The sequence below is a fragment of the Salmo salar genome, chromosome ssa11 (assembly GCF_905237065.1).
Source record: "Salmo salar chromosome ssa11, Ssal_v3.1, whole genome shotgun sequence".
NCBI classification, from domain to species: domain Eukaryota; kingdom Metazoa; phylum Chordata; class Actinopteri; order Salmoniformes; family Salmonidae; genus Salmo; species Salmo salar.
In genome coordinates this window covers 15,260,695-15,549,052 of record NC_059452.1, presented here as the reverse complement: position 1 = coordinate 15,549,052, position 288,358 = coordinate 15,260,695, and the positions used below count along the sequence as shown (strand labels likewise).

General features: G+C 44.3%; 6 protein-coding genes and 2 pseudogenes across 10 annotated transcripts; 3 read left to right on the top strand and 5 right to left on the bottom strand.

Annotated features, from left to right (window-relative positions):
• Window positions 1–8,842: 8,842 nt before the first annotated feature.
• LOC106562187 (trace amine-associated receptor 13c-like) lies at window positions 8,843–19,082 on the bottom strand. Its single transcript, XM_014126881.2, has 3 exons — window positions 18,696–19,082; window positions 12,484–12,837; window positions 8,843–11,786 (listed from the first exon to the last, which is right to left on the bottom strand). Exons 2-3 carry the CDS (start codon window positions 12,749–12,751, stop codon window positions 10,885–10,887), a joined length of 1,170 nt encoding a protein of 389 aa, XP_013982356.1. The 5' UTR covers window positions 12,752–12,837; window positions 18,696–19,082; the 3' UTR covers window positions 8,843–10,884.
• A 23,254-nt stretch (window positions 19,083–42,336) lies between these two features.
• On the top strand, window positions 42,337–46,509 carry LOC106562188 (haptoglobin-like; annotated as a pseudogene).
• A 20,244-nt stretch (window positions 46,510–66,753) lies between these two features.
• LOC106562189 (sulfotransferase 2B1) lies at window positions 66,754–69,210 on the bottom strand. The gene is made up of 6 exons (XM_014126882.2): window positions 68,937–69,210; window positions 68,365–68,573; window positions 68,115–68,241; window positions 67,922–68,019; window positions 67,224–67,404; window positions 66,754–67,069 (listed from the first exon to the last, which is right to left on the bottom strand). Exons 1-6 carry the CDS (start codon window positions 69,073–69,075, stop codon window positions 66,939–66,941), a joined length of 885 nt encoding a protein of 294 aa, XP_013982357.1. The 5' UTR covers window positions 69,076–69,210; the 3' UTR covers window positions 66,754–66,938.
• Window positions 69,211–71,564: 2,354 nt separating this feature from the next.
• On the top strand, window positions 71,565–87,535 carry LOC106562176 (dipeptidase 1-like; annotated as a pseudogene).
• An 824-nt stretch (window positions 87,536–88,359) lies between these two features.
• On the bottom strand, window positions 88,360–101,898 carry LOC106562160 (putative solute carrier family 22 member 31). 2 transcript variants are annotated; one of them, XM_014126842.2, is made up of 9 exons: window positions 101,423–101,898; window positions 98,938–99,041; window positions 98,617–98,771; window positions 95,099–95,267; window positions 94,728–94,873; window positions 92,114–92,222; window positions 91,715–91,929; window positions 91,279–91,417; window positions 88,360–91,073 (listed from the first exon to the last, which is right to left on the bottom strand). In XM_014126842.2, exons 1-9 carry the CDS (start codon window positions 101,876–101,878, stop codon window positions 90,629–90,631), a joined length of 1,938 nt encoding a protein of 645 aa, XP_013982317.1. In that variant the 5' UTR covers window positions 101,879–101,898; the 3' UTR covers window positions 88,360–90,628. The 2 variants fall into 2 exon arrangements, with proteins under 2 accessions (XP_013982317.1, XP_013982318.1); XM_014126843.2 differs by having other exon boundaries at window positions 91,279–91,390; window positions 101,423–101,897.
• A 953-nt stretch (window positions 101,899–102,851) lies between these two features.
• LOC106562161 (ankyrin repeat domain-containing protein 11) lies at window positions 102,852–253,375 on the bottom strand. Of its 4 annotated transcripts, none has more exons than XM_014126845.2 (14): window positions 252,912–253,375; window positions 225,301–225,380; window positions 165,939–166,006; window positions 136,495–136,640; window positions 129,871–130,003; window positions 121,269–121,442; window positions 120,029–120,229; window positions 118,898–119,040; window positions 118,662–118,809; window positions 111,260–118,512; window positions 110,960–111,058; window positions 110,524–110,691; window positions 110,297–110,389; window positions 102,852–110,164 (listed from the first exon to the last, which is right to left on the bottom strand). In XM_014126845.2, the coding sequence occupies exons 4-14, from the start codon at window positions 136,579–136,581 to the stop codon at window positions 109,979–109,981; spliced, it is 8,685 nt and encodes a 2,894-aa protein (XP_013982320.2). In that variant the 5' UTR covers window positions 136,582–136,640; window positions 165,939–166,006; window positions 225,301–225,380; window positions 252,912–253,375; the 3' UTR covers window positions 102,852–109,978. The 4 variants fall into 4 exon arrangements, with proteins under 4 accessions (XP_013982320.2, XP_013982322.2, XP_013982321.2 ...); XM_014126847.2 differs by having other exon boundaries at window positions 110,548–110,691; XM_014126846.2 differs by lacking the exon at window positions 165,939–166,006.
• A 2,257-nt stretch (window positions 253,376–255,632) lies between these two features.
• Window positions 255,633–263,435, top strand: LOC106562177 (paraplegin). Its single transcript, XM_045689073.1, has 17 exons — window positions 255,633–256,352; window positions 256,511–256,613; window positions 256,699–256,791; window positions 256,869–257,110; window positions 259,275–259,414; window positions 259,587–259,689; window positions 259,781–259,906; window positions 260,005–260,167; window positions 260,282–260,455; window positions 260,669–260,793; window positions 260,888–260,990; window positions 261,567–261,677; window positions 261,795–261,910; window positions 262,069–262,225; window positions 262,305–262,468; window positions 262,605–262,682; window positions 262,841–263,435. Exons 1-17 carry the CDS (start codon window positions 256,137–256,139, stop codon window positions 263,057–263,059), a joined length of 2,433 nt encoding a protein of 810 aa, XP_045545029.1. The 5' UTR covers window positions 255,633–256,136; the 3' UTR covers window positions 263,060–263,435.
• A 979-nt stretch (window positions 263,436–264,414) lies between these two features.
• Window positions 264,415–287,433, bottom strand: LOC106562164 (cadherin-15). Its single transcript, XM_014126849.2, has 14 exons — window positions 287,170–287,433; window positions 271,695–271,859; window positions 271,144–271,299; window positions 270,614–270,758; window positions 270,322–270,503; window positions 270,023–270,151; window positions 269,675–269,860; window positions 269,008–269,252; window positions 267,197–267,339; window positions 266,866–267,099; window positions 266,481–266,720; window positions 266,221–266,366; window positions 265,924–266,118; window positions 264,415–265,811 (listed from the first exon to the last, which is right to left on the bottom strand). The coding sequence occupies exons 1-14, from the start codon at window positions 287,236–287,238 to the stop codon at window positions 265,611–265,613; spliced, it is 2,436 nt and encodes an 811-aa protein (XP_013982324.2). The 5' UTR covers window positions 287,239–287,433; the 3' UTR covers window positions 264,415–265,610.
• Between the last annotated feature and the right edge of the window lie 925 nt (window positions 287,434–288,358).

Genomic DNA, 288,358 nt, shown 5'->3' with positions numbered 1-288,358 from the left:
TCGACAAGAAGGTGTCCGCATACGACAACTAAAGACACATTTAAAAAAAGAAACAATACAACCAAATAAAAGTAGTGTGGGTGTGTTAAAATGTGAATGCCAGGGGAGACACTGCTTCTGGGTCCTGGCAGTCACAGGTGTGAGAGTCAAGGGCTGTGCCATCCATACTTCCCTACCAAGCCTATTATCAGCTACTCTCTTGATAGAGTTACACACACACAAACACACACACAACAGCTCAGAACGTATACTATAAAAGCAACGGACAAGGTTGTAAAATGCTATTGTGGGTCCTATAGATATTTGGGTGTTTATATAACAACACAGCTGCTCATAACCCAAGAAAACACAGAGTACAGAGCCATGCAGGGAAAACATATGGGACTTCTGCTGCTCTTATCAGCTCAGGAGAGTGTGAAACAAACAGGGTAGTAGAACATGGGAGACAATAGTACTAACAACGGTGGTTCAGTGACTGACAGGGTAGACTGGGCTGTTTCGTTATCAAGCGAGTTAAGTATGGGAAAAACAGCCATCTTAGACTTTGACAAAAATCCCTTTCACCATCTATCATGCTCTCTCTTCATCACACCTGCAGTAGGATGGTGGGCTGTGAACATCTGGAGCTGTGAGTGTAGGATGTATTATTCTGTGTTTTTATGCTTTTCTAAAGAAGACAATCAGTCTTTCATAGTCATTTCAATAAAATGTACCTCTAGATTATATGCCGTTATGACTTGGAGGCTGTGTGAATAATCAAGTTGACATGGCGGTTAGCTGGAGGAAGGGAGGTGGAAGGAAAGGGTGGGAGTGGTAGCTTACCAAGTCTCTCTGAGGACAGCCTGTCCTGTCCTTGATTTGCTGTGATTGTATGATGCAGGCATCCTCATATGACATCCATATTGGAAACTCAATTATCCTTCAGGTTGAAATGATGCTGCATCTCTATTGTTCATTTCAATCATTGCCAGGGGACAGAAATGTGTGTCCCTGAGTTTATTGTCAAGCTGATTGTTTGGGATTCAGTCTACATTTCTGTCTGAGTTTTGAATGCTGGAGTGAGGAGAACAAGTAATAAGCATTGATTGTGCATGTAGCTGAGAATGGGTATGAATGTATTGATCCATTAGTCCGAGAGGAGAGTATGAACTTAAACTCTTTGCTAACACACACAATAACAAAACATCAAGTCCCTGACACACTTTTACTATTTGCTGGATATTGTAGAAAAACTCTGTCTTCAAATTAGTTTGTTGATTTTTGTTTATGTCTTTTCAGACTTTGCTACTGTAGACTAATACCGTCTTTCCGTTCTGTGTCTTTGATGTATGAATGCTATTGGCTACTTTAAAGCAGCAATCAATGCTCCTCACTTTTTCTCACTCAAGCAATGATTCTTCAGGCAGTAAAAACTCTTTGATGGTTCAGAAATATAAAATGGATCACAAACAAAATAAGCTAGATAATTAGCTCAAGTGCATACATTTCTGTTCCCTAGCCTCTATCGTCAATCCACATAAATGGAGAGGAATGTCAGCAGGTCAGATTTTCAGAAAACATATTTTCTGGCATAGCTTTCAGACATCAGTAGCAGAGCAGCATTTTTACCTCAGCATCTTGGTGAAATATTAATGCCAAGGCCCATTGAGGGCATATGAGTTTATACCTCCTGATGTTTTGTTTCGAAACCTTGAGAGAGATTTGTTGTATTGTTTGTAGGTGTTCCCCCTGAGCGATCTCTGACTCTGTTCTCTGTACTCCTGCCAGACCCAAAAAGAGACCCGGGCCACATGTGGACATTGTTTATGACCAATTAACAATTCAAAAGCACCATGAAAATAGAGGGGAAAAACATAGCAGACTTCACGTACCGATGCTAAGGCTCTCAATGTGCTCTAGAAAATCACCTTGCTGGCGGCATAGTTTTCAAAGACCTGGTTTCCATGTTGTGTTCATATGAGAGTGGATGGGTGTGTGAGTGGAGCACAGGTCTCAGATCAAGAGAACAATACTGCCCTATTGTGACCCAGACTGAGATCACACACCAATAGCCAGTTAGGTACGTGCAGACAGAGATAAGAACCAGGAACCAATACACTATACTGCGGCATTAGGATGTATTTATAGTGACGGCCATCCATTGTGAGCCAAGTTGTTGTGATATGAGAAGTAGTTACATAAATGAAGTTGAACCATAGGCTTTGATCCCATAGTACACTAATGGACATTGGCTTAAGGAATGTGTCAGGGAAAGTAGCCACTGAGTGAGAGATTCATATTAGAAGGCTTTTATTTTTGGTTGAGTTGGAGACGTGAATCCAACATATAACTTGTTAGGTTGTCGAAGTTAATAGGCAATTTATTGTATTTCAAAAGTGATATTGAATTGTGTTTGGTTGTCAATGCAACCAAATTTCAACATTTGAAGAAGATACAATACAGTGCATTCGGAAAGTATTCAGACCCCTTCCCTTTCTCCAAGTTTTGTTACGTTACAGCCTTATTTTAAAATGGATTAAATTAATATTTTTCCTCATCAATCTACACACAATACCCCATAATGACAAAGCAAAAACAGGTTTTTAGAATTTGTTGTAAATGTATTAAAAATAAAAACTTATTTACATATGTTTTTGGACCCTTTGCTCTGAGACTCAAAATTGAGGTGCATCCTGTTTCCAGTGATCATCCTTGAGATGATTCTTCAAGTTGATTGGAGTCCACCTGTGGTAAATTCAATTGATTGGGCATGATTTGGGAAGGCACACACCTGTCTATATAAGGTCCTACGGTTGACAGTGCATGTCAGAGCAAAAACCAATCCGTGAGGTTGAGAGAATTGTCCATAGAGCTCCGAGACAGGAATGTGTTGAGGCACAGATCTTGGGAAGGGTACCAAAACATTTCTGCAGCATTGAATGTCCCAAAGAACACAGTGGCCTCCATCATTCTTAAATGGAAAAAGTTTAGAACCAGCAAGACTCTTCCTAGCGCTGGCCGCCTGGCCAAACTGAGCAATCTGGGGAGAAGGGCCTTTGTCAGGGAGGTGACCAAGAACCCGATGGTCACTCTGACAGAGCTCCAGAGTTCCTCTGTGGAGATGGGAGAACCTTCCAGAAAGACAACCATCTCTGCAGCACTCCAACAATCAGGCCTTTATGGTAGAGTGGCCAGACAGAAGCCTCTCCTCAGTAAAAGGCACATGACAGCCCACTTGGAGTTTGCCAAAAGACACCTAAAGACTCTCAGACCATGAGAAACAGATTCTCTGGTCTGATGAAACCAAGATCGAACTCTTTCACCTGAATGCCAAGCGTCACGTCTGGAGGAAACCTGGCACCATCCCTGTTGTGAAGCATGGTTGTGGCAGCATCATGCTGTGGGGATGTTTTTCAGCAACAGGGACTGGGAGACAAGTCAGGATTGAGGGAAAGATGAATGGAGCAAAGTACAGAGAGATCCTTCATAAAAACCTGCTCCAGAGTGCTCAGGACCACAGACTGGGACGAAGATTCACCTTCCAACAGGCAGTGGTGGGAAAAGTACCCAATTGTCATACTTGAGTAAAAGTAAAGATACCTTAATAGAAAATGGCTCAAGTAAAAGTGAAAGTCACCCAGTAAAATACTACTTGAGTAAAAGTCTAAAAGTATTTGGTTTTAAATATTCTCAAGTATCAAAAGTAAATGTAATTGCTAAAATGTATTTAATTATCAAAAGTAAAAGTATAAATCATTTCAAATTCTTTATATTAAGCAAACCAGACGGCACAATTCTCTTGCTTTTTTTATTGACGGATAGCCAGGGGCACACTCCAACACTCAGATATAATTTACAATAGAAGCATTTGTATTTAGTGAATACGCCAGATCAGGTAGTAGGGAAGACCAGGGATGTTCTCTTGATAAGTGTGTGAATTGGACCATTTTCCTGGCCTTTTGGGTGCCAGGGAAACTGTATGGAGTAAAAAGTACATATTTTTCTTTAGGAATGTAGTGAAGAAAAAGTAAAAGTTGTCAAAAATATAAATAGTAAAGTACAGATACCCCCAAAAAACTACTTAAGTAGTACTTGAAAGTATTTTTACTTAAGTACTTTACAACTCTGCCGACAGGACAACAACCCTAAGCACACAGCCAAGACACCGCAGGAGTGGCTTCGGGACAAGTCTCTGAATGTCCATGAGTGGCCCAACCAGAGCCCGGACTTGAACCCAATCAAACATCTCTGGAGAGACCTGAAAATAGCTGTGCAGCAATGCTACCCATCCAACCTGACAGAGCTTAACAGGATATGCAGAGAACAATGGGAGAAACTCCCCAAATACAGGTATGCCAAGCTTGTAGCGTCATACCCAAGAAGACTCGAGGCTGTAATCGCTGTCAAATGTGCTTCAACAAAGTACTGAGTTAAGGGTTTGCATACTTGTAAATGTGATATTTCAGTTTTGTATTTGTAATAAATTTGCAAAAAATAATTTTAACCTGTTTTTGCTTTGTCATTATGAGGTATCGTGTGTAGATTGATGAGGAAAAAAACAATTTAATACATTTTAGAATAAGGCTGTAAACGTAACAAAATGTGGAAAAAGTCAAGGGGTCTGAATACTTTCTGTCTTTAATTCCAGTTTGTCAACAAATGAATAATTGATAGGTGGTATTCACTTCTCCGTCTCAACCAAGAATCAAAATTAAAGAATAGTACTAAATCAAGTCAAACTTTAAATGCACTTTAAATAAAGTTTGATATGATTTAGTCCAATTCTTAAACTTCAATTTTTGGAGACGTGAATCCAACATTTAAATTATTCATTTGTAGACAAACTGGAATTAAAACTAGACTAAGGTAGTGGCACAGATGGAATTATCCAAGCAGAAGACACATCTCCTTCAAATGTTGATATTTGGTTGCATTGACAACCAAACACAATTCAATGTCACTAAATATCATTACATTTGAAATCCGGGCTAGAAACCCTAGGCCTATTGTATTGTCTATTTTGAGTTGAATTCTGGTTTGAATTGAAACAATAGCTGTTGATGACTTTGCAAATGCTACATAAGCCTCAATCGCATCATTGATGTTATATGAGTGGTAAAGTATGGTCACATTTCATTTGTCTTTGTTAAACCTACCTTTAGGAATGACTTCGATAGCAACAGTGAATCTGTTTCGTTTTTAAGTGAAGATCTCTCAAGAATCATTCTCACGATAGCACGTTGGTAGTAGTCTGGTACTAATATCATAGCTAAGCAGGGCTGAGCTTGGTTAAAACCCTGGATGGGAGAAGATCTGACGTTGTTTTAAAGGTGCAAATTCAACATATTTTATACAAGGTTTGTCTATGTTGGAATGTGGTTACCATGATGACATAATCCTGTCGTGAAAATACACCCTCAAAACAACCGTTTACGTTGATGACCTTTTTTCAAATCCAATGTATTTTCCACGTGGATTCCACATCACAAGGGTGCTGAGGGTGGATGAATATTTACACATAGTGAGTCGATCTTTGTCTTTATCAATGGAGCCTCTGATTGTTGAATGGCCTGTATGGTGAATCACCCCACCTTCAGAGAACAAACCTGTGACAGCTCTCCAAACTGGGACTAAAATACACTGGCTGGCTCCACGCACGTGTCATAAACATATTCAAATCTCTCTGTGAATAACAAATGCCTTAAGGTCTACTTTTTTTTTACTGGCAAATGTAATTTTGTTTGTTTAAAGGAAAGCATCTTTCTTTGTGTCCTTTAAAAAAAAAAATACAGGAATGAATGGTGATATTTGACAGGGAGGTTGTTTTGTTGAGGTTGTTCCAAGAGCGCTATCAGTAGCTGACACAATGTTCTTCCTGTTAATTGTCTGGGTCCTATTTACCTGGGTGGTAATGATAGGAGCGTCCCTTGGGCACCTTGCATCAGAAAACTTCACTCTAGAGAGTAACAGGAGAGATTAATGCCAGCCTGCCTATTCAGAGTTGCTACAAACATGATAATTGCAATGGGGTAATACACTTTTAAGCACTTAAAAAAATGCTATAGTCAATCTGCTTTTCAACCTTTATCTTTTGGTAGAAGGCAAGCTTAAAATCATATCCAATGCCTAATACAAAATTTCAAGAAAGTAAAACGTTTTTAATGAAACTTTTTTGAACATGTCATGTCTTGCAAAGTTTTTGACCGTACAATTTCACTAAGCGATGTGAATGGGTACATTCACTAACCTCAGACTGGCTAGTCACACAGCGAGAGCAAGCAGGCTAAATCATCTCTTTTTCCATAAAAGTGTAGCCACGAGCAATTGCAGTTGTCTGATTTCCTAACAGCGCTCCCACCTGTGTATAATGGCTGAACCAACTGTAATGTAACCTCACCAAACACAATGTTGCTAAGATGCCTACAAGGACTGTTTCTGTCCCTCAACAGCACACAAAAATAGCATGAAAATGAAAAACATCAAAAGGAACCAAAACATAATAGCTTTTGCTACCAGAGATTTGAAATTCAATACAATGATTACCATGAGTGTATTTCTTTTAAGCCTAACATGTGTCTGTGAATCACATGGCAGGTTAAAAAAAACATTTAAAGTAGCACCTTGTTCACTAGAGTTGCTCGTTGTTACTGAAAAAATATGCAACCTGTCAAGTTACCCCACGACATTGCCTGAAGTGAAACACATTACTATAATTTGATTTCTCATCTTTATCTGGCAGCAGACTTGGTGCTAACTATTTGAGATTGGCAATTAGGCAGTAGGAACTTTAACCATGAGCTGAGAACATCCTCTCATTAATGACTACCTTTCAGCTGAAAGGGAAAAATGGTTTAGAGCTGGTTGGGTGGCAGAGATGTCTGCAGGGGCAGTTTAAGGATGCAATTAGCCAGTAACTTTCAGATTTCCTAAACACAAAAAGGATTTCTTGTTGTCCTCTCAAACCCTAATTAGATGAACCACAGATGGGCTGTCAGTGTCCAGAGTGCCTGGGGAAATCAACAGTGCTGTCATTCTGGTGGCCACGGAGTCAAAGCGCTGGGTATATACAGTGTGCAAACATAGACCTACGAACACTGTTGTCAGACTGTTAGTTGTGCTGTAATGATACAACCCAAATTATAGATCCACTTTTAGATTGTGAAATGAACAACACACAGCAGCATATTTTAATCATGCCTCTGTCTTGCTCTCTCTCCTCTCTCTCCCTCTTCCCCATCTCTCTCTCTCCCAGTAAGTGGTTCTTTTCACAGTCCAGTGTTCTCCTTAGCCTTGCCTTGTGTCACATGACCAGCCATGTGTCAGATAATTTATGTCATGGTAGCGCTGTAGGAGGAATATGCTTTTATCACATCTCTGCCAGCTAGACCTCTGCTCTGACATACCAGCCTCTCCCCATCCATTTCCATCTAATGCTTCCTCGCAGCATCTCCAGTTTTCTCTGATTATGAGGAGGGAATGTGATATCCAAACCCCCTCTCTGTCAACTGGGGGGATAAGATGAAGCACGGCTCTGCGGAGCACGCATCTGACATGTTCCATATTCAGCAAAGAGCATTTCTCTCAACAAACAAGCAATTCACTGCTCAGTGATGATGGGCCTGGTGCCAATTCTGGCTTATTTATTGGGCTCCCGGGTGGCGCAGTGGTCTAAGGCATTGCTTCTCAGTGCTAGAGGTGTCACTGCAGACCCTGGTTCGATCCTGGGCTGTATCACAACTGTGTCACATCCTGACCAGTATAAGGGGTTATTTGTTATTGTAGTTTGGTCAGGGCGTGGCAGGGGTGTGTTTGGTTTGTGTTGTTGGGATTTTGGGGTTAGTTGTATGGTCCTTATTTTTATATTTCTACGTTCCCTTCTAGGTGTTGTATTTCTTTGTTTTGGCCTGGTATGGCTCTCAATCAGGGACAGCTGTACATCGTTGTCACTGATTGGGAGTCATACTTAGGTAGCCCTTTTTCCACCTGTCTTTTGTGGGAAGTTGTTTTGCACTGCTGTGGTTTGCCTGCAAACTGTCTAGCTGTCGTTCATTTTTTCTTGTTTTGTGTAGTGTTCAATAAAAGTTAAGATGAGCATTCACATACCCGGTGCATTTTGGTCCAATCACTACGACGGCCGTTACAAACCGGCCATGATCGGGAGTCCCATAGGGCGGTGCACAATTGGCCCAGCATTGTCCGGGTTAGGGGACCGTTGTAGGCCGTCATTGTAAATAAGAATTTGTTCTTAACTGACGTGCCTAGTTAAGTAAAGGTAAAGAAATATATTTACAATCATTTTGTCGCCATAATAACCCTGTTGCTGACATAGTTTGTGAGGCCAGCACATGGGAGTGAGGAGTAGCTTCCTGATTATATACACATTTACTAGGTCTACCATTTGGTGATCTGTTGTCAGGAAGATGGCATGGTCGAACATAAATAGTGATAGTAGATAAAAATCTATTGGTATATATTTTTTTAATACTTTTTTTATGCCCCATTTGTAAACTATGACATGACTCATGAGGGTTTGTGTGGGAGATCACATTGTAGACGTAGTCAGGACCCCTGAGACATCCAGTGGCTTGTTGACCACAGCTAGCAGGGTGTTCCCTTCTCCACTAACGTTTCTCAAATGGAAGGAAGTTGGATCCTGATGGGGCCAAAAGATGAAAATGGTTGGTTCTAGTATAGCTTGTGTAACTGCTGAAGTGGTGAATTTTAGAGCAGAGGCCTGAAAGACATTTAGTACTGTCTGAACACATTACTCTCATGAGTGAACACCATTAAAAACTCACAAAATGAAGTGTTTCCAAATGTGTTTATGACAAAATCTGACGTCATCATCTGATGAATAATGCAATACTGATAAAGTTCTGTACAGTGTTTAAATATTGACACAGCAATGTTCACATTGTACATAAACCAAAGTCTCTAAGCTTGTAAAATATTTCAAAACAGATATTTTATTTTCATGAAATATCATCGTCACTGTGACAAAACGAACCAAAACATCTATTTAGTTCAGATCATATGGAAATTATCCTGATTTCTTGGAGTGATGTTTATTGAAAATGTTACAAAATTTTTACTTTAAGTCATGTAATTTCGAGTTAGATATTATTTGAATTTAAATAAACTGATTAGCATTTATTCGATCAACATTGTATAAGTGCTGTAAATATCTGGAGCATTTTTTCCCTTGAATAATAATAATGTTGTACTCAACATATAATGGTATTTAATGAGAATATTCAGAGGTAAATGTAGCCCCTCTAATGGTGTAACTTTACAGCCGCTAAACAGAACATATTAAACAGAGGATTTAGTCTTTGTGGGTCATTCACACTCAAAACATAAGATAAGGCATCTGAATCGTTTTGTCTATTTCATTGAATTTATAAATGTTTCATTTATGTTTCGTATTCATTTTTGCTTGTTGTACTATTCAGATACGTTTTTCCTTGTGTACACTGGCATCCATGAGATGAATAAGGTCATTTTCATGTAAAAGGACCCATGAACACCAACATGTAAAGGTCATAGGAGCACGTCAAACTGGGTGTCAAATGAGTCTATATATATATATTTTTTTTTACCATTTTCCATCCTAGAAATTAGGAATAAGTACGTACTTTGATTTTCTGGAAAAGGGGTCTTTGAAAACATATACCAGAAGAATTCTTAAAAAGGTATCAGAAATACATCAAAACACAATAATGTTGAAGAAATGACCCCTGCCAACTAATATCAACACATATTTCGTTTTGGAGAAATGTTTCTGCCTTCTGTAAGTTTATGAAAAAAAATAAAAATAATAATAATAATAAATGCTTGAAATTAAATGTATGAAATGTATGCATTCACTTGTGCCTTGAAATAGTAGTCAGAAATCACTGTTGGGTTCACAAGTTTGGACAGCACAGCACATTACAGTAAAGAAAAGTAGAGTATAGTTTAGTACAGTACTGTACAGTAGAGTTTAGTACAGTACACAGTAGGGCACACTACAGTTGAGTACACTATAATGTACTGTACTGTACAGAACTCTACTGTACTGATTTCTACTGTGCTGTACTGTACTCTACTGTGCTGTACTATACTCTACTGTGCTGTACTGTACTCTACTGTGCTCTGCTGTACGTTGATATCTAAACTTGTGAAACAAAGAAATCTATGATTGGTTCAGATTTCATTTGGTCTTGTTCGGAGGCAGAGCTCATTAAAATAATATCCAGTGTGTAGAATAATACCCAAATATGCAAAAGAGGATATTGCATATGTAAACCTTTGTGAACCTATTCAGGATACATTACCTTGAAGAGAATGACATTCATATCCATAATTATGCATTTCTGTGTAGTACCTGTGGATTTTTGCCCATAACTTTACAAAAAATCAACATCACTCTTCATTTAGATTCATTTCATTCACACATTTGATTAGGCCATCCTCATGAATATAATGGTATTATAGCAAAAATAAAAGCTATTATAGAGAAAGTTGTGCAAAATTAACACGTTTCTGGATAGTCACAAAACATGTCAGAAAACAAATGAAAACCATACATTACTTACATCTCTATGATAAAGTGCATGTTATTAAGATATCCCCCACAGATATCTCACCTAGTCCAATGAGACAGCTTGAGTCATATGATTTAAATGATGCTGGGAATAACTGGCAACTACTAGATACCGCATAGGTTAGCTACTGTTATGTTTCATTATTTAGACACAGCGAAAAAAAAATGGAAACAATTAATTTTCCATAATTTTGTCTTTTTTTTGTTGTTTTACCTGAAGTTAAATGCCGATTAAATCCCTCTCTCCATTGTAAAGTTAAAGAAAAGGGCACTGGTTGTCTTTTCAAAATAGATTCAAGGAGGTGGGGTTTGGGGTGTAGTCACAAAGTGAGTGGGGGTGGTATAGCTCCGCCTTTCTCCCCGTGGGAAGGTGAGTGCTCCCTCTGAAAAAGCAGTGTCACTCCTTTCTTGAAGCGCTGGTCTCTCACGCTGTATATTATCACATTACAGCAGCTGTTCCCAGTCAGGATCCAGAAGGCTACAAAGGAGAAGTTGCACCAGGTGAAGCCCACCACGTTGCCCAGCACAAACACAGCGATGGGGGTGAAGGAAGCAGTGAAGGCAAACGTCAGAATGCTGATCGTCTTGGCAGCCTTGATGTCAGAGAAGGAGGGTCTATGTTGGCAGCCGCCTCCCCCTCCCTCGACCCCTACATTCCCCTCTGACATGAGCTTACGTTTGCGTGTGTAGCGGCGGATGCTGGTGAAGGACAGGATGTTGAATACCAGGGTGCCGCCCAGCAGCGTAAAGTCAAACACGGGGAACAGCAGCAGGATGTTGGCGTCAGAGGGCAGAGTGACTCCGTCCCACAGGGGGACGTAGTTACACATCCGGCTGCACTCACTGTACTCCAGTGTGAAGTTGTTGCTGAGGATGAGGGGGGCCAGGGCCAGGAGGAAACTGCCTGCCCAGGAGAAGAGGATGAGAAACAGGGTGCGTCTCCGTGTCACCAGGTGGTCCTTATGAAGGGGCCATAAGATGGCCACACAGCGCTCTACCGTCATCAGGAATATAGTACTGATGGAGACAAACGTACAGCCGGCGAAGACTGGACCAATCAGCATGCAGGGCTGCCAGGGGCCCACCAGGCCCCCCATGGAGGGGTCAGTGCCCCCCTGGTACCAGATAGGAGGGGAACTGGTCACCATCAGAGAGATCTCAGTGTAGACAGAGAAAGGAACCACCAGCACTCCAACCATCATGTCCGCTATGGCCAGAGAGACTGTCAGGAGAGAAAAAGGTAATTCACAGTTCACACTTAACCACATACAGTACAAATCCCTGTGTTCTAAATGCTGATTTTACATTCAATTCCATGGGAAAAAAATCTACAGTCTGTGTGGAAATGGTTTCGTGGCTTTTGAGGCAATGCACAAAGGAATCCCTGATTGTAACTGAAAAGTATTGAAGGTTGATTTAGTTCTCTGCTAATCAACAAGCACCGACTGTCTTAATTAATCCTGCCAATATAACTAACGCAGGGTGGCAGGGAGCCTAGCGGTTAAGAGCATTGGGCCAGTAACCGAAAAGTCTCTGGTTCGAATCCCCGAGCTGACTAGGTGAAAAATGTATCGATATGCGCTTGAGCAAGGCACTTAACCATAATTGCTAAGTCACTCTGGGTAAGAGTATCTGCTAAAAAGTTCAATGTAACCAGCAGGCAACATAAACAAACATGTGACTCTAGAAATCTTAGAACAACTCCAGAACATTAAAACAGAATTTGAATTTCACCTTTCAGTGTCAAAAACACCAAAGGTTGTACTTCCATGTCAGCAAATCTATTGCACCTATCTGCGTAAACATAAGCAACTTACATGTGACTACCATTCTCTCCTATCCAAATCAACAGCATTTCTAGAGAGTAAATGAGCTCATTCTGAATGAACAAGTTTGAATCAGTGAGTTTGTTTGTTTACCTTTGAGGTATCCCTGCGGTGTGCGGACCTGTCTTGTCTGCATGAAGACGGTGAGCGTGACCACATTGCCCACCACTATGGCGAAGGCCAGACTGACCATAAACACCACGGCCAGGGTACGGTTCAGCAGGCCACAGCAGCAGAAGGTGCAGAAGGGGGCCAGAGACTTGTCTGACCCCGGCACAACCAGGGCAGCTGCTGTCAGGTTGGGGCTCACAATCGCCTGTGTGCCCCATGGAACACTCAGGTTGGCCAGGAGGTCAGTCATGGTCGTCCGGATGAGGCCCAGGACAAACCTCACTACTAGGAGAACTTTGTGCTCCTGGTGCCCATGTGCTGGACTGAGAGATGCTCCTGGAGAGACAAGCAGGAACATTATAATCCAAGGTAAACCATCAAACCTGTCCAAAGGAAAACTACAAACACTGCTATGTAACACATCATACAGAGTTGATTTGCATAATAACACTCACATCACCTACTGTGCTATCTAGCTATATGTTTCCTAAAATGACCTACAGGTAACTGCCAAAATAAAGGAAACACTTGAGTAAATGAGGGATACAAAGTTTATTGAAAACAGATGCTTCCACACAGGTTTGTGTGTGTGTCTCAGTCACCAGATGTCAACCCAATTAAACACTTATGGGAGATTCTGGAGCAGTGCCTGAGACAGCGTTTTCTACCATCATCAACAAAACCCCAAATTATTGAATTTCTCATGGAAGAATGGTGTTGCATCCCTCCAATAGAGTTCCAGACACTTGAAGGATCTATGCCAAGGCTCATTGAAGCTGTTCTGGAGGCTCATGGTGGCCCTATTAAGACATTTTATGTTGGTGTTTCCTTTATTTTGGCAGTTACCTATACAGTATGTTCTGCAGAAGGGCACTGCTAATGACACCTCACAAATCCCCATCAACGAACAACCTCTATTATTACACAGAAATAAAGAAAATTGCTTGCTTTTGAGGTATTGAATATACTACAAAATGGGCAATCATGATGTATTCAAAGGAAATTACATGTACTGTATACTTCCCAAATCATTGTAAGTACACAGTGTACCCCACAGGTTTTTGTACGGTGTTTATTCTTTATAGTACTTCTGATATTCATTACTGCATTGTTGGGAAAGAGCAAACAAGAAAAGCATTTCACTGTACTTGTGTACTTGACAATAGAAACTTGGTGTTGCACTGTACTGTAAATTTGTCATAGGCACATCATATTCTCATGCTCCCGAGTGGCGCAGCGGTCTAAAGCACTGCATCTCAGTGCAAGAGGCATCACTACAGTCCCTGGTGCGAATCCAGGCTGTATCACATCCGGCCGTGATTGGGAGTCCCATAGTGTGGCGCAAAAATTGGCCTAGTGTCGTCCGGGTTTGGCCCGGGGTAGGCCGTCATTGTAAATAAGAATTTGTTCTTAACTGACTTCCCTAGTTAAATAAAGGTTACATAAAAAATACAAATAAATAATATATATATATTCTATGCACATCACAATGCTTGATTAGGGGATTTGTGAGATACATTGTTTTGTTTCACTGCAATATACAGTCAGATCCAAAATTATTGGCACCCTTGATAAAAATGTGTAAAAAAGACTATATAAAATAACAGCCTGGTCTCAAAGACTAGACGTAACATAGTAAATGTAAATTTGTGTCACTCAAATGATATGTTACGCTTACTGGCGTAGCACAGTTTCTCTGGACCTCCAGCAAAGTCGGAGTTTGCGCCCCCATATCAGATTATGTGGTGCTAGTGCTTGAAGTATCCTGTAGCTTTGCTTGAATGGATACGTTTATTTTTATTTGGTTGTCATTTTCTCATGTTAAGTCAAACTTTTATGTTTCATGAAGCTGTAGGCCTACGGTGTCGCAATGCGGCAATTTCGAATGCTAGCTGGCGGCAATAATGTATTTACTTGTTCAGTAATTAAAGTGGAAAATTCAAAAATGTCAGATTTGTAAAATGAATTTTCGATGCAACAGCATACTAAATCAGTACTCAATAGCTTATTTTAGAATATACAACTGTCCTGTAGGCCTATAGCCTATCAGCCATCCTCGCACTCTCCCCCAGTATGGATAGAAAGTTTGGGCTGCATAAACCAGTCTATTAATGCCAAATAATACAAATCAGTCCACTGTCAAAACAATAGCTTACTAGGGCTTGTTTCATTATGCAAACAATGCAGTCTAGCCTACTAGCTTATCTATAGCTATATACAGTATTTAGCTGGTAGCCTCTTTATATTACACATCGGAACTCAGGGCTAGCTGTCGGGGATATCAGTCTCATCACTCATAGGCTTTTACCAGTGTTCATAGAAGGGGGGGGGTTGCTCAGCGCCGCTGGGTCTCTGAGAGTCATCAGCATGGTTTTCTGGGAGAAGAGGAGGACTGGTACTCTCTCTAGAGGAACTGTCACTATTCTTGAGGGGAGGAAGTAGAGGAGAAGCAATGCCACTGTCATTGCCAGGCCCTGGCAGTGAGGTCTCTGTGGGGACTGGGAGACTCTAGTGCTAGCTGCTGCATGACTAGGCCTACTAGCTTCCACCTGCGATGGTGTTTGGTCAGTTGAGGACAAGGTGGTAGCTTTGCTGACGTGGTTATCGTCTGTAATTTGACACGAGCTTGATCAGATAAAGCTTTTTGCGGCGTATTTGTGCACCAATTGGTCTTGCCTTTGTTTATCCATCTTGAACAACTCACTCACTCTCCATCCGAGTCCGACCTGATTCACCTAACTTTTTTGAACTTGATAGCCGAGACGGGTTGCCACCGGCGTCACTGAGAAATAGGCTAATTAGATGCATGAAAACTGTATTGTCTGTCTGACTCAGCTACTACCCATGTTGATTGGACAACACAAACACTTTGCTTGCTACAAGTGAAAATGAAAAAGGATGGTTACTTATTTTTGTTTAAAAAATGTACTATGCTACTACTTACTACTTTTTAGCTACTTTGCAACTACTTAGCATGTTAGCTTGTTAGCTAACTCTTCCCTAACCTTAACCCCTAACCCCTAGCCCAGGGGTTCTCAAACTTTTTAGTGATATCGAATTCGTCAGTGAAAATTTTTAAATTAATAATATGACATTGTATTGTATTACACCCTCTAAAGTTATTCCACGGATCCCTTGGCCAAAATGTGTTTATTCTGTTGTTCTTAGTAGTATTCATAAAAAAAATATCTATACATACACACTGAGTCTAGAAAACATTAGGAACACCTTCTTAATATTGAGTTGCACCTGTGGTTTGAATTGAAGAGGGCAGTCCACAAGGGCAGACGAAGGATATCAAGGATCTGGAAATATTCTGTATGGAGGAATGGTATAAGATCCCTCCCAACGTGTTCTACAATCATCATAAAAAAATGTTTAAAGACTGTGTTCTTATCCTCGCAAGGGGAGCGTGCTAGAGTATTAAAAACAGGGGTGGCAATAATTATTATACCTTTCTTTAAATATTCTTTTTTTATTACTTGTTAAACAAAATCTCTTCCTCTTAGCACTTGCATTAGTATAAAACAATGACATTTTTTCATTTTTTTTGCATTCAAATACTGTAGATCGGTATTTGTATTATATACTTCATATAGTCTTTTTTTCTCATCTTTCTCAAGGGTGCCAATAATTTGGGACTTGACTGTATGTAATCAAATAGTCCATCATATTTCAGAGGTACCTTTTGTGTGAGGTAAGATGGAAGCTAAATGTTCCTTCTAAATCCTGTTATTGCGTAACATTTTTATGCTTGTCTTCGAAACTAATAGTCCAAGAGTACTCAATGTTCAGAACCACACTTTGGTTTCAGCTGACAACTACATACCTTTCCCTTTCAATCTCCTACACAATATCCCCTTGACTGCTGTGCATGAAGATATCAAGAGAGACAGACATCTAGCAAGAAAAAGGCAATTGGAGGGAACACTGACAGAACAACAATAAAAAATGTGAATGTGGAAATGTGTTAAAGAACATTGTGAGTCCGACTGTAAAAATAGCCCAGCCCAGTTAATATTGACTGCAGCTGCAGCTCCTCAGGCAGCAGCATTCCCACTTCATCTTACGTTAGGGACACAGATCAAGGGTTCTCTAGGGACTGACAGTATTCTTCAAGCTAATTACATCCAGTTTATTAACATCGAGGATGAGTGCCATGGGAACTATCAGTATGGCCCTCGAGGGCCAGCCTAAGTGACACGCCTCACATGTTTAAGATAATGCACACAAAATATTGGAGCCCTTAACCTTTACGGCACATTCAACGTTTTTTTTTCTCTCCATGCAATCTTCGAACGCAGACGTATGTGTGTGTGCAACAGGCTGAATGAAGCTAATGAATCCAACATGGACAGAGAGGCTGCATTTTTTTGTTCATTATGAGCCATGCCTATAGACCAATCACCATGACTAAATAGCTCAACTAAGAGCAGCAATTTACTCTACGGGTCATAATGGGAGGTGGAAGCTCAACTTGCAATATTTAATTGTCTTATATAATGACACCTAACCAGTGGTGTAAAGTACTCAAGTAAAAATACTTTAAAGTACTACTTAAGTCATTGTTTGGGGTATCTGTACTTTATATTTGACAACTTTTACTTTTCCTTCACTACCTTCCTAAAGAAAATAATGTACTTTTTACTCCATACATTTTCCTTGACACCCAGAAGTATTTGTTTCATTTCGAATGCTTAGCAAGACAGGAAAATAGTCAAATTCACACACTTATCAAGAGAACATCCCTGGTCATCCCTTCTGCCTCTGATCTGGCAGACTCACTAGACTTCATGCACACAATATTTTAGTTTTACAACAAAACAAATCTCACAAACTCCAAACCAATGCAAAAGACCAAGGAGATGCACGTGTTTGTGTGCACTAGCAGTTTAACAATAGACGAAACAAATGCCTTGCCCTTGATACAAATTAAAACTGATATACAGGCGTCTGTGCAAAGTAAAATCTCTAAGTGGTAGGCAGAAGTGTGTGGTGAACCTTTGGGAAGCCGTGATTAGTAGCTGGGTAAGGAGGGCTGACTGATCACGGGGCTCATGAGGCCTGTGTTTGTCATGCATGCAGTGGATATATGTTTGACTGTGTGAGGAGAGCCGTGGCGGTCTCCTTGAGAGAGAGGCGAGGCGTGGGGAAGGCTGCTGGATTAGGGGCTAGGTCAGGGCTCCCTCCCTGGAGCAGGAAACGCTCATCTGGAATAATGGACTGGCCATTTCTACTCGATGTCCCCCCAAGCCAGGGCTGTCTTCACTGTCATGGCCTAGCTGTACTTGAACACAGCAGTGACTCCTTCATCTCTCTCACACTCCCTCTCCTCCTTTTACCCTTTCTTCCCTTCTCCAAAGTCCACTCAATCTCTAACGACTCCCTATACTGTATATCTCTTCCCAGCCTTCTATTTTCACACCTCTCATCTACCTCTTACTTTCTCTATCAATCCACTTTATTTTGCTGTTGCAGGATGTGTGAAGAGCACTGTGAACAGCGCTTTATTCCTTAATCTAGCTATCCGTGGATCTATAACTAACTCCTCGCTTGCTCTGTTGATCTTTGTTGTGTTTGTTAACCATGTACAGTAGTCTCATTGTTCTACTCCCTGTCAATATACTGTGGTCTCAATCACACTCATCTAATGAACAGGCACCCCACGCAGAGCACGTCACTCCATCAACTGTCCTGCTGTCTGCAGCTCTAGGGAGAGCCAGCAGCACAGGACTTACTGAACAAAAGCAACACATATTGTGAGTGTGACTGTATCTGTGTGTACGGTATGAGAGAGGGGAAAGAAGAGCGATACAGAGATACAGTACGTTCATTGTTCTCTACACTCAATCATAAAGGTTCACTTTCCAAAGCACATCTTTGTTGTTGTTTTTTTACAAGTAAATGCATAGTAACAGCTTATTACCTCAATTAAACTAAACAGCACAGCCTCTGTCCACACATCAACTGGCTTCAGACAGAAACTGTTGAATATTTTTTACCGCAAACATAACATTAAATATCCATAACTCAGCATCTGGTAGGTATTCAGTTTCCCCAATTATAAACAGATAGAAATGCCATGCACCACAATTAATTCATTTCAAATTCAAATCTAGCAAACCAAACTATAATTTCAGTACAACATGCAGTTGAAGACATGTACAGTGTTTGAACAATCAAGAGAATCTCACCTGCATTGTCACTGCACTTGTTAAAAGTCCACCTTTAGTGCCTGCAATATTGTGAACAAGTAAATGGTCCAATGGTCATTGATGTCCTTTTCTGAGTAAATCCAGCTGATAGGAGACAAGTGGATGAGACAGCAAATGTATAGTCCTGGTATCACACTGCCTCCACAGACACAACAGAATTCGTACATCTACAGTAGACAGAGAAGCATAGCGCCACTCTGTCTTTCTTGCATTCTTTATTTACTTCACTCTGTGCTTCAGCCTTCTTTCTCTGTCTGTCTGTCTGTCTGTCTGTCTGTCTGTCTGTCTGTCTGTCTTCCTGTCTCTCTCTCTCTCTCTCTCTCTCTCTCTCTCTAGTAGTCTGAGTCTCTCTCACATGAACACGCTTTCTCAGCTTTCTCGCTCTTCCACAATTACAGCTGCAAGCTACAGTCCACACAGAGCAGCTTCTCTCTCCCAGTCTCTTTCCCCCACACTTTCCCTCCCACGTCCCCTCCCCCTTCTGTCCCTCACCACTCCAAGTGACTTATATGCCCTATGTCTTGTGCACTCTTCACACTCATAAAAAAGGTGCTATCTAGAACCTAAAAGGGTTCTTCGGCTGTCCCCATAGGAGAACCATTTGACTAGCCCTTTTTGGTTCCAAATAGAACCCTTTTGGTTCCTCCACAGAGGGTTCTACATGGAACTAGTGCTGACCGATAAGTGTTTTTTGAGGTCGATTCGGTTTCGGTTCGATTATAAAAAAAAGAATCAAATTTTTTTATTTTGGTTACGATAATTTTTTTAAACATTAAGTGCATTATGATATAATGATTTTCAAATGATTTTAGAGCTTTTTAATGGAAATTCCAAAGCCAACAATAGTGAATATTCAATTGCCAAAATATTGAAAATATTCAATTTTCTCTGTCAGGTCCACATTGGGTAGACATCAATAGAAAAATAGGAAATTACTATGAAATAATACAATATTTCAGTTGTGTATATTACTTTGTTTTTATTTTTATTTTTATTTGATGCTTTACCATTTTTCATTCCTTAAAGTCATCATCTCATCTCTGCTCAGGCAGGAGCAACCAACCAGACAATGTTATCTCTGTGCTCCCTGTACTGTACTGTCTTTGATCATCATATTTAGCTAGGCTAGCCTGCCAAAGTATGCAGCAGAGCTGTCTGACAAAATCATTTTACTAGCTCTTCAAAGTAGATAAACAACGTGGACTCAGGAGTAGATGTAACATAGTAAATTAAATCTGGGACACTTCAATTATACTGAACAAAAATATAAATGCAACAATTTCAAATATTTTACTGAGTTACAGTTCATATAAGGAAATCAGTCAATTTAAATAAATTCATTAGACCCTAATCTATGGATTTCACATAACTGGGAACACATATGTATCTGTTGGTCACAGATACACTACCATTCAAAAGTTTGGGGTCACTTAGAAATGTCCTTGTTTTTAAAAGAAAAGCACATTTTTTGTCCATTACAATAACATGAAATTGATCAGAAATAAGGTGGAGTGTCATAATAGTTGAAGCCGTGTTGAATGGACCAAACTGCAGGCGGAATGTGGATACTCATCTTTTAATGTAAAGAATAATAAATTAAAGCAAAGTATACACAGGAACCCAATAAACACGAAACTCACAACATGCTTGCTACAAACAAAAGGACTAGCAGTGTTAGCACAGCCACCCACAAACCCAAGTGACAAACATACTCCTAAATATATGACTCCCAATCAAGAACAACGATCCCCAGCTGTTCCTGATCAGGAGTCACAAGACTAACACAGAAACAGACATACAAGACAACACATACAGACTTCTTCTGCCACGTCCTGACCAAAATACTACACCACTACTCCCTCTGCTGGTCAGGACGTGACATGGAGACATTGTTAACGTTGTAAATGACTATCGTAGCTGGAAACGGTTGATTTTTTATGGAATATCTACATAGGAGTACAGAGGGCCATTATCAGCAACCATCACTCCTGTGTTCCAATGGCACGTTGTGTTAGCTAATCCAAGTTTATCATTTTAAAAGGCTAATTGATCATTAGAAAACCCTTTTGCAATTATGTTAGCACAGCTGAAAACTGTTGTTCTGATTAAAGAATCAATAAAACTGGCCTTCTTTAGACTAGTTGAGTATCTGGAGCATCAGCATTTGTGGATTTGATTACAGGCTCAAAATGGCCAGAAACAAAGTGCTTTCTTCTGAAACTCGTCAGCCTATTCTTGTTCTGAGAAATGAATGCTGTTATGGCTTTTTCTTTGCAACTCTGCGTAGAAGGCCAGCATCCCGGAGTCGCCTCTTCACTGTTGATGTTGAGACTGGTGTCTCAACAACGTTGGAGGCGGCTTATGGTAGAGAAATGAACATTCAATTATCCGACAGCCGCTTTGGTGGACATTCCTGCAGTGAGCATGCCAATTGCACGCTCCCTCAAAACTTGAGACATCTGTGGCATTGTGTTGTGTGACAAAATGGCACATTTTAGAGTTGCCTTTTATTGTTCCCAGCACAAGGTGCACCTGTGTAATGATCATGTCGTTTATTCAGCTTCTTGATATGCCACACCTGTCAGGTGGATGGATTATCTTGGCAAAAGAGAAATGCTCACTAACAAGGATGTAAACAAAATGTGAGAGAAATAAGCTTTTTGTGCATATGGAACATTTCTGGAATATTTTATTTCAGCTCATGAAACATTGGACAACACTTTACATGTTGAGTTTATAATTTTGTTCAGTGTAGTATGATATGTTACAAATTATAATTCATATGACATGTTGCTAATTGCAATTCGTAAAATATGTTATGATTTGCAATGCATACAATATGTTATAAATTTGCAAACGTATGATATGTTACGTATTCAAATTTGTTGTGGCTAACGTTTGCTCGGTGGCTAACACTAACGTTAACTAGGTGGCTAACGTTAGCTAAGCTAGAGGATAGGGTTAGGGGTTAAGGTTAGGGTTGAGGTAGGTTAGGAGTTTGGTTAAAGTTAGGATAAGAGTTAGCTAACATGCCAAGTAGTTGTAAAGTAGCTTGTTTCGTGTGACATGTTTTTCTTGCTCCCCATTTTCCCATGTTAGTGTGTTTGTGTCCTAGGCATTACAGGTGTACCGAGTTGCGGCTGACGATGGTGGCCGTGGCTGTAGCTGATTGAGGAGAGGATAACTGTTTGCCATGTGAACCCAGAAGGTGAGAGAGGGGACACTTGTTTTTTTGGCTAGTTGATGAGTTGTTGTTTTAATTTATCTTTGTGTGTGTTTCAGCCTGTCCTCTTGGGGTACTCCACCCTACCTAGGTCCTGGAGAAGGGAAAAGGTAGATCTGCCCATGGGTGTACATTCCCACGGAGATAACCCATTGTTATATACACTAGGTTAGCCGGGCGGGTGTCACCCTTGTATTTTCTTGGAACCAGGTAGGACAGTGGGTTAATGTTTAGAGTGTGTTAGGAAGGATTAGGTGTGTAGAAGAGGGACCTTTTGTTTATTTTCATTACTTGGACCCCGATCCGAAACATTCCCTTCTCTTACCTTCCCTGGTTGTGGTTGTTTTTTTTCTGTTTTCTTACTGATTTCTTTATGGGTGTTTTATATTGTTTATTTAATTACTTTACTAAACATCCCCTGAGGGTTAACATTGAGTTCTGGTTGTGGTCTGGTTATTTTCGTTCATTACACCCCACATTTCTTCCCCTTTCATCTGGTTTACCTTGTGTGTTTAGGTACAGGCATTTAAATAGGCAACCTTTGGGTTGCTAGACCCATCCACTCCGACCAACCAACTTTTTAAGTAACCTTCTATCTAATGTAACCATACCAAACGTAACACTGATTTGGAAGTCCCGGATTTACATTTACTATATTGCGTCTCGTCTATGTGTCGCAGCCGGCCGTGACCGGGAAACCCATGAGGCGGTACTCAATTGGCCCAACGTCGTCCGGGTTAGGGAAGAGTTTGGCTGGCCGCCCCTGTCCCATCGCACTCTAGTAACTCCTGTGGCGGGCCGGGCCCATGCACGCTGACATGATCGCCAGGTGAACGGTGTTTCCTCCTGGCTGGCTTCTGGGTTAAGTGGGCAGTGTGTCAAGAGGCAGTGTGGCTTAGCGGGTCGTGTTTCGGTGGACGCATGGCTCTCAATCTTCGCCTCTCCCGAGTCCGTACGGGAGTGGCAGCAATGGGACAAGACTGTAACTACCAATTGGATTGAAAAAGGGGTAAAAAAAAGCAGACAATGAAAGCTCTTACAATAATGATTACATTTCTTTAAAACAGCTTATAGGCTACATGTTCACCACCAAGTCAGCCAAATTAAGAGGGGAAAATAGACAAAATTATTAAGGTGAGGCACATGGGCTACTAACAGCTTACTACACAACACACATTTAGTATTAATTTCTTAGCTACAGTGTGTGTATATATATCTCCCTGGCATATTACATCATTTATGCAGCAGCATTCAAGACAATTTTGGACTCAACTTGTTGTGCTGTGCTCACTTGAACAGGAAGGTGGCATCAAACTTTGTCATCAAAATCTGTCATTCTCTGGATTTATGGTGCCTTCAAGTCAACTGGGAACTCGGGGGGGACATTGGCGAATCATGATTATGTCAGTAACTTTCAGGTCGTAGCTCTAGAAAGAGGCCAGATTTACAATTACGAGTTGGATGACCGTTAAAAATATATTTTTCAAGTCGGAGTTCCCAGTTGTCTTGAACTCACTGAAGTCAGATTTCCCAGTTCTGAGTTAACAGTTGTATTGAGAGCGGCAGAAATCGTGCAGGATTGACAGCATGGCCAATGTTGGAAAAGAGACCCTTAAACCAAGAATTGGGACCACACACCCACTCCACTGAATAGTAGGCTAATGATTGCTTTGCAATGCTTGCAGTTAGCCACTGGTTCCTTCCAAACCACTCATTGTTGAATTTGCGATTTCCAACTTGTTGTTCAATGTTTGTGTCCAATGACCGATGAGGACTGATATGTTTTATCTATAATTTATCTTCATTATTTTTCAACATATGACAAGGATTAAAAATGATTTGCCAGTAATTGTTGACTTGATTCATGATGATGACTGCTAGCTAAGATTTTGAATGTAAGATGTTGACATGATCAGTCCTATCAAAGCTACTGTAGATATAACGTGATTTGAAGTGATTTTATCTGTGACCAATTACCTTGAGCCTTCTTGGATGGACTCTTCTAATATAACTCTATGGCATCACCCAAGGGGCTTGAATTTTCGAGCTCTACTCTTATATGCTGACCAAACCACTCGCGCACGTGTGTCTGCATGTGCCATCTCACCCGCAATCAGGACACGCAGGTTGAAATACCAAAACAAACTCTGAACCAACTATATTAATTTGGGGACAGGTCGAAAATCATTAAACATTTATGGAAATTTAGCTAGCTTGCTGTTGCTCGCTAATTTGTCCTGGGATATAAACATTGGGTTGTTATTTTACCTGAAATGCACAAGGTCCTCTACTCTGACAATTCATCCACAGATAAAGGTAAACCGAGTTTGTTTCTGGCACTCTCTCCTCCATCTGGCTTCTTCTTCTTCTTTGGACTTTATATGGCAGTTGACAACCAACTTTAAGGTGCATTAGCACCACCAACTGGACTGAAGTGTGGACCTCAGTTCATCTTTCAATCACCCATGTGGGTTTATGCTGCTAATAACCAATAAGGAGATGGGAGAGGCGGGACTTGTAGCGAGTGAAGTGTCACAAATAGAGCAGTGTGGGTGCAATTTTTTCAATATTTTTTTATTTATTTCACCTTCATTTAACCAGGTAGGCTAGTTGAGAACAAGTTCTCATTTACAACTGTGACCCGGCCAAGATAAAGCAAAGCAGTGCGACACAAACAACAACACAGAGTTACACATGGAATAAACAAGCGTACAATCAATAACACAATAGAAAAAAAAGAAAGTCTATATACAGTGTGTGCAAATGGCGTGAGGAGGTAAGGCAATAAATAGGCCATAGTAGCGGAGTAATTACAATTTAGCAAATTAACACTGGAGTGATAGATGAGCAGATGATTATGTGCAAGTAGAAATACTGGTGTGCAAAAGAGCAGAAAAGTAAAAAAAACTATATGGGGATGCGGTAGGTAGATTGGGTGGGCTATTTACAGATGGGCTATGTACAGCTGCAGCGATCGGTTTACCGCTCAGATAGCTGATGTTTAAAGTTAGTGAGGGAAATATAAGTCTCCAGCTTCAGCAATTTTTGCAAATCGTTCCAGTCATTGGCAGCAGAGAACTGGAAGGAAAGGCGGCCAAAGGAAGTGTTGGCTTTGGGGATGACCAGTGACATATACCTGCAGGAGCACGTGCTACGGGTGGGTGTTGTTATTGTGACCAGTGAGCTGAGATAAGGCGGAGCTTTACCTAGCATAGACTTATAGATGACCTGGAGCCAGTGGGTCTGGCGACGAATATGTAGCAAGGGCCAGCCGACTAGAGCATACAGGGTGGTATATGGGGCTTTGGTGACAAAACGGATGCACTGTGATAGACTGCATCCAGTTTGCTGAGTAGAGTATTGGAAGATATTTTGTAAAATGACATCGCCGAAGTCAAGGATCGGTAGGATAGTCAGTTTTACGAGAGTATGTTTAGCGGCGTGAGTGAAGGAGGCTTTGTTGCGAAATAGGAAGCCGATTCTAGATTTAATTTTGGATTGGAGATGTTTAATATGAGTCAGGAAGGAGAGTTGACAGTCTAGCCAGACACCTAGGTATTTGTAGTTGTCCACATATTCTAGGTCAGAACCGTCCAGAGTAGTGATGCTAGTCGGGCGGGAGGGTGCGGGCAGTGAACGGTTGAAAAACATGCGTGTTGTATGGCATTGAAGCTCATTTGGAGGTTAGTTAACACAGTGTCCAAAGAAGGGCCAGATGTATACAGAATGGTGTTGTCTGTGTAGAGGTGAATCAGGGAATCACCAGCAGCAAGAGCGACATTGTTGAAATAGACATAGAAAAGAGTCGGCCCGAGAATTGAACCCTGTGGCACCCCCATAGAGACTGCCAGAGGTCCGGACAACAGGCCCTCCGATTTGACACACTGAGCTCTGTCTGAGAAGTAGTTGGTGAACCAGGCGAGGCAGTCATTTGAGAAGCCAAGGCTGTTGAGTCTGCCGATAAGAATACGGTGATTGACAGAGTCGAAAGCGTTGGCCAGGTCGATGAATACGGCTGCACAGTTCTGTCTTTTATTGATGGCGGTTATGATATTGTTTAGTTTCTTGAGCGTTCGCTGAGGTGCACCCCTGACCAGTTCGGAAACCGGATTGCACAGCGGAGAAGGTACGGTGGGATTCGAAATGGTCAGTGATCTGTTTATTAACTTGGTTTTCAAAGACTTTAGAAAAGCAGGACAGAATGGATATAGGTCTGTAATAGTTTGGGTATAGAGTACACCCCTTTTGAAGAGGTGGATGACCGCAGCAGCTTTCCAATCTGGTAATAGGGGTTGCAACAATGGCGGCGGATAATTTTAGAAAGAGGCGGTCCAGATTGTCTAGCCCAGCTGATTTGTACGAGTCCAGGTTTTGCAGCTCTTTCAGAACATCAGCTATCTGGATTTGGGTGAAGGAGAAGCTGGGGAGGCTTGGGCAAGGAGCTACGGCGAGTGCGGAGCTGTTGGCCTGGGGTTGGGGTAGCCAGGAGGAAAGCATGGCCAGCCGTAGAGAAATGCTTATTGAAATTCTCGATTATTGTGGATTTATCGGTGGTGACAATGTTACCTAGCCTCAGTGTAGTGGGCAGCTGGGAGGAGGTGCTCTTATTCTCCATGGACTTTACAGTGTCCCAAAACCTTTTGGAGTTAGAGCTACAGGATGCAAATATCTGTTTGAAAAAGCTAGTCTTTGCTTTCCTGACTGACTGCGTGTATTGATTCCTGACTTCGCTGAAAAATTGTACATCGCGGGAACTATTCGATCCTAGTGCAGTCCGCCACAGGATGTTTTTGTGCTGGTCGAGGGCAGTCAGGTCTGGAGTGAACCAAGGGCTATATCGGTTCTTAGTTCTACATTTTTTGAAAGGGCATGCTTATTTAAGATGGTGAGGAAATTACTTTTAAAGAACGAACAGGCATCCTCGACTGACGGGATGAGGTCAATATCCTTCCAGGATACCCGGGCCAGGTCGATTAGAAAGGCCTGCTCGCAGAAGTGTTTTAAGGAGCGTTTGACAGTGATGAGGGGTGGTCGTTTGACTGCGGACCCATAACGGATGCAGGCAATGAGGCAGTGATCGCTGAGATCCTTATTGAAAACAGCAGAGGTGTATTTGGAGGGCAAGTTGGTCAGGATAATATATATGAGGGTGCCCATGTTTACGGATTTAGGGTTGTACCTGGTGGGGTCCTTGATAATTTGTGTGAGATTGAGGGCATCTAGTTTAGATTGTAGATTGAATAACATGTATATGTACATTTATTTTGCAATTCTCGCGAACACGACGTGGGCGGTGTGGTCAGCATGTTAGATTTGGCAGTGATGAAGTGTCCCCATGAGTTACAGAACACAAAGCCAATCATGGCGCAACTGGAGAACAATACCAACCCCTATGCTCTGTATTTTCCGCTGGCTGCCCCACCACCACAGAAAGCACTGAGCTAGGCTGAAACACCTGCATTTTGGAGCTGCCTTACTCAAGAAAGCAAAAAAGAGGCCATGTTTGTAAGGAGGCTTTATTAACTCTTTTGATTTATTTTTATTTTTTACATTGTTTGCAAACTGATATGTGACACGTATCAATGCTAAAATAATATGCAAAAGTGTGGGGCTCAAAGCAGGTGCCCCACCTACCCTGGATGACTGGTAACCACTGGCTAGTACACATGATTCAATTATTATGGATATTTGTATTTCACAAATGGCAGTCGAGCATCGTGTCACCAGAATAAAACCCTCGATATTTATTGGAAAGGAGCATCAAGCTCATCACCGTGCACTTTCACCACCGTGTGAAATTCATCATCATTTATTTAATCTGTAGCCTAATGAACTGCATGGTTTCCTGAATCGTAGTGGGAGGGCCACACACAATATCATTGCGTGACAAGTTTACTTGGATATGATGGTTATTACATAAATATTTGAGCTTAAAGGCGTTTCCACCGCCATTCCTCCATAATTAATTTTACAGACACAAAAAGATCCCACCATGTCGAACGAAGAAATTATCTGTCCGCATTTATACAATTATACCAAATCATCCTGTTTCCATCACAGCTGGTGTATACTTTACCCACATATCAACTGTGGAAGAAAACGTGGTTACGGTAGTTAATTACCACATTTCTGTGCTGAACTAGGTTAATTAATAGTTGGTTAATGAAAACTACAACTCCCTTCAGCCCAGTGTCCCATATAGTTTTTGACTTTATTTCTCTCGTGAATGATTTGATTTCAATGTTACTGTTACATTTTTTTTATTGATTTCTCTCTAGAGAAACCGCGCGTTGGGATCACAAAAATAACAAACTAAATGGAATTCAAGTAAGTGAACTGACATCGGCCAATTCGTTTTTTAATAACCGGAGAAAAACAATGACATTTCAGTTAATCACTCAGCACTTCCAATCTTCTCTCCATTTCCTAGGATAAGATGTTTTCTCTAAACTGCTCTTCACCTCTCCTTCCCTCACTCCAGTGCTTAATTTGTGCCTGATCCTGCCGGAACAGGATCTGGCACCGCTCAGTTTTGGACTGTTTTGTTCTAGAACCTACAGTTGAAGTCGTTTACATACACCTTAGCAAAAATACATTTCAACTCAGTTTTTCACAATTCCTGAAACTGAATCATAGTAATAATTACCTGTCTTAGGTCAGTTAGGATGACCACTTTATTTTAAGAATGTGAAATGTCAGGATAATAGTAGAGAGAATGATTTATTTCAGCTTTTATTTATTTCATCACATTCCCAGTGGGTCAGAAGTTTACATACACTCAATTAGTATTTGGTAGCATTGCCTTTAAATTGTTTAACTTGGGTCAAACGTTTACGGTAGCCTTCCACAAGCTTCCCACAATAAGTTGGGTGAATTTTGGCCCATTCCTCCTGACAGAGCTGGTGTAACTGAGTCAGGTTTGTAGGCCTCCTTGCTCGCACACGCTTTTTCAGTTCTGCCCACACATTTTCTATAGGATTGAGGTCAGGGCTTTGTGATGGCCACTCCGATACCTTAAGCCATTTTGCCACAACTTTGGAAGTATGCTTGGGGTCATTGTCCATTTGGAAGACCCATTTGCGACCAAGATTTAACTTCCTGACTGGTCTTGAGATGTTTATTCAATATATCCATATCATTTCCCTACCTCATGATGCCATCTATTTTGTGAAGTGCACCAGTCCCTCCTGCAGCAAAGCACCCCCACAACATGATGCTGCCACCCCCGTGCTTCACAGCTGGGATGGTTTTCTTTGGCTTGTAAGCGTCCCCCTTTTTCCTCCAAACATAACAATGATCATTATGGCCAAACAGTTCTATTTTTGTTTCATCAGACCAGAGAACAGTTCTCCAAAAAGTACAATCTTTGTCCCCATGTGCAGTTGCAAACTGTAGTCTGGATTATTTTGGCAGTTTTGGAGCAGTGGCTTCTTCCTTGCTGAGCAGCCTTTCAGGTTATGTCGATATAGGACTCGTTTTACTGTGGATATAGATACTTTTGTACCTGTTTCCTCCAGCATCTTCACAAGGTTCGTTGCTGTTGTTCTGGGATTGATTTGCACTTTTCGCATCAAAGTACGTTCATCTCTATGAGACAGAATGCGGTATAACGTGGTATAACGACTGCGTGGTCCCATGGTGTTTATACTTGCATACTGTTGTTTGTACAGATGAACGTGGTACCATCAGGCATTGGGAAATTGCTCCCAAGGATGAACCAGACTTGTGGAGGTCTACAATTTTTTTGTTAGGTCTTGGCTGATTTCTTTTGATTTCCCCATGATGTCAAGCAAAGAGGCACTGAGTTTGAAGGTAGGCCATGAAATATACTGCTCAAAAAAATAAAGGGAACACTTAAACAACAAATCCTAGATCTGAATGAAAGAAATAATCTTATTAAATACTTTTTTCTTTACATAGTTGAATGTGCTGAGAACAAAATCACACAAAAATAATCAATGGAAATTCAATTTATCAACCCATGGAAGTCTGGATTTGGAGTCACACTCAAAATTAAAGTGGAAAACCACACTACAGGCTGATCCAACTTTGATGTAATGTCCTTAAAACAAGTCAAAATGAGGCTCAGTAGTGTGTGTGGCCTCCACGTGCCTGTATGACCTCCCTACAACGCCTGGGCATGCTCCTGATGAGGTGGCGGATGGTCTCCTGAAGGATCTCCTCCCAGACCTGGACTAAAGCATCCGCCAACTCCTGGACAGTCTGTGGTGCAACGTGGCGTTGGTGGATGGAGCGAGACATGATGTTCCAGATGTGCTCAATTGGATTCAGGTCTGGGGAACGGGCGGGCCAGTCCATAGCATCAATGCCTTCCTCTTGCAGGAACTGCTGACACACTCCAGCCACATGAGGTCTAGCATTGTCTTGCATTAGGAGGAACCCAGGGCCAACCGCACCAGCATATGGTCTCACAAGGGGTCTGAGGATCTCATCTCGGTACCTAATGGCAGTCAGGCTACCTCTGCCGAGCACATGGAGGGCTGTGCGGCCCCCCAAAGAAATGCCACCCCACACCATGACTGACCCACCGCCAAACCGGTCATGCTGGAGGATGTTGCAGGCAGCAGAACGTTCTCCACGGCGTCTCCAGACTCTGTCACGTCTGTCACATGTGCTCAGTGTGAACCTGCTTTCATCTGTGAAGAGCACAGGGCGCCAGTGGCAGATTTGCCAATCTTGGTGTTCTCTGGCAAATGCCAAACGTCCTGCACGGTGTTGGGCTGTAAGCACAACCCCCACCTGTGGACGTCGGGCCCTCATACCACCCTCATGGAGTCTGTTTCTGACCGTTTGAGCAGACACATGCACATTTGTGGCCTGCTGGAGGTCATTTTGCAGGGCTCTGGCAGTGCTTCTTCTGCTCCTCCTTGCACAAAGGCGGAGGTAGCGGTCCTGCTGCTGGGTTGTTGCCCTCCTACGGCCTCCTCCACGTCTCCTGATGTACTGGCCTGTCTCCTGGTAGCGCCTCCATGCTCTGGACACTACGCTGACAGACACAGCAAACCTTCTTGCCACAGCTCGCATTGATGTGCCATCCTGGATGAGCTGCACTACCTGAGCCACTTGTGTGGGTTGTAGACTCCGTCTCATGCTACCACTAGAGTGAAAGCACCGGCAGCATTCAAAAGTGACCAAAACATCAGCCAGGAAGCATAGGAACTGAGAAGTGGTCTGTGGTCCCCACCTGCAGAACCACTCCTTTATTGCGGGTGTCTTGCTAATTGCCTATAATTTCCACCTGTTGTCTATTCCATTTGCACAACAGCATGTGAAATGTATTGTCAATCAGTGTTGCTTCCTAAGTGGACCGTTTGATGTCACAGAAGTGTGATTGACTTGGAGTTACATTGTGTTGTTTAAGTGTTCCCTTTATTTTTTGGAGCAGTGTACATCCACAGGTACACCTTCAATTGACTCAAATGATGCCAATTAGCCTATCAGAAGCTCCTAAAGCTATGACATTATTTTCTGGAATTTTCCAAGCTGTTTAAAGGCACAGTCAACTTATTGTATTTACATTTCTGAACCACTGGAATTGTGATACAGTGAATTATAAGTGAAATAATCTGTCTGTAAACAATTGTTGGAAAAGTCACTTGTGTCATGCACAAAGTAGATGTCCTAACCGACTTGCCAAAACTGTAGTTTGTTAACAAGAAATTTGTGGAGTGGTTTAAAAATGAGTTTTAATCACTCCAGCCTAAGTGTATGAAAACTTCCGACAACTGTATTTTGGCCAGATCCGGTACCTCTTCTGGCACTTTTTGCAATGTACAAATTATAATAAGCGCAATCAAAGTTCATTCGAGTTGCCTCATCTTTAATTCTCTCTCTCACCCCCCCAATCTCTCACAGAATTACAATGAGATTCACTTTCTATTGTCTCTCTCTCCCTCTCTACTCTGATAGACATGAGCCTGCAACTCATCTCTCCAGCATTTCACTTCAGAATGTATTTCCTTATAGAGCCACGCGAATGGTTCTGGAGGAGCTGCAGCATGCCTGAAAAATAGAAATACATTTGCCAAAGTTATAGAATTACTGTTGTCTGTTCAGAAATAAATGAACTCATTCAGAATAGCCTACTACCTCATGAGAAGGCCTATCATTTAGCCACAGAGGATCAATAGCTTCTTTGAAAAAATTGCCTAGCTCTGTAATGTAGCCTAATAATAAGGCATAGCCTACCGTCGGGAACGCGCAGCAAATCTGTCGGTGAACAAACAGCATGCAGACAAAACTGTCCTTTCCCAATATTTCAAATAGTCTACAATCGTGGGAAAACGCAGGTTGGAAAGCAAATGGCTCAGGCTGAAAAGAGACTTCTCTAATCTGTCAGCTGTAGGCTACCAAAATATTTGATAAACTTGTCTTCCAACTATTGTTTTACAAAGTAAAATGAGAGAAAGCGAGAGAGAGATGTTTTTGGCACGAGCGCATATGCCTTTTTAGGACTATAATTTATTCCTCATATTGTAGCATACAATTGTCTCCACACACCTAGGCCAGGCTATTGATGGATTCAAGACAAGGTCGTTTTCATTGATCTCAGATTGTCAGTCTAAGTAGCCTGTCATTTCGATCATTTTGTGCTTTCAAGATAACTGGGAACTGAAAAAAACTAGGCTGAATCGTGATCTACAGGTCGGAAAGTCGGAGCTCTTGTCACGATCGTTAAAAGGAGTAGACCAAGGCGCAGCGTACTTAGAGTTCCACATGTTTAATAAATTAGAGACTCAACAAAAACAATCCAGAAGAAAACGAAACGTGACGTTCTGGGCTGCTCACAGGCAGCTACACAAAAACAAGATCCCACAACTAAAGGTGGAAAAAAGGGCTGCCTAAGTATTATTCCTAATCAGAGACAACGATAGACAGCTGCCTCTGATTAGGAACCATACTCGGCTCAACACAAAGAAATATAAACCATAGAATGCCCACCCCACCCCACACCCTGACCTAACCACATAGAGAAATAAACCCTCTTTCTCAGGTCAGGGCGTGACAACTTTCTTCCACTGGGAGATCTGATCTGGTCATTATCTGATGTATTCAATTTTGAGTTGGCATTCCAGTATTACACTTTATATACATCATAGAAGACTGAAATATAACAAAACTGTTAGACATAGAAACACCGGATTTTCTGTGTAAAAAAAACATTTTTTTTATTAATGATTCAATTAGGAAAAATGTGAATATCACTCCACCGGTGAGGCCACTAGGTAATTTGACTGCAGGACAGGGCTACTACCACATCCCAGTTGAAAGCACCTTCTGACATGTATCAGTGTGCGATCTCATTCTTATGGCCACTCGTTGGAGTGGAGTAGTTTGTCCATAACCATCCTCCTTTTAGTCTGTGCAAAATTAGTTTGCAATAGTATCGATTAACTGTAAAATGAGAGGCTTTCATTGACAAACAGAAAAAAAGCTGCAGTGCTTTGTAACAAAGAGGTGAGCATACAATGTACAGTATGTTATTGTGTACTTATATTACTGTAGATCTAGGGATTGATGGTGTCTGAACAGTATCATGTACCTCATCAGTGTAATTACAGTATTTAGAAAAGCCATTGTTAATAGGAACTGTGTCAGGGCTAACGAGATAGCAGATTGTCTCTCAGATGGTCTCATCGGTATCATTCATTCATGTCTCTGAAACAGGTGGGCGGGCTGGCTGCCTGGCTGCCTGGCTGCCTGCATGCCTGGCACTGTAAAGCTGTTGATGTCTCTGAACTGTCATGCTCTTAGTGCCTGATGTTACATAAGACTGGTAACGCCATTGTGGCTCTATGTCACACTCTCACAAACACTGACTGTCCTTAGGCCTTGTGATTCCAGACTGGAACCTGTGTGTTGTGTTGGGTGTCACACTGCAGGACAGGACATGATGTACAGATAAAAACAGCCATCTGCCAGCAGCCATTTCATTTAGCGTTTTCACGTGTGTGTGTGTGTGTGTGTGTGTGTGTGTGTGTGTGTGTGTGTGTGTGTGTGTGTGTGTGTGTGTGTGTGTGTGTGTGTGTGTGTGTGTGCGCGTGTCAAATCAAATGTTATTTGTTACATGCGCCAAATAAAACAGTGAAATGCTTACTTACAAGCTCTTCCCCAAAGATGTAGCGTTTTAGATGAAAAGATAAAAAACACATGAGAAATAAAACACACAAGCATGAAGCTATATACAAGGAGTACCAATACCATATTAACGTTCATCGATACGTGGTAATTGAGGTAAATATGTACATGTAGGCAGGGGTAACGTGACTAGGCATCAGGTTATAATAATAAGAGTGAAAAGTAGCAGCAGCGTATATGCTGGGTGTATGCGTGAGTGTGTGGTTGCATGCGTGTGTATGTGGCATCAGTACGCGTGAGTGTGTGTGTGTGTGTGTGTGTGTGTGTGTGTGTGTGTGTGTGTGTGTGTGTGTGTGTGTGTGTGTGTGTGTGTGTGTGTGTGTGTGTGTGTGTGTGTGTGTGTGTGTGTGTGTGTGTGGATAGAGACCTGTAAGTGTGTATATAGCCAGTGCAGGTAGAGTCAGTGCAGATAGTCCATACAGATAGTCCGGGTAGCCATTGATTAGCTATTCAGCAGTCTAATTGCTTTCAAGATAGAAGCTGTCTCGGGGCCTGTTGGTCTGAGACCCTTTGCTCCGGTACCGCTTGCCTGACGGTAGCACCGAGAACAGTCCATGGCTTGGGTGGCTGAAGTCTTTGGCAATTTCCTGGGCCTTCCTTAGACACCGCCTGGTATAAAGGTCCTGGATGGCATGGAGTTCGGCCCCATTGATGTACTGGACTGTTGATAAGAGAATTATCTAATAAATGTAAATGAATCAATAAACCATGATGAATTATTAGTCATACAGCAGGTTTAATGAATAATCAATGTAATGATCAATGTAGGGATCGATTAGTCTGATTAGTTCCGGAAAGTCCAGGAACCACTGGAGAGGGAAAGAAATGTGTGTATGCAATTAGTATAGAGAGATAGAGAAGCAGATGGTCAAGGGAGTAAAACCTCAGAGAGTTCCTAACCTTGAAGGAAAGGAACAGGCTGAGCCAGAAGGTGATAAACAGTGTGAGAAGTTTATGGGGGTTGCAGGTTACCAACAGATTGTGTGTAAATGTATGTGCGTAAGTAAGCAAGAACTATATAATGACTGTTTTGTTATCCTGACGCCAGAACGTTCTCTGAATAAAGGTACTGAAACCTTTTGCAGAAAGCTGAGTCGTTGCCTAATTATTTTAACCCATTGTCTTACAAACCTTGGGCATTAGTCAAGGCAAATTGATTATTGATTATTATCATCAAGATATAAAATTCCTTTAACAACTGTCCACACCACCCTCTGTAGAGCCAGCCTTGTGGTCGAGGGCGGTGCAGTTGCCATACCAGACGGTGAAACAGCCAGTCAAGATGCTCTCAATGGTGCAGCTGTAGAACTTCTTGAGGATCTGAGGGACAAATCTGTCTTTCTAGTTAGTGTTTTAGATTTGTTGTTGAAACAGAGGAGGAGTCTCCGGCAGCGTCATCAAAAAAATTGGAATGATGTCAGAGGGGAGAAAACTGTGTTGGTTGTTTGCAGTAACTTCTTTGTTGTTGTAATATCCCAAACAGATGTTGCAGTTTCACCAATTAAGGATTCCAGCTGTAGCCCTTTCCTGCAGTCAAATAACCTAGTGGCTTCAAAAAGGAGGATGGTTATGAACAAACTACTCCACTCCTAAGAGTGGTACTTTTGTTTCAAAGTAGATTTGTTTGACTACCAAGAAACACTCTGTGTGACACAGATTTGGTCCACTGCAGTAAAAGCTTTTTAAAGCAGGAGAAAGAGACGAGTTGGAGCACTGTTACCAGCCTTTACTCTTCAGCTGTTCTCTGTATGGTTGCACTTTCACGTTGCTGTACTACGCATTCGGCATCCTCTCTACTTTCGCTGCAGCACAAATCAGGATAGCTATGTCTGTCTATACAAAGGTCTTAGTCACAAATGTTTCAAGCTATTCATGTTGATTCAATCCCTGCTATTCAATAGGGAATCAACAAAGGTTTACACCACACACTGATTGCCAATCAAAGGATGAGAATTGTCCCTTTGAACCAGGTGACCCATATGCCTGAGTCATCTGTGATCATGTAACATTCAAAACCTTCTTAGATCAACAAGTCACATAGTCTTGAATGACACCTACAGGAATTTCGTAACTCTGGACGTCATTCATTTCTTAAATATTTTATTTAGAAAAAATATTTCTATTGCTCTGAGTCATAAGAGTTCATTGTATTTCAGCTGAATGAATTGTATTCACAAGTGATGCTCCCATTGAGGAGCCTCTCTATCTACGTAAATAGTGCAGTGTATTCTTCCAGACCCTTAATGCATTTCTATCCTCTTCTGAATAGCAGGAGTCAGGCAAGTTGGCCGTGGACTTTCTTTGTTTGGCACGGTCTGTTACGCCAACCTAAAAGCTACTTGAAACTTTACGTCTTTTAGTTTGAATGACTCCTCGGCAAAGATACAATCCCGTCAACAGTTTAATTCATAGATTTGTTTCTTCAGAATGCAATAATTTATGATGTTTACACATTTGACCTTCACTGTCCTCAAACCTTTGTCTGACCATATATAAACAGACACCGAGTAATCTGTTGTAGTCTGGAGAACTGGCTGCTGGCTGCTTGTCAATAACTTTTCAATCCATCTATTTATGTATTGCCTCATGACCTTAGTTTAACTGTTGTACCCCATCAGATCCCAAAATAAAATATTGTTTTACTCCATTGTTTGTAAACAATGTAAATGTAAACAAACACTGTACAGTCGTGGCCAAAAGTTATGAGAATGACACAAATATTAATTTTCACAAAGTTTGCTGCTTCAGTGTCTTTAGATATTTTTGTCAGATGTTACTATGGGATACTGAAGTATAATTAGAAGCATTTCATAAGTGTCAAAGGCTTTTATTGATAATTACATGAAGTTGATGCAAAGAGTCAATATTTGCAGTGTTGACGATTCTTTTTCAAGACCTCTGCAATCTGCCCTGGCATGCTGTCAATTAACTTCTGGGCCACATCCTGACTGATGGCAGCCCATTCTTGCATAATCAATGCTTGGAGTTTGTCAGAATTTGTGGGGTTTTGTTTGTCCACCCGCCTCTTGAGGATTGACCACAAGTTCTCAATGGAATTAAGGTCTGGGGAGTTTCCTGGCCATGGACCCAAAATATTGATGTTTTGTTCCCCGAGCCACTTAGTTATCACTTTTGCCTTTATTGCAAGGTGCTACGTCATGCTGGAAAAGTCATTGATCGTCACCAAACTGTTCCTGGATGGTTGGGGGAAGTTGCTCTTGGAGGATGTGTTGGTACCATTCTTTATTCATGGCTGTGTTCTTAGGCAAAATTGTGAGTGAGCCCACTCCCTTGGCTGAGAAGCAACCCCACACATGAATGGTCTCAGGATGCTTTACTGTTAGCATGACACAGGACTGATGGTAGCGCTCACCTTGTCTTCTCCGGACAAGCTTTTTTCCGGATGCCCCAAACAATCGGAAAGGGGATTCATCAGAGAAAATGACTCCAGTCCTCAGCAGTCCAATCCCTGTACCTTTTGCAGAATATCAGTCTGTATCTGATGTTTTTCCTGGAGAGAAGTAGCTTCTTTGCTGCCCTTCTTGACACCAGGACATCCTCCAAAAGTCTTTGCCTCACTGTGCGTGCAGATGCACTCACACCTGCCTGCTGCCATTCCTGAGCAAGCTCTGTACTGGTGGTGCCCCAATCCCGCAGCTGAATCAACTTTAGGAGATGGTCCTGGCGCTTGCTGGACTTTCTTGGGCGCCCTGAAGCCTTATTCACAACAATTGAACCGCTCTCCTTGAAGTTCTTGATGATCCGATAAATGGTTGATTTAGGTGCAATCTTACTGGCAGCAATATCCTTGCCTGTGAAGCCCTTTTTATGCAAAGCAATGATGATGGGCACGTGTTTCCTTGCAGGTAACCATGGCTGACAGAGGAAGAACAATGATTCCAAGCACCACCCTCCTTTTGAAGCTTCCAGTCTGTTATTCGAACTCAATCAGCATGACAGAGTGATCTCCAGCCTTGTCCTCATCAACACTCACACCTGTGTTAACGAGAGAATCACTGACATGATGTCAGCTGGTCCTTTTGTGGCAGGGATGAAATGCAGTGGAAATGTTTTTTGGGGGGATTCAGTTCATTTGCATGGCAATTAATTGCAATTTATCTGATCACTCTTCATAACATTCTGGAGTATATGCAAATTGCCATCATACGAACTGAGGCAGCAGACTTTGTGAAAATTTATATTTGTGTCATTCTCAAAACTTTTGGCCACGACTGTATAGCCTCAAAACATGGTTAACCTTTCTGGGAAGGGGGTTCCGCTAGCGGAACACCTGGCCTACAGCCAGTGAAATTGCAGGGCTCCAAATTCAAACAACAGATATCTCATAATTAAAATTCCTCAAACATACAAGTATTATACACCATTTTAAAGATAAACTTCTGGTTAATCCAACCAGTGTCCGATTTCAAAAAGGCTTTACAGTGAAAGCACACCATGCGATTATGTTAGGTCAGCGCCTAGCCACAAAAACCATACAGCCATTTTCCAACCAAGGAGAGGTGTCACAAAAGTCAGAAATAGTATTAAAATTAATCACTTACCTTTGATGATTTTCATCTGATGGCACTCCCAGGTCTCCATGTTAGACAACAAATGTTCGTTTTGTTCAATAAAGTTCATCTTTATGTCCAAATAACTCCTTTTTATTTGTGCGTTTAGTCCAGTAATCCAAATGCACATAGCGCGGGCACAAAGTTTAGACGAAAAGTTAAAAAAGTTCCATTTGAGTTCGTATTAACATGTCAAACGATGTTTCTAATCAAACCTTAGGGTGTTTTTATCATAAATATTCAATAATGTTTCAACCGGACAATACTGTTTTCATTAGAAAGGAAAGTGAACGGAGCTCGCGCACACGGCCATGCGCGTGACTAAACTAAAGGCTTTCACCTGGGCCATCTGCTTAGAGTGCTCTTATTCGCTCCCCTTTCACAATAGAAGTCTGAAACCACTTCTAAAGACTGTTGACATCTAGTGCAATCTGACCCCACAGACACTGGATATTCGATAGGCATTCACTTCAAAACTACAAACCTCAGAATTCCCACTTCCTGGTTGGATTTTTCTCAGGTTTTCGCCTGCCATATGAGTTCTGATTAGCTTTTAAAAGAGGATAATGAACAGAGAACTGTCTTTTCTCTGCGGTATTGTTTTGCTATCTTGTCTGTGTAATTCAACAACAAGTTGACTGAGTATGATCTTGGACGGAAGACAGTGCTGAAAATATAAATATAAATAGCAACTGTCAGGCCCATTGACTGCACTGATACAGGTGGAGACTGTTGTATTATTCATTACATGAGCTTGAAGCCACAACAGACAGTAAAGTCATATGTTTGTCCCTCTCCATTAACAGTCAGCACACCATTTTAATATAGCCTTATGGGTTTGTAGGTACAGTATGTGGACTCCATACCACACAAATGCATGATAAGACAAGACAAACATGGACATGCTAGGGGGAATGCTTTGACATTGCCAGATGGGGTGACCTGGGGAGCTCTGAGGTACCGGAACGCATGAGAAAAAAATCACCTTCATAAGAAAGCATTGCATGCAAATCATTACATTTGCGTAGTGGCATAGAGCAGTAAGCAAAGGCACTTAGAAATTGCACACATGGGAGGAAGAAAATTTGTGGCCTAGGGTCCGGAAAATTGTTGGCCTTTTAATAAACGCATTTAATGCATTTCTACATCATTTTACATGACTGGAGACTTTGGCATAATCTTTTTTAATGCTGCGTTCAAAACAACTGGGAACTCAGAGCTGGGAAATCTCCAACTTCTGACTTCAGTGCGTCCAAGACAACTGGGAAATTGGTGAAAAAACGAGCCCGTTCAAAATGAATTCCAAGTGGGGAACTCTGGCCTCTTCTAGAGCTGTCACGCCCTGACCTGAGAAAGACGGTTTATTTCTCTATGTGGTTAGGTCAGGGTGTGGGGTGGGGTGGGCATTCTATGGTTTCTATTTCTTTGTGTTGAGCCGAGTATGGTTCCTAATCAGAGGCAGCTGTCTATCGTTGTCTCTGATTAGGAATCATACTTAGGCAGCCCTTTTTTCCACCTTTAGTTGTGGGATCTTGTTTTTGTGTAGCTGCCTGTGAGCAGCCCAGAACGTCACGTTTCGTTTTCTTCTGCATTGTTTTTGGTGAGTTTCATATTTATTAAACATGTGGAACTCTAAGTACGCTGCGCCTTGGTCTACTCCTTTTGACGATCGTGACAAAAGTCACTTAATCCTTCAATTTCTTTCCCCAACACCAGAATATTATTTAGTTGCAAGGCTGGATTTTTCCTAATGTTGTTGAGAGCCAAGAAGCATGGCAAAAGGACAGACTATTTGTTTACTCAACTTTACTTGACTAGGCTACATGTTCTTTGTACCTTGGTCAACAGCCAAGTGAAATTCACATGATTTCGCAAAGCTGGTATTTTTTAAGCTTGAATCCTTTACAACAAATGCAAAAACACAAAGTAAATGTTTCCCTCCAGATGTTTCAAAGGTAAGCACATTTTACTCTTCTTGAAAAGCGAGGGTAACACTTTACTTTACACCCAGTGTCATAACCATGTCATAATATGCTGTAACAGCTGATATAACTTGTCATAACATGGTCATAACACTGTCATGACCAATATATTTACGCCTGTTGTGACATATATTGTGTTATTTTATGGCTGGTTAAGACAAGAGTGTCAAAATGCACATTTATTCAAATATTTTTTTTCATTTGAGAGTTTGTTTCTTACATACTTTGTTGTTCTTGTAATGAATTCTTTACAGTTATGCTTTTTCATCATATTTTAAATACCTTGTAGAAATTGCACTTTCTGACACTGTCATGAAGCATTATGATCATCCTGTGTCACTTCACTTGGACTAAGAAAATACATTTTATGTCACTGTCAAGAAGCATTTTGACCATCATAATCATATAAGCCAGATATGCCTATCACATACAGTTGAAGTCGGAAGTTTACATACACTTAGGTTGGAGTCATTAAAACTTGTTTTTCAACCACTCCACACATGTCTTGTTAACAAACTATAGTTTTGGCAAGTCGGTTAGGACACCTACTTTGTGCATGACACAAGTCATTTTTACAACAATTGTTTACAGACAGATTATTTCACTTATAATTCACTGTATCACAATTCCAGTGGGTCAGAAGTTTACATACACTAAGTTGACTGTGCCTTTAAACAGCTTGGAAAATTCCAGAAAATGATGGCATGGCTTTAGAAGCATCTGATAGGCTAATTGACATAATTTGAGTCAATTGTAGGTGTACCTGTGGATGTATTTCAATGGCTACCTTCAAACTCAGTGCCTCTTTGCTTGACATCATGGGAAAATCAAAAGAAATCAGCCAAGACCTCAGAATAAAAATTGTAGACCTCCACAAGTCTGGTTCATCCTTGGGAGCAATTTCCAAATGCCTGAAGGTACCATGTTCATCTGTACAAACAATAGTACGCAAGTATAAACACCATGGGACCATGCAGCCGTCATACCGCTCAGGAAGGAGACACGTTCTGTCTCCTAGAGATGAACGTACTTTGGCTAAGGTGTATGTAAACTTCCGACTTCAACTATGCATGCCCTTATATCAGTAAAAAAGAGGGTGTCTTGTCCTGCTTCTGAAATCAGTCATCAGCCACAAAGAATTGGGGTTGGTGCATGTCTGACATCAATGTGTGCACAATTACAATGATAATTGAATATGGTCAATTTAAAATATATATATATAACATAAACACTGTTCACATGTAGGCTATGGTGTAATGGAATGTTTTGCCTTGTGTGGTAGGTTTTGTGGGTTTTGACACTCTTATGTAGGTGACATAACCAGCCATAAAATAACGCAATATATGTCACAACAGGTCTAAATATGTGTCATGACAGTGTTATGACCATATTATAACAGGTTATGACAAGTTATGTCAGCTGTTATGACATATTATAACCTGGTTATGTCTGTGACATAACGTGTTATGACGCTGGATGTCAAGTAAAGTGTTACCAAAGTGAGTCATAAACAGCAAATGTGAGTCAACAACAACTTCAACAACTTTTTAATGGGGTTTTCCAAATAACATAATGAAGAAAACGTTTGGCTATTCTGATGGTACCAGACTTTTAAAATAACACACTCTGATGTAGCATTTATATCCACCTCATTTCCTTGCAATAAACCAAACTGACACACAAATTATAGATGTGCTGTGTCCTGTTCTGATTTCATAATTCATACCCTATGAAATGATTTATCCCTCAGATGGTCTTCTCTGATACTAGTTGGCTGTGGCTGAGCTCCAGATGGGGCCAGGGTTTAGACATGATCCCAATAACGGGTTGGCAAGAACAGAGATTTTGCAATCTCTCAGATTTTCGGGAATCAGAGCCGAAGCTGTGGCCAGCAAAATTCCCAGGGGTGGGCAGACAGGGGGTGAGTTCTCTCCTCAGCAGATTTAAGGCCTTGGTCCCATAACTTCTCACAGAGTACATCGTCTTTACAGAGGAGACACAGCTCAACATACAAACTGATATACTGATATTTCCATCAAAATGTGGTATGTTATACCTTTCATGTTCTTTCCTCAACAAAACCCTAGTTGCCTGGCAATTGTTGTCATTGCAGTACCAATCCAAATTGGAACAGTTAGCTGTGATACTGGTGAGTGTTTGGGCTCTGTCTGTCAGTTGGCCCTGTGTGTGTGCACTGTATTCATGTGTTCCTTCTGTCCACAGGTCAGCCCTGGCAGTGCTCCTCGCAGCCTCCTGTGTCTGTCTGGCTCAGGTCAGAATCAAAATCAAAGTCAAAACCCAAGAATCACATGCAATTGATGAGATCTCAGGCGATTCAGGTAACTATCTATCTAACGGACACATAACCAACTCCCTGCTTTATGCCAGTACAGGCTTACTTCTTCTGATTTACATTGAAATGTCAACAAAGTGAGAGGGATTAAATGTTCTGAATGGAGAGAGGAAACGCTTTCAAACAAAAACAAGATCAAGGAGCATTGACACCCTTTCTTATCCCATGTCTATGTTAAGGTGGGTATTGGATACACCACTGATGCAGAATATCGCCAAAAAATATTGGACATGCATGTGCAATTCTTCTATATCCAAAACATATTATATTTGCTGGCACATTCTGACTGGTTCGTGTAAGGATATCACTCACATTTCAATTACACTGTCACTCTAATCGGATGTTCTGAAGCCAATCTTCACTATGGCTCCCCTCAGGCTACTCTGAGCTGAGCAGTCACAAGCTGTTCCTATTCAGCCTGTTGGCCTCTGTAAGAGGAAGAGAATACAGTAGCTGTTCCTATTCAGCCTGTTGGCCTCTGTAAGAGGAAGAGAATACAGTAGCTGTTCCTATTCAGCCTGTTGGCCTCTGTAAGAGGAAGAGAATACAGTAGCTGTTCCTATTCAGCCTGTTGGCCTCTGTAAGAGGAAGAGAATACAGTAGCTGTTCCTATTCAGCCTGTTGGCCTCTGTAAGAGGAAGAGAATACAGTAGCTGTTCCTATTCAGCCTGTTGGCCTCTGTAAGAGGAAGAGAATACAGTAGCTGTTTCTATTCAGCCTGTTGGCCTCTGTAAGAGGAAGATAATACAGTAGCTGTTCCTATTCAGCCTGTTGGCCTCTGTAAGAGGAAGAGAATACAGTAGCTGTTCCTATTCAGCCTGTTGGCCTCTGTAAGAGGAAGAGAATACAGTAGCTGTTCCTATTCAGCCTGTTGGCCTCTGTAAGAGGAAGAGAATACAGTAGCTGTTCCTATTCAGCCTGTTGGCCTCTGTAAGAGGAAGAGAATACAGTAGCTGTTCCTATTCAGCCTGTTGGCCTCTGTAAGAGGAAGAGAATACAGTAGCTGTTCCTATTCAGCCTGTTGGCCTCTGTAAGAGGAAGAGAATACAGTAGCTGTTCCTATTCAGCCTGTTGGCCTCTGTAAGAGGAAGAGAATACAGTAGCTGTTCCTATTCAGCCTGTTGGCCTCTGTAAGAGGAAGAGAATACAGTAGCTGTTTCTATTCAGCCTGTTGGCCTCTGTAAGAGGAAGAGAATACAGTAGCTGTGGCCAAAATGAGGATGTCACCATCACTTTCAAGTGAGAACCTTGTTAAGTCTCACGGCTCACAGCTATTATCCCGATTATCTTAGAAATCGATTCAGCAGCGACACACATGAGATGACAGGGATCAAAGAGAAGGCAAGCAGGGAAGAAAGAAAGGAGAGCTCCTCAGTCTCAGCTTCCTCCAAGCTGAATGGTAAGATATGTCATTAGGAAAATCTACAGAGCATGAAAGCCTTTAAAAGTAAAATACCTCGAAAAATCCACCTCTCATCAAGCGTTTCAAGAAAAATGTTTGAGAAGAGAAACGACACTAATTCCATCCTCATTTAGGTTTCTGCGTATTGTGACCCCCCAAGGTAATTCTGTGAAAGCTAGCCTTGTCTGGCTCAAGTCATGACAACAGTCATTTTTTCAGATAATAGTAGATGATTTGTTACAATGCCTCCTAGTAGGAGGGAGGTGCAGGAATCAGGAGCAGTAGAGCAAGGAAGTTCCAGTGGCACAAACGTTTATTATAGTAGTCCCTACTCAAAATACAATATGAGGGAAAAACACGCACAAAACGAAGTCGCCACACACAGGGAAACTAATTGCACACGCGGAGGAGAAACCTCGACTCCTAAAACAAAATCTCGAAAACGGTAACACTACCGAATAAAACGAAAACCCCATGGTGCAGACACTCACCCCTAACGTAGAACAAATGCAAACAATCCCGCACAAAGACTAGCAGGCAGCGGGGTGTAAATAAACCCACCGAAATCAACTAAATGAACACAGGTGTGAAAAAACAGACAAACACAAACGAAAAGGAAAAATGGATCCGTGGCAGCTAGTAGGCCGGCGACGACGACCGCCGAGCACCGCCCGAACAGGGAGAGGAGCCACCTTCGGTGGAAGTTGTGACAGATGTATGAATTTACTTAGCATTTGTCAGGTCAAGGTTCCACAAAGCTATTACCAAATTCTGTGTGTATTCAAGTAAATAGTGCTGATTTTAGCAAACTCAAACTCAAACTGAAACTACGGCTGAAATTGTATTGAGACACATTTAATTTTTCTGCAATAATCTTTTACAGTTGTGTTTGAGTTGCACAGCAGTATGTGCTAGGTGGTGCGAGGGAGATGGGGATGTTTTACATATATAGAGATTGTATAGATTGTATACAAATAATGTTGTTGTGTTTCTTGCCCAGACCTGCGCTTCAGGCGTATGGTTGGGGGCACCCTGGCCCCTCATGTCCCCTGGCAGGCCATGGTCTACCTGAGTGAAAACGTCATGAACGGGGGCTTTGCTGGGGAGCTCTAATCTCTGACTGCTGGGTCCTGACCGCTGGCAGGAACTTGTTTGTCAGGAAGAGTAGGCAGGACACCCAGGGGAGAAAACCAATCATCCCCAAGGTGTACCTAGGCATCACGCGATGCTCCCAAGCCAATGCCGCCAAAGAAGTTGCTGTAGAAAAGGTGAGCTAGTATGTCATTACCATCTCTTTCAAACAATATTCAGACAATTCAGTATTTTCAGCAAGCAGAACTGCACTGGGCTCTCTCACCTACATCATCCTTTTCAGTCTTACAGGTAGTTAGAGCACAAAAACAGTAGATCATCAAAAAGAGGTCCTATGAATTATTCCCTTTACCCTTCTAGGTGGTTCTGCACCCAGGCTTCCAGAACGTGTCAGACTGGGACAATGACCTGGCTCTGATTCAGCTGAAGGAGCCATTCACCCATCCCTCTGCCTGAGAGGGGTGAGGACCTGGCTGAGGCAGCCCAGGAGAAAGGCATCATCACAGGCTGGGGCTGGGGGGTCCACTTCACCCCCACTGAGTCACTGAAACACCTGGTGTTGCCTGTGGTATCGCACGGCTTCTGTAAGGCAGAGTACAACCCCAGTGGCCAAATGCTGAACGGGACTCCAACCATAGACAACAACATGTTCTGTACTGGAGCCAGCAAGTACCAGGAGAATGTGTGCTTCGGGGATGCAGGCGGTGCCCTGGCAGTCCAGGACCCCAAAGACGGCAGAGTGTATGCTGCAGGGATCCTGTCCTTCGATAAGGCCTGTGCCAGGGAGAAATACGCTGTCTACATGAAGCTCTCTGCCTACATGCCTTGGATCAACAGTGTCCTCAGGGGTGACAGTGAGACATCAGCCAGTCTCCGCTCCAGTGTAATGTCTGAGATGTATTCGAGGCAGTTGTAGCCTCCACTCAGCACAGTTTCAGATATGAGAGCCGGGGCTCATAATCTCCATTATGCCTTTGCAAACAGTCATTTTCTGCCTTGATCTTGTAAAACTCTCTCAAGTTATGACTTTCATCGAGTGTGTGTCCCCGCCTGATTGAGTATGTCTTCCGATGTTGATTTCAAAGGATTTCCAATAAATTCACCTCTCTTAAGAAGTTTGGTTTCCAATGTTTCACCTTACAACTTTTATTCACATTTTCTTCAACTCATATTAGAATGCTGGGAAACATGTTTTAGGTAATCTCACAAGCTGTAAGATGAGTGCATGTTAGAGCCATTAAAAGAAGTAGCCTACAGCTAGGACATGAGACGATTTTAAAGTTCATTTAAGTGATGGCATTATTAAGGACAAGATGTTATCTGGTCAAGGAGGATATTGTGAGGAGATTCTAGCCACAAATTTTCTACGGCCTTTGTCAACCAGGAAGGATTTTTAAGTGGAATTTTCATGAAAACCGGCCAAGAAGGAAATAACTTGTTCTAAAATAGAGCTGCATAAACGAGGAACTCCATTCCCCTCCCAGCAGGGGAATGGAGGTCCTGTCACTCCTGGTTAGTGACTCATTTAAATACAGATGACAAAAGGCTTGTCATCATAGCCCAACACTAGTTAATAGCTCTCTTGCTTTGGAGCAGCCTGCTGTACCGCAATTTGTTCAGTTTCAACAAGATATATCTCAGATGTTACATGCATAACGTGATGATAACCATATACATTTCATTTCAATGAAGGAAGTGAATTGAAATTCCATTTCGAAAATGGAAAAATCCTCTTAGATGATAAATGGTACCTTATGGTACTTTCCCCATCCCTGATCTCTTGAGTTGTAGAGGTGCCAGCTTGACATAGCATAGCCCTGACATAGCATAGCCTTGACATAGCATAGCCTTGACATAACATATTCCATTATACGTATAGGCTATGCTATCTAGCCCCCATAAAAAACTGAAAGTGAAAATGTTTCAAACTCCTTGTCAAACCTGAAGTGCATAATAACACACATATAGAGTTCCATGAAAGATTCTAGCTTCTGCCAGTCACGAGAAACTGCTTTCATGTGTGTGCATGTGTTGCACAGAAGAAGGGACAGAGAGAGTGAGAGGGAGAAGAAGAAGAGAGAGAGAATCGATTGTTGCACAATTGCTATCCCTTCTGTCTGGAAGTCCAAGAACCTGAGAGTGTTTGTATCGTTTCTGCATTACATCGGAGGGACAGACAGATTGAGCTATCCACTAAACAGTGGGAGCTCTTTGTCATGTCGTTTGTCGCTGTGAAGTTAGTGAGCGGTGGTTCCTCAGAGTATGTGAGGATGGCTGGGGGGTGGTCCGGAGTGGGGCTATGCCCCCCCATCCGGAAGTTGGAACATTTGGGATTTTTTAAACACCTGAAACAGCCTTTACCTGCAATCTAGAGTCAAAATGATTATGCTTAATTCTACAGGTATGTAAAAAATATTTCAGCATATCTGAGCATACCTTCTTGAGCTGTCTGTACCCTGCTGGTTCCTTTTTTTAAGAAACTAAATATGCTTCTCTGCATTTCTGTTCAAATCTGAGTAAAGGATTTAAATGAATGTCTGATTCAGTATATTTAGTTATTGCTTTTTTTTTGAAAGTCTACCAGCCTTGCCAGAAGGCATGCCAGCTAAGATAGTTAGACAAGCTAGCTACTCTAACTTGATTGACAGCCTGAAATGGCTTCTTGGTAGCTAGTTGTGAGGTTGGGAGATTAGGAACCTATCTGGGCTAGCTAAAGCCAACTTCATAATTATTATTATTATTAAACAGGATAAATCTGAGGAGGCATGTGCCCCTGTGCCCCCTATGTGCCTCTGGTTCTGCCCTGGTATCATGTCAGTCTGTCTGTCCATCTTCAGAGCCACAGTTAGAGGCAACAGTTGATAGATACAGATCTTCAACCCTCAACCAATATACTGTAAATTGTACTGTAAGGATATGATTAATTATATTTGTTCTTCATATAAAAAAACTGCTGTGTAGTAACAGGTCCCAGAAAAGAGAACATTGTCACTCAACTGGTATGTTCAGTTTTCCACCAAAATGTCTCAAAAGCCTAGCTTGATAGGAGCAATACCTCTTCCTTGTTTAACAATATACAAGTGACAGCATTTAGGCTATTATTGTGAGATATCAAATTCTGAACTAAATTGAGCTTCTTGATGTTAGTCTAGTGGGATCTGATAAGCAAGACACAGTAGGTGTCACCTTCCCCCCCTACTCACAAGGCAGGCAATACGCTTGACCTCATCTTTACTAGATGCTGTTCTTCCACTAATCTCATTGCAACTCCCCTCCAAGTCTCCGACCACTACCTTGTATCCTTTTCCCTCTCGCTCTCATCCAACACTTCTCACTCTGCCCCTACTCGGATGGTATTGCGCCGTCCCAACCTTCGCTCTCTCTCTCCCGCTACTCTCTCCTCTTCCATCCTATCATCTCTTCCCTCTGCTCAAACCTTCTCCAACCTATCTCCTGATTCTGCCTCCTCAACCCTCCTCTCCTCCCTCTCTGCATCCTTTGATTTCCTCTGTCCCCTATCCTCCAGGCCGGCTCGGTCCTCCCCTCCTGCTCCGTGGCTCGACGACTCACTGCGAGCTCACAGAACAGGGCTCCGGGCAGCCGAGCGGAAATGGAGGAAAACTCGCCTCCCTGCGGACCTGGCATCCTTTCACTCCCTCCTCTCTACATTTTCCTCTTCTGTCTCTGCTGCTAAAGCCACTTTCTACCACTCTAAACTCCAAGCATCTGCCTCTAACCCTAGGAAGCTCTTTGCTACCTTCTCCTCCCTCCTGAATCCTCCTCCCCCTCCCCCCTCCTCCCTCTCTGCGGATGACTTCGTCAACCATTTTGAAAAGAAGGTTGACGACATCCGATCCTCGTTTGCTAAGTCAAACGACACTGCTGGTCCTGCTCACACTGCCCTACCCTGTGCTTTGACCTCTTTCTCCCCTCTCTCTCCAGATGAAATCTCGCGTCTTGTGACGGCCGGCCGCCCAACAACCTGCCCACTCGACCCTATCCCCTCCTCTCTTCTCCAGACCATTTCCGGAGACCTTCTCCCCTACCTCACCTCGCTCATCAACTCATCCTTGACCGCTGGCTACGTCCCTTCCGTCTTCAAGAGAGCGAGAGTTGCACCCCTTCTGAAAAAACCTACACTCGATCCCTCCGATGTCAACAACTACAGACCAGTATCCCTTCTTTCCTTTCTCTCCAAAACTCTTGAACGTGCCGTCCTTGGCCAGCTCTCTTGCTATCTCTCTCAGAATGACCTTCTTGATCCTAATCAGTCAGGTTTCAAGACTGGGCATTCAACTGAGACTGCTCTTCTCTGTGTCACGGAGGCTCTCCGCACTGCTAAAGCTAACTCTCTCTCCTCTGCTCTCATCCTTCTAGACCTATCTGCTGCCTTTGATACCGTGAACCATCAGATCCTCCTCTCCACCCTCTCCGAGCTGGGCATCTCCGGCGCCGCCCACGCTTGGATTGCGTCCTACCTGACAGGTCGCTCCTACCAGGTGGCGTGGCGAGAATCTGTCTCCGCACCACGTGCTCTCACCACTGGTGTCCCCCAGGGCTCTGTTCTTGGCCCACTCCTATTCTCGCTATACACCAAGTCACTTGGCTCTGTCATATCCTCACATGGTCTCTCATATCATTGCTATGCAGATGACACACAAGTAATCTTCTCCTTTCCCCCTTCTGACAACCAGGTGGCGAATCGCATCTCTGCATGTCTGGCAGACATATCAGTGTGGATGACGGATCACCACCTCAAGCTGAACCTCGGCAAGACGGAGCTGCTCTTCCTCCCGGGGAAGGACTGCCCGTTCCATGATCTCGCCATCACGGTTGACAACTCCCTTGTGTCCTCCTCCCAGAGTGCTAAGAGCCTTGGCGTGACCCTGGACAACACCCTGTCGTTCTCCACCAACATCAAGGCGGTGACCCGATCCTGTAGGTTCATGCTCTACAACATTCGCAGAGTACGACCCTGCCTCACACAGGAAGCGGCGCAGGTCCTAATCCAGGCACTTGTCATCTCCCGTCTGGATTATTGCAACTCACTGTTGGCTGGGCTCCCTGCCTGTGCCATTAAACCCCTACAACTCATCCAGAACGCCGCAGCCCGTCTGGTGTTCAACCTTCCCAAGTTCTCTCACGTCACCCCGCTCCTCCGCTCTCTCCACTGGCTTCCAGTCGAAGCTCGCATCCGCTACAAGACCATGGTGCTTGCCTACGGAGCTGTGAGGGGAACGGCACCTCCGTACCTTCAGGCTCTGATCAGGCCCTACACCCAAACAAGGGCACTCCGTTCATCCACCTCTGGCCTGCTCGCCTCCCTACCTCTGAGGAAGCACAGTTCCCGCTCAGCCCAGTCAAAACTGTTCGCTGCTCTGGCACCCCAATGGTGGAACAAGCTCCCTCACGACGCCAGGACAGCGGAGTCAATCACCACCTTCCGGAGACACCTGAAACCCCACCTCTTCAAGGAATACCTGGGATAGGATAAAGTAATCCTTCTAACCCCCCCTTAAAAGATTTAGATGCACTATTGTAAAGTGGTTGTTCCACTGGATATTATAAGGTGAATGCACCAATTTGTAAGTCGCTCTGGATAAGAGCGTCTGCTAAATGACTTAAATGTAAATGTAAATGTAGGTGCAATATGAAGATGTCCATGTGACTACACAGTAGGACATAACATTCTGTAAACTCATCACCACCTAGTGTTGAGAACTGAGGAGAACAGAGGAGAGGGCCATTTTGAGGTAATGAAATTCCAAGAATGAGGAGCGCTCTTCCGTTGCCACATGTACAAAGATGACGCGCTGTGGTTCTTGGTACTTCAACACCCACCTCTGTTGACAGCAGGTTGTCCAATTCCCTAAATAAAACAGTGTGGGGGAAGGGGGGGGCAGGGCAGAACCATTGAGTTCAGCAGAATAGAGTAGATTACCTAAGATAATAACCCAGTGGCTGTTATGACGTGGGAAGATTCAATTCCTACTTGATCATTGAAAATGTACTCTAGTCACTCTTCTATAATGTAGCTATTTCATTACAAGTGAGTGAGCATAGCAACAGGAAATGGTTAACCAATCCTATTACACTACCAGAATGACTCAACACGATTTCTACACCCTTTTTCGATGAAAACACGACCTTCGTATTTGAGGATTAAGTAGACATTTTTTAAACAATCGGTAAGAGTGAAGTAGTGGGTGCACCTCTGTCAAGTTAAAATATTAATGTCCCTGTCAGGGGTCATTATACTCTGCTAGTCTCAGTGTGTGCACCCTCGCTAAGACTGGTCTTCCTGCTGTGCAGACAGAGTTACATAAATTCCCTCACCCCCGTATCGAGGGGAGGTATCGAGGGCTAGGCCTCATGGTTTCTTGCAGCACATTGGCGCTTACCATTAGGCAGAAGAGGCAATTGCCTCAGGCCTCATATACTGTACCATCAGGGGTGAGCTGGGCATAATTGAAAAAATGATAACTAGTAATAAATAAATAAATAAAACATCTGCTGACCTAAGTTAACTAATTTCTTCATTAAAAAGACAGGTGCTGCTGATAATACTGCCATCGTCGTCGAGGCAGAGGCCATGTGTCTGATGATGCCACCTATCTGATGCTGTCTGATGGTGTCTGGCCAAAAGGAGCATGGCACGTCAGACCTCAGACTGGACTCTGCCTGGAGCCTTCAAATCACTAAGTCTTTGAGGAAGGTTTACAGTTCCATGCATTACATTTCATGCACTATTGCCCTCTTGCACACAGTTGAAAGCACTTCCTCCTACACCTCTGATCCGCTAACTGACCTCTATAACCTTACACAACCTAGAGGGACCAAGATGAGAGAAAGATTAGAGTGGGTATAAAGTGTACTGACACTCTCACTAGTTTCAGTACGGCAGGTAGCCTAGTGGTTAGAGCGTTGGGCCAGTAACCGAAAGGTTGCTGGATGGAATCCACAAACTGACAAGGTAAAAATCTGTCGTTCTGCCCCTGAACAAGGCAGTTAACCCACTGATCCCAGGTAGGCTGTCATTGTAAATAAGAATTTGTTCTTAACTGACTTGCCTAGTTCAATAAAGGTTATAATACCAGCGTATCCCCACTTGTACAATCAGAGGCTAAGCAACCAAGAAAATTCCTCTGTGTTAAGCCACTGACAATTTGGCAATGACATTTTTTTGACATCCTTTAAAAAAATGTTTTACCCTGAACGGTGAGTTTTGAGGGTTGAGAATAGTTTACCAAGTTTATATACAGTGCCTTCAGAAAGTATTCATACACCTTAACTTATAGCAATTTTTTTTTCAAAATGAATAACAAAAATGATAATTCTCCCCCATCTACACACAATACCCGTAATGACAAAGTGAATGCATGTTTTTAGAAATGTTTGCAAATTTATTGAGAATGAAGTACAGAAATATTTCATTTACATAGTACTCTGAGTCAATACATGTTAGAATCACCTTTGGCAGCAATTACAGCTGTTAGCCTCTAAGAGCTTTGCACACCTGGACTGTGCAACATTCGCACATTATTCTTAAAAAATTCTTCAACCTCTGTCAAGTTGGTTGTTGATCATTGCTAGACAGCCATTTTCAATTCTTGGCATAGATTTTCAATCCGATTTATGTCAAAACTGTGACTAGGCCACTCAGGAACATTCAATGCCGTCTTGGTAAGCAACTCCAGTCTATATTTGGCCTTGTGTTTTAGGTTATTGTCACTTTTCTTTTCATCCTAAAAAAATCCCTAGTCCTTCGATGACAAGCATACCCAAAACATGATGCACCCACCACCATGCTTGAAAATATGAAGAGTGGTACTAAGTGGTGTGCTGGATTTGCCCCAAACATAATGCTTTGTATTCAGGACATAAAGTTAATTTCTTTGCCACATTTTTTGCAGTTTAAGTTTTAATTGTATTTTTTATAAGTGCCCTTTTTTGTGAGACATTGGAAAACCTCCCTGTTTTTGTGGTTGAATCTGTGTTTGAAATTCACTGCTCGACAGAGGGACCTTACAGATCATTTGTATGTGTGGGATACAGAGATGAGGTAGTCATTCAAAAATCATGTTAATCACTATTATTGCAGAGTGAGTCCATGCAAATTACACTACAGTATATATATATAGAAGTATGTGGACACCCTTTCAACTGAGTGTATTTGGCTAATTTTGCCACACCCGTAGCTGAAAGGTGTTTAAAATCGAGCACACAGCAATGCAATCTCCATAGACAAACACTGGCAGTAGTATGGCCTTACTGAAGAGCTCAGTGACTTTCAATGTGGCACCGTCAAAGGATGCCACCTTTCCAACAAGTCAAATATCTGCCCTGCTAGAGCTTCCCCAGTCAACTGTAAGTGCTGTTACTGTGAAGTGGAAACGTCAAGGAGCAACAATGACTCAGCCGCGAAGATGTAGGCCACACAAGCTCACTGAACGGGACCGCTGAATGCTGAAGCACGTAGCGTGTAAAAATAGTCTGTCCTCGGTTGCAACACTTACTCCTAAGTTCCAAACTGCCTCTGGAAGCAACGTCAGCACAATAACTGTTTGACAGGAGCTTCATGAAATGGGTTTCAATGGCCGAGCAGCGGCACACAAGCCTAATAATCTGGGTTTGGAGGATGCCAGGAGAACACTACCTGCCCCAATGCATAGTGCCAACTGTAAAGTTTGGTGGAGGAGGAATAGTGGTCTGGGGCTGTTTTTCATGGTCCTGGCTACAGCATACAATGGCATTCTATACGAATATGTGCTTCCAACTTTGTGTCAAGTTTGAGGAAGGCCCTTTCCTATTTCAGCATGACAATGCCCCGTGTACAAAGCGAGGTCCATACAGAAATGCTTTGTCAAGATCGGTTTGGAAGAACTTCACTGGCCTGCACAGAAACCTGAGCCCCGACCTAATCAGCCTAGTCAGGCCTAATCGCCTAACATCCGTGCCCGACCTCACTAATGCTCTTGTGGCTGAGTGGAAGCAAATTCCCACAGGAATGTTCCAACTTCTAGTGGAAAGCCTTCCCATAAGAGTGGGCTGTTATAGCAGCAAACTCCATATTAATGCCCATGATTTTGGAATGAGATGTTCCACGTGCAGGTGTCCACATACCTTTGTTCATGTAATGTATTGTGTGACTTGTTAAGCAAATTTTTACTCCTGAACTTATTTAGACTTGCCATAACAAAGAGGTTGAATACTTATTGACTCAAGACATTTCAGGGCTTTTTTACATTTTAGTAATTTAACAGACGCTCTTATCCAGAGCAACTTACAGTAGTGAATGCATATATTTCATACATTTTTTTGAACCCACAACCCTGGTATTGCAAACACCATGCTCTACCAACTGAGCAACACGGGACTTTACACACAGGACTGTTTTATTAATTTAATAAAATGTAATAAAAATGTAAAAAAATATAATTCTACTTTGACATTATGGGTTATTGTGGACATTATGTGTGTAGGCCAGTGAAATCTCAATTTAATCCATTTAAATTCAGGATGTAACACAACAAAATGTGGAAAAAGTCAAGGGGTGTGAATACTTTCTGAAGGCACTTTACTTCCTCAAAACACAGACAGTAGCAAACATTATTATACCATAGGCAGGAAAATTAAATTGGTTAACCAGTGGAGGATTGTAGGAGGAGCTATAGGAGGACGGTCTCATTGTAATGGCTTGAGTGGAATAAATGGAACGGTATCAAACACATCAAACATATGGGAACCATGTTTGACTCCGTTCCATTGACACCATTCCAGCCATTACAATGAGCCCTTTCTCCTATAGCTCCACCCACCAACCTACACTGTGGTCAACATGCTATGTAAAAACATTAAAAACAACAAACCCCATGTACAAAAATACACTTAAGACACACGTATCCTGTCCAGTGTTTAGGGAAAGGAATGTGCCGCTACCTCGCTCTACAACCAAAGATGATTAATTGAGGCGCAAACTGAAGTGAAGAGGAAATATTGTTCAAACGGGCCTATTGCAACCACAATTGGCCACCGATTTAACACAGGGTCATCCATTGTTAAACCATACATTTGCGCTAAAATCACCCGCACATCTTATCTCCATTGCAACCATTATTGGTCACTGAATGACCGTTCCCTAAACCTGATGTCAGTGTTAACTTTTAGTAGTCTACTGCTTGCCTTTAACATCTTTGAAGAAATGTTCTCCCTCTGGTGTGTATTATCAGCGGTGTAAATTAAACATTTAAACGTGCGTTCGACACTCAGTCTCTCTCTCTCTGTTCTCACAGTCTCACCTGTGTCCTTTAGAAGAGACTTGAATGCAACTTCTGGGGCTATGTGTCCAACACAGAGAGAGAGAGAGAGAGAGAGAGAGAGAGACACACACACACACACACACACACACACACACACACACACACACACACACACACACACACACACACACACACACACACACACACACACAGAGCTCATCCCCCAGACATTTGTCTCGTGTTTATGAAATGTGAGGCGCTTTGTACTTTTATGTTGATATTGGGTGATCCCAATGTGTTCTGAGGTCTGATTGGGAGGCTGACTTTAATTTCCTGTCTTCCTGTTTCCCTTCTCATCTGCATCCCCATGTGTTCATACGGGCGTGTTCGTGTGTGTGCGTGCGTGTGTGTGTGTGCAGGTGTGTTTCTGAGAACGTGTATGTGAATAAAATACATTTTATTTCCCATAGGGCCTGTTATCATCGCATTATTAGACGAGTAGAATGTGGCTTTAGAAGGAGCCTTATCGGAAAGCCTTTGATGTTGCTGAACTGACAAATAAAAGTCAAACAGCCATTCAGAGTAAAAGCCATGAATAATATTTGTTTTCAATCGCTCTGATGTTGTGGAGAGCACACTGTATAAACAGCAGTTTGGCTTTGTCTCATGTCCTCCACTGTATCTGGGAAACTAATATCTGCCAAGCTGTAAAGGAAACATTCACAGCTTTTCAACAAGCAACAATATCAGAGATACTGTAGATCCACAGAAGCCTGTGAACTCTACCATAGCAACCCCGTCTTCCACAGAAAATTCACATTGAACTAGTCCGATATTTAATTGTTATAGATATGGCCGGTATACAAGCATTTGATAACGCTAGTACACACTTAGAAAAGAGGGTTCGTCAAGTGTTCTTTGGTAAGGCTAATGGTGTTATGTGGAATCGTAATGACTCAACGAACCCGTCAAGTCCTTCAATGCTTATTGTCCTCCACCCACACCTGAGAAGCTGGGACAGTTCTGACTGGTTGTGGTGACTGTGGCTAACTCTCCCATGACTTAACTACTAGACTAAATGGTGTTGTATGAGTGACAGCCCCTCACTCCAGGTGGGAGCTGAGGGGTAATGTTTTCCCACTGGACAGAATAAAGAGAAAGTAGAAAAGAGAGCTGTATATGGAGTTGAGAGGACTGTATGACAGGATGCCACCAGCAGGCAGAGATCAAGTCACCGAGAGATATGATGTAAGAGAGTACTTTATCATACGGGGCACCAGAAAACTATAACTAGTGAACATTAAATATTGCCCCTTTTGACAATTCTTCCATGTGTCCAAACCCCCTGCAACCTCAATCCCCACCTGTTGAACGTAGCGTTTTATATCACACGTGGTGGGGATAATTGAATCAAGTCACTAATAGAGACAGGGAGTTATCACTGTCTCCAAAAACAGATGCTTATATGTGCATAAGGCCTGAGCAAACCTTCACTCTGAAAGGTAATGGATTTAAATAGATTACCATTCAGTGTTGCAGACAGCACTGCGTATGTGTGACGTATTTCATCTGTCCCTTCTGTGGTTTCTCTGCCTTTGTCATCCATTCTGATTGAGTTTGCAGATTAGGTTATATAACATTACATGTTAAAAACATAGATAAGAAAGATAAGCAGCAAAAAAATGTCATCAAATCACATCAAATAATAACAAGCATTCACTATTAGTTTTGTCTGTACCTGTCGGAATAATGTATTAAGGATAAACGCTTTGTTTAGCTATTATTAGCAGAATCCACAAATGACTTTCCCTTCTGACTTTCAGCCCCCTGATTATGTTTGAGAATCCATTTTACATTCAGATGAAGAACATGATTAGTTATTGACCCATGAGATGGCATTTCAGAGTTGTTACTTAGTTCGCTGCTTCTTAGTTCCTGTACGTCAACATGCTGCCCAGACAAGCTCTGAAGATAATAAGAAAAGAGTTCAAAAACAAGTTCAAATATGATTTTGAAGCCAATTGGCTGAAAAGATCAGGCATGAAATTATGTTTTTGACGGTCTGAATGGCTTAGGGGAAACGTTGTGGTTCTGTTTCAACTGACCAGCAGCCACTGTGCACAAACTCAACTGCTTCACTCTTCATTCGTTTGTATTTTTTCTTCTTGGGGCAGAAAGGCGGTGCTCATTGGCTTTGATGTCATTTGGGAATGCATTCTCGATTAACAAGGTTCCGGCTGACAGAGTTTGATTGCACAAAAAGGCCAAGGCTTAACTTTCTGAGAAGTGGTTGAGATGAGGTTGTAATTGGGCACAGAGGGGAAAGGCAACTTACATGCGACACTCATCTCTAGTCCCTTTGTATGCTGAAGTGAGTAGCACAGTGAACGAGGTTGACTTTTTTTAGGGAAGATCAAAATACTCATTATTCTGCCGGTCTCCCCTTCACCACTATTCCTGATAAGTTTTAGAGATTCAAATGAATAATTCCCCTAATTCACTTTTTTTAAATGTTCCAGGCATCCCATCTTACCTCTTACGGAATATTTTCAATAAATTGATGCAATTTACAGGAACTTCATTCAGAATTGGAAACAGCTGATGATTCATATTACTACACTAGAGCATCCCAAACCTCAGGGTGGTCTGTTTTTACCCAATTGTAAATTATATATTTTTCATACTGAGGTCCTCATAGAAAGCTTTCAAAATGTGCATAGTCATTTTATTTAAACATGTTTCTCTGGCTAAAAGCTCTGGTGTGTGATGATGATAATCATTTGGACAAACAGACAGGGATGCAGACGCAGACGTTGTTCCCAGATGTCACAGGAAGCCTGGTTGACTCAGTGGCTCTTCCAAGACACCCCCTCCACTCAGGAATGAAAGGCTCATTGCTGCCTCAGGCCAGGCTCTAAACAGCTGCCCCATTACAACCAGGGTGTGCCGGACAGAGACACGGTGTGTGTGTATGTGTGTGTGTGTGTGTCTTTCTCCTGGTCATCAGCGTTGAGACAGACTATGGAGTAAGGAGCTGCTGTGACACACACGGTACCCACTCACACTCCATTGCAGAGGAAACTCATTCTGTTGCATGGCCTTTTAAGGGTCCTCTGTCTCTGAGGCTGAACGTCATGGACCAGCAGCTAATTCTAACCATATGTTCTATTCAGTATTCCAGAGACACTCAACACCGTGTGTGCGTGTTAGCGCATGCGTATAATATGCATGTACACATGCATGTGTGCTTTAAAGTACAAAAGGGAAAATAAATAAACATAAAACCTGATTTTGATAAACTCTCCTATCTACTGTGTCTCTAGTATGTATTTACAATGGTGCTTGTTCTTCACTGGTTGCTCTTTTCTTGTGGCAACAGGTCACAAATATTGCTGCTGTGATGGCACACTGGTATTTCATCCAGTAGATAGGAGAGTTTATCAAAATCAGGTTTGTTTTCAAATTCTTTGTGGATCTGGTAATCTGAGGGAAATACGTATGTGTCTCTAATATGGTCATACATTTGGCAGGAGGTTAGGATGTTGCAGCTCAGTTTCCACCTCATTTTGTGGGCAGTGTGCACATAGCCTGTCTACTCTTGAGAGCCAGGTCTGCCTATGGCGGCCTTTCTCAATAGCAAGGCTATGCTCATTGAGTCTGTACATAGTCAAAGCTTTCCTTAAGTTTGGGTCAGTCACAGTGGTCAGGTATTCTGCCACTGTGTACTCTCTGTTTAGGGCCAAATAGCATTCTAGTTTGCTCTGTTTTTTGTTAATTCTTTCCAATGTGTCAAGTAATTATCTTTTTGTTTTCTCATGACTTGGTTGGGTCTAATTGTGTTGCTGTCTTGGGGCTCTGTGGGGTCTGTTTGTGGTTGTGAACAGAGCCCCAGGACCAGCTTGCTTAGGGGACTCTTCTCCAGGTTCATCTCTCTGTAGGTAATGGCTTTGTTATGGAATGTTTGGGAATCACTTCCTTTTAGGTGGTTGTAGAATTTAACAGCTCTTTTCTGGATTTTGATAATTAGCGGGTATCGGCCTAATTCTGCTCTGCATTATTTGTTGTTTAACGTTGTACACGGAAGATATTTTTGCAGAATTCTGCATGCAGAACCTCAATTTGGTGTTTGTACCATTTTGTGAATTCTTGGTTGGTGAGCTGACCCCAGACCTCACAACCATAAAGGGCAATTGATTCAAGTACTTTTAGACAGATCCTAATTGGTATGTCTAATTTTATGTTCCTTTTGATGGCAGTCACTATAGGTAATGGTCTGCTCTGAAGTTTTACAGCTTTAACTGTATGAGACTACACTGAGTCACTTTCTGTCTCTGTCTCTGTCTCTGTCTCTGTCTCTCTCTCTCTCTCTCTCTGTCTGTCTGTCTGTCTGTCTGTCTGTCTGTCTGTCTGTCTGTCTGTCTGTCTGTCTGTCTGTCTGTCTGTCTGTCTGTCTGTCTGTCTGTCTGTCTGTCTGTCTGTCTGTCTGTCTGTCTGTCTGTCTGTCTGTTTGTTTGTCTGTCTGTCTCTCTCTCTCATGTTGTTCATACTCAATTTCTGTCATATATTATATATTGCTCTCCCTTCAATAGTGACTGTTCTATAGTTCCTCACTTCTTCACCCCCACCTCTATATCCACTCCCCACCCCTCCAGCAGAAAGATTTCACATGTCATCAGTCTCTCTTTCCCCCTGCTCAGCTTGATATACAACATTCCATTTCTCGCATTCTCTCTATAGTTTTCTTCATCACCTCTCTCCCTCTCTTTGACACACACACACACGTGCGCGCACACACACACACACACACACACACACACACACACACACACACACACACGCACACGCACACGCACACGCACACGGTCATCACCCAGGGCACTGTGGGGACGTTGAGGGTGGATGCCAGGGTATTGTGTTGGCTTCACACCCCAGAGCATGTCACACATTTCCTCTGACACCCCTCCCCCATGTCCCCAGAAGGGTGCAGCTCTGTGTCCTTATGTCACCGTGTCTCTGACACCACAGTCTGGCTTGAGCCACAGCCATGTGTTGCTGCTGGATTTGAAGGAGGAATGATTATGTGACTCACACAACTGTAATCATTTAGCACATATAATTGCTCAAAATCCATGTGAAATGTTGATATTAAGATGGCTGGAGCCAGGTCTGGTCTATAATGGCATGGGTGACATGTGGACCTCAGTAGGGCATATAGGGCTCTTGGATGTGAGAAATATGCTCTTGATTCAACCATGATGAATAATTATAATGGATTGCATATACAGTATAGTGCACAGTGACTAAACACCTTGGTCACACAACAACCAGTGTCATGCTAGTCTCTGAAACCGAGGAGGTTTCACACAAATCACGAGGTTCTACTTCTACAGACGCGTATGCAGGAAAGTTGGTACATTGTGGGAGGCAACCCGTCTGTCTAGAGAGACTATTGTCATGCTACACATTGAAATGTTTTCTCATCTAAAGGTCTGCTGAGATTTGTCTGACTTCACTCTGTTACTTAATCAAATAAGAAAGTGACTCAGTGGAGTCTCATACAGCGAAAGCTGTAAAACTTCAGAGCAGACCAGTACCTATATACACCAAATGTTGCGACAGATATTCCCAGTGACAATTATTTCTCCTCTTAGCCCAGTGCACAGGTGGAGCGGTATGAAGAGGATCCCCACGAGCGCTGTGGGTGTCTCAGTCAGAGCCTAGTAAAACTAAGGTGGTCTCTGGACAACAGGACTCCAGAGTACCTTATCACCTGTGTTTCCAGATCATTGTTTCACTCCGGATAACTTAATTAGCAGTTGTTACAATAACACATGCACTGCACAGTGTGCATTAGCATAGCGATGATAATTCTATGAAGTGAATGTGAGGACGGCTATTGTGATGATTTTAGGCTCACTCAGTTCTACCTGTTTGCTAGATGCAATTCCACGACAGGTTGGCCCAAAGATATTTATGATGTTTTGGATTTTCCTGAAATACAACCATATAAAGTCCCTTTGGGGGAAGGATGTTTTGAATACCTATTGAGAAATAATTGCTTAAAATGTTGAAATTTGTGACACTACAACGATGAGTCTGTAGATACTACAAAGACAGTTTTGGTGTCATTTAAAATATGAGTAGTGTTTAGATTTTTATTTAGATTCTCCACCCTCTCCGAGTTGGGCATCTCCGGCGCGGCCCACGCTTGGATTGCGTCCTACCTGACAGGTCGCTCCTACCAGGTGGCGTGGCGAGAATCTGTCTCCGCACCATGCGCTCTCACCACTGGTGTCCCCCAGGGCTCTGTTCTAGGCCCTCTCCTATTCTCGCTATACACCAAGTCACTTGGCTCTGTCATATCCTCACATGGTCTCTCCTATCATTGCTATGCAGACGACACACAATTAATCTTCTCCTTTCCCCCTTCTGATAACCAGGCGGCGAATCGCATCTCTGCATGTCTGTCAGACATATCAGTGTGGATGACGGATCACCAGCTCAAGCTGAACCTCGGCAAGACGGAGCTGCTCTTCCTCCCGGGGAAGGACTGCCCGTTCCATGATCTCGCCATCACGGTTGACAACTCCCTTGTGTCCTCCTCCCAGAGTGCTAAGAACCTTGGCGTGATCCTGGACAACACCCTGTCGTTCTCCACTAACATCAAGGCGGTGACCCGATCCTGTAGGTTCATGCTCTACAACATTCGCAGAGTACGACCCTGCCTCACACAGGAAGCGGCGCAGGTCCTAATCCAGGCACTTGTCATCTCCCGTCTGGATTACTGCAACTCGCTGTTGGCTGGGCTCCCTGCCTGTGCCATTAAACCCCTACAACTCATCCAGAACGCCGCAGCCCGTCTGGTGTTCAACCTTCCCAAGTTCTCTCACGTCACCCCGCTCCTCCGCTCTCTCCACTGGCTTCCAGTTGAAGCTCGCATCCGCTACAAGACCATGGTGATTGCCTACGGAGCTGTGAAGGGAACGGCACCTCCATACCTTCAGGCTCTGATCAGGCCCTACACCCAAACAAGGGCACTGCGTTCATCCACCACTGGCCTGCTGGCCCCCCTACCTCTGAGGAAGCACAGTTCCCGCTCAGCCCAGTCAAAACTGTTCGCTGCTCTGGCACCCCAATGGTGGAACAAGCTCCCTCACGACGCCAGGACAGCGGAGTCAATCACCACCTTCCGGAGACACCTGAAACCCCACCTCTTTAAGGAATACCTAGGATAGGATAAAGTAATCTTTCTAACCCCCCCCCTTAAAAGATTTAGATGCACTATTGTAAAGTGGTTGTTCCACTGGATATCATAAGGTGAATGCACCATTTTGTAAGTCGCTCTGGATAAGAGCGTCTGCTAAATGACTTAAATGTAATGTAATGTAATGTAGATTAAGAATAGCTAAATGTCTTCACATTCTTTCATCCAAAACATCATAATTATCTCTGGTGTGGAAATGCAAATTCAACATACACTATATACGTAAGTATGTGGACACCCCTTCAAATTAGTGGATTCGGCTAATTTCAGCCACACCCTTTGCTGACAGGTGTATAAAACCAAGCACACAGCCATGCAATCTCCATGGACAAACACTGGCAGTACAATGGCCTTACTGAAGAGCTCAGTGACTTTCAACGTGGCACCGTCATAGGATGCCACCTTTCCAATAAGTCAGTTAGTAAAAATTTCTGCCCTACCAGACCTGCCCCGGTCAACTGTAAGTGCTGTTATTGTGAAGTGGAAATGTCTAGGAGCAACAACGGCTCAGCTGCAAAGTGGTAGAACACACAAGCTCACAGAACGGGACCATCAGGGCTGAATCGCGTAGCGCATAAAAATGAAGTGTATACTCATCCAAAGACCCATCACCATGCCCTATTCTGAAATATGGAATCATAGAGTTATATTTGGGTGGTGTATGAGGGCGGTAGCAGGTCTCCACAGTGGAGTCTGTCTGGCAACACAACCACGTGCCACCCTCCTGGTGGCCAGGTGCAGTACTCTAGCTCTTGCCCCTTCCCCTAATAAACAGCACTTCCCCTGATAAACAACACTTCTCATCAAAGAAACATTCCTGCCAGATATACGCTCTCTGAAGCACCACTTGTCTTGCCGTGTAAGTACTAATCAAGCAGCCGGAGTCTGAGAGCAGCAGATGAAGATCGAAGTCATTAGTTGCTGAGGGGACACTCATTGGATCAGCTTGACACACTGCCTCTCATTGATATAAACTGTGATCAGGAGGATTATGACCTTTGTTAGTGTTCGCATAACTTCACCATAATGTTTCCACTAGAGCTGACAACTTCACAGGCCCAAAGGGTATGGGGACACATGTGACTTGGGACTTACCACCAGTGAAATAATAGACCACTTCCTCTTTGACTAAACCACTTCCGTTTTTACTGTTTTATTTCACCTTTATTTAACCAGGTAGGCCAGTTGAGAACAAGTTCTCATTTACAACTGCGACCTGGCCAAGATAAAGCAAAGCAGTGTGACAAGAACAGCAAAATAAATGAAAAATAGAAAAATCTATGTACAGTGTGTGCAAATGAAGAGTAGGGAGGTAGGCAATAAATAGGCCCTAGAGGCAAAAATAATTACAATTTAGCATTAATACTGGAGTGATAGATGTGAAGATGATGATGTGCAAGTAGAGATACTGGGGTGCAAAAGAGCAAAAGGGTAAGTAATAATATGGGGAGAGGTAGTTGGGTGTGCTATTTACAGATTGTCTGTGTACAGGTACAGCGATCGGTAAGCTGCTCAGACAGCTGATGCTTAAAGTCAGAGAGGGAGATATAAGACTCCATCTTCAGTGATTTTTGCAGTTCGTTCCAGTCATTGGTAGCAGAGAACTGGAAGGAAAGGCGCCCAAAGGAAGTGTTGGCTTTGGGGATGACCTGTAAAATATACCTGCTGGAGTGCGTGCTACGGGTGGGTGTTGTTATGGTGACCAGTGAGCTGAGATAAGGCTGGGCTTTACCTAGCAAAGACTTATAGATTACCTTGAGCCAGTGGGTTTGGCGACGAATATGTAGTGAGGGCCAGCCAACGAGAGCGTACAGGTCACAGTGGTGGGTAGTATATGGGGCTTTGGTGATAAAACGGATGGCACTGTGATAGACTGCATCCAATTTGCTGAGTAGAGTGTTGGGAGCTATTTTGTAAATGACATCGCCGAAGTCAAGGATCGGTAGGATAGTCAGTTTTACAAGGGTATGTTTGGCAGCATGAGTGATGGAGGCTTTGTTGCGAAATAGGAAGCCAATTCTGGATTTAATTTTGGATTGGAGTTGCTTAATGTGAGTCTGGAAGGAGAGCTTACAGTCTAACCAGACACCTAGGTATTTGTAGTTGTCCACATATTCTAGGTCAGAACCGTCGATAGTAGTGATGCTAGTCGGGCGGGAGGGTGCGGGCAGCAATCGGTTGAAGAGCATGCACTTAGTTTTACTAGCATTTAAAGCAGTTGGAGGCCACGGAAGGAGTGCTGTATGGCGTTGAAGCTCGATTGGAGGTTTGTTAGCACAGTGTCCAAAGAAGGGCCAGATGTATACAGAATGGTGTCGTCTGCGTAGAGGTGGATCAGAGAATCACCAGCAGCAAGAGAGACATCATTGATGTATACAGAGAAAAGAGTCGGCCCGAGAATTGAACCCTGTGACACCCCCATAGAGACTGCCAGAGATCCGGACAACAGGCCCTCCGATTTGACACACTGAACTCTATCTTAGAAGTAGTTGGTGAACCAGGCGAGGCAGTCATTTGAGAAGCCAAGGCTATTGAGTCTGCTGATAAGAATGTGGTGATTGACAGAGTTGAAAGCCTTGGCCAGGTCGATAAAGACAGCTGCACAGTTCTGTCTTTTATCGATGGCGGTTATGATATCGTTTAGGACCTTGAGCGTGGCTGAGGTGCACCCATGACCAGCTCGGAAACCAGATTGCATAGTGGAGAAGGTACGGTGGGTTTTGAAATGGTCGGTGATCTGTTTATTAACTTGGCTTTCGAAGATTTTAGAAAGGCAGGGCAGGATGGATATAGGTCTATAACAGTTTGGGTCTAGAGTGTCTCCCCCTTTGAAGAGGGGGATGACCGCGGCAGCTTTCCAATCTTTGGGGATCTCAGACGATACGAAAGAGAGGTTGAATACATGTCACACAGGGACAGAGTTCATGCTGACCCCCAGAAATAGCTCTGGCACACCACTTTGTAATGGAATCCAGTGGTGAATCCTGACGTCACTGACAGCTGAACACAGGACCCTTGACACACAAGCCTCGCAAGGACAACTTCAACAACCAACCCAGACTGAATAACATGACATGCACTAGGTGGACATTTAGTATGTGGGTGTACATTTTAGCAGCATCAACGAGACAACCGCCGCACTATGATAAAGACACATGACCACAGTCTCTGGTGGATGAGACAGTATCCTTACTGTCACAAATGCTTTCAATACACAACTCACCATCCTTCACATTATTTTAGATGAGCAGCACATGGAATCTGCGATTAGGTAGGCCTAACGATAATATCCGCCTATATGTTAGCATCTGTCACATCGTTTTCCAACAACCTTACTGATGGAAGTACAGTACGTAGCTATGAGCTCTAGATGGGAAATCCAGGTTGTTCGGAGTCAAGCTATGTGACTGACGTAACAATAGCTTTTAATGAACCTGTTAGTCTGTCTGGAGTTAATATATGAGCCCTTCTGCTTGATGCACTGGGAGGTTTTCTAATGCGCCAGTATCAGGAAGTTAAATGTGTCCCTCTCGGATCCCATCAGCAGGCTAATGAGAGGGACAGGCTGACAGCGCTAGCTAGGGAGGAGACATGGTTTGTTCATCTAGCTATTGCAGCACAAGCCAAGATGCAGGAGAAACCTCACTCTCATTCAGTTAACTGTAACATTTAGATTGCTTTAGAGGTGGAGAAACCAAACTACAACAGCAAATAGGCCACACACAATATTTGTTTATATTAGCATATCTATTTTATTATATTATTTTACTATATTGGCTTATGTACGTTATATTTACATTCACAAAAACACAGAGAACATCAGTGGGAGAATCCCAGGGCTTGTATGAAGCGTATCCATCAATCTCCGGCGGCATGGAGGATATGGGCCCTCCCCTGACCCCCAGAGGCCTGTCCTCCTACTCCTCCTCCTCCTCAGGACACTCCCACAGAAAGGTCAGCGGACAGCCTTGCATCTGCTGGCTGTAGACGGTGTCGAAAAAACAAATCTGGTCCTCTGTGAAAGTGTTTCTCCAGTCACCGATTTTACCTGCAAACAGAACAAGGTCTTCATTGTTATGGCCAATCTCTCTCCACAACACTGTGAGTGCAGGGGAGGTCTATGGTACTGTTCTATCCTTCTGGCACTGACTGACACATATCTCTAGTCAGGATTGTACTCCTGTTGAGCAAGGGAGCCTCACCTTTCCTCATGAATTTGCCTTTGCTGTGGTCCATGATCTCCTGTGGGACCAGGGTGTAGTTCACCATGGTGTTGTCTCTCATGCTGCTGAAGCTGCAGTGTCTCAGGGAGCTGGTTAACTCCTCGCCCACTAGGGGGCACTGCAGGAAAGCGCTGATCTTCTCCATCGAGCCTCGCAGGTCCTGAGAAAAGTCAACGCTCTTATTATAGATACAGACAAAGAGGGTTGTTTTCACAAGAGGCTGAATTGATCCTCCATGTCTAGTCTATCAACAACATTTGTGACATACTAAGAGATCAAACGCTCATTAGGGTGGATACAGTGAATATTAATAATGCAAGCAATTCTTTTTCCTAAAACAATGTTCATGTGGTATTTTATGTGCACCTGTTCTCCAAGAATAAATCATAATGTCACTTAAAATAGCATCTCACAATGGTCTATTTATAATCTATGACTAATATTTTCATGTCTGAAGGATAGCCTATTTCTGTAGTTAACACAACCTCAGAAGCTCATGAGACTATAATACAACTGCTGTGATACAAGTGTTGTGTTTTGATGCCCTTAAATTGACATGTCTACAATATGGTTAGGGGTGACACAACTGCCATGAGGAAGAGAGAATGTAATGGGGTGTTTGCAAGTTATGACAACCTCAACAAATAGCAGACAGTAATAGACAAGAGTTCTCCTACCAGCCACATCTCCTCATAAGAGATATAAAGAACATTTGCCAAGACTTCTGCTTGTCTCGTCCAGCCTTTCACATGATCGAACCAGGACCCATAACTCACTGTAAAAAGGGTAAACGTTGGATTAGATCTGACTGTTAACAGGATGATTAAATCCCAGAATTGCTTGAGGTACAAATCATTAGTGTCCACTCACCTGTACCCTCTAGAAAACCATCCAGAAACTCATCAAATGAGTTGGGTTCTGGGAGGAACTTGGCCATTTTATGGAAGTGGTAATATGACACAACAACATCTTTGGGGTTTCTGGCGACATAGATGACCTGAGAGACGGGGTGGAGATAGTGTCACTAACTATCAATATATTATGTCCATGGAGTGGCTTTACAAAATAGGAAATGTCTCACAGCTTTGAGAATAGTCTCTTCAACATAACCACATCCTACCTTAGCTTTGGAACCCTGGAGGGCAGAGGCCAGCAGGTTGTAGGGCAGGTGAGTGGTGATGATTCGGGGCCCTTGGGTGGCCCCCAGCACCTTTTCACTGTAATACTGTTCCAGCCAGGGGGCTCGGGCCCAGTTGGGAACAGTTTTGGAGAGTTGTGGGTCCCCTCTGTTTTTCACAAGAGTGACCACCTCCTGCATCCAGGTAGTCCCTTTAACCAGAGATCATAGACGGAAAGAAAGAATTAAGAAAGAGAGAGAGAAGAGATAAGAGAGAACTGTACACCTAATACCCCTGTCCTCATTGAATCCCTCCCTAAACCACTACTTCCATAAAGACAGGTGGTCTGAGAGAAGTGGATCTTGAAAGCAATTAATCAATGACAAGTAAAACCAACCGTGACAATACAATAACCTACTGTAGTCTGTACATATACAGTTATTAAAGCCCTGACCGTTTTCTTCAACTGCAAAGTGTGTGAAAGAGGGAGAAGTACTATAGTTGGTTAGTGTTGCAGCATGTCTAATGTGTTGTGACAACGAGCAGAGGTGTGACAGAGCTGTCCTGTCCTTACCTGATTTGGGGTAGGTGGCGATGACAGTGTCCCTGTCCTGGAACTTGAAGTGGAGGGCATAGTTCAGGGAGTCCTGGGTGTGAATATGCCCAGGGAATGAGATGTGATGGAAGGTTTCTGTCACGTCCAGCCTGGCCATGTCTGTCTGTCTGCCTGCCTGTCTGACTGCTTGTCTACTTAACTACCTGTCTACCTTTTGGTCTGCCTGTGCCTGTGTCTCTGTCTGTTTGTCTGACTGACAATCTGTGAGGAAGTATGAGATGATCTGGCTTGCTACAGACCTTAAATAGCGAAGCAGTAAGATACAACAGGAACTGTAAGAGGAACTCATTGGAGAAAAGCTGAGTGGGTGTAGCTGTAGAAATTGTTAATCTTGTCTGGATGGAAGGGGATTTCCCAGGAGGAAATGTACTGTATGGTAGGTACTGTAGCTATGGGAATTACCATTTGTATAGAGATTTTTTAATTTTCTTTTGTACAGATGAAGTTGGGGCTGAGTAAAATGATCCGCACTGCCTGTACATAGAAATTGTCTCTGAGCCTGTTGGTCAGGGTCATAAAGCTGGAATCCTTAGCTGCTACATCAATTTTTTGGACTTAGAAATTAATGATATATACTCATTGATGCTTAAGGAATATAACTTTATAAATGCCTCATGAGCTTAGTTCAACTGTCCTACTCCATCAGAACCCAAAATAAAAATTTGATTTACTCCAATGATTGTAAACAATGTAAATGTAAACACTGCATAGCCTCAAAACATGGTTAAAGGCCCAGTGCAGAAATATGTTTTTCACCCATGTTTTATATATATTTCCACACTATGAGGTTGGAATAATACTGTGAAATTGTAAAAATGATGATAATGTTCTTTTAGTGTAAGTGCTGTTTGAAAAGACCACCTGAAATCTCAGCCTGTTCTGACCTGCCTGGTGACATCGCCAGGTGGTAAAATAGTAAGAAAGAGAGTTCCAAACCTCTCTACCAATAACAATTTTCCCCTCCCCACTCAGACCACTCCCAGAAAGTCCTAGCAAAATTCTTGCCTGAGAAATTGCTATTTGCTACGAAGCTATTTTTGTTTCTTTTTGACCATTTTAATTGAAAGCAATCACAGTAAGGTATTTATTTACCCAGGACTTTATATAAATAATTTTGACAAAAATGTCCAAAATGCGCAACTTCATTTTTATGCTGATGATACTGTTATTTACTGTTGTGCCTCATCTCTTACAAAAGCTTTCCAGAACTTGCAAACTGCTTTTTATACTGTTCAACATACCTTGTGTCAATTGAAGCTTATCCTCAATACTGACAAAACTAAACTAATGGTGTTTTCTAAAGCAAGAAATAGACCTCTGAACCTTTCACCTATTACTACCTGTCAGGGAAAGGAGATTGAGGATGTAACCTCATATAAATATCTTGGAATTTTGATTGATGATGGCCTCTCTTTTAAAATGCATATTCAACAACTTACAAAAAAATTGAAGCTGAAATTGGGTGTTGCTATGGTGACCAGTGAGCTGAGATAAGGCGGGGCTTTACCTAGCAAAGACTTATAGATGACCTTGAGCCAGTTGGTTTGGCGATGAATATGTAGTGAGGTCCAGCCAATGAGAGCATACAGGTCACAGTATATGGGGCTTTGGTGACAAAACGGATGGCACTGTGATAGACTACATCCAGTTTGCTGAGTAGAGTGTTGGGGGATATTTTGTAAATGACATTGCCGAAGTCAAGGATCGGTAGGATGGTCAGTTTTACGAGGGTATGTTTGGCAGCATGAGTGACAGAGGCTTTGTTGCGAAATAGGAAGCAGATTCTAGATTTAATTTTGGATTGGAGATGCTTAATGTGAGTCTGGAAGGAGAGTTTACAGTCTAACCACACGCCTAGGTATTTGTAGTTGTCCACAAATTCTAGGTCTGAACCGTCCAGAGTAGTGATGCTAGTCGGATGGGAGGGTGCGGGCAGCAATCAGTTGAAGAGCATGCACTTAGTTTTACTAGCATTTAAAAGCAGTTGGAGGCCACGGAAGGAGTGTTGTATGGCATTGAAGCTATGGGATGGTCCTCACAATAGTCAGGAAGATAAGCTAATGGTACCCATAAAACGATGAATTCAGTCATAAATGAATAAACCAACACTGTGGCCTTGTGTTAGAGTGTCTGCACTGAGATTGGAAGATTGGGGTTCTATCTCTGGTCGAGTCATACCAGGGATTGAACATCATGCCTCTCTGCTTGGCACTCTGCATTAAGGAAATGGATTGGGGTTGAGGTCCTGTGACCGACTAGTGTCATGTCCATGGGGTGTTCTTGCTCCTGCCCCTATGTGTCGTTCTGGCTTGGACAAGGCTTACTTGTCTAAGGCTTTACTATTTATGATTATTAGGAATACCTGTAATGTATTATATGCTATTTAGCAGCAAAAGTTTCCAGGTGTAAACTCAACATGTCTGAATGTTCCTGATCTGAACCCCCTATCTTCCAGATCCCATATAGGCCTGACAACGTAGAACAGTGAGAGGATGAGAGAAAAGGTCTCGAAAATACCACGGAAAAGCCTGGATCAGCTGAGTCAACCGTTCATTATGCCTTAATTCAGAGTGGGGCTCCAGAAACATGAACGTACACAGAACACTGCTCAACACGTGAGCGGGCCACAGTCATTTGTGAACACGAGTGGTCTAGATGAGCACTTATACAGCCAAGGATCCACAAGGGACTTGCTATAGGGTACAGATAAAGGATCTTAATTTGACAAGTTTCTCACAGTGGGAAAATAATCCTGCAGCAACAGGAAATGTGAATTATTATATAGACTATAATTAATGGACATTTTTGTAGGGGTTGATAAAGTTTTAGTAAGGACAAATCAAGTCTGACATTTTTAAGTGGAAATTAAAAACTTCATAAGCCTTTTTAAACCTTGAATACAGTAGAAGTTTGAATTTCCTGCTGTGCTGGACATTTCCTGCAACAACAGGGTGGTTAAATTAAACTGTAGGCAGCTGTAGGCAGCTATAGTCTATGTAAATCTTGGTGAGGCAAACAAAAAAAGTGTTGGCGGATGCATGCCAGCAAAGCCACTACACAACACAACACAACACTAAACAGTACATTAATTGCACTTTAACGGTGACAAAGTTTGACCACAAACTGTTAGGGTCTACATAAAGCTGTCCCAACAGCAGAGTCCCAACAGCAGTCCCAACAAATTACCACTGCTACACCTGGATATCAGCGGAGCGTTGTCTGGCAGCGAAACAGTTCATTCAGCCTTTAAAAAAAACATAGCTTATATGGCTGACTTGCTTAAACAAATGTGGTTTCTACTGACAAATGAGATGTACAAACTATGGCATAAGGGGACGACAAGGGTATAAGAGGTAATCAGTAATTTCAATTTAGACATTAATGAGTAAGCTAGGACAGATGTGGTCTATATAACTATTTGTTCAGCACTTTTGAAATGTACAGCAACAGAATTCAGAACATGGGCCGTTCTTAGAGTATTCTCTCTGTACACCAAGTCAGAACCGAAGCATAAATAAAGGGCACATATAAGCAGACAATGAAAGCTCTTACAATATTTCAATGATTACATTTCTCTAAAACAAGTTATAGGCTACATGTGCACCACCAAGTCAGAACACTAGGCAAAATTAAGAGGGGAAAACAGGGCAAATTATTAGGGTGAGTCACATAGGCTACTAACAGCTTACTACATAACATACACTTAGTATTACTTGCTTAGCTCCAGTATACATATCTTCCCTGGCACATTACATCATTTATGCAACAGCGTACAAGACATTTTTGGACTCTTGTTGTGTGGTCCTCACTTGAACAGGAAGGAGGTGCGGCAGTCCTTCATGGGCGAATTTTGTCATCAAAATCTGTCATTCTCTGGATTTATGCTGCTTTCAAGACAAATGGGAACTCAGAAAAAACACGGTCAAATCATGATGACTTCAGGGATCTTCAGGTCGTAGAGGCCCGAGTGCCGACTTACAATTCCAAGTTGGATGATCGTTCAAAATGTATTTTCCCAGTCAGAGCTAATTCTTTTTACCAACTTCCCAGTTGTCTTGAACTCACTGAAGTCAGATTTCCCAGTTCTGAGTTAACAGTTGTTTTGAGTGTGGCAGAAATCATGCTGGATTGACAGCATGGCCAATGTTGAATGTTTATCATTTTAAACTTGTTATGGGCAGGTGGGACGGTAGTGTCCCACCTGGCCAACATCCGGTGAAATTGCAGAAAACATTCTTGAAAATATATGTCTTATTCATCAAAATAAAGCTTAATTTCTTGTTAATCCAGCCACGGTGTCAGATTTCAAAAAGGCTTTACAGCGAAAGCAAACCATGCGATTATCTGAGGACAGCGCCCCGCATACAAACACATGAAAATCATATTTCAACCAGGCAGGTGCGCCACAAAAGTCAGAAATAGCGATATAATTAATGCCTTACCTTTGAAGATCTTCTTCTGTTGGCACTCCAAAATGTCCCAGAAACATCACAAATGGTCCTTTTGTTCAATAATGTCCTTCTTTATGTCCCAAAAATGTCAATTTATTTGGCACATTTGATTCAGAAATACACAGGTTTCAACTCGCCCAACATGCCTACAAAGTATCTAATAAGTTATCTGTAAACTTGGTCCAAACATTTCAAACAACGTTCCTAATCCAACCTCAGGTACACTAAAATGTAAATAAACAATAAAATTTAAGATGGAATAAACTGTTTCTAATACCGGATAAAAATAACGTGAAGCACGGTCAAGTACACGCGCACCAAAACAGTAGAGTCCACCTGGAGTGAAACTCACAATGAATAGGACTACTTTGTCATTTCTCAAAAGAAAAACATCGAACAATTTCTAAAGACTGTTGACATCTAGTGGAAGCCATAGGAACTGCAACCAGGTTCCTAATAATAAGCGTATCTCATAGAAAACAATTGGAAAATCCTTTGATCTCAATTGTTTTGTGGGGGGGATGGTTTGTCCTCGGGGTTTCGCCTGCCATATCAGTTCTGTTATACTCACAGACATTATTTTAACAGTTTTAGAAACTTTTGGGTGTTTTCTATCCAAATCTACCAATTATATGCTTATCCTAGCTTCTGGGCCTGAGTAACAGGCAGTTTACTTTGGGCACACTTTTCATCCGGAGGTGAAAATACTGCCCCCTACCCAAGAAAGGTTAAGCTTGGAAAAGCCCTTAAACCTAGAATTGGGACCACACATATATTCCACTGAATAGCAGGCTAGTGATTGCTTTTCTGTCACAACGTCCACAGAAGGTGGCGCCTCTCCCCGGTCGAGCGGCGCTCGGCGGTCGTCGTCGCCGGCCTACTAGCTGCCACCGATCCATGTTTCAGTGTCTGTTGGTTATGTCTGTTTTAGTCTGCACCTGTTCCTTGTTTGTCATTAGTGGGGGGGTATTTAGTTTGTCTGTTTTCGTTTGGGATTCGTGCGGGATTGTTTCGTGTTACGTTTATTGTAGTAGGCAGGATTTATGTATGTATTTGATTACGCAACGTATTTGGATAGGCATTGGGGTTGCCGGGCTGCGCCCCGTCTATTTGCAGTTTGGAGCTATTCTCCTTCCTTTTGTTGACTGTGCACCCTGCCTTGTCGCCGTATTTGCTCTGGGATGTATTAAACGTTTGTTCAACGGACCTCAGTCTCCTGCGCCTGACTTACCCCTTTCCTGCTATCTTCGATAACGTGACATTTGCAATGCTTGCAGTTCGTCACTGATTCCTTCCAAACCCCTCATTGTTGAATTTGTGATTTCCAACTTGTTGTGTAATGTTTGTCCAATGGCCGATGAGCATGATACGTTTTATCTATAATTTATCTTCATTATTTCTCTTCATAATGACAAGGATTGAGAAGGATTTGCCAGTAGATTGTTGACTTGATTCATGATGATGACTGCTAGCTAAGATTTAGAAAGTATGATGACATGATCAGTCCAATCAAAGCTACTGTACATATAACGTGATTTGACGTAATTTTATCTGTGGCCAATGACCTTGAGCCTTCTTGGATGTGCTCTTCTAATGTAACTCTATGGCAGCACCCAAGGGACTTCAATTTTCAAGCTCTACCCTTAGGTTTGGCAGTGACGTAGAGTCCCCATGAGTGACAGAACACTGAGCCAATCACGTTTATATTTTTACCGGTGTTTATTTTTTATATATTTTGCAATTTAGCAGATGCTCCTGTCTAGACCAATTAGGGTTAAGTGCCTTGCTAAAGTGCACATTGACCGATTTTTCACCTAGTTGGCTCAGGGATTCAAACCAGCAACCTTTCGGTTACTGGCCCAACACTCTTAACCGCTAGGCTACTGTACCTGTTGCCTTGTGTCGTGGAAATTCATACTGAGAAAGACTTTGTCATTTCTTCAAACAATCATCTTTATTTAATATTGATTAATTATTGAAATAATGAGACTAGTCAACCCAACAGTCTTGACCTTTGGGCCCAGTAGCCTAACCGTTACAGACAATGCAGAGTTGTTATATAGCTGACACTAAAGATGCTTAGTCATTGCTGGTTCCACCCCTCCCACATAGATTTAGGGGCAGCATAAGCCACTTTGGGTGTTGTTTCTCAGATGCAAGATGATTGGAAACAATAAGGGTTTTATTCTATTCTTCCAGGCTCTCTTTATCTCAGTTACACCCACCACATCTTATCTATGGAATGCCAGCTGTAGTTTTTAGGCTCCTCTCAGTTCACACAGACATTTAATAGAACATAAATGTCTTACTATTAGTTAAGTATATAATCGTTAACTATTAATATCAAACAAATCAGGTAAATATGTAACTGTTCTATGACATTCTCCCATTTTGAGATTTCTCTCAATTTAAAATATAAATTCCAAGGTTTAAAAAGACATCATTAAGAAATTCTCAGCAATTTAAATCAGAGGACATTTTTTGTCAGTACGAAACAACTCATCATGTTAATACTGATCATACCAATTGGTCAGCATGGTAGAAATAACCATTTCCATCCCCATAGCACCATCTGTAGAAACTCAAATTAGCATATCTTGTTGGACAAATCCAGGTAGTGACTCCCTGTTTAAGTAACATTTCTTCCATTTAGAGGAAGAGGAAAAACCAGTTAGCACTGTTATTTTAATTTTAAACCCTGTCTATATGAACAGGGAAACCCATATCATTATCAAGATATTGCCTAATTAGTGGTCCCACAACGGGGTGTTGTATCCACACTGGGATATTGCCTACTGCGATTACTATGGTATAGATTCTCTTATGTCTATCCAAATGTGCAAAACTACCTACAGAGTACCCATGTCTCCTATCTAAATATGTAACACGGTCCCAAAAAAATCCAACAAAACACTCAAAATAACACTTTACAATAGTAACCCAGTGCATACCGGTTTACCTCATTTATCAAATATTTTATCAAAACATTACACATTATAATTTGAACTTCACTAAGCCAGATGCCCACGCAAGGCATGTTTATATAGCTGACACTAAAGATGCTTAAACATGACTGGTTCCACCCCTCCCATATAGATTGGGGGCACCATAAGCCACTTTGGGTTCACCCTGTGATCATCTGCCTCTGGTGTTGTTTCTCAGATGCAAGATGATTAGAAACAATAAGGGTTTTATTCTATTCTTCCAGGCTCTCTTTATCTCAGTTACACCCACCACATCTTATCTATGGAATGCCAGCTGTAGATTTTTAGGCTCCTCTCAGTTCACACAGACATTTAATAGAACATAAATGTCTTACAATTAGTTAAGTATATAATCGTTAACTATTAATATCAAACAAATCAGGTAAATATGTAATTGTTCTATCACACCTGGCATATGCAGGTACTGTGACTCAAATTTAGATGTATTTATATTTTTAGACATAAAACAGTGACTCCACTCCGAGTAGAGCAAAAGGTTAACCCTTTAGATAGATCTGATTAAACTTCCCCTGACCCCTGATAGACTTCGACCCTCAGCACATATTGTTGATGAGGTGCTATCTACGGTTGAAGTCGGAAGTTTACATACACCTTAGCCAAATACATTTAAACTCAGTTTTCACAATTCCTGACATTTAATCCTAGTAAAAATTCCATGTCTTAGGTCAGTTAGGATCACCACTTTATTTTAAGAATGTGAAATGTCAGAATAAAAGCAGACAGAATGATTTATTTCAGCTTTTATTTCTTTCATCACATTCCCAGTGGGTCAGAAGTTTGCATACACTCAATTAGTATTTGGTAGCATTGCCTTTAAATTGTTTAACTTGAGTCAAACGTTTCGGGTAGCCTTCCACAAGCTTCCCACAATAAGTTGGGTGAATTTTGGCCCATTCCTCCTGACAGAGCTGGTGTAACTGAGTCAGGTTTGTAGGCCTCTTTGCTCACACACGCTTTTTCAGTTCTGCCCACAAATCTTCCACAGGATTGAGGTCAGGGCTTTGTGATGGCCACTCCAATACCTTGACTTTGTTGTCCTTAAGCCATTTTGCCACAACTTTGGAAGTGTGCTTGGGGTCATTGTCCAATTGGAAGACCCATTTGCGACCAAGCTTTAACTTCCTGACTGACGTCTTGAGATGTTGCTTCAATATAGCCACATAATGTTCCTTCCTCATGATGCCATCTATTTTGTGAAGTGCACCAGTCCCTCCTGCAGCAAAGCACCCCCACAACATGATGCTGCCACCCCCGTGCTTCATGGTTGGGATGGTGTTCTTCAGCTTGTAAGCCTCCACCTTTTTTCTCCAAACATAACGGTGGTCATTATGGCCAAACAGTTCTATTTTTGTTTCATCAGACCAGAGGACATTTCTCCAAAAAGTACGATATTTGTCCCCATCTGCAGTTGCAAGCCGTAGTCTGGCTTTTTTATGGTGGTTTTGGAGCAGTGTCTTCTTCCTTGCTGAGCGGCCTTTCAGGTTATGTCGATATAGGACTCGTTTTACTGTGGATATAGATACTTTTGTACCTGTTTCCTCCAGCATCTTCACAAGGTCCTTTGCTGTTGTTCTGGGATTGATTTGCACTTTTCGCACCAAAGTACGTTCATCTCTAGGAGACAGAACGCATCTCCTTCCTGAGCGGTTTGTCGGCTGCGTGGTCCCATGGTGTTTATACTTGCGTACTATTGTTTGTACAGATGAACATGGTACCTTCAGGCGTTTGGAAATTGCTCCCAAGGATGAACCATACTTGTGGGGGTCTACATTTTTCGGTCTTAGCTGATTTCTTTTGATTTTCCCGATGATGTCAAGCAAAGAGGCACTGAGTTTGAAGGTATGCCTTGAAATACATCCACAGGTACACCTCCAATTGACTCAAATTATGTCAATTAGCCTATCAGACGCTTCTAAAGCAATGCCATCATTTTCTGGAATATTCCAAGCTGTTTAAAGGCACAGTCAACTTAGTGTATGTAAACTTCTGACCCACTGGAATTGTGATACAGTGAATTATAAGTGAAATAATCTGTCTGTAAACAATTGTTGTAAAAATGACTTGTGTCATGCACAAAGTAGATGTCCTAACCGACTTGCCAAAACCATAGTTTGTTAACAAGAAATTTGTGGAGTGGTTGACAAACGAGTTTTAATGACTCCAACATAAGTGTATGTAAACTTCCGACTTCAACTGTAAGTGTATGTAAACTTCTGACTTCAACTGTACATATATTTATAACACGTTTTAATATAATTTCTTATTTGAGTGGTCATGCCATCATTGGGTATAGGGCAGTGTCCAACGTTAATCCACATCTATATCATTACTGGGGTTGTCTTGCATATGGATTTCAAACTTGAGGGAGTTGTACTGAACATTACACATTAACCAATATGCTTAACTTCATGTGTTTACTTTACAACCAAAGTGATAATGACAGAGGAACTGAGGAGACATAATAAACTCTCTTTATTTGAGCCTGACCCACAAAGAGACACTTTGGGGACAGAGGAAGAGTGTGGAGGGAACACAGTGAACTGTGAAATCTGAAGAGGCACAAGAGACACCAAAGATGACCTGCCCTGGCAGATGAGGATGAAGTTTAACAACCGGCTGAATACAGTGGATCTGTACACCCTCAACAATACACACACCAACATCCCCAAGATCAGAGAGGGACGACTGGCAGCACAGGTACACGCATGCATGCACCCACGCACGCACGAACGCACACACACAAAACCGACAAGGACTCACAAAAAGACGTATGTGAGGGTGGTTGATAATAATGCATGTATTACATCAGGGATCATCAACTTGATTCAGCCTCGGGACAATTTATTTTCTTGAGCGGATGGTTGGGGGTCCGGAACATAATTACAAATAATTTGTAGACTGCAAATTGACTGCAAGAAGCCCAGATATAAAACATAATATTTGACTAAAATATAATAATTTCAAACCTTGCTTACATCTGTATATGATCACGTGCCTCTCTCTATTATGCGTGGGAATACTTGGGAACAGATTTCCCAGATTAAAATCACTTGGAGCTGATTTCATGGTGCTTTTACAGTTTATGTCCAACAATGAAAATTCAACTAAATTTGTATTTTCTTTGCTCAGAAAACTTGGGGTGGTCAAATAAAACTGCCAGTTGGGGAACTCTGTATTACATGATAACAATAATAATAAACTGATAAGAGAATAATCTAATAAGGGTAAATGAATCAATAATCCATCATTAATTAGTAGTTATGGAGCATGGATGTCACGGTTGTCGTTGGGAAAGGAGGACCAAAATGCAGCAGGTGTGTGGTTGCTCATCTTGAACTTTTATTAACTCAAAATGAACACCAAAATAACAAAAACGAACTCACAATCACTGAACAGTCTTCTCAGGCTCATACACGCTAGACAAGAAACAATCTCCCACAAAACCTACACCAAACAATTACCCATATATAGGACTCTCAATCAGAGGCAACGAGGAAGCACCTGCCTCCAATTGAGAGTCCCAACCCCCCAATTAACCTAACATAGAAATACACTCACTCGACTAAACATAGAAATACCTAAACATAGAACATAAACCAAACCCCGGAAATAATAAATCAAACGCCCTTCAACAAACACACCACCCGAAACCACATAAAACAAATACCCTCTGCCACGTCCTGACCAAACTACAATAACAATTAACCCTTATACTGGCCAGGACGTGACAGTACCCCCCCCCCTAAAGGTGCAGACCCCGGAAGCACCTCAAGAATAACGAAAACCCCAAACAACAACAACAAAAAATCCCCCTAAACTAAAGGGAGGGAAGGGAGGGTGGCTGCCGTCACCGACGGCACTTGTGCTACACCCCCCCTCCCCAACCCACCTATGCAGGTGGTGGTTCAGGCTCCGGCCTATTGTCCTCCAGAGTGCCGACCGACCCGATCAGCCTCGGACCGTAGGCAGACTCCCCCTGCTCCGGATCATGGGCAGACCTCTTCCTCTCCATCCTGTAGGCAGACTCATTAATTAAACAGTTAATCACTTTAAGTTCTGAATTGTCAGGCTTACTCAGTTCAGGGTTGCTGCTAGACTCCCTTGGTCTTTGGTCATCGGCAGACTCTGGGCAGATGGGCCGCTCTGGCTGATCCTGGCCGATGGGCCGCTCTGGCTGATCCTGGCCGATGGGCAGGTCTGGCGACTCCTGACTGACGGGCAGGTCTGGCGACTCCTGACTGACGGGCAGCTCTGGCGACTCCTGACTGACGGGCAGCTCTGGCGACTCCTGACTGACGGGCAGCTCTGGCGACTCCTGACTGACGGGCAGCTCTGGCGACTCCTGACTGACGGGCAGCTCTGGCGACTCCTGACTGACGGGCAGCTCTGGCGACTCCTGACTGACGGGCAGCTCTGGCGACTCCTGACTGACGGGCAGCTCTGGCGACCCCTGACTGACGGGCAGCTCTGGCGACCCCTGACTGACGGGCAGCTCTGGCGACTCCTGACTGTGCCGACGCACTGGAAGCCTGGTGCGTGGTGCTGGTACTGGGGTTATGAGCCTGGGAACATGCACCTCCAGGCTAGTGCGGGGAGCGGGAACAGGACGCGTCGGACTGGGCTGACGCACTGGAAGCCTGGTGCGTGGTGCTGGTACTGGACGTGCCAGACTGGGAACACGCACCTCCAGGCTAGTGCGGGGAGCGGGAACAGGACGAGTCGGACTGGGCTGACGCACTTCCGGGTCCGCACGAGAGACAGGAACTGGAAACACCGGGCCATGGAGGCGCACAGGCGGTCTTGATCTTACCTCCTGCACAACCCGTCCTGGCTGGATGGAACTAGTAGCCCTGTACGAGCGGGGTGCTCGTGCAGGGGCCTGATGGTTGCCGTGCGTAGAGCGGGAGTTGGGTAGCCTGGTCCTAGGAGGCGTACAGGCGACCAGATGCGCTGCGCAGGCATCCTCCTACCAGGCTGGATGCCCACTCTAGCACGGCACCTGCGATGGGCTGGAATAACTCGCACTGGACTGTTCGTGCGTATGGGCGAGATTGTGCGCTCTTCCGCGAAACATGGCGCCCTCCACTCCATACGCTCCTCCATATAATCACGGGTAGCTGGCTTCTGGCTCTTCCTTGGCCTAGCCAAACTACCCGTGTGCCCCCCCAACATTTTTTATTGGGGGTGCCTCTCGTGCTTCAACGCTAGTCGTGTTCCTCGGTAATGTTCCCGGTCCTCACCCCATTTTCTCCATGGGCCCTCTCCGGCCATAATCTGTTCCCATGTCCATCTTTCTCGTTGGTCCAACTCAATTTCCCACTGCTCCTTACAATCCACCTGTTGCTCTTTCCTCTGCTGCTTGGTCCTTTTGTGGTGGGAGATTCTGTCACGGTTGTCATTGGGAAAGGAGGACCAAAATGCAGCAGGTGTGCGGTTGCTCATCTTGAACTTTTATTAACTCAAAATGAACATCAAAATAACAAAAACGAACTCACGATCACCGAACAGTCTTCTCAGGCTCATACACGCTAGACAAGTAACAATCTCCCACAAAACCTACACCAAACAATTACCCATATATAGGACTCTCAGTCAGAGTCAACGAGGAAGCACCTGCCTCCAATTGAGAGTCCCAACCCCCCCATTAACCTAACATAGAAATACACTCACTCGACTAAACATAGAAATACCTAAACATAGAACATAAACCAAACCCCGGAAATAATAAATCAATCGCCCTTCAACAAACACACCACCCCGAACCACATAAAACAAATACCCTCTGCCACGTCCTGACCAAACTACAATAACAATTAACCCTTATACTGGCCAGGACGTGACAATGGATAATTAATAATTAATGTAATGAACATCTCATAAAGGTCTAGTAGAGGCTGGAAAGGGAGAGAAATGTGTGTGTGTATTTAGAGATACCGGGAGGAGCCTTCAAGGTTCTCCTAATCTATGGGGAAAGGAACAGGCAGTGCTGGAACAGTGGTGGGAGGTCAAGGAAGAGATACTGTTCACCTACTGTCTGTGCGTAAGTGTGTGCATAGGTTATCTACTTTTGGGTGTGGATGTGTGTAAGTAGCGGAGAGAGAGGATAAAATGAACATCTTTGTTATTTGTACCGGAGAACATTATCTGAATAAAATGAACAGACCTTTTGCAGAAAGCTGAGTCCTTGCCTAATTATGATCCCAGTGTCTTACAAACCCTGGGGATTAGTCAAGGCTTATTGATTGTTAATTTATAGCATTAGGATATAAAATTCCATTATCATAAACTGATCAAATGTTTATTGTACCCTTGCAGTTCTGGGCAGCATATGTACCATGTGAGACTCAGTACAAAGATGCCGCCAGACAAATTCTTGAGCAGATTGACGTCATCCACAGAATGTGTATGAAATACCCAGAAGCCTTCATGTTTGCTACCAGCAGCAAAGGTGAGAGTCATCTACAAAAAATGTGATCAAAAGTTAAACAGTAAGGGCTCTATTCAATATTTAAAGCGGAAGTGTTTTAGATTCCGCAATATACATTTAAAGGTCATTTCCGATTGATCCAAACATATGCAGCATTTACCGTGAATGCAGTCTCCGCTAAATTTCAATCATACTGTAGAGCTGAACTTCCGCGATACGGATTAAATGGAGCCATACATTTGTTTATGAGAATGAAACCCCTTTAGAACTCTCCACTGTGAAATACCATAGATAACAAAGTTGTATTCACTTCCCACCTGTATTATCAAGAAATTATTTTATCACAGATATCATGGACAGGACGGCCAGTCTGATCGGGGTGGACGGAGGACACTCTTTGGACAGCAGCCTGGGCACCCTGCGCACCATGTACCACCCGGGGGTCCGCTACATCACCCTCACCCACGGCTGCAACACACCATAGTGAGTAGGCTCTGCTACCCTGCTGACGACAGGGCCACCCTGGTCTGGGGACTAGGTGCCACAGATTATACTTAGTAAGTGACAAGGTGCTCAACATTTTTTTTGTAGTACTTTATAGTTGAGATTCCTAAGTATATCAACACTTTACACACCATATGATGCTCTCTCAAAGAGCACATACAGCTATGATAGAAATGACAAGAATGTAAATGAATGAGACACAACAGGTAACAGCTGAAACTGCTTATTAATAGACAAATTATACTGTATTTCACTGAATTCTGTGGTGGGGAAAAAAGGGGATTCCTGTTGCCACCTGTTTCAGAGGTATCATATTCTGGGAAAGTCGTCTAAACAGATTGGCTAGCTAATCAAACCATGGCCCTGGACAGACTACAGGGCCTAGTGAATCCCCCAGTCCCTCACTGACTCATATCATATTAGCAGGATATAGGAAAGTGGAAGAGAAAGATCACTTCCAGAAGCTGGCCTGGTGTTTTACTGTGGTTGTGTGTGTTTTCCCCCCAGGGCAGATAATTGGCTAGTGGATTCGGGAGCCAAGCCATCGCAGCACAATGGACTGTCTGAGTTTGGAAAGGTTGGTCACACACACACACACACACACATTGGAAATACCCACTCATATCATTGGTCAAATCTACTATACTATTTGGCGCAGCTTGTACAACTTCTGCTTTTGAGTTTACTTGGAAATCAGGTGTAAATGCCTGTCATAAACATAGGGAGCATTCCAAGTAAATTTTTTAATCAAATGGGCAATTCCTCAGAAACTGTTGTCTTACCCTCAAATACTTATTTTCACCTACAGCTTGTTATAGCAGTATTTTATCACTTGTATAAAACACACTGGATGAAAACATATTCATTCTCTTGACAGACTATCCAAGCTACAAACCATATCATTAGGTTTGATAGGCTGAATGAATCACATATAATCGTCTCTATAACACCAGTAGGGTGACACAGTAAGAGGGTCATTTCCCCCAGTCCTGGCAGAAACATTCATAATTGTTTTTCACCCGACAGCAACTTATATTTGAGATGAACCGCATTGGGATGTTGATTGACTTGGCCCACGTGTCAGAGAAAGTGATGAACCAGGTTCTAGACCTGTCCAAAGCGCCAGTCATCTTCAGTCACTCCTCTGCCTACACTGTGTGCCCACACAAGAGGAACGTGCCTGACGACGTCCTGAGGAAGGTGGTGAGTGATGGGCGAGAGGGGCAAGGGGATAGTGGATTACAGAATACATATGAGGAACTTAGTCATTCCTTCTCCTTAGACCTCATCCTTTCCCTGAGGAGGGTGATGAGTCAGGAGAGAAGGGTGAGAGACGAGGGAATAGAGAATTGGGAGTCTGGTAGTGAGAGGAGAAGTACTAGGGGAGTAGGCAGAGTGAGGGGATTGGATGCTGAGGAGGGTGAGGTGTATAAAGGAATTGGACCTGAGAGTGGTGGTGAGTGGACATGTGATAGGATGAAGGGTTATGTGACAGGCGGGATAAGGGGAGGAACATGGATTGAGAAAACAGACAGGGAACAGAAAAGGGGTTTAAGAGTGAAAAGGAGGTGTCTGGGAATATAGGCTGAGGGGAGGATGAGAAAGGGTTTAGAGGAAGGTTGAGACAGGTTGTTTTAGGCAAAGAAAAGTAAGCAATAAGACTGCAAAAGAAACGTGGTAATGTATACAGTGAAATTAAAACTACAATGATATCAAAAGGAAGTTAGAAAAGCCATCAGATCTTTCCAATACTTTTGAAAACAGACACAAACTAAAAGCAGGTTTTCATCAAGGATCTCTACTTTGCTCCGTTCATCTTTGCCTCATTCCTGACTAGTCTCCCAGTCCCTGCCGCTGAAAAACATCCACACAGCATGATGCTGCCACCACCATGCTTCACCGTAGGGTTGGTGCCAGGTTTCCTCCAGACGTGACGCTTGGAATTAACACCAAAGAGTTCAATCTTGTTTCTCATGGTCTGAGTCCTTTAGTTGCCTTTTGGCAAATTCCTAGTGGGGTTTCATGTGCCTTTTACCGAGGAGGGGCTTCTGTCTGGCCACTCTACCATAAAGACCTGATTGGTGGAGTGCTGCAGAGATGGTTGTCCTTCTGGAAGGTTCTCTCATCTCCACAGAGGAACTCTGGAGCTCTGTCAGAGTGACCACTGGATTCTTGGTCACCTCCCTGACCAAGGCCCTTCTCAACACAATCCTGTCTATGAGCTCTACGGACAATTCCTTCGGCCTCATGGCTTGGTTTTTGCTCTGACATGCACTGTCAACTGTGGGACCTTATATAGACAGGTGTGTGCCTTTCCAAATCATGTCCACAATCAATTGAATTTACCACAGGTGGACTCCAATCAAGTTGTAGAAACATCTCAAGGATGATCAATGGAAACAGGATGCACCTGAACTCAATTTCGAGTCTGAGAGCAAAGAGTCTGAATACTTATGTAAATAATGTATTTCTGTTTTTATTTTTTATAAATTAGCATTTAAAAAATTTTTTTTTAGAATAAGGCTGTAACGTAACAAAATGCGGAAAAAGGGAAGGGGTCTGAATACTTTCCGAATTCACTGTATATTCACCTTTCTTTTCATATTTAATCTAGATCACTTTGACCACATAAAGACCGTGGCTGGACACAGTATCGTTGGTTTTGGTGGAGATTATGATGGAGTGGGCAGGTGAGTAGAGTGAATTGACCTAGGAGTTATTCACCTAGTTACAATAAAACACCAATGAACTTGATTGAGCAAAGTGTATTATCTTAAAAGTTGCTCATTGTAATATACCAGTAAAAAAGTCTAAAGTCATATGTCTGAGTAGTAATGCATTTCTTTTTTAAAGTAATGTCTGAGTACTAGTAGTAAAACATTTGATAAAAAGTCAAGTAATGTCTGAGTAGTAATAGTAGTAAAACATTTTATAAATGTTTTACGTGGAAAGAAACCCATTCTGTTGGGGGAGGAGTGCAGAAGAATGAGATAATATTGGCTTCAGTTTGACACACACACACCCCTCTGTACCTGTGCTGTCTGTCAGGGTCTCGGAGTTTCTGGAGGACGTGTCTAAGACCCTGCTCTGGTGGCAGAGCTGCTGAGCAGAGGCTGGACAGATACTGAGGTGAAAGTTGCTCTGGTGGCAGAGCTGCTGAGCAGAGGATGGACAGATGCTGAGGTGAAAGCTGCTCTGGTGGCAGAGCTGCTGAGCAGAGGATGGACAGATGCTGAGGTGAAAGCTGCTCTGGTGGCAGAGCTGCTGAGCAGAGGATGGACAGATGCTGAGGTGAAAGCTGCTCTGGTGGCAGAGCTGCTGAGCAGAGGATGGACAGATGCTGAGGTGAAGCTGCTGACCGGGATGGACAGATGCTGAGGTGAAAGCTGCTCTGGTGGCAGAGCTGTTGAGCAGAGGATGGACAGATGCTGAGGTGAAAGCTGCTCTGGTGGCAGAGCTGCTGAGCAGAGGATGGACAGATGCTGAGGTGAAAGCTGCTCTGGTGGCAGAGCTGCTGAGCAGAGGATGGACAGATGCTGAGGTGAAAGCTGCTCTGGTGGCAGAGCTGCTGAGCAGAGGATGGACAGATGTTGAGGTGAAAGCTGCTCTGGTGGCAGAGCTGCTGAGCAGAGGATGGACAGATGCTGAGGTGAAAGCTGCTCTGGTGGCAGAGCTGCTGAGCAGAGGATGGACAGATGCTGAGGTGAAAGCTGCTCTGGTGGCAGAGCTGCTGAGCAGAGGATGGACAGATGCTGAGGTGAAAGCTGCTCTGGTGGCAGAGCTGCTGAGCAGAGGATGGACAGATGCTGAGGTGAAAGCTGCTCTGGTGGCAGAGCTGCTGAGCAGAGGATGGACAGATGTTGAGGTGAAAGCTGCTCTGGTGGCAGAGCTGCTGAGCAGAGGATGGACAGATGCTGAGGTGAAAGCTGCTCTGGGGGACAACCTGCTAAGTGTGTTCAGAGAGGTGGAGCATGTGAGTACTACAGTAAAGGTTACACACTATTTCCACAAGATTGATAAACACACAAGCCTCCATAGATCTATTTAAAAAGGGCTGATGCAATACAAAATACAGTGGCATACACAGAAATTACAGGCATTTTTAATGCACCATTTGTTCCAGTGCTTTGTTACCCTCCCTGACTCCGAACTCCTATCTTCCAGGTATGAGACAGCCTGAGGGGTACGGCTGCAGATGATCTTCCCATCCCTTATGAAGAAGTGAAAAACGACTGCAGGACCAGCTATGGCTACCCTGTCCCCAACCCAGACAGTGCTGGGACAGTTCTCTCCCTCAGCTCTCTGGCCCTGGTACTAACACTGACTCTGAGCAGCCTGCTGTCCTGGTCTCTATAAGCCCCCTCTACATAGACTATGCTGGGTGTGATGGTATTATCACCCCTCGTCTATGGCAGTAGGCTGCCCAAGGCATAGTACCCTACTACTTGAGTTCTGTGTTCACATCTTTCACAAGTTCTATTGGTGATGGAGTCCATGAACTGTGATTGAAGGAAGGAATTGTACATAGAAATGTTAACATTACTAAACCAGTAAGTTATTCTGAAACGGTGTTATACACATCACTGTTGACCTTATACCAAGTAAATCCATGACCAGGCTACTTTACATTTTAGAGTTTAAATTGAATGGTTAATAAATAATCAGGAAAATTGTGTAATCATTAGATTTTTGGGGGATATAATAAGCATCTACTAACTTTACCATGCTGTCTTACACCCTTCACTGCATTACTGCCGTTTTTATTTTAGTGTTGTACCATGAGCCATGTGACAAAGGAAATACTAAACTGACTGAAAAGCTTTCGGAGGCAAGTTAATGGTTGAGACATGGATGAGAGACAACAGTGAGCATCCCAAATGATTGACAGGATGTTCCAGATGTGATTTCCTCAGGCCCTGGCTGAGACGACTGCTGAACTTCAGTCATCTTTTCCCTGTTCCTATACAGCCCTAGAACATTCATGAAACACTGTCCAATGAGCACAATTGAGTTTATTTTGTATATGTCAAAATGAAGTTAATGCCAGGCTAGAACAGTGTGCTTCATTCAACAACAGTGTCTATTATCCCATCTGGCTCAATCATTTTGAGAATGCAGTACAAAAAGACATGAACTAGGCTGTTCGGCAATGGTGTGTTGGGACTAACTCCTAGCACCTGGCCATTCTTATCATTTTATTTACACTCATAACATTTCCAATTCTTCAAAATACAAAAATCAGACTTCGTTGATAATCAAACATAACACCCAGTTAAGAAAGACAAATGGTGGATTTTGTACATTCAATACATAAGAGAACAGCACCATCTTGTGGTAAGCATTGTATCAGACATGAAGAACAGGGCAGAACTCAATACATTTTCAGTTTAGGCCATTCAAAATTGATGAACTGTTTAACGGATTTCATTTTTGAAAAGTGAGGCGAGCAAGCAAATAAAAGTTCAAAATAGAAGTGGATCAGCTTCATAAAAATACTACAGCAACCTTAGTTCAACACCCAGTGACCTCGTTTAAGACCCCGTTGATGTCAAAAGTGTAATAGCATTGTTGAAATTCTATTGGGCGGGTCTGAGGGACATTTCGTTTTCCAAATGATCTGAAAGGAAATACATCTCTTTACTTGAGGACATTTTTATTCTAGTTTTCTATGAGACGTGAAGATGGGCAAACAGTGAATTAACATTGTATGGCCTCAGCTTCCAAATAAATCAAAATGTAACTTTTGTGAGTTAGACAACTTATTCATAGCTGAAAATAATATACTTTGAATATAGAATTATATACAAAGTATCTTCTGAAGGACAGAATATTGTCAGCTGTGGGGTAAAGTTTTTCCAAATAAACTTCCTGTATGGGGGGCTGTTCCCACGCAAGCAGAAGAGAGGGGGATAAAACATTAAAAGAGAATGAGCCGGGATAATAAGAGTAAACATCCTATCCAACAATATAATGTAAAACAGTTCCACAGCCAGGCCAAGAAGGACAACAACGCAAACCTCAAACCACAGTCAAATATCAAAGAGAGCAGTGAAAAGTGGTTTAATAGTTGATAAAATGTATTTTCAGTTAAATTACATAGAATGTTAAGTATAATGTCCTAGCAACTGCCTTTTTTTAAACAGGAAAGTTCACAGTTTAAGGCAGAGAAATGGATGTGACAACTAATATAAGGTAAAGTCTCACTTGAAAGGTTATAATTAAGTAATGGGGGGGGGGGAACTGTTCATAAGCTCGACGCAACGCGGAGTGCCTGGATACAGACCTTAGCCGTAGTATATTGGCCATATACCACCAACCCCCGAGGTGTCTTATTTCTATTATAAATTGGTTACCAATGTAACTAGAGCAGTAAAAATACATGTTTTGTCATACCCGTGGTATATTGTCTGATATGCCACAGCTGTCAGCATTCAGGGCTCGAACCACCCAGTATATAATGACTCAGAGTAGAGGTTCATGACCTAATCACATTTCAATAATCTAAAACAACTCTTTATCTAAGAACTCTGTTCCGGGAGCAAATCATCATGTGACAACACCTCATGTTCTTAACACATGTCCAACAAGTGGACAGGATGGAATGACCTTTCATTGCTAAGGTCATAGCTTCGGTGATATTATCAGTGACTGATACTTCATTGAGTTCCCCACCAAAAATCAAACAATTGGCTACACCACATTCCAGTTTGAGCCAAACGGACGTTTATCTGTGAGTTCCCCTCGTTGAGTCACCAGTGAATGAGATTAAGTAACAGGGCCCTGCTCTCTCTTTCTCTCTGCAGTAATGAAAAGCACAAGTCACCAGTTAAGTGGACAAGCAACGCTTCTCAAGTGAGCCTTTAGCCTTAGTGGTTAATAAAGTCATAGCTCCTTGCTGCACGACCTGGAGAAGAGAGGGTGTTAACACTGTCTTAGAAACAGCAGATCTCCATCAGTACAAAAACAAAGGACTAGCACACAGTCTTTCAGCAGAGTCTGTGCAAGCACACACACACACATCGTTTTTTTGTATTGTTTTTTTGTATTGTTTGAAACATTTGGCACAACAACAAAAAACTGACACAGTAAATACACACCTCATCTCAAACTCCCCTCCCCTTCAAAATATCCAAGAAGACCCGTCGTTCAGAGCGATACGAGTCTGGATCAAACTGTCTCAGTGTGGTGGGGAGAGATATTCAGTGGGTTTGAGGCGAGGTCTCTCTGTGGGAGAGGAGATTGGATGATTGTAGTTAGAGGCTGTTAAGACAAGTCCTCTCTTAGTGCCTCATCCTCCAGTATGCAGTGCACCTCGCTGTTGGAAGGCAGCAGCGGGGACTGGGAAGGCACAACGATCTTATAGGGTAAATTGTCTTTGATGAGCATCTTCCTGGTGGCGGTGACCAAGCGGGAGTAGTTATCAGGGTTGTACTCGGAGGCTCCACGCCGGGTATAGAGCAGGGGCAGGTTGTCTTCACGGGACAGGAAGAGAGGGGGCCGTCGCTGGCTCTCGCCGTCCTTCAGAGAGTCGGGTAGCGGCTTGCGCTTGCTCTCCGGCAGCAGCATGATGGACAGCACCGAGAGGACGGCGAAGGAGGCGAAGATGACGTGGTGGAGGAAGTAACCCCTGTTGTTCTGGAGCTCCATCATAGAGGAAGCAGCCATCCCCATACAGCCAGACGCTAGCACCAGCCCCAGACAACCACCACTGAGACAGAGGGAGAAAGAGGGTCAGGAGATATATAGAGCTCACTGACATTGTCAAGGGCACCTGACCCAGCATTTGGTCCAGACACACAACCCACATTTCATATGCCTCCCTCAGACAGAGATGTCCACATACATGGAAAAACAAGCACAGACAAACTAACGGCAGTTTAGTGTGATCAGGACAGTAGATAGATAATACTTACCGGACTACGGTGGGCATGACCTCGCTGGCAAAGAATGCACTGAGCATGGCCAGGGCCTGGGAGAAGAGGAGCCCCAGCACAGACAGCAACAACACCAGCACTCCACGCAGATCTAGAGAAGGACACGTCTTTCTGATGACTCAATAAAAACGAAGCAAACTAGGAAACGGGCACTTAAAAAAACAAAAATGGACCTGAAATCACCTGAAAAAATGTAATGGCCAATCAGAATCATAACAGTGACATCATTATGAATGGGGTCAACATGGCAAATCTATGGCTACTGTATGAGGAGAATAGTTACTAATGAACCATGTACAGGGGAGAGAAGACTGTATGAGAGCCAGTATAGAGGCATTTAAAGAAAATGTGTGTATAGAAATAGTATCGCAAAATAGTATCATCATAGCACATATATAAAGCAGGTTAAACCTACACTGTGTGAGGGCCAGCAGCAGCAGCGAGGACAGGCCGGTGATAATGGCAGACAGAAGCAGGATACCACGGCGACCAAAGCGGTTGACGGACAGGCAGAGGAAGATGCATCCCAGAGCTCCAGTCAGCACACGCAGGAAGTAACTAAAGTAGAAGTTGTGGGAGTAGCTGTGGAGGTTCCTGATGAAACAGTACTGGATGCCTGTGCCTATGAACCTGGAGGAGGAGGAGAGTTAGGAAAGGTTAGGTCCTTGGCCCAAAACATGAAACTTACTCTGTCCAAACAGTACTGTTAAAAGCAGCTGCGGTAAATGGTGACATTACCATTCCTCGTGGCTGTATTGTTCAGTGGAGGGAGTCATATAGAAGGTCATACAAGCTATGTTAGATACTAACTCACATAGTAAAGCTAAGGATGAGGCAGTTCCTCCAGATCACTCGGGTGGAATGCAACTCCAGGACTGAGTGGTAGCAAGGCTGAGTATCATCTGGGTACTCCGCATCCATCTCTACCGAGAAGAAAAGGAGAGGGAGAGATATGAGCCTACATTCACACTGGAAATACCAAAGCCAAAGGGCACTTGACCCCAACGCTGTTCACTTGGTACAAACATATAACCCACATTCCATAGGGAATTTCTCTCCTCAGAACCAGTGGCTACTATTAAATCACACTAAATGGAACCATTCAGTCAGCCAAGAGGATAAGAGCGTTGGGCCAGTAACCGAAAGGTCTCTGGTTCGAATCCCACAGCCGACAAGGTGAAAAATCTGTCAGTGTGCTCTTGAGCAAGGCACTTAACCCTGACTGCTCCTGTAAGTCGCTCTTGATAAGAGCGTCCGATAAATTACCAAAACATAAATGTAACGCTTCTTGATTTGGACTAAGGTAATTCCAGTTTGCGATTTAGTACACTACGGTCGCATTGAAACAAAGAGCTCTTATGGTGTCTACCACAGGAGAGGTCATGTGTTGGGTGTGCTCACTCATTAAGTGACTGGCTGCCTGTGAAAGGTGGAGCTGTGAGAGAGCTCAGTTGTCTAGCTGGTACAGGTAACCAGGAACCATAGAAACGTCCTATGCCATGTGTACCTCAAACAAAGTTCACTAATATTGGATATGAGGGAATGCTGTGAGTGGACTGGATGGGTTGTTTGTTATGTGTTGCTGTGCTGATTGTGGATGAGTGAAAACCAATAACATAAAATATGTGGAAACCTGGTCATTTGGATGTATTGCCCAAAGCATTAATTAACCTTGTAGCTTTATTGTTAGAGAGGTAAAGATTAAGATTTTTGTTCGGGCTGCAGGCAGAGAGAGTACCGCTACTATATACACACACACACACACACACACACACACAAAGAGACTACCTAGAATGTAGCCTGTTTGCCAGATATCCTTTCTCTCCACTGGCACACCACAGGGGTAATCCAACCAATAATAGGCCTACCTCATACAATAAGGATTAGAGCGACTCATAGGCAATCTACAATAGAAAACCCAGTCATTAACAAATGATTTGAAATACTCTGTATTAATTCCCAGGGGGAAAAGTGCATGGGTGTATGAAATTCTGTGGGTGCAAACACATATCCTAAGTCTCTCAGGCCAGAAAACCATAAGAACCAAAATAAATCACTAGTTCAATCAATAATCCCAAATAATACATCTCAAATGCACACTCCGTTGAACACCACTGTCAAAAATAAGTCCTGAAAGCAATAACAGTCCAACAGCAATGAACATACAATGGCATGCAGCGCAACAAAGAGAAAGTTAGCTCCAGTGTCAAGCACTGAGGGCTACGTTCTTAGCTATAAACTCCAGGCTTTCAGTCGTCTGTCAGTCTGATACACCTGTTGGTTTGTTGGTTTATTTGTCAACGCTTCGCAACAATGTTGCTGCTAATCCATGCGATTAATGACAAGAGCGGTCCAAACATGACATAGAGCGGTAACACCAGCGATCGACTTAAAAACTTTACAAACTAAGCACGCTGAAAATAAACACGACTTCTGCAAAGAGTAACACACGGTCAAAACTGCCACGCCAACCGAGAGTTCTCACACACATGACCCACCACTGCGACCTGTACTCACTCGTTGGTTGGCCCTCGCTTCATACTCGTCGCCAAACCCACTGGCTCCAGGTCATCTACAAGTCTTTGCTAGGTAAAGCCCCGCCTTATCTCAGCTCACTGGTCACCATAGCAGCACCCACTCGTAGCTCTCGCTCCAGCATGTATATCTCACTGGTCACCCCCAAAGCCAATTCCTCCTTTGGTCGTCTTTCCTTCCAGTTCTCTGCTGCCAATGACTGGAACGAACTACAAAAATCTCTGAAGCTGGAGACTCATATCTCCCTCACTAGCTTTAAGCACCAGCTGTCAGAGCAGCTCACAGATCACTGCACCTGTACATAGCCCATCTGTAAACAGCCCATCTATCTACCTACCTTATCCCCATACCGTATTTATCTTGCTCCTTTGCACCCCAGTATCTTTACTTGCACATTCATCTTCTGCACATCTACCATTCCAGTGTTTAATTGCTATATTGTAATTACTTCGCCACCATGGCCTATTTATTGCCTTAACTTACCTCATTTGCACTCACTGTATATAGACTTTTTGTTTTCTTTTGTTCTACTGTATTATTGACTGTATGTTTTGTTTATTCCATGTGTAACTCTGTGTTGTTGCATGTGTCGAATTGCTATGCCTTATCTTGGCCAGGTCGCAGTTGCAAATGAGAACTTGTTCTCAACTAGCCTACCTGGTTTGATAAAGGTGAAGAAAAAAAAAATGCAATAATTAAAAAAAAACACAGAGCTGGAAGAGTCATCTTCATTTCCTTCTTCCTGACTGCTGATGCGCTCATAAAGTGGCAGCGCATGATAAAGGCTCCGTGCAGGATTTCGTCGCAACCAATTACACTACCCCAAGCAGCAGACATTATTCATTGACACAGACTAGCTAAAAGGGCCAGGATAGGGTGGGGGATGATGATACCTGAGAGCAGGTTCTCAGCAGGGTAGATGTCCTCACTGAGACACACTCTGTTCCTGGTGGAGAAGCTCTGGAAACACCTCTTAGCCTGGTCGATCTGACCTGTGGCCAGAAGCCAGCGTGGAGACTCGGGAAACACTGATGGACAGCTGAGGTGGATACAACAAAACAAGAATAGAAAACACACCTCTCTCTTTCTCCATCCATGACACTTTCTCTAGTTTCTGCCCTTCCACAAAAATATATAAAAATACATAATAATAATAATAACACATCCCTCTTTCTCTATCCATGCCTCTGTACTTTCTGTCCCACGACATAAACAATATACACTATACTGTGTATCCACAAAATAATGCTTATGACAGACTCACCACCAATAGGAGAGCAGCAGGAGCAGTGGCAAGGTAGCCACTGCTTGAAGAACTGGCCAATCACGACACAGCACCGCCAGCCCTGGTAACAAGAGCTCTGCAGCGATGGCAAAAAAACCACTGACCATTTCAACCATCAGACGATGGGGAGGATCACACAGCTCCAGTCCTGGAGAACACAAAGGGAGATGAAGAGAGGATGAAGAAAGGAGATAAAGGACAGAGAGAAGAAAAATGCAACTAGTAGCCTGAATGACCATATGGCTATTTGTGACCGTTGGTGAAATCCACTCTACCTTGACCTAAACTCCAATGCCCTACTTCTCCTCCTTCAAAACCCCTCAGAGAAAACAAAGGAAAAAAAATATACTCATTTCCTTCTAGTATGTTCTGTCCTGCTATTGTTCCCCCACTCCCCCTTTTAAGAACTCTGGCAGTAGATCACTGAGAGGCAGTCCTCCAGAATTCAGCCTAAAACCAAAAGTCTGGACTCAATTCACCAGTGATCTTAGAGGAATGTAAGAAGAGCAAATATGTATGTGGGTGTGTTAAAGACAGCCTGCAAGGGAGGCCCACCGCAGTCTGTCTCTAGCACCATTACTCCCACACACAGAAGGGTCTGAAAAACACTGAGCACGCCTTGACTGCCTTCACTCAGCAAAGAATTGTCAACAAACAAACACCAGTTCACACAATCACCTCACAATCACAGGAAGGTTACAGCAAGAAAACCCAGACCCCCCCAACAATGGAACAACATCGGGGAGGGGACGACTCTTGGTTCAGGGGTGGCCTAGATATCCTAGCCCACAGAGCCTTGTGTTACCTCACACTCAAGCTATCTCTGAGAGGGAGAGGGGTGTAAAGGGGGGGAAGGTGGGAGTCAGTGAATGAGTAATGCTCAGCTTGGTTCAAGGGTGTGATTCCAACCAGTGCCCTTTGAACCCTAACATGTACAGCAGTGCAACAAGATGGCACCCGGTGACCCAGGTATCCGACCACAGCCCCGACACGCAGTCAATCTCTAACCTGTCGCCTCCCCCTATCCCTTTAACTTCCCCTATTGCTTTTCCCTTCAGTGATCCTTGATGTTTGTTGGCAACAGAGGGAAGCCCCCAAGTGAGTAATCCAGAGGCTAGGGGTTGGTGTGGGATCATGGGGCATAAGCTAAGGACTTTCTAAGCAATAGAGGGCTATGGGCAACCTGGAAGTAACATAAACATAAATCCAGGACACTCCAAATAGTATGACATGTTATGTTTTGTAGGTATTCATTTGTGGTTGTCCATCATCCATTTCATTCGATACGTTACGAATTTGCTGAACTTATGATATGTTACAGATTCCAATTTGTTGTGGCTAATGTTAGCTAGGTGGCTAACGTTTGCTGGGTTAGGGGTTAAGAGTTAGGTTAAAGTCATGCTAAGTAGTTGCAAAATAGCTTAAAATGTAGAAAGTAGTAGCAAATTAGATAAAATTTCAAATTCTGTGATGAATCAAAACACACAACCTTTGGGTTGCTAGATGTTCGGCGTTCACATTATATGCCCACCCATCCACCCTGATTTATTTTGCCTTAAGTAACCATACAAACGTAACATATCATATGAGTGTCTCGGATTTACATTTACTATGTTAAGTCTAGTCTATGAGACCACGTTGCTATGGGAAGTATGGGGGAATACCATGTCAATATGTATTTGTTCTCAATGTTTTGACGTGAAACTGGTGAAAGTTGTGAAAAAAGTTAATTGAAAATAATGCCATTGTTGATTAGATGCTTTTTTAAATTAATTAGGCTATTTTCTCTTGAACCATATGGTGTATCTGCTAGAAAGTCATGGAGAATATGGACACATAAATGAAAAATATGAATTTTTTAAAATAGTTATCCAAGTATAAATTACCAGAGCAATGATTGCCATATATTTTCTATCTATTAATTATCAAAATTACTGAAGATTCCCGTAACTTCGGAAAAACTACCAGTAGCTTTGCCCTACTTCTAGAAGAGTGCAAATGACATGTAGTGGCAGCGAATTGTCCCAGTTCCATTGATTTCCATACAATATTGACGCGATTGATTAATCTGCTCACGCTATTGACTAAAGTAGAACAAGCTAATCAATTTCAGTCTGGAGTGCCACTTGGTAAATGTTGATGCGTGAGCAGTTAAGGTACTAATTTAGCAAAATACACTGAACAAAAATTTAAAACGCAACATGTAACTTCAAAGATTTTACTGAGTTACAGTTAATAAGGAAAATCAGTAAATAAAAATAATTAGGCCCTAATCTATGAATTTCACATGATTGGGAATACAGATATGCATTTGTTGGTCACAGATACAGTACCCCCCCCAAAAAACAAAAAATAAATAAAAGTAGGGGCGTGGATCAGAATACCAGTCAGTATCTGGTGTGACCATAATTTGCCTCATGCAGCATGACACATCTCCTTCGCAAAGAGTTGATCAGGCAGTCTATTGCGGCCTGTGGTATGTTGTCCCTGTGAAGTTTCTGGATATTGGCGGGAACTGGAACAAGCTATCACACATGTTGATCCAGGGCATCCCAAACGTGCTCAATGGGTGATGTCTGGTGAGCATGCAGGACATGGAAGAACTGGGACATTTTCAGCTTCCAGGCATTGTGTACAGATCCTAGCGACATGGGGCCGTGCATTACATTCTGAAATATGAGGTGATGGCGGCGGATAAATGGCACGACAATGGGCCTCAGGATCTCATCACGGTACCTCTGTGCATTCAAATTGCCATTGATAAAATGCAATAGTTTGTTGTCTGTAGCTTATGCCTGCCCATACCATAACCCCACCATGGGGCACTCTGGTCACAACGTTGACAATAGCAAACCGCTCGCCCACGCAACACCATCTGTCCAGCATAGTTGAAACCAGGATTCATATGTGAAGAGCACACTTCTCCAGCGTGCCTGTGGCCATCGAAGGTGAGCATTTGCCCTCTGAAGTCGGTTACGACGGCAAACTGCAGTCAGGTGAAGACCCTGGTGATGACGAAGAGCACGCAGAGGAGCTTCACTGAGACGGTTTCTGACAGTTGCAGAGATTCTTCAGTTGTGCAAACCCAGTCTCATCAGCTGTCCGGGTGGCTGGTCTCAGACCATCCCGCGGGTGAAGAAGCCGGATGCTAGACGGGGCATCATATATTGTTAGCTTTCTTCCGTGTTTGAGAAGTCAAAGCCCTTTTGATGAGTTCTGTACAGCTGCCATCTTGATTTCCTAGCATTTTTTTCTCCTCTTCGTTCTCGTACTGTCTGCTATTACTTTTACTAATTTAGTTAGCATTCTGGTAATAGACGCCTAACGGGCTTTTTTGCATTTTTTGGGGGTACTAAACCAGTAATACCGTTAATCCCGGGATGAGAGAAGGACGGTATGACGATATGAAAATCTGGATCCCGCCCAACCCTAAACTGCCTCATTAAGTGTGTACTCTGGAGTGAGCGGTATTAGTAGGGTAAGTCAAGTGTACTTACTGGCGAGGTAAGAGGAGAGGAAGACCCCAGCCAACATGGCGCCCTGAGACAGGCGTAGCAGCAGAAACACTACAGGGCTGTTGGACAGACACACAGCTACTCCTAACAGACCGGACAGAGACACAGACAGCAGGAAGCCCTGTCGACGACCCAACCTGAACATAGAGAAAATACAGTTAGAGGTACATAGCTTCTCATGCATACATATTAAACACTCATAATAGCCTAATAACAGAAACATGAAATATGTATGGTGAAATTAATACAATTGTAGTTTACAATTATACAAACACAACGGGGGGGGCGGGGGGGAAGAGTTACCAGTCACACACTGTGCCCAGGAGGACATATCCCACAATCCACCCTGTCATGAAGCAGATGTGCTGCAGAGGAATCTTCCAGTAGTCCCTACACACTAGGTTCCACTGTGGAGCAGAGAGACAGAGCGAGATGTTGAGTCATTCCACCTCAAAAAGAACAATAAAGAGGATTGACACCCACCATCTCAGATTGTTCTGAAATCGTTTCTGTAGTTAGAAAAATATAAGATTGTGGCCTCCCGAGTGGCACAATGGTCTAAGGGACTGCATCGCATCACTACAGATCCGGGTTCGATCCCGGGGTGTGTCGCAGACGGCCACGATCGGGAGACCCATGAGGCGGCGCATAATTGGCCTAGCGTCGTCTGGGTTAGGGGAGGGTTTGGCTGGCTGGGATGTCCTTGTCCCATCGTGCTCTAGCAATTCCTTGTGGCGGCCGGGCGCATGCATTTCCTCCGACACATTGGTGCGGCTGGCTTCTTGGTTAAGCAAGCAGTGTGCCAAGAAGCAATGCAGCTTGGGGCGGGGTTGTGTTTTGGAGGACACATGTCTCTTGACCTTCGCCTCTCCCGAGTCTGTACGGGAGTTGCAACGATGGAACAAGACTAACTACCAATTGGATATCACAACATTTGGGAGAAAAAGGGGTAAAGAGTACCAAAAAAAATGTAATAATAAAGATTAGCATTCCTTAAACATTATTTGATCTCTGAGGAATTAAGCTAAATTATTTAACCTAAATTGGCAATTTTAAATGTATAGGATTAATTTACTGTAGTAACTACTTGGGTGCAATCAATTAGCTTAATTTCTCAGAGATAAAATGTTGTTTCAACAAAATAATGTTTCAGGAAGGCTAATCTCATCTGTTTCTAACTACAGAAATGATTTCAGAACAATCTGAGATGGCGGGTGTCATGGCTTTCTGACATGACACAGAAAGACCCTTTTGCCACATAGTCAGGAATGGAGTTCAAGAGCCAAGTCAATGGAGCCACTGAAATAATGTGAAGGAGGAATTCAGCTGTGTGATAGATATCATCTCCTGAGTGAATAAGAGTGACTGCAGATAGGTTTATGACATTAGAGCCACTGCACTTTGGTTTCCAGTACCTTCCACCATTCCTTACCCTACTCCAATGCTTTCTTCCTCCCTCCCTCCCTCCCCCATCTATTCATTTCATTTGCTCTCTTTCCCTCCCTTGATCTGTACCCGTCATCCCACCCCTTAAAATCAGGGCCAGAAGGACCTCCATTCCTGCTGTATGATGTTTATACCCCACTAGGAACAGGAACAAATGTCCTGTGACATCATGGAGAAGGGAAGCCAGGAGTGTGGGGGGGGGGGGCAGGGCTGGTTGCTTCCTATCGCCAGGGAAACATGTGAGAGTAAATACTCCACATCAGGGCCACTGCCTCCCTTGTTGATTTCCTGTACAGCCCGCACACACTGTCTCTCTCTCACACACACCAGTATTTGCTTTGTGTCTAAACATTTCAGTAACTGCTGATACTTTTGTTTACCAAGATCCCTTTCCAGTATTTGCACAGTGGGATGGGCCTGCCCATTTTTTGATATTATAATGGCCTGGTGAAATTAGTCCAAGTGCAATAAGTCAACATTTAGTTAACTTTTCCCTAGAAGCAAAACAGGACAACTTTAGAGAGGCATTGATTGTGCTGGTCTGAAATAAGAATATAAGCCTGGTAGTAAGAAATAAGAAAAAGGGTTCCCTTAGAGCCAAATAAATTCAGTTTATGAGATGGCTAAAGGTCAGTACAGAAAGATGAATGCTCATCCTAAGAGTGACCCTCTCATGTGCTCTGTTGAGGACAGATCGTCCCTGGAACTCCATCAGGGTGGAAGAACACTGTTGTCCCTGCATTTCCTGTTGTGCTGCTTTCATCACATAAACACCCATATTGCATGGCTCTGCACAGCAGTCACGTAATGTAATTATTATATAAACAGACTAATGTGATCTGATAAAAAAAAATATCAGCACTGTTTATCTGGTAATCAAATTCAGCACATAACCAAAACAACATGTATCCTAAAAACTCCAAAGCATGTTTACCAACGACAGATTTGAGCAGTGAGTAGGCCTAACAGGGCATCCCGTGTCATCTATTGATGTTATCTTGTAGGCCTATTGATGACCAGCCCCAGCAGTCTGTCTGGGACAATATCAATTAACACACGGGAATTTAAAAATTAAAAGTTACAAACCCCGAAATTATAAACTAAACCCAAATCTCCTCTGAGTAGCCTACGTTGAATGGATGAAGAACATTTGACAGGGCTTGGCAAAGATATTCACACATTAGCCTGAAAAACGGCTCCTTGTAAACCAAATTAGGTAAGGTAAATGCGTCGTCACAAAAACATCCCTTGCACATGAATGATTGCTAATCTGGCAAAAACACAAACTCTCCAAAAACAACCACAAACCATCGAATCCAAGTATATATATAAATCCGTTTACCTCTGTAACGTAGTTGCTTTGAAGCGCTGCAGCTTGGTCGTACTCCCATCCACTCGTACATGGCACTATCTCCTTTGGAATGCTGTCTATGAAGTTGGAGACGTTTCTAGGGTACTTATAAAGTTCACAGTGACTCAGTCCAGAGCCATTCACCCACGGTATGGTAAAATTGAGATACCCTTGTCTGGAATAATTACTGAAAAGAAAACCTGAAGGTAAAAGAGTCGGGTCGGGTTTACAGTGGTACGACCCGGGAATCAGAGTGTAAAAAACGTCGCAAAAAAGGTTCAGCATCACAGCAAAGTTCGGAAACCAGCTGAATATGGAAATAATTCTGTTATATCGTCCATATCCACCGATTCTGGAATAAATCTTCGTTTCAAAGTCCATTGTTAGAGACCGTGCCGAAACCGCTGTTGTCAGTGGTGCGGGACATCCACACACACCGCAGGGCATGGCAGGATAGGCTAGATAAGGAAGCACAACTCCAGTCAAGTGGGCAGGTCGGTAAGTAACCCAAATGTCATTGGTGGGAAGTCTATCTGCTCGTAGATCTGTGTTCGTACGCACTGTAGCCTAGGCCTACTTCGCACTGACAGATCGCCATATTTATTAACTTAATTCAGAGGATGGCAGAAGGGATCAATCAGGTTGTCAAATCTATTTTTACTGTGTCATTCACTTAACATGGTCACCAAACACTGCTCGGGAAGTCAGGTAACAGGGGAGGTGAATAGAGGTCTACTGGAATTAGATTTTGGAGTGGACGTGTCACTGTCAATGGAAACGCTTGTATGATTTCAAATGGTTACCTCATCATACCTGGTTCATGCGTAGCCTACTATAAATACTTGTGTCAACAAATATAATGGCCTCCCTCATGATCATAGATCTAAATATCAGCCAAAAACATTCACTTTTCCAGGCGTCATCCTGCTGGCAAAGCAAGAGATAGCCGCCAGTGTTCTCCTACCTCTGTACAGACAGTTTTCTAATTGGTTTCAGTTGACCACTTTGGTGCCACAGAAGCCTGGATGTTGCCTTGAGGGCCTTTGGGACAAATTAGGGATTAAATATAGGGATGAAATTAAAATGTAAATTAGCGGTCAGCGAAATCTGGTGCAACACATCCCTTCTCATACTGAGACTGATGATTTGTTGTACATTGTCCCTGTCAAATAAAGTATACATAGGTGTAAAGTGTTACACATGTGTATACTGATTGGTATTCTATCAATTTAACTTGCCTGTGATAAATGTGCTAATCAATCTTAATTCATAAAAATGAACTGTTGTTAAAATTCCTCATTTAGCTCGGAAACTGTACGTGCGTGTTGGCATGGTGCTAAAATAGATGTGCCCATCTCCCGAATGACAAGGCATATTTAAGAGTGCATGAATGAGAACAAAGTAAAAGCAGAAAACAATAAATATTTCAAAATTTTATTTACGAACATAATCTCTGAGGAACAACAGCAGTTCTCGCGCTCTCTGTACATGCAACTGTAGAAAATAACAATTTAGAATTTTTACTTCTCCGTTTAGTATTTTTTATTTTCTCGCCTTTGTTTTTGCAGGAAATCAACACAGCTAGAGGTGAAAGTACTGGATCTTTTACAGCACTGACGATAGCATCAACAAACCCCTTCCCCCATAGCTGCTCCAACAATATGTACACAATTCAACTACATTGTACAAATAAAAAAAGTTACATTGTTACATCACCTGCAGCGAACGCACTGTCTCGTTGCTGTTAGAACCCCACATTCTACGCAAGTTTAGACTAGTACAAAGAGGAGGGTGCAAAACGTCCTGGGATATTTATTTACAACTATGTACAATGTCTCTAACGCATTACAGGAGGAAAATTTACACAGCGGAGACCTTTAACTGAAACATACCACAGGTGTCAGAAAGATAATAAATATGTTATTTGTTACCATTTAAAGAGTAGTTCTCCATGCTTTATTAGTCATTTCCCATTCTAAAGAATCAGCTACTGTCTTGTTCAATAAAGGAGAAAAAGAAAAGTAGAAAAAGGCTTGAAATTGTGATTCTATTGTGTAAAATAGCAGTATGTCCAGTTAAAATGAATATTAAATGAACACTCAGATGGACACAGTAGAAGTAACTTGTTGCAGACTGATGAGAGGTCACAGGGTAATCTAGGGCATGGCCAAGTGGTTCACTGTAGGGGGGAGATGGGTACGAGACAGTTTGTTACATTTCCTAATAGAAAGGATTCTTCACTGGTGTGTCTTGGAAAGAACATTTGGACATGTGTAAGAGACACCAGCGTCTGGACAAAAATCACAGGGGATGTCGTCTTTATCAACCAAATGTATATATATAAAAAAAAAATGCTAATGAAAAATACCAATTTTAAAAGGTTAAAACTATTGCTCTGGATGTTTTCTGCAAGCTTTGAATACCGAGGTTGGATTTGACACTGTAATTAGCCATCACAATTTCAAGCCTTTGTGGTTCAATAAATGATGAAATAAAGAAATCAAGGCAGGGCTCAAACCGTTAAGGTGAGAGAGACGAAACCGAAACACACTTGATGTCTTGTAAACAATATTGAGGGTGTGAGGGTGTAGTAACGGTATACATTCTGCCCATAAGAAGTGATTGACATGCCACTGGTTTTTTTCTTATGTACGAACCATAAAACACAAGACAAAAAGACAACACCCAACACTACATACACGGATCTAAAACACACAAGGATTCTGTTGACAAAACTCCCTCTTCCCCCGCAGAAAAAAAGCTAAAAAATATATATATATAAATAAAAATAAACAATTGAGGGCTTTAATCAAACTGCTGAAGTCTACACGACCCTGACTACCTGTGCTATGACATTTATTTATGCTTTTACTGCCTTATGACTAGATTTTCCGCTTTCAAAATGTCCAGGACTACAACTAGTCAACTGCCTGTACACTGGAGTAGCAACACCCATTGCACTTGAATAGACACATCATACACAGCTATGTTGAACGTGTGTACATAACGCCACAAAATGTCACTTAATATTGCCATTAGGATGAATGTGCAGATCAGACTGACAGGCATCCTAATGTGGTAGGTCAAAAAATATTTGTAAAATCAGAAACATCCTTAACTATCACTTTTGCACCATTCTTCCCCCCTTTGTGTACGAGTTAACTAAGTCTGCTTTTTGGTTCATGAAATTGAGGAGGTCAAAGTTTAATAATTGTCTAGTCTAGGCCTTACTCTTAGCATGGTAAACAACACAATAGAGAAAAGTATGATGTTCTACTGAATATGAATCAAACAAAACATTAAAACTCCCAGAAACCCCTGACAAATACATACACCTACACTTGGTACAGTTGAGAAGCTATAGTGAAACAAACTACCTGCCTGTTAATATCTGTCCACTAAATAGTTCTGAATAAACTATGATGTAACTCGCTTTTAGGGTGATTGGTCATAGAAAGGATTTCCGAGTTGAATAAAAAAGGATTTTGATTAAAAGGAAAATTAAAAAAAGATCTCATTCATGGGCATGTAAGTCAAACCTAGTTCTTTTAAATCAAAAGGAACAATTTACTTATGTTATGCAGAGGAGTATCATCTTTACTTTGGCTCCACCCTTTGAGTATTTGAAGAGCAGCACCTTCTACTACTGTAAACTTATCTCCACTACTGTACAAAACTAGATAAATAGAGGGGGTCCATACTTGCGAACATTAGAAAAAGTTTGCGTTTAAACTCTGAAAATGTGCATCAGCCAATTCAAATCATGACATAGTTGAATGTGACAATGTTACGTTAGCTGTTCCACATTGCATAACCTGGCACATTTAGCCCTATGCTAACCTGATCAGTTGGCAGTGATTATTTCCTGTAACAAATTCCACATCAGCCTATCAAAGATCTCAGACTTTACATCCACCAAGCAATGGCATTTCTTAATATAGGTCAACTAAGCCACCAGAGGGATATTGTAAGCCTCCAAATTCAAGGTTTACTTTTGTTCCACTTGGTCTGTAAAGTATAACATCCCAACATTGCATGACGCATCCTTGACTATGCTTCTACTAGCTACTAACGAGACAAAATTCACAAGGCATGTTTTTGCATATATGGCAAAGTTTTTGCTTATCCGTTTCACACACATCCATGTGCTTTTACGGGAAAAAGATAAAGGTCATTTAAGTTAATCGTACATTGCTAAAAAAAAAGTTGAAGAGCCTTATGGTCTTGTCAAATAGCCGTCATGTACCCCTATTACCATCGCTGCGAGGAGTCATATAGTCAAATAGCCGTCATGTACCCCTATTACCATCGCTGCGAGGAGTCATATAGTCAAATAGCCGTCATGTACCCCTATTACCATCGCTGCGAGGAGTCATATAGTCAAATAGCCGTCATGTACCCCTATTACCATCGCTGCGAGGAGTCATATAGTCAAATAGCCGTCATGTACCCCTATTACCATCGCTGCGAGGAGTCATATAGTCAAATAGCCGTCATGTACCCCTATTACCATCGCTGCGAGGAGTCATATGCCGCTAAGGCGGTTAGAGGCCCCTTCATGTCAAGCTTTTTTGTTAAAGGTCCAATGCCAATATTTTTATCTCAATATCTAGGTAACAATTAAGTACCTTACTTTGATTGTTTTCAATTAAAATTGTCAAAAATACAGTAGCTTCTAAAAAAAAAAGTTGCTTCTCCAGCAAGAACTTTGCTAGGACTGTCTGGGAGTGGTCAGAGGGGCCTAATTGGAGGAACCTAATGGGAGGGATGTGTAACCTGAAAACTAAATTATTGGCCTATTAAACTTATACTGCTTGGTGATGTCACCAGGCAGTCCAAAAACCCCACCCAGCTAAACAAGCTGAAATTTCAAGCAGCTCTTACACCTAAAGTGCATTATCAAAATTTTCATATCCGTATTATTTCAACCTCAGTGTGGAAATATATATAAAACACAGGAAAGTGATGTTTAACTGCACTGCCCCTTTAAGGAAATCACTTCACCAGTGGTCCTCAAAGCTCGACTCAAATAATCAATTTGTGACCAAGTGGATGATTCTTATAATGCATATAAAATGTTGTAGCCTACATAAGAAAATAAGTGGTGATTTTGGTCTAACAGTAGAGTTATACTATGCTATTATATTCAGTATGTTAGGCCTATGTAGAATACTAATTAATCATTAAGTGATCTTGCGAGACATTGACTCCGCTTTGATCTAAACTTTATTCAAATCCTTAAGTCTATTGACGTACCTGTGCGACAATCTAATTAACATTAAAAAAAAATCACCATAAAAATCTGTCAGTTTAAGTTTGAGATATGTTGTTTTGCATGGGATGCATGTCAATCCACTGCATCCGCCCATGTTGGCCTTCCGCATCTGCGGTGGAAAGTGGCAGAGCTACAGCACTGTTTGTCAGACCAGGAGACATTTTGAAAATCAGTCTTCTCACGAAACTGTCTATAGCGTCCAAACGGTTGGCCTACTAACTAATATGACCATTCTATGGAAAGATGAGACTATCAAGAACACAATGGGGTTTTGGTTTTGCTCTATGACCCCCACAACTGTCACGGGACATATAACCCTGGTACCGGTTTTAAAACAAATGAAAGGAAGTATGGAGGTAGTTTTGTGCCAGAAAAAGGGGTTAAATATGTGTCCAAATATATATATATACACATTTCCTGATCTCCTAGATATAGGACAGACACTTCAAAACCTTATTCCTTATGATTACATTTTTTGAACTGTCTGTTTTTCCATTTATGAATGTGTTATTCAATTTGTTTCTATGGGCTATAGTAGTAAAGCCAAAATTCACAATTTTATCCCCAAAAATGTGTATATTTTTTCATACCTAGAGGGGTCCTAAAATTCTAAATCAAATAGCTAAATGATCCATGGTATGACCATATTAAAACAATTCCATATGTCAGCTTAGGAGAACCCCCACCCCACCTACCTCCAAAGGCTTTTAGAGGTTCAACAAGCACCATTCTGAGAAGTGGCAGACAGTTGCAAATGGAAAGAATGACCAGGAGCCAGGCTCGCTACATTGAGCTATTGGTCCAGTTGAAACTTCATGTGTGTTTTTATAACTTTGATTAGCAGATGGTGCCGGTTGACTTCTGTTAAGGATGCTCTCATGGAAAAGGGTTCTATTATGTCCATCTTAAGTCAAGATTTGAAATTGACTGATGCAGAATTTGTAACCCGACAATCACTGCCGTCGGGTCAGGTTAGCATAGGGCTATGTGTGTCAGGTTATGTAATGGGAACAGCTAACATGTAGCATTTTATCACATGCAACTATGTCAACGATTTGAATTGGCTGATGTGCATTTTGAGACAGAATTTTTTTTACCTTAAAAAAATATATCTTATGTTCACAAGTATGGACCCAGGGAGTTTGGAAGCTAACACATTCCATAATTAAAGCAAGAATACATTTTTAAAACCAATATGGAATCTGGCCTGTATCTTTGCTAAAAAGGAGTAGTTTAGGTGGTATACAGAAGAGATCAGGAACATTCATGTCAATCTGATGCGGCCTGAAAAACGGTTAACCCGTATATGATGCCTATGACAGTGACATTCAAAAAGGGAAGTTAAGGATTTAAAATATTCAGCTGGCTATCAGATCCCTAGTCTTGTGGCCTGAAAATTCTCTAACATGATGAATATTATTCATAAAGACCCACACATACAATTAAAGTCAAAATAATGGGTAGATTAAAGAAAGAAAAAGGCAAAAAGAAAATCCCATCCAGAATTATAAATGAATGTGATGCTTTTTCTTGTTAGTGGCATTTCTTTCTTGACCAATCCAGATGAACCCTTGTTTGAATTGCCCAACACTGAGTAAATTAAAAATATTCACTGTAAAAAGGCATTTTCTTGGTTTAGATTTTTTTCAGATATAATTGTGTAATAAAGCAATGACTAATATAACTATTCTATTCTTTAAATCATTTTATAACCATTTTGCTACATCTGAGGACTATAGTTGTGGCCCTTAATTTGGGCATTGTTCAAAACGGTGGGGTTTTGTACTACCTATGTACGTTGTGGTGATTCCAACACAGGTAACTCATTTTGACCAGCCCTGGACAGAATCTATAGATGGGAACATTACAACTGTGCACTGGAGTCTTTAAAATACTGACAACGTGTACACATTTTGGCCCATGGGTATGAGGGGGAAAGTGCTGCCCGAAAGTGAACTGTACATACAAAGATAATTTTTATTCATTTATTTTTTTACACTTAACTGAGTGATGTTACAGTACATACGTTATTTACAACTGTGCAGTAATGTGTGGCAAAATAAATTATCTAGAAGGCAGCAAGAATACATTGGTTAACGAATATAAAAACTGTACATCATTTACGGAATACAATTTTTTTTTTCAGTTTTCTTTTTTCCCATTAAACTAATATTGGCTCTGTAGTGTTTCAAGTCACTTCCTCAGAAACAATTAAATGCCCAAGTAAAGAAACAGACAAAAAGAAGAATATTCTCCTCTAAACCACCATCAGTTTAGTCTTGAATCTTTGAATCGCAACATTCTTGTATTATTCTTTTGTCCTGTTTTTCCATTTGCAGTCATAGTTGCAGGTGAACAGGTGTGTGTGTGTTCTACCTAGCTTGGCAGAGTGTCAGAGGCTGGTTCTTCCTGCATGCAGAGCCAGGTGACCAGACTCTGGTGGGGATGCTCCGGTTCATCCCCATTCTCTGCCTCACTCCTCTGCCCAGGCCATGAGGCGGAAGATGCCGTGTCTGCCCCTCCGACATTAACCCCCTGACACACTCTATGGACCCATGGCTGTACTCTGCTCTGCTCCGGGGCAGGATGCTGGTTCTACCGGGTGTGGTGGTGGGCTGTGGACAGAGAGGACTGAGGCTCTCTGACTGAGTGTGGCCTTATGGTCCCGACCAGAGAGACAGCGTCCACACAGACTCTCCTGTCCTTTCAACAGGAAGAGGCTGGAGGTCCCGCAGATGCCACATGTTGCACCACCACATCGCGCATGCATGCCCTTCTGGCCATGTGCTGCTTTCTCCTCTTTAAGGCTCACCTGGAGCTTTGTGTCCACTGTGGTGCCTCATCCCCATCCACCAGAGATGATCCAGAATGGTGGGAAGGCTCCTCTCCAGCGTTCCTTTGTGGTTTCATTTACGGGGACCAAAAAATTCAGAAAAATATTTCTCCCCTATTCTCTGTCCAAACATCACCTAAAAGGGAGGTGGTGTTGGGTGCTTCAAAGCAAAGCCGTTTTTGCTTTTTATATTCTGAACAAAAGCATAAAAACTTGAGGGATGAAAGTGCAAGTTGTGTTTTTCCCCGGTAAAAAGATGCTTCCTCCTCTCATGGAAGGGAATCATTAGCAAGTTTTTTTTTCTTTGAATTTTTTCTATATAATATATAGGTTTTATTCCTCTTCAAACCGGCTAGCCCTTACCATACGTTCTGTTTGATGTCTCTTTGAAAAGTGATGATATTTGACCTCTAACTCTGTGAACGAGTGCATGTTTCTGTCACGCGGGCAACAGCACAAAGTCATCGTTGACGTCAACCATTGGCACGTAGAAGGAGGGGACCTCGTTGACGCACAGAGACTTGTGTACAGCAGGGTCCAGCTCCTGCACCTTCAGTTGCCACTCCATCCTCTGCACTGCGTTCAGGGCAGCTGCCTCATGCTGCTGCCGCATTAACAGACACGTCTGAGAAGAGAAGAGAGGCCATTATGCTACCGCCATACACAAATACTACTGCCATACACAGATACCCCGCATATCAACCAAATAGCAAATGTGCCATAAAAGATGTATAGTCCTTCATGCGGTCATATTTACCTTCATGCGGTCATATTTGTCATCCACATCCTGGATCCAGGAAATGAACTGGCGAGCGTTGAAGCGATCTCTCACTGACTTGTTCTCATCACCCTGAGTTAAAGATGACAAGAGTTAAAGCATGTCAGATGTTATTTTTATATGTATATAAAATATTAAGAGTAATTGGAAGAGCTGGCTAAATAAAATCCCATGTGAATGGCCCTGTCTGTCAACTTTTTGCCCACCTTTTTTACCACCCACAGACGCACCTGACTCTCTGTTGGCATGTTGTACACCTCAGAGTCCAGTAACATTGTGCAGGCACTGAATGGGACGGCCTGATTGGCTATCGTCCTTGCCGCTCTGCAATGGACCCGCAGTACTTCTTGCTCACACGAGACAATAAGCTTTTCCTGGAAGGAAAGTCAATACAATAACATTGGAGAGAGAGAGAGAAGACAGACTGGAGTTTCAACTTCACTTCAAAATCTGATAAGTTTAATGTGAAACGTCACATTTTTTACAATGCTTGGTTGGAGAAATGCATATTGCAGTTGCATTTCTATTACATAGCAGCTTTGAACATTCATCAAAGGATCGTTCAAAGCACTCCTTCTCAGTGCGACTTCAGAAGTGAGATGGATAGATATTAGGGAGGGTACAGTGAGCCTGTGTTCTTACCCTCTCTATGCTGTGCTGCAGTCTCAGCTTCCCCCTCACTGCCTCCTGCTGTCGAAAGAGCTCCTTCAGGGGCTCCGATAACGATGGAGGTGGAGCAATCTGCGAAACCAGGGCAATGATTATTTGAGGTCATGATGTAACAAATCTTTCCATTGCAACAAATTTCAAACTTTTGTGGTAAATGTGCTGGTGCGGTTATTATAGGTCACAGAATGCAGTTAATTGACGTTTATCACTAACGAAATAAAATCTAGGAATCAACAGAAGTGTGAACATTTGGAGGGGAAGGGAGGTACTCACCACTGGGATGTGCAGCTTGCTGAGAGGCTTGCCATCCAGCAGGTAGGAGCCTGTATAGGTCACGTACTCAGCGTAGCACTGAGGGGCCTGTGGTGTGATGTAGCACAAGATCTTCCTCTTCTCCTCTATTTTCTTCCGTATCTGCAGGTATTCGAAGTAAGGGTTGGAGCGGTCACTGTGGTAGGGTTCTATGTCATCCAGTTTGATGGCGTTGACAATGACAGCCAGCGTCTGTTGAATCATCTCCCTGGTCTGCTGCATGGCTGTGTTGACCAGCTGAACCTGCGGTTTCGGGAACTTCCTCTTGCGTGGATGCTGCGTCTGGGATTCCTCTTCCTCCACAGGCCGCCCTTTAGTTTTGCTGACCACTACAGGAGGCGGCGGCGGGGGAGCCGGGGTAATGGTTGGTGTGGTGGAGATGGTGGTGACAAGTTCCTTTTCTTTCTCCAGAACAACAAAGGGGGCAAAGGTAGGGGTGGGAATAGGGGTGGTTGTGGTTACAGCCATGCTCATGGTGACAGGGGTAGGGACAGGTGGAAGTATCACACTAGCAGGTATAGTGGTGGTGGTTGTACTCTCTGCTACTACTCTACTACTCTGCTTTTTTGTGGTGGTGGTGGTAGTATTCTCCTGTTTTGCCAGCATCTGGGCTCTGTTTCTGGTCATCCTCTGTGGGATCTCCTCCACCTTCTTGGGAAGGTCAGTTGACAATGTTGTCAGAGTGACCGTGAGCTTAGACGTTGTCTCAAGAGCCTCCGAAACATGGACTGTGCCTGAAATCGTGACAGCAACTGGCAGAGGAACTGAGGGGACTGGACTGCAAGTTGGCCCAACAAAGGGATCTGATATCTGCCCACTTTGTTCTGGTTTAACAGTTGTCAAGGAGTCCATACATGGAGTAATTACAACTGATAAAGACTCGGTCAGTGACATCTGCCTGTGATGCTGAGTATTGTTTGTATCAACAGCTGAGAACATCATGTTTCCATCGCTCTCATCAGTCTCTTCATATGTGGCTCTGTTTTCGAAGACCTGTGGTTTCACAAAGTTATTTTCAGGGACATTCTGAGGTTCAGACTCAAATTCTGGTTGGAAATTGTGTTTTGGTGAGGGCACAACCAAATCCTGCAAAGAATCATTGAGTGGTAGGACCGCGGCAGGGCACAGGGGTTTGGCCAGGATAGGCAGGTCAACTTCCATAAGCTCTTCGCCCGCTATTGTTTCAATAGCAGGAGGCCTTATATGAGCAGGTGGAGGCTTGTAGTCGGCAGGCTCTGCATCTCTGACATCAAGCTCTGGCATCTCTTTGTCTGGCAGAGAGGTTGGGAGGGAGAGAGAAGGGAGGTCAGGTAGAGAGAAAGGGCCAAGATCATCCAGCTCATCCACTGTAGCTGAGAACGGGTCTGTCCAGGGCACCACTGGCTCGTTGCTTACTGCTAGAGGCATATGGCTCTCAGAAATAAAGCCATGGGAGTTGTGTCTGCTGTCTTGTACTGCACAAGAAAGCTCTGAGTCCATCTGGTGATTATCCTCCAAGTTTGGCTTGCAGTCTGTGAAGAAAGACTCTAACCTTGTGGAGGATGAGGTGGTTGTCAAGTAGTTTGGTTCCATTTCCATGGGTGTCATTTCAGGTCTTGCTGGAGAAATTGGAATGTCCTCCACAGCCTCTTTTTGCTCGTCAAAGTCAGGGTCAGGTACATAAGACCTGTAAGCAGCATATGGAGGGGTCACTGATGGATGGCCAGGTATGGCAGTAATGTGCTGCAAATCACTGTCTGAATGCGAGAAGGGGCTGGTTATCTTGGAGACAGCTGCCTCTATTTCCCCATAAGTCCTTTGAGGAGATTTCAAGATCATCTCAGAGTTCCAGCTGATGGTATGATCACTGGAGTTCTCCACCAGGTTGGGTGGTGGATGTGGGGGAGTCAACTGATGCACCTCTGCAACCCTTCTCTCAGGAGATTCAGCCCAGCTCTTCCTCAAAGGCTCTTCAACCCTTGGAGGAGAGAATGAGCAGACATCCCTCGTCTCCTCAGCAGCATGATGATCAGCATCTGTTGGTTCTTCAAGATCCCCTTCCTCCTCTTCTTCGTCTTCCTCCTCCTCCTCTTCGTAATCCTCTTCTTCCTCCTCCTCCTCCTCCTCTTCCTCAACAACAGGGGGCAGATACTCACTGCCACTGACTGGGTCAGATGGAACAAGACTGGGCTCACTTTGATGAGGCTCAGAAAGGTCATCAATATCCAAGGGAGGAAGAGCAGCAGGTGCAGGGGTGGGTGGAGCAGCAATGTCCAGACACGGCTCCTGGGGGTCAGGTCTGTGGACTGGTGTTGAGGGCTTCATCAGGAAGTTATTGTAGACACTCTCAGGTAGGTGTTCACAGGACTCTGTGCCAGCCATTGCTGTGGTGGCCCCATCTAGTGCAGGCTGGGCAAGTTCCAGCCCGGGAGACAGCATTCTAATAGGTGAGAAGTAAGGAGGAGACAGGCATTCAAGTCTCTCCACTGATGCTGCCTTGTCTTCTGGAGGCTGGGAGGCTGCCAAGTCAAACTCAGAGGCGTCTGGCAAAATGTGTTGTAGAAACTTGCCAGCTTCAGCTTTGAACTCATCTTCCAGGGGTCTTCTGACATCAGACGAAGCCGATCGACTGACAAGGGGCAACTGGAGATTCTTAGCCGGAGTTACACAAGTCCCTTCTTGGAAGGTGTGTGATGAGTTGGAGTACCTGTCAAAGAAGGATGGGGAGCAGGCATTCATAGACATGGCCATGGCTGATGAGTTCTGACAATCTAACCCATCAAACATTATATCAGGGTAGTCCTCTGCACTGCAGGATGGAGTCCGTGGCGTCTGCATGATTTCCTCATAGCTGGGACAAGAGATTACAGATGTGGGGGTGGGAACACCCGTTGGTCTATTCTGATCTTGCCTAGGTGAGGCAGGGAGATTCTCTTTCATCTGATGGCCTCCAAGCCAGTCCTTTGAATTTTGAGTGTCAATGGGTTGTGGCTTTCTTTCCGGAGACATAATTTGGGCTGGGAGACCAACATCTTTGAGCTTCTTCTCTTTCAATGCAGATTCTAAACTATTCGATTTTTTGGATGATAGTTCATTGCGATTTTTCTTTATTTCCTCAGTGGACTTCGTTTTATCCCTAAGTTTGGGATCCCCTGATCTGTGTCTTAGTTTCTCCATCTGCTTCATCCTCTCCTTATGCTTCTTATGGCGTTCTTCAATCTCCTGGTCTTTTAAACCTAACATTTGCCCAAAGCTGGTTAGTTTGAGATCTCCATCAACCAGAAGCTTTGAACGTGGACGGTTGTCTTTGCGAGCTGTGTCTTTAGATTGAATTACTTTTTCATTTTCTTCTTTCACCTTGGACTTAACATGGTCCGCCCTACTGTCTTTGTCCAAAGAGTCTCGGTTTCTCTCTTTTTTCACATCAAATTTGGGACTGTCTTCCTTTGATCTTTCCTTCAGATTGGTAATTTGAGGGCTCTCTTTCAATCCACATTTGATATCCTCCTTGGAGTGTTTAAGTGATCCAAAGCCATCCGTGTACTTGTGCTTCTCCTCTTTGACTTTCTCCTTATGTTTCTCTTTTTTCTTTTTGTCCTTGATCTTATCACTGATGACAGTACTCAATTTGTCCTTGTCAGCTTTTTTAGACATCTCCTTTTCAAACTCCAATGTCTTCTCAAAATCATCTTTATCACCCTTAGACCCAAATGGAAATGTGTAAGGGTCCGCTTCTAACGGCATAGGCTCTTTCTCGAAGGGCAGACTTTCTCTGCGTCCATAGGATTCTCTTATTTCCTCTATCTTGTCTTGTTTATCCCCCTTTTCCTTCTTGACTTTGTCCTTCTCCTTGTCATGACTCTTTTTGGAGGATGATGAAGATGAATGCCGGTGCCTCTCTTTCTCTCTGAACTTGTCTTGAGGATTAGATATGGAGAGTGAGTCTCGTCTCTCATCAGTAATGTCTGGCAGGCTGATGTTGGAGGAATCATAGTAGCTGCTGAGCACTGGCTCATGACCCTGATCAGTGAAGCTGTCTGAGGATAACTCACTGTTCTTATCATTGGAGTCATCCTTGTAGTCATTCATGGCCTCTTCTTCCAGTTTCTCCAAGAGCGACTTCTCATTTTCCCCACTCCCCTTTGAGGGCTTTCTGTCGTTAACATGATCTTGCTTGTCTTTATATTTACTCTTGGTCTTTTCCTCACTGGCTTCCCTCTTGTCCAACAGCTTCTGCTTGTTTTTCTTCTCTTGGTTTGAGTCCACAGACATTCTGTCTTTGCGTTCTTTGTGTTTTGCATCAACAGAATCCTTTACTTTCTTATCTTTGTTGTGTTTCTCTAAGGAACCCTTCCTCTCTTTCCCCATATCAAATGTGGTCTTGTCTTTTTTCTTGTGGTCTTTTTCTTTCTGTTTTTCTGTTGTGTGTTTGGCCTCAGCAGAATATTTTCTGTTTTTTTCCATTTGGAAGTGATCAAGCTCATCCCTGTCAGGTGTGGAGTCTTTCCTGTGAGAATCGGACAACCCAAGGGAATCACTTAACTTGGCCACACCCCCATTGTAATTGTCTTCTTCATCCTCACTTTCATCTGTGAAAATGTCTGCGATCTTGTACCATGTTTTCTCAGGTTTAACTTTCTCAGGTTTTCGCTCCTCCTTCTTCACCTCAAGGAGATCTTTATCCCGGTCAGCATGCTTGTCCTGTGAAGCCTTTTCTTTCTTGTCCTTAGTTTGTTCTGAAGACATCTTCCTTTCCTTGTCTTTGCTGTGTGTGTCTTTGTGTTTGTCTTTAGCGCCCTCCTTCTTGTCTTTAGAGCCTCTATCTGTGTCTTTTTCCTTCAAAAGCTTCTCAGTTGAGGTCCTCTCAGGCTTCTCCTTATCCTGTTCTATGGATCGGTCTTTAGGCTTTTCCTTGTGTTTGTCAGCTTTTGTCTTTTCTCTCTTTTCCACTCCATCTCCCTTTTTCTCCTTCTCTTTTCCAGAGTGGTTCCTTTCTCTAATTTCACATGGTTTGCTGACAGTTTCAATTTCTTTGAAGGAGGCATCGTTCCCATAATCGTCTCTTATGGACTCCTGTTTGATTTTCAAGTCCTTTCTTTCTTTAGTGAATTCATATGAATCTTTTCGGTCTCTGCTGCTGTCCGTGGAGTCCTTCTCTTTCTTCTCTTTGACAGTATCTGCAGATTCCTTTCGCTTCTTCTCCTTTTCTACAGAGTGGCTGGAGTTGAGTTTCTGTTTTTCGGTCAAATCCTTTTTCTTGTCACAGATTCTTTCTGAAGAGTCTTTCTCTTTCTTCTTGGAGGTAGGCTCTTTCTCTGACCGTTTGTCATTATGATCTAGTTTCTTGTCTTTGATTTTGTTCTCCTTCCTCCGGTCTCTGCTCTCAATTTTTTCAGTTTCAACGATCAGCTTTACAGTGTTGTTTGCTTTATATTCTTTGTAGTCCTTCACAGGAGGAGCATCCCAGCTGTCATCTCCATATAGGTCGCAGTCAGAGGAAAGGTCTGACGCCCATCGGTCATGGTGGTCGTCTGAGGCACTGAGCTTGGTGTCTTCTAGGTTTAAGAAACGGTTACTGACATCATAGACTTCATAATCAGGATCTTCCTTCTGAACCTTTTCTTTCTTAGATTTTTCCTTCTCCTCCCTGGCATTTTTCTCCTTATCCACCTTTATATGTTTTTCTTCTTTTTGCTCACTGCTCTTCCTGTCTGGTTTAGATGTCTTGTCCTTTGACTTTTTCTTCTTCTCCTCTTTATGAGTCTTTTGTTGTTTCTCCTCCTTGGGCTTCTCTTTTTCCTTGAGGCTCCTTTCTTTTTCAGTTTTCAAGGGCTTTTCCCTCTCCTCCTTGCTAGGCTTCTCCTTGGTGGACTCTTTTGTTTTCTTGGATTTCTCCTCCTTAGCAGTTCTTTGCACTTCTTTTCCAGAAGACCAGTCTCTGTCCTCAGATTTGCCCTTCGACAACCTGTCCTCCTTTTTCAAATGCTCCTTTTCATGTTTAGACAGCTTGACCTTGCTTTCAGCTGGGGACTCAGTCTCAACAAGGAGTGACTTCTGCCTTGAATCATCAAAATCAAATGAGAAGCTTTTAACAAATTTCTCGTTCATGTCTTGATTGAGCACTAAACTGGGAGCCTTTTCTTTCTCTTTGTTTTTGTGCTTGTGTTTTACTTTATGCTTTTTCAACACTTTGCCATCTTTATCCGTTTTGGAGACCGTACTGTCTGTGTTGGAGTTCTTGTGAAAGTCAGAGTTCTTTTTGTCTAGTGCATTGGTGTGCACATTGTTTTTCTTTCTGTTTTCCTGTGCTTTCTTTCTCACCTGTTTCACTGACTCGACACTTGAGTCTGCAGAGGAGTAGTCCGACTCACTGGAAAGCCTTGTTCTAACCGAGTCAGAGAGGGAGCTTACATCTGACCACACAGGAGATGATACAGTCTTCCAGCCGTCTGTTCTCCACTGTTTTGGGTTATGCTCTGTCAACGAGGGTGTCAGTTTCTGAGAGCTCATGCTTCCATGAGAAGAGGAGGAAGAGGATGCAGAGTGAGTACTGAACACAGAGGATTCTTTTAGGCTCATTGTGGAGTCCTTTATACAGTTCGAGCTCTTCATAGAGCATTCATCATCCTCACTCCCTATGTCCCCACAATCAGAGTCAGAAGTGCAGAATTTGTCATTGACTTTACCAAATCTGACCTCCTTACTGACATTATTTTTTGTTTCCTTCTTCCTCTTCTTCTTAACTTTAGTCTTCTCTTTCTGCTGTTTAGAGCTCAGTGTAGCAGAGTCCCGGGCCTTGGTATTAGTAGGTGGCGCTGGTTGCCGTGGTGTGGGCATAGGTGTGAAACACAACGTCCCACCATCCTCGTCTGAGCTGTCAGAGAGAATCCGTCTAACAGCCTTCTTTGGTGTGAGCGAGTTGCTTTTGGAATAGGTTTTGACCACCTCCCCCTTCGGTACTGAAATTAAGCCGCTAGCCTTAGTGACACTGGGAGACTCCTTGCGGAACTCTTTCTTGAGCAAGTGCTTGTCGTCCACCGGAGGGACGCGCTCTTCCTCATCATCCTCGTCAAACTCATACTCGTCCTTGACGGGGGTAGTTGTTGTGGACAGGGGCTGATCCAGCCCTTTCTTCCCTTTCAGCTTCAGGCCCTTCTCAAACTCTGAGTCTGTGTTATTGCCATCAACAGAACTGGATGGGGCAAACGATGGGGCATCTTCTTCCTCTGAGGATTCTGAAAAATAGATAAATAAATAACAGTTAAAGAACAGCAAAAATCTGTCACACCCAGTGGTTAAAAGAAAAGCAAGGAAGTTAAAATACAAGTAACAAATGGCAGAGTGAAGGTGTTCAGAGCTACTCATGGTATAAAATGCCACACACCTGACGAGCTCTCCTCACTGGAGGTATACGTGCCTTTTCCAAGCAACAGATTGAGCATCGTTGGGGAGTTAGCAACCTTCAACGCGGTTTCACCCCTTCTGTTGCTTTGTCGAGGGTCCCCTCCATACCTTAAAAGCAACTTTACCACCTACAAAGAAACATGAACATTGGTCTCAGACCTAAACACGGCAATTGACTATATCCATGAGCAATCACAAACGTAACGCTGAAGTTACCTTGAAGTGCCCGTTGTTTGATGCGTCATGCAGAGGGGTGTCATCGTCCAGGCCCTTGGTGTTGACCTCTGCACCGGCTGCCAGCAGCTGCTTGGCCACGTCGTAGTAGCCTCGGTTGCATGCTTCATGCAGTGCAGTCCAGCCTGTGAATCCCAAACACAGTTAAATAACGGCTCTAATGTTTCTCAAATGTCGGATTCAAAATTATTATAGCACCCAATTCTGAACATTTTAGATTGCTAGAGAAGCAAAGAAATGGGCAACTATTTACATAAATATAAAAAGTAATACAGAGGTATGGAGATATGAGGTGAAAGGCAGGAGCATGCACTAGCGGGGGGGGGGGGCAGTGCCCCTGTGACAACAATTTTGGACCCCCTTGTGGCCCCCCTAAATGTGGAGTATGAAATAATTTTTACATAACAAATTTTTGCTATCGTACTTTTTTTTACATCCGTTATTAGACAGTGGCAACGCAGAACATGGTCTTTTGCCTACAATGCAGTGAAGAAAACGATATGACAACAATAACGTCTAATGTAACTGGCCCCTCTAACAGTACAACTGGCCCCAGCTTGGCCCCCCCAGTTGAAATGGTCTAGAACCACCACTGGGAGCATGGAGGAGGAGAAGAGAAGAGAAGAGAAGAGAAGAGAAGAGAAGAGAAGAGAAGAGAAGAGAAGAGAAGAGAAGAGAAGAGAAGAGAAGAGAAGAGAAGAGAAGAGAAGAGAAGAGAAGAGAAGAGAAGAGAAGAGAAGAGAAGAGAAGAGAAGAGAAGAGAAGAGAAGAGGAGAGGAGAGGAGAGGAGAGGAGAGGAGAGGAGAGGAGAGGAGAGGAGAGAGAGAGAGAGAGAGAGAGAGAGAGAGAGAGAGAGAGAGAGAGAGAAGGAGCAGAGAGGAAGAGAGAGGAGGAGCAGAGAGGGAGAGAGAGGAGGAGGAGCAGAGAGAGAGAGGAGGAGGAGCAGAGAGAGGAGGAGCAGAGAGAAAGAGAAGGAGGAGCAGAGAGAGAGAGGAGGAGGAGCAGAGAGAGGAGGAGCAGAGAGAAAGAGAAGGAGGAGCAGAGAGAAAGAGAGAGAGAGGAGGAGCAGAGAGAGTAAGATGACCACCAGCCTGCAGTGGCAGCGACGCTCACCTGCAAAGTCTTTTACATTCACGTCAGCTCCCTCACTGATGAGCTCCTTGATGCGGCGTGCCTCTCCGCGGATGGCTGACCGGTGCAGCCTCGTCTCGCCCCTCTCATTTCTCTTGTTTACTTTGTCTTTGGTTTTAGATGCAGAGTTTGGCGTTCCCTTCTGGCCCAGACTTGACTGTGACTGATGCTTTGGTGTTGTGTCTACAAAAACAGGACAAAAACTGAGTTTTAATAGAATTGGCATGATTCATTTCTATAGTAAAAACATGAGCCAAATGAGCATATGGCTACATATTACAGTACCATTACGTAACAGTGCAGAATATTTAATTGAAAAACAACTGTTACAACTCCATCGCCTGTAGGTGGCGCTCTTGCTCAAAACATCAAAAGAAGAACTCCAAGACTCCCACTTGCTTGAGTTCATTTCATCACATTTAGTGGATTAAACCAAAGCCTTAACCACGTGTACATTATTGAGTTTGCAGAGCGTGGTCCTGAATGCTATTTGAAACTCACTTCATCTGGGTTCTGTCTTTAAGGAACAAAACTCAGGCACGGATGTTTTTAACAGTAGCAACCCGCCAAATAATACTAACAGGAAACATATAACCCAAATCAGAAGCACGACATAATTACCAACACACAGATCAGAGCTATTACTTAATAAGAGGAAATAGCCTACTAAAGCCTACGTTTCCTAAACGTTTAATCGCAATGTTTTAACGACAGAACATAAGTACAGCACTTGAAGAGGAAATGCTAGATCCGACTAATCTAAATACAGATAACAGATATGAAATGAACAAAAAGCCTGGGTCTGGATATTCTGTGGTTTGGCCCAGATCTGATATGGCACTATTAGTCCCCTCAGACTCAATCCCTGGGGTAAACGACTTTCATTTCCCTCATGGTTGAACGCTACATCCTAAAACAAAGCAGCAACAATTGACCGTACAGGAATGTGACACCAACTTCTAGAGCCCCAAAATCTCCCCACAACCAGCCAGGCCCAGAAAAGAACAGTGGACTAAGACAGCAGAGGTCCATTTCACTGCAGTAATGGAAATTGATGAGGGTTATCTTGTATAATTGAATTCTAATTAAGCAGTGTGGTCTGTTCTTTAATGAAGCATGGAGCAAAAGTGTGGCTGGGACGCTAAGCACCAGGGACACAGCACCCCCATCCCCCCCCTTCCCCCGAACCCTCAGAGACGTGGCACCCATGACAAACACGCACCTGGACTGTTGACTGACTCTTCAGCCGTCATCTGCATGAGAAGAGCCACCTGCTGCCGCTCAGAGAGGGGGTACCCGGCCCGGATCCCTGGCATGCCCATCCCAAACGGCAGGCCTGACTTCCTGGTGTTGGTGGGCTCCTTTTTAATGCGCTTCCGTTCCGGACCTTGCTTTTCTGCGAGGAGAGAGGGAAACGGACAATGTGAGGCCTATGGGTAGCACAGACACGCATACAAACACAGGATAGCACATTGCTCAGGTTATATCGGCGTCTACTTCAGCATGTCAAATTGAAGTGATCTCCTTTCTGACCACAACAAGTCATTGATAACACTCATTCAACATCTCCATGGCAACAGGTCAGATAAGTGTCCTCGGTGACGTTCTAAGGAACCCCCCCCAGGTAAAACCCCTACCAACTTCTAGTCTAGTTTAGCCCGCATCCATCTTCTGAGGCAGCGGATGGTGGTGGGCATAAAAACCCAGGTGCCCCATCTGATGTTATGGCTCTCTCAGGGGGTGTGACTCGGCAGAGCGACAGTGATTACAAAATGTCCGGTGTTCATTTCAACGTGGCCGAGCCAAGGTCATCACAATGGCGACTTGCTGCTGGACAAAAGCAGCTGCTCCTCAAAGACACGCCCCATCAATTATTTTCAGTGCCATGAGGAATTATCAAAATCTCCACAGCAATGTCAGTCTTACTTTACTATTGAGACACATGAATACATAAACACTCTACATTTGCAACTGCTGGACGATTTGGTGGTATGCTCCGACAATGTTTGAACAAACTGTGCTAGCTACAAGATCCTTCCAAAACGTTTTGCCATCAATAAAAACAAATGACATGGCCTTCAACTGTGTCCATGGAGACATCAACACATGCCATCTAATCAAAGGGGAGATCTACAAGCCTGCTCGCTGTAGCTCTCAACAGGGTGGATCGCTCAAGGCCACAAACACAATTAATAGGAGTAGGAAACATGGCAGCTCACGCTTCCGGTCACAAAACCCTTTCCAGAGATTTTCCATAGTCAGAGCTGATGAACTTTCACTAACATCTGTGAATACTTATGCCTAATGTACCCCCCCACCCCTGATACACACTCACATTCTGAAAGGAATTTGCCATTTAGACACATTCCTTTTATTCAGACTTAAACAGCATGAACCACAGCAGTGGATGTTTCAGACGGTGGATGTCGAGGACTGAAAACGCTACAGTTGCTTTTCCAAGCCTTTACAGTGGGCCCCAGTCAGTAATGAGCCCACTTCAGTACTTGAAAAGGGCTGCTATCAAACCACATACAAGCCTCTAATTACAATGACTTTTTCTACCAGATTTGGACATGCATTGAGTAGGCAAAGCGGCACGCAAACATGTGTGATCCATTTTCAATGTAAATGAGATAGAGTGGGAAGACAGGAAAAAAACAAAACAGCAGGATAACCCTCACACACATCCCACATGGATTACAAGGATGGAATTAAGACAGAGGCATCTGAAAATGCAATGTAAGCCCACAGATATCCATAGCTGCTTCTAATTAAACAATTAAATAAGTTATGAAACATTTTAGACTATATATACACATTGGCAAAAGGCCTATGTATACAAAGTAACTTCAACTAGGTTGATCCCTCAATCTCCCACTCTCTCCCTCTCCCACACATACAAGCATGCATGCATGCATACATATACATACATATACATACATGTACACACACAGTGAACAGTCATAGAGAAAAGTGTGCAGTCGTTTAAAAGTGTTTAGCTTGTGGAAAAGAGCCCGTTACTCTCTGCTTTCAACTGAACGATTCAAAGATCGGCTTCAAGGAAAAAAACTCAAAAACGACATTTTGTTCATTAGTCTACTGTTGATACAGTCCCAAAATGTTTTGCATGTCAGCAGTCACATTCTCAAGACATTGGAATTTCAAGAAGCAAAGTATCACTTGCGTTTTGCATCATCATGATGATGTGGCATTTGACTTTTCCTTTAACTTGAGAGATCTGATGGGAAAGTTGGAGGGAGATCAAGCTACCTCACTGTTCCCAGGAACGCCAGCCTAGGCCAGGGGCGGGGGCCACAGCAAGACAACAGTCAAGTTACAATGGGCCCATGACGCCATTGTGTTAGCCTATTGTGGAAACTTCACTATCAGCTTCCCACAGTGGGGGCAGGCAAAACCAGAACCAGCCCAACCAGAGGAACCAGGTAGGCCTAGTCCGGTTGTGGTGTCCCCAAATTCAATAGGACAACAAAGACAAGCTCGTTTTTCTTTCATTCCACTTGGGACATCAAACATGCTAACATCCTGTCTTTCTCTGAGTGACAGCTACGGATATAGTCAGACCAGTTCTGTCAGTTGGGGTTCCTGCAGCGTGGGAGAGTTATTATTATTAGAGGTAGACCTGGTGAGCTTTGTTTGCTTTACTGCAATGTGTATGTAGGACTGGCCTGTGTTATATTACGTACAACATGGGAATCAACTGTGAAGACACAAGCGAGGCGACTAGGCAGGCTGAGATCTCATGGTCAACGTGTAAACACATTAGCACCACAACTCAGTCTTCCTTCTCAGACTGAGATTGAAAACAAAGCATGAACACTACTAGCGCTTACTACCACACATGCCAACACCACCACCACCACCACCACCACCGCCGCCTAGTCACACAGCAGCCAGACATGTTCATGCTCATGTATGAAGATTACCTTCAGGAGAATGTCATGGCGTGGGATAGTGAGAGGTAATTCCCTCCTACTCAGAAGACAGGGAGAGAAGAGAGAGCTCCGTTGTCAAGCAGCCCAGTCAGACACAGCCGGCAAACAGGAAATGACGGAAGAGACCGGAAGTGGCCACAGGATGTTGTGTCACTGATTTGTTTTGTGCTTGGCTATGATGACGAGAGCCGATGGAAAGTGTCGGTGCAGAACAACAGTCTTCAGTGGTGGTAATGACAGAGAGCGAGACAGATCGGCAGAGTACCAAAGGGCTTTCTCTCACACTGGCCTATTAAAGAGCTGCCGCTTACTGCTTGACCTCCTTATCTCCATGTACAGTGTACACTGGGCCATCCTGATGTAGGGTACCGTACACAAGGGGTCAAAGACGGTCTGGAGAAACAATGGAACCTTTTCAGAACGCCTGGACAGAGTGCAACTACTAGCCTATCTAATATTCCTAGTGGAGACCGTCAAGCTCCAAAACAACTGAACCCAGACCAAATCTGATATCAAGTCAAGTAACAGTGAATAATTCATGGATCTTCCAAAGGATGGGAGATGAAATATTACAAAAACATTTCTCCCTCCAGGGATCTGAATAATGGTGGTGTGCAGCAGACAGACAGGGATGATTTGGGCTGCGGGGGAGAAGACCTCAAGCCAGCAGCCCCCCGTCCCTACTGAAAGCAGCACCTGCTGCACCTGCTGATAAGACAGGCATCCTGTATTCCTGCCATATCGTGAAGAAGATGATGTGTGTGCTAGCCTGGCAGCAGCTGATCTGCACTCATCACAGTCTTGGATCCTTCTCCCACTCTTCATAGCCTTATCCAGAGCAGTCTCCTCGCTGAGGAGCCCTGGCCATGACTCCTACACTCCCGCTGCAAGGCCTGTCGATGGTCCCCACGCCAATACAGGGTACAACAATGATCTGCTACACAAGCTACCATCTCTAGAAGAATGCCTTGCAAACTGTCAAAACAGTGTGTTCAAGATGAGAGCAAATCACTGCAATCAGCTACATCATTCATCTAACAGATGCCTCGGGGAGAAAACTTCCAGTAGAGATCGAGTGCCCAGTTAGAACCATACAAATGGATGTTATGCACACAAATAAGGCTCCACCACACACACTGACTTCACGTTATGTACTGACAGGGCAGTACTAGGCCTAGATAACTAAAATCATAGAACACTGTCATCTTGTGGGTTTGGAGCAAAGACAACAAATGCCGAATGCAGCAAATCCCTGGTAAGAAAATGACCGACAGCATGAATTCCACAATTCAAATGAAGTATGTAGCCTAGTCTACGTTAGATGAGTTCCCTGTGTCCCTCTACTGCCGGTTTCCATCAAAACTAGCCAAATAATAAGGGGATGTGAAGGGTCTGACTTGCTCATCTTTCATAGCTGAACAATACAATCAAAAATAGTCACACCGTACATTTCTCAAAAGCCAATATGTTACGAATTCAACACCATCTTTTTGTTTAGCTGCCTCAAGCTATAGCTTCAAAACATTATCTCATAGGCCAATTATGGTAATTTGTGTTACGGATGCCATGCAAAACCACTGAGTACATAGCATAGCCTCAGTCTGAACTCTCCATCAGCACACTAGCACTAGGACCTGGAAGCACAGGGGTGTATTCTCCCAGCAGCCCCGCAGCACAGTGAAAACAACAGACAAGTAGTTCCTTTTCTGAGCAGAAGAGGAGCCACGCTGGACTGACTGCCATACCCTCAGACAGATTGAGAAAGAGATAGAGAGACCGAGCGAGGAGGGCGAAAGAGAAAATAGCTATGAAGTCATTAAGGAGGTTTCTGTTTCATCACTCGCTCTCTCTGTGTTGTTTTTTTCCACTCAGGATGAGGGTGGAGAAATGTGAAGCTCTCTCTCCTTCAGGGGGTCATATGAAGCCCAGCCCACTAGGAGAGGACTGTACAGCCTGCACTTTCCTCAAAGTTCACTACTGGAATCCCTGTGGCGGTTTTTCCCAGGGTTCAGAATCCCTCTGTGGTCTCTTGACATTCATCTCCACCAGACATAAGGCCTGCAGCAGCACAGCCGGACCAGACTCCTCTAGCAGAACCTGGGTGGCAGGACCACCTCTGGTCTTTTCTGCAGGCACAAGGGAGCAGGCCAGGGGCACACAACCCCTCCATACACGGGCCTACTGGGCCACAGTCTAGACTCTATCCCCACAATGAAGGGCCAAAGAAAGAGAGTTCACCATATCAAGGGGAGATACAGGATCATTAGAAAGACACCAATGTCAGGGGGAGGGGACAGCTGCAAAGTGCTTAACAAATTCCTTAGGGTATAGACTACAGGTCAACCGATTAGGATTTTTCAACGCCGATGCCGATTATTGCAGGGCCATAAAAAGCCGATACCGATTAATCAGCCATTTTTTAAAAATGTATTTATATAATATATATTATATATGTAATAATGGCAATTACAACAATACTGAATGAACAATTATTTTAACTTAATATAATACATAAATAAAATCTATTTAGTCTCAAATAAATAATGAAACATGTTGAATTTGGTTTAAATAATGCAAAAACAAAGTGTTGGAGAAGAAAGTAAAAGTGCAATATGTGCCTTTAAGTTCCTTGCTCAGAACATGAGAAGATATGAAAGCTGGTGGTTCCTTTTAACATGAGTCTTCAATATTCCCAGTTAAGAAGTTTTAGGTTGTAGTTTTTATTGGAATTATGACGGGTCGACTATTTCTCTCTATATCATTTATATTTCCTATACCTTTGACTATAGGCACTTTAGTATTGCCAGACTAATCTCAGGAGTTGATAGGCTTGAAGTCATAAACAGCGCTGTGAATCAAGCATTGCTAAGAGCTGCTGGCAAACACAGTAAAGTTTGAATGAATGCTTACGAGCGTGCTGCTGCCTACCACCACTCAGTCAGACTGCTCTATCAAATATCAAATCATAGACTTAATTATAATATAATAGACAGAGAAATACGAGCCTTTGGCCATTAATATGGTCAAATCCGTAAACTATCATTTCGAAAACAAAACGTTTATTCTTTCAGTGAAATACGGAACCGTTCCGTATTTTATCTAACGGATGGCATCCCTAAGTCTAAATATTGCTGTTACATTGCACAACCTTCAATGTTATGTCATAATATGGAAAATTATTTCGCAACGAGCCAGGCGGCCCAAACTGTTGCATATACCCTGACTCTGCGTGCAATGAACGCAAGAGAAGTGACACAATTTCCCTAGTTTAATATTGCCTGCTAACCTGGATTTCTTTTAACTAAATATGCAGGTTAAACAAAATATACTTCTGTGTATTGATTTAAAGAAAGGCATTGATGTTTATGGTTAGGTACATTCGTGCAACGGTTGTGCTTTTTTCGCGAATGTGCTTTTGTTAAATCATCCCCCGTTTGGCGAAGTAGGCTGTGATTTGATGATAAATTTACAGGCACCGCATTGATTATATGCAATGCAGGGCAAGCTAGTTAACCTAGTAATATCATCAACCATGTGTAGTTAACTAGTGATTATGTGAAGATTGATTGTTTTTTATAAGATAATTAGTGCCGATTAGTGCGCTAGAAACTTACCTTGGCTCATTGCAGCCACAAGGTCATTTTGACGCTGCACTCACATAACAGGTGGTCAGCCTGCCACGCAGTCTCCTCGTGGAATGCAATGTAATCGGTGTCCAAAAATGCAGATTACCGATTGTTATGAAAACTTGAAATCAGTCCTAATTAATCGGCCATGCCGATTAATCGGTCGACCTCTAGTATAGACAATAATACAGCATGAAAGGAACTAGCTATCAAGGCCAAGACAACAGAAGAGGGGGAGTGTGTGTGTGAAACCACACACAAACACACCACATGGAGACAAAACTTACATAATGAAGGATGAACCATTTAATGAATGTTTCCATTGTGCAGCCAGGTTTAAGACACGTGAATGGAGAAGACACTGAGAAGGATAACAGGCAGGGAACACGAAGACATTTCCACCCAGAAAGTGTATAAATTACAGGCAAAGCCAATGAGTGAATTATGGTCTAGTTAATGTGAGAGACTGACAGATATCCAGCCTAGTAGTAGAGGCAGAGACTCCACCCTAACATCAGCATGACAACGGACAATCAGGGCACTGTTCTAGACAGGGGGAGGGGAGAAACTGAGGTGGGAGGCAACCTTTCTCTGCCAACAGCCTGCTACCAGGTTACAGAGTCACTACCACCTGCAAACACACAACCAAGCCACTATACTATAGTAGTGACTAACAAGGGGAATTGACTACGCTCCTGATTTGGTCACTAAAGCTACACTGAGAACACAGGTTCTATATTCAATATATCTTAAAAATAGAGAAGTACAATTTTCTAACTTTTCCTGCAAAAAGGTCACTGAAACAAAAAGAGAAATGTACACAATGGTTTGGACACCATATTACCCAAAGAAACAGCTGAAGTTCACAGCAGCATATCAAACCAACCCAATAACCCAGCACACAGATGTGGGTTCCATTACCGTACATGTTATTACAGACCATCATCAACAAATCATTTCAAGATCCTCAAAGCTCAAGCCAAACAAGCTGGAACAGTAGTTCCCCCTTTCTCTCTTATTAAAGAATAACACAAGTGAGTGTCTCACCCCAAACCTTTTCAGGCCCTCGTGATTGACAAATCCTCACTTAATTGGCCCATGTTCCGTGTGGCCTTTTTCTCTTTTTCCCAATGATGGACAGTTGAACCAAGTTAAACCAAGGCTAAACAAAACACACAGCCCTCTTTGAGGTTTTCTTCTTTGAGGTTAGAAAAAAAACAGCCTGCAGGAGCTTAACCATCACACCTCACAGCCCAGCGCCTCTTCAACCTCAGGAGGCTGAAGAAATTTAGCTTGGCTCATAAGACCCTCAAACTTTAACAAATGCACCATTGAGAGCATCCTGTCGGGCTGTATCACCGCCTGGCACTGCAACTGCACCGCCCTCAACCGCAGGGCTCTCCAGAGGGTGGTGTGGTCAGCCCAACGCATCACCTGGGGCAAACTGCCTGCCCTCCAGGACATCTACAGCACCCGGTGTCACAGGAAGGCCAAAGAGATCATCAAGAACCTCAGCCACCTGGGCTACTGTCACTAGCTGGCTACCACCCGGTTACTCTGCCATGCACCTTAGAGGCTGCTGCCCTATGTACATACTGAAGTCTTGGAATACGGGTCACTTTAATAATGATTACATACTGTTTAATCCACTTCATATGTATATACTGTATTCTAGTCAAGGCCTATCCTATTTAACTACTGCTGTACATATACTATTCTTCAGATACACTACATATTCTATCCATATACTGTCTATATGATCTATACATTCCATCCCATCCACCCACACACACACACATATTTATACTCCGGACTCCGACATCGCTCCTCCTAATATTTCTATATTTCTTAATTTCATTCTTTAACTTTTTAGATTTCTGTGTATTGTTAGATATTACCTAACTTTTGGCGCTAGGGAACACAAGCATTACGCTACACACGCAGTAACATCTGCTAAATATGTGTATGCACATATAGGGGCGGCAGGTAGCCTAGTGGTTAGAGCGTTGGGCCAGTTGGGCCACTGTCGAATCCCTGAGCTGACAAGGTAAAAATATGTCGTTCTGCCCCTGAACAAGGCAGTTAACCCACTGTTCCTAGGCCGTCATTGTAAATAACAATTTGTTCTTAACTGGCTTGCCTAGTTAAATGAAGGTTTAAAAAATCTTTAAAAAAATGTAATTTCATTTCATTTTCCCAGCATGCACAGGAAGTGATGTAACATCCCCTCCCCCTCCAGTCTTACCTGAGTCAGAATCTTTCTGGTCTCCATTGGCTCCAACAGTGAAGGGAAGCTTCCTCTTGGATGCCTTCTCTTTCATCTCTTTGACGCCATCGCTGCGGTCCAATTTAGGAGTCTTGTTTGACAATACTTTATCCTGGCAAATAAAAAAAGAAAACATGAACACCATATTGCACAGCTATAACAGTAAAGACACACAGATGATCATTTATGAGGTACACTACTAGCTACTAAAACTGTAGTTTAAAATGAAAGGGCCGATGTGGAAGGATATTTATAGAACTTCCTCTAGACGAGTGCCAAGCTTCAGCCTAATGTTTGAGACTTCCCTTAGCACTGGGAGAAGACAGAGCCTGACAGACAGACAGAGGGACACAGGCCATCCAGGCCAGCACACATTGACAGAGGCACACAAAGAGACAGGCAGGCGGCAGCTGTGTTTCCCAAAGATTTACACTGCAACGTGCTTCTGTCTGCCGAGAGACTTCCAGCGATTAGGGGATTTGCAGAGCGTGACTTTTCCATGGAATTTCCTCTCGGCGTTCCGGCAGCAGAGGAGCAGAGGCAGACAGTCCCAAATGGAAAGAGAGAGATGGAAGGAGCGGTAACACCGCCGGGGTCTGTGGTCCACGGCAACTGGAACCCATCAGAAGCTCCCGTCCCCCCGTCTGCAAGCGGCCTGCTCCGGCACCAACGGCTCCCTATGGCTGACGTTCTGTCTATACAGCACAGTGCTGCCTCTCCCTCGGCCTGCCTGGCCCAAAAGACTGCTGTTAAAGGGCCATGCAGCAGCTCTGATCGGGGCCTGTCTGCTCGGCTCTCACACGAAACACCCTCACATTTAGCTCTAAGGAGCAGGGAGATCTGGCTAACACTTCATAAGAAAAGGGCACAAGGATTTTAGTGTAGTGTTCCAAAAACAGGAAAATATCTCTCTCCTCTATGCAATATACTGCTTATATATTCAAATATCAGGCTATTAACTGCAACCTGATGGTTTTAGTTTGTAGTCAAAGTTAACAGAACTCTGTGAACCCAGATTTGAATGATTGCTATAATTAAAAACATCGCAAACCATTATAAAACCTTATGTAATGCCTCTTTTTCTAAACACTAGATTTACAGGGCCAGAGCAGCTGGGTTGTCGGCCGGGTGCTGTCTGTGGTAAGGAGGGCTAATTAAAGAGCTCTGTGTAGGTGGCTGTTTACCACAGAGCGGAGACGCAGGATCCGATCAGGTCAGATAAGAGGTGGAATGTAGCAGCAGAAAGCTCTCTCTTTCTCAGGCTAGTTCCCACTGCTGTACAGTGGCTCACTCTGCAGCCCGCCCTGGCAAGACCCAGCCCTCCTACAGTCATGAGACTATGATGTCACCCTCACAGTACAGTGTAGACACACAGCAAGCTCATCCTGCTTAGAGCTGGGCTTAGCAGTAACTCTGTACACCAGCGAGAGAGAGGGAACGAGAGACAATATACATAGCTCTACATGTAGGAGGAACTTCCCAACAGAAAGACAGTACACAGTATACAGACAGCTGACACAGGCACACACATACACAAAACAACATGTCAAGACAGACAGAGGCGTTAGCGCTAGGCAGAGCTAGTCTTGCTGCAACACGCGGAAAAAAGAGAGCTGAATTAAAAGACAGCTGTGAGCCACTGCTTCAAGGCTGCCTTCATGAGAGACCGTGTTTACTGGTCGACTAGCAACGCTCTCGCTCCTCCTCTCCCTCCCAGAGTCTGATGCAATTCTGTGCGGAAGGCTGTACATAGCAGACTCGCGTAAAGCTGCTCCTCTGGGTTGCTGCTGCTGACCCAGTGATTACCATGACATCATCATTCTGCGTCTAAGCCCACTGTGGCTGTCCATGCTGGCAACACGTCCACAAAAACACAAGCTGGCTTTAGCTGCCATTTAAAGGGACAGCTCTCCCCACTACCTAGGGGAAAACCCCACTGAAATGTCTCCCTAATCCCTAGTATCACAACCATGTTGAGAAACAATAACACAGGAAATGACACCTGTTATTACGTTACCATTACAACTCTGCTCACATCTAATTAACAGCGCCATTCATTAGAATCCACTTCTGGGAAATTATATTCAGTGGTCTAACCTAGAACCTGGAGAGAAAATCTCTAGGAACTTATCTCATGTTTTGTCTGAGTGTCTCAGTGTCAGGCTGACTGCAGCAGAATGCCCTGGCCTGCCTGCCCAGCAACGTAATGCTGCGTTTGATGCATGAGGATCTACATTTGCTACACAGTGCCCGCAGCCTCCACTTCATTGGTCAAAAATAAAGAAGATTAGTTCATAGATAAAACCTGGACTACCTACTCAGATGAGCCATATATAGCTGGCTGGCTAAAGCACATAACCTATGCTATATCATGAGTTATTAAGCTGATGCAACACTACATACAGCCATTTCCCTGGCTCTAGGCTACATCTAGAAACACAGAAAGCATGTGTGTATTTAAAGGGGAGGGTTGTGTGATGGTATTCGTAGTGCATTCAATACAGTAGCAAGGAACGTTTCAGAGAGCGGGACATGTGTATAAGTTGCAAGTGTTGCAATAATTCACGTCGGTAAAAAAACTAAATAACAAGTTTGACATACAAGTTTGCAAAATGCACGATTTTAAGTAGGGATGCACGATATATCGGTGAACATATCGGAATCATCAAGTTTGCAGACGACACAACAGTAGTGGGCTTGATCACAAACAACGACGAGACAGCCTATAGGGAGGAGGTGAGGGCACTCGGAGTGTGGTGTCAGGAAAACAACCTCTCAACGTCAACAAAACAAAGGAGATGATCGTGGACTTCAGGAAACAGCAGAGGGAGTACCCCCCTATCCACATCGAAGGGACAGCAGTGGAGGAAGTGGAAAGTTTTAAGTTCCTCGGCGTACACATCACAAACAAACTGAAATGGTCCACCCTCACAGACAGTGTGGTGAAGAAACTCAGGAGGCTGAAGAAATATGGCTTGTCACCTAAATCCCACAAACTTTTACAGATGCACAATCGAGAGCATCCTGTCGGGCTGTATCACAGCCTGGTACAGCAACTGCACCGCCCTCAACCGCAAGGCTCTCCAGAGGGTGGTGTGGTCTGCACAACGCATCACCGGGGGAAAACTACCTGCCTTCCATGACACCTACAGCACCCGATGTCACAGGAAGGCCAAAGAGATCATCAAGGACAACAACCACCCGAGCCACTGCCTGTTCACCCCGCTACCATCCAGATGGCGAGGTCAGTACAGGTGTATCAAAGTTGGTCAGAGAGACTGAAAAACAGCTTCTATCTCAAGGCCATCAGACTGTTAAATAGCCATCACTAACTCAGTGAGGCTGCTGTCTATACTGAGACTCAGTCATTGGACACTTTAATAAATGGATCACTAGTCACTTTAAACAGTGCCACTTTAAATAATGCCACTTTAATAAATGTTTACATATCTTACATTACATGTATATACTGTATTTTATACCATCTACTGCACCTTGCCTATGCCGCTTGGCCATCGCTCATCCATATAATTATATGTACATATTCTCATTCACCCCTTTAGATTTGAGTGTATTAGGTAGTTGTTGGGGAATTGTTAGATTACTTGTTAGATATTACTGCACTGTCGGAACTAGAAGCACAAGCATTTCGCTACACTCGCATTAACATCTGCTAACCACGTGTATGTGACCAATTACATTTTATTTGAGTCGGCCGATATTAGCTAAAAACGCCAACGTTGGTATCGGTCTAGTTTAACGACGATTTTAAAAAATGTCAAAGCTACCGTTCATACCTACACAACGTAGGTACATGACGTAATGACGCCACGTAAAATGTATCGCTACACGTGCAACACAGTATTCCTAACCTAGCCCACAATGTCTGCTGTGTGGATCGAGCAGTCATTTGAAAGAATAAGAACATTTCAGCAAGACAACGCAAAGGCGAAATCAATTAACGCCAAGATAATGGAATTCATTGCCCTTGACAATCAACCGTTCTCTGTCGTGGGTGATGTTGGCTTTCGCCGACTGGTCACGTTGCCCTACCGGAGTTCCACAGTAATAGTGTCGCTGCTATTAGCTTCACGACATACTATGGAACGCCGTTTGGGTCTTTGCGTGTCAAAAAATATAAAATGTCAAATAACACAGTTCTATTATAGAATATTGTGTGTTCTGAATTTGCACGTGCAAGCCAAGCGCCACCACTACTATCAGTAGCACTGTCAAAGCTGTACAAAAAAAGTCTGCAAACAAGCAAACACTGGCCACGAATGATGTGTTTACAATACCACATTGGTAATAAAGCATTTTTTTGTTCGACCGCAACTTCTGGGGTAGCTAGCTTCAGCCTGGCACCTAGCTAGCACCAATACAACCAGCCTGAAAACAATGACCAGTAGAAACTGCAATCATTTTAATTATTCTTAGCAATGATTTAGGAATCCTTGTGAGTAAGTATTAGCTAGGTAGCCACTTGTTGTTAACCTATTGAAATTGAACTTCAGTTCATGAAAATAAATAGCTAGCCAGCTACTTAGCCTTGTGGCCCAAAGCTAACGTTAGAAGCAGCCTGCTAGTTCTTCTTGCTAGTGAGGTTTGACCGGACCGGGTTACGTGTTGTGAAGCTAGCCACAATAAGGATTAGGCACAATAGTGGAATTTGCGGTTTGTCTTCAAAATAAAAGTAACTCTTTGAAAGTGATGCAGAAGGTTACAATTGGTGGAATCATGCCATATTTAGACTAGATAATGTTAAACAAGGTTGGAATGTGAAGCAATGAAATGGGGTATCAGTCTACTCGGAAACACCCACAGAACACAATTGTTTAGAGTAAACGCAAATATAAGTGTTGTAGATCTTATCACGGGACTGTGACTATGTGAAATCACCTCCCCTATAGTGTGTATTGACATTCATACCGCACTGTACAGCTTTACCTAAGGATTGGGGATTGGTCTACTCAATACCCAAGATATTTTTCCCAATGTCCTCCGAGTTATCAGACTCCAAAACATCCACACAGTATTGTTTTTCCTCGGGAATAGTGTTCAATACATATAGGTTGACAATAAACGTGGCTCAATTCACAGTTGTTTCAGAGTCCCATATTAAGAGCTACGACGATAATGTTCTCTGGGTGTCACTGAGTAGACTGATACCCAATGTCATTGATCCACAATCCATAGCTAAGGCTGTACAGTGAAATAAGTATGCTCCCAATGCAATTCTAAAGTCTAATACATCCAGTGTGATTTCAACAGATTTTTGTCAAATTAACAAATTGTCTTTTGTTGATTTTATATAACATTCCAACCTCGTTTAGCATGATCTATTCAATTATGGCATAATTCTACTATTTGTATTGATTTGCATCACTGTCAATGTCATACTTTTATTTTGAAGGCTAACCGCAAAGTCCACTATTGTGGCTAATCCTTATTGTGGCTAGCTTCACATAGATGGGTCCGACCACCATTAATCAAATAAGAAATGTCTTATATACAGTTAGCAAGCAAATTATAGCTACTGAAACAGATTGTCGTTTTGCTGTTTTTGGGGAAGAACATTGTTTGTATCCATGAGCTAGCGAGCTTTTCTTTTTATGACCAGCACTGTAGGTGTGTGAGACAACTTTACCAGCATCATAACATACATATTGATTAATCGTTGTGACATATGAAATACGAGTGATAATGTAATCAATGTGCAATAACTACGTGAAAAATGTATATTCAGGTCCTGATTGGTCAACAAGCTTATTTGACATGTCAAGTAGTGTATTTTGACACGCCAAGACCCAAACGGCGTTCCACAGTATGAGACATCCTGGTTGAGAATGAAACGAATGAACAACCAAACAGCACAGCAACTAAGTGAAAGAAATAGGTTTTAATCATGTTTTACTGGTAATGGGGACAAACGTAAATGCCAACATTGGTCAGTGTGTATATGTGTAACGTTTATTTAACTAGGCAAGTCGGTTAAGAACAAATTCTTATTTACAATGACGGCCAAACCCGGACGATGCTGGGCAAATTGTGCGCCTCCCTATAGGACTCCCAATCACGGCCGGATGTGATACAGCCTGGATTTGAACCAGGGACTGTAGTGACGCCTCATGCACTGAGATGCAGTGCCTTACACACATGGACGCAGCGGTCTGTTTTAACTATTTAACTGTACTAGAATGCTTAAAAGGCCGCTAAAACTGTAAATATCAGTATCGTTTTTTTTGTTGGCGAGGAAAATATTGGATATGGGCCAAAAATGTCATACGTCACGAATTTTAAGTGTTCTCAACAAGCATTTTCTTTCACTGTAGAAATGTTACCATAGCCCACGCCCAACATGGGACCTCAGTCATAAGAAATAATCCTAAAAAAAGCGACAATGGGCTCTTAACCAGTTGAATGGCAACTCCCATGGAGCTGTTTATTAAGTCCATAATGATTTTTACTGTGTAATGAGGACATGACCCCTAGATGCAGGACTCAGCAGCGGGAGCGGTAAGGGGCTAGTGTGTGTGTGTGTGTGTGTGTGTGTGTGTGTGTGTGTGTAGATTTGTGGTGTGTTAGTATGTGTGTGTTTCTTACCTTCTTCCCACTCTGCTTCTCCACCATGTCAGTGTTGAGTGGGAAGTCTTCCAGCTGGGGGGTTTTTGAACCCCCACCCTTGGGCATCGTTCAGCTATCGCCACGCCAAACCTCATTCACGCTTCCATCGCATCGTCATCGACCGTCTGCCAAAGGAGAGAGCGAGAGAGATAGAAAGAGACATGTTAGCACCTGGTCACTCGCCTCCACAGAAAACACATTTCCCCCCTGCCACACAATGCTCCCATTAGCAGTACATCAGGCTCCCCATTTTCAACAATTACACCTGCATTCTGGTTTCAAAGGTGAGGAAGTGTGCATAATAATGCCCCTGCTCCAGACCCACTCTCTGCACAGTAAGTGTAGGGTGTTTCATTGCCATATCCATAAGGTGAGAGAGATAGTGGTCAATGTGGGTGAAAGACAGGCCTACAGAACCGAGTCTAAGCAAGTTTTTACTACCATCCTGTAAAGTAGCTAATCCCTTATTCACACACAATACATTCCTAATTGAAACCAATGTCTTGATGTCAATAACATTAATCCATCTCGAGTACAATAAACATGGAGAGAATTACAGGTTTTGCTATATTGTGCAATGCCAGTGAAACAGTGTTTACTGTGGGACAGGAGACAAACATCTCTGCTTCATGACTCTCGGTAACAGCTGAGGAATGTCTTCAGGTATATGGCACGTCTGGACAACAGCCCTGCTGCCCTACCCTACCCAACATACATACTACACAGTGTTGGTGTGATGCAGGGAATGGTGTGCTGCAGGGAGTGGTGTGCTAGTGTGATGCAGGGAGTGGTGTGCTAGTGTGATGCAGGGAGTGGTGTGTTGCAGGGAGTGGTGTGCTAGTGTGATGCAGGGAGTGGTGTGCTAGCAGGGAGTGGTGTGCTAGCAGGGAGTGGTGTGCTAGTGTGATGCAGGGAGTGGTGTGCTGCAGGGAGTGGTGTGCTAGCAGGGAGTGGTGTGCTAGTGTGATGCAGGGAGTGGTGTGCTGCAGGGAGTGGTGTGCTAGCAGGGAGTGGTGTGCTAGTGGAGCAGGGAGTGGTGTGCTAGTGTGATGCAGGGAGTGGTGTGCTGCAGGGAGTGGTGTGCTAGCAGGGAGTGGTGTGCTAGTGTGATGCAGGGAGTGGTGTGCTAGCAGGGCGTGGTGTGCTAGCAGGGAGTGGTGTGCTAGTGTGATGCAGGGAATGGTGTGCTGCAGGGAGTGGTGTGCTAGTGTGCTGCAGGGAGTGGTGTGCTGCAGGGAGTGGTGTGCTGCAGGGAGTGGTGTGCTAGTGTGATGCAGGGAGTGGTGTGCTAGTGTGATGCAGGGAGTGGTGTGCTAGTGTGATGCAGGGCGTGGTGTGCTAGCAGGGAGTGGTGTGCTTGTGTGATGCAGGGAATGGTGTGCTAGCAGGGAATGGTGTGCTAGCAGGGAGTGGTGTGATAACAGGGAATGGTGTGCTAGCAGGGAATGGTGTGCTAGCAGGGAGTGGTGTGCTAGTGTAATGCAGGGAATGGTGTGATAGCAGGGAGTGGTGTGATAACAGGGAATGGTGTGCTAGCAGGGAGTGGTGTGCTAGTGTGCTAGCAGGAAGTGGTGTGCTTGTGTGATGTAGGGAATGGTGTGCTTGTGTGATGTAGGGAATGGTGTGCTAGTGTGCTAGCAGGGAGTGGTGTGCTAGCAGGGAATGGTGTGCTAGCAGGGAATGGTGTGCTAGCAGGGAATGGTGTGCTAGCAGGGAATGGTGTGCTAGCAGGGAGTGGTGTGCTAGCAGGGAGTGGTGTGCTAGTGTAATGCAGGGAATGGTGTGCTAGCAGGGAGTGGTGTGCTAGCAGGGAGTGGTGTGCTAGCAGGGAGTGGTGTGCTAGCAGGGAGTGGTGAGCTAGCGGGGAATGGTGAGCTAGCGGGGAATGGTGAGCTAGCGGGGAATGGTGTGCTAGCGGGGAATGGTGTGCTAACAGGGAGTGGTGTGCTAGCAGGGAGTGGTGTGCTAGCAGGGAGTGGTGTGCTAGCAGGGAGTGGTGTGCTAGTGTGCTAGCAGGGAGTGGTGCGCTTGTGTGATGTAGGGAATGGTGTGCTTGTGTGATGTCGGGATTGGTGTGCTAGTAGGGAGTGGTGTGCTTGTGTGATGTAGGGAATGGTGTGCTTGTGTGATGTAGGGAGTGGTGTGCTAGTAGGGACTGGTGTGCTAGTGTGATGCAGGGATTGGTGTGCTTGTGTGATGTAGGGAATGGTGTGCTTGTGTGATGTAGGGACTGGTGTGCTAGTAGGGAGTGGTGTGCTTGTGTGATGTAGGGAATGGTGTGCTTGTGTGATGTAGGGACTGGTGTGCTAGTAGGGAGTGGTGAGCTAGTGTGATGCAGGGAGTGGTGTGCTTGTGTGATGCAGGGAGTGGTGTGCTAGTGTGATGCAGGGAGTGGTGTGCTAGTGTGGGAGGCCTTTCTGAACCCAATGTTAGGTGCTAGCATGAAACCCTCTAGACACTCTGCAGTGATCTATCTAGTGATGCCTTGCTAAACCATCTGCAACGTTTTCATAGTGAGGCCTATTCTGCTGTAAGCTTAGTATGGCCTCTCTCCTGCCCAGTTCCCTCCTGCTGAATCTTCATGCAGCCATGCTACTAGATTAGCCCTATTCTCTTTAGTATCCACTTCCCCGTCTGCATGTGGAGAGGTTGCTTCCGAGCGCCCATGAATAAATGATATGTAAAGAGTTTCTCAATATTTTTTTTTTTTTTTTACCAGAGTGTGTGCAGAGGGCTGGGCTGGAGCTTGCCCCTCTTCCTGCTATCCTCCCTCTCTCTCTCCACTACCCGGGAACGCTGCCTGGCACTCAGCTCTGCCCTGGCGCCATGGCCCTCCCTCTGCAGCTCTCCTACTCAAAGACAGCTATTTATATCCCAGAGCCAGCGACGCACACCGACAGAGGAACATTGCTCCCCTCTCTTCCTGGCATATGGAAAGTGAGACGCAGCAAACCTCTGCTCTGCCTGCCTCCACCCCTCTTCTCTGGCCCCGTCCCACAAAACCTCACACACTCCAAGCTCACATTACGCAGCACAAAGTGGCAAAGGGGTCAACAACTAACAGAGACAAAGATTCTATGATACACACATTGTGCCGACCTAGTTTGAGCTATATTGAACAATAAACTCCACACTATTTTAGGGTAACTCCAAACTCGTAAACTCACACATCGTGATTGTATCCAGCCTTTGATGTTAGTGGTGCGAAACAGTTTCATATTATATTGAGATAACAATTCTTTTTTATAATAACAACCAAGTCCAATTTCCCCTCTGCTATAACTTTCTGAGTGTGTATGTTGCTGCCTGTATGCGCATGGCAGGGTATATAAGAACCTATTAAGTTCTCCTATATAGTTTCCAATGTGTACCATACCAGTGACTGACTTAAACTTCAATAAATAGTGGTATATCTCTCCCTTTTTTACATAATGTAATAACTATGGTATATAATACCATAGGCCTATATTAGTATAGACAACATCACTATCCAGATGCTGTGCTTCTTGACGTAATTGTGTTATTAGGTTGTCTTCAAGGATTCTGGGGTGGTTTTGGCACAGGGGCTAAATAAGTGTATTATGTTATTGAGGCCTCAGTCAGTTCCTCTATAGGGGTTTTTGGCAGAGAGACTTCAATGTATTATATGTGTGTTCTGAGCTTTCATCTCCTAGTGGGGAGAGGAACACACACACAGAAACAGAACCCCAAGAGGTAACACAATAACATCCATTCTAAAACACAGGCCTAATTTCCTCTGCCTTCCACCCCGTTCAAAAGCTGTACAGCATCTGCTATCAGTGTGTGTGTGTGTGTGTGTGTTACACAGAGGGGCTTCTCTCCACAAGCCAGCAGTTCTAATTCATCACATATGAGTAAGTCTATGCACTGTAAGGTACAGTAGAGAGAAGCCGAGGCCTTGGTCCAATGCTGGATCCTGCAGCATCCGCTTCCTGCTCCTTTACACTGAAAACAACAAATCCTGGCTCTCTCTTCCAACCCCCCAAACACACACCATGTGTGCAGTCTGTCCACACTCCCCCAGGGGTCCCTCCCTGCCACTCTGCAAACAGGCTCAGCCATGGGGGCTGTCAGATTTTTTTCCCAAAGCTGTATTGATGAAATGTCGTACAGTTTTTGTCTTGCATCAGCATCACCTACATAAGTCATGAAATGACATCACCGATTGAGTTTCACTTTGACATTGTTTTGTCTGGGAGGCTCGGTAAACAAAGCCCACGTCATCCTCACAGCACTGTTTACAGTGGAAAAGCAGCACACCAGGAGACAAATTGCAAATGCTAAAGGCCTATTGGATCTGAAAATCATGGAACAGCACAATTTCAATAAGTGTGGTAAGTGTAAATTTGGCATTTTCAGGCAAAGCGACGTATGTTCCTTATTTTGCTTGCAATACCGTATTGGAAATGCCTTATCCGTCCAATTTCAACAGCATAAGCATGACGCACATGGCAGCCATGTTAAAAGGTCTATATAAACAGTCTTTGATGTGTGTTGTTTTGCTGACAGCCCTTCCAGGCACCAATGTCACCTGACAGCAGTGATTGGTCATGTAACTACGCACTTGAGCCATTAGACAAAGCATTGGCTTGCTGACTATTCTCAACTACGATTGGTGGTTGGAGAGGGTGGGTGGGTTCACACACAGGTTAGAGCTGTTACTCTTAGCGTGAATCACACTATCCCAACAGAGGCAGAGCCTTGTGGGTTCGTCGCACTGAGCCAGTAGATGAGTAAAAAATGTGGTCTTTCATGGGTTCCCAATGGGGACGTTTTTATTGAGACTGACCCCAGGTCAGCAGAGCTGGAGGTTAGACTGAAGCGCTTTCTCCTGCTTCTACACTACACAGAGCCCTCACCTCTTTCTCCTGCTTCTACACTACACAGAGCCCTCACCTCTTTCTCCTGCTTCTACACTACACAGAGCCCTCACCTCTTTCTCCTGCTTCTACACTACACAGAGCCCTCACCTCTTTCTCCTGCTTCTACACTACACAGAGCCCTCACCTCTTTCTCCTGCTTCTACACTACACAGAGCCCTCACCTCTTTCTCCTGCTTCTACACTACACAGAGCCCTCACCTCTTTCTCCTGCTTCTACACTACACAGAGCCCTCACCTCTTTCTCCTGCTTCTACACTACACAGAGCCCTCACCTCTTTCTCCTGCTTCAACACTACACAGAGCCCTCACCTCTTTCTCCTGCTTCTACACTACACAGAGCCCTCACCTCTTTCTCCTCCTTCTACACTACACAGAGCCCTCACCTCTTTCTCCTCCTTCTACACTACACAGAGCCCTCACCTCTTTCTCCTGCTTCTACACTGAGAGCCCTCTTCTCCTGCTTCTACACTGAGAGCCCTCACCTCTTCACCTGCTTCAACACTACACAGAGCCCTCACCTCTTTCTCCTGCTTCTACACTGAGAGCCCTCTTCTCCTGCTTCTACACTGAGAGCCCTCACCTCTTCACCTGCTTCAACACTACACAGAGCCCTCACCTCTTTCTCCTGCTTCTACACTGAGAGCCCTCTTCTCCTGCTTCTACACTGAGAGCCCTCACCTCTTCACCTGCTTCAACACTACACTGAGAGCCCTCTTCTCCTGCTTCTACACTGAGAGCCCTCACGTCTTCACCTGCTTCAACACTACACTGAGAGGCCTCTTCTCCTGCTTCTACACTGAGAGCCCTCACCTCTTCACCTGCTTCAACACTACACTGAGAGCCCTCTTCTCCTGCTTCTACACTGAGAGCCCTCACCTCTTCACCTGCTTCAACACTACACTGAGAGCCCTCTTCTCCTGCTTCTACACTGAGAGCCCTCACCTCTTCACCTGCTTCAACACTACACTGAGAGCCCTCTTCTCCTGCTTCTACACTGAGAGCCCTCACCTCTTCACCTGCTTCAACACTACACTGAGAGCCCTCTTCTCCTGCTTCTACACTGAGAGCCCTCACCTCTTCACCTGCTTCAACACTATACAGAGCCCTCTTCTCCTGCTTCTACACTGAGAGCCCTCACCTCTTCACCTGCTTCAACACTACACTGAGAGCCCTCTTCTCCTGCTTCTACACTGAGAGCCCTCACCTCTTCACCTGCTTCAACACTACACTGAGAGCCCTCTTCTCCTGCTTCTACACTGAGAGCCCTCACCTCTTCACCTGCTTCAACACTACACTGAGAGCCCTCTTCTCCTGCTTCTACACTGAGAGCCCTCACCTCTTCACCTGCTTCAACACTACACTGAGAGCCCTCTTCTCCTGCTTCAACACTGAGAGCCCTCACCTCTTCACCTGCTTCAACACTACACGAGAGCCCTCTTCTCCTGCTTCTACACTGAGAGCACTCACCTCTTCACCTGCTTCAACACTACACTGAGAGCCCTCTTCTCCTGCTTCTACACTGAGAGCCCTCACCTCTTCACCTGCTTCAACACTACACTGAGAGCCCTCTTCTCCTGCTTCAACACTGAGAGCCCTCACCTCTTCTCCTGCTTCAACACTATACAGAGCCCTCTTCTCCTGCTTCTACACTGAGAGCCCTCACCTCTTCTCCTGCTTCAACACTATACAGAGCCCTCTTCTCCTGCTTCAACACTGAGAGCCCTCACCTCTTCTCCTGCTTCAACACTACACTGAGAGCCCTCTTCTCCTGCTTCAACACTGAGAGCCCTCACCTCTTCTCCCAACACTATACAGAGCCCTCTTCTCCTGCTTCTACACTGAGAGCCCTCACCTCTTCTCCTGCTTCAACACTATACAGAGCCCTCTTCTCCTGCTTCAACACTGAGAGCCCTCACCTCTTCTCCTGCTTCAACACTACACTGTGGCAGAAAATAGACCTTTAACTGTGCGGCTATAACTTACTTTTGTATCTTCTTTGATGTCTGCAGGGTTCTCTCCAAAGAATGTAAAAGGGGCGCCTTGCCACATTGTGGACCTGGCTGCGCCACTATGTAAGAAAATAATAATGTGTGGCTTGTCGTTCTGTGTAAGAAAGAGATATTCCAAACTGACTCTGGGAAAGATGTGGGATTATATATCCCAAAATCACACCACTGTACATACATGTATTTTTTTAAGCAATAAGGCTGATGCAACAGATCAGAACGTTGAACTTAAGAAGTTGATCAACAATTATTAAAGTTATCAATTGTCGCTATGGACGTTACTGTAGCTGCGTTGTGTGTCTGTGAAGAGTCGCAGTAGATAGAACGTCATTGCCCTACAATACACATGTAAGAGGAGCATTGTTCTGCATTGTAAATTGACATGGAATTTTAAGATTTTTCTTATAGTTTTAACGGAAAACCAATAAAAACGTGGCAGGTTAATAAATGTTAAAAGCAAAAAATGTTCAATTTGTCACATCTCCCGTTTTAATGGCACATGTGGATGTTATAAAATAATTCCATAATTTCTATAACGCATGCTACCAGAAGTTGTTCATCATTAGTGTATGTGCATTATGCAATAACAACAAGGGGCATTTTCATAGACAGACTTGAAAGCCAGATCAGTGAATATTGCAAAAAGCAGGTTAAACTGTTTTGATTAGTGGCCTCCCGAGTGGCGCAGTGGTCTAAGGCACTGCATTGCAGTGCTAGCTGTGCCCCTAGAGATTCTGGGTTCGAGTTCAGGCTCTGTCGTGGGCCGGCCGCGACTTGGAGACCCATGGGGCGGCGCACATTTGGCCCAGCGCCGTCCAGGTTAGGGGAGGGCTTGGCTGGCAGGGAAGTTCTTGTCCCATCGCGCACTAGCGACACCTGTGGCGGGCCGGGCGCTGTGCACGCTGACACTGTCGCCAGGTGTACGGTGTTTCCTCCGACACATTAGTGTGGCTGGCTTCCGGGTTAAGTGTGCATTGTGTCAAGAAGCAGTGCGGCTTTGATAGGTTGTGTTTCAGAGGACGCACGGCTCTCGAACTTCACCTCTCAATGTATTTTGATAAAATAATTAGTGGGTCTTATGGTTGTAGGCTTATATTTAGCCTAGGTATAATTTGACAAAGCCCTGAATTCATTAGAATATTCCCAACTGCTTGAAATGAAGTGTATTTATCTCTAATTGTGTAACAAAGTTTATTTTGAGAAAATGTTTAAGCCAAATCCACCCGCCCTACCCTAAAATCGCCAGGCCTGGTGACACACTGATTTACTCTTGCCCTCATGGTCCCAGTTCTGTTGACCAGTGAAAAATGAAATTACCAGTATAATTCTAGGAAAAATGATGTGGAAAGTGTATTTAAAGCACTGTTTGTTATTATTTCTTATAATTTTAGGCTCTAGATTGCAGGAAATGGCAGTTTCAGGTGTTAAAAGACGCAAAAATCTCTGAGTCAAAACGAGCCTCACCTCAATAATCAGTATCACCTTGCTAAAAAATCCTGGGGAGAACCCTGGTCTGGAATATCATGGTAAACATATTCCATGTTAATTACATACTATCATGGCTAACAGATGATTATGTCGCTGCAAAAAAAAACCATTTCATTCTGAGACAGCACTTTGTGTTGTTCCCAGGTATCTCCAATAGGATCCGCGGGGTCTGTTGTGAAGGACTCCCTGTCCCCCTCACTGTCCACTGACATGGTAGGACCCATGAGGGGACACACTGCTAATAGTCTCCAGTCTCCACTCGCAAGCAACTGCATCTGGCTTACAAACACATTTACTGGACACGCTGCTTATGAACATGAAACAGTCTGGATACATAACTACCGTAATTCCATTGGGATGATAAAACAAATAAACAAGCCCCTAAAATTATGGCAAGCCTTAGTAAACAGATACAGTCCTCTGGGAGCTTGTGTGCAGCGGTGGGGGTGAGTTCACTTCTTCCACTGCGTGGGCCGAGCCTCTCCATACATTTAACAGTATCATATGATCAGCTAGCACAAAAATACACACAGAGAGAGAGAAAGCGCATATCTACTACTCCGCCATGAGCTGCAGGTACTACAGGTACACACAGCGAAGTGAAGTTTTCAATGAAAATCAGAGGCGGGGTGAGGAAGCCATCTTTCCCCATCGAAAGCAGTTCAGCCAAGACGCTAATATAAAACTGGATAATAGATCACGTCCAAATGTGGTGAGAAACACACACACACACACACACACACACACACACACACACACACACACACACACACAGTGAGGGAAGAAAGTATTTGATCCCCTGCTGATTTTGTACATTTGCCCACTGACAAAGAAAGGATCAGTCTATCATTTTAATGGTAGGTTTATTTGAACAGTGAGAGACAGAATAACAACAAAAATATCCAGAAAAACGCATGTCAAAAATGTTATAAATTGATTTGCATTTTAATGAGGGAAATAAGTATTTGACCCCCTCTCAATCAGAAAGATTTCTGGCTCCCAGGTGTCTTTTATACAGGTAACGAGCTGAGATTAGGAGCACACTCTTAAAGGGAGTGCTCCTAACCGCAGATTGTTACCTGTAAAAAAGACACCTGTCCACAGAAGCAATCAATCAATCAGATTCCAAACTCTCCACCATGGCCAAGACCAAAGAGCTCTCCAAGGATGTCAGGGACAAGATTGTAGACCTACACAAGGCTGGAATGGGCTACAAGACCATCGCCAAGCAGCTTGGTGAGAAGGTGACAACAGTTGGTGCGATTATTCCCAAATAGATGAAACACAAAAGATCTGTCAATCTCCCTCGGCCTGGGGCTCCATGCAAGATCTCACCTCGTGGATTTGCAATGATCATGAGAACGGTGAGGAATCAGCTCAGAACTACACGGGAGGATCTTGTCAATGATCTAAAGGCAGCTGGGACCATAGTCACCAAGAAAACAATTGGTAACACACGTGAAGGACTGAAATCCTGCAGCGGCCGCAAGGTCCCCCTGCTCAAGAATACATATACATGCCCGTTTGAAACTTGCCAATGAACATCTGAATGACTCAGAGGACAACTGGTGAAAGTGTTGTGGTCAGATGAGACCAAAATTGAGCTCTTTGGCATCAACTCAACTCGCCGTGTTTGGAGGAGGAGGAATGCTGCCTATGACCCCAAGAACACCATCTCCACCGTCAAACATGGAGGTGGAAACATTATGCTTTGGGGGTGTTTTTCTGCTAAGGGGACAGGACAACTTCACCGTATCAAAGGGACGATGGACGGGGCCATGTACCGTCAAATCTTGGGTGAGAACCTCCTTCCCTCAGCCAGGGCATTGAAAATGGGTCGTGGATGGGTATTCCAGCATGACAATGACCCAAAACACACAGCCAAGGCAACAAAGGAGTGGCTCAAGAAGAAGCACATTAAGGTCCTGGAGTGGCCTAGCCAGTCTCCAGACCTTAATCCCATAGAAAATCTGTGGAGGGAGCTGAAGGTTCGAGTTGCCAAACGTCAGCCTCGAAACCTTAATGACTTGGAGAAGATCTGCAAAGAGGAGTGGGACAAAATCCCTCCTGAGATGTGTGGTAACCTAGTGGCCAACTACAAGAAACGTCTGACCTCTGTGATTGCCAACAAGGGTTTTGCCACCAAGTACTAAGTCATGTTTTGCAGAGAGGTCAAATACTTATTTCCTTCATTAAAATGAAAATCATTTTCTAACATTTTTGACATGCGTTTTTCTGGATTTTTTTGTTGTTATTCTGTCTCTCACTGTTCAAATAAACCTACTATTAAAATTATAGACTGATCATTTCTTTGTAAGTGGGCAAACATACAAAATCAGCAGGGGAGCAAATACTTTTTCCCCCCACTGTATACACAAACACACATATACACAAACACATATACATACACACATATACACATATACATACACACACACACACAGCTCAAAAAAATAAAGGGAACACTTAAACACAATGTAACTCCAAGTCAATCACACTTCTGTAAAATCAAACTGTCCACTTATGAAGCAACACTGATTGACAATACATTTCACATGCTGTTGTGCAAATGGAATAGACAACAGGTGGAAATTATAGGCAATTAGCAAGACACCCCCAATAAAGGAGTGGTTCAGCAGGTGGTGACCACAGACCACTTCTCAGTTCCTATGCTTCCTGGCTGATGTTTTGGTCACTTTTGAATGCTGGCGGTGCTTTCACTCTAGTGGTAGCATGAGACGGAGTCTACAACCCACACAAGTGGCTCAGGTAGTGCAGCTCATCCAGGATGGCACATCAATGCGAGCTGTGGCAAGAAGGTTTGCTGTGTCTGTCAGCGTAGTGTCCAGAGCATGGAGGCGCTACCAGGAGACAGGCCAGTACATCAGGAGACGTGGAGGAGGCCGTAGGAGGGCAACAACCCAGCAGCAGGACCGCTACCTCCGCCTTTGTGCAAGGAGGAGCAGGCGGAGCACTGCCAGAGCCCTGCAAAATGACCTCCAGCAGGCCACAAATATGCATGTGTCTGCTCAAACGGTCAGAAACAGACTCCATGAGGGTGGTATGAGGGCCCGACATCCACAGGTTGGGGTTGTGCTTACAGCCCAACACCGTGCAGGACGTTTGGCATTTGCCAGAGAACACCAAGATTGGCAAATTCGCCACTGGCGCCCTGTGCTCTTCACAGATGAAAGCAGGTTCACACTGAGCACATGTGACAGACATGACAGAGTCTGGAGACGCCGTGGAGAACGTTCTGCTGCCTGCAACATCCTCCAGCATGACCGGTTTGGCGGTGGGTCAGTCATGGTGTGGGGTGGTATTTCTTTGGGGGGCCGCACAGCCCTCCATGTGCTCGCCAGAGGTAGCCTGACTGCCATTAGGTACCGAGATGAGATCCTCAGACCCCTTGTGAGACCATATGCTGGTGCGGTTGGCCCTGGGTTCCTCCTAATGCAAGACAATGCTAGACCTCATGTGGCTGGAGTGTGTCAGCAGTTCCTGCAGGAGGAAGGCATTGATGCTATTGACTGGCCCGCCCGTTCCCCAGACCTGAATCCAATTGAGCACATCTGGGACATCATGTCTCGCTCCATCCACCAACGCCACATGGCACCACAGACTGTCCAGGAGTTGGCGGATGCTTTAGTCCAGGTCTGGGAGGAGATCCCTCAGGAGACCATCCGCCACCTCATCAGGAGCATGCCCAGGCATTGTAGGGAGGTCATACAGGCACGTGGAGGCCACACACACTACTGAGCCTCATTTTGACTTGTTTTAAGGACATTACATCAAAGTTGGATCAGCCTGTAGTGTGGTTTTCCACTTTAATTTTGAGTGTGACTCCAAATCCAGACCTCCATGGGTCGATAAATTGGATTTCCATTGATTATTTTTGTGTGATTTTGTTGTCAGCACATTCAACTATGTAAAGAAAAAAGTATTTAATAAGATTATTTCTTTCATTCAGATCTAGGATGTGTTAAGTGTTACCTTTATTTTTTTGAGCAGTGTATATATACACACATACATATATATATACACACACACATACATATATATAATTATTGTGTTACTTTTCATTATTCGTTTTTATTTTAGTCTACTTGGTAAATATTTTCTTAACTCTTCTTTAACTGTTGGTTAAGGGCTTGTAAATGTCAGCGTTTCACAGTAGTCTTCACTTGTCGTATTTGGCGCAGATGACAAATAACGTTTTTTTTTTTTTACACATACATATATACAGTTAAAAACGGAACTTTACATATACCTTAGCCAAATACATTTAAAGTCAGTTTTTCACAATTCCTGATATTTAATCCTAGTAAAAATTCCCTGTCTTAGGTTAGTTAGGATCACCACTTTATTTTAAGAATGTGAAATGTCAGAATAATTGTAGAGAGAATGATTTATTTCAGCTTTTATTTCTTTCATCAAATTCCCAGTGGGTCAGAAGTTTACATACACCCAATTAGTATTTGGTAGCATTGCCTTTAAATTGTTTAACTTGGGTCAAACGTTTGGGTAGCCTTCCACACGCTTCCCACAATAAGTTGGGTGAATTTTTGCCCATTCCCCCTGACAGAGCTGGTGTAACTGAGTCAGGTTTGTGAGGGCCACTCCAATACCTTGACTTTGTTGTTCTTAGGCCATTTTGCCACAACTTTGTAAGTATGCTTGGGGTCATTGTCCATTTGGAAGACCTATCTGCGACCAAGCTTTAACTTGTGATAACAGTGAATTATAAGTGAAATAATCTGTCAGTAAACAATTGTTGGAAAAATTACTTGTGTCATGCACAAAGTAGTGTGGCTGAAAAATGAGTTTTAATGACTCCAACCTAAGAGTATGTAAACTTCGGACTTCAACTATACATATACACAAATATACACACACACACACACACACACACACACACACACACACACACACACACACACACAAATATATACACAGATATATAAAACACACACACACACACACACACACACACACACACACACACACACAGTAAGCAATTAAGGTCACAGTTATGAAACTTAGGACACTAAAGAGGCCTTTCTACTGACTCTGAAAAACTGCGTGAACGTGCCTTAGGCATGCTGCAAGCAGGCATGAGGACTGCAGATGTGGCCAGGGCAATAAATTGCAATGTCCGTACTGTGAGATGCCTAAGACAACGCTACAGGGAGACAGGACGGACACCTGATCGTCCTCGCAGTGGCAGACCACGTGTAACAACACCTGCACAGGATCGGTACACCCGAAACATCTCACCTGCGGGACAGGTACAGGATGGCAACAATTGCCCGAGTTACACTAGGAACGCACAATCCCTCCATCAGTGATCAGACTGTCTGCAATAGACAGAGAGGATGGACTGAGGGCTTGTAGGCCTGTTGTAAGGCAGGTCCTTGCCAGACATCACCAGCAACAACGTCGCCTATGGGCACAAAACCCACAGTCGCTGGACCAGACAGGACTTGCAAAAGGTGCTCTTCACTGACGAGTCACGGTTTTGTCTCACCAAGGGTGATGGTCGGATTCGCGTTTATTGTTGAAGGAATGAGCGTTACACCGAGGCCTGTACTCTGGAGCTGGATCGATTTGGAGGTGGAGGGTCCGTCACGGTCTGGGGCGGTGTGTCACAGCATCATCGGACTGAGCTTGTTGTCATTGCAGGCAATCTCAACGCTGTGCGTGACAGGGAAGACATCCTCCTCCCTCATGTGGTACCCTTCCTGCAGGCTCATCCTGACATGACCCTCCAGCATGACCAGCCATACTGCTCGTTCTGTGCGTGATCTCTTGCAAGACAGGAATGTCAGTGTTCTGCCATGGCCAGTGAAGAGCCCGGATCTCAATCCCGTTGAGCTGGATCGGAGGGTGAGGGCTAGGGCCATTCCCTGGGAACTTGCAGGTGCCTTGGTGGAGTGGGGTAACATCTCACAGCAAGAACTGGCAAATTTGGTGCAGTCCATGAGGAGGAGATGCACTGCAGTACTTAATGCATTATTCCATGTCTGTTAGTCACATGTCTGTGGAACTTGTTCAGTTTGTGTCTCAGTTGTTGAATTTTGTTATGTTCAAACAAATATTTACACATGTTAAGTTTGCTGAAAATAAAGGCAGTTGACAGTGAGGACGTTTTTTTTCCTGAGTTTTTACACACATACATACACACGTACGTACGTACGTACGTACGTACGTGCGTGCGTGCGTGTATGCATGCATGCATGCATGCATGCATGTGTATAAACTCATCAAAAAAAATGTCCTCTCACTGCACTGCACACACACACACACACACACACACACACACACACACACACACAGTCGTTTACAACATTAATGTCTACACTATTTCTTTTCAATTTTAATGGACCATTTTTTTTGCTTTTCTTAACAAAAAAAAAAAGGATATTTCTAAGTGGCCCCAGACTTTCGAACGAAACATGCTCAATGGGTGATGTCTGGTGAGCATGCAGGCCATGAAAGAACTGGGACATTTTCAGCTTCCAGGTATTGTGTTCAGATCCTTGCGACATGGGGCCGTGCATTATCATGCTGAAACATGAAGTGATGGCGGCAAATGAATGACACGACAGTGGACCTCAGGATCGCGTCACGATATCTCTGTGCATTCAAATTGCCATCGATAAAATGCAATTGTGTTTGTTGTCTGTAGCTTACGCATGCCCATACCATAACTGCACCCCCAACATGGGGCACTATGTTCACAAAGGTTGTCCACACAACGCCATAAACGTGTTTTGCGGTTGTGAGGTCGGTTGGACGTACTGCCAAGTTCTCTAAAACGACGTTGGTAGCGAAATTCAATTCTGGCAACGGCTCTGGTGGACGTTCCTGCAGTCAGAAAGCCAATTGCACGCTCCCTCAAAACTTCAGACATCTCTGGCATTGTGTTGTGACAAAACTGCCCATTTTAGAGTGGCTTTATTGTCCCCAGCACAAGGTGCACATGTGTAATGATCATGCTGTTTAATCACCTTGATATGCCACACCTGTCAGGTGGATGGATTATCTTGGCAAAGGAGAAATGCTCACTAACAGAGATGTAAACACATTTGTGCACAACATTTGAGAGAAATAAGCTTTTTGTGCATATGCGCAATTTCTGGGATCTTTTATTTCAGCTCATGAAACATGGGACACTTGACATGTTGCGTTTATATTTTTGTTCAGTGTATATTCATGTCGTAGTTACCAGTCAACTCCATTTCACTGAAAAAGTTATTTCAACTAGTGAATGCTAGCGATGGCTAGCTATGTTAGCTATTCTACCAGTCTGTCTTAATGAGTGTTATCATGCTAATAGCACACACTGCACACAAAAATACACAAACATTCCCAGCTAATGAGAAAAGAGCGATGGCATTTAATTGACGAGAATGAACAAGATTTAACAAGGCAACCTCTGGGTTAATTTGAATTGGCACCAACGGCAGATTGTGGTATTTTTACATCCGTACCCCAGTACGACCCATGTGACCACAGCGAAACGTCAAGACGTGAGGACCTACTGGTGAGCCAAAAACATCCAGCGGAGATACCTGGTAACCCAACACCAACCCTCCAGTGATGGGAGGAGGACCACGTCAGCATTCTGAGTGTGGCAAGCCCTGTAGGGATAGGGACAGAGACCCCAAGGAGAAGACAGGGAGGAGGGGTCTGCCAGACTGGATAATAGCTCAGTGAGACGCACACACAAAAGACAACACTCACACACGCACAAGATGGAAATAGAGTCAAATAAATGCTGTGCTTTGATGCGGTTTGGATGATGTCACTCCTTCTGGCACGCTATACCATGTGACAGAGTGTAAGAATTGGACGCGCAAAAAAACAAACAATTACAGGCAGAGAAATGGGAAAGGTGGTAGAAATAAGCAATCTCTGTTTCTGCCTGAGGTGGTGGAGAAGAGGTGGAGAGGCCACAGCCAGGATGAAGACACATCCTCTCTGCGTCATATCACTCTCTCTCTCCCTCCGCTTCTCTTCATGCCTCCCTCTATCGAGCCACTCCCTCTGCGGTCAGACAGAGGCCAACGCTTCAGCTCACTGCGGGAAGTCGTTCTTCCACACACACACACGCACGCACGCACGCACGCACAGCGCCGATGAGGGGTATTCTGAAGTCCCCTGCTGCTACAGCGAAGATAAAAAGCAGATCGGTAGACCCCCACCCTCTCCCCTCCCGCCACTCCTAAAAGTCAGGCCTGTCATCAGGTCCACACCACTGCATTTTCCACTACAGCAGCTGCTCTTATTCTAAAAATGTAGAAAGCTAAACTGCCACAGACCCTGCAGCTGCACGTAGTCATTCTGCATGGCGGGTGTATTTAGGGACATTTGCCATATTATTCTCTCCATGGCTCTCTACTAGATACGGAAACAACTGCACAGTCCCTGGCATTCCATTTCTAGTGCTGTAATGTCTGTTATGGTTATAGTGTATGATCAGTCACCAGCCTACACTGTCCGTCATTCATCGTTGTCATAATCATGGTTTGCTAGATCACAGGAGTTATTGAGAGCTACCCAATGAGGGGAGAGCAGGAGCAGTGAGGCCCTTCCTGCTGTGTGTACCATCCCGGCTGCTGTGCAGTCTATTTACATTTCATATAGGAGAGGGGCGCAGCAGCTAGCCCTGTTTAGTGTGCAAATAGAGCCAGCCTGGCCCACTCCAGTATCCAGGCAACCAGAACCCAGATTGGCGGTGCAGCCCCTGACCCGCACAAATTCATTTCATTAGAGGCCTTTGTAGGGAGGGGGAAAGACAAACAAGCCGAGTAGAGATCCATTAAGGTTGTGATGAACGGAGTGGCCTGGGGGGAGGAGATGGGATGGAGGGGGCTCTGTCTCATCTCTCTCACCTGAGAGATCATAGGCCAGACAGACAGGACAGGGCCTCCATCCAGACTGGACAGCGCCACCTGTCCACCCAGCAGTCTCTGGTCTGAGAGCAGGGGGCTGGAATCCAATAAATTCATCTGATATTCTGAGCATGATTGCTTTCCCCTACACCTCTCCCTCTCTCTCTACCGTGGAGAGAGCACTCTGACCAATGCAGCTCAGTGCTGCTGCTAGAATGCGTCTCTGGTAAATCATCTCATCTTTCTCTGCCAGTGACGTAGGCGAAGTGAGGTTGTGCCATATATTCTGCCATGCGCCAGGGAAAGCTAGGGAGGCTGGGAAGAAAAAAAACGGTATATTTTCTACCCTCATATCGGAAGCCTTCATCTCCTCGTCGCTGACTCACTCATCTTAGTGCTCCTCCCCCTCCACGCATCCTTCCTTTCCTCATCCTCTTTTCTCTTCTCCTATCCAAAAGCTCAGCATCTGATCCTACCATCTCCTGGTCAAACAGAAATGAGAGAAAGGCAGAGCGCCTGACATAGCCACAATAATAATACACACTGGGCTTGTTGCCTGGCAACGCGGGGACAGGGCACATGTACCGAACGAGCTGGCGGAATGAGAGAGCGTGTGAGAGGGGGGAGGGATGGAGAGTTGGAGGAATAATGGTAATGTGTGCCTCTGCATACTAAGCCAAGCCAGCGATGAGGATCCATTTCTGCCCTTCACCTTCTAAAAGAGTAAGACTATTTTCCCTGTGCAGTCTCTCCACCCTAGTCTTACAGAGATGGGGATATTCCACAGTAAACACCATGGATACACAGACCTCCACGCAGTCACAGCGACACGTCCGGGGCACATGTTGTGCTCCAGTTGTCCGGGCTCCAGAGATGCTCGAGGTGTCCCTGTCGTCAGGCTGCCCAGTCCTAACTAGCCTCACATCAACGGAGAGCAACAAGGAGACCGTGTCCTTCTCCCTAGCAACCAATGCTAGCCAAGTAGCTACCTAGTTTGTTTTGATTCAAAGAAGAGCTAGATGGCTGATTATTATTGAGTAGCTTGTATCTAGGAGCAGGATGGGCATGGTACTGTTAACCAGCTATACTGCACACGGAAATGCCACCATCCTGTTGTCAACAAGCAGGGTACTGGGATTGGTGACAATTGCACACCCTTATTTACCTTGATTGATTCCTTTTAAATAAAGTGAACGGATTTAGAGGCACTTAAGCTAATTAAGGGCTCTACCAGTGATGCGGGGAGGCCCCTGATCCGAAGGAGGGGAACTAGGGTAGTAGAGCAGGGATTGGGCGGAGACAGACGGATTTAAGGAACAACTACAGTAAGGCGAGGGAGGGCAACACACGTTACTCTAAAAGTCACACGGTCTCTACATACGCCTGGTAGATTTCACCCTCTAACTTACACTAACATAAAACATCGAGGCTAGGCTGGAGCTTTAAATCATGAATTCAGGGGGCACGTGCAGGACGAATCCCCCCCAAAAATCTGAAAATGGGCCAGTCGGCTACTCTGCCCGCATGTACACATCACACACACAAAGCACCCAGCTAGCTTCATACCTGCAGCCCAGCAGGCTATCTCCATAATGGATAGTAAATCTGCTTTTCTCTAACATAGCTCCGACATCACTAGTAGGTTGCTCTGAATGGTTATTGGATTTCCACCTAGTAGCACACACGCATTGGCCATATATAAAAAAAGTCATTTCATAATGCATATTCATACAGATCAATGGAGCGTGTAACAGGGAGTCCATCTAATCAGAAGAGCATTTACATTGGGCCTATCAGCGGCTAGGAGGCCGGTGCTATTGCCATGGCAGCGAGCTAGATAAAGCCATGCTAGACGAGGATCCCAGAAAAACAAAGCCTTGCTCACTGTTACAATGGCACTGCTATACTATTTACTTACTTCCATGGGACCTGTTTAGTGTCATTACTGTAACTCACCAGGGGCCATCATCCCACCTAATCAGACGTGCATTAACACACAAATCTGCTTCTCAAAGACCTAGAAATTAATCTCAGTGGATCCCAACGATGACAAACAAGACTGGCCAAGACTGAGCCGTCTCTCTCTACTTCCTCTGAATGTAGAAGGCAGCTTGGGGTAACTGCAGTTGTTCCTCGGAGCTCAACAGCCAATCAGGAGGGCCACGACGGGATTAGCCCCGAGCAGCTTCTCACAAGCTCCCTTATGCGCATATAGTCTAATACACAGAGTAACATGCCTCCGCACCTCACTCAACAACCCCCTACACATACACCTCACTCAACAACCCCCTACACATACACCTCACTCAACAACCCCCTACACATACACCTCACTCAACAACCCCCTACACATACACCTCACTCAACAACCCCCTACACATACACCTCACTCAACAACCCCCTACACATACACCTCACTCAACAACCCCCTACACATACACCTCACTCAACAACCCCCTCCGCTCTACAACTAATGAGCTGAAGCCTGAGCCTGGACCCACAGCCCTGAGAGGGGGAAGGCCTGAAGACCTGCCGTGCCTCAGTGGGGGAAGAGAACATACACACACACACACATGTAAATAATGTAGGATTACACGTGTGCGTAGCCAAACATGTGCCTACGGAGTGCAATGAGCAGCACACCATTGCAGGTCTAGGCCTGCTTGCAGAACGTAGAGCACTCAGAAACCAAGCTCTGTTCCATTTATAAATCGCTCAGCTGAAGCACTGCCCTTTACAAGGCGCTGTGAACGGCGACAGCATCTTAAACCCCTTAAACAAATCAACCGATCTCACGTAGGCAACACAAAAACACACCCACATTCACAAAGCTAGGCAACTTAAACAACCTGTTAGCGCGTGACACACCCATACACCCACATCTATGGAGGGAGCAGTGTGTTGTTCTCCCTCTTGCTGTTACGTTTATACGCTTGGCGTATATAACTGTGGCGTCGGCGTGGTCCTTCTAGGAATCAGTGAGAATAGCCGTGACACGCAGACTGATAACAATTGGAGTCAGAGAGCTGTGGCCAGCCATGCGGCACTGGCAGAGGTGAGGGCTGCAGCTCCTGCCAAGCCAAATCTTGTCAGGATGAGACTGCAGCCAAAGAAAGGCGGGGGAACGGCAGAACGACCCCCATCAAACATGCCCTTACTACCTCACACTGGAAATGAGGCCCGTCAATTATATCACAATCTCTAATCAAAACGCTAGCATTAAAGAAACCGGGGTAATACCAACATGGTTTGTGCAGGCATGGCGCCAGGATTCTCTCTCTCACGGGGCTAAGGGGGGCTTGACCAATACCTGGGGGGGGGGGGGCTAAGAAAATAGTTGCTTCTCATGACTTCAGAGTTATAAGGAAGTAACTTTTTTTTCTTCAATAGAAGCAGATTTGGCACACAGCACATTCAATATTCATGTAGTATTTAATTGAATTGGGCCAAAGCGGGAGCAGGCGTGACAAAATAACATTCAACAAAATAGCTATAAGCCTAATACAAGTGACCACAAGGCAATGACAAAATCGTCTTTCAGCAAAAACAACACGATACATCCAAAATGCGACAACAAGAAGTGCATTTATTCCATATGCATAATCAGACAACTGTGCATTGGTAATAATGTTTCGGATGAAAGGGCTATCAACAACGTCAGAAATGACATAATATCCACAGTGCAGCCACAACGAGAAGTACAATACATTTAGCCTGCAAACACTTATAAAACGAACTGGCTATCATCACAATCTTAGTGATTTCATTTCTATTGCAAATAAAAATAACTTGTAGGCCGACGATTTATATGCGTCTTGCTGTGCATTGGTTATAATGTTATGGATTAAACGTCTATCACAACGTCAGAAATGAAAGCAATAATATCCACAGTGCAGCCACAACGAGAAGTGCATTTATCCTATGCCTGTGCACACATGGTGTAAAACAATCTCACCCAAACCGGACGCGCGCGTGCGCAAATTGATTTTGTCCCCCCCTACACCAAACACGATCACCACACACAGGTTGAAATATCAAAAACTCTCAACCAATTATATTAATTTGGGGACAGGACGAAAAGCTTTAAACATTTATGGCAATTTAACTAGCTAGCTTGCAGTTGCTAGCTAATTTGTCCTATTTAGCTAGCTTGCTGTTGCTAGCTAATTTGTCCTGGGATATAAACATTGAGTTGTTATTTTACCTGAAATGCACAAGGTCCTCTATTCCGACAATTAATCCACACATAAAATGGTCAACAGATTTGTTTCTAGTCATCTCTCCTCCATCCAGGCCTTTTCTTTTTTGGACTTTATATGGCAATTGGCATCTAAACTTTCATAGTATTACCATGACAACCCACGAACTCAGTTCGTCTTTCAATCACCCACGTGGGTATAACCAATGAGGAGATGGCACATGGGGATCTGCTTCTATAAACCAATGAGGAGATGGGAGAGGCAGGACTTGCACCGCGTTCAGCGTAACAAATAGAACTGACTTCTATTTTCTCCCTTTGCAACGCAGACGCTCGTTGGCGCGCGCGAGTAGTGTGGGTCCAATGATTGAATAACATGTATGTGTACATTTATTTTGCAGTGCGCGAGCGGTGTGGTCAGCAGGTTATAGAGATTATGTTTCTATTGCAAAAATACTTGTAGGCTGACTGCTAAAAAGCTTGAGGGGGCTTAACTAGGGCTAGGCAGATCAGTGACGGTACTATAGCCCCCCCTAGCCCCGGTGTAGCGCCGTGCCTACTCAGGTGTTTCCCCATTTACTGTGCTACAGATACATCAAATGAAAGGAGAGAGAGAAAGAAGACATAGCTAACATGGTTTCACAGATAACACTCAGCAGGAACGTCACTGCGTACCACTCAGTGTGTATGTGTGTATAATCAGTGTGTGTGAATTAGTGTGTGTGTGTGTGTGTGTGTGTGTGTGTGTGTGTGTGTTCGTAAGAGAGATAAATGTGAGGCGCTGTGACTAGGGCTCCATTAATTAAGGATTATGGGAGGAGGTAAAAATAACCGTGGAGCGGAGCTGGGTAATGAACAAAGCACGGGGGAGGAACACAGGGAGATGGGATGTGACCTTTACTAACGTGAATATGAAAACATCATCAAAACAATACGCCATCAAGCGCTGCCTGCACCCATCTTGTCGTGCTAGGATGAAGAAGCTGTCAAAACCTTTCCCCGACGTAACGTGACTACGCAGTCATGTGTGAAAGACACTCAGTAGATTACTGATGGGATGGGAAGTGTGGTGCTGGCAGGTTTACCAGAGAGAACATGGCTGGAGAGGTTTCTCAGGCCTCTCAGCCTTACTAGTGTTGTAAATGTCTGCCACTACTAGGTTAGATCCTCGTGGGTCAGTAGCCTAGATCTAACTGGGAGAGTGTGTGTGTGTGTGTGTGTGTGTGTGTGTGTGTATGCGTGTGTGTGTATGCATGTGTGTTTCTGGGGCTCCTAAGAGTAGGCTGGGGCGCCAAGACAGGCCGGGGCCCCAGAGCCCAGACCACAGGCAGGCTGACACGGGACAGTTGGCAGGGCTGCCTGAGACAACAGCATAAACAACCATGAGGAGTGGAAACCCGATCCCTCACAGTGGAAAAACCCTCAGCGCACCAGGCAGGCAGAACAGCAGAGAAAAAACTGCCATTATACCACCTCATTCCACATGGAGCCTCTCTGGCTGGGGAGCAGATTCACAGGAATCCTGGCCTGACAGACACACACACACGTCCTCTCTTGCTCTATGGGAAGTTGATTGGGAGCATTCCGGGGACCAAACAGAATTCTAATTTGTCCTGGTTCAGCAATAGCAGAGGCATGAGAGGAGCCGCTCCCTCAGATCCCAGATGAATTATATATCAATGAGCAAGATGAAAGGCCTCTAACAGCACAGCACGGCAGTCTGAGAGCTGGGGCGGGGCCTGAGGTGCTGCTATGCACCCCCAACTGCCCACTGGGAGGTGGCTGGCTAAAAAGGGTACAGCCAGGGATCCACCGTGTGTGTGTGTGTGTGTGTGTGTGTATGGCTGGACGAAGGGAACCAATGAGCTGGAAAACACTGAGCGCTTGGCCAAGGTGAACGTCACATTCTAACGAGCTCAGAAGTTATTTCCCAGCGCCCACGCCCCCCTGGGGATCTCTGTATAACTTCGGAACATGTTCTCCACCAAGCACACCAGCAATTACAGCCACAGATGACCTGGAGCAGGCTGGCTCCACTAAATATGCTCTTTCCTTCTGAATACATTCCACCTCCAGCTCTGTCGTTCAGTCACTCCCTGGTTTCCCCTTTCTATCCTCTCTGCAATGTTTTCCTCCCATACATGTATTCTCATTGCTACTAAATGAAATCCCCATCGGCCACCACTGAGCCCCACATATCCAGGGCAGTCCCCTCCATCATACAGATACACTGTGTCCACAGCCGGCCAGCCCTGAACCACACAATGGAACAATCAATACTCTCATTAGACAAAGTAGACCTGCGCCAATTAGTGGTTTGGACTAGTGCCATCCAAGAACCCTTCCACTGAATCAATGACACTGGTCAACAAATATGGCAGTTTCCAATGACTAGGCTACCTGCATGGCTAGTCACAGGGGATGTGAATGGATTAGTATGGAGTGTTTCTCTCTGCTGCCTGCAGTGGATGCTAATGCAGGTCTGTTATACCCAATTCACATAGAACTTGTGGTACATTGCTTGAAAAAAATAATTGGGCAATGTTTATATGGTCCCCTATGAAACAGCCAAATGTTTACCACATTCTTGTCACCATTCGCCTTTCATATCGCCATTGCTTTTGCCAGGAGGAAGCAAGAGGCATTACACTTTGACCCTGTTGTTGTGATCATCTAATCAAAGTTTATTTGTCACGTGCGCCGAATACAACAGGTGTAGACCTTACAGTGAAATGCTTACTTACAGGCTCTAACCAATAGTGCAAAAAAGGCATTAGGTGAACAATAGGTAGGTAAAGAAATAAAACAACAGTAAAAAGACAGGCTAGTAGCGAGTCTATAAAAGTAGCGAGGCTATATACAGACACCGGTTAGTCAGGCTGATTGAGGTAGTATGTACATGTAGATATGGTTAAAGTGACTATGCATATATGATAAACAGAGAGTAGCAGCAGCGTAAAAGAGGGGTTGGCGGGTGTGGGGCGGGACACAATGCAGATAGCCCGGTTAGCCAATGTGCGGGAGCACTGGTTGGTCGGCCCAATTGTCATGGTAACCTGAGTGACAGCAAGCCCGTGAACGCAAACTCCTCCGACAGGAATATGATTACTACGTCGTTCCGTCTGTGATACCGGAAATACCTTTCAGACTGAGAAAATGCGTTGGCGGTATGGTAAAGTTGGTGGGAAAATGTCTTGGTATGAAAGGGATATTATTCCGTCCTCGGTGAGGCTGAAGTGTCACTGGTTGCCCATGTTGTGTGTGTCACAGGGCAGTAAAACTCCACACGTGTAAGGGGAGAAGAGAATAAGAAAAATGTATTACGAGACAGAGGATGTATCCCGTTTGAATAATAAATGTTGATGCACAAGCAGAGAGAGAGAGAGCAAGAGAGAGATGGAGAGGAGAGGGAGAGCAAGAGAGAGCAAGCGAGAAAAAGGAGACAGAGTGAGAGAGAGAGCGAGAGAGAGGCGAGAGAAAAATCGAGAACAAGGAGAGGAGAGAGAGGAGACGGAGAGGAGAGCGAGAGAGGGCAAGAGAGGAGAGGCGGGTGAGAGAGAGAGGAGAGAGAAAGAGAGAGAAAAAGGAGAGAGGAGAGAGAACGAGAGATGGAGAAATAAGCCTACTAGCTATAAGCTCACAACATGAGATGGAATAAAAACAGTCTTCCTTCCCCCTCCTCATAGCTGACTACTAGACGATGTGAGAGCAGCAGCCACTCTGAATTCAGAGCACATAGCCTCACGCTACAGTGCATTCTGGGAAGCCCTCTCCATTAGCAGCGCTGGAGCGGCATACACACACAGGCCTTGTTCAAGGCAGCAGATGGAATTGGGAGGAGGTGGGGGAAGGAAAGGAAGCCCCACTACCTTCCAGTCAAGATGACCTCTTCCTCCTCAGGAAAGCAGCTTGGCGAGAGACAGCTGCACACGACAGAGTTATATATATATTTTTAAACATTTTTATTTAACCTTTATTTAAGTAGGCAAGTTAGTTAAGAACAAATTCCTATTTACAATGACTGGCTACCAAAAGGCAAAAGACCTCCTGCGGGGACAGGGGCCTGGGATTAAAAATAAATACAATAGAAATATAGGACAAAACACACATCACGACAAGAGAGGCAACACAACACTACATAGAGACCTACGACAACAACATAGCAAAGCAGCAACACATGACAACAGAGCATGGTAGCAGCACAACAACATGGTAGCAGCACAACAACATGGTAGCAGCACAACAACATGGTAGCAGCACAACAACATGGTAGCAGCACAACAACATGGTACAAACATTACTGAGCACAGTCAACAGCGCAAAGGGCAAGAAGGTAGAGACAACAATACATCACGCAAAGCAGCCACAACTGTCAGTAAGAGTGTCCATGAATGAGTCTTTGAATTAAGAGATTTCGATAAAACTGTCCAGCGAACTGAAAAGACAAGCGACCCAGGGATGTGTGTGCTTTGGGGACCTTTAACAGAATGTGACTGGCAGAACGGGTGTTGTATGTGGAGGATGAGGGCTGCAGTAGATATCTCAGACAGGGGGGAGTGAGGCCAAAGAGGGTTTTATAAATAAGCATCAACCAGTGGGTCTTGCGACAGGTATACAGAGATGACCAGTTTACAGAGGAGTATAGAGTGCAGTGATGTGTCCTACAAAGAGCATTGGTGGAAAATCTGATGGCCGAATGGTAAAGAACATCTAGCTGCTCGAGAGCACCCTGACCTGCCGATCTATAAATGATATCTCTTTAATCTAGCATGGGTAGGATGGTCATCTGAATCAGGGTTAGTTTGGCAGCTGGGATTGAAAGACGAGCGATTACGATAGAGGAAACCAAGTCTAGATTTAACTTTAGCCTGCAGCTTTGATATGTGCTGAGAGAAGGACACCTGTGGACAGAGTTTTAGCCTGCGCTAGGCAGTGGAGACACAATGGCAACAGACTCCCATTCTGAGCTTGTACAGATCCGTGGACATCTTGGAGAGCAGCATGGCCGTATCATTCCCTGGGGCAGCACTGAACCAGACAAGCACCATTTGCCCTGGTGCTCCCTCCCCCACAATGACTGCAGAGCAGAGCAGGCCTCGAGGCCGGCTGGCACAACGCTCCTGGAGTAAATATCAGTAAATTGGGAAAAGTAATGACTGCAATAAAATCACTTCAGTGAGCCTCGCTCCCAGCAGCCAGTATTGGGTCTGAGTGCTTTTAAGAGGCTCCGAGCAGAGTTCCTCACTGACTTTAATACAGGCCTTTAATGCCTTTAATGCAAGTGTTAACATAAAGCCAACCCGTTCACCACTTTAACCCAGGCCTCCTCCATTATTGTGACTCTGGCAGAATGTACTATGTGGAATACCATACATCTGTACCCAGTGAGAGACTGTCTGGCCCTAGTATTACAGAGGTAGAACGAGAGGGAAGGCTGACACGGTGATATCACATCATTTCTCACAGGAGCTATTTGTATTCAGCAAGGAGGCGCAACGGTCTTCTGTTCACTGTTTACGTCAGTGCAATGCCAACAGGGCACAGCTCTGCTGTATGGCGTGCTGTATGGTTCCCTATGGGGGTGGCTGGCTGGTCTGAAATGGCTCCAGAGTACTGAAGCCAGTGAACCAGGGCTGTGTGGGCGGCTTTAGCGGGATATCAGGGTCTTTGGGACACACTCACTCCAGCTATGAGCGGAGCCCTCTGAGTCACAAGACTTGCCCGGCGGAGTCGGTCAGCTGAACATGGCAGTCTGTCCACACACACACACACACACATAACACATGAGGGCTTCGTGTCAACAATCCAGACCAATATTTTCCTTTGACAACCATACACCAAAGAAATTGTTCTCTTGCACTCCGGGCCAAGAAATGTGCTTTCCTTCAATCTGTTCCTTGGTTGACTGTGGTGGAAAAACACTTGTATAGCTGTGGCTGCTGTTCCCCCTTCACATAGTGTCTGTATTTGAGGCTTGCGCCTGCTCCTGGTCCCAGGCAGGACAAAGAGCCCTGGCTATTGAGCCCTGGCCTGATTTAGCCCAGGCAGGGAGCAGCAGTGTTTGGCCCCTATTGGGTTTCAGCTCAATGTATGGACAGGCTTCTCTGTCACAAAGGCCACTCTGTTCTGGAGCCTCATTGGGGGAGTGGGAAGGCCGTGACCCCTCAGACTCAGGGAGGGGGTTGATGGGGAGGGTAAAAGGGGGGGGTGACAGACCATTTGGCTCAAACCAGTGCATTGTGGATCTCCTCAACTTATTCCTCTCTCCTCTTTTCCATGTCAATAATACAAATGAATGACCTGTCCAGCAGAAACCAGGTGACAGTACTTAACACTAGAAAGGCCTTGAGGGACACCCCTTTCAGCCAATGACGTGTCTTTTGGACATCAACATTTCAAGCTGTGCCTATCTCTTCATACAATTTGACAATTCATAGTATCGTCACGGTCAGACTATTGTCAATTTAATCTTGTCGTTAGGCTAACTCTATTAATATGTGTGAAATTTGTTTCAATATAGTTTAGGTAAAGTTTTGATGGGCCATCTGCGCAGGCTGGCTGGCTGGCTGTGAATGACTGGTGGTGAATTGGGGGGGGGAGTAATTAAACATGTAAATGAGTTGAGTCCACATGACGTTGTCAGCTTTTCCAGTGCTAGAAGCACACACTTCCTCAGTCACATGGATTCTGTAGCTTGCACTTTTACACACCCTGCTATGGCCTGTGTTGACCAAACTTTTACCCCCATGACCTCAAATATAAAGTGAGTCAAAACACCAGCCTGACTTATCACATCAATGCAGGGAAGAGACATGAAAACACCAGTCACAACACCATTTCCCTGTGTAATTGTGTCTGTGTGATTGAGTGAGAGCGTAAATCTGTGAGTGTGTGTGTGTGTTCCAGCTCTGCACTCCTCTGAATGGAAACTGCAGTATTGGACAGAGGTGCAGACCTGAGGGGGAAAGTTCTTCCCTTTTTCACAGGGCATCACCACTCTGTCTGTAATCAAAGCAGCAAGACACTTCCAGACACCAACTCCAACCAGATGTATGCAATTTAAACAATTAAAGCTTTCCCCTAACATTCGGCAGTTCTACCGCAACACAGGCACTTATCAGCCTGACATAGTCCCTGCCTAACCCAGTTAGCAGAAGGGGGGGGGAGACATCAGCTCTCTCTCATTCTGTACCTGTGTCTATGAAACATCCAGCCCCTCTAGTATGTCTGAAAGCTTTACACAGCAGAAAGAGTTAAGAGACAGGCAGGCCTCTCCTGAAGCTATAAGCTCTCCCTCTCCTGCCGTGCTCCCTCTCTCCTTCCCTCTTTCAGCCTGGAATTTCCTGTTGATGGCCCACTGCTAACGCCCCACTCACTCTCATGGAAAAATTTGACAAGCTGCAAACATTTTCTCTCCACGAGCAGGAAGGCAATCAGCGAAGAGAGGGAGGGAATGACAGAGTGGAGAGAAAAATGAGAAACGTGTCGTTGAGGGTTTTGGCGTACCAGGAGTTGCACCACACCGGCCCAGAGTCCTAATTACCCAGCCAGAGACAAGGCCTGGTAAGGCTGTAATGATACACCACTGCTCGTGATAGACACCTCTTGATAGCACAGAGATTAGGCCTCTGCTGGTCTGGTCAGGCAGCCTGCAGCATGTGACTGGGCCAGCAGACATGTTGAATATCGAGAGAGAGAGAGAGACAGAGAGAGAGAGCTGCTGATATAATACAGCTCTATCAGATAAGCCAGGCCAGGGAGAGAGAGGGGGACGTGGGGAGGAAGGCAGGGAACATCAGGTAGGCTGGCCTGGGCTGAGATGGATAGACATGTGGGCAACAGATTGGATACGTTAGCTAGTGTGGTGGTAATTGGTTTTTGTTTGGGCTGGGTGGAGAAGAGAGCCGAGGACGGCGGCCCCTGGTCTTACCAGTTGAACAGCAGGGGCACGGGATCCACGACAGCCTGGGCGCTCACAGGACAAGGGGTGCATTGAGACTGGGGAGAAGGGAAAGATGATACACGCATGAGAATGTGCAGACTGCAAACCCAGCCACTCATGTTCCCTCCAAAAAGCTCCCATTTTCCCGCAACCTCCCTAGTGGTTTCCTGACGCTCTCCCATCGCCCTCTGCATATATCTCTCTTATGTTCCAGTACAGCGTTGCCCCTAAATGGACTTGGCCAACACTGTGAAAGGTAGTCTAATACATTTCAGCCCAACTGAGGATGTAACGACGGGATGTTTTTAGAGAGGGAGGGGGGCTGTAGTGTTGTCTATTTTTTCCTCCCATCGTTCCCTTAGTCGTTGCGCGGTTGAGTGACTCATCAAAATCCTCAGTATGCTCCTTACATCAAGAGGCACGCTCACACTGCCATAAAAGAAGACATAGAAAGGGGAACACAAAAGGACACACGTGCGTACGCTAACGGCTCCGAAAAGTAGGCCAGGGCATCTAGCTGTTCTTCAAGGCCTCTGCGTCATTTCTAAACACCTGTGACAGGCGTCTGCATCCAGCCAGCCTTCCATCCCCCACCTTAAGACTCCTGTTTAGTGTTCCCCTGACACACATCTTTCCAGGCCTTCCCTCTTCAGTGTCATAACACACACACACACACACACACACGATTGCATAACAGCATGTGGGGAGCGGGGGCCCCTGTGCTGTGAGTGGGGGGGGGCCAAAGGGAGAGGGCTGGGGCTCCACTCAGTCTCTGAGCAGAAGGCCACATTCATATGCAGATACTGGGGGCCATGTGTGGAGAACAGGAGAACTGCCTTCCCACACTGGAACCAATCACTCGTTCACAGTGAAGCCTTCCAGGAAAACAGAAATGGAAACAAATAAAAACAAAGCAATTACACACCTTCTTTCCACCCTTTGTGTTACTTAAATAGGGCTGCCTTTATAAACAGTCCCAGACACATATGAAGAGGGGCTTAAAGCAGATTTAAATCTCATCTGCTTGGCCTCAGCAGCCAATGGGTTAAAAAAGATTGGGGAAAGTTGCATGGAGGCTCAATCTCAATTTGGCATAATGGTCCCATTTTGAAACTGTCATTTTGTCACTAAGATGGCAACTTTAAGAGCAGAGCACATCCACCATGGATAGCTCGGTGGGTAGCGTCAGTGCTAAACTAAATAGCAGTCAGAACCTTTCAGAACAAAGCGATTTTCAGGGGGTGGTGTCTTTTTTTGGTTTAACTCGTGATATAAACCTGGGACGGGCAGTTAGGACTGGGCTAGATAAATGTAGAGCCTTGGGATGCCATGGCTATTAACTTGGGTTTACAGCCAAAACACAAAAGATTACTACAAGCTCTACGCAGATGCAAGATTGCAACACTCAATGTCGTTGTTCGACACAAAAGGGGGCAGCTCCTTGTAATATGCTCTGGCATTCTACATCCTTTTTTACTACCTGAAAATTGAAAACGCGCTGTATCATTCTTCCACAGCCGTGGGGGCAGTGTTGTTTGGTTCCTTGATCTGATCTACAGGCTACATAGACTATTCATAAAAGTAGTCCTTTTGGCATTGATTATCAAATATAATCTCAGCAACTGTTCAAACAGTAAACCAAACAACAGGAATCCACCCCCAACCGTATTTTGTTTAGAAGCCTGTAATAACTGATTACACAGACAGTGTAGTGAAGGCGGCGCAAAAGTACCTGTTCAACAAATTCGGCTTGGCACCTAAAACCTTCACAAACTTTTACAGATGCACAATTGAGAGCATCCTGTCGGGCTGTATCACAGCCTGGTCTGACAAATGCACCGCCCGCAATCGCAGGGCTCTCCAGAGGGTAGTGCGGTCTGTACAACGCATCACCGGGGGCAAACTACCTGCCCTCCAGGACACATACAGCACCCGATGTCACAGGAAGGCCAAACAGATCATCAAGGACAACAACCACCCGAGCCACTGCCTGTTCACACCGCTATCATCCAGAAGGTGAGGTCAGTAGAGGTGTATCAAAGTTGGTCAGAGAGACTGAAAAACAGCTTCTATCTCAAGGCCATCAGACTGTTAAATAGCCATCACTAGGTGGCTTCCACCCGGTTACGTAACACTGCACCTTAGAGGCTGCTGCCTATATACTTAGACTTGAAATCACTGGCCACTTTAATAATGGAACACTAGTCACTTCGATGTTTACATATTTTGCTTTAATTATCTCATATGTATGTACTGTATTCTACTGTAGATTTATATACACTGCTCAAAAAAATAAAGGGAACACTAAAATAACACATCCTAGATCTGAATGAATGAAATAATCTTATTAAATACTTTTTTCTTTACATAGTTGAATGTGCTGATGTAACAGTGTAGGTTCCGTCCCTCTCTTCGCCCCAACCCGGGCTTGAACTAGGGACCCTTGCACACATCAACAACTGACGCCCACGAAGTATCGTTGCCACAAAAGCCGCGGCCCTTGCAACGCAAGGGGAAACCCTACTTCAAGTCTCAGAGCGAGTGACGTCACTGATTGAAACGCTATTAGTGCGCACCACCGCTAACTAACTAGCCATTTCACATCGGTTACACTGAGAACAAAATCACACAAAAATAAATCAATGGAAATCCAATTTATCAACCCATGGAGGTCTGGATTTGGAGTCACACTCAAAATTAAAGTGGAAAACCACACTACAGGATGATCCAACTTTGATGTAATGTCCTTATAACAAGTCAAAAATGAGGCTCAGTAGTGTGTGTGGCCTCCACGTGCCTGTATGACCTCCCTACAACGCCTGGGCATGCTCCTGATGAGGTGGCGGATGGTCTCCTCAGGGATCTCCTCCCAGACCTGGACTAAAGCATCCGCTAACAGTCTGTGGTGCAACGTGATGTTGGTGGATGGAGCAAGACATGATGTACCAGATGTGCTCAATTGGATTCAGGTCTGGGGAACGGGCGGGCCAGTCCATAGCATCAATGCCTTCCTCTTGCAGGAACTGCTGACACACTCCAGCCACATGAGGTCTAGCATTGTCTTGCATTAGGAGGAACCCAGGGCCAACCGCACCAGCATATGGTCTCACAAGGGTTCTGAGGATCTCATCTCGGTACCTAATGGCAGTCAGGCTATCTCTGGCGAGCACATGGAGGGCTGTGCGGCCCCCCAAAGAAATGCCACCCCACACCATGACTGACCCACCGCCAAACCGGTCATGCTGGAGGATGTTGCAGGCAGCAGAACGTTCTCCACGGCGTCTCCAGACTCTGTCACATCTGTCACATGTGCTCAGTGTGAACCTGCTTTCATCTGTGAAGAGCACAGGGCGCCAGTGGCAGATTTGCCAATCTTGGTGTTCTCTGGCAAATGCCAAACGTCCTGCACGGTGTTGGGCTGTAAGCACAACCCCCACCTGTGGACGTCGGGCCCTCATACCACTCTCATGGAGTCTGTTTCTGACCGTTTGAGCAGACACATGCATATTTGTGGCCTGCTGGAGGTCATTTTGCAGGGCTCTGGCAGTGCTCCTCCTGCTCTTCCTTGCACAAAGGCGAAGGTAGCGGTCCTGCTGCTGGGTTGTTGCCCTCCTACGGCCTCCTCAACATCTCCTGATGTACTGGCCTGTCTCCTGGTAGCGCCTTCATGCTCTGGACACTACGCTGACAGACACAGCAAACCTTCTTGCCACAACTCGCATTGATGTGCCATCCTGGATGAGCTGCACTACCTGAGCCACTTGTGTGGGTTGTAGACTCCGTCTCATGCTACCACTAGAGTGAAAGCACCGCCAGCATTCAAAAGTGACCAAAACATCAGCCAGGAAGCATAGGAACTGAGAAGTGGTGTGTGGTCACCACCTGTAGAACCACTCCTTTATTGGGGGTGTCTTGCTAATTGCCTATAATTTCCACCTGTTGTCTATTCCATTTGCACAACAGCATGTGAAATTTATTGTCAATCAGTGTTGCTTCCTAAGTGGACAGTTTGATTTCACAGAAGTGTGATTGATTTGGAGTTACATTGTGTTGTTTAAGTGTTCCCTTTATTTTTTTGAGCAGTGTATTTATTAACTCCTTTCTTTTACATTTGTGTGTACTGTTGTGAATTGTTAGATATTACTGCACTGTTGGACACCCGCAATAACATCTGCTAAACATGTGTATGTGACCAATACCATTTGATTTGATTTGCTAGGCTGCCAACTAGGTAATACTACTAGCAAGGGAAGGCGACTCCAAAGTGTCCGCTAGTCCAAATATCCCATTCCGCCCACGGAGTGAAGCTTGTAGTAACCTTTAGGCCTGGCTACAAACAAGAACATACCTTTGGGGGGCCTCTTATCCTATGATGTACATTTCCTGACATCAAACCGTTGGGTTTAGGTGTTAACTGTGCCAGCTAGGCAGTAAGAAACAAAATGTATCGGAGAAGGATGTGATTCCCATTAGAAGAAAATCATTTCCCATTAGACAAGGAGAATGAAAGATGGGTTGTTTCCTGGAGTCAGGAGGTCGCATTAACGCGTATTTCTAGAAGTTATCAAAATGCAGACCATCTACGTTTGAAACCATGTCACCTGCATTTTATATTGAAAGTCAACAGTGTTCATTTTGCTTCAATAGATAGATCAGGAGAAAAACTACACCGGAGAAAAGTACTTCAGTCAAAGCGTTGACTGCTGATCGAATGCCCGTTCGCGAATGCAGGAATCGGATTTATTAAAACCTCTTGGGTAGGGGGCAGTATTTTCAAGTCCGGATAAAAAACGTACCCGATTTAATCTGGTTATTACTCCTGCCCAGAAACTAGAATATGCATATAATTTTTTGATTTGGATAGAAAACACCCTAAAGTTTCTAAAATTGTTTGAATGGTGTCTGTGAGTATAACAGAACTCATATGGCAGGCCAAAACCTGAGAAGATTCTATACAGGAAGTGCCCTCTCTGACCATTTCTTGGCCTTCTATAGCCTCTTTTCTTCTTTCAGTCTTGAACGAAAACAACATCTTCCGGTCGGAATATTATCGCTATTTTACGAGAAAAATCGCATAAAAATTGATTTTAAACAGCGTTTGACATGCTTCGAAGTACGGTAATGGAATATTTTGAATTTTTTTGTCACGACATGCGTCCGCGCGTCACCGTTCGGATAGGGACCTGAACGCACGGACAAAACAGAGGATATTTGAACATAACTGTGGATTATTTTGAACCAAAACAACATTTGTGGTTGAAGTAAAAGTCCTGGGAGTGCATTCTGACGAAGAACAGCAAAGGTAATCCAATTTTTCTTATAGTAATTCTGAGTTTAGTGAACGCCAAACTTGGTGGGTGTCAAATTAGCTAGCCCGTGATGGCGAGCCATCTACTCAGAATATTGCAAAATGTGCTTTTGCCGAAAAGCTATTTTAAAATCTGACACCGCGATTGCATAAAGGAGTTGTGTATCTATAATTCTTAAAATAATTATGTTTTTTGTGAACGTTTATGGTGAGTAATTTAGTAAATTCACCGGAAGGTTTTCGGTATGTTTGCTAGTTCTGAACGTCACATGCTAATGTAAAAAGCTGGTTTTTGATACAAATATGAACTTGATTGAACAAAACATACATGTATTGTATAACGTAATGTCCTAGGAGTGTCATCTGATGAAGATCATCAAAGGTTAGTGCTGCATTTAGCTGTGGTTTTGGTTTTTGTGACAGTATATGCTAGCTTGAAAAATGGGTGTGTGATTATTTCTGGCTGGGTACTCTCCTGACATAATCTAATGTTTTGCTTTCGTTGTAAAGCCTTTTTGAAATCGGACAATGTGGTTAGATTAACGAGAGTCTTGTCTTTAAAATGGTGTAAATAGTCATATGTTCGAGAAATTGAAGTTATAGCATTTTTAAGGTTTTTGAATATCGCGCCACTCAATTCCACTGGCTGTTGACTAGGTGGGACGATTTCATCCCACATACCCGAGAGAGGTTAAGACTTTTTTTTTTAACTAGGCAAGTCAGTTAACCTCTTACATCTAGACGTTCCGCTAGCGGAACACCTGCTCCAATATCCAATTATAGGCGTGGCGCGAATTACACATTCCTCAAAAATACAAAAACTTCAATTTTTCAAACATATGACTATTTCACAGCATTTTAAAGACAAGACTCTCCTTTATGTAACCACACTGTCCGATTTCAAAAAGGCTTTACAGCGAAAGCAAAACATTAGATTATGTCAGCAGAGTACCAAGCCAGAAATAATCAGACACCCATTTTTCAAGCTAGCATATAATGTCACAAAAAACAAAACCACAGCTAAATGCAGCACTAACCTTTGATGATCTTCATCAGATGACAACCCTAGGACATTATGTTATACAATGCATGCATGTTTTGTTCAATCAAGTTCATATTTATATCAAAAACCAGCTTTTACATTAGCATGTGACGTTCAGAACTAGCATACCCCCGCAAACATCCGGTGAATTTACTAAATTACTCACGATAAACGTTCACAAAAAACATAATTATTTTAAGAATTATAGATACAGAACTCCTCTATGCACTCGATATGTCTGATTTTAAAATAGCTTTTCGGTGAAAGCACATTTTGCAATATTCTCAGTAGATAGCCCAGCCATCACGGCTAGCCATTTAGACACCGACCAAGTTTAGCCCTGATCAAACTCCGATTTACTATTACAAAAGTTTCATTACCTTTGTTGTCTTCGTCAGAATGCACTCCCAGGACTGCTACTTCAATAACAAATGTTGGTTTGGTCCAAAATAATCCATCGTTATATCCGAATAGCGGCGTTTTGTTCGTATGCGTCCAGACACTATCCGAAATGGCAAAGAAGGGTCGCGCGCATGGCGCAATTCGTGACAAAAAAAATTCTAAATATTCCATTACCGTACTTCGAAGCATGTCAACCGCTGTTTAAAATCAATTTTTATGCCATTTTTCGCGTAGAAAAGCGATAATATTCCGACCGGGAATCTCCTTTTTGGGAAACAGAGGAAAAAAAATCACAAAGACGGGGGCGGTCAGGTCACGCGCCTAAGCCCAGAGTCCCTTGATCGGCCACTTGAGAAAGGCGATAATGTGTTTCAGCCTGGGGCTGGGATGACGACATTCAGGTTTTTCCCGGGCTCTGAGCGCCTATGGACGACGTAGGAAGTGTCACGTTAGAGCAGAGATCCTTAGTAAAAGATAGAGATGGCAAAGAAGTTCCAGAAATGGTCAGACAGGCCACTTCCTGTAAAGGAATCTCTCAGGTTTTGACCTGCCATTTGAGTTCTGTTATACTCACAGACACCATTCAAACAGTTTTACAAACTTTAGGGTGTTTTCTATCCATATATAATAAGTATATGCATATTGTAGTTACTGGGTAGGATTAGTAACCAGATTAAATCGGGTACGTTTTTTATCCAGCCGTGAAAATACTGCCCCCTAGCCATAAGAGGTTAAGAACAAATTCTTATTTACAATGACCGTCTAGGAACAGTGCCTTGTTGAGGGGCAGAACGACAGATTTGTACCTTGTCAGCTCGGGGATTCGATTTTGCACCCTTTCGGTTACTAGTCCAATGCTCTAACCACTAGGCTATGCTGCTAGTAAATATTTATCAGCGTGAAGTACAACTGAAGCGCACTAAATTAGTCATTTTACATCATGATTTGGAGCAAAGTGCGACTGAAGCCGAGCAGAAATTACAATAAGAAGCATTACAGATCTGCGTTTGAAAAAACGCAGCAAAATATAGTTAAAATGTTTTAAATTTTCTGCGAGAAAAACACAGAATTCCTCAAGTTAACGTAACCCCTGGGAGTTACATGAGTGTTAGCTGGAGACATTGTAAGAGCTACGACCTACTGTAGGCATGGTTCTCCCTCCAGAATGAAACAGCTGCGCTGTGCTCCCTTCAATAACAAACCTCTGCCTCTCCTCTTCCAAAACACAACCCACGGTAAAAACAAAAAAAAATCTTGGTGTTTCTAATGAATGAGACACTCAAGGAAAGTAAGTGCAAGATATTATGTCTGCACACTACTTTTCCACTTCACATAGGCCTAAACTCTGCACCCCAGCCTGCTAAACAAATTAGGGAAAAATCTAATGAATTTAAAATGACATTAAGTCTGTTAGTTTCGACCAGATAAGGTGCGAGCAGAGGCAGAGAGTGGGCCAGAGCTCTCTCGGGTAGGCCAGAGTCTCAGCTCCAAGTCTGTCACAGACGCAGTCAGCTTAGATCAGAGCAAATCCAAACTCACTGTACCGTGCCATACAGCCCCTGCCCTGGTCTACACAGCCCAAATCCCAGCAGGGGAGACAAACACACAGAGAAACTGTCCTATAATACGTCGGCCAGTCACCCACTTTACTAGAGTGCATAAGTAAACACACAGCCAATGACCATCGTTTCACACTCGGATTCTTGGAGATCTAGCAGACAAGATTGGCAGTAAGTTACAGTACATTAGAGCAGCACAAACTAAGTAACAAGCTTTTCTGCTCCCATGTGATTTTAAGCCATCAACCATACAACACCCAGTGGAGAAGATCCCTACATTTCTAAAACAGGATATGTAGCCTATGCTTTCTGGTTGGTTGGTGGTGGATTTCAACAATTAGGTCAGAGTGAAGGCTGTGAGGGCTGTGTTGAGGAGAAGGGTTGTGTTTAAACATGACATGTTCCCTCTGCTTTGCATTCCTTGATTTTAGTTGTAGTACATTGAAAGGCCAGGTGAACATGAAACTCTGGGACAACACCATAGAACTTCACATGGGGACTGGCCTGGCAAATTTCACACCAAAACAACACGCTGCATGACGACATCATGCAGCATAATTCCAAAATGAGACGACAAATAGCTCACAAATCACACAGATACTTGGTCAAAATAAAAGGCAGAGAAAAACGTATTCAAATGAAATAAAGGTACACTAGCCCAATCCAAACCACATTCATTTTCTCTCTTTCTTGCCTTCTGAATGTGAGAATCTGTGGAGTGTAAAAATCCGTGGGCATGTGAAACGTAGAAAAATGAGTCATGGTGACCTACATAGGCAGTGTGTGGAAGAGAGGGTTGTGCTTCAGCATAGAAAAGTATTTACTTGGCTCCCTTCTGCATGCACCTTCATAGGGGAGGGGAGGAGAAGAAAAACAGAGGAAAGAGAGAGGGGAGAAGGGGCTATGAATGAAGAGAAGGAGAGATGGAGAGAGCAACAGAACTGCAATAACATTGCAGGGTAGAGTATTGAGATGACATTTGGGAGAGAGAATGGAGTGAATCTCTGTGTTCTTTCTCCAACAGAAAAGCTTGAGGAGGAGAGGACAGGGAAGTTTTCATTTATTTTATTGAATAACCGAAACATACAATCTACTTGCAGTGAAGCCGCTCAACAACTACACCACACCAGTCATCCAACAGACTCCCATTCAGAGCGACACACAGAAGCATCCAGGGTCAATGCCCTGCTCAAGGGCACGTTGACAGATCTCCCACCAGGCCAAAAAAATTTGAACCCGAACCCTCCAAGATCCCCCCCCACAGTTCCCCAATAGCTGTCCCTCAACCATCCCAGACCCCTCCCACAGCCCCCTCCCTCAAGAAGAAATAAAAAAACTAATTCCATTCCCAAGAACCCCCCCAATGCACCAAAAACCAAGAACACGAACTAAAGAGAAAAAAGAAAAGACAGAAGAAAACCGCAAACAATGCAAAAAAAACCACAAAACGGCATCAGCCTCAGGTAAAAACCGGCATTCGCTATAAAAACACTGCCACTCAGTGTCATTCAAATGTACTTTTTATTATGTTTTATTTTGACTTTTTTTTTTTTTTATACTTATCATTGACCATTTCCCGCACAGCAACTCCACTCCCACTTGTCTCCAATTCCAATTCCACATCCCAACCCTCAGCTTCCCTCAGCCCATCCCACCTATCTCTGCTGGCCACCCACGTCGGGTTTCTACGCAACACATATCTTTCAACTATGCTGTGATGTTTAACATACAATTTCAATCTATCTAATCGAATCCACAGATTGCGAGTTGAAGATAAATAATTTTACTAAGAGTATTAGTATACTAGTAATTGACTGACCCGGTCTCTCCAGATCTCCTAACAGTACTATTTCTAGGGTCAATTTTAGATCAATGCTATGCATTTTCAGCCATTCCTGAACCTGAGACCATAAACAGGCTACCTGAGGGCAATACCAAAATAAATGGTCTATTGAGTCTGTATCCTCACAACAAAATCTGCAGAGCTTCGAGGATTTTATGCCTTAACTGACTTGCCTCATTAAATAAAGGTAAAATAAAATATGCCACAAATATTAAACATTTTTTGGTGGCAAAAACTCGATATAATAATTTTAGCTGAAAAGCACAAAGTCTTGAATCTTGCGTCGTTTTATTTATTAACTCATGGAATCGGTACATCAAAAATCTCTTCCCAACTATTTTGCAATCTGCGTGGCACAGTTGTCAACATCCTGGTCCTCAAATGAAACTGATATACTTTGCTATTTATGCTATTTTTATTCCTCTGCCAGTTCTGATCCTTTATATTGGGCAGACAGACCAGTTCCCTACCTCCTTCCGCTGCCACCTGCCTCCTCTATTTTTGGGGTAATGCTGTAATCAATTGGTTGTACTCTTGGATTGAGCAGACCTTCCCGTACAATTCTCCTAACTCCATGAAGGACATAACTCTCCCATTCCAATTTACAATATAATTTAAGAACAAAATACCCTTTTCAAACATCTTTCCCATAAATACAGGTATTTTATCAACCAGCACATTTGAGTTCAGCCATAATATTTGTTGTAATATTTTGTTCCATCTTTTCAGGGGGATGAAATTGAAATTGTAGCCAGCTCTGTAATGCTCATTTGAAAAACAGAGATGCTTTGAAAAAACTATCATTTTCAAATAATCGAAAATGAGGACAGGGAAGTTAGTTGGAGACGGAACAACGAGGGGGAGGAAGTCATCTTTGATACAGCCATTATTACTGGACCTTCCTGACTGCACCCCGGCCCAAATCTCTAGTCCGTTCCCACTCTCAGACACAGCACTCGATCGATTCAAAAGACAGACAGACACAGGAGCCAAACGCATTCCCCACAACACGTAAACACGCACAGACACACAAAAACACTTCAGGCAGGGTCCTGGTAGGAAACAGGTCTGCACTCTCTCCTCTCAGAGACCACACATAGGAAAAGATTCCCAAAAGACTTCCCTGGCTGCATTCACAATAACCCACTCATACTTTTAAGGAAAGCATAGCACCATTAACTGGGGAATAAAAGTAGATTCATCTGCTCACTGCCTTGGATCTATAGGCACATATATATATATATATATATATATAGAACCTTTCCTAGTATAAGCCTATTGAATTGCCTCTGGAGCACATGAGGGCAACAGCATTCCATGTTTAATCAATAGGCTCTGCAGAAGTATTCAGTTCCCTTTGAAGCCCAGCCCTGGATCTGGTTTCCTAATCACATCCCCATCCCCCCAGCCTTTCCAATACAATGTAGCTGTTTTCACACACTGCATGAGGCCGAGCTGTGTCAGCCTGTTTAGGGAGAGGGAGGGGGAAAGGGGAGAGAGACCTGTCCCTGGCTAAAACACAAATTGACAAGATTGGACAAAATTCCAGACTAGGGACAGAATTCAACACAACTAGCATCCTGCACACTGCTAGCTAATGGTGGAATTATCTTCCTCCAATGGTGGGCCTGCTTTTCAGAAATAAATTATACAGCTCTCATCCAATCACAACAGCGGGAGAGAGGTTCTGTCTGATATTTGAGTAGCCAACAACATTCTATGCAACAGTGTGTTGAGAATGAATAGCTTTTCTAAGGTGTCATGTAGGAAAATATCCTTATACAAAGAAACAAAACAACAATAAAACGTCTGGGTTTGTGTTATGCAGGGGGGAAAAAACTAAAACCAAGGGTCTTAAAGGGATACTTTGGGATTTTGGCAATAAGGCACGTTTATCTACTTCCCCAGAGTCAGATTAAGGCATGGACACCATTTGTCTTTGTTTCCAGTATGAAGGAAACTAGAGGTAGTTTTGTGTACCAATGCTAACTAGCATTAGCGCAATGACAGGAAGTCTAAGAGTATCGACCAGCATGCTAGCAGATACACATAGAATTCAAGTCATTGCTATCTACTAGCATGCTAAAAGATACCAATAGACTTCCAGTCATTGCGCTAACGCTAGTTAGCAACTTCCTTCAAAGTGCTCGCAGGGACATAAAAAAGGTATCCACAAGTTCATCGGACTCTTGGGAAGTAGATAAAGGGCCTCAGTGCCAAAATCCCAAAGTATCCCTTTAAGAGTGGTAGCGGGTTAGCTCAAAGGAAACACCATATGGTGAGGGAGGAATTGCTCAGCAAAAGGCAAACAGGCTAGTTAGTGAGCTCATCCCCATATAGACCAAGCAGAGGCCTAATTGTTCAGCATTTCCCGACAGAGCTAATTAAAAAAAAGAGAAGAGGTGGAGGAGGAAGCAACAGAAACAGGGCATTGATCAGCCAGGAGGGGAGGCCTAACAAACCCAGCAGGAGCTGCAGTGATACACACTCCAATATTGATGGGCCTACAAACAAAGCATTTAACAGATACAAACCAAACACATGGGTTGTTATCAATGATGTGTATAAACCCTGGATTGCAGATGCTAGGTATTGGCCATAGAGATGCTTTGAACCCACTGGTCGGCCATATTGGTACTCCCCAGTAGTAGCAGTCCTCCAATGGAATTCTACAGTATTTCAATTAAATGTTTCAAAGACAAAATTACATGTATTTAAAGTATTTGTTTTTGTCGTAGTAGTGGGACAGGACAGTTACATTAGTTCTCCAAAAATATCAAATTTTAAAAGTATGCATTAAGGTGTCTAATATAATAAACATGTCAAAAACGAATATAGATCTCAATAAATGCAGTTCTACAGCTTCCAAAATCTTTTCTTTTTTACAATGGTGGAGTACCACCAAGAAGGCTGTGCGGTGGCTTCAATACAGCACACCCATGTCAGTCATCCAGGATTTATATACATCATTGGTTGTTATTGCCTAGTACTCTGGTTTAGCATTGTGCAGAGTGGAGCCGGCCAGTTAAGTGTTGTTCTGGGTCAGGATTCTCCAGCTTGTCTTACTGCATTAAGAAGGGAGGGGAGGGGAGGAGACTGTGTTCTGAGGAGATTGAGCTTTCCTCTCCTCTGTGTGTCTGGTCTCTGCTGCGTCACCACTAAAGCTGTTGGGTCTGATCACTGCCAGAAACCTGAGGGATCACACAGCCTCAGCCTGAGAGCACAGCCAGCCCCAAAACCAACTCACTTCGTAGACGCACGCACACATACACATGAACGCACACACACCGCTGTAGAACTAACACAACAGTGCACAAGTAGGACGGAGCCTAGCTTAATCCCTGTAAAACCAAAGACAACTGGCTTTGACCACCCAAGAAACAGGAGCAACATGAATACGTGTGTATTTCAAAGCAACGTCAAAGTAGAAGTGTCTGGATCAGGCCCAGTCAAATGCTAGGTCTCTGTCACTGACAGCTTCAAACGTGTACCTGCTGGTTCCAACCTACCAACACCACAATCATCTTCATCAGCACCCATTGGGTGGTAAATTGGAGACGAGACAGCTCGTCTCATCCCAGTCAGAATGGTGAGAATTGAGGACAAGCACATGGAGGCCCAGGCCTGAGATCCAGGATGTCTGCTTTCAATCACAGCCCTCTTTTAAACAACCAGCCTCTGACACGGTCTCCTCTGAAACCCTCTCCTCTGCCCCCTTTCCCCTAGATAACCTCTGACACAGTCTCCTCTGAAACCCTCTCCTCTGCCCCCTTTCCCCTAGATAACCTCTGACACAGTCTCCTCTGAACCCCTCTCCTCTGCCCCCTTTCCCCTAGATAACCTCTGTTGCAACAGGCAGCGGTGGAAGACTTCATTAAATGACAGTGGTAGTGTAGCGTCTAGCCCTAATACGGGGTTTAACATTTCAGGCTATTCTGTTAAAACAACCAGAGCCCATCACACGTCGTAATCAAAATGTAAAATCTTCATTGTCGCATTTCAAAACAGTCTTTTTGTGAGGTGCAGGCAGGATCTACGTCTGTCACGATGGCGAGTAGTGGGGTGGATAAACCAGGAGTCGCCGCCATCATTTAAAATCTCCAGTTTGGGAACAGTTTGGCTTCCCAGATAAGGGCGATGGACAGAGAGTTGGGGATAAAACGTTAACAGAATATTGCCACTGCTCAATGAGAAAAGCCTGTGTAGCTGTCAACACCTCAAACATGTCGACACATTTATGCCGAAATTACCCCAGTATTCCTACCGGCGGAGTAAGACGAAAACACAAAGAAACTAATTTCTCTCCGCTCTGCATTCAAGCAGCTGATTCTGACCGGGCCAAAGAAATTACACGAGCAATAGGGGGTTTATAGCCGCAAACATGCACCCATTCTCGGCGGTTGAGAATAAGGGGTTTCATTCAGCACCTCGTGAAAGTGCTCGAGCCACATTACCAACTCCCCTCTCGTACCCATTTCAGCAAACCGGTAGTGCCTGCTCTATATAAGCAAGCTAAAGCCACAGTTGTCAATGAAATGGCCAATGCACCCCGCGTTGAGCTAACCACAGACGGATGGACCTACAGAGAGCTACTGAAAAAGGAAAGATTCACCCATTTTGAATGTTATATTGTTTTGTGCATCTCTGAGCGATGTTCTATTGGTTCCTGGGGTCATTTCATGCGTGTCTGAGCTTTTGCCGTTCAAGCAGGCAGGAAATTGGCCGGTATGACATAGCATTGCAATAAAGCTGCTCACTACACTGGAAGTTAACTTTTAGATCACGATAACGTCTATCATACATGTCAGATTTCAACACTGGCCAACGTCATAACGCGGGAGGTCGTCTTCTCTCGAATGAGCCATTGATCGTATTTTAACGATATTCCCTCGAGAAATTTGTCATTTAAGAGTCCACCACATTTCTCCCGTGTCTGCCTCTTTATGCATCCTGGTGCATTGCATGATGCCGTGGCATCCACTCTGCATGGCACATCGATCTGCAGGTTGAACATAGTGAGATTGTACACTCCTACATTGATAGTGCAGTTTGTTTGGGAGTTTTACAGCCAACTAGCTACTTACTTCACATGCTGACATTGACTTTGGTATTATAGTGTGTAGCTAAGTTTGCTAGCTAGCTACACTTAATGACCAAATGTATGTGGACACCTGCTCGTTGAACATCTCATTCCAAAATCATGGGCATTAATATGGAGTTGGTCCCCCCTTTGCTGCTATAACAGCCTCCACCCGTCTGGGAAGGCTTTCCACTAGATGTTGTAACATTGCTGCAGGGACTTGCTTCCATTCAGCCACAAGAGCATTAGTGTGGTCGGGTCCTGATGTTGGGCGATTAGACCTGGCTCACAGTCGGAGTTCCAATTCATCCCAAAGGTGTTTGATGGGGTTGAGGTCAGGGCTCTGTGCAGGCCAGTCAAGTTCATCCACACCGATCTCGACAAACCATTAAATGTATAGACCTCGCTTTGTGAACGGGGACATTGTCATGCTGAAACAGGAAAGGGCCTTAGCCAAACTGTTGCCACAAAGTTGGAAGCACCGAATCGTCTAAAATGTCACTGTACCCCGTAGCATCAAGATTTGCCTTCACTGGAACTAAGGGCCTAGCCCAAAACCTGATAAACAGCCCCAGACCACTACTCCTCCAGAGAACACATTTCCACGGGTCCCGAGTCCAATGGCGGCGAGCTTTACACCACTCCAGCCGACGCATGGCATTGCGCATGGTGATCTTAGGCTTATGTGGGGCTGCCCGGCCATGGAAACCTATTTCATGAAGCTCCCGACAAACAGTTCTTGTGCTGATGTTTCTTCCAAAGGCAGTTTGGAACTCGGTAGTGAGTGTTGCAACCGAGGACATACGATTTTTACTCACTCCGCGTACCATTTTGCGCTGAGCCGTTGCTGCTCCTAGACGTTTCCACGTCCCAATAACAGCACTTACAGTTGAACGGGGCAGTTCAAGCCGGGCAGACATTTTTACAAACTGACCTGTTGGAAAGCAGGCATCCTATGACAGTGCCACGTTGAAAGTCACTAAGCTCTTCAGTAAGGCCATTCTACTGCCAATGTTTGTCTATGGAGAGTGCATGGCTGTGTGCTCGATTTTATACACCTGTCAGCAATGGGTGAGGCCGAAATAGCTGAATCCACTAATTTGAAGGGGTGTCCACATACTTTTGTAGTGCAGTGTACCTAGCTAGCCAGCCCATAGAGAAAGGGAAAGGAGATACCTAGTCAGTTGTACAACAATGCATTCAACTGAAATGCGTCTCCCAGCGAGCACTGCATTGTGGGTTTTGTAGTCGACTTGAGCTGCAACAGATTGCCACAATGATTGAGTTGCTACCAACCTTAAAGTAACGATAAAATGAAACATTTGTTCACCAGAAATGTAAGAGTGTAAATGGGAATTGGTGGTTTGGGGTGGATTTTTCCTTTAACGGTGACAGCTCATCACTTTACCCCGGAGTCGGAGGATAAATACCGTGCTGCAGCATCTTTTCCTCTATGGAAGAAAAACATTATAGCACAGGCCTATACAATGTCTGAACCATATTCACATGCATATATCACTTTATTTCAGTGTTTTTGATAAGTAATCATGTGTTTTCACAAAATCAGGAATACCAACACTTTGCATTTTCTTTAATAAACCAAAATTAACTACAGTAACTGTTGGCATTTAACTCTGCCGTTGTACCAAAACTGAACCTTAATCCCAAAATCTAAATACGTAGGGAAAAGGTGGGCTTGGTGAACCGTTACACTCCTAAGCCCTAGTGTAAGGTAAGCACTTACTAAGGAGCTGATTGGACTGTGGTGTGGCCGTTTGAATCTTAATTCGCAGGTCCCCTCAGGTCACGTCTGTCCTCAATTTTAATAGGAGCCTAATCATCTGGCATCAAAACCAGCTGGTAGGAGGTGTGGAGGGGGCAGAAGATGGAGGAGAGGCGGAGACAGGAGAGAGGCCTGACTGGCACAGGATGTTGACTGGGCAGCGGCAGGAAGCAGCACTGAGGTGTGACCAGTGGAGGGGAGATGCACTAAAAGGAGCATGTGAATTATTGATGATTGAGCCAGCAGGCCGGGCCACAGTGCTAACGCAGAGAGCCTCTTCATAAAGCAGCCTGGATACGGTTACACATTACATCACCCCTCCCTGCCACCAAACTCTCCTCCCCCATCCGCAGCACACAGTCTTTGGGATGAATTATTAATCCGGCCTGGGGATTGCACCGGCCTGCTGAATCGAGATGCACTACATTTCTCTCTTCCCCTCTGTTTTTCTCTGTCTCTCAAACACACACATACAGATAGATCAAACAAATGCTTGACCAGTCAGGAATTACGGAGGAGAGGAGGGTGTGAGGGTAAGTATTGAGAATAAAGAATGAAAAACAGAAACTATTACAGAAACGTATATGGGTTCACGCAAGGGCTATGTCACGTAGCCCCAGTGTCGCATTAGCTTTTAGAAATCGGCATTTTCAAAATGTAGACCATCCCCCCCAAAAATCTTCCTTTTAAACCATTTCAACTGCGTTTTACATTGAAAGTCAACAGCGTTTACACAGTTAGCCTAGCGGTTAAGCACATTGGGCCAGTAACCAAAAGGTCTCTGGTTCGAATCTCTGAGCCGGTAAGGTATAAACTCTACTGTTCTGCCCTGAAAGCAAGGCAGTTATATCACAAACAACTTCTCCCTGAGCACCAATGACGTGGACCAGCGCACTCGCAAATGTTGTATTTTGCCATCATTGTAACCCTGCCACACACACACTACACGATACATTTATTAAACATAAGAATGAGTGTGAGTTTGTGTCACAACCCGGCTCGTGGGAAGTGACAAAGAGCTCTTCTAGGACCAGGGCACAAATAATAAATCAATCATTTTGCTCTTTCTTTAGCTATCTTACATATACAAGTATTTGTTCATCGAAAATGGTGAATAACTCAGCACAGGTTAATGAGAATGGTGTGCTTGAAAGGATGCACATAACTCTAATGTTGGGTTGTAATAGACTCTCTCAGTCTTAAATCATTTCCCACACATAGTCTGTGCCTGTATTTCGTTTTCATGCTAGTGAGGGCCGAGAATCCACTCTCACATAGGTACGTGGTTGCAAAGGGCATCAGTGTCTTAACAGCGCGATTTGCCAAGGCAGGATACTCTGAGCGCAGCCCAATCAAAAAATCTGGCTGATTAAATTATTTTTTTACAGAACCGCTTGTTGCAATTTCAATGAGGTTCTCTTGTTCAGATATTGTTAAGTGGACTGGAGGCAGGGCATGAAAGCGATAACGAATCCAGTTGTTTGTGTCATCCGCTTCGTGAAGGTACCTGCGTAATTGCGCACCCAACTTTCACTGAACACTAGATGGTTTCATTTTATTTTTGGCAGTGAAACGAGGCTACTCAGGCGTTAAAAAGACCTCACCCAAATGTATAGCCCCTTTGGAAAACATAAATGGAATGTTTGAAAATGTGATGTAAAAAAAGAAATATATTTTTTAATGTGAATCACATTTTTATTTGGCGTACCCCCGACAGCATTGCGCCTACATACCCCAGTTTGTGAATACCTGCCTTAGAGTGATCAGGGGCACGCAACGGTAGTTCTCCTTCAGACAAAACATTTATGCAACACATTCTGCAGAAAATAGCTTTGTTTTCATTGGTTGACAACAGAAGTGCAACACTATTTGGCTAACAGCCACACATAAGTAAATTAGCTTACAATTTCATGATTTGGAGCGAACTGTGACTGAAGCAGATGCTTTTTATTGTAGTATTTTAGATCTGCGTTTAAAAATGCAGCATGACTCTGCGTTAATGCGACACCTGGTAGCCTAGTTCCCAAACAACTTCAGAGAGTAGCGCCTGTGTAGCGCAAGAGCAAGACAGCTGGACTGAGCCATTCCACACCATGCTTAGGTAGGAGGACTGAACCCCCCCCCCCCGCACATAACTCATGTGAGCTCTGTGTGAGCGTGTTTGCCTCCTGCCAGCACCGTGTGGCCTGCAGGAAACGGTGGGAATGAGACTGAGGAAGGAAAGAGGAGGCCTGGAGGAGAAATGAAGTGGAGGAACGAAGGGACAAAAGGGAAACAGGGAAAGAGGGTGAGATAAGGAGTCGGATGGACCTGGGACCTGTTTACACTGAGATTTTAAGACTGTTGGACAACGGATGGGACTCGATGGATATTTATGAAGCGTGTGTATCATGAAAACCGTTGTATAACTGGTGTATTACCGTGTTGGATTAATGTGCATCCATGACTTTCACTGAGTAGGAAGGCACCACCTGCACACTTTTCTCTGTTTTTGGGGAGACTATCACAAGTAGTTGGCTAAATATCGCACAACAACAAAAGTCTTCTTCGTGAGTCGGTTGCCAAAGTGTAACCTAAGCTATACCACTGGAGACACGACGCAAACCAAAGCAAACAAAACAACGGCTACAGAAAGCAGTACAAGGCTTGTGGACACACAACATGTTATTCCCAACCAGTATCGAACCAAATCACAGCTGAAGCCTGGAAGTTGTTTCAGTGTATTTACCAAGCAGACCTCCCACCCTCCTTATGCACACAAACTACAAACATGTAGAGTGCTTGCTTGGCTCCATCAAACATAGATTGCAAAACCCGTTGGCCACTGCTCTGTGCCTCTCCCACAGTGAAAAGTGCATGGGCTCATGTTTGCGAAAAGAGCGAGGGAGACAACAGGAAGCGCAGAGGAGAGGAGGAGTGGGGGGCAGCCTACAGCCTCAGACCAGGAAAGAAAAGAAAGGAGAGAGAGAGAGAGAGCACAGAAATGAATAGAGGCAGAGTGAGATGTTTCTTCAGTGTGCTTCAATCCTCAAGGCCACACATTCTGAGCTTTTCAACATGGAAATACAATTGTTTGAAAAGAAAAACAAGCCAGGGAATGTGTGTGTGCATGTGTGTTGACCAGCATCAGTCTGTTTTGGTTAGAGAGGTGTGTGTGTGTGTGTGTGTGTGTGTGTGTGTGTGTGTGTGTGTGTGTGTGTGTGTTTCTGCTGCAGCAGTTAGTCAGTTAACAGAGCCTGCACACAGCAGAGCACTATGAGCCTGAGTTGCTGCCACAGCCTCCAGATTTTCATTGTTGCCTGTGGAGCCTGAGCCGCCAGCCCTGGCCTCCCCCTCCCCTCCCCCTCACTGCGGCAGCGCAGATGGTAGCTCTGTGACCTCGCCGTTCCTGCCTCCTTGTTTTGATCCTGCAGTCCTGATTGTTCAGGCTAATCCCACACTCCCAGAGTCCTTGGCAGAGTGCCAGGACTGTTATTAAGCACACAAAGGTTTTTCGTTCCGGCTTCCGTCATCACTGCCCCTCTCTCTCTCTCTGGTTCTCCCTCTCTGTGTAGCTGAAGCCAGCTTGGCCAGCCTCTACCTCCGTGGATCTCCACAAGGCGTGTCAGATCAGAGAGCTCCACCTCGCCTCAGCATCTCCCCCTGCCTACAGTATAAACAACACAGAGACCTTCCTCTCCCTCTCTCCCCAATTCAATGGGCTTTATTGGCATGAGAAACGTGTTTACATCTCGCTCTGTCATGTTGTTCCCTTCCTGCCCTTTTTACACCTAGCTTGGTGAGAGGGGTCATTTATCTTTTGCCTAGATGACAGATGGAAATTGATTATGTGAAGTCAAAAGGCTTAGGCCTGGACTGTTACACGGCACGACAAAACCTATTCCCCCTCAGGAGACTGAAAAGCTTCCTGCCATCCAGGACTTCTATACCAGGCGGCGTCAGAGGAAGGCCCTAAAACTTATTAAAGACTCCAGCCACCCTAGTCATAGACTGTTCTCTCTGCTACTGCACGGCAAGCGGTACCGGAGCGTAAAGTCTAGGTCCAAGAGGCTTCTACCCCCAAGCCATAAGTCTCCTTAACATCTAATCAAATGGCCACCCAGACTATTTGCCCCCCTACATTGCTGCTACTCTGTTATTATCTATGCATAGTCACTTTACCTCTACCTACATGTACATATTAACTCAGTTACCTCGACACCGGTGCCCCCGCACATTGACTCTGTACCGGTACCCCCTGTATATAGCCTCCACATTGACTCTGTACCAGTACCCCTGTATATAGTCTCCACATTGACTCTGTACCAGTACCCGCTGTATATAGTCTCCACATTGACTCTGTACCAGTACCCGCTGTACATAGTCTCCACATTGACTCTGTACCGGTACCCTCTGTATATAGTCTCCACATTGACTCTGTACCGGTACCCACTGTATATAGTCTCCACATTGACTCTGTACCAGTACCCGCTGTATATAGTCTCCACATTGACTCTGTACCGGTACCCCCTGTATATAGTCTCCACATTGACTCTGTACCGGTACCCCCTGTATATAGTCTCCACATTGACTCTGTACCGGTACCCCCTGTATATAGTCTCCACATTGACTCTGTACCGGTACCCCCTGTATATAGTCTCCACATTGACTCTGTACCGGTACCCCCTGTATATAGTCTCCACATTGACTCTGTACCGGTACCCCCTGTATATAGTCTCCACATTGACTCTGTACCGGTACCCCCTGTATATAGTCTCCACATTGACTCTGTACCGGTACCCCCTGTATATAGTCTCCACATTGACTCTGTACCGGTACCCCCTGTATATAGTCTCCACATTGACTCTGTACCGGTACCCCCTGTATATAGTCTCCACATTGTACCGGTACCCCCTGTATATAGCCCTGCTATTGTTATTTACTGCTGCTCTTTAATTATTTATTTTTCTTATCTCTTACTTTTTTGGGGCTATTTTCTTAACTGCATTGTTGGTTAGGGGCTTGTAAGTAAGCTTTTCACTGTAAGGTCTACACCTGTTGTATTCGGTGCATGTGACAAATACAATTCGATTTGATTTAACACAGCTCTGCCCCCCTCCTTCCTACCTTCTCAGGCTCTGAAATGAAAGATATCCAAACATGAGAATACTAAAGCAGCATGTTGCTTAGCAACCTACGCTAGCCATACTGCAACTGTCCATGTAAGGGGCTGGGCAGAGAATGACGTGCACGCACACGCATATACGCACACACGTTCAAAGTCCTGGCTGTCAGGCAGGTTCAGAGTCCTTGCTGCACACGCGCCTAAGTACACTGCCAATATCAAGTCAATTTGCTTGTGCTTTAAAGCATAACAGAAACGAAGAACCCTGTACAGCCAGGTTGCATAAAACATAACGCTGCTGGCAAACTGTTGTGGCCAATTTACCTTTGATTGATGTGCTAAATTAACAACATAACTGACTCTAAAGCAGCTTGCTACAATCACAGCTCTTCCAGACGGAATATATACTTTCTACTCAGCTTGGGAATTACAAAAACAAGAGGTGAGCTGCACAACAATGTTTCTGATACACCTGGCTGCAACATCACGGTCAGATTAGATCATTAATGAACAGGCTGTTCCTATAGGTGTGTGTTAGTGATCTGTGGGTTGTATGGCTAGATGGCTGCAGCTTTTGGACTACAGGAAACGGAGGGCCGAGCACGCCCCGACCACATCGACTGGGCTGTAGAGGAGCGGGTCGAGAGCTTCAAGTTCCTCTGTGTCCACATCACTAAGGACCTATCATGGTCTAAACACACCAACACCGTCGTGAAGAGGCCATGACAACGCCTCTTCCTCCTCAGGAGGCTGAAAAGATGTGTCAAGGGCTCTCAGATCCTCAGCTGCACCATTGAGAGCATCTTGACTGGCTGCGTCACCGCTTGGTATGGTAGCTGCTTGGCATCTGACCACAAGGCGCTACAGAGGGTTATGCGGACAACCCAGTACATCACTGGGGCCAAGCTCGCTGTCATCCAGGACCTCTACCAGGCGGTGTCAGAGGAAGGACCTAAAATTGTCAGACTCCAGCCACCCTAGTCATAGACTGTTCTCTCTGCTGCCCCACAGCAAGCGGTACCGGAGCACCAAATCTGGAAACAGGATCCTGAACAGCTTCTACCCCCATGCCATAGGACTACTAAATAGTTAGCTATTTAACTCTTTTGACGCTGCTGCTACTGTTAATTATCGATCCTATTGCCTCGTCACCTTACCACTACCTGTGTCTACATTACCTCGTACCTCTGCACATCAACCCAGTACTGGTACCCTGTGTATATAGCAAAGTAATCGTTACTCTGTGTATTTATTCCTTGTTATTTAAAAAAACTATTTTTCTCTGTTTATTGTTGGGAAGAGCCCGTAAGTAAGCATTTCACTCCGCGTGTCCACGAAGCATGTGACAAATACAATTTGATTTGATTGAGCCAAACAGCTGTGGCGTTAGGTGGGTTTGCTAGGCGAGGCATGTCAGGAAAGGGGTATGAAAGGTGTGAGGTGCTCAGCAGCAGGAAGAGAGCAGACAGAGAAGGAAACGAGAGGCAGACGCAGACTGAAGACGCATAGTAAAGGAGAGCAGTTTTACAACACCGCCGTATTTACCAACACAAAAGGCCCGGTGCAGAGTACTGCCCACTTACCCAACAGCTGTCATTTACAGAGCCTGACTAACATCTACGGTGGCCCTTCTAGACCAAAATACCACTCCATACAAAACAACCTGTTTTTCCTCCCCTGAAAATATACAGGAAAGACTAATTTAGTTTGTTGGAAGGCAGGGATAGGGTCCATGTGAGATTGTCTTGGAGGTGGTGGAGGTGGGCTATAGCCAACCGCCTTCTGTACTTTAAGAATCAGGTTTTACGATCAATATGAAGAGGGCACTTCTTTGTGCTGCCGCATTGCAATAAAAGTCTGGGCCTGATATGAAAGCAGCTCGGCTGATAAAAGCTTGGGTCCCACAGTACAGCACAGCTAAGACACTCACTTTCACACATCAGTCACACACACACACTCACAAAGCCCTCAGTCACATTATGATCCCACTTTACAGTTCAGTCACATGCACACTAAGCTCCAACTCCCCTCTTTCTCGCTTTCTCTCACACATGCGTCCGCTGACAGTGGGGCATACAGAGCACTAATAGCATAAACAAGTCTCTCTGGTCGGTGTTAAAATAGGCCTGTGGCTGATGAGAGGAGCTGGGTGTCAGGCAGCTGCCCACACGCCCGCAGCAGGATTTGGACTCAAGTCCCAGGCTTTTAGACACTATCCGATTTCAAATTGGAAAAGCTTTATGAAAGAGCTAGGCTACATGACGACTACGTGAGGTAATGCTAGTAACGACTGGATGTATATCATGAGTTAAACACTCATGCAACTAGTGTGCAACTAGTGTGATGTGTGTGGAGGTGGGAGAGCATGTCAGGGCCTGATGATGGAGAGGAGCCATCACTGGGCCACAGGGTATGGAGGTGGGAGAGCACGTCAGGGCCTGATGGAGAGGAGCCATCACTGGGCTACAGGTTATGGAGGTGGGAGAGCACGTCAGGGCCTGATGATGGAGAGGAGCCATCACTGGGCCACAGGGTATGGAGGTGGGAGAGCACGTCAGGGCCTATGATGGAGAGGAGCCATCACTGGGCTACAGGTTATGGAGGTGGGAGAGCACGTCAGGGCCTGATGATGGAGAGGAGCCATCACTGGGCTACAGGGTATGGAGGTGGGAGAGCACGTCAGGGCCTGATGATGGAGAGGAGCCATCACTGGGCTACAGGTTATGGAGGTGGGAGAGCACGTCAGGGCCTGATGGAGAGGAGCCATCACTGGGCTACAGGTTATGGAGGTGGGAGAGCACGTCAGGGCCTGATGATGGAGAGGAGCCATCACTGGGCTACAGGTTATGGAGGTGGGAGAGCACGTCAGGGCCTGATGATGGAGAGGAGCCATCACTGGGCCACAGGGTATGGAGGTGGGAGAGCACGTCAGGGCCTGATGGAGAGGAGCCATCACTGGGCTACAGGTTATGGAGGTGGGAGAGCACGTCAGGGCCTGATGATGGAGAGGAACCATCACTGGGCTACAGGGTATGAAGGTGGGAGAGCACGTCAGGGCCTGATGATGGAGAGGCGCCATCACTGGGCTACAGGGTATGGAGGTGGGAGAGCACGTCAGGGCCTGATGATGGAGAGGAGCCATCACTGGGCTACAGGTTATGGAGGTGGGAGAGCACGTCAGGGCCTGATGATGGCGGAGGGCAGGACCCAGCCAACACCTGCTCCAGCAACAGCTGCTCTCTACCTCTGACACAACAAGGAGCTAGCTGCTCCCAGTAGCATTGGCCAACCCTCACACCAACCAACCAGTCAGTCAGTCAGTCAGTCAGTCAGTCAGTCAGTCAGTCAGTCAGTCAGTCAGTCAGTCAGTGAGTCAGTGAGTCAGTGAGTCAGTCAGTGGGCAGCCTGTGTAGTGTGCTGCTCCCTAGTCCCACTGTAGAGGTCCTGACAGCCAGGCAGGACTCTGAACTTTGGCGCCTTACTCAATGCCAAGCTGGCTCGTGTTGACTGCTGTTGGGTCAGAATGACCCCACCCCACACAACCCATTGTCCTCCACACACAGAGAGAGAGACTGGACCTTGGATCATAATGAGGTGTGATCCCAGACTGAGCGTTTGGACCACTGGCAGAGAGCAACCGTGCTCTGTTAGCCAACTCGTGTTAAGAGTGAGTGCACCTGCAACGCTCCTTCCTGTCCTTGAGGAAGCAGCAGAGTTTCGGTTGTTGCGTCACTCTTGGGTCAACAAGACTCATGTCAGCAGCACTGCCTGACTTCATATAGGCCTGCCCTAGAGATTGAAATAGCATCCTCTTTCACGCCATGCAACACGCACCGATACATCCCTTAATCCACACCCAAACACCCTTCCCTTCACAATAACATCACCAGCTGACACACACACACACACACACTTCCTCTAATCAGCATGAGCTGTCAGGGTGATGTTGGTTTGACCTGAATTGAGTAATATAAGACAAGCATTTAGAGAATAAAATACATCCAAGTTCTAATCCTTATTTTTCAAAAACAAACATTTCTCAATACAAGCTTGCCAACAGCCTTTGCCAATCGGTTTCCTTTCATTTATCTAACAATCATTTATCCGTGTCTCAGAGCTGACGGTAAAACGCTGGGCAACTGAATTCAGCAGCGCTCCACCTCTCCTCTGGCCCATGACATCACTCCTCCAAAGCAGCTCTATATTTAGCTGCTCACCTCCTGCAGCGTCTCACTACTCTGCCAATGCCTAGGCCTGGCTCCCTCCCTCCCTCCCTCCGATGGCTCATCTCTCAGCCAGGAGGAGGATGGGCAGCTCGTAAAAGGATTGAGGGGGAAAGGGAGAGAAGGAAAAGGCCATGGTTGAAAGAAGAGATAAGAGGGAGGCATTGAGAAAGGGACCAGGGAGGGGGGGCTGGGATGGCGTGAATAATACAGCTGTAAATCAGGCTGTCTATAAACTCTGTTCCATCTCTGTGAAGCCCGCTCACACGTTCCCTCATTACGTTTCATCACAGCGCCCCACTGTCCCCGTATACCCATCCACATGACTTCGAACAAAGCATGCAGAGCACTGCTCAGCTCTGGGCTCTGCTACGCTGCAATACTACGCTCTGCAACAGCGGTCCGCATGCTCAGAGAGGAGCTGCTGGGTTAGGGGCAGGCAGGAGCAGTGTGTGCCATGTGCCTGGCTGTGACTGGCATTTCAAACATCCTCCCTCCACAGAATTACATCCTGTGAAGCTAACCTGTGTGTGTCACAATTTATTCAGGATCACATTTTTGCCAGTAGAGTGTGAAAACCATTGAGCAGGAGGAAGTGCAGGAGACGAGCAGTGCTTCTTCTGTCTAGCGACTCCACATTCAGAGCAGTACCATTTAAAGATGTGGACCACTTCACCTGCACCTCTATTATTGTGACACTTCGGGTAACGAGCATCAGAGAGCGTTTGACTCCAAGTGTGAGGTAGAACAGATTCCCAAAGCAGCTGCTAGAGAGGGAGGGGCGAGGCTGATAAACCTCTTCTGTCCACATCTCCCGGAAGCCGATCCCCATGGAGGGAGGCCGCTCCCCCCGTGCCTGAGATGAAAGGCTGTCATGCAAGGCACCAGGAAACAGCAGCACTACCCCCTGTAGTCCCCAGCAACCTATAGGCTTCCAGCCACAGGGCTCCCAGAGAGCAGCCTGAGAGAACCAGCCAACATAAACAAGGCCAAGAGACAAGCTACCAAGCCACAGTCAAGGAGAGAAGAGAGAGAAACTGGACATTTTCTCCCCAAACAACATATATTCACTCCCTCAGATCTGACAGCTTTTTTCAGCTGTGCTCCCAATGAGTCAATTAATAAATTGGACGTGGTGAAAGGCTAGAACTAGCTAACCTATATTTATGTTCTCCTGCAAAGTACCCTTATTGCCAATGGATAATTTTACCATCTAAAAGAATATCAGTTTGAGTGGTGCATCAAAATCCCTCACCCATCTCACCACTTCATTCCCTACGTGGCCACAGCCTGCAGTAAAATCTCCCATTACTCAACAGGAAGTTTTCTCCTGGAGTGAATGGCTCCTCACTTCGTGGTCATGCCCAGCAACAGTGACAAGCCATGGGCTGTGAAAGCCCAGCAGCTATGGTCAGAGCAGAGGCCTGGAAAAGCCCAACTCCTCCAGTGAAGTCTTTGGAAAGGTCGTCCTGACCAGACAACACGGGGCCTTTCATTCCCCGCTCCAGCTCCTCGATCTACACCACCATGAAAACCATGGAGCTTGGACAAATGAGCAATTGAATGAGCCATTCGAGCAGCCCCACGTCTCTCCTTTAGCTCCGTGTCCGGAAGGGCCACAGCACGAGGCCTCTCAGGGCAGAGGGAGAGAATGAAACATGTTCAGGAAACACATGCATCACCATGACCCAACAACACGTCAAGTGTTAGCATGAAGGCCCTATTATGAAAAGCAGTGCCTAAACCAGGGGGCAGAGCGAATGTGTGGTGCAGAGTGAAGGAGTGACTCGGAAGATATGCTGCAGCCTGCAAGCAACACACATAATAATGTGTAGCCTAACCGCAAAGGCACGTCCATTCCGTCAAGCAGAATTCTTTGATGTATGCATATGCAGAATTTACAGTCGCAAATCCCAACACATCCACACTGACCTAATCTACTGCTTTACTCCCAGGCAGCCAATTCTACCCGTCTATTCTCATTCCATGAATTCCCCATGAGTCACTGGTGATATGAGAAGAACCACCAAGAACAGCTGCCCTCTCTCACCTCTTCAAACACAGACACAGCACATGTCCACGCTCCCATCTCTCTACTGTGTTAGTCATTGGGATTGGGGACTTGGGCCGCAGTAACAGGTGGGCTTGCATGCAATTCGGAGCTTATTAGATTATCTGGCCGAGGCTCCGGAGAGTCGGCGAGAGGGAGGCCTGTTCTGCTGCTCCTGTGAGTCTGTCTTCCTGCAGGGTAGGAGAACAGCAGATCCGCCTCATCTCATTCCCTGTCACGTACAGCGCCAGCGCTCACTACATTACCCCCTCGCAACACCGTGCGCCGTCCACCAGGCAGTTGCCATGGCAACGCCCGTCGGGTTAACCCGTTGGGGGAACGTGGAAGCGAGGAGATGGAGGGAGAGGGATGTGTGGCGCTGCCTGCCAGCCTGCCTTGGACCCATCACTGTAGACAGAGGTTCTGCAGAGGAACTGAAAATCTGCATCTCCTCAGAGACTGGGAAGAGGGAGATGGAAATACCTTACAACCCACTGTCTTGCTAACTAGGTTATCTTCTAAATAAAGACGGAGGACGGAAAGGCAACATGATGAATTGTGATCATTGGCTCTAGGAGAAGCCAGCCTTCCTTCCCTTTCCTCTCTCAGGCCTGTGATGGGGGCTGCTTTCCACTGTGACTCACTGTAATGAGGAGAGCACAGCACGAGATGGACACCCACCTGGTGGACAGGTCAGCATACTGAACATCTCCAATGCAGGAAATAAACCAGAGTCAAACCGGTCTGAAAAGAGATCCATGTAGATAACAATGCAGGCAGTTCCACAGTCCGATCTGAATGTCACAACTGAACTCAATGACTCATCATCCACATTAGCCCGAGCCTCAACACGCACTCACACAGTCCAAACAGTATTAGGCCACCACCACACCATCTCCACCTTCCCAAACAAGAACAGTAGGCTAATTACAAAGACAAAATACACCCATTACAGCTGTCTGTCTCAGCAGAGCTGCTGTGTGGCTGGGAGTTGACTACAGTAAGAACATCATCTCATAAAGAGACCAATTAAATCATTGACATAATGACTATTATTGAATAATTGTTAGCAGTGATGCCACAGCCTTCATCATAGCTGAAGCTGTGGGACTTTCACTGCTATGGGAGTAAAGAAGCAATTCTGACTATTTGGGTTTACAATTAAAACCCTATGGCTAGGTCTTATAGCAATGTCTATAAAATGCCTGATGTCCTATTAGAATTCAAACACACACCAAATAAGAAGTACATGCAATTACGGCCTGAATATTTTCAACAGCAGGAATGGCAGGATACTGGTGACTCAAACATCCCTGCGGGTAGCTCTCCAACAGAGCCATGCACGTGTAATGCACTCTCCCTGAGCTCCCCAGGGCCCCACTGCACCAACAACTGGACCCTATTGAGGCTCCAACCCAGGCTGAGCTCCGAGCACTAAGCCCTGATCGAACGTGTCAGCCGCTCTTACGCTGATGATAGTATCGATCAGCTCATTGCGTTTCTTTTACACCCACCCAACTAAGACAGTCTGGGATCACACACACACACAGGATTCCCCAAGATCATCATCCCCAGAAGAATAGACCGATTTGTTTTCATTATGAATCACCTTAAAATATCACTTTTTACCCTTTGACCTCGTCTACGATTATACTCCCAGGCAGTCAATTCTACCCAACCATTCTCAGTCCACGCAGTCCCATTTTTATCCTTTGAAAATATTTAATGATGATATTAAAACGGTCCACTAAAAACACAACATATCACACTGATCATCGTACCAATGGCATCAATAAGAAACCCAGTGTAACCAGATCCTCCTTCCTCCCAGCACTGATGGTATAGCTTATAGCCGAGCGGGGGGATTACATCACTACGTGCATTATACACTATCTGAATATTCACTGTGTGTTCTGTTCTCTATGAGTGGAAAACAGTCATGATGCAACTAGCTTATGTCCTTTAATCAACTGCTGCTTTCTGCCTGATGAGCAGCACCATCGTGAATATGGGGATATGAACAGTTAGGAGAGAGGGTAGATTAGACTGGCTGTTGTTTACCTTCATTTATATGGCTCAGAGAACCAAGGACGGATTATTACCAAGAAGAAAAATGACAGCAATAGGAAAATCACCGGGGGAACCGAGAAAGGGGGGAGGAGAGCGGTGGTCTAGAAGGGATGGGGAGAGGAAGAAGTGACAGGAGAGGGAGAACAGGGAGAGTGGAGTAGCCGCTATACTCTAGGAATTTACAGCGAGAGTTAAAACCACTCAGCTGAAATAGTACAGTGCATGTCTAGACAGCATTAACAGCAAAACCCTGCTCCATCAATCCTGGGAGCTGCAGCTCTCAGTCTAGAAAATGAACAGGCCTAATGACCTTCATAGTTATGATTGCCACTAGGGTTGCACATTTTGGGGAATATTCCGAGGTGGAAACTTTCTGTGGGATTTAAAGGGAATATATGGGAAATAACGGAAATATATGCAAATTAATATGAATACCATATAAATGTAGATGTTTTTTGCATTGGATATATTTACCATATCCTATGGAGACAGAAACATAAACCTTTTACCTCGTCATAAGTAGACATAATAGCAAATTATTAAATGTGGGGAAAAAAGTACAAATGTAGTTACGAATTGAACTTTAATTAAATGAGTTCTCTTCACATGGGATGATTTCACTGAACAACAAAAGGGAATATTGAATGATCCCAATGATCCATCGCATCTCCCAAAAACGTTTTTCAACATACATCTGTAAAATGATAGTCTAGAAACTAAAGCTTTGGTTGTCTTCCTCTCAGGCTTCCATGTCTTCTCCCTGGAAATCCTCAATGTCCACCTCGAACATCGGACTCTGAGGCCTCATCTTCACTGTCACTTTCCAACCTGGTTGAGGATGGCTCGTTGTCAGGCTCAAAAAGCCTCAAATTTGCCCAAATGGCCACCAATTTTTCAACCCTTGTATTGGTCAGCCTGTTGCGTTCTTTGGGGTGTGTGTTCCCAAACAAGGTCCAGTTGCGCTCTGAGGCGGCTGATGTTGGTGGGATTTGGACGATGATGGAAGCAACAGGGGAAAGAGCCTCAGATCCACAAAGTCCCTTCCACCAGGTGGCTGATGTTGGCACGACTGACATACTGCACCTCCATCCAAAAGCCCTTGCTTGGAAGTGTACTTCGCCAGACTGCCAAGAACCTTTCCCTCATCCAGGCCAAGGTGGCGAGACACGGTAGTGATGACACAATAGGGCTTGTTGATCTCTGCACCAGACAGGATGCTCTTGCCAGCGTACTTGGGGTCCAACATGTTCACTGCGACGTGTATGGGCTTCAGGCAGAAGTCTTCACGCTTTTTGGTGCATTTCAGAAGTGCAGTTTTCTCTGCTTGGAGCAACAGTGAAGTGGGCAGGGCAGTACAGATTTCTTCTCTTACATCAAGCAGTCTGAACATCAGACAGGATGGCATTGTCTCCCTCAATCCGTGCAATGGCTACTGCTATAGGTGATATGGCCATTTCTTGGAGAGACTACTTCCCCACTAGGAGACTGTCAAACATGATGACAACACCACCCCAACGGGTGTCGCTGGGCAGCTTCAATGTGGTCCTCTTATTCTTCTCACTTTGCTTTGTGAGGTAGATTGCTGCTATAACCCTTCACATATCTAACCATTTCCTTGGCTCCCTTGTAGAGTGTATCAATTGTTTTCAGAGCCATAATGTCCTTGAGGAACAGATTCAGTGCATGAGCAGCACAGCCAATGGGTGATGTGAGGGTAGGACTCCTCCACTTTAGAGCAAGCATCCCTCATGTTCACAGCATTGTCTGTCACCAGTGCAAATACCTTCTGTGGTCCAAGGTCATTGATGACTGTCTCTACAATGTAGAGACCGGTGTGTCTGTTGTCCCTTGTGTCTGTGCTCATGTAGTTAATTATTCCTTGTCCATGAACATTCGACCACCCATCAGAGATGATTGCAACAGCCAGCTTTCTCTAGGATTTGCTTGACCGTCGCTTGAACTCTGTTGAATTGCATCCAGCAAATGAGTAGCTAAAGCATGCCTGGTTGGAGGGGTGTATGCTGGGCGAAGAACATTCAGAAATCTCTTCTAATACACATTGCATTTGAGCATCAGAGGTGAAACAGTTGCACACGCAGCTCGAGCAAGACATTCATCAGCATGTCTCTGACTACGTTCCTCCATTGAGCCAAAAAAAACTTTGATTCCAGGAGGACCATGAGCTGTTGCTATCGATAAGGTGTCTGATTCATCATTTTCACCTCTAATAGAAGTAGAGGGACTTTGTCAGAGGTTGCTTGTTGTGAGCACTGAGGGAACTTTATGCACTTGGCCAGATGATTCTGCATCTTTGTTGCATTCTTCACATATGATTTGGCACAGTATTTGCAAATGTACAGTTTTTCCCTTCTACATTAGCTGCAGTGAAATGTCTCCACACATCAGATAGTGCCCATGGCATTTTCCTGTAAAGTTTACAAAAAAATGAGTAAAAAAAACAAACGAATACAATTCCATGTACAGATAAACAGGTGAATTAACACTCATCAATTAGCAGGCTCAGTCAAGCTAAAACCCTGGTAGCCAAAACTGACTTGTTTACAAGTTAGAAATGATTTAAACACACTTTGCTGTAGGCTACTATTTACAAGTTAACAAAAAATCATGTATGTCATAAAACATATTCACCCCACCCAGTATTGTAATCGAAACTTACCAGAAAGCATGAAGTCCTTGGCTCAGACAGTGTAGTAGTGTGGGCTCAATAGCATCTCATTAGGAAGAATGCACTGAGCATGCAGAGGGTTACAGTTCCATTGAATTATGGATATTTTAACCAAAATATGCCACAAGACCTAGAATTGCCTTATGTGTATCCCATAAAAAAGATTCACCGTTAAAAGCTAACTTTGATGAATTTAAGCAAAATTCCCGGGTTTAACTTCCCATGGAAATTTACCGGAAAGTTTCAGACCCTTCGCAACCCTAATTGCCACATATCCCAATGGCACGATCTCCAGGCAATCGATTGGATTTCTGCTTAAGCTTCTACTTAAGTAAAAAACTGCTGAGAGGAAAGAACACAGAATTATTCTTTACACAGTCCTTTGAGCAGAGGCAACCAATATCCCAGGTGTCCCACTTGACCCCAGTGCTGCCACATAAGCCATTCTATTTGCTACCGTTGGTGTGTGTGGGTGGGTTGATGGGTGAGTGAGTCACTCCTAACAACTGTCCTTGGCTTGGATGAAAACGGAACGAGGAGGAAAGGTTTAGGATTAATTCTGTAGTGCCATTTCAGAATTCAAAATTAAATGACAAACGTGATCTCATATGTGACATTTGGCCTACACTACGAGGACCATAAAGTAAACAAAGTGTGAGATTGTAAACTAGAATATTTGCAGCCTAGGAAACCTCTACACCTAAACATGGCATGAGTGCTAGTAGGAATCATGCATTGTGTTTCTCAGCACGCAGTTCCTCCAGACAGTGATCAGCGTGAGCTGGGCCGTGCTGCAGACAGGACTAAGGCCTCACACGGTGGCTGTCTGCTGCAACCTCTCTGACATATGGCGCTCTCCTTCACGACCAAAGCCTCATTTAATAAAGGTAAGGAAAGAGGGGGTTATTATTAAAAATATGTCTGTCTAAAAACCATGGGAGTGGGATTCATTCATGGTGCAGATCAAGTTACTTATCTCAGAGCATCCCAGATGAGTATCCTCTGCCTTAAATAAGGCTCACAGGTGCGAGGCCCAGGACTCTCAGCTCCTCTCCTTCCGTCTACAGAATGGAGAAATGCCCCACACCAGATCCTGTTTCCCCCAACACCACCCCCTCGTTTCCTCCCTCCTGCAGAATCCAGAGCCCAGACCACAGATCGGTGGAGAGATGAGGAGCCCAGCAATAAATCTGGCTGATGCAATCTAATGGAACATTGTATTAGGGCGGGCTCAGTGCTCTGCTCGGTAAATAATGGAGTTCTTGCAGCCAGGAGAGATAATGCTCCCACCCAGGGGAGAGAGAAAGCCTCAGGAACACCATTATGAGTTTCAATGGAAACTCAAAACAGGCAGGCGCTCCTGGATGGCTGGAGGCTGGCTCAGTCACGTCACGTCTGCACGGTTTGCTCACCACTGATACAAATCAAATCGAATTGTATTTGTCACATGCACCGAATACAACAGGTGTAGACCTTACAGTGAAAAGCTTACTTACAAGCCCCTAACCAACAATGCAGTTAAGAAAATAGCCCCAAAAAAGTAAGAGATAAGAAAAATAAATAATTAAAGAGCAGCAGTAAATAACAATAGCAGGGCTATATACAGGGGGTACCGGTGTCGAGGTAATTGACATAATATGTACATGTAGGTAGAGTTATTAAAGTGACTATGTATAGATGATAACAGAGAGTAGCAGCAACATAGAAGGGGGGGGGCAAATTGTCTGTGTATCCATTTGATTAGTTGTTCAGGGGTCTTATGGCTTGGGGGTAGAAGCTGTTTAGAAGCCTCTTGGACCTAGACTTGGCGCTCCGGTACTGCTTCCCATGCGGTAGCAGAGAAAACAGTCTATGACCAGGGTGGCTGGAGTCTGACAATTTTTAAGGCCTTCCAGGGACTGATACAGGTACTAAGGCTTGGGCAGGAGCAGGAATGAAGGATAAACTAACATAGAGAAAACCCTTGAAGAAACAGGGCTTACGTGGCCAAATAAATGTACACATATGTTATTCAATCCAGGCTGTATCACATCCGGCCGTGATTGGGAGTCCCATAGGGCAGTGCACAATTGGCCAAGCGTGATCCGGGTTTGGCCGAGGGTAGGCTGACATTGTAAATAAGAATTTGTTTTCAACTGACTTGCCTAGTTTAAATAAAGGTTTAAAAAAAACAATTTCAATAATTTCATCCAAACTGCTTGGGAGCCTTCACGTAGCCAGGTGCTAAACAGAACTTTGTTCTATTTGAGACGCTTGAAGTGCTGCAAGTCGTTGGTGACTAACTGTGCTGCTGGAAACAATATAATTACGGGGTTTTTTTTGCCAACGTTTACTGACACCGGCCATATTCTACGAGTGTTGAGCGTTCGTAAATTCATCAGTTATTCTGCGCGAGAGTTCTCTGAAATCGGAGTAGATAGACAGAATTAACAATGTCCATTGAAACGCACCCATGACTAAACCACTTAGCTTAGAATGATGTGAATAATCAAGTCAATAAATGTTGGGTTACATTGCAGATAGTTAATATACTGCCTGGCAAGTTCGATGTATTAGTAGCCAACTAACATTAGCTAGTTACCTAACATACCGGTACATACTGCTGTAATACTATGCAGTTCGTAAGGATAGCGTAGCCAATAAATTGTCAGTCAACATAACATGTAACACAACTAAGTCATTACTTTATTACATTGCTCAACATTTTCTTAACATTTGTTATGATTAGTTAAAGCAATGAATTTCTATCCGCTCTCCCCGGACGTTGGCTGTATATTTTCCGCCATTTTCTTCAAATCTGAAAATGTGAAGCCACGACCATTTTCAGAAGAATTGCATTATGGGCCCTAAAAGCACAGAAATAGTGTAGAGTGCATGTGTATTTCGTATTTTGGCGAATTTAGTACGACACCCAGGAACTTTTAACTATATCCATGCAGGAACTTTTAACTATATCCATATTTTTACCAATAAGCATACTATATACTCAATTCGCGTCACAAATAGTACGGTTAGTATAAGTATTCGAACACAGCTTTATCTGTGGATTAATTGTTGGAGAAGAGAACACATGATTTCGTAAGAGTCAAGACGTGTCAAAACTCTACAAAGTTCCCGCAAAAAAAGGACCATATGGATTTCAGGTAAAACAACAACCCAATGTTTATTTTCCAGTACAAATTACAAAAGCTAAATAAACGTCCATTAATATTTCATGTGAGTTCCGACCTGTCTCCAATTTAATATAGTTGGTTTTGCTATTTTAACCTGTGTGTCATGAACGCTCTGGTGGGGCTAGACAAAATCAACATGTGCACGATGGCGGACAAGCGCACGGAGCCGGTTTGGTCAGCGTGTTAGTATAGTATACAGTAGAGGTCGATCGATTAATCGGAATGGACAATTAATTTGGGAAGATTTCAAGTTCTCATAACAATCGGTAATCGGTATTTTTGGACACGGATTTGCCTAAATATTATATATAGATTTTTTTTTAACTAGGCAAGTCAGTTAAGAACTGAACAGTTATTTTCAATGACGGCCTAGGAACGGTGGGTTAACTGCCTTGTTCAGGGGCAGAACGACAGATTTTTACCTTGTCAGCTCGGGGATTCGTTTTTGCAACCTTCCGGTTACTAGTCCAACGCTCGAACCACCTGCCTTACATTGCACTCCACGAGGAGCCTGCGTGGCAGGCTGACTACCTGTTACGCGAGGGCAGCAAGAAGCCAAGGTAAGTTGCTAGTTAGCATTAAACTTATCTTATAAAAAACAATCAATCGTAACATAATCACTAGTAAACTACACATGGTTGATGATATTACTAGTTTATCCTGCGTTGTATATAATCGATGCGGTGCCTGTTTATTTCTCATTGAATCACAGCCTACCTCGACAAATGGGTGATGATTTAACAAGCGCATTTGCGAAAAAAGCACCGTCGTTGCACCAATGTACCTAACCATAAACATCAATGCCTGTCTTTAAAATCAATATACAAGTATATATTTTTCAAACCTGCATATTTAGTTAATATTGCTTGCTAACATGAATTTCTTATAAATAGGGAAATTGTGTCACTTCTCTTGCGTTCCGTGCAAGCATATGCAGCAGTTTTGGCCGCCTGGCTCATTGCTTACTGTGTGAAGTCCATTTATTCCTAACAAAGGCCGTAATTAATTTGCCAGAATTGTACATAATTATGACATAACATTAAAGGTTGTACAATGTAACAGCAATATTTAAACTTAGGGATGTCACCCGTTAGATAAAATATGGAACGGTTCCGTATTTCACTGAAAGAATAAATGTTTTGTTTTCGAAATGATAGTTTCAGGATTCTACCATTTTAAATGACCAAAGGCTCGTATTTCTGTGTGTTATTATGTTGTAATTAAGTCTATGATTTGATAGGGCAGTCTGACTGAGCGATGGTAGGCACCAGCATGCTTGTAAGCATTCATTGAAACAGCACTTTCGTGCGTTTTGCCAGCAGCTCTTCGCAATGCTTCAAGCATTGTGCTGTTTATGACTTCAAGTTTATCAACTCCCGAGATTAGGCTGGTGTAACCGATGTGAAATGGCTAGCTAGTTAGCGGGGTGCGCACTAATAGCGTTTCAAGCGTCACTCGCTCTGAGACTTGGAGTAGTTGTTCCCCTTGCTCTGCATCGGTAACGCTGCTTCGAGGGTGGTCGTTGTCGATGTGTTCCTGGTTCGAGCCCAGGTAGGAGCGAGGAGAGGGACGGAAGCTATACTGTTACACTGGCAATACTAAAGTGCCTATAAGAACATCCAATAGTCAAAGGTATATGAAATACAAATCGTATAGAGAGAAATAGTCCTATAATTCCTATTATAACTACAACCTAAAACTTCTTACCTGGGAATATTGAAGACTCATGTTAAAAGGAACCACCAGCTTTCATATCTTCTCATGTTCTGAGCAAGGAACTTAAATGTTAGCTTTTTTACATGGCACATATTGCACTTTTACTTTCTTCTCCAACACTTTGTTTTTGCATTATTTAAACCAAATTGAACATGTTTCATTATTTATTTGAGGCTAAATTGATTTTATTGATGCATTATATTAAGTTAAAATAAGTGTTCATTCAGTATTGTTGTAATAATCATTATTACAAATAAATAAATAAAAATTGTCCGATTAATCTGTAGCGGCTTTTGGTCGTCCAATTATCGGTATCGGCGTTGAAAATCATAAATCGGTCGACCTCTAGTATATAGGCCTATACACAAAGAGAGTAATAATGAACAGTTGAAACATTTACATAATTGAAGAGCTGCAGTCAGATCTCACATACAGTGCATTCAGAAAGTATTCAGACCCCTTGACTTTTTCCTCATTTTTTGCGTTACAGCCTTATTCTAAAATGTATCAAATAAAACCTTTTCCTCATCAATCTGTACAAAATACCCCATAATGACAAAGGGAAAACAGCTTTTTAGAATCACACACACACATACACACACACACACACACACACACACACACACACACACACACACACACACACTTTTTTAAGTATTCAGACTCTTTGCTCGACTCGAAATTGAGCTCAGGTGCATCCTGTTTCCATTGAGATGTTTCTACAACTTGGAGTCAACCTGTGGTAAATTCAATTGATTGGACATGATTTTAAAAAGGCACATACCTGTCTATATAAGATCTCACAGTTGACAGTGCATGTCAGAGCAAAAACCAAGCCATGATGTCAAAGGAATTGTCCGTAGAGCTCCGAGACAGGATTGTGTCGAGGCACAGATCTGGGGAAGGGTACAAATAAAATTCTGCACATGACAGCCCGCTTGGAGTTTGACAAAAAGCACCTAATGGACCGTGAGAAACAAGATTCTCTGGTCTGATGAAACCAAGATTGAACTCTTTGGCCTGAATGCCAAGCGTCACGTCTGGAGGAAACCTGGCAGCATCCCTACGGTGATACGTGGTGGTGGGAGCATCGTGCTGTGGGGATGTTTTCAGTGGCAGGGACTGGGAGACTAGTCAGGATTGAGGGAAAGATGAACAGAGCAAAGTACAGAGAGATCCTTGATGAAAACCTGCTCAGGACCTCAGACTGGGGTTAAGGTTCATCTTCCAACAGGACAACAACCCTAAGCACACAGCCAAGACAATGCAGGAGTGGCTTCGGGACAAGTCTCTAAATGTCCTTGAGTGGCCCAGCCAGAGCCCACACTTGAACCCGATCGAACATCTCTGGAGAGACCTGAAAATAGCTGTGCAGCGACGCTTCCCATCCAACCTGATAGAGCTTGAGAGGATCTGCAGAGAAGAAATGGGAGAAACTCCCCAAATACAGGTGTCCCAAGCTTGTAGCATCATACCCAAGAAGACTCGAGGCTGTAATCCCTGCCAAAGGTGCTACAACAAAGTACTGAGTAAAGGGTCTGAATACTTAGGTAAATGTGATATTTCAGTTTTTATTTGTAATACATTTGCACACAAAAAATAAAACCTGTTTTAGCTTTGTCATTATGGGGTATTGTGTATAGATTGATGAGTGGGAAAAACGATTTAATCAATTTTAGAATAAGGCTGTAACGTAACAAAATGTGGAAAAAGTCAAGGGGTCTGAATACTTTCCGAATGCACCGTATCTATGCTTAACATATAAACAGCCTCCAAACTACAGCAGTTCTCAGGCTACGTGGGTGATTATGCCGATGTAAAGCAATTTCACACGAAGCATTGATAAACCACGTTTTCTTCCAGAGGAAGAGAGAAGGAGAAAGAAAAACACATGGAATGAAAATATGATAATTGCCGTACTATTTAAGTCCAGAATATATCAGCTATTCCTGTGTTGTGAGTCACTCCTGGGACTTCTATGACAAACAAGGCGAATGTAGAGTACTCTGAACCCAGGGCTCTGAGCCGACAGGGACCTGCCATTTTGACAGGAAAACATTTCTGGCTGAGCGAAATAGGAAGAGATAGGCAAAAAGCTGCTGGTGAAAGAGAGAGGCAGAGGGGAAAGTCCATTATTTTCTAGAACCAGAATTTTTAGATTTGAGCATCTTACTACTACTAGGCTTCAAACATGGTAGTTTCCCCAACAACGCTACACTCAAAATGACCTTGCACAACTGTTATAAATAGCCTACTGAATAATAAAGCACATGATGCTCTGGATGGAATGACGGGGAGTTTCTGGTTTAGACAAAAAGAAACAAATAATTCCTCTCGTGGGCCATGTCTATGGCAAAGGAATCCAAACGAGGTAAACCGAAACTTGGTACTTGGCAATGCCACTCTGTATCCTTACAGAATGCGAGACTTAGCATTCCTTATTAACCTGTTTAGGATAGGGGGCAGTATTGACACGGCTGGATAAAAAACATACCCGATTTAATCTGGTTACCACTCCTACCCAGTAACTAGAATATGCATATACTTATTACATATGGATAGAAAACACCCTAAATTTTCTAAAACTGTTTGAATGGTGTCTGTGAGTATAACAGAACTCAAATGGCAGGTCAAAACCTGAGAGATTCCTTTACAGGAAGTGGCCTGTCTGACCATTTCTTGAACTTCTTTTCCATCTCTATCATTTACTAAGGATCTCTGCTCTAACGTGACACTTCCCACGTCGTCCATAGGCGCTCAGAGCCCGGGAAAAAACAGAATGTCGTCATTCCAGCCCCAGGCTGAAACACATTATCGCCTTTCTCAAGTGGCCGATCAAGGGACACTGGGCTTATGCGCGTGACCCCGACCGCCCCCGCCTTTGGGATTTTTTCCTCTGTTTGCCGAAAAGGAGATTCCCTGTCGGAATAGTATCGCTTTTCTACGAGAAAAATGTCGTAAAAATTGATTTTAAACAGCGGTTGACATGCTTCGAAGTACGGTAATGGAATATTTAGAATTTTATTGTCACGAATTGCGCCATGCGCGCCACACTTCTTTACTATTTCGGATAGTGTCTGGAACGCACGAACAAAACGCCGCTATTCGGATATAACGATGGATTATTTTGGACCAAACCAACATTTGTTATTGAAGTAGCAGTCCTGGGTGTGCATTCTGACGAAGACAACAAAAGGTAATCAAACTTTTATAATAGTAAATATGATTATGGTGAGTGCTAAACTTGCCGGGTGTCTAAATAGCGAGCCCGTGATGCCTGGGCTATGTACTTAGAATATTGCAAAATGTGCTTTCACCAAAAAGCTATTTTAAAATCGGACATATCGAGTGCATAGAGGAGGTCTGTATCTATAATTCTTAAAATAATTGTTATGCTTTTTGTGAACGTTTATCGTGAGTAATTTAGTAAAATGTTAGCGAATTCCCCGGAAGTTTGCGGGGGGTATGCTAGTTCTGAACGTCACATGCTAATGTAAAAAGCCGGTTTTTGATATAAATATGAACTTGATTGAACAAAACATGCATGTATTGTATAACATAATGTCCTAGGGTTGTCATCTGATGAAGATCATCAAAGGTGAGTGCTGCATTTAGCTGTCTTCTGGGTTTTGGTGACATTATATGCTGGCTTGAAAAATGGGTGTCTGATTATTTCTGGCTTGGTACTCTGCTGACATAATCTAATGTTTTGCTTTCGTTGTAAAGCCTTTTTGAAATCGGACAGTGTGGTTAGATTAACGAGAGTCTTGTCTTTAAATGGCTGTAAAATAGTCATATGTTTGAGAAATTGAAGTAATAGGATTTTTAAGGTTTTGAAAATCGCGCCACAGGCTGGCAGTGGCTGTTACGTAGGTGGGACGAATTCGTCCCGCCTAGCCTAGAGAGGTTAACTTCAATTAACGTTGTAGTTCTGATTAGCTAGAATACTGCTGTATCAGTCTAACAAAATCTACAGCACAAGACTCTGAAGCCCAGAAACCATCAAGAGGGGCAGGCCAGCCTGTCACAAACACCAACTCCATGCCAGCATGGGAGAGAGTCCAGTCCGTCTCTTCAGAACCTCTTACAAAAAAACAAACACATACACAATCCCCTCTCTCCCCTTCACTGCTTCTTTCAGAGTGGAAGTCAAAATTCCTGCCTTCACTAAGTCCAAGTCAAACACAAGAGGCGGTGACAAGGGTACCGAACCATGTCCAAGACAGACACTGTAGGTTCCTGGCAGGCACCATTGCACAGAAGCAGACAACTTACTCTGAAAAGTAAACCACACCAAAACAGAAACCCTTCAATCTGGGGCTAATGTGAGGCCTTCTGTCCTCTGGGTTCTGGACTGGAGGCTGTGGAGATCCATTCATTTAGGCCCTATAGCAATGGGCTCCATGGCCCAAGTGTTCCACCTCATCAGTCACACCATGCATCATCAACAGCTCCAGCCATCACCATTCCAATCCAGGCCTCAAATGAACAGAGACCGAGAGCTGCTTTCTGTTCCCCAAACAATAACAGAATGTGGGAGGACATAAAGCCTCCCTGGCGATCATTGGGAGGTCATTAAGTCTTTGCCAGAGGTCAGCAGAAAAGCCAGAGAGCCTTGAGAAGTGAAATGAGAATGAAAGCAGGACAATGAGAGAGAGGAGAGAGCCCCCCTACTGCCCTGCATCAGGTTGGGTCAGGTTGAATAATGCACAGCCTCCCCTCCCCACCAAACAAAAAGGAGAAGCCAAGCCTAAACAGCCCAGAGGACACTGTGGATAGCTAATCATTTAGGCCCTTTTCCTTGGCCAAAAGGGTGAGGTTGGGGCCTCAGACGGGCCTATAGCATGACCCTTTGTTAAGAAGTATCAAGAGATGGTATCACAGACTATAGTTTTCTCTAAGATTAAGCCATGGATTGAAATGACTGTTTTGCTGCTATTCTCTTCACTGATGAGTAAAGCTAGTATTCATTACAGAACCAGAAAGAGCTGCTGCCAGATAACAGCATTGGTCATATGGCAGTGCAACAGATGGAGACTATCTGGAAAGTGAACAGAATCTTAGACACAACCTTGAATTCCCTGAAAGAGAAAAGTGGATCCAACTAGCTTTCCAGGCAGCGGACACCTACAGACAGAGCAACACACTGGGGCTTCTCCAACAGAGAAAAATTAATATGCATGTGATGAAACCTGCTTTCCCACCTTGTAATCTCCTCCGGTTCCCACTTGCAGGGTCCAGGTCATCACAGAGCCTGCCTCCTCATCAATTACCCTGGAGTTTGTATCGATCCTCCCAGGGGGGCTTCTATTTAAAGTACTGGGGCCAGGAGGGAGAGGGAAACCATCCATAAAGTTGGTTGAGCAAAAATGGATTAACAGGTAACATTGCTAGATCTGCATTTGGAGATAGCAGGTGAGCATGTTATATGCGTAGACCAGAGATTCTCAGTAGCAGAGTGGTCAGATTCAAACTAAGCAGACCTGTCACTCACAGACAGCGGTCATCTGACCGAGTTGGCAGGCAGCCAGTGGTTATCACAGGGGTGTGTTGTGTCTTCATTTCCATAAACCTGGAGCAGCAGTACACCAGGCCCTTTCTCAGCAGGGGAGCGGGAGTGTGAGAGAGCGGGATAGGGGGACCGCGAGAGAGGATGAGGGAGCACACTGTTGTCCCCAACGGAGACAGCCATGTGTCATCCTGACCACTTCTCATCAGACACCGATGGTGCGCCATAGTGGATATGACATGAACACTGAGGTGGAGAGAGCGAGCCATGAGAGCGTTCCTTCCTTCCTGCCTGCCTGCCTGCCTGGACAGACAGGCCCGCGAGAGGCATGGGAAGGGTTAAGTCTGAGAAGGCCCATCTGCTGTCTCGTCTGTTCCCCTGCTTGGCTCCGTCAGAGAGCATGGACACACAGAGACGCTCAGTGACTCGATCTCTCCCCCCGCTCTTTATCACCATCTCTGTGAACAGCTGAACAACAACAACTCAGTCCAAAACATCAATCTACTGCTCTGTTTCTCAGGATCTATCCATCTCGCCATGATACCAGCCCTAAGGGTATACTACAAAGCAGGAGCAATGAGTTAGCCAGATAACGTGCCTAACTATTCTGAAGTAACTCGTATTTTTAGAAAGATACGCTTGAAATGGGCATGGCCTAATTGACTCAACCAAAAACACATATGTAAGTCAAACCTTCTTAATGAACCATAAAAACAGCTATTTCATGGTTGTTTATCAAAGTTAGAAGCTAGCTCATTGATCCTTCTTTGTCGTACCCCCTCTGTAGTGAGAAGGTTCACTCCATCCAAGGGCACCAAGAGCTTGACAGGGCAACACATTGTGTTTACATAAGAGGTATATGGAAAGCACAGATCTTTACATTCCTTTTATGTAAAGAGTTTTTGTATAAAAAAAACAAAAAACAGACCCAGTCTAGAAATCATGTTTACATAATATAACAAAGCACTTTAAGCGATAACCCCCCATTTGCAAAAATGGAAACTTCAAGTGAGGGGGGGGGGGCGGAACACATCTTCACATACAACAGCAATTACAATTTCAAGCATGAATTCTCCCCAGCATACAAGCCTGGGCGGATTCAGAGCTGATTCCAGTCGACCAGCTGGAGTGAATCAAAGCCAGGAGCAGGGAGGGGGCACACACACAGGGCCCACATTAAGTATCTGCTGTCTGTCGCCGTGAGGCCACTGATAGAGGAACACCTGGATCCGGAGAGAGAGCAGAGAGAAGCCCAGGCCTGCTTAACCCTCTATGTTTCTCTGCATGCACGGGCCAGGACACAGCGCGCAGTACAACAGGCAACAAAAACAAAATGCCTTGCACCCCTACACGCCTCGCAACAGAACAGGAAACACACACAAACACATTCTTGTAGGTTTCATCCAGATAGCACTAAGTCGTTTAAAACAGGCAGGCACACTAACATTGTGTGGGTGGGTGGGTGGGTGGGTGGGTGGGTGGGTGGGTGGGTGGGTGGGTGTGTGGGTGTGTGTGTGTGTTTCTGCTGCAGTGTGAGGGTAAAAGTCCAATGTGTGTTTGTGCGCAGTCAGCGCAAGAGTGTTAGAAAAACACAAAAAAAGGGTCAATGCAGGCAATCCGAGTAGTCATTTGATTAGCTATTTTAGTAACCTTGATTAACAGTCATATGGCTTGTGGGTAGAAGCTGTTCAGGGTCCTGTTTGTTTCAGACTTGGTGCACCGGTAGCGCTTGCTGTGCGGTAGCAGAGAGAAGTCTATGGCCTGGGTGGCTGGAGTGCAGAATTGCTCAGGATCCCCTAAGACTGCTGCTATCCACTTCAGCGCCATCATGATTTAACAGGACGCTGACGAGAGACCGGTCCAGCTGCTGAACTATAGGTCCTTGTTGTTCAGTCAGATACACTGCTAGTACCCACTGGCTTTACGTTAAGGCTTTACCACTCTGTGACAACAAGCATGTGGCTCACTAACCAGCACTGGACAACAGTGATTTGGCACAACCCAAACAAACCTCAACCACAAAAGAAGCCATAGGATTTCACTAAGAAAGCATATCAGTTAGCCTAGCAACTGAGCAGTTCCGTTCATTCAGACAATAAAGCCATTCCATCCCTGTACCAGCGACACGACACAAACCCACTGATTGGCCAGGGCTCCAATCAGTTGATTGAAAAAGGGGGAAAGTAATTTCACAGTTCCAACCAAGCCAAGTGGCCAAATGACAGGTGTACTAGAGGGAGCTCATTTGATGCTGACGTAACAGTCTTTTGTTGTAGCCCACACAGTGAACCACATAAATAATCACATAAGACAGATAGCTCTGACTCCGAGCAGAGCCCAGGACAGGGTAATACGACATTCAACAGCCTTTATGCAACCACAAGCAGGACAGGCCCATTGACCAGCCAATGACTCAATTTCTTGTTTTCGCATTGAATTATCACAGCAAGCAAAGGTCGCCCCTTCTGCCAAAGGGGGGAGAGAGGCATGCAGACGTACAGTGGGCTGGTGAACAAGGTCACACCATCCCAGGAGTGGTATTGGCTTACTACCAAGCCAGGGCTACTTGAAACCAAGGTCACAGTGCTCTGGCTGCTGGAGTGACAGCGGACTGAACCAAAAAGCAGAGAGCAGGATTGGGTTGCCACTGCCTGCAAGTGGGCTGGGCTGCCGTGCTACAGTTCTGTCCGCCCAGGCCCGAGCACTTTGCTCCAGGCTCCCCTGAGAGGTGGGCTGGGTGGGAAGCACAGGGAATTCAGATTACTGGAAGAAGAAAAAAAACAGTGTTTCCTGAAATCAGATCCTGCCTGACATAAATCAGAAACGGAGCCATTATGGCTGCCATTATGGTGAGAAACCAGAGACGAGGGAACAAGCTACTCCACTCATTCAACCTTTAATAAGTGGCTCCCTAAAATAGGCCCGTCTACTACCAGAGCACTCAGTGCAAGAGATTAGGCTGTGTGTGTATTTAATACAAACTCAATACATTCCATTCACCACTACAAGGGTATAGCTTACCCTGACGCTGTCAGGCTCCCCCCCCAGCACAGCCCAGGCCCAATGTTAGGGGTTCTGCCTAGTGTTGTTCAGCAGGCCCAGGCCCCATCACTGTGGCTGTCCGTGCCTCAGCTTCTGCTCTCCCACTCAACACTACATTAGCCTGCTAATCTCCAGCCCCATGCAAACAGCTCAGTCATCATGATCCCGAGAGGAGCGAGAGGGAGGGAGAGACCTGGCAGCAGTCAGGGGAAAAACCACAGCGTCACTCAGGGACGGGGGAGGGAGGGGATGGGGGAAGGACAGAGAAGAGGATAATGGTTGTTGTGGCTCCTCTTTCTGCCATCTTTCCCGCTCGCTCACTTCACCGATTTCTACATGGACACAATCATCTCAGAAATTGTACACAATAGCTGCAACTGAAATAGCAAGAAAAGTAATGCTATCCAAGCATATCTCATTGAGCTAATGTTTAGAGATAATTATTGATGGTGTTCTATAGATTTTAGAGCGTGATTCTCTATTTTCTCCATTGGTCATTTTAATATGGAGTACTTAATTCACACAGACATTGAAAGTAAAGTCAGAAATATATGAAAACCCTAGTGTTGTGGATTGAGAAGTAGGCTAGCTGCCCTGGACTTGGGCTGACCAGTCTGGTGACGTTGACAAATTAAGAGGTGAAAGGTAAGGCAGAAATAACCAATTTATCTGCACTAACTCCCATCACTCATATCAAACTGTCCTTTCCCATAAATACAACACTAACAAAGTGCAGAAGAGAACTGTGGTGTAGGCCTATTCACAGTCAGGCTGCTGAGCTGACACTGTACTCTACCAGTCAGATATAGCAAACAAATCCTTCATATTTCCATTCTCGCTCTACAGAGAAAGAGATGAAATGCGTTACACTACAAATAATCCAATTACAGTTTGAGCTGAAAGGGTCAGATATAGAAATAATGCACAATGTCTCCATGGCAATCCATGTTCTTTAAACCACCCAGCCAGAGTTCTAAATACCCTAGCAAACAGGCAGAAACACAGGCTGCCAGGAGACGCTGTGGGAGGGCCCCTTTAACTCACATTAGAACAAACACAATCATTTGTTCCACTGGGTTTTGCCCCCTCCCAGATTTGATGGGGGACTGTTTGATCCTGTGAGGAGACAAGGGGTGGAGGAGGTACAGTAGAGAGGCCCAGAGAGGGAGACACTGGGTGCCTGGCGGGTACATAGCACTGTTCAGAGGTTATTGTACTGGAGGGAGAGAGGCAGAGGGACAGTGAGCAGGCTAGGACCAGTCAATCTGGTCTCTTGGACCCTGATTGAACAGAACCACGTGAGGCCATTGTCTAGTCTTGTCTAATGCAACGCCGCTGTCATAGCTATTGGTTAAAGGCAAAGTAAAGAGGCTACTGTTATCCTGTTATTCTCAGCACTAAGCCAAAGCTCAGCTCTAAAATTAGACTTAAGATCTAAACACAGACTTAGTGTACGGACGACTCACTGATGGGAACTTGGCTCTGGAGAAGGGGAGGTAGAACATTTTAAAACATTCTGTCCCATCTACAAAACACCCAGCCAACTCCTCAGCATCCAGACACACACTGCAAATCTGACCATTTCAGAGTAGCATTGGCTATCTATCATCACAGCCAGTCCCCTCTACTCTGCAGTCAGTGTGTTGCTGTGGTGGGTGAGCTTGGTTCTGACAGTGTGTGTGGGAGTGGTGGGACAAACACTGGCCTGCCTGGCTGTCAGCAGCTCTGAGCCATACCCTTGAACAGAGCATGAGAATCAACCCTGACCTCCGAGCAGCACATTCTTTTCAAGCCAGCAGCATAACATCTCTTCATTAAAAAATGGATACATCCTGTTCTCCGCTTACACACAAACTGCATTCAAAGCAATGTTCTCTTTTGACATATTGAAGATTGAAATATTTTTCCTTCCCATCTCTTCTCCCCATCACTTCATACCTCACGGGAGAGCGCCCTGTAGTCGGCACTTACAAACTATTTTCTATGTAGCTGGCACTATTTGTCCTTTTCATTCTCACACCTAGATAGTAATTTCCAAAGCCCAGTGTGCCGCTTGCCCAACCTGCCATCAAAAACCATTTCAGTGGCAGAGTCGGACGTGGCCCCCTGTACCTTCCTATTACTACGGCTACCTCCAACTCCTCCAGCAGCAGCGGGGCTTCGCCTCTAAACCTGTGCCATCTGCAAAGACAAACACACAATACAACGTTTCTGCCATCAAGCCATGCCCAAAGGTCAGTGTTTCAGCCCGTTTGTCAAAGGGGTTATATTTGATTGGAGCTGGTGATCGCACACTTCCGAAATCCGCATTTATAGTTGTGTCCTGTGAGTGGACAGACAGAAAGACAGCTGAATGCTACCTGCTGCCTAGCTACCGTGGGTATCGCCGATATGTAATGACTCCAAATCGGCATTACGGTCTTGCTAATGGAAAACGCTGCCATGTATCTTTCAACTAACCTGCATTTGGCCATACTTGGTTATCGATTCGGGAAATATAGTATCTTATAAACACTTGTGTCCAGCTGCATGTGGTTCTACCCCCCAAAAAAATCGGAAAGTTTTGCGCTGCCCGAGTAGGTTCCTCGCCATCTTAGCTGCCGCACATCTAGCATTTCCCAGCATCTTGGCTAGGAACTAGGATCTCATTTGTTCTGGAGTTCCAAATTGAGCAGCAGCTGCTGAAAAAAAGAGCTCCTACAAATATTGAAATTTACATGTTTTTTTTAGAGTTTCTTAGAGTGAAGTACATTGGAGAAGAAAAGCTAAAGAAAACTGCAAGACTGAATTGGAGACAAAACAAGCAACAAACAATGATAGGCTTTTGAAAAAGTAACTATTTTTCATAAAGTTTTACAGTTATCTTAGCTAGCTGAATTGTTTACCAGTTGCTAAGCAGTTGCTAGGGACTCTCCTGGAAGAAGCTAGCTAGTTAACAAAGAATATCTGGTTAACAGAAGACAAAATAAGCACAGAAGAAAAAGGACATCAAAGTAAAGCAGTCCTCTAAAGACACAAGAGACAATAGTACAAGAAACAACGTTTCTATTGCGTTTATATTCTATTTCTATAGCTTCTTCAAGGTTTCCAAGATGGCGTAGCAGTCAGACGTCCTGTGTCCTCGTCTTGTCCCGTGTGTATGTATTTTATGTCTTTTTGTCTTTTTCTTCACATATCTTTTTGTATATTTTTTCTAGAAACTCAACTTCAAAACACTCTCCTGCAACCCGCCTCACCAAATGTGGTGCTGATCTGTTATTTTTTTTCTGTATATTTTTTTTTAAATGTCAAAATTATTATTCACCTCGTAAAGCTATCGCCAGTTTTGTACAACGCGACTCAGACCAGAGCATACCGGACCTATTTTCTCTCTATATCCCCGAATTACAACCGCAAGCTCTGGACATTTACACCTGGATCTTGCAGTGTCGATTCCGGAGCAAACACCAATTATCCCGGAGCTAGCCAGCTGAAGAGTTCCATCAGCCACTCCCTGGGCTACAATCACCTATCCGGACCCGTTTTACTGCCGATGCGGAGCCCCACCGGGCCTTCACGACTGGACTACCGACGTTATCTGCCCGAGGGAGTTATTCAACTGGCCCCTCCATCGCAATGTAACCTGAACGCCCATCTGCTAACTGCGGCCCATTAGCTGTCTTGAGCATATCGGCTGCTATCTGAACAGGTCTATCGAACAATCTTCTTGGGCTACTATAACTATTTTGACAATTGGATCGGTCCCCCTCTACCACACGGAACCCACTAATCTACCAACGGAAACACACGGGGTGGCTAAAAACAGTCCTCCATCTTCTGCTAGCTTGCTACCCATGGCTCGGATAGCTGTATGAATCGCCGTGACCCCAACCAACCTCACTACTCACTGGACCCTTATGATCACTCGGCTAAGCATGCCTCTCCTCACTGTCGAGCCTCTAGCCCTGCTCATTATACCTTATCCAACCTCTCAGTTCCACCACCCACACATGCGATGACATCACCTGGTTTCAATGATGTTTCTAGAGACAATATATCTCTCATCATCACTCAATGCCTAGGTTTACCTCCACTGTATTCACATCCTACCATACCTTTGTCTGTACATTATACCTTGAATCTATTTTATCACCCCCAGAAACCTGCTCCTTTTACTCTCTGTTCCGGACGTCCTAGACGTCCAATTCTCATGGCTTTTAGCCGTACCCTTATCCTACTCCTCCTCTGTTCCTCTGGCGATGTAGAGGTGAATCCAGGCCCTGCAGTGCCTAGCTCCACTCCTATTCCCCAGGCGCTCTCTTTTGATGACTTCTGTAATCGTAAAAGCCTTGGTTTCATGCATGTTAACATTAGAAGCCTCCTCCCTAAGTTTGTTTTATTCACTGCTTTAGCACACTCTGCCAACCCGGATGTCCTAGCCGTGTCTGAATCCTGGTTTAGGAAGACCACCAAAACCTCTGAAATCTCCATCCCTAAATACAACATTTTCAGACAAGATAGAATGGCCAAAGGGGGCGGTGTTGCAATCTACTGCAGAGATAGCCTGCAGAGTTCTGTCCTACTATCCAGGTCTGCACCCAAACAATTTGAACTTCTACTTTTAAAAAGCCACCTCTCTAAAAACAAGTCTCTCACTGTTGCCGCCTGCTATAGACCACCCTCTGCCCCCAGCTGTGCTCTGGATACCATATGTGAACTGATTGCCCCCATCTATCTTCAGAGCTCGTGCTGCTAGGTGACCTAAACTATGACATACTTAACACCCCGGCCATCCTACAATCTAAGCTTGATGCCCTCAATCTCACACAAATGATCAATGAACTTACCAGGTACACCCCCAAAGCCGTAAACACGGGCACCCTCATAGATATCATCCTAACCAACTTGCCCTCTAAATACATCTCTGCTGTTTTCAACCAAGATCTCAGCGATCACTGCCTCATTGCCTGCATCCGTAATGGGTCAGCGGTCAAACGACCTCCACTCATCACTATCAAACGCTCTCTGAAACACTTCAGCGAGCAGGCCTTTCTAATCGACCTGGCCTGGGTATCCTAGAAGGATATCGACCTCATCCCGTCAGTAGAGGATGCCTGGTTATTTTTTTTAAATGCCTTCCTCACCATCTTAAATAAGCATGCCCCATTTAAGAAATGTAGAACCTGGAAAAGATATAGCCCTTGGTTCTCTCCAGACCCGACTGCCCTTAACCAACGCAAAAACATCCTGTGGCGTTCTGCACTAGCATCGAACAGCCCCCGTGAAATGCAACTTTTTAGGGAAGTTAGAAACCAATATACACAGGCAGTTAGAAAAGCCAAGGCTAGCTTTTTTAAGCAGACATTTGCTTCCTGCAACACAAACTCAAGAGTTCTGGGACATTGTAAAGTCCATGGAGAATAAGAGCACCTCCTCCCAGCTGCCCACTGCACTGAGGATAGGAAACTGTCACCACCGATAAATCCCCTATAATTGAGAATTTCAACAAGCATTTTACTACGGCTGGCCATGCTTTCCACCTGGCCACCCCTACCCCGGTCAACAGCACTGCACCACCCACAGCAACTCGCCCAAACCTTCCCCATTTCTCCTTCTCCCAAATCCAGTCAGCTTATGTTCTGAAAGAGCTGCAAAATCTGGAACACCACAAATCAGCCAGGCTAGACAATATGGACCCTTTCTTTCTAAAATTATCTGCCGAAATTGTTACAACCCTGCTCAACCTCTCTTTCGTGTCGTCTGAGATTCCCAAAGATTGCAAAGACGCTGCGGTCATCCCCCTCTTCAAAGGGGGGGACACTCTTGACCCAAACTGCAACAGACCTATATCAATCCAACCCTGCCTTCCTAAGCCAAGTTAACCTGTTAGGGCTAGGGGGCAGCATTGACACGGCTGGATAAAAAACATACCCGATTTAATCTGGTTACCACTCCTACTCAGTAACTAGAATATGCATATACTTATTACATATGGATAGAAAACACCCTAAATTTTCTAAAACTGTTTGAATGGTGTCTGTGAGTATAACAGAACTCAAATGGCAGGTCAAAACCTGAGAGATTCCTTTACAGGAAGTGGCCTGTCTGACCATTTCTGGAACTTCTTTGCCATCTCTATCATTTACTAAGGATCTCTGCTCTAACGTGACACTTCCCACGTCGTCCATAGGCTCTCAGAGCCCGGGAAAAAAGAGAATGTCGTCATTCCAGCCCCAGGCTGAAACACATTATCGCCTTTCTCAAGTGGCCCATCAAGAGACACTAGCTTATGCGCGTGACCCCGACCGCCCCGCCTTTGGGATTTTTTCCTCTGTTTGCCGAAAAGGGAGATTCCCTGTCGGAATATTATCGCTTTTCACGGAAAAATGACGTAAAAATTGATTTTAAACAGCGGTTGACATGCTTCGACGTACGGCAATGGAATACTTTGAATTTTATTGTCAGGAATTGCGCCAAGCGCGCGACACTTCTTTACTATTTCGGATAGTGTCTGGAACGCACGAACAAAACGCCGCTATTCGGATATAACGATGGATTATTTTGGACCAAACCAACATTTGTTATTGAAGTAGACGTCCTGGGTGTGCATTCTGACGAAGACAACAAAAGGTAATGACATTTTTATAATAGTAAATATGATTATGGTGAGTGCTAAACTTGCCGGGTGTCTAAATAGCGAGCCCGTGATGCCTGGGCTATGTACTTAGAATATTGCAAAATGTGCTTTCACCAAAAAGCTATTTTAAAATCGGACATATCGAGTGCATAGAGGAGGTCTGTATCTATAATTCTTAAAATAATTGTTATGCTTTTTGTGAACGTTTATCGTGAGTAATTTAGTAAAATGTTAGCGAATTCCCCGTAATTGGGGGTATGCTAGTTCTGAACGTCACATGCTAATGTAAAAAGCTGGTTTTTGATATAAATATGAACTTGATTGAACAAAACATGCATGTATTGTATAACATAATGTCCTAGGGTTGTCATCTGATGAAGATCATCAAAGGTGAGTGCTGCATTTAGCTGTCTTCTGGGTTTTGGTGACATTATATGCTGGCTTGAAAAATGGGTGTCTGATTATTTCTGGCTTGGTACTCTGCTGACATAATCTAATGTTTTGCTTTCGTTGTAAAGCCTTTTTGAAATCGGACAGTGTGGTTAGATTAACGAGAGTCTTATCTTTAAATGGCTGTAAAATAGTCATATGTTTGAGAAATTGAAGTAATAGGATTTTGAAGATTTTGAAAATCGCGCCACAGGCTGGCAGTGGCTGTTACGTAGGTGGGACGAATTCGTCCCGCCGGTCCCATAGAGGTTAACAAACAGATCATCGACCATTTCGAATCCCACCGTACCTTCTCCGCTATGCAATCTGGTTTCAGAGCTGGTCATGGGTGCACCTCAGCCACGCTCAAGGTACAAAACGATATCTTAACCGCCATCGATAAGAAACAATACTGTGCAGCCGTATTCATTGACCTGGCCAAGGCTTTCGACTCTGTCAATCACCACATCCTCATCGGCAGACTCAACAGCATTGGTTTCTCAAATGATTGCCTCGACTGGTTCACCAACTACTTCTCCGACAGAGTTCAGTGTGTCAAATCGGAGGGCCTGTTGTCCGGACATCTGGCAGTCTCTATGGGGGTGCCACAGGGTTCAATTCTTGGGCCGACTCTCTTCTCTGTATATATCAATGATGTTGCTCTTGCTGCTGGTGAGTCTCTGATCCACCTCTACGCAGACGACACCATTCTGTATACATTTACGTCAAATTGGTGCATTCACCTTATGATATCCAGTGGAACAACCACTTTACAATAGTACATCTATATCTTTTGGGGTATGTCACCAGCCTTTACAAAGTGTTTTGAGTCTTCTACTGTGAGGTCTGACCGAACAAGAGCCTTGGAACGGTGATGGCCTATTAGACTCTGGCGCGCGAGGTCATGTTGGGTACCCTCGTTCCAATGCGTTTTAAAAGAGAATGCATTCGTCCACCTTGAATATTATTCATGTTCTGGTTAAAAAAGGCACTAAGGATTTATGCTATACAACGTTTGACATGTTTGAACGAACGTAAATATATTTTTTCCCCTCGTTCATGAAGTGAAGTCCGGCGGGCTTAGATCATGTGCTAACAACACGGAGCTTTTTGGACATAAATGATGAGCTTTTTTGAACAAAACTACATTCGTTATGGACCTGGGATTCCTGGAAGTGACATCTGATGAAGAGAATCAAAGGTAATGGATTATTTACATAGTATTTTCGATCTCTCCAACATGGCCGTTAGTCTGTATCGCAAAGCGTATTTTTCCGGGCGCAGTGCTCAGATTATTGCAAAGTGTGATTTCCCAGTAAGGTTATTTTTAAATCTGGCAAGTCGATTGCGTTCAAGAGATGTAAATCTATAATTCTTTAAATGACAATATAATATTTTACCAATGTTTTCTAATATTAATTATTTAATTTGTTGTGCTGACTTGACTGCCGGTTATTGGAGGGAAACGATTTCCTGAACATCAACGCCATAGTAAAACGCTATTTTGGGATATAAATATGAACTTGATAGAACTAAAAATGCATGTATTGTCTAACATAATGTCCTAGGAGTGTCATCTGATGGAGATTGTCAAAGGTTAGTGCATCATTTCAGCTGGTTTTATGGTTTTGGTGACGCCTGTCTTTGAATTGACAAAACATTACACGCAGCTATTGTCAATGTACTCTCCTAACATAATCTAACTTTATGCTTTCGCCGTAAAACCTTTTTGAAATCGGACAACGTGGTTAGATTAAGGAGATGTTTATCTTTCAATGGGTGTAAGATAGTTGTATGTTTGAAAAATTTGAATTTTGACATTTATTTGGTTTCAAATTTGCCGCTCTTGAAATGCACCTGCTGTTGATAGGGTGCACCACGGGTGGCACGCTAGCGTCCCACATAGCCCCAAGAGGTTAAAGAGGTGGGGTTTCAGGTATACTTCTGGACCTTCTTTGGACACTGTGCTAACAACCTTCCAGATGAGCTTCAATGCCATACAACTCTCCTTCCGTGGCCTCCAACTGCTCTTAAATACAAGTAAAACTAAATGCATGCTCTTCAACCGATCGCTGCCTGCACCTGCCCGCCCATCAAGCATCACTACTCTGGACGGTTCGGACTTAGAATATGTGGACAACTACAAATACTTAGGTGTCTGGTTAGACTGTAAACTCTCCTTCCAGACTCACATAAAACATCTCCAATCCAAAGTTAAATCTAGAATTGCCTTCCTATTTCGCAACAAAGCATCCTTCACTCATGCTGCCAAACATACCCTCGTAAAACTGACCATCTTACCGATCCTCGACTTTGGCAATGTCATTTACAAAATAGCCTCCAACACTCTACTCAACAAATTGGATGCAGTCTATCACAGTGCCATCCGTTTTGTCACCAAAGCCCCATATACTACCCACCACTGCGACCTGTACGCTCTCGTTGGCTGGCCCTCGCTTCATACTCGTCGCCAAACACACTGGCTCCAGGTCATCTACAAGACCCTGCTAGGTAAAGTCCCGCCTTCTCAGCTCGCTGGTCACCATAGCTGCACCCACACGTAGCACAGGTTCCAGCAGGCATATCTCACTTGTCACCCCCAAAGCCAATTCCTCCTTTGGCCGCCTCTCCTTCCAGTTCTCTGCTGCCAATGACTGGAACGAACTACAAAAATCTCTAAAACTGGAAACACTTATCTCCCTCACTAGCTTTAAGCACCAGCTGTCAGAGCAGCTCACAGATCACTGCACCTGTACATTGCCCATCTATAAATAGCCCAAACAACTACCTCTTACCCTACTGTATTTATTTATTTATCTCCTTTGCACCCCAGTATTTCTACTTTGCACACTCATCTACTGTCAAATCTACCATTCCAGTGTTTTAATTGCTATATTGTATTTACTTCGCCACCATGGCCTATTTATTGCCTTTACCTCCCTTCTCACCTCATTTGCTCTAAATTGCATATAGACTTATTTTTCTACTGTATGTTTGTTTTACTCCATGTGTAACTCTGTGTTGTTATATGTGTCGAACTGCTTTGCTTTATCTTGGTCAGGTCGCAGTTGTAAATGAGAACTTGTTCTCAACTTGCCTACCTCGTTAAATAAAGTTGAAATAAAATAAATAAGTTGTCTATGTGGCTCGGCCAAGTGTAGAAGATGACAGCACAGTGTGACCATAACAAAGATCTACAGATGCAAGAGGCATTTATCACTCAATACAAAACATGGATTTAATATATTTCGGGAATTGTCTCTGGTTTTTGTAACCACCTGCACAGTTATAAGATAAACCTTTTCTGATTTCGAGAACAAAGAAAGTGTCAACAAGTGCAGGTAAGTTGAAAAATACATGTAGGCGTTTTCCATCAGCCAGACCGTAACGCCGATTGGAGTCGTCACGTATTGGCGATACCCACCACGGCTACCAACATCCCTCCCTCTGCAGTGGGGTGAGAGAGCTAGCTGACACTTCCTTTCAGGATGTGTTCGAACATGAACCTCAGCCGATCAGCAGCTGCGCTGATTAATGGAACAATGACATCACACTCTTGGATATTATCTTAAAGAATGGATCCTCCTCGGTGCTTAGCTCTAATGACTTGGAACAGAATGACAAGAAAAACCTTGGGCAAAGGCACCATTTTATCCCCTACCAATCCTGCTCTTCACATTATGCAACAAGCCTACTAATGTACAAACCTTCAAACTTCTGCTCAAATAAGCTATAGAATCACGAGGCATGGGCCTATGCCACAGAACAATATAACTACAACAATACAGGTCTGCATCCTAAGTGGTTAACGGGGCACACTAGTCTAGTCAGAAGGGAGAGAAAACCAATACATTTGACACGCCAACACCGCAAAGGTTCAATCCGTTGGACGGTCCACAACCTCCTATATTATCTCATCATTCAACGTGCTTACAAGAAACACAACAAAGCTCCCGCTCCTTCTGCCTTGAGTTCACATTCCTCAGCTAAAGATATGAGTGAAATGCCAATATGCAGGGTAATGATGCAGAGTTTCTCTCCTCCCTGGCCACAGAGCCATGCCTGTTTGGAGCACACAGACTCTTTCAATAGAGCATTAGCATGTGGCCTGCCAGGAGGAGAGGTAGGCGGGTGGGAGTGGGGTCTTGAGGAACAAAGCCCCTATAGTTGTCTCAAGCCAGGCTATGAGAGTTATGTAATATGACTGGCAGGGCCCACTTTCCTGTTCAGAGTGCTGCAGCCTAATCCCATTGAAGAACAGGCTTACTTTGGAAAAGGGGAGGAGGGAGAGAAGAAGAAAAAACAGGCTGGTAATGAGCAGAGGCAAAACGGTGCAGGGAGAGTATTCACAGGGGAGACACCCTTTCATCTGCACTACCGTCCAACACAGCACAACTCCCAACCAGCAGATAACGCTGACAATAATATCAGCACTGCCGGGGGGCTGGAAGCAGGCTACACACAGAGAGCGAGAGACAGAGAGCGAGAGACAGAGAGCGAGAGACAGAGAAAGGACGAGTGGAGAGAGCATGAGACAGGGAGTGGCAAAGAGTGAAAGAGAGGAGAGGCAACAGAGCATGAAACAGAGGGAGAGAGAGGTACACCGTAACCTACGTCTGTTTCTGCTAACCATTGGCAAAGTGGAGGATGTAGAGCAGTTAAAAATAAAATCTGATTCTGATTTACTCTACTGGTGCCTGGAAACCATGTGACTGGCATCACATGAGGAGAGGTGGGGGTGGGGAGGAGAGAAACAGTACTGGCAGCAAAATGAGCTTTTTTGATCAGTTTCCTTGGTTTCCACTGACAGTAAGCAGATCCAGAATGATTTCAGGAGGTAAACATCACCAGCTCCCGTTGCACAGAGCGTCTGGCTAAAGAGAAGGCTACAGAAGGAATAGGAGAACAAAATGAGAGTAGGGAGAGAACGAGAGGGGAGATGGATTGTACAGCGCCCATGCTGAAAGTCTGTGTGCCGTGGGGAAAAGGCAGCCGTCTCTTCAGAGGCGTGGGCTGCCACTACTTACTGATCGAGCAGCACGATCACATGAGTCGCATGCAGGAGAGGGACACTTCATTAGTGACACTGAGCTCTACGGGAGTGGTGACCTACTTTCCAAACCAAGTTGCTCGCCACACAAACAACCGTGTGCACACACACACACACACACACACACACACACACACAAAAGCCCACACCAGCTAAAACACAGAACCCCTTTAACAAAGGGACAGGAAGGCAGGGCCTGGGCATGCACTAAGCCCTGCTCTTAATACACACATTCCAGTTGAGAGCGCAGGGCTTTAAAGCTGCCAGCTGGTACTAGCACTGCTCCTGTCTGGCCCTCTCCCACTCTCTCTCTCTCTCTCTCTCTCTCATAGCTAGAGAAACTGGCTCAACCCATGGCTTGAAATGATATAAGTCTATAACCACACACACAGACCGATACGCAGTTCCACAGCAAACCCTCTCTATGGTGCCATATGAGTGTTGTTTATTTAGCATCTGAGACGGTTTGGAGAAATCTGACGAGTCAAAACAACAAGACTGCTGGAGTACAGGAATACGGGCCTTAGAAAACAACCCCCTTTCTGTAAACAATGTTTCAAAACATTATACTGCGTGTTCAATCCTTCAGTACGTCGTGACAAACACAGGGACAAGAAACAGAGATGGCTCCAGAGACAAAGTGGAGAGAATGTAGCGATACATACCGATTCCATGGCTGTCTGCGGATGGGTGGCGTTAAAATCCTGCTTAAAAAAAGGGCTGCAGTAGGGAAGTCCAAAGAATCCTACAAAACAAAAGAAAACCGAAGGATTAGTTACAGAGATGTTAGTTGGCGTTCAACATTCCTAATGAGATCTGGTGTAGGTAATCATCTTCCCCACTCAGGTTGTCCTCTTCCCCCAACACAGTATCTTAGTGCAACCTTTCAAAGGTCAAAGCCCCCACACCATGTCAGCCTCTCCTACCCCTGTAGATAGCCCCTCATAACCCCTCCCCAGCCACAGCCCCTCATAACCCCTCCCCAGCCACAGCCCCTCATAACCCCTCCCCAGCCACAGCCCCTCATAACCCCTCCCCAGCCACAGCCCCTCACAACCGCCTGCCTGCCCGCCCAGCCACAGCCCCTCAAACCCCCCTCCCCAGCCCCTCACAACCGCCCCCCAGCCACAGCCCCTCAACCCCCCAGCCAACCCCAGCCCTAGCTTTGTCCCAACTGAGGGCAGGGGTTTATCAGGATTTGAAAGATAGAGGGGCTGTTCAAAGGCCTTCAGTTGTGCCACATCGGTTACATTCCTGTGTCGCTGTCACCTAGCCCCTTCTCTCACATTTGTTCCATGGCAGTTGTTCAAATAACATTGAGAGTCCACTAGCACAAATGGTGATAACAAGTTGACTCAAGAGGACCACACACCCCAGTTGTTAGGCTCAGTGGTATTGTGGAAAAGTATGTGTGTCTAAGGATGGAGAATAATATGATTTCAGTCTTAGAGGGCGTTATTAACCAAGAGTTTGACCTTTTCAGAAATTAATGAAACATAAAAAGGGCTTCTGCTTGTATCTTGCCCTCTTTCCTTCTGAAGAGAACAGGTGCAAAGCTTACCAAATCTGTCAGACTGCCATTATTCTTGTGCGCGAGGCCATGAAAGCAAAATCGCATTCCACTAGTAGAGATGTTAACGGTTAATCGGTTAGCCACCGAAAATATAGTCGACCGGTCATCCTTATCAGTCTACAGGTTCAGGTTTAGTGGAATTAAATTGCAGCGCGTATTTTCGTTAGTCGTCATGCATCTTATTTACCACACGCGCAAAGCACACAGAGCCTAGTTTGAGGAGCGGAATAGCCATCACCTGTCAGACAGCGCAAGGCGAGCACCTCCAAAAAGCTGGTCCTGAAGTGCTTTTATAAGCAGAGTCATTACACAACAAATAAGTTCTAAGTGCAATCACATGTAAAAAATGTTTTATAATTATACATGTTTTGATAGATGCGATTAAAAACAGCTGGTAATTGTATTTCTCAATCTCAACTGGTAATTAAAGCGCGCCTCTGAATCGCCATTTGAATGCATAGGCTATAGTCAACATTAGGCAGGCTGTCAGCGTGTCACCCACCAATTTGCAATGTGAGCTTGAGGCTGCATAATTGTTCGAAACCTGAACGTTTTACTTTACTTCAAATGAGAAATGTCTTACCTTGCTTCAAAGTAGCCTCGCCAAAATCCAACCATAGAAACGTGGAGGCAATTATTTTATAAAGACTTCCTGCTGTCATTAACCAGCATTTCTCTGCTGTTCTGTTTTCATATCAACTTTCATTGTCGAGAAACCAAAAGACCAATCCTAGTCATATTAACAACACATCCTAGTTGTTGTTATTAGATTCCCCCTATAAGTTTCTAACTGAGATTTTCATCTGTCACTTTCTCATTATCTCACATTTTTCAGCTCGGCTGGCATTAGGTGCTCTGTTCAGAACAGTGTTTTCAGCTCGGCTGGCATTAGGTGCTCTGTTCAGAACAGTGTTTTCAGCTCGGCTGGCATTAGGTGCTCTGTTCAGAACAGTGTTTTCAGCTCGGCTGGCATTAGGTGCTCTGTTCAGAACAGTGTTTTCAGCTCGGCTGGCATTAGGTGCTCTGTTCAGAACAGTGTTTCCCCACGAATGGCATTTTGGCAAATGTTTGAAAATGATGTTTTATTAGCGGCTTCATTACAGGAGTTGCATGTTCAATAGTATAGTCTTTTGACTGTAAGATGATAGGCTTCTACTGTTGCATGTTTTCATTAAACTCTTAACGAGAAATGTCAGTTCCTTGTATGCATGCATAGCAATTTCTGTAGGTCACGTCATTTTACTGTATGGGAAAAATGTAACCGTTTGTTGACCGGTTACTGAGGGTTGGTTAGTCGGCAGCAACATTCACCGAACTGTGCATCCCTAGCCATTAGAGCTAGCAATAGTCATAGATTAAGAAAATATATGTTACGTCTGCAAACCATTTTATGTCTGTCAATCTTAGCAGCTAGAAATGGGACAGCAAGAATCTCAAGTTAACATACCGACTGAAGTGGATGGCACTAGAACCCAGGCCAGGCCAGGCCAGGCCAGGCCAAGGGCTGGAGGTGCCAGGACAAAACAGGAAGTGAAGCCAGATTAAGGGGCCAGGCCTCACTGGGATGGACGGGAGGGGTGGTGACGTGTCTGTTAAAATCAGAACCCTGTTGGTTCTCACAGCAGGAATCCAGGGATTGGACTAATCCAGAATGGAGAGCAGAGCACTCCCTCTTAAATGGGGCTTGAATACAGGCTTGTAATCTTACTAAGAAAATCCCCCGACCGCACAGTGACAAAGTACACTCACTTTAAGCCGGGCCATGCTAAAACACACAAGACATCACTCATGGGTAACACAGATCAGTCTCTGGCAGGGTAAGCTCTTGGTTGGGTAGACTACGGACATCTGAGGATATCATGCCAGGGTTAAATTCAACTTGAATGTGAAATGTCGTATTTAGAATCCTTACGGAGCTTTAAATTCTGATTGAAATAAAATAAAAACATCAAAGCGATTAACGCCAAACTCACTGATCTCCCTTTGTGCACCTATGATCAAATGAGCGAGACATGTTTCCTTTCAGTCACAGATAAGAGCCCTTACTACTAGCAAACGCACTGCACATTAAAACTCCATTATCTGTCTGTGGAGGATATCTCTCCCTCTAGGGCTGGTCGGAGGTTTTCCTCCACTCGCAAGGTGCACCATATGTTGACCTTAAAAGGGAAACGTTGAGCCTGAGAAGCCAAGCTCCAGAGTTTTGCCACAGCTCTTAGGGAGATGGTTATATTCCTCTTGAAAGAGGATGCTTCCACAATGATTCATACACTGGAGGGATTACCAAAGACAGGACTTCAGTTTCACCACAGGGCATGGGCCAGGCTCTGCTGACCTCATGCCAACATAGTTGAGACTGTTCAAGCTACCAGTCATTGCAAGGCACCCAAGCCCACACTTCTCAAACATCTCAAGAAGGATGACTCGGCCAAAAACACATGGCTCCTACCTTGTGGTAATGTGGTGGCCCCCTCATGCCCCCAGGGCATGCACAAGACTCAACGAGACAGCTCTGTCTGAAGGCAGGGGGAGGGAAGACCAGGTATTTTAAGAACGCCATAACAAGTTCATCCTGTGTCAGTATGTCAGTATTTGAGGCTTCCTGTAAGTGTGTTTGCCCTGGCCATAGTGAGGCAGAAGCACACAAATGCTCTTGTGCAAATATCCATAGTCCCGCCTGCCAGGGGCAGCTGGGCAGGATGTGACATAAGTTTGGCACCTCGGCTCATGTGAACACGGCAGAGACAGCCTACTGGTTTAAAAAGAAAAATAGCACACCAATGAGGTAATTTACTACCTGCTGAAGTTGAGCTGGACTAGAAGTCACCCGTTCACACACAGAGGCAGGGCAGGGAGCTGCCAGTCAGTCCAATGTGTCCAGGAATTGTACATTTATGACTGGGGAAGTAGTAAAGTCTAACAGGACCAAACTGGACCTTTAATCCCTGCCACATGGGGGGACAGACAGCTGGGAGCACCAACACACCACCATAGGTGTGGCCATTCACAGTCAAACCCAGACATCTTAGTTACTTAGAATTAAATGAAGGTTTGCTAGGCATGTGGAGAGCCTGGGCTATTTCTGGCCCATTTGAAGAGCCTCTTTGCAGGGGGTAGTGAGGCTTGAGTGAGGCCTGTTTGCAGAGAGAGGAACAGAAATGCAGAAGTGTGTGTCTGCTTCTCATTTTCTTTCCCTTTTGGTTCTGTGCTGCAGCTCTGGGCCCCTCCAGGGTCTCACACCAAAGAGGGTGCTGCAGCTCTGGGCCCCTCCAGGGTCTCACCCCAAAGAGGGTGCTGCAGCTCTGGGCCCCTCCAGGGTCTCACACCAAAGAGGGTGCTGCAGCTCTGGGCCCCTCCAGGGTCTCACCCCAAAGAGGGTGCTGCAGCTCTGGGCCCCTCCAGGGTCTCACCCCAAAGAGGGTGCTGCAGCTCTGGGCCCCTCCAGGGTCTCACACCAAGGAGTGTGTGTGTGTTTGGCCTACAGTGGCCCTCCAGGCGCAATGCCTCCAGTTACTACTCCAATGTATTTCTGTGTGTTAATAGACATGTTTAGCAGGGTTCTCTGGTGAATGACACCGGTTCTCCAAATCCAGCCGTGTTTACACGACTTGTGTTGAGCCACTCTGGGGGGGCTTCGACGTGCTCATTTGTAACGGCTGCATCTATCCTGGCTAATTAGGTTTGACTCGATGGGAGATTGAGAAGGCAGGCGACACAAGTAAAAACTGCTGATTGAGGCACAAAACCTGGCACAAAAGCTTCACAAAAATCCAGAGATGCTAATCAGCACGGCTTTTAGGTGAGCCTACCAGAAAGACCAGGCTTAAAGAGCACAGTCAGCACACAGACCGACATGGGCCAACTAGCCTGTAGCTTCACATCCAAACACACTGCAGGACACAGGCCTACAAGTACTAGCTAGCTCTCTCTCCTTCTGGCTAACATCCCTGTTGTGCTCATACAGGGGTTAGGTTTTATGATATGGCCAAGTTGATGAGAAGAAATACAAGTACAACAGGATATAGGAGTTGACCTAAAGATGCAAAAGGTCAGAGGTGAGAGTTCAAGCCTCCCCCTCCAGACAGTAAGCAGGGGCAGCTCAGGACAAAGGTGTTCTTTTCGCATGTTTGGCTATTTGAAGTGAATATACTAACACCATCTTTCAACACAAATCCCTACTAGATGTGAGGCATTTCAACATCAACAGGAGAAAGCCAAACACTGGACTTTGTTCATGAGGAGTGGTGCACACATGTGCATGAGAAGGCAAGTCATACTTCTGACACGTTTGAGAACCTGGCCAGTGTGGATTTCAACTACAGTCTGTAGACTCTTGAGTGCAGCTTTGAAGCCCAACGCCCAGGGTTTGAGATCCAAGAATCTCCTTGGAGTTGGGAGAGCAGTCACGGCCAATCCTAGGACCTAGCCTCAACAACAGACAATGGCTGCCAGAGCTGCTCTGCTACAAACATAGCATACTGTGTCCAGATAACTGCCTGAGGGAACACACACACAACAACAACTGCTAACACTCAGACCCACGATCTCACACACAAAACAATTCCACATGCCATAGAGCCATAGCTATTTAATGAGTATATTTCCGGAGATTAGTCCACAACATGTTGCAATGGTGATAGGGCTGAAAACACTGGCTGTGTCTGCAGGAGCGAAGGGAGAAAAAAAATACTGGACGCAATGGTGTATACACATGCTATTCTGAAGCCCAAAGCTCAAAGCAAAGACTGGAAAATGTGTAAGAGAGCCGAGCTACTGAGAGAGACAGAGCGAAGGGAGGAGAGTAAGAGGTCAGCCCCTTTTGAGCTTTAGTAATATGGCTGGGGGAGGGTAAAGTGAGTGGAGCTCTAAAAACAACTGGCTGGACTGTGTTGCTTCAGCCCGGGCTGCCACTGCGTGTCTGCGGCCTGGCCCGTGGCTTGTGCGAACATGCAGGCCTATGTGGGGCACCAGTGCATTGTGGGATTACGGAGGAGACGGGTGGTCTAATGGTCGCCTGAGGGCAGGCACAGCCATCCTCTATCGTGCCTCTTTTCTGTTATCCCCCCCCTCTATTCCGCTCCCCAGAGCATCGGATTACAGGAAGCGCCACCATTTTCACAATCTGGTCAGCTCCATTTATCTGGGAAATCTGGACAATGAGGCAGACCCCTCCATCCCCCCCTTTCTCTCCATGTGTCCCTGGGATACAGAGCACCTCTCCAGTCCTCTCTGGCTGCCCTATCAGAGAACACATCTGACTGAGCTGACAGCAGCCTGGGACTGGGACACTAGCTCCGACCTTTATGTCTGAATACTGAACATGCATCACAGAGCAGACACGGACACATGGGGACAGGGAGAGTCTGCACTGTTCACCTACAGAGCAGCATGCACACAGACAGCATTTCCCTCGGCTCCATTTTCTTGTAGGCAGGGCACCAAGCTACTCAGTGTAGCATTGTTATTCAGCACTTGTTTGTGAAGTGCATTTTTTCAAATCTGCCCCAAAATACAAATATTACTAAATAGAATACAGGAATAATAGACCTACTGTTGTGAATTATTCTTGAAAGCAATATGTTAACCAAGTTACCCAAATAGCTGGAGTGTTGGGTACCAGGGAAGAATATTACACATTTCAAGTAGTCTCTAAAACAGCAGGAGCGCTGTAAACCCAAACATAAGCTGAAAACAATGAGACTAAATGGCAATTGAGGTTTCAGTTATTTAGATCAGTTGTGTTTATTCCGTCAACGACTCGCTAGACCAAATCCATCCGGCATACCAGTCCACAACGACCTAGCAAAACCTACTTGAAGGTAACAGCGCTCACGGCTGCCCCAGTGGCCGGTTTACTTGTAATCTCCCGACGTCCTCAGACATGGATGGACGTCGAATACTGACTTGTATCACATGGGACCGGGCTGCAAAAACGAGTAGGCGTTGAAAGCAATTCAAAACATGATAAGTAAGAAGTATAGCAGGAGTGTGTGTCTGTGTGTGAGGAGTCAATTGTGTGTTGGCAGCCTGCTATTCTAGCAGCCTTAATTTATTTATTTATTTATATATATATATATTTTTATTTTTTATTTTATGCACACAGCGACGTTTTTTGGCTTCTATTTTTTATGCGGTGGGACCGCGGCATGGAACCAGTTGCCTTTGGGCTCGCACCGAATGTGCATCTAGCATTTGGGCACAGGTCTGTCTGACAAGTTTTGTCAGGATTATTCAGAAACTATTTCACACCTCGACTTTTTCCACATTTTGTTGTGTTACAGTCTGAATTTAAAATGGATTAAATTGATATTGTGTGTCACTGGCCTACACACAATACCCCATAACGTTAAAGTGGAATTCTTTGTAGAAATGTTTACAAATTCATTTAAAATGAAAAGCTGAAAATGTCTGAACAATAAGTATTCAATCCCATTGTCATGGCAAGTCTAAAGTTCAGGAGTAATACACATCTTAACATGTCACAGTGTTTAACATGATTTCTGAATGACTACCACATCTTTGTACCCCACACATACAGATAATTGCAAGGTCCCTCAGGTCGAGAAGTGAATGTGAAACACAGATTAAACCAAATCAAAATCTAATTTTATTTGACACATACACATGTTAGGCAGATGTTGCGGGTGTAGCAAAATGCTTGTGTTTCTAGCTCCTACAGTGCAGTAATATCTAACAAGTAATATTTATCAACACACACAAAGTAAAGGAATTAAGAACATATAAATATTTGGGCGAGCAATGTCAGAGGGGCTTAGACTAAAATACAGTAGAATAGGACAGAACAGTATATACAAGAGGCCGACCGATTAATCGGAATGGCCGATTAATTAGGGCCGATTTCAAGTTTTCATAACAAATCGGTAATCGGTATTTTTGGACACCGATTTTTATTTTTAACACATTTATTTAACTAGGCAAGTCAGTTAAGAACACATTCTTATTTTCAACGATGGCCTAAGAACGGTGGGTTAACTGCCTTGTTCAGGGGCAGAACGACAGATTTTTACCTTGTTAGCTCAGGGATTCGTTTTTGCAACCTTCCGGTTACTAGTCCAACACTCTAACCACCTGCCTTACATTGCACTCCACGAGGAGCCTGCGTGGCAGGCTGACTACCTGTTACGCGAGAGCAGCAAGAAGCCAAGGTAAGTTGCTAGCTAGCATTAAACTCATCTTATAAAAAAAAATCAAATCTTAACATAATCACAAGTTAACTACACATGGTTCATGATATTACTAGTTCATCTAGCGTGTCCAGAGTTGCATATAATCGATGCGGTGCCTGTTCATTTCTCATCGAATCACAGCCTACTTCGCCAAACGGGTGATGATTTAGCACCGTCGTTGCACCAAACCTAACCATAAACATCGATGCCTTTCTTTAAAATCAATACACAAGTATATATTTTCAAACCTGCATATTAAGTTAATATTGCCTGCTAACATGAATTTTTGCGTTCCGTGCAAGCAGTCAGGGTATATGCAGCAGTTTGGGCCGCCTGGCTCGTTGCGAACTGTGTGAAGTCCATTTATTCCTAACAAAGGCCGTAATTAATTTGCCAGAATTGTACATAATTATGACATAACATTGAAGGTTGTACAATGTAACAGCAATATTTAGACTTAGGGATGCCACCCGTTAGATAAAATACAGAACGGTTCCGTATTTCACTGAAAGAATAAACGTTTTGTTTTCGAAATGATAGTTTCCGGATTAGACCATATCAATGACCAAAGGCTCGTATTTCTGTGTGTTATTATGTTATAATTAAGTCTATGATTTGATATTTGATAGCGCAGTCTGACTGAGCAATGGTAGGCAGCAGCAGGCTCGTAAGCATTCATTCAAACAGCACTTTCGTACGTTTGCCAGCAGCTCTTCGCTGTGCTTCAAGCATTGAGCTATTTATGACTTCAAGCCTATCAACTCCCGAGATTAGGCTGGTGTAACCGATGTGAAATGGCTAGCTAGTTAGCGGGGTGCGCACTAATAGCGTTTCAATCGGTGACGTCACTCGCTCTGAGACTTGGAGTAGTTGTTCCCCTTGCTCTGCAAGGGCCGCGGCTTTTGTGGAGCGATGAGTAACGATGCTTCGAGGGTGGCTGTTGTCGATGTGTTCCTGGTTCGAGTCCAGGTAGGGGCGAGGAGAGGGACGGAAGCTATAATGTTACACTGGCAATACTAAAGTGGCTATAAGAACATCCAATAGTCAAAGGTATATGAAATACAAATGGTATAGAGAGAAATAGTCCTATAATTCCTATAATAACTACAACCTAAAACTTCTTACCTGGGAATATTGAAGACTCATGTTAAAAGGAACCACCAGCTTTCATATGTTCTCATGTTCTGAGCAAGGAACTTAAAACGTTAGCTTTTTTACATGGCACATATTGCACTTTTACTTTCTTCTCCAACACTGTTTTTGCATTATTTAAACCAAATTGAACATGTTTCATTATTTATTTCAGGCTAAATTGATTTTATTGAATATTATTATATTTAATATTAAGGTAAAAGAAAAGTGTTTATTCAGTATTGTTGTAATTGTCATTATTACAAAATAAATAAATAAAATAAAAATTGGCCGATTAATCGTTATCTGCTTTTTTTTGGTCCTCCAATAAATCGTTATCGGCGTTGAAAAATCATTATTGGTCGACCTCTAGTATATACATATGATATAATGCAAAATATGTAAACGTTATTTGTGACTAGTGTTCCAATTATTAAAAATGGCTAGTGATTTCAAGTCTATGTATATAGTGCAGCAGCCTCTAATGTGCTAGTGATGGCTATTTAACAGTCTGATGGCCTTGAGATAGAAAAACAGCTTCTGTCTCTTGGTCCCCGCTTTGAAGCATAAAGACCAGGGGAGATTTTCAATTCATTGCAAAGAAGGGCACCTATTGGTAGATGGGTAAAAATAATAAAAGCAGACATTGAATATCTCTTTGAGCATGGTGAATGTATTCATTACACTTTGAATGGTGTATCAATACACTCAGTCACTACAAAGATTCAGGCGTCCTTCCTAAATCAGTTGCCGTAAAGGAAACCGCTCAGGGATTTCACCATGAGGCCAATGGTGACTCAAAAACTGTTAGATTTTAATGGCTGTGATAGGAGAAAACTGAGGATGGACCATCAACATTGTAGTTACTCCACAATAGTAACCTAAATGACAGAGTTTGCAATAAGACACTAATGTAGAACTGCAAAACATGTGGCAAAGAAATTAACGTTATGTCCTGAATACAAAGCATTATGTTTGGGGCAAATCCAGCACACCACTTAGTACCACTCTTCATATTTTCAAGAATGGTGGTGGCTGCATCATGTCATGAGTATGCTGGTCATCGGCAAGGGAGTTTAAGATAAAACATTTAAAAAATGATGGAATAGAGCTATGCACAAACAAAATCCGAGAAAACCAGACTGAACTATGTCTCCAACAGACACTGGGAGACAAAAATGACCCTTTCAGCAGGACAATAACCTAAAACACATGGCCAAATATACACTGCTTGTTCCCGTGTGGCCTAACTACAGTTTTGACTAAAATCTATTGCAAGAATTGAAAATGGCTGTCTAGCTATGAACAACAACCAACATGAATGTTGTTTATAATAATGTGCAAATGTTCTACAGTCCAGGTGTGCAAAGCTCTTAGAGACTTACTTAGAAAAACTCACAGCTGTAAATCACTGCTAAAGGTGATAACATGTATTGACTAAAGGTGTGAATACTTAGGTAAATGTGATATTTCTGTATTTAATTTAAAATAAATTGAGCAAAAAAAATCTAAAAGCATGTTTTCACTTTGTCATTATTTAAACAAACAAAAACATTTAACTAGGCAAGTCAGTTAAGAACATATTCTTATTCACAATGACGGCCTGCCCCAGCCAAACCCAGACAACGCTGGGCCAATTGTGTGCCACCCTATGGGACTCCCAATCACGGCCGGATGTGATTCAGCCTGGATTCGAACCAGGAACTGTAGTGACGCTGCGCCACACGGAAGCCCATTATGGGGTAGTGTGTCATTTATTTATTTAATCCATTCTGAATTCAGGCTGTAAAAAAAAAAAAGTGGAATAAGTCAAGGGGTATGAATACTTTCTTCAGGCGCTGTACATGCAAAAATCGGTGCCCACTCGGCCTAACAAATTACACTTAGAGATGCTAAGTACTCTCGGCCAGCATGCTATTGGTGCGTCTGAGCCCTTACAGAATGCCTTATTTATGGAGTTCATATGCAGGGTGCAAACCTTCATATAAACTCAAAATACACACAAAATGTCTAAAGTGCCTAATGTAACAAAGCATCTTCACCAAAATAACTGGTAAAACATGTTGCCTAAACTAACATTGCTAAATACTGTAAAAACTTACGTGAACGCATTCACAAAAGCATAGCCTCCATCTACCCTCTTTGACGAGACACAGGCACTTACTATTGAGACGGGTCGCATTAGAGTTCAGAAATCAGCATTTTCAAAAAGCAGACTGTCAAAAAAAGTGTTTTAAACCGTTTCAACTTGCGTTTTATATTGAAAGTCAGTGGGTTTTTTTGCTGACCAGGGGCGTGCACCTATAGTTTTCTACAGAAAATACATTAGTGCAGCACATTCAGAAAATAGCTTCATTTTCATCAGATAATAACAGAAGTGCAACGCTACTTGGCCAGCAGCCACACAAGTTAATGAGTATACATTGAAACATCAAGGTCTTTTTTTTCAAAAACTATGCATGGTCATCATATTTCTAAATGTTTATCATAGAAAGAATGTAGTCAGTTACATTTCCTAATGTTGTGCTTAAAGTTAATCTTGCATTTTACCAGAGAAAAGTAGGCTACACTGAGAAAAGTACAGGAGAAAAGGTAGCTACACATCAGTTAGAGTGCTGTCTGTTGATAGAATGCCCATTCCTGAATTCTCATCTGAGGGGAGAAGTGCAACTGAAGTATGAAATTAGTCTGATGCCGAGAAGAAATTACAATAAGAAGCATTTTACATCTGCGTTTACAAAACATGTTATTGCATGTTATTTTCCACCTTATCCAATATCTCACCCTGTCCGCCTCTCAAAGTCCCCACAATAACTTACAGCTCTAAACAACAGCAGCTCAATATGACAGACACCAGAGTCCAGTGGCAGCCTGATCTATTTCGAGCATCAAGTATCAGCAGCACACTTATTTTAATATCTTACTGAGGCAAATTAGACTCAGCCATCCTATCTGTTCTCTACATTGGAGAGGAACCTGACACTGCCACCTGAGAGAGGGGGGAGTAGAGGGATGTGTGCTGCGTGTGAGAGAGACCTGCACACTGCCCTTCTTCAAAAACATCTACATTATTGATCGGGCTGGCTTCTGCAGGGACCATGCTAAACCTCCTCAGCTCCAGAGAAGCAGTCAGCCAGGCAGAGGCAGGCAAGCAGGCAGGGGGACTGAGAACAGAGCCAGGCAGGCAGCACCACAGGCCCTTTCACACTGCGAGAACACAACACCACAGGCACAAACACACCTTGCTGTTTGCACTGATGTGCACATCCATGTACATGTTTTGTATTCTAAAGATTGCAGTGAAATGGGAAATTACCTCAAATTTACTGATTATTCTTGAACAATAACATATAGCCTATCGGCCTTTGATAGGTTCTTAGCAGAATAGAAAATGTTCAACAAGGTACTTAGGCTACACACTGAAATAGGGCCAAGTTTTAGTCCTGAACATGATAATGATGACAGCTTGACTACTGCAACAACAAAAAAAGCTATTAGCATATGGAAAAGATAAGCTTGTGCCTTCAACTAGGCCCCCATAACAGGCATTCCCGCTAAATGACCATTGCACTTCGACCACAGTTCAGACATATGGATTTCTATCCTGGAATCCAATTCAACACGATTTTGAGCCTCCCCAAAACAAGCGATTCCATTAAAATGCAAATATCCATCTGAAGGGATGTGCATTATTACCCCCAGGTCCACATAGAGAAGGCTTCTAACATGACCAGAGTAGGTTAAGGATACAGGGTCCATCTGTCTAATACTATAGAAAGAATTATAGTCCTACGACTCATGGTAAGGAAGATAGATAGGTGGGACAACCACATTCCCTCTGCATTGTAACTAAGTCGCAGTGGATTTATTATTTTTTTTACCTTTATTTAACGAGGCAAGTCAGTAAAGAACAAATTCTTATTTATAATGACGGCCTGCCGGGGAACAGTGGGTTAACTGCCTTGTTCAGGGGGCAGAACGACAGATTTGAACTTTGTCAGCTTGGGGATTCGATCCAGCAACCTTTCGGTTACTGGCCCAACGCTCTAACCACTAGGCTCCCTGCCGCCCCAAGAGCGTCTGCTAAATGACTAGAATATAAACGTAAACAGGATGAGGAACAATTATGAAAGGAAGATAGGCAGAGTGATACAGCCAGATAGTGAGAGGAAGATAATGGTAGAAAATAAAAAAAGGATGAAATTAAGCGATTTTATCAAATGAAGGAAGGAAGAAAGGAAGGAAGAAAGGGAGGAGAGAGGGTTGAATTGGGAATCAGCACCACTCCTGCCACAGTTACCAGTGCTTGTTTGTTCAGCACAGCCACCATCCACACTGGCCTCACACACTCCATGGCAAAACACCCAACATTCTGCTGTTGTCAAGGTAACCGTTTCTCCGTATGGCGAAACCCACATTCCAAGTAATTCAAAACACTCACTGGCCCGAATCTAAAACGTGTGCTTAAACGTATGTGCTTTCTCCTGGAGAGAGTTTCTGCTCCCTTTTTAAAAGAAATAAGAAAACCCTTTACAGAATTCAAGAGGAAACGTGAGTATGATAAATGGAGTGAGTTTTGTGGACGAGGAGGTCGATAGGAAATCAAACCTCGCCTCAGGGGGGCAGACACATCCCTGGTCTCCTGTTGATACGGTCTTCTGAAATAACAGACAATAACACTGCCATTTCAAAATGGCCCCTATTTAAACCATAAAGACTTTCTAAATGTCAGGCAGACAGCAGACATGCACACACATCTTCACTACCATGGCTGAGTGCTTGTTTGTGACTGACTAGCTCACAGACACAATGGGAGGGGTTATGCGCCCCCCCCGGCCGTCTACCACATACGCATGCCCTAGTGCAACAGCAGAGGTGGATTGAGGGTCAGTCAGAGAACACACATTATCCCTCCCATCTTCAGCTCCCTAACCATCACATTTTAGAAGACCCAAAAATGGAGACTTCAGAACTGTCACCAAAACAAATCTAAACCAACCACAGTCTTTCCTAATCTAAAACACAGCAGCACATTTCACAGTACCAAATCCAACCCCATCTCATTCTACAGCTCATCATCGCCATCACCATGGTGATGTGTACATTGATATTACATCTACCCTCCTCTGCAGAAGCAAATCAGAGGCTGAATGCCAGGTTGTTAGAATGCCTGTGCAGATTTAGCCATGACATTTAAGACAAATTATTTTCAGATTTTACTGTATTATTCATTGGAGAGTAGCGGTGGAAAGGAAGTTAAACTACAAAGAGTACTTCTCCCATAGAATAATATTCCATGTCTTGACAGGATGTGTGGGTAGCTCTTTACATTAACAATTAAGGGGTTTTAATCCATTTGAACCCCAGGAAAGACAGTGAGAGGTCTATCAGAATAATTAACACTACTATTATTAACAATATTTCATCATTTGACATTGATATGCCCAGAGGAAACCAATAGGTAGAACACACCTGGTAAGAGACGTGTGGGAGAAAGCATTTTAAAATGTGCATTGTCCTCCACCCATCTCCAGCCCTCATGTCGGAGCTGTGATGGCCGCACTGAAATAGTGAAGTAAACATCTGACTGAGTCACAGCAGAAATGGAGGCAGGGAAGGGAACAGCAGTGTGTTTCTGTGGAGCAGCTCACTGCATAAGCAGCCTCACGCACTTAAGATTCTGAGACGAACAGGGCTGCAGAAGCCTTGGCTGGTGCACTGACACGGTCTTCCAATGCAGAGAGAGAAGGCAGCGAGAGAGATACAGAAAGAGTGGTGAGTAAAAATGGAATAGAGAACACGGAGGAGATTTACTGGAGGACGAGCCCTGAAGGATAAAGGAGTCAGCATGCTTCAAGTCGGCTGGAGCCTAGCCGAACTGGGCTTGCATTCTCCCTTAAAAGACCTTCAATTGAAAAACATCAATAGTACTGTTTCTCCAGATTGAGACGCCATAGCCAGTATAATTCTGACTATTTTGAGGAATTAATCTAACAAATCAAGAAATTTGGTCTTTAATTGAAGTTTTTGCCAGGGAGATCTTAGTCGCGCAATTTTTCATCTGACAATGGTGTTTGGTGCAGTATTTCTCAAGTTAAAACATTTGCATGAGGACGAGTTGTCTCTCATTGAATGACAACACACACTTCGTTAAAAACTCCCTACAGACTTCAGTTTCCCTCGAGAGAAAAATGTGTGCCCAAACGTCCGAAAACCTTATTGAAGTCCAAAACAAACAAAAACATAAAAATGGCATGGTAATATACAGTTGAAGTCGGAAGTTTACATACACTTAGGTTGGAGTCATTAAAACTAGTTTTTCAACCACTCCACAAATTTCTAATTAACAAACTATAGCTTTGGCAAGTCGGTTGGGACATCTACTTTGTGTATGACAAGTAATTTTTCCAACAATTGTTTACAGACAGATTATTTCACTGTATCACAATTCCAGTGGGTCAGAAGTTTACATACACTAAGTTGACTGTGCCTTTAAACAGCTTGGGAAATTCCCGAAAATTATGTCATGGCTTTAGAAGCTTCTGATAGGCTAAGCTAATTGACATAATTTGAGTCAATTGGAGGTGTACCTGTGGATGTATTTCAAGGCCTACTTTCAAACTCAGTGCCTCTTTGCTTGACATCATTGGAAAATCAAAAGAAATCAGCCAAGACCTCAGAAAATAAATTGTAGTGCTCTACAAGTCTGGTTCATCCTTGGGAGCAATTTCCAAATGCCTGAAGGTACCACGTTCATCTGTACAAACAATAGTACGCAAGTATAAACACCACAGGACTAGGCAGCAGTCATACCGCTCAGGAAGGAGACGCATTCTGTCTCCTAGAGATGAACATACTTTGGTGCGAAAAGTGCAAATCAATCCCAGAACAACAGCAAAAGACCCTGTGAAGATGCTGGAGGAAACAGGTACAAAGGTATCTAAATCCACAGTAAAACAAGTCCTATATTGACATAACCTGAAAGGCCGCTCAGCAAGGAAGAAGCCACTGCTCCAAAACTGCCATAAAAAGGCCAGACTACGGTTTGCAACTGCACATGGGGACAAAGATCGTACTTTTTGGAGAAATGTCCTCTGGTCTGATGAAACAAAAATAGAACTGTTTGGCCATAATGACCATCGTTATGTTTGGAGGAAAAAGGGGGAGGCTTGCAAGCCGAAGAACACCATCCCAACCATGAAGCACGGGGATGGCAGCATCATGTTGTGGGGGTGCTTTGCTGCAGGAGGGACTGGTGTACTTCACAAAATAGATGGCATCATGAGGGAGGAACAATTTGTGGATATATTGAAGCAACATCTCAAGACGTCAGTCAGGAAGTTAAAGCTTGGTCGCAAATGGGTTTTCCAAATGCACAATGACCCCAAGCATATTTCCAAAGTTGTGGCAAAATGGCTTAAGGACAACAAAGTCAAGGTATTGAAGTGGCCATCACAAAGCCCTGACCTCAAATCCTATAGAAAATTTGTGGGCAGAATTAAAATGCGTTTGCGAGCAAGGAGGCCGACAAACCTGACTCATTTACACCAGCTCTGTCAGGAGGAATGGGCCAAAATTCACCCAACTTATTGTGGGAAGGTTGTGGAAGGCTACCCGAAACGTTTGACCCAAGTTAAACAATTTAAAGGCAATACTACCAAATACTAATTGAGTGTATGTAAACTTCTGACCCACTGGGAATGTGATGAAAGAAATAAAAACTGAAATAAATCACTCTTAACTATTATTCTGACATTTCACATTCTTAAAATAAAGTGGTGATCCTAACTGACCTAAAACAGGGAATTTTTACTAGGATTAAATGTCAGGAATTGTGAAAACTGAGTTTAAGATGTATTTGGCTAAGGTATATGTAAACTTCCGACTTTAACTGTATGCAAACTCTTCTGAACTGTATCGGCTGGGAAGCATGCGGGCGCCTTAAGAGTGACATTAAGATGAGAAAGGAAAGTGACGTGAGGGAAACTGTGACAAGCTTCTCAGAAACCCAGAAGATGGCCTCAGTATGATAGGTTATAGCAGCAGCAATCAAAGACTCCCCTCACCCAAGTATACAGGAGCTGAGGTGGCCAATTACCCTAAACAGACACCAAAGTAAAAAGAAAATTGGGAAAAAAAGATTATTCCTCAAAGTCGAAGATTTCATTTTCTCACTGATGTAAGATCTGCTGCTAGAGAGCCGACCTGACTGTTTCAAGGACCATTTTGTTTGCCATTTCCTGTTCCCATGGCAGCAAAGGCAGAGGGGTTTCAATGATGGCCGAGTGAATCTGAAGATGGGAGGGAGGTGCAGGCAGCAGCACATGGCACATCATCCCCATACAGCCACCCTAAATAAATTCTGCATTATGACTGCCCATAGTCATCCACCCACTCACCAGCTCTCTCTCAGCCAGGCAGCACAACCACAACCAATCTAATCTGCTGCTACACCAGCCTACTTACAGGACATGGACATAAGTATTATGGTTGTTTAAGCACAGTCAACACTTCTCCCTCATCAAGGCAGTATTGGTTGTGTGGTGATGTGCTCTGAAGGGGATTTCCATTCCCATAGCTTTGAGAGACACGCCGTCTCTGGCCGGGGTCTCACTGTAACGGGAGCTGACCACCATGGCTATTGGCTAGCAGTGGGTGTCAGGTGTTTGTGTGGTGGGGAGGCATTTCAGAGGATCTCGGTCCTCTGTGTCACTTCCAATCCTCTCCCATCAGCCAGGAGCCAAACTACCAGCCGACCAACCCCCCCCACCCTCCCCTCTAACAGACACGGTCCCTGTGATTTCTCATTTTCTCATCGGAAACCTGTCTGCCCAGGAGAAGTGGATATGCATGAATAAAGGCTGGGCAGAAATTACTGCCAAATCCACAGAGGGGATGGGGAACATTTGTGTGGCAGTATGTGTGTACATGCATGTGTGTGGAAGTCTGTGTGTGTGGTCCCTACTGAAGGGTCTATTTAGTTCTGCTTCCCAAGTACCACCTGGAAGATGAAGCACTGAAAACATCAGATTGTAGCTACAGCCAACCACACAGCTGGGCTGTGTTCCTCTATGCAACCAGCCTTAACAGGGCTCAGAATAACACTATGAAGTGTTACCACACAAACACTCATTCACACACAGACATAGAATCACACAGGATTCTAACAGGCAGAGGCCACGCTTAAGGCCGTGGTGGTCACTCTCACTTCCCCACTAGAGCACTGATGGTGCTGGGCATGGGGCCTGGTGCCTGGTTGTGGGACAGATGCATCAACTTCCTGTTCTCACAGGCAGGGCTGGCGTGCAGCGCTGTCCAAACACCACAGCTAGGCTTGACAGGCTGTCATTAGAGAACTCAATAACCCTTCTTAACAACCCTCTCCAATATCATTCTGTGCTCATACCGCCTCGCTCTCCCTCTTTTAAGGGTACACACACACACATTCAGATTAATACACGTTTACGCTTGAATCGTATGTCAACATGATGTTCCTTTTTTAGAGGGAAATCAATTGTGACATCCCAAAATGACAGGAGAACAGCATGTCAACTGCCGAAGAAAAAAAAACCGCTTTAGCCAATATAGAATATTTTTAATGTTGCAGTCTTTTTCACACAGCAGTGTCAAATGAAAAGCGAAGAGCTCACAGCAGATAGCAGGCTGAGGCCTGAAGAGTAATAGGCCATTTCTTCACAATCTAAGTCCATATGTCATCAGCAGCACCATGACCCCTTCTTCTAAACCTTCCGCTGCCAGGAAACACACACACACACACATGCGCACACACGCGCACGCGCACGCACACGCACGCACTACACGGCTGCAGCATCCCAATGAGCACAGATGAATCCGAGGTTGGCGCATGTGTTTGCTAAAGAAATGCTTAAAGCGCACACTGCAGAGGCTTTGATCACCCAGATGAAGAGACTGATGTCTCTCCACCTCACATTCGAGGTGACGCATACCTGGCATTCTCTCACTGAAGGAGAAGTGAACTTTCACAGCCTTTCAGTCATTATAGAGCATTTACATGGTGCAGAGACACCGTAGGAAACCTATGACTTGGCAAACCAAGCTTTGCAGAAACAGTGGGGAGGGAAAAACGCTAGTACCGCATAGCCACTCCCCCAAACACAGACACGCTAGTGTGTGTGTCACAGTGATTTACTCAATGAAGGAAATGAGGCAAACAGTTAGCTCCAACGCCCTTCACTTCCGGTGAACAGCGCTTCCTGAAGAACTCGAGCTATGCATAGGTAGAGTGCCTTGCCAACTGCAGAGACACTAGCTAGTTAAACCATCCTGAGCAGAAAATGTGTTTGCAGTGATGTGACTCCAAGTATCGATTTGTGAAGTTGAAAAAGCGGGGGGGGGGGGGGTAGCTTTAGTCGGCTGTACCTGCATCAAAAGTGCAGTATTTCACCCTATAGCTTGTTCTCAATCTTGAAAAAAATAGCCAACATGTTTTCATTACTTATTTCCATGACTGATCAAAACTCATTTTCTCATTCTCTCTCGTGTCTATGCAGCAGACATACACTACTGGTCAAAAGTTTCAGAACACCTACTCATTCAAGGGTTTTTCGTTATTTTAAAATGTTTTATATTGTAAAATTATAGTGAAGACATCAAAACTATGAAATAACACATATAGAATCATGTAGTAACCAAAAAAGTGTGAAACAAAACAAAATGTATTTTACATTTGAGATTCTACAAAGTAGCCACCCTTTTCCTTGATGACTGCCAAGAGTGTACAAAGCTTTCTCTCAAGCAGCTTCATGAGGTAGTCACCTGAAATGCATTTCAATTAACTTAAAAGTTCATTCGTAGAATTTCTTTCCTTCTTAATGCATTTGAGACAATCAGTTGTGCTGTGACAAGGTAGGGGGGTAAACAGAAGATAACTCTAATGAACTACCAAATAGGGCTACCAACCTCAGAAATTGCAGCCCAAATAAATGCTTCACAGAGTTCAAGTACCAGACATCAACATCAACTGTTCAGAGGAGACTGCGTGAAATCAGGCCTTCATTGTCAAATTGCTACAAAGAAACCACTACTAAAGGACACCAATAAGAAGAGACTTTCTTGGGACAAGAAACATGAAAAATGGACATTAGGCTGGTGGAAATTTGTCCTTTGGTCTGGAGTCCAAATTGGAGATTTTTGGTTCCAGCTGCCATGTCTTTGTGAGACGCGGTGTTGGTGAACGGATGATCTCCGCATGTGTATTTCCCACTGTGAAGCATGGAGGAGGAGGTGTGATGGTGTGGGGGTGTTTTGCTGGTGACCCTGTTTGTAATAGAATTCAAGGCACACTTAACCAGCATGGCTGCCACAGCATTCTGCCGCAACAAGCCATCCCATCTGGTTTTGGCTTAGTGGGACTATCATTTGTTTTTCAACAGGACAATGACCCAACACACCTCCAGGGTGTGTAAAGGCTATTTGACCAAGAAGGAGAGTGATGGAGTGCTGCATCAGATGACCTGGCCTCCACAACCCCCCAACCTCAACCAAATTGAGATGGTTTGGGCTGAATCGGACATCGGAGTGAAAGAAAAGCAGTATTCAAGTGCTCAGCATATGTGGGAACTCCTTTAAGACTGTTAGAAAAGCATTCCAGGTTAAGCTGGTTGAGAGAATGCCAAGAGTGTGCAAAGCAGTCATCAAGGCAAAGGGTGGCTATATGAAGAATCTCTAATATAAAATATATTTTGATATGTTTTACACTTTTTTGGTTAGTACATGATTCCATAGTTTTGATGTCTTCACTATTAGTCCACAATATAGAAAACAGTGAAAAAGAAAAACCCTTGAATAAGGTGTTCAAATCGCAATAACAATCCCAGAATCAAAATACATATAGAATCATGAGAATCGCAATATCTTATTGTGAGGTCCCTGGCAATTCTCAGCCCTCGTTGTTGGTGTGGGTGTATGTGTGGTTCAGGAGGGTGTATGTTTAGCTAGCATGACTGTGCATGACATGGCCACACCTGGCTGTCCTGGGGCCAGCCAGGAATGCAGATAAGCATGACTGACAGAGAGTAGAGAGAGGGGGAGCAGCAGGCATCGACCCTGTGAAGTTTCTCAGTGGGTGGCTGGTCTGGGCTCTTACTGCACTTTCAAGTGCTCCAAAAATAACCCTGTTACGCACAATTGAATAATTAATTATGTGAAACATTCATAATAGAATGGACTTAAATAGACAGCAATAGCCTTAAAAAAGATGTCAATGTGGGCCCTGCAACTGGAACGGTTCTCTAAAAGTGCACTGAAAGTGCCACCTGAAATTTCCGGTTTTCAATTTCACACCATCGGACTATCCAAGATTTTCAAAATCTCCTGTGGTACGTTCAAAACAAGACATCATTCCAAGAAATTAGCATGGAATTTCAAACCTAAGGCAGAGTACAGGCATGTTAGGCTTTCTACATGGAAAATAACAGCTGTGCCATAATTGTAGGTGAAAAATAACCCCTTGCATACATAATTAGCAAGTAATAAATTGTTCTGTCCTACATACTCCAGCAAGATAAGGCTGGCGTGTTTCTATAAAAAAGCAACACTACCGAGTGAAGTCTGACACACGTAGGACAAATAATGAAAGTAGGCCTACATTTGGCAGTAGGAGCATTAGTGTCCAAACACATGCATGACTAACATTCTTAAGTTTGGAACTACCAAGACGCTTCCTAGAGCTGACCGTCTGGCCAAACGGAGCAATCGGAGGAGAAGGGTCTTGTTCAGGGAGGTGGCCAAGAACCCAACGGTCACTCTATGGCGATGGGAGAAGCTCGCTGAAAGACAACCATCTCTACAGCACTCCACCAATCAGGCCTTTATGGTAGAGTGGCCAAATGGAAGCCACTCCTCAGTAAATAGGCACGACAGCACGCTGGGAGACCTAAAGGACTCTCAGACCATAAGAAACAAGATTCTCTGGTCTGATGAAACCAAGATTGAACTCTTTGACCTAAATGCCAAGCGTCAAATCTGGAGGAAACCAGGCACTGCTCATCATCTGGCCAATACCATCCCTACAGTGAAGCATGGTGGTGGCAGCTTCAGGCTGTGGGGACGTTTTTCAGTGGCAGGGACTGGGAGACGTGTCCGTGCGCGGCCCAGCCAGAGCCCGGAAATCTCTGGAGTGACCTGAAAATAGCTGTGCAGCGACGCTCCCCATCAAACATGACAGAGCTTGAGAGGATCTGCAGAGAAGAAATGGGAGAAACTCCCCAAATACAGGTGTGCCAAACTTGTAGTGTCACACCCAAGAAGACTCGAGGCTGTAATCACTGCCAAAGGTGCTTCAAGAAAGTACTGAGTAAAGGGTCTGAAAGCTGTCATCAAGGCAAGTGTGATATGTTTTTAATTTGAATATATATGCAAAAATGTCTACAAAACTGTTTTTGCTTTGTCATTATGGGGTATTGTGTGTAGATTGATGAGGAAATGTGTTTTTTTTAAATCAATTTTAGAATAAGGCTGTAATGTAACAAAATGTGGAAAAGGTCAAGGGGTCTGAATACTTTCCGAATGCACTTTATGAGACACTTTAGGAAAAACAGGTGTATCAGCCAGCACCTTAGCCAGCAGGTGTTGACTATCTATAGACTCAAACACCACTAACTGGTTTGAAGGGCAGTTGGCTTGGCTGCAAGAGGAAATAGTATTTGGGTGCAAAACAAACTGAAGCATGCTTTAACCTTAGTAGGAAATATGCAAGGCAATCTCAACAGTCAGGTGAAGGTGCCCACATGGCAAGTAGGACAAACATAAACCTGTCCAAACAAACAGCTCAGCACATGTAGAAAAACACCAACCCAACCAACCCAACACAGGCAAACCCACCCCCCACCAGACAGAGCCTCTAAATCAGTGTTACACTTCACAAAAGGAGCTCAAAGCAATCCTGGAAAGCTAGCTATATGAACCTAGTCATATGACACACTGGCCTCATTTGTCTGAAACACAGTTGTCTATCAAACCCTAATGAGTAACAGAAAGTTCCTGTGTGCAGGCTTAGGTTTAACATCCAAGATCACAGTGTGACACCCATTAGAACTGGGAAGGACTGAATGCAATGCATAATAACAACCAGAGTATAGGCTAGTGGAAACAAGCCAGAGAATATGGTGGAAACAACGTGATAAAAGAATCATACCAAAATGTGTGGTTAAAATACATTGGCAATGTGCAAAGCAAACAAAAACTTCAGCTGCTAATTGTTGTAAAGAGATTGACCAACAAACTCACTCCACAAATCAAAGCTTGGTTGTATATATATTTTTTGTTATAGGGGAGTGGTGAAAATGTCCTTGGTGATCAAAGGAGGGTGCTTAGGGCCTTTGTGTGATGTATATGGCACCATGGCTGGTGAAAACAAAGTGTCATAGCCCAGTGGTGGACGTCCTCTTTGGTCTTTGGTTAGGTCTGCTTTTCTGTCACGCACTGCCCCACGTCCCCCTCCCCCTTCCTGTCGCTGCATTTCAATGTAAATGGACCGATTGAATGGCTGCAGCTGCCCCATCAAAAGGGCAGCAGAGCTGAAGGCCCCAGTGATTGAGATTCAGCCAGGCCACACTCCCCCACCCACCCCATCACCACAAGGACAGGGGAGATACAAGCCCACAACAACCCACAGGAAACTCAACTGGCTACTGCTCTAATTCTCTGGCACAACTCTAGCCAGTAGCTTAAACCCATTTCTAAAATGGCAGTCCTCCTCCCAAGCATGTTTTTTGTGATCGAGAGGCATTTCAAACGCTGGATAAAACCCTGCTCACTTAGAACTTGAGCAGCTGAGAGGGAGAGGGAAAAAAAAGAGAGTATGAAACATTTAAGAGTGAGGAGGAGTGATTGAGGCAAGGCAAGCGTTTCCATGTGAGCTGAGCTTGGTCTCTCTCCACCCAGACAGGACAGAGCAGCAGAGGACACGTCAGAGCTCTCCTCTTTCAGGGGCTCACAGGCAGCGACTGAAGAACTGGCCGGCCAGGCCAACTACCAAAGGACATTCTCAGTGCCACGTATGGATAATAAATCACGCAGTGTTCAGCACATCCGATCAAAACACCAACTGTTGTCTTCAGCTTTACACCCCCCCCCGTGATATTTCCCAGCTCACATCTGCCCACGATAGCAAAGCTGAAGCCTCCCCCACACTCGATACAGTAACAGCTCTCTCACACGCAAACAACTTATTCAACATAAAGTTCTGGACCTTTTGGGAGGAAATACACAAAAGTACAAACAAGGAAGCAAAAGCCCATCATTGAAGCGTTTGCTTCATGACAATGTTTGGGAAACAATAACACTGCGGGCCTCTCACCTAAAAGCAATAACAAAATGTTCCACTTCAAGTGTGCCCTTATCAAAAGATCAAAAACAAAACTGTTAAAAGTTGTTTTAAAAATGCAGCAAACAAGAGGATGCGAGACCCGTTCCCTTTGATCTATAAGAGTCAGGGAAGAAATATGATCAAAAGTGCTGCAGTGGAAGACGTGGGCAAAACCTGTGACCAGTAGATGAGGCGGACACAGGACTATCCAAACCCCAAATGAGGCTTCCCTGTCCGTGGAGCAGAGCAGGGAGAATGGAACACAGCCATGTTGTTATCTTTTGCGCACGCGTGCGTGCATGTGGAGGGAAGGGAAGCAATTTCAAAGGGGTTTAAATGGCATTTGACAGTCCAGAGAGATTGCGCTAGTTGGGCGAAGGCTATAAAAGATTTATACTGCAAAGAAAAAAAGTGAACACAAGAGAAGCAGGAGTAGACATCCTTGTTTACCGACAGACCAACACTCAGCACTGGGGGAGAGTTTGGTAGGAAGGAACCAGACCGTGTGAGGACTTTGAGCTGTATTCTCCCTGTGCCTACACACGATGGATTCTTCTTTCCCCATTTCAACTAGAAAAAGTAGGTTACCGCAACAACACGCACCCTACTGCTGCTTATGTCAGGCACTGTCATTACGGTGGATCCAGAATGTTGCATCAACAAAATGCAAAAGCGAATGCTAGCCCCATTCTATGGACACAGAAGCTTCTGGAACACTACTGCTCAATGTGGAACACAGGCTATACCCTAATGCTATCCACAGTACTGGTGGGGCCAGCTAAACGACTAGGTTTCTTATCAGCTCATAACACAAAACATTCCTTCCCACATTCTGGAACCAGAGTAAACAAAAATAAAAAAACATTGCGATTCAAGATCCAACACCTCGTCAGAGCTATGACTCAATCCAATGGAAACGGTTGCCTGGGTATAAACATTGGTAATCTTTAGGTGAGCAATCTCTAAGCCCTGCATGCCACAACAAGTGTGGGGGCAATGCAGCTACTGCACACTGACCTCAGGGCAAAAGCGTAGAGAGAGGATGTGGTGGGACGAACCACAGACAGTCGCAGTACAGGCGTTATGCTGCGTCTTTCCTGCACTGCAGGTTTAGATAGTCGCACAGAGCAGCAACGTAAACACAGTAGAGGGCTGCAAGATGGAGGATGCACAGACTTGCGGAAGCCCTGCCACTCTCCTCTACACAAGACATAACATGCCAAACCGAGCAAGGCCGTCCAATCCAGACTGCCAGAGAGGCATTGTGAAGGGACACTCAATATTCCCCACTGAGATTTATATTTCTGCCCTGTTATTAGCCTGCCTGAAAGTGCTGAAGGTGTCACGTTACACACTGTGTAGGCAGGAGAGGGCACAGAAGGACCATGTCAAATAGTGGCACTGCCATGACCACAAATAGGCTAAAACTCAGGAGACTTGGGCCAGGACACAACAGGAACCACAGTCTCTGAACCTGTGTAAAAGAGGCTCACTTAGACAGCTGAAGACAGGGCACACCGGATGGCACAGATTGGCTGCCTTGAACAGGAAATCCCAGCTCCCAACACAGCTCCTGACCTCACTGACCCAGGCAGGACACAATTTCCTGTCTCAGGCTTACACACTACAACAGGACACTGTGGTGAAAATCTCCTTCTAGGCCATAAAGTTCTACAAAACCTCACCCTAAAGCTGAAACTACCGTGGGAAGTGTACCAAGCGTATACATCGCGTAATATGTGTTGTACCAGGGTACTTATTGATTTAATACATCCAGAGGCAAGTCGTATTTACATCAAAAAATGAAGAGGCAAGAAGTTGCAAAATAACTACAGAAACTAAGACATGAAATTGGCGCTTCCAACGTCTTGACAAAGGTGGTGGGGGATTACATGCATTGCTGCGTCTGCAATGAATTTCAACGTGAACGCCCAACAAGCTGAAGAGCTCAGAGTATCTCTGTAAGAAAATACAGCCAGCAGCTCCACTGCAGTGTTTTCAACAGAACTGATACTGCACCAAAACGTTATCAACCACAGTCTACTCCAAGTACAGTAGTCGTCTGTTAGGATTCTTGCCCTTCTTTTCATGCTCTCCCACAACCAGAAGTCAAAGCCTTACTGTTGTGACTTCTTGTTGACTTCATTTGCATACCATTCCGCAGCCACTCAAATGATAGAGCCTGTCAAGCAATGGTATTGGGACTACTATAGGAATTAACTCAAAAACACTGCACACCTGTATTACTTTGATGACAACCATAATGATATTCTTGTTAGGACAGAGTAAATGACACATTTCACAGTAACTGTGTTAATACATTACAGCAAAATATTCTAATCAAATGACAAATCCTGGATCTATGGACCATGAGTCGACTAGAAAACAAACACAAACACATTGCCAAAACGAGGAGAAGTCAAGCAACTTTGGAGAGCATTAATGGTCAATTATTACGAGGCAAGTCTTAGCTAATCTCACCACTGCATTACACATCAACATAACCAAATATTTCATTCCATCTCGGTGTATTTTTCCAAAAAGAAATATGTAGATGAGTTTCATGAAATAACGTCACTGGCAGTGATGCATCATCCCTTGAACACATGGTGTTATTCTTTTTAAACAACAACATAGATCAATCGCCTGAAGAGAAGTGTAGGCTATTACATGGATGGCACTGAAGCGTTTCAAATACATTTCAGAGAATATCCCAACTACCTATGCAACGAAATATCTAGCTATAACATCAACAGGATCTGTAGGTCAACAAACTACTCGCAGGCTAGTATGCCACGGTTTTCGCCTAGATTAAGCCCTTACTTGTCATCTTGCAAGTTAAACGCGTACTGTTACGCAGTTAGAATGCTGGACTGGGGGAGGGGTCAGCTAGCTTCATAACACATTTCTTCGACTCGAGCATGAAGCCATGTTATCTAGTTAGCTAGACAGCTATGGCTAACGGCATAACAAGCTAGTATATCTAGTTCACTAACAAACACAGCTAGCTAGCCAACTAATGTTATTGCGTCTTACCTTCAACAGAATCTGAGTTACGTCGACAAGCTTATCCCAGATATTCCTGTCCGATGCTTGTTTTTCCCATTTGAGGCCCTCTGGTTCAGCAATCTGCCGTCCGTAGACATCCAAGAAATACTGCAACCATCTCAGTTGAAAATCAGACAACTTGAAGCTAACGTTAGCAAGCTACGCTAGTTAGCTAGCTAATATTTGTAGGCTAGTGCTAAGTAACGTTAGCTTGCTAATTCCTGTACACCAACAATCGACACATACAGCTTAAAATCTTCTCGAAAACGTCCTTGTACAATTTTATTTTGTGACCATGGTCTGAAATGAAGCTTTGTATGCCCAGTAATCAAAACTGGAGCCTTGAAAGGTCAATTTAAAGTAGCTAAAAACGATATTTTGTTTCGGCTTAATCTTCATTAACTACCCCTTACAAACTGTTTCCAGACGGGCTTTGGCTTCGATATGGGGCTGAAGGAAAGAGAAAGATGCCAAATGAAACACTGATTGTGATTGGCTCTTGAATGTGGGCGGGTACTATTTGTGCACCGATGAAACTGGCGCCATTATGGATCAAATCAATGTACTAAATCTACATTGACACAATAATCTGAAGGCGCGAACATGGTTGACCGAGTACTTCAGTTTCCATGTTTGGGGACACATCTCCATTATACAGATGGGAGAAAAGCAAAGGAAATGGAGTACGAAGGCTGGGTGCACTTGATTGACCTCGCCCAGCGTGATGGAGTAAGACACCTCTTATCGTATTATTATTCACGTGAACAAACATATTATTGCACACTTAAATCTTATCGTACTCCTACTCATGATGTCAGTTGAACCATAGCACCTTTACAGATAACTAGCAGCCTAGTATGACCCAAATGTCCTGATCACAGGTAGGACAGGTCTGAATAGCCTATTTCACTTCCAAAACACTTTTTCTCAGTGCAATCATCACTACATGATTTCTTAACAACAGTCTCAATGTCATGTTGTTGTTGTTGTTGATGATCTCTGCACACTTTCAAAGTCAGACAGGTTTGGGTTGTTTGGTAATGCATATCGATTGCACCGATAGAATAGCGACCTCTGCTGGGCGGCAACATGACATGCACGGAGATGTAAGAAGAGCTATCATTGGTTAAGAGAAAAAATAAATATCTTGAATCTGTTTTCTCATTGGCTTATATAAATGTTCGTCACGGTGATGGGGTGAGCCTTTATTTTGACTCTTTCAGAGCATAATTTGTTTTTAGGTCCTCTACAATATTAAATGGACATACACGTTGTACTGCATGCTTTTAGGAGTTATTTTTGTGACATGCTTTGTAAACAACAGGTGTGGACTAAAAGTGAAATGCTTGCTTACTAACGGGCCCTTCCCAACAATGCAAAGAGAAAGAAAATAGAAAAATAATAGTAAATAGTAATGTAAAACACATAATACAAATAATAATAGATACACAATAAGTTGATGTGCAGGGGTACGAGTTAATTGAGGTAGATATGTACATATAACTAGAAATAAAGTGACAGATAATAAACAATAGCAGCAGTGTATGTGATGAGTCAAAAAAACGTTTGTGCAAAAAGAGTAAATGCAGATAGTTGGGTAGTTATTTGGTTAACTATTTAACTAATCGGTACCGCTATTTGGTTACCAATTTAACTAATTGTTACCACTTGTTGTATGGTAGCAGAGAGAACAGTTTATGACTTGGCTGGAGTCTTTGACCATTTTTAGGGCCTTCCTCTGACACTGCATAGTATAGAGGTGCTGGATGACAGGGAGCTCGACTCCAGTGATGTACTGGGCCTCACGCACTACCCTCTGTAACACCTTGCGGTCGGATGTCAAGCAGTTGCCATACCAAGCAGTGATGCAGCCAGTCAAGATGCTCTCAATGGTGCAGCTGTGGAACTTTTTGAGGATCTGAGGGCCCATGCTAAATCTTTTCAGCCTCCTGAGGGGGAAGAGGCGTTGTCGTGACCTCTTCATGACTGTGTTGGTGTGTTCAGACCATGAAAGATCCTTAGTGATGTGGACACAGAGGAAGCTCTCAAACCGCTCCACTTCAGCCTTGTATTAGGCTACCACCGAGTATATCATTTTTGGTATTACCTTAGTCTACCAGGCTATCAGATTGTATCAGGTATTTCTTAGGCAGGGCAGCTTTTGCAATCACAATGTCATGCACCAACCTTTATGAACAAGAAAACAACAACAAACCTTTCCAAGCTGTTTCACCATGATTTTACTGCTATAAGTCAAATATAAACACAATGTATCCTCTGGTGGATACTTTTGTAACTACAGCAGATAAGTCCATATAGACTTTATTTAACATACACGAGAGGCAGATACAGTAAAATACAATGATTTATCAGCGCACATAGCCAATAATACGTTTATTTTTGTATTTTCTGACAGTTAGCATCTATTCTATGGGCCATTTTATTTCAATGAACGTGTTTGCTGGATGTAAAAATTCTGCGCAGGTAGAACGCTCATGAAGCAACGTCGTGACGTAATCAGACAAGGGTTCAGTAATAACTTTTCTATATATATATTTAATGACAATAAATGAGAGATTTTCCGCAAATTGAAAGTTATGTCTATCTCAGCGTGAATATATATAATCAAATCAGATATATACATTATCTTTGGTCAAACGAACTATAGCTCTTGGGGTTAAAGTTCGAAGTTCAGCAAATACTTTTTAATTGCGTCAGGATAGGTATGTGCTTATCTGTTCTCGTGGTCAGCTGAACAAGGGATTTGACCCATTTAATTCACTGACCTTGCTGTAATGGTACAAATTCGTACCAAAACAGAATGATGGGTACATCTACATTTCAGAGCATATCAGAGGATTTGTGAACGAAATCTTGTCGTATAAGATGCAGAGACAGTTGTACATATACTGAGGACGGATCAGTGTGCGGAGTGATATGTCTTTAATGTAGCAAACCATCTTTATTATACTTGTGATGTTGAATAACAACAGTTAGCTAACTATTTAGTTAGCTTTTTTTGATAATAAAATACCGCGCTGACCACTACTGCAATCTCGAGCTCGAAAGCCCAATGTCATTACTGACGTTTGCTAGCCAGGTAGTGAATGCACTGTTAATGGTGACCATGTCAGTTTTTATTAGCTAGCCAGCTGTACTGTGGTTGTATTTAACCTGTGCGAACGTTAGGTAGGTAGCCTAGCTTTCAGTGTAATGGCAGCTCTGCGACGTGCCAGTTCTTGTAGAAGTTACAAGACCATAATATGGACCGTGTCAGGACGCAGCAACTGTCAATTTGTCAACAAGCGTCCAAACAACGATGGCGCCAAACTGCAGCAATCGACATGTATGAACTGTAAAAGATTATCAGGCTCACTTCGTCCATTTGTGACTCAACCACATAATGGCCTCAACCCTGGAATCATTCAGGTTAGTTGCCTGTCTTTGTTTCCACCATGACAATAGCTGACTGTCATTCATATCACAATGGTCATGCCAACCCCTCTGTTTATCTACTGTAGCTACTGTAACTGTGAACAACAGAAAAAGGTCCTAGTCTAATATTATGTTACAACTTATTTCTCCAGCAACTGCTACACAGACCCATGAGTCCCAGATTGACAGCAATAAGTAAACTACTGATCAAAAACAACTTGTTCAAAAACCCTGTTGGCCTGTGGAATGTTTTAGGTAAGCATCCTCCCCACCCGCTGATTTCGAAGATGGTCTAATATTTCCCAGTCTGATGACACTGACTTGTAGTCTATCATTGCAGATTCCACAAATAATTTCAGTACATCTCAGTCTAACCAACAAGATAAAAAGAAGAGTGATGGGCCTAAGGGAAAAAATCCAGAGGAAGATGACGGTCAGTAAGAAACCTCAAGTTCAGTAAGAAACACAGTAGTTGTTAGCTGCTCCTCTTAATTCCCCATTGTCTTTCAGACGAGAAGAAGCGGCGGGAGCAAGAGGATCAGATGTACAGGGAACGCCTGCGCACTCTCTTCATCATCGCCCTCATCATGAGCCTCCTCAACTCCATCAATACCAGTGGGGGAAACATCTCCTGGAATGACTTTGTCAATGAGATGCTGGCCAAGGGTGAGGTGTCTCGTGTGCAGGTGGTCCCGGAGAGCGACATCGTGGAAATCTACCTCCACCCAGGAGCAGTCATCTTCGGAAGGCCTGTACGTTCCATTTCCTCATTACAGAATCTGGACACTGATGTAAAGTATACTACAAAGCAGAGTTAACTTGCCTAAGTATTACATTTATTTTTTCTTTTTTTGAAAGATGAGCTTGAAATGGGCATGGTCTAATTGATTAAACAAATGAAAATGCATATCTAAATTTAGCTTTTTAAAGAACCAGAAAATCAATATTTATTTCTAGTTGCTTATCAGTGTTAGCTGGCTAACTCATTGATCCTACTTTGTAGTATACCCCTCAGCTTTTAGTGTTGATACATTCCATCCCCACTTTAATGTTGTGATGGCCATGTCACCTATTTATAAGCACAGGTATCTAGTAGAGGTCGACCGATTATGATTTTTCAACGCCAATACCGATTATTGGAGGGGGGGGGCCCCCTCCCAAAAGAAACCCGGTGCCGATTAATCGGCCAATGTTTTTTATTTTTATTTTTTTGTAATAATGACAATTACAACAATACTGAATGAACACTTATTTTAACTTAATATAATACATCAATAAAATCTATTTACCCTCAAATAAATAATGAAACTTGTTCAATTTGGTTTAAATAATGCGAAAACAAAGTGTTGGAGAAGAAAGTAAAAGTGCAATATGTGCCATGTAAAAAAGCTAACGTTTAAGTTCCTTGCTCAGAACATGAGAACATATGAAAGCTGGTGGTTCCTTTTAACTTGAGTCTTCAATATTCCCAGGTAAGGCGTTTTAGGTTGTAGTTATTATAGGAATTATAGGACTATTTCTCTCTATACGATTTGTATTTCATATACCTTTGACTATTGGATGTTCTTATAGGCACTTTAGTATTGCCAGTGTAACAGTATAGCTTCCGTCCCTCTCCTCGCTCCTACCTGGGCTCGAACCAGGAACACATCGACAACAGCAACCCTCGAAGCAGCGTTACCCATGCAGAGCAAGGGGAACAACTACTCCAAGTCTCAGAGCAAGTGATGTTTGAAACGCTATTAGCGCGCACCCGGCTAACTAGCTAGCCATTTCACATCGGTTACACCAGCCTAGTCTTGGGAGTTGATAGGCTTGAAGTCATAAACAGCGCAATGCTTGAAGCATTGCGAAGAGCTGCTGGCAAAATGCACGAAAGTGCTGTTTGAATGAATGCTTACGAGCCTGCTGCTGCCTACCATTGCTCAGTCAGACTGCGCTATCAAATATCAAATCATAGACTTAATTATAACATAATAACACACAGAAATACTAGCCTTTGGTCATTGATATGGTCGAATCCGGAAACTATCATCTCGAAAACAAAAAGTTTTTTCTTTCAGTGAAATACGGAACCGTTCCATATTTTATCTAACGGGTGACATCCCTAAGTCTAAATATTCCTGTTACATTGCACAACCTTCAATGTTATGTCATAATTACGTAAAATTCTGGCAAATTAGTTCGCAACGAGCCAGGCGGCCCAAACTGTTGCATATACCCTGACTCTGCGTGCAATGAACGCAAGAGAAGTGACACAATTTCACCTGGTTAATATTGCCTGCTAACCTGGATTTCTTTTAGCTAAATATGCAGGTTTAAAAAATATATACTTGTGTATTGATTTTAAGAAAGACATTGATGTTTATGGTTAGGTACACGTTGGAGCAATGACAGTCCTTTTTCGCGAATGCGCACCACCTCGATTTTATGCAACGCAGGACAGGCTAGATAAACTAGTAATATCATCAACCATGTGTAGTTAACTAGTGATTATGATTGATTGATTGTTTTTTATAAGATAAGTTTAATGCTAGCTAGCAACTTACCTTGGCTTCTTACTGCATTTGCGTAACAGGCAGGCTCCTCGTGGAGTGCAACGTAAAGCAGGTGGTTATAGCGTTGGACTAGTTAACCGTAAGGTTGCAAGATTGAATCCCCGAGCTGACAAAGTAAAAATCTGTCGTGCTGCCCCTGAACAAGGCAGTTAACCCACCGTTCCAAGGCCGGCATTGAAAATAAGAATGTGTTCTTAACTGACTTGCCTAGTTAAATAAAGGTGTAAAAAAAATATATGTAAAAAAATCGGCCCAAATTAATCCGCCATTCCGATTAATCGGTCGACCTCTAGTATCTAGATGATGTTCAGTGAAATATGCCCCTCTTCACACGATTCGTCTGTCCGTCTGTGTGCAGAGGCTGGCTCTGATGTACCGTATGCAGGTGGCCAACATTGACAAATTTGAGGAGAAGCTTAGAGCTGCTGAAGAGGAGCTGAACATTGACGCCAAGGACAGGATACCAGTCTCCTACAAGCGCACTGGCTTCTTTGGAAAGTGAGTTCCCTGACTCTCAACCAAACCAACACTTGCATCTGTGATGTGATCATGCATAACTGAATATCACATTCATGCCATGGTTGGGTAACATGTTTATACCTCAATCACATGTAATGTGTGTTTCCATGGCATTGGTTCAGTACTGCTTTTGTCTCTGTTTCTGTCACAGTGCACTTTATGCCCTTGGAATGGCTGCCATTGGAGTGGCAATCCTGTGGTATATTTTCCGCCTGGCTGGCATGGGTGGAAAAGAGGGCGGCTTCAGTGCATTTGTAAGTAGGGGCTGTTGAACTGTTTTTCCTTTGCTAGTGGTCTTAGCCATTTTGTTGTGTTTCTCATGCTCATATGTAATGTGATCGACAGAACCAGCTGAAAATGGCCAAGTTCACTATCGTGGATGGCAAGTCTGGGAAGGGTGTGAGTTTCAAAGATGTAGCGGGCATGCACGAGGCAAAGATGGAGGTGAAGGAGTTTGTTGACTATTTGAAGGTAAGAGGGCAAATTGTAAAGAGGTGATTTGTGTGACGGTTATTAGCAATGTCAACAGGTACATCAGTGTCTTACTGACCCCTGATCTCTCTTGGCAGTGCCCAGACAGGTACCTCAACCTGGGGGCCAAAGTCCCCAAGGGCTCCCTGCTGCTGGGGCCCCCAGGCTGTGGAAAGACTCTGCTGGCCAAGGCTGTGGCCACAGAGGCACAGGTACCCTTCCTGGCCATGGCAGGCTCTGAGTTTGTGGAAGTCATTGGGGGTAAGATTTGCACTGCTTCCAATCAGAAGTCAAGTCAGTAATCAGTTGTCCAAAGAAGACTGCAAGGTGGACAAAAAGTCAAATCAATAAAGTATCTTTTGACTGTAAGTGCAGGTCTTGGTGCTGCCAGGGTGAGGAGTCTGTTCAAAGAGGCGCGTGCCCGAGCTCCCTGCATCGTCTACATAGATGAGATTGATGCTGTGGGAAAGAAGCGCTCCAATAACATGTCTGGCTTCTCGAACACGGAGGAAGAGCAGACCCTCAATCAGCTGCTGGTGGAGATGGATGGTGAGGAGGGGGTCTGTTCTGACTTAACCCAGATTAGGGTTACACAAATAGCTTCCCACTACTTCGTCACGGTTATCAATCTCTTTATCATAACTGACATGTGAAGCTTTAAGTATTTTTGGGGGGTAACATAATATACATATCTCATGTCTTTTTTGGCTATTCAATAACATTGTTTGCACTTATATACTGTTTATTATCATTCTCCAATAGGAATGGGCACTACTGACCATGTGATAGTCCTGGCCTCCACAAACCGGGCGGACATTTTGGACAATGCTCTCATGAGACCAGGGAGACTGGACAGGCACATATTTATTGACCTCCCCACTCTGCAGGTACAGTGCCCTGTCCTCTGAAGGTATCTATGTCCAGAAGATCTCCAACATATTAAGTGTGCATGAGCTGTTTCCTTCTCCTTGTGCATTTCAGGAGAGGAAGGAGATCTACGAGCAGCACCTGAAGATACTCAAGCTCACCCACCCAGCCAGCAGCTATTCCCTGCGTCTGGCAGAGCTCACCCCAGGGTTCAGTGGTATGTACACACATGGCTGAAGTTACTCAGTGGGTCTCTCCCACACACTCTCCCACGTGTAACTCTGTGTTGTTGTTGTTGTCGCACTGCTTTGCTTTATCTTGGCCAGGTCGCAGTTGTAAATGAGAACTTGTTCTCAACTGGGCTACCTGGTTAAATATAGGTGAAATAAAACGATAATAAACACACAAATAGACTATTATAAACTGGGTGGTTCGAGCCCTGAATGCGGATTTGCTGACAGCCATGGTATATCAGACCGTATACCACGGGTATGACAAAACATGTATTTTTACTGCTCTAATTACATTGGTAACCAGTTTATAATAGCAATAAGGCACCTCTGGGGTTTGTGATATATGGCCAATATACCACGGCTAAGGGCTGTGTCCAGGCATAAGAACAGCCCTTAGCTGTGGTATATTGGCCATATACCACACCTCCTCGGGCCTGTTTGCTTAAATAGCACCCCGCTAAAACAACTATATTCACCTTCTTGTATGCTGTCGCTGAACATAGGCTCACAGTTTTCAGAATACACTGATTTACTAACAGGATTGTGTATTACTCTCTCAGGGGCAGACATTGCTAATATCTGTAACGAAGCTGCCCTGCACGCTGCCAGGGAAGGCTACAAGTCCATCGACACCTTCAACTTTGAGTACGCTGTGGAGAGAGTACTAGCCGGTACGAGGTCACGACGATGACTATCAATGTCTGCCACCATGGAACTCGCCCGCCAAAGTTGTTGTGGTAGAGATTGATTTCGGGTCCCTTATTGACTTTCTCCATTTGTGTGTCCAGGAAGTGTGAAGAAAAGTAAGATCCTGTCCAAAGAGGAGCAGAGGATTGTAGCGTTCCATGAGTCTGGCCATGCCCTGGTTGGATGGCTGTTAGAGCACACCGAGGCACTCATGAAGGTGACACACCACCTCCATAGCTGTCTATCCACTACTGTCAGTGTCTTTGCTCATGCGATATTGTTGAATACTATGGAGAAATGAACAGGACCAAAAACATAGTAGATGGCCATATATTGTACAAAGGTGATATATTCGCTGGTTGTCTTGTTTGCCAGGTGTCCATTGCCCCCAGGACCAACGCTGCCCTCGGCTTTGCCCAGATCCTGCCCAGAGACCAGTACCTGTTCTCCAAAGAACAGCTGTTTGAGAGGATGTGTATGGCTCTAGGAGGAAGAGCCTCGGAGGCCATCACCTTCAACAAGGTCACCACAGGTAGGGCGTCTGACCATTCATCACAACATACACACACCTATAGCATTCAGTGTGTGAGACGTGTTGGTCTCTGCGCTAGGTGCTCAGGATGACCTGCGGAAGGTGACTCGTGTGGCCTACTCCATGGTGAAGCAGTATGGCATGTCCTCCAGTGTGGGTCAGGTGTCCTTCCCCGAGACGGTGGAGCAGGGGGCTGTCGGACGCAGGCCCTTCAGTCAGGGCCTCCAGCAGCAGATGGACCACGTATGTCTGCACCTGCCCAAATACACTTTAGAGACGAAACAATACTAGTAGTAGATTTTCCTGTTGTAAGTTTACCTGTAGTTCTGTTCATTGGAGATAACCTTGTGAAGTATGCCTTGCATTTTGGTTCTTGCAGGAAGCTAAGCTGTTGATAGCACGTGCCTACAGGCAGACCGAGAAACTGCTTCTGGATAACAGAGACAAGCTGATAATGGTAAGATCCTCATTCCACATTTGTTTGTCATATTTTTTGTGTGATATGGTGTCTACATAGCTACCATCTTTAAACACTCATCATGCATTGTGTTCCATTGTCAAACATGACCTTGCATTCACAGTTGGCTAACTGTCTTTCTCTGTGTGTATTTTCAGTTGGCTAATGCTCTTCTGGAGCGGGAAGTGGTGAACTATGAGGACATCGAGGCTCTGCTGGGACCCCCTCCCCACGGGCCCAAGAAGATGATCGCCCCTCAGAGCTGGATCGAAGCGGAGAAGGACAAGCAGGACACAGGGGAGGATGATGAGCCACGTCCACCTCCTCGTAGGAAGGACGATGATGAGGATAATGATGAACATCTGAGACCTGTATGACCCGGTCAGTCTCAACACTCCTCTGCAGGAATCTGTACACGCACTCCTCCAGCAATATAATGTAGGAGGACCAGAGCGCCTCTCTGTGGGGCTGCACGTTTCCAGTATACAAATCACTATAAACAGTTAAGTGCCACCTCACCTGCTTTTCCTGGTGGCTATCAGTTCATTTTGTTGATCAATATCCATTCACTACAGAGTGAGGTGTACCGTAATTTCCGGACTATTAGCCGCAACTTTTTTCCCAGGCTTTGAACCTCGCGGCTTAAACAATGACGCGGCTAATATATAGATTTTTCCCGCTTTCACATTTTTTTTCTCCCAAAAAACACATTCTGTTACGTGCTCAGTTTTTGGCGCCATGAAGCTTTCATTAGACTAATGAAATTGCCGAACGGGTTAAGGTCAAACAACTTTTTTGTTTACTGTTAAGATTAAATCGAGCGCTCTCAAACTTCCCATCATTCTGATTACGGTAGTCATTTTGTCACCCTCATCATGGCAAAGACACGGAGAAATGCATATGATGCAGCTTTCAAGTTGAAGGCGATTGATCTGGCTGTTGGAAAAGGAAATAGAGCTGCTGCACGGGAGCTTGGTCTTAATGAGTCGATGATAAGACGTTGGAAACAGCAGTGTGAGGAATTGACTCAGTGCAAAAAGACAACTAAAGCTTACTGCTAATTTTAAATTTTTTGTTACAAGCTGTGTTTCGTTAAAGCCTATTTATTTTTGTTACAAGCCGTGTTTCGTTAAAGCCTGTGTAAAGTTAATTTGTTTCAATGTACCGGTAGGCACCTGCGGCTTATAGACATGTGCGGCTTATTTATGTTCAAAATAATAATTTGTTTTAAATTCAGTGGGTGCGGCTTATATTCAGGTGCGCTTAATAGTCCGGAAATTACGGTAACTAGACGAGGTGGATCTGTTAGTATTAGGACTGTTATTGGTGAGGAACAGTGAACTTGTAGACCTTCCTCTTTCAGTTCCTTAGAGGGAACATTTGATGGGCCTTTTTTAGGTTTGAAGAGTATTTCAACCATAGTCAAAGCTTCTGTTTGATTAACTTGGTCTGGGTCAGCCTTAGCATGGCATAAATGCTGTACCAATAAAGATTGCTCATTGCTGCAGTGGATATTGTCATTGTATTAGGGCAGAATCCTGGGCAGAATCCTACCTTGAGTTGTAAAACTGCGCTCCAAAATCCCTGTGATGCTCAGGGGTGTTTAAATAAAGCTTCATTTGAACTGTCCTTGAGTTGCCAGCGCCGTCTTGTGTTTCTATTTACCAAACTTCAATATGAAATTGTCCTTTATTTTTTTGAGTATTATAAAGGAATAGTAATATGAGACAACTGCTTTGAAACATTTTTATGTATTATGTAAAGATGTCAGTAAAATCTAAATTGTAAACAATTTATACATGTCAATCAAGAAAACAAAAATGTCACACCCAAACCATTGGTTCTCACAGGAGTTTGAGTATTGCGTATGTTGGAAGTAAAACTGTCCACCATATCTCCTCAAATGTAATGGAATTGCTTATTGGCTTCAAATGTTATACATGTAGGTGTCAAACTGAAATGGCAGGAGAGTTAATTAACAAACTATCAAATGCGTGTATAGACCTCCAAGTGAATTTTGATTTAGGAGTTGAGGATTCATGTAATATTGTTAGGAAAAAATTTTGAGATAAATGGAAAATGTATGTACAAAATATTTATAAAAAAGGAAAACATTACACATTAACATCACTTAGAAAATCAAAATGTTTTCAAGTGGTAGTGGTCACACACAGTATTAAACTTAATACCAGACATGGGTTTAATCCCACAGATGTTCTGTCTCCCTTATAGCAGGCTTAGCCCTTTTTGCTATCACTGTTCAATACATGGTCAACCTTTCTCTACATTCCTCCCACATAAAAAAATGTTCCACAAACCAAAAACGATTAGAGAAACCTCCAAGACAACACACCTGACTGGTAACGCCACTGTGGTTAAAGTGGCTCTATGGTTGAACTGACTGACTGGAGGACTACAGTGCATATTTCTCTTCTCTCATTGGTATGCTCTACCATGTTTCCTTCCCTTCCTTCTCCATTCTGCGGACACACACACACACATCCCACTCAGCAAAAGGTGAACCATTCATATGCTGCAGAATGCTCTCTGGTTGTCTCATCAAACCTGTCAAACTCACTGAACTTGTGAGGAGAATATCAACAGTACCCAGGAAAGTCCCTCAAATGACAACGGTGACCTGTTACAGTAGCAAAGAGAGGGACAATATGTAATGTCACAAGAGCCTGAAGAATTGAGCTAAAGCGCTGCTGGAGACAATTGGAAACGTGAGAAGCAATAGGAACACAGAGATCTGCTCTAAACCTCTGCCAATCATTCAAGATCTTACCCTGTCCTACACCGAGAGGATGATATCAGGTTTCAGCTTCACGCAGAAGAGGGAGGATGTATGATTATGAATAGGGAGTTAGGTAGAGTTTAGGAGAAAATGAATGGCATCTGAGGTGAAAGCTCAGTAGGGCAGTCTCCTTAGCGTGGGTCGTACATGTTGGCCAGTTTCTTAAAGCGTGGTCCCCAGTCGTTGAGGTAGTCATAGTCCTGGTCGCCGTCTGAGCTGGCTGAGGCGATGGAGCTCAGGCTGCCTGCCAGGGAGCCATCACCCTCGTAGTCATAGATCAGAGCTGTGTCGTAGGGAGGGACGTTGGGGTCATGGTCTGCTGCCTCCAGGCCCTGTGGGGAGACACAGGCAAGAAATACATTAGTTTCTCTCTGGGGATTTGGACCGTTCTTATTTCAACTGACTAACAACAGGCCAGGGCCATGATGGAATCCTCTCTCTCACGTCATTGATGAAGTCCTCAATGTCAGTGGGGTCCGCTGGGGGTTTCCGTGGATACGAGGGAGAGGGCAGGTTATCTGGGTAGTCTTTCCTGAGTGGCTGCTTTCCCCTGGGGATGCCAGAGATGGGAGGGTAGAAGGATGTTGGGAGTGGTCCCACATCCACTGGGTTCCTCAGTAGGTCAATGTTGAAGGCATTCTAGTGAGAGAAAAGGAGGAGTATGAAGTGTCTATAGGACAAGAGAGGCGACGTCACCAGATAACTGGCTTCTGCCAGCTGTAACGTGTTATGTTGTCTGACCTCATCCTCCTCTCCACCACCCTGCTCGTCATAGTTCAGGACGTTGTCACGAATGTCTTCGTCTGACTCCCCCACCAGCAGCCCCTCTCCTTTCTTCATATGATGCCGTCTGCAGTTACCCACGGCTACAGCCAGGAGCAGCAACACTGAGAACACAGAGACCCATCTCACTGCACAGAAACATTTGGGAAAATTTGTGTGTTCATGTAGCGATGTGCTTTGTTCAGGTGTTGTGAGGGTTTACATGAGGTATAGCTTACAGAGCAGGAGTGCGATGCTGGCCATGATGACCAGTAAGGCGATGAAGCTGACGCCAACTCGTGTTCCGAATATGGCAGCAGCTTCGGTCTTACATTCACCGTCTTTCCCACACAGACACACAGTCACATTGACCTGAGCATATGCACCGAGACTAGGGGTGCCGGAGTCAGTCACCAACACAGTGACAGCATATTCCTCTGTCTCCAGCTCTACCAGGGGTCGCAGCACTGCATGAGTCTCTGGAGAGAGAGAGAGAGAGAGAGAGCGACACAAACACAGAGAGCGAGGGAGATGGAATGAGAAGACACAGCACACTACTCCAAAACCCATCCTGCATGGACTTCAGGAGTGTCTAGTCCTGTCCTTGCTATATAGAGTCCTTACCATTGACCTGTATGATGGTCCAGTTGGCAGACACATTGATGTCTTGCAGTTGGAAGGTGAAGGGTTCAGCATGAGGGGGCAGGTCCTCATCCACAGCACTCAGGAACAGACCAGATGTCTCCCGGCCTGACTCGCTGCACACCGTCCCCATCAGGGGGAACAGCTGAGGGAAGAAGTCATTGGTCTCCCGCAACGTGATCACCAGAGACGCTGTGGTCGAGATTCCACCAGCATCTAGGAGGAAAGGACATCATTATTCACTGTCACTTCCTGCTTGACCTCATGTCTCCAGTTACGTGAGGTGAAGCAGTGGCTAACTCAGAATACTCACCTGTGTCTGTGACTCTGATGACTGCATTGTAAATGTTGTTCTTGACGTGAGGGGAGCGGACATTGAACGGTGTCCTGGCTGTGATTTCTCCAGTCTCGTGATTGATTATAAGCCATCCCTCAGGATCTCTGAGTATGTCATACCTGATGGAAATGACAGTAATGTTTTAGTTTCCTTTTTGATACACATACAGTACACAAACATATACACTGCTCAAAAAAATAAAGGGAACACTTAAACAACACAATGTAACTCCAAGTCAATCACACTTCTGGGAAATCAAACTGTCCACTTAGGAAGCAACACTGATTGACAATACATTTCACATGCTGTTGTGCAACTGGAATAGACAACAGGTGGAAATTATAGGCAATTAGCAAGACACCCCCAATAAAGGAGTGGTTCTGCAGGTGGGGACCACAGACCACTTCTCAGTTCCTATGCTTCCTGGCTGATGTTTTGGTCACTTTTGAATGCTGGCGGTGCTTTCACTCTAGTGGTAGCATGAGACGGAGTCTACAACCCACACAAGTGGCTCAGGTAGTGCAGCTCATCCAGAATGGCACATCAATGCGAGCTGTGGCAAGAAGGTTTGCTGTGTCTGTCAGCGTAGTGTCCAGAGCATGGAGGCGCTACCAGGAGACAGGTCAGTACATCAGGAGACGTGGAGGAGGCCGTAGGAGGGCAACAACCCAGCAGCAGGACCGCTACCTCCGCCTTTGTGCAAGGAGGAGCAGGAGAAGCACTGCCAGAGCCCTGCAGGCCACAAATGTGCATGTGTCTGCTCAAACGGTCAGAAACAGACTCCATGAGGGTGGTATGAGGGCCCGACGTCCACAGGTGGGGGTTGTGCTTACAGCCCAACACCGTGCAGGAAGTTTGGCATTTGCCAGAGAACACCAAGTTGGCAAATTCGCCACTGGCACCCTGTGCTCTTCACAGATGAAAGCAGGTTCACACTGAGCACTTGTGACAGACGTGACAGAGTCTGGAGACGCCGTGGAGAACGTTCTGCTGCCTGCAACATCCTCCAGCATGACCGGTTTGGCAGTGGGTCAGTCATGGTGTGGGGTGGCATTTCTTTGGGGGGCCGCACAGCCCTCCATGTGCTCGCCAGAGGTAGCTTGACTACCATTAGGTACCGAGATGAGATCCTCAGACCCCTTGTGAGACCATATGCTGGTGCGGTTGGCCCTGGGTTCCTCCTAATGCAAGACAATGCTAGACCTCATGTGGCTGGAGTGTGTCAGCAGTTCCTGCAAGAGGAAGGCATTGATGCTATGGACTGGCCCGCCCGTTCCCCAGACCTGAATCCAATTGAGCACATCTGGGACATCATGTCTCGCTCCATCCACCAACGCCACGTTGCACCACAGACTGTCCAGGAGTTGGCGGATGCTTTAGTCCAGGTCTGGGAGGAGATCCCTCAGGAGACCATCCACCACCTCATCAGGAGCATGCCCAGGCATTGTAGGGAGGTCATACAGGCACGTGGAGGCCACACACACTACTGAGCCTCATTTTGACTTGTTTTAAGGACATTACATCAAAGTTGGATCAGCCTGTAGTGTGGTTTTCCACTTTAATTTTGAGTGTGACTCCAAATCCAGACCTCCATGGGTTGATAAATTGGATTTCCATTGATTATTTTTGTGTGATTTTGTTGTCAGCACATTCAACTATGTAAAGAAAAAAGTATTTAATAAGATTATTTCATTCAGGTCTAGGATGTGTTATTTTAGTGTTCCCTTTATTTTTTTGAGCAGTGTATATTGTTATGTATTCAGAGTTCTCCAGTGCACCAATCTTACTTGAGTTTTCCATTATCAGGATCGTAGGCGATGTTACTGGCCAGCACGGTGCCAGGGACCACAGATTCAAGAACCACCATCTCTATGGGGTCTTTATTGAAGCGTGGGGCCTCGTTCTCATTCATCACGGTCACCACCACTGTGGCACTGCTTACGGGGTCCCTGGGGGCCTTGATGCTGAGAGGGTTCACATTCTCCACTGTCAGAGTCAAAGTATACACCTCTTGGGTCTCGTAGTCCAGAGTCTGCAACAACAACAAAAAAAGGCAGAGGTTTTGATAGACAACTTGGATAGCGTGGGTTTGGCATACATTTAGAGAAATAACTAAACTACATACCGTTCCATATATTTGTTGTATCCGTTTTATGCGTCAGTCACATCCTTGAAAATTCCAGCTACAGCCAGTGATATGTCACAGCACAGGACTCTAACGGAATGTAATGATGTGCCCGGTGACTTGCAGCTCAGTTAGTCACCACTAGATGGAGTAACAGTGTCATGTTTCAAGGCCCTGACCACTGTGTGTGATCACTTACTGTATACAGGCTCTATATAGGCTCTATATAAACTGGATGACCTGATTGTCATGTTTGTCATTGTAACATGGAGCCAGAATGTCCCCCACACATTCCCTCCTGTCCCCCTGCCGGATGGAGAATAGCTTACCTTCACCACTGACAGAATACCCTCGTTGGTCACAGGGTCTGTGCGAATGGCAAAGTTCCTAGAGGGGTTGCCCTTGGCGATGGTGTATTTGGTCTCCCAGTTTCCTGTCCCTGGCTCATCATTGTCTGTGGCGTTGACCCAGCCAATCACGAAGTCTACTTTGTTCTCCACAGCTGACATAGTGTACTGTATTCAGGAAACAGAGACACAAAGTAGTTGTGTTTAGTTTATTTAAACACATGTGAATGTGCATGTCTATATTTTGAAGCTGGTCTGAATGATGTGTCCATAAAGTAAATGAATGGAAGGGAGCTAACAGCTTCTGAGAGATTAAACAGTGAAACTCACCAGGAATGGGGAGAATCGTGGGGGATTGTTGTTGATGTCAGTCACATGTATGACTGCATTGGCAAGACCGGTTAACCCCATGCCTGACATGTCAGCAACCTGCAGTATCAACCTAAAACCTTTAACCACCTGTAAAGAATGCACAGATGTTCACAGTCATTTATGGCACATACAGTATATTATTTTACATGAATTAGTTTCTCCTTTCAAACACCTTTCAAAATATTGTGCTTCTGTTGAACCAGAAAGGGCATGACCTAAATAATGGGTCAATGAAAAGGCAAAGGAAGAGCCCCTACCTCCCGGTCTAGCCCCACGTCTCGTGTGTAAATGGCCCCTGTCTCGTTGTTGATGCCAAACATGGTCTTATTGACGCGGAGAGGCGGGATGCTCTCCTGGCCAACGATGGAGTAGCTCAGGATAGCGTTGTCTGTGGTTGGGTCGTCAGCATCAGTCGCAGTCACAGACATCACAGATGTGCCTGTTAAAACAACATCAATCACTCTCTCAGTTCACTACCCAAATCAGTTGAGATTTTGTGTATCGACTGTGTGTACATCCACAGTGTGTGTAGGTGACGCATGTGTTTACCTGGTACGGAGAATTCAGAAACGGATCCAGCAAACTCTTTCTGGGAGAAGTTGGGCCGGTTATCATTTTGATCCAGCACTACGATCTCAATGGTGGAGGGATTCTCCAGTCTCTCTCCACTGGGCGACAGGGCAAAGGCTTTCAGCTATAGAGAACAGAAACAGGACGTTACTCATATGTTTCTAGACATCGTCTTTCCATTCATAGTGTTTGCTGTTCTTACACGATTCTCAGCTTATTGACTGTGATTGATTTGGGTCTATATTCAGATGCTCATGTAGGCCTACGAAGAAAGCACCCCACTATAGTAACAGACTGGTGCGCAACTTCCCTTCTCACTCAACCATGACAGTCAACTTAATCAAATCGCAGTGGTAGATGTTTAGTTGAAAAACATTGAATGACATACTACCATTGATATTATGTCATGTGACATTCCTTGTTACCCAAACAAAAGAAGGGGTCTGGCTGACATAGTATAATTGACATGTCAAAGGCAATGGTGCTTATGTCTCTCCTGTGAGTTGTACCGTGAAGCTTCTGTATTTCTCTCTGTCCAGGGGAATCATGCTCCTGATCCAGCCCGTTTTATCGTCTATCTCAAACAGGTCCTTAGGGTCCTGGTCAACCCCTGGTCCTTCCAGCTTGTAGATCACTTCTCCGGTGAAAATCTTGTCTGATTTGATCTGGAGGAGCAAACAACACAGGAGGATGTCTGGGTGAGAATCTCCTTGGAAGGGTGAGAGGAGAGTGAACAGAACAGCACATAGAGTACCAGATGAAAACGTGGTCACTGATGGGAACAGAGAGGGAGAGCAACAGCACATGATTGGTCAGTGGTTCTGGAGGTCAGAGAGGCCAGCGTGGCTCTTTCATGCTCAGTTAAAAGGGCTGTCTGTCTGGACAATAACCATGTGACTGATCTTACATACCATGTTTCGTAAGATCAATTTCACTGGACCAAAAAGTGCCAGTGTTACCCTAACATTTACATCTTAGTCACTTAGCCAACACTCTTATCAGTTAATGTATGTATAGAGGCCCTACCATCAGTATAGATATGAGATGAATGATTCAGTACCTGGACCAGGTTTTCGGGGACCAGCTTGCTGTTCTCCAGCACCCTGATTGGAGGGATGATCCAGTCCCTCTTCACCCTGCTCAGACCCCCACTGCTCCTCTGTCTCCATGGATACAGGACCGCTGGGTTAAGGTCCTCCCTGCCCGCTTGGCCGCTGCTCCCGGCCTGGGGGCAACAGAATGGGATTCATTTAAGAGCTCCATTATACACGATTCATTCAATGGCAATTTCTATGTAGATGGTCTGAGTAAGGGCCATACATTTCTGGATGAATGAAGTCATTTAAATCATGATTCATATTGTTCATGTCAAGGAGTACAGAACCCAAATACATTTTTATATTTTTAGTAGTCGTGTTGTGGCTACTAATATCAGTTGGTGAGGGGTGCAGCAGTTGGCCTCTCTCTGTGGCCTGGTGGTGGTTGAATGGTGACCCCACTGCCCCGTCTCTAATGTGGAATCCACTGGGCTGGGGCAGGTGAGGGGGTGGAGAGTCATGGGTTCAAGTTTCACACACTACATCTCCAGTGCTTAATTTGTAAATTGGGAGGTGCCGGAACAAAAAGTGAGCCCGGCAGGGGGGGGTGGCATTGTTGGGAGGAGGGCTCTGAGGTACCGGAACACATGAAAAGAAATCACCTTTGTAATAAAGCAAGGTGCTGCGTAAGTTGCACACATGGGGATTTGTTTTTGTAGCCTGGGGCCCGGGAAAAGGTTGGCCTTTTATAAGCGCATTTCATGCAATTCTACATCATAGTAAATGTAAATCCTGGACACTCAAATGAGTATGATATGTTACCGTTTGGCAGATGGTTACTTTAGGCAAAAACGAAAGTAGGGTGGGTGGATGGGTGGAAAAACCTTAGAATTGTAGCTAATTAGCTAAAATGCTAACTACTTACTACTTTTTAGCTACTTTACAACTATTTAGCATGTTAGCTAACCCTTCCCCTAACCTTAACCCTTTTAGTTAACCCTAACCTTAACCCTATAACCTCACTTTTAAACTTGACTCTAACCTTAACCCCTAGCCTATCTAATGTTAGCCAGCTAGCTAACATTGGCCACCTAGCTAGAATTCGTAATATATCATACGTTTAGCAAATTCCTAACATAATGTGCATTTTGCAAATTCGTAACATATAATATGAATTGTAATTCATAACATATCATACGACATAGGTGATGGACATCCACAAATAAATACATACCATACGAAGTGTAATATGCCATACTAAATGGAGTATCGCGGATTCACGTATATAATAATATGAAATGGTCTGAGACCAGGTTGTACTACCATACCCCATTCAAAGGCACTTAAATCTGTTGTCTTCCCTATATCTTCCCTTTAAAAGTGCTTTCCTCACAATCTTAAATAAGCATGCCCCATTCAATAAATGTAGAACCAGGAACAGATATAGCCCGTGGTTCACTCCAGACCTGACTGCCCTTGACCAGCACAAAAACATCCTGTGGCGTACAGCATTAGCATCAAATAGCCCCCGCGATATGCAACTTTTCAATATACACAGGCAGTTAGGAAAGCAAAAGCTAGATTCTTCAAACAGACATTTGCATCCTGCAGCACAAACTCCAAAAAGTTCTGGGACGCTGTAAAGTCCATGGAGAATAAGAGCACCTCCTCCCAGCTGCCCACTGCACTGAGGCTAGGAAACACTGTTACCACCGATAAATCCACTTCTAATTGAGAATTTCAATAAGCATTTTTCTACAGCTGGCCATGCTTTCCACCTGGCCACCCCTACCCTGGTCAACAGCCCTGCACCCCCCACAGCAACCTGCCCAAGCCTCCCCATTTCTCCTTCACCCAAATCCAGATAGCTGATGTTCTGAAAGAGCTGAAAAATCTGGACCCCCTCTTTCTAAAATTATCAGCTGAAATTGTTGCAACTTCTATTACTAGCCTGTTCAACCTCTCTTTCGTATCGTCTGAGATCCCCAAAGATTGGAAAGCTGCTGCGGTCATCCCCCTCTTCAAAGGGGGAGACACTCTAGACCCAAACTGCTACAGACCTATATCTATCCTACTGTCACGGCTGTCGTAGGAATGAGCGGACCAAAGTGCAGCTTGCGTGTCGTTCCACATTTTATTTATACTGTGAAACTATGCAATACATAAATAAACTGAATGACAAAAAACAACAAACCGTGACACAGAGGTGAAACATACACTACTCAAAATGAATCTCCCGCAAACCCAGGTGGGACAAACACCAACATAAATATGACTTCCAATTAGAGACAACGATGACCATCTGCCTCTAATTGGAGATCATCTCAAACAAAGCCCAACATAGAAATACAAAAACTAGAACAACCCAACATAGAAATACAAAACTAGAACATAACAACATAGAAAAACTAAACTAGAAAACCCCCCTGTCACGCCCTGACCTACTCTACCATAGAAAATAACAACTTACTATGGTCAGGACATGACACCTACCCTGCATTTCTAGGGTCTTCGAAAGCCAAGTTAACAAACAGATCACCGACCATTTCGAATCCCACCGTACCTTCTCCGCTATGCAATCTGGTTTCCGAGTTGGTCATGGGTGCACCTCAGCCACGCTCAAGGTCCAAAACAATATCATAAACACCATCGAATAGAGACAATACTGTGCAGCTGTATTCATCGACCTGGCCAAGGCTTTCGACTCTGTCAATCACCACATTCTTATCGGCAGACTCAACAGACTTGGTTTCTCAAATGACTGCCTCGCCTGGTTTACCAACTACTTCTCAGACAGAGTTCAGTGTGTCAAATCGGAGTGCCTGTTGTCCGGACCTCTGGCAGTCTCTATTGGGGTGCCACAGGGTTCAATTCTCGGGCCAACTCTTTTCTCTGTATACATCAATGATGTCGCTCTTGCTGCTGGTGATTCTCTGATCCACCTCTACGCAGACGACACCATTCTGTGTACTTCTGGCCCTTCTTTGGACACTGTGTTAACTAACCTCCAGACGAGCTTCAATGCCATACAACTCTCCTTCCGTGGCCTCCAACTGCTCTTAAATGCAAGTAAAACTAAATGCATGCTCTTCAACCGATCGCTGCCTGCACCTGCCTGCCCGTCCAGCATCACTACTCTGGACGGTTCTGACTTAGAATATGTGGACAACTACAAATACCTAGGTGTCTGGTTAGACTGTAAACTCTCCTGCCAGACTCACATTAAGCATCTCCAATCCAAAATTAAATCTAGAATTGGCTTCCTATTTCGCAACAAAGCATCCTTCACTCATGCTGCCAAACATACCCTCGTAAAACTGACTATCCTGCCGATCCTTGACTTTGGCGATGCCATTTACAAAATAGCCTCCAACACTCAGCAAATTGGATGCAATCTATCACAGTGCCGTCCGTTTTGTCACCAAAGCCCCATATTCTACCCACCACTGCGACCTGTACACTCGTTGGCTAGCCCTCGCATCATATTCATCGCCAAACCCACTGGCTCCAGGTCATCTATAAGTCTTTGCTAGGTAAAGCCCCGCCTTATCTCAGCTCACTGGTCACCATAGGAGCACCCACCCGTAGCACGCGCTCTAGCAGGTATATCTCACTGGTCACCCCCCAAAGGCAATTCCCCCTTTGGCCGCCTTTCCTTCCAGTTCTCTGCTGCCAATGACTGGAACGAATTGCAAAAATCACTGACGCTGGAGACTAAATCTCCCTCACTAACTTTAAGCACCAGCTGTCAGAGCAGCTCACAGATCACTGCACCTGTACATAGCCCATCTGTAAATAGCCCATCCAATTACCTCATCCCCATACTGTTATTTATTTTTGCTCATTTGCACCCCAGTATCTCTACTTGCACATTCATCTTCATCTATCACTCCAGTGTTTAATTGCTAAATTGTAATTATTTCGCCACTATGGCCTATTTATTGCCTTACCTCCCTTATCTTACCTCATTTGCACACACTGTATATAGACTTTTTTTCTATTGAGTTATTGACTGTATGTATGTTTATTCCATGTGTAACTCTGTGTTGTTATTTGTGTCGCACTGCTTTTCTTTATCTTGGCCAGGTCGCAGTTGTAAATGAGAACCTGTCTCCTCCCCTTCATCCACACTGATTGAAGTTATTAAGTGACATCACTATGGGATCATAGCTTTCACCTGTATTCACCTGGTCAGTCTATATCATGGAAAGAGCAGGTGTGCTTCATGTTTTGTGTACTCAGTATATATTGTACACTGAACAAAAATATAAACGCAACATGCAACAATTTCAAAGATGTTACTGAGTTACAGTTCATAGTTCAAGGAAATTAGTCAATTGAAATAAATTCATTAGGCCCTAATCTATGGATTTCACATGACTGGGAACACAGATATGCATACAGTGCCGTGAAAAAGTATTTTCCCCCATTCTGATTTTCTGTACTTTTGCATATTTTTGATACTGAATGTTATCAGATCTTCAACCAAAACCTAATATTAGATAAAAAGAACCTGAGTTTACAAATAACCCCTAAAATATGATACTTATTTGATTTATTTAATTAACAGCTATGCAACACCCAATTCCTCTGTGTGAAAAAGTAATTTCTCCCTTACACTCAATAACTGGTTGTGCCACCTTTAGCTGCAATGCCTGCAACCAAACGCTTCCGGTAGTTGTTGATCAGTCTCTCACGTCGCTGTGGAGGAATTTTGGCCCACTCTTCCATGCAGAACTGTTTTAACTCAGCAACAGGGTGTTCAAGCATGAACTGCTCGTTTCAAGTCCTGCCACAACATCTCAATTGGGATTAGATCTGGACTTCGACTAGGCCATTCCAAAACCTAAAATTTGTTGCTTTTTAGCCATTTTCATGTAGACTTTATTTTGTGTTTTGGATCATTGTCTTGCTGTATGACTCAGATGTTCTATGGTCCGAAGAGTCAAAAGTAGAACTTTTTGGACGACACCGGTTTCATAATGCCTGGCGAAAACAATTACTCTCATGTTCATTCTCATTCTCTATCACGCACGCTCTGCATTTATCTTAAACACACACTCAGAAACACTCAGACACGCACACACCAGCTGTCACCTATGGATTTAGCTCCCGTGCTTTCCCACCCTCTCTTACTCACACTTACAGACTCCCCTGTATGTTCAACTCTGCACCTGACTAGGGGTTGGGGGGTCACTTTACAAATCCGCTCTGATGACAGAATTCCTCACACACACTCAAACACACATTCCTTAAGAGAAAAAGCTCAGCATTTAGTGGTAACAAGATGATCACAGATATTGGCAGATACGTTTTGTCTATATACAAATTTGCCTGCTAAAAAGATACAGAAAAGATAACACCTTTTGTTCTCATTCAGCTCTTCATCATCAATCATGAAGTCTGTAGTAACAACTTGTAATTACAGAGTAATAACATGCTAATACAACTAAACAGAATATGGAACATTGACCATAGCCCATTCCTCACATGGCTCTTTCCATACATAAAGACACTTATATGAGAAATACATTATTAGATTGAATCACTATTGTGTATTGGGACATGGTGGCCCTTCCCTGTCCCTTAGGCCTGGGGATATGGCACACTGGCACTTTGTCACGCTGCTGTAATGTACCGTCTGAGGAGAATGTCAACTATGAGTGCCCTGTGCAGGCTGAGTTAGGAGCCGACTAATCTTCGAGTGCTCTATATTCCTGACCCCGACCCTAAGCCACTGGTGTAGTCCTCCCTACGCTCATACAGAGATGTTTACACTCGCATACCAGGCTAGACAGCAAAGCCTTCTCACCTTCCACTACCGCTCTGATCACAGATCAGAGATCAAGCTACGGCCAGTCAGAGGCCAAAGGCCCTGTTCAATCAAAATCTGTAACTGGATGAAGCGGTTAACACTGAAACGACATTCCTGTTGAATTCCTGATTCAACATCTCTACTCAACAAAAAAACTTACTCTGCAACTTATGAATTCAAACTGGCTTTTTTTGTTGTGGGGTTACTGGTTTTGATTGAATACAACAACAGCTCAGGCAGAATAACTAAAGTAAAATAATAGCATATGCTATCAGAATTAGAGAAATAGATGTTGCGGTCTAGCCTTGTGAACCAGGACTGACCACTGTGCTCCTGTTTAGTTTTGTGAGATCAGGTTGTTGAATGGGGCATGAGGTCTTATTTGGAAAGAGCCTGCTATGTTCTGAAGAGGATCGGAAGACAGACCCAGTTAACATCATTGTGTTGATCTCCTGTGGTCTCAACTCCATCTGGGTGGCAAACAAACCCAGGAGGGCTCTGTAATGTCTTAATCTCTTTTCCAGTTCAGCAGGGACTGGGCTACACCTAGGAGTCATCTTACCAATTAGTATCAGTCACCTCTGACAGCTAGGGTGAAGGACAGCACACCTCCTCTTTCTTCTCATATATTAACTGTTTTAGGGATATTAACTGTTTTAGGGACTTTTTCCCAGATACTTTTACACCTTGGCCTCTCACCCTGTGGCCAGCAGTTGCATGGTGCCTCTTGGGGGTCAACACCCCCGTTAACACAGTGAGGAGAACTGCGCTCTGAAGTAGGTAGGACTGCGCTCTTAAGTAGGTAGGTAGGACTGCACTCTGAAGTAGGTAGGTAGGACTGCACTCTGAGGTAGGTAGGTAGGACTGCACTCTGAAGTAGGTAGGACTGCGCTCTTAAGTAGGTAGGTAGGACTGCACTCTGAAGTAGGTAGGTAGGACTGCACTCTGAAGTAGGTAGGTAGGACTGCACTCTGAAGTAGGTAGGTAGGACTGCACTCTGAAGTAGGTAGGTAGGACTGCACTCTGAGGTAGGTAGGTAGGACTGCACTCTGAAGTAGGTAGGACTGCGCTCTTAAGTAGGTAGGTAGGACTGCACTCTGAAGTAGGTAGGACTGCGCTCTGAAGTAGGTAGGTAGGACTGCACTCTGAAGTAGGTAGGACTGCGCTCTTAAGTAGGTAGGTAGAACTGCACTCTGAAGTAGGTAGGACTGCACTTTTAAGTAGGTAGGTAGGACTGCACTCTGAAGTAGGTAGGTAGGACTGCACTCTGAAGTAGGTAGGACTGTGCTCTGAAGTAGGTAGGTAGGACTGCGCTCTGAGGTAGGTAGGTAGGACTGCGCTCTGAGGTAGGTAGGTAGGACTGCGCTCTGAGGTAGGTAGGTAGGACTGCGCTCTGAGGTAGGTAGGTAGGACTGCACTCTGAGGTAGGTAGGAAGGACTGCACTCTGAGGTAGGTAGGACTGCACTCTGAGGTAAGTAGGTAGGACTGCGATCTGAGGTAGGTAGGACTGCGCTCTGAAGTAGGTATGTAGGACTGCACTCTGAAGTAGGTAGGACTGCGCTCTGAAGTAGGTAGGACTGATCAACACCTAGCTTGATATACAACTATGCGTAATACCTAAATAAATTGTATTTCAAAATCAGTGTGTATTTCACAATAAATGCATCCAGGATCTTGTTCGCAGTGTTAGATAACGTTTACAGTCAAAAGGTTTGGGGCAACATTTCGACATAATAATCAATTGCTGTGACGAAAATACTGCTCAGACTCACCCCACACTGAGGAGCTGAAGCAAGACTGTCACACTTTCATTGGCAAGGAACCCTGGGAACTCTCTCTAACGGTTGTGTCTAAAATTAGCTTTGAAAGTGTGCCAATCATTTTGTGAATGAAACTTAGCTGCTAAGAGACCAACATCTGTCCCATGGAGTGGACAATTATTTACTGAAGCTTGGTAGATAGAACATTATGCTGTTGTCTACTATAGTATCCAAGGATTAAATTATTCAAATTCATGCTGTTGAGTCAAGGGTGCTCAGTCTCTCTCTCACACCCACCCATCCACCCACCATGGGTGGGCCATGGAGGGGGATCATGACTGATGCCCTTCCATAGAGTGAGGGTTTTATATCTTCAGAGCTATTACAAGCTTGCACCAACTGTATGAGGTATGTCATGAGAGTAGTAACTCTGTTTGAAATGTGTATTTTTGTTTTACGGTAGTAGCTGCTGTGTGATATAACATTTATTTTTGCTTAATTCACTCCATTTACCGCAGCAGGTCATAGTCAGTGCAAGATACACATATTTACTGTTACTCATACATATCTAGACGAAACATAAGGCTTTTACAATTAACAGTAAGTCATAGCTTTAGAGACGTGCCTCTCTAAAATAGAATATAAAATAGACCCCTGAGTCAGCCATGTGCAAGTTGAGTGGAGGTACAGTGTGTCTACGTGAGCCAGCCAGACTGCCACAGCATGAGCAGGAGGGGAGAGGGAGAGAATGCAGGCAGCATGCCTGACAATCCCTCAGGCCATGGGGTGGAGGGTCAGACAGGTGCCCCTGTTCCCCTCATGGTCCTCCTAAGTCACTGTTCCAAAGGCTCTAAATGAAAAGCTATCTACCTCACTATCCACCCCTCAGCTATGGCTGCTTGGGCCTCCTATTATTTGGGGGTGCTAGCCAGGGTTTCACAAGAGAGATGTCTGAGCTTCATGACTGCTGACCTAATGGGGACGATGAGAGTTACTTAATTTGGCGTGGAATTGTATTAAAGCCTGAGGGAGGTTGTACCAGGACCGAAACCACTTCCTCATCTCATCATGTCACCTTTCTTTCTCTCTCCCAGCTCTGGCTCAGGAGTCTTCCCACCACCACCACCATCACCACTCCTACCACCACCCCTACCACCATCACCACCAAGACCATCACCACCACCCCTAATACCAACGCCACCCCAACCACCAGCACCACCCCCCCTATCTGTTGAAGGGTCCACCACCACCACCACCTCTACCAACATCACTACCACCACCACCACCCCCACCCCTACCACCACCCCTATCACTACCACCACCACCATCACTACCACCCCTACCACCTTACCACCACCCCTACCACCACCACCCCTCTGAGCTTCATGACTGCTGACCTAATGGGGACGATGAGAGTTACTTAATTTGGCGTGGAATTGTATTAAAGCCTGAGGGAGGTTGTACCAGGACCGAAACCACTTCCTCATCTCATCATGTCACCTTTCTTTCTCTCTCCCAGCTCTGGCTCAGGAGTCTTCCCACCACCACCATCACCACTCCTACCACCACCCCTACCACCGCCACCACCACCCCTACCACCCTTACCACCACCTTTACCCCTACCACCACCACCACCACCCCTACCACCACCCCTACCACCACCACCACCACCACCACCCCTACCACCACCACCATCACTACCACCCCTACCACCACCACCACCCCTTCTACCAACCCCACCACCACCCCTACCACTAAGACCACCACCACCACCCCTAATACCAACGCCATCCCTACCACGAGCACCACTCCCCCTATCCGTTGAAGGGTCCACCACCACCACCACCTCTACCAACATCACTACCACCACCACCACCCCTACCACCACCACCATCACTGCCACCCCTACCACCACCCCTACCACCATCACTACCACCACCACCACCCCTACCACCATCACTACCACCACCACCATCACTGCCACCCCTACCACCACCCCCATCACTACCACCACCACCATCACTGCCACCCCTACCACCACCCCCATCACTACCACCACCACCATCACTGCCACCCCTACCACCACCCCTACCACAACCACCACCTCTACCACCATCACCACCACCACCACCACCACCACCACCCCTACCACCCCTACCACCACCCCTACCACAACCACCACCTCTACCACCATCACCACCACCACCACCCCTACCAACACCACCACCACCCCTACCACCATCACTATCACCACCACCACCACCACTACCACCACCACAACCCCTACTACCACCACCATCACTACCACCCCTACCACCACCACCATCACTACCACCCCTACCACCAACACTACCACCACCCCTACCAACAACACCACCACCCCTACCACCAAGACCACCACCACCCCTACCAACGCCACCCCTACCACCAACACCACCACCACCCCCCCTACCACCAACACCCCACCCCCCCTACCACCAACACCACCATAACCCCTACCACCAACACCACCATAACCCCTACCACCACCTCCCCCACCTCTACCCCTTATTTACTCCAGGGTCAGTCCTCTTTCAGAGGGTCATGATAGAACTACAAGGAGAGACCATTACCGGGCCCATTAACACTTTGCTTTTGTTCCGTCAGCCTTGTCTGCCACTGCTATTCCCTTATCTCATTCAAAAAAAATACATTACCTTTTGTGTCAGAGAGAAAACATCCTTTGATGCAAGGCATAAGGTGCTCTGAATGAGATGGGATAACAAGTGTCCAATTTCAAAAATGTATTTTCCTGTTCATTTCCATGTAATGTTTGTCACATCTGTTGTGACTGGAACATGAACACAAAGACTAAATGGAACCTGTTTTCTAACAACATGAAGAGAGAGACCCTATCCGTTGAAGGGTCCACCACCCCCACCACCGTTACCACCACCCTTACCACCCCTACCTACCACTACCACCACCACCACCCCTACCTACCACTACCACCCCCACCCCCCTTACCACCACCACCCCTTCCTACCACCACCACCCTCACCCCCACCACCCTTACCACCACCCTTACCAACACCACCACCATCACTAACACCACCACCAACCCTACCACCACCACCCTTACCACCACCCCTACCTACCACTACCACCCCCACCACCCCACCTACCACTACCACCACCACCCCCTTACCACCACCACCCCTTCCTACCACCACCACCCTTATCACCACCCTTACCAACACCACCACCATCACTAACACCACCACCACCCCTACCACCACCACCCTTACCACCACCCCTACCACCACACCTACCAACACCACGCCTGCCACCAACACTACCACCACCCTTACCACCAACACCACCCCTACCTCCACCACCCTTACCAACACCACCACTCCTACCACCACAACCCTTACCACCACCCCTACCACCAGCACCCTACCACCAGCACCACCCCTACCACCACACCTACCAACACCACCACCACCCCCACAACCCTTACCACCACCACCCTTACCACCACCCCTACCACCGCCACCCTACCACCACCACCACTCCTACCACCACAACCCTTACCACCACCCCTACCACCAGCACCCTACCACCACACCTACCAACACCACCACCACCCCCACTACCCTTACCACCACCACCCTTACCACCCCTACCACCACACCTACCAACACCACCACCACCCCTACCACCAATACTACCTCCAACACCACCCCTACCACCAACACCACCACCCCTACCATCAACACCACCCCTACCACCACCATCACTACCACCACCCCTACCACCAAGACCACCCCTACCACCACCTCCCCCACCTCTACCCCTTATTTACTCCAGGGTCAGTCCTCTTTCAGAGGGTCATGATAGAACTACAAGGAGAGACCATTACCGGGCCCATTAACACTTTGCTTTTGTTCCGTCAGCCTTGTCTGCCACTGCTATTCCCTTATCTCATTCAAAAAAAATACATTACCTTTTGTGTCAGAGAGAAAACATCCTTTGATGCAAGGCATAAGGTGCTCTGAATGAGATGGGATAACAAGTGTCCCATTTCAAAAATGTATTTTTCGGTTCTTTTCCATGTAATATTTGTCACATCTGTTGTGAATGGAACATGAACACAAAGACTAAATGGAACCTGTTTTCTAACAACATGAAGAGACCCTATCCGTTGAAGGGTCACTAATTGGTCAATGACTCAGCTGGTGAAAATGGAGGTAACACCAAAGCCCGTTACAACAGTGGCTCTTTCCCAATTTGTCTTTCCTTCATCTTCGTGTCCTTTCTCCTCACCTCAAATTGGAGGAGAAGATCCAAGGCCCCTCCACTCAGATCTTTGAGAAAAAGGTGAGGCGAGTGGATGCCAGCAATCAAGAAAATAGAATTGGGAAAGAGTCATTTGGAAAGATAATCTCTGGTAACAGTGCACTGGCAGAGTGGTTTTAATGTTGAGTCTGCCCCTGTAGTTGAGGCCCTTCCTGTTCCTGAAACGCAAGTCTGTGTAAAACAGAAAGCATCCACACAGACAGAACAGGCCTGTGTTTCAGACACTGAGCATCTGTACTGAGTGATTTCTTCCAATGAGCATGAACTCAGCACCAGCTGCTGCTTTATGTACGTATTTGTCCCTAATTTCATGGTTTAGGGAGTGGCCTACTCCTCTTTCCGCAGCGGGAACTACTGAGTGGGACAAATGGCATCAAGTACGCATCTGGGAACAGCTGCTGGCCAACATGACCGCCTCTATGTACAGAGCCCACGCTCTCTAGGCAGGGCAGTTCAATACAACCGTCTTTCTTTCCCAGGGATATTCTCAAAAACAACACAGCCTTCCACCCATAGGGGTATACTGTATGTAGTTGGTGTTCGTGAATCCTCACCAGCCACTTTCCACTCACTGAGTTGTAACATATCAAACTCACATAGGTTAAACTTACACATAAAACTAAAATAGTTATCTGATGTACTGTATGTAACCAGAGTAACTAGGATCTCAGGTTTTAAGGATCTTGTTCTGTGGTTTTAAGTCTCTCACATCGGTCCATTTACAAATAGATTACTGGAAGTCTATGGATAATCCAAATCATGAATGTGAATGTATGGGCCTTCAAGTGTAGAGTGGGCATTGGGCTATAGTCTATTGTTGGTGGTCCGGGGGTTTGTGTTCTTTGGTACGTGTTTGTACTTAAAGTGTATTGCAGTTAAAGTCGGAAGTTTACATACACTTTAGCCAACTACATTTAAACTCAGTTTTTCACAATTCCTGACATTTAATCCTAGTAAAAATTCCCTGTCTTAGGTCAGTTAGGATCACCACTTTATTTTAAGAATGTGAAATGTCAGAATAATAGTAGCGAGAATGATTTGTTTCAGCTTATATTTCTTTCATCACATTCCCAGTGTGTCAGAAGTTAACATACACTCAATTAGTATTTGGTAGCATTGCCTTTAAATTGTTTAAGTCAGGTTTGTAGGCCTCCTTGCTCGCAAGCGCTTTTTCAGTTCTGCCCACAAATTTTCTATAAGATTGAGGTCAGGGCTTTATGATGGCCACTCCAATACCTTGACTTTGTTGTCCTTAAGCCATTTTGCCACAACTTTGGAAGTATGCTTGGGGTCATTGTCCATTTGGAAGACCCATTTGCGACCAAGCTTTAACTTCCTAACTGATGTCTTGAGATGTTGCTTCAATATATCCACATAATGTTCCTCCCTCATGATGCCATCTATTTTGTGAAGTACACCAGTCCCTCCTGCAGCAAAGCACCCCCACAACATGATGCTGCCACCCCCGTGCTTCATGGTTGGGATGGTGTTCTTCGGCTTGCAAGCCTCCCCCTTTTTCCTCTAAACATAACAATGGTCATTATGGCCAAACAGTTCTATTTTTGTTTCATCAGGCCAGAGGACATTTCTCCAAAAAGTACGATCTTTGTCACCATCTGCAGTTGCAAACCGTAGTCTGGCTTTTTTTATGGCGGTTTTGGAGTAGTGGCTTCTTCCTTGCTAAGCGGCCATTCAGGTTATGTCGATATAGGACTCGTTTGACTGTGGATATAGACACTTTTGTACCTGTTTCCTCCAGCATCTTCACAAGGTCCTATGCTGTTGTTCTGGGATTGATTTGCACTTTTCGCACCAAAGTACGTTCAGCTCTAGGAGACAGAAGGCGTCTCCTTCCTGAGCGGTATGATGGCTGCCTGGTCTTATGGTGTTTATACTTGCATACTATTGTTTGTACAGATGAACGTGGTACCTTCAGGCATTTGGAAATTGCTCCCAAGGATGAACCAGACTTGTGGAGGTCTACAATTCTTTTTCTGAGGTCTTGGCTGTTTTATTTTGATTTTCCCATGATGTCAAGCAAAGAAGCGCTGAGTTTGAAGGTAGGCCTTGAAATACATCCACAGGTACACCTCCAATTGACTCAAATTATGTCAATTAGCCTATCAGAAGCTTCTAAAGCCATGGCATCATTTTCTGGAATTTTCCAAGCTGTTTAAAGGCACAGTCAACTTAGTATATGTAAACTTCTGACCCACTGGAATTGTGATACAGTGAATAATAAGTGAAATAATCTGTCTGTAAACATTTGTTGGAAAAATGACTTGTATCCTGCACAAAGTAGATGTCCTAACCAACTTGCCAAAACTATAGTTTGTTAACAAGAAATTTGTGGAGTGGTTGAAAAATGAGTTTTAATGACTCCAACCTAAGTGTATGTAAACTTCTGACTTCAACTGTACCTGTTCCTCTAACTCACAGTAAGACACATGGCCGCAGGGCCGGCTGCAAACTGTGACTAACTGGCATTCCCCACGGCTGTTTCAATGATCTATTACGACCGTCTTCTACAGCTGATGTCATTTACCATGTGGTTCTCGAATTGGATACACTAATAAAGAAAATGTGACTCAGATAGTTGCCCTTACCCATTTCAGAACTTCGTCAGCATAAAAACGTATAGTAGGCTACACACTTTGCCATCATAAATTCAAAGTCATTGCTTAAAAAATGGTTTGAAGTCTTTCTATCCATACTATTGGAAATTAATTCAGCCGCAAACCTGCAACATCTATAATAATTTCAGGCCATTCAACAGAAGAGGTTACAGAGGGACAATTGTCTAGGTCTCCAATCTGGGTTCCATTACATGTATAAACAGCCCTAGTGACTGAATGAGTTTTGAAGTTATGTTAGTAAAATGTCTGTTTACAATTTCATCCATTATGTGTCTTATAATGGTGTTGATGACAAGCCTGCTAACAGTGGAGCCCCGATTTCCGCCTGATGTATAAAACATCAGCATTCGTTGGTCATTTACAAGAGTATTCATCATCTGATCTACAACGGTTCTGAAATGTTTAGATTAGCCAATAGCCACGTTCACCTCTTCACATGATGTTTATCACTTCTATGGATGAACATCTGTTTATGTTATGTTAAACAAAGCATATCATTCAAATTAAAACATAAACTATAGATTTACTAAATAAACTGTTAAAAATGTGTCCCAACACAGCCCTAACTCCTGCACTGTGGAAATATAGGACAAACACAGCTAAAACTACTTCCACTTAAATCACATTTAAACTGCTTTAAATAACACATATACATCCAAGTTAAAGTCTGACAAGCAGACCGTGAGAAAATATCAAATGTATCCCTTTGTAGCTCAGTTGGTAGAGCATGGTGCTTGTAATGCCAGGGTAGTGGGTTCAATTCCCAGGGCCAGCCATACGTGAAATGTATGCACGGATAACTGTAAGTCGTTTTGGATGAAAGTGTCTGTTAAATGGCATATATATTATAGCCTGAAGTTGAAATGGCTTCAGTTCTGTGTGATTTAAGAAAGTGTAGGCCATAAAGTATGTAGAGTGACACCAGAGTAGTATGATATTTCCTACCTGACCAAGGCCAGCCACCAGCACACACAGCACTGCCAACCCCCTTGATGCCATCTCCTGTGCCAGCATATGATCTTCTCAATGAACCCCAACACGTACTGTACCCAATGACCACGGTGGCACCTCTTTCTCAAACCAGTTTTAAGAGAAGCTTAGGGTTTCTCAGGGTATTACCAGAGTAATATGCAATGGAACCAAATGTCTCAAATCCAAACCCTCTGTGTGTGTCTCTCTCTCTCTCTCTCTCTCTGAGCAGTGAGTGCAGAGGCGATTGAGTGACAGCACATGTGCGCTGGGGTGCATGGGAGGGCTGTAGTCTGAAATTCCAACCCCTTAGCCCTCAGAGTCTCCAACTGGGACACACCCCAGCTATGGGCAGGGAAGTAGGGGGGGTCACTGGATGCAGAGAGAGAGAGAGACAGAGATAGAGAGAGAGAAAAGGCGAGAGAGAGAAAGATGGATATATTGAGATAGAAGGGGAGATAGCAAGAGAGAGAGAGAGATGGATATATTGAGATAAAAGGGGAGATGGCAAGAGAGAGAGAAAGAGGAAAGGAGAGATGGAGAGAAACAGAAAGATAGAACAAGAGAGACAACGATATAGTGAGGGAACGAGAGCGCACAAGAGAGAAAGAGGGAAATAAAGGAGTGTGGAGAGGAGAGCGGAAGAGCAGCTGGTGGCTGTGATGTGTTGAGAGAGCCCTGGTGAAGGTCAGTCCTCAGCAGCAGTGTTCAGTCTGTCACGGCTCTTCTCTGGCCTGACTGCTGTACCTGACCTCGGCCACACAGCCCAGGAGGAGCCTCTACTGTATGTACAAACTCACACTCAACACTGCACTCATCCTCAACGTACTAATAAAATATTCATTGTTGCAAACAGAACACATGTCCAAAACTACGTCATCTGACTGAACTCCCTAAATTCAGTTCGTGAAAGGTCCTCTCTCTACCGTTCTGAACAGGTCATCTGCTTTTCACTAACTCTGTCACAGACACAAGCCTGTTTCCCAGCTGGAGGTAATTAAATGTCCTAAGAGTGCCAACCTTTACTGTCCATGCAGTTCTGTTATGTGTATGTCGGGCCCTCAGAAATACAGACCATTTTCCCAACACCCTTTCATCTTCAGCTGTTTGGAACACCATGTCAAAACAGTGGGTGAAGAAGATCTACTGCTTTCTGTGCATTATA

Excerpts from the sequence above, each read along its gene's own strand:
- LOC106562161 (XM_014126845.2), bottom strand. The coding sequence starts at position 136,581 with ATGCCCAAGGGTGGGGGTTCAAAAACCCCCCAGCTGGAAGACTTCCCA. Across the intron at positions 130,004-136,494 it reads AGAAGCAGAGTGGGAAGAAG|GATAAAGTATTGTCAAACAA; the intron begins GTAAGAAACACA and ends TTTATTTGCCAG. Across the intron at positions 119,041-120,028 it reads GAATGTAAAAGACTTTGCAG|GCTGGACTGCACTGCATGAA; the intron begins GTGAGCGTCGCT and ends TGGGATTCACAG.
- LOC106562187 (XM_014126881.2), bottom strand. The coding sequence starts at position 12,751 with ATGACTGACCTCCTGGCCAACCTGAGTGTTCCATGGGGCACACAGGCG. Across the intron at positions 11,787-12,483 it reads ACCGCAGGGATACCTCAAAG|TCTCTCTGGCCATAGCGGAC; the intron begins GTAAACAAACAA and ends CTCTCCTGACAG.
- LOC106562164 (XM_014126849.2), bottom strand. The coding sequence starts at position 287,238 with ATGCTGGCACAGGAGATGGCATCAAGGGGGTTGGCAGTGCTGTGTGTG. Across the intron at positions 271,300-271,694 it reads TCCCCGAAAACCTGGTCCAG|ATCAAATCAGACAAGATTTT; the intron begins GTACTGAATCAT and ends TTGCTCCTCCAG. Across the intron at positions 265,812-265,923 it reads TTGAGGACTTCATCAATGAC|GGCCTGGAGGCAGCAGACCA; the intron begins GTGAGAGAGAGG and ends GTCTCCCCACAG.
- LOC106562160 (XM_014126842.2), bottom strand. The coding sequence starts at position 101,878 with ATGCCCTGCGGTGTGTGTGGATGTCCCGCACCACTGACAACAGCGGTT. Across the intron at positions 91,930-92,113 it reads CTCATCCTTAGCTTTACTAT|GTTCATAGGCACAGGCATCC; the intron begins GTGAGTTAGTAT and ends CTCCTCCTCCAG. Across the intron at positions 91,418-91,714 it reads GCTGCTGGCCCTCACACAGT|TCATCAGAAAGACGTGTCCT; the intron begins GTAGGTTTAACC and ends GTTTTTATTGAG.
- LOC106562177 (XM_045689073.1), top strand. The coding sequence starts at position 256,137 with ATGGCAGCTCTGCGACGTGCCAGTTCTTGTAGAAGTTACAAGACCATA. Across the intron at positions 257,111-259,274 it reads CAGTCATCTTCGGAAGGCCT|AGGCTGGCTCTGATGTACCG; the intron begins GTACGTTCCATT and ends GTCTGTGTGCAG. Across the intron at positions 260,168-260,281 it reads GTTTGTGGAAGTCATTGGGG|GTCTTGGTGCTGCCAGGGTG; the intron begins GTAAGATTTGCA and ends CTGTAAGTGCAG.
- LOC106562189 (XM_014126882.2), bottom strand. The coding sequence starts at position 69,075 with ATGGCCAGGCTGGACGTGACAGAAACCTTCCATCACATCTCATTCCCT. Across the intron at positions 68,020-68,114 it reads TGGTTTTCTAGAGGGTACAG|TGAGTTATGGGTCCTGGTTC; the intron begins GTGAGTGGACAC and ends CCCTTTTTACAG. Across the intron at positions 67,070-67,223 it reads AGGCAAATTCATGAGGAAAG|GTAAAATCGGTGACTGGAGA; the intron begins GTGAGGCTCCCT and ends TTCTGTTTGCAG.